A 288,358-nucleotide genomic window follows, 5' to 3' on the forward strand; every position below is an offset into this window, starting at 1 on the left:
GAAATATAATCCTTCATGGCCTGCCTCTCAGGACCAGAAAGGTTATACAACCTAGCTTTAGGTAACTTGGCCTCAGGGAGCAGTTTTACAGAACAATCATACTCGCGATGAGGAGGTAGTTCCTGACACCCTTTCTCCGAGAATACATCATCAAAGTCCGCCAGAAATGGAGGTAAGACCCAAGGAGTAACCGCACCGATGACCGTGTTCATGCAGTTTTTATTACAGAATTTACTCCATTGGCTTATCTCTCTGGTTTGCCAATTAATAACCGGGTTATGCTTAGTTAACCAAGGAAGGCCCAACACTATAGAAGTGGGAAGACCCTCCAACACATAGCAAGACAACAGTTCTTTATGTATCGCCCCCACTTGAAGTTTTACGTCATGCACAGCTTGCAAAAACTTCCCTGACCGAGAGGCCTGGCATCGATCGAGAATATGGGGATGGGTTTAGCCAACTCACTCAATTGCATACCTTGAACCCGGGCAAACCGAGCATCAACCAGATTAGCCCCGGCCCCACTATCCAGAAGAACAGATATCCTCTCAGTTCTCGTACCCACCACCACCTCCGCCGGTACGAGAAACTGAGACGAACCTAGGGACGAAATACCTACTCCCAGATTGCCGTCCACCACACAACCTGGGATCAACAGTTTTCCGACGACTCTTCACTCTGCAAGGGACAGGATGGACACCCCCCAATAAAATGTCCCTTTCTCCCGCAGAAGAAACACCTTCCTGTCTTATGGCGCACCACCGGTCCCCTCCCCCGAAATGATGTCCCTCCTAATTGCATAGGCTCCTCTGGACTGACCAGGGGAACCACCATATGAGGGGACCTTGTAGGAGATGGAGTCATCACAGGGGGTCGAGTTATCCCGCACCTCTCCCGAAGCCGTCTGTCAACGCGAATAGCCAGGGCCATAGCGGCTTCCAGTGACGCGGGAGAGTCATACTGTGCCAACACATCCTGTAATTTGTCGGATAAACCTTGACAAAACTGGCTCCTAAGAGCCGGGTCATTCCACTGGGTGTCCGTGGCCCACCTACGGAACTCCGAACAGAATTCCTCCGCCGGACGATCTCCCTGCTGGATCCTACGTAACTTAGACTCAGCAAGGGAGATCCGATCTGGGTCATCATATACGAGTCCCAGAGCAGCGATAAACCTATCCACTGACTGGAGAGCCGGGGAGCCCGGGGGAAGAGAGAACGCCCAAGATTGTGGGTCCCCTTGTAGAAGCGAGATGACAATTCCCACCCTTTGTTCTTCACTCCCCGATGACCGAGGCCGCAGCCGAAAGTACAATTTGCATGCCTCCCGGAAAACAAAAAACTTGTCCCGCCCCCCAGTGAACCTGTCAGGGAGAGCTACTTTAGGTTCCGGTCCGGCTTGCTCCTGAGGATGCAAAACCTTGGACCTAACGTCCGCCAGCTCCATGGACAAACTCTGCAACTGCCGAGCTAGACCGGCTACTGGATCCATGGTAGCTGGAGAAAAACTAAGTGGGTCGGTGAAAATGTCACGCTGTCTCTGTATACTGGAGGTAGGGGGCCTAAGCTGACCCTAAGCTGGGGCCCTGACTAATCCCTCAACCTGGAGGTACTGTTAAAGGTACAGAGGTCCAGGCCGCCAGCGTAACCCCTACCTCCTGAGGATCCCTGCACCTAAGTAATCTAGTCCTGAGAAGGACCCCGATCACAACAAAAGAGGACAAGTAATAATATGCCCACACACAGTACTTAGACGAACGAGACAGTACAAGGGAAAAACCAAAACCACCTTGCATACAAAAACTACACAACTACAACAGAGGGAACACCAACGGGAAAGGAGATAAATGATAAAGCGAGGAAGGGAAAAAACACTCCAAATACACTTATCTCAGAAACTCCAAATACCACGATCCGCTCTGTAAGTCTGTATGAAATGCTTTCACCGACACTTCCCAAACAGACCAGCAGGCATTTGAAGGAGACTCACTACAGCAGCATTGATTGCAGCTGGGCGAGGCTGGACCTCGTCTAGCACAGAGAGAGAGAGAATTAACTCCCTCACTGCCGAAAACACAAAGCACCAAAAAGTCAGCTGCGAGAAGTCAGGCTGTGTAATCGTGACGATCTTCGTGGCGACACACCCGTGACACCGTATTTAAAACCATGGGCGTCCACCAGATGTATCATATATTACTAAGATACAAATCCAGTGATTTGTAGGGAACGTGCAAAATATTATCATTCATTTAAAATGGGCAAGGCACATAGCGAGGGACAGGGAAGTGGACCTGATTGTGATGGTGCATGCAGAGGCCAAGGCCTTGGGCAAGCTGAAATTGTGCCACAACAAGCACCTACATCTTGACCCCCTACCTTCCTGTCCCAATTACTAGGGGACCGCAGCACACCATTATTGAACCCAGAGCAGTGTCAAAAGGTTGTTGGTTGGATAGCAGATAATGCATCCAGTCACTTTGCCACCACCACCACTCTTTCTTCCACATGGTCAAGTCTCAGTAGCCGTGAGTCTGGACCGCATATTCCTCGCATTGATCCTCCTTCCTCCCACCATGCCGAGTTCCTGGAGACAACTGATTCCACACTTGGACACTCAGAAGAGCTGTTCACTTTTCCATTCATAGATTCGGGCCTCTCGCCCGGTCCACTTGAAGCGGGGCAAGAGGAGATCGCATGTAGCGATGCCTAAATATTTGAGCAGCCTCTGCACATAAGAGTTCAGAAGTGGGCATGGATGTCAGACATCTGTGCCATCCTTCAAAACTTTGAGGATTCCACCAAGATGGTGAGCGGTGATGATGTCATAATTAGGGTCACCATCACGCTTCTCTGTCTACTGAAACAATTGCTGCTTACAATAAAAGATGAGGCATTGCAGGTGAAGCACGATGAGATGGAGCAAGAAACAATACAGGGTGATTCCACACAGCCCAGCCTCATCTCATCCTAACGTGGATTGGGTGACAATGAGGAAGATGAGGAGGAGGCGGAAGAACAGGAGCTAGTTTCTTGCGCTATAGACAGTACTACCTACACAACTGTCATACCGTCTGTTCAGTGTGGATGGCCTGAGGAGAGGGAGGAGGAGAGCATGTCAGTCATCTCTTGGTGAGGACATGGAATTCTTGCCTGTTAACAGTCTGGCACTCATGCCAGAGTTTATGTTACGCTGCCTTTCACGTGACCCTCACGTTGTCCAAATTTTGGGTGACAGTCATTACTGGTTAGTGACACTTCTAGACCCATGCTACAAGGAGAAATTTCTATCTCTCATCCCGTGGCGAAGAGGTCTACTAAAATGGTGCAGTACCAGAAGGCCCTTGTTGCAGAATTATTAAAAAAAAAATCCCATCTGAAAACGCTGACGGCAGAGGTCACAGTTTGTTGGACAACCAAGGATTATGGACAATAGAGACACAAATTTGATCCAGCAGAGGCAGTGGAACACTGTCAAAGGTCTGGGAGAGATTTCTCAGAAACTCACATCGCACATGCCCTGATATGTGGGGTACTCTCACTAGGAGGGATAATTTTTCGAAGATGCTGAAGGAGTACCTTGCTGACCGTACCAACGTCTTCCGTAATTCCTCTGTGCCTTATAATTATTGGGGCATGAACTGGCTCTCTACACCTTGGAGGTCCTGGCCTGCCCTGGCACTAGCGTTTTGTCAGAGCCGGTTTTTAGTGCCGCTGGCGGCATTATAACTGGTAGGCGCATCCGCCTGTCAACTGAAAATGATGACAGGCTGACTCTTATAAAAAAGGGCTGGAAAAGGCCAGACTTCTCAACACCACTGATTGATAGTAGCATAACATATACTCAAATCCAGTGTCTTCTTTCTGGGAGGTCTATTCCCATTCACCGTTTCACACCCAGACATGGGTATACGCTTCCTGATTTTGTCTATTTTCTATTGTCCTCCACCTTCTCCTCATCCTCCACCACCATATCACCAGGGTGACCGTGATGCAACACCCACATAATTTTTTAAGGGTGTTTATGATGCCTGTACGGAATTTTTTTTAGAGGCCTACCTCTAACATTCTGTATGATATACAGTATGTTCATGTATACCCCCCAAGGTTAAGTGGCTTTCAGCCCATGCACTTAGTGCATGGGCATTATCAGTATAGGAGAGCCACTCCTTAACAATGGTAACAATTTTTTGAATGAGGACCTCCTCTACATCTCTTTAAAGGGGTATTGGAGTGCATCCAATTTTTTAGCAGCCCTTGCATTTACTGCATGGGCGTTACCACTATAGGAAACTCACTCCTTTACTCCTTTATAATGGGAACATTTTTTTTTTACTGAGGCCCTCATCTATGGCTCTTCAAAGGGGTATTGATTGATATGCGTCCAATTTTTTGGCAGCCCTTGCATTCCTTCATAGGCAATAACAGTATAAGAGACCCACTTCATAATAATGGGAACATTTTTTGTACTGAGACCCTCCTCTATGTCTCTTCAAAGGGGCATTGGAGTGCTTCCTTATTTTTGGCAGCCCTTGCAGTCACTGCAAATGCAATAACAGTATAGGAGACCCGCTCCTTAATAATGGGAACATTTTTTTTTACTGAGGCCCTCCTCTATGATTCCTCAAAGGGGCATTGGAGTACGTCCTTATTTTTGCCAGCCCTTGTAGTCACTGCATACACAATACCAGTATAGGAGACCAATCCTTTATAATGGGAACATTTTTTTTACTGAGGCCCTCCTCTATGTGTCTTCAAATTGGTATTGGTATCTCGCCCCCTATGTGTCGGTATCCCCCAAGATTCAGTTGTATGACCCCTACTCTTCTCCATCTACACCTTTGGCCTGGACACTTCGTAGAGTCTCACGGCTTTCCGTATCACCTTTATGCTGATGACACACAAATCGACCTCTCTGGTCCTGATATCACCTCCTTACTAACCAGAATCCCACAATGTGTGTCCACTATTTCTGCTTTCTTCTCTGCTAAATTTGTAAAACTTAACATGGATAAAACCAAATTCATCATCTTTCCATCTTCTCATTCACCCCCCAACTGACCTATCCATCAAAGTCAATGGCTGCCCATTCTGATCTGTCCTTTAAACATCAGATATAAGCCCTTTCCACTTGCTTCTGACTCCAACTACAAAATATCTCTGGTATCCGCACATTCCTCAACCATGAATCTATAAAAACACCAGTGCATACCCTCATCTGCTTCCACCTCGAATACTGCAAGATCCTGCTCTGTGGCCTCCCTTCTACCACTCTCGCACTACTCCAATCTATCCTAACCTGTGCTGGCCGACAAATCCACCTGTTACCCTGCTGTTCCCTGGCTTCTCCCCTCTATCTGTCAATCCCTGTTCTGGCTCCCCATTGCCCAGAGACTCCAATTAAAAAGCCTAACTTTGGCATACCAAGCCATCCAAAACTTGTCTCCTCCATACTTTTGTGACCTAGTCTCCCTTTACTTACATGCACGCAACCTCCCATCCTTCCAATATCTCCTTCTCTACTTCCCTCTCTTCTTGCCACAATCGTATACAAGATTGGTCCCATTCATCTCTGTACCCTAACACATCAGACTCTCGCCTACTGTGGAAACCTTGAAAAGGAAGCTGAAGACTAGTGTTGAGCCACCCCCGTAGTGTTCGAGTTCGGTTCGGTTCGTCGAACACCCGTGTGTTCGCCAAACTGTTCGTCGAACTGTTCGTCGAACACCTTCGAACACCGTTAAAACCAATGGCAGGCAAACAAAAACACATAGAAACACATAGAAAACACCTTCAAAGGTGTCCAAAAGCTGACAAACTGCTCAGAAGACACAACTAACACATGGAAAAGTGACAAGTACATATAGTCATGAGAAAAGAAAAGAGGTGGAGGAGTAAAAGGAGGGGGAGACACAGATATAGGCATGTCATGCCCTTCTAAAATCCAAAAAGTGAGAAGCCGACACGTTCAGTCCGCTCCTGCCCGTGCCACCTCCGTGTCGCCGGGTTTGTGCCAGAGCCGCGGTGAACCCTGACGGCCAGCCCCCCTCTCCCAATACTGGTGCCTGTCCGCTGGTGGGTCGAGCGAGCCCCCCTGTGGTGGAGGCAGCTCTAAGTTTTTTAATTTAAATTGTCTCTCTAATTTGAATGAATACACTTTAAATCCATTTACAAGGATCTATTGGAGGGCAAGTCTCATGCCAGCAGCCGCGTAATTCCAGCTCCAGTAGCGTCCACTAAAGCTGCTGCAGTAAAAAAGCTTTTATAAGGATCGAGCTCGGCTGTCCACCGCAAGGCATCCTACTGCCAGTCCCAGCCCCTATGCCTTGGGGTGCCTCCTGATGCTCTTCACTGAGTATCCCGTGGTCCCGAAGCATTTCCTTTGAAAAAATTAAGTGTCCAAACTACAGGTGGTGTAGCTTGCTTAACAGCCGGGATAATCCGCTGACTAGCAGACACTGCTACTAGGCACAAAGTATTTCCTGGGCTAGATGCAGTTAAAAATTTGTAAGTAGATACTCTCGTTGGATGCTGAGAAAGCATTCCATAGAGTCTCCTGGCACGCCATATATGATTCTCTTAAAAATCTTGGGGTAGGGGTCTAGGGGACCCTTTTATAGCCAAAATCACAGCCCTGTATCACAATACGTCACCTAGGCTGAAGATAAATGGAACTGTAGCACCCTGAGGGCTCGGTTGCTACAGACGTATTGCACCTCACCCAGAGGTGTGATATCTCACTCTCAGGTAAGGATGGAGTGTGGATCAGGACCCGACACCTTCATGCATTACACCACATTGCCGTGGGGCAGGGCGACCAATATGCCCCTGAGATGGGCACGACAGTCCCTGTCCCTGGCTGGAGTGGGGGGAGGGAACACTGAGGAAGGGGAACCCTGTAGTGCAGGAGCAGGGAGGAAGCAGTTCCTGGGTGCATTGAGAAGGGAGTATTAAAGGTGGGCACCATCTTAGTTCAGTGCAGAGAAGTCTGAGCAGAAGTGGCAGGGAGCAGGGGCTCTGCATGAGCTCTGCTCCGGAGGCGGGCCTAGTAACAGAGGCCCAGGCCTGCAAGAGGGAGAAGGAAGGAAGAGGAGCGGAGAAGGCTCCAGGAACGAGGAATGAAGGGATCCCAGGGGTGCCGACGGGCGAGTCGCCACCGCACGCCCGAATCCACCTGCGTGGAGGGGTCAGGCCAAAGGGGGAGACCGGTCCCCGAACTAGTGGAGGCAGGAAACGACCCTCAGCTAGAAACCGGAGGCTCTGACATTTTATGTGGCGCAGCCCCTCGCTACACCCGCTAGGAAGGCACCACATAGGGTCAGGGAAACTGGCGCCAAGTTTACCAAGAGGAGGCCCGAGGCAGCCGGACAGAAGTGTTGGTAAGAAAGGCCAGACAAAGGACACACAAAGGGGGTCCTGTGAAGCGCTCCAAAGTTATCTGGGAGTTGTCTGAGCCCCTCACCTGGTGAGCACAGTACGACGTGGGCAGCCGTTACCTGCAGACGTGGTCTGGATAATAAGAACTGTGAGTAAAGGCCCTGAACTGCATCACTGACTCCGTGTCGTTACTGCTGCTGCCCTGCACCATCACCCCCATCCTCCGCATACACTGCCCTGAGGCTATACTCCTCCCGTGGGGAGTTATGCTACGCTCTGCTGCACCCACAACACCACCCTCAGCGGTCTGCCCTGTAGCGGCGGTTCACTCTGACCGCAATCCACGGGTGGCGTAGTCGGACATTTAAACATCAAAACCACATAAATAGTTCCGCCACTGGTTTGACCACCCTGAGCCACGGAACCGGGTCGCCGCCACGAAGACTACAACCACCAGCATCCACCAAAAAGGGTCCGGCTCCGGGTGTCCCAAGGCCCAGGGGGTGCGTCAGAACATTTTCATCACCTTTCACATTCACCAATGGGACAAGGCAGGGATGTCCTCTGTCCCCTCTCTTATACATCCTAGTGACGGAGCACCTGCTCTCATCAATTCGCCATAACCCCAATATTAGGTGGATTGAGGTGGGAGGCACCGAGTACAAGTGCTCTCTATTTGCTGATGATGTCCTAGTATATATCACTCAATCACATATATCCATACATGCTGTTATGGCTGAAATAGATCACTTTGTTACATGGTCAAATTTTAAAATCAATGCAGCGAAGTCTGAGGCCCTCGATGTCTCCCTCCCCAAATCCATATAGGATTCCATCCAGTCCAACTTTCCCTTTGCCTGGCCCTCACAGGGTATCAAATACTTAGGAATTCCTATTCATAGAGACCTCTCCCATCTATGTTATCTTAATTTTGGGCCCTTTATTGAACAACTCCATACAGACCACGGTTGGCAAGTTAGAACTGTAAGATTCACTACGTGAACCACTGGTGTTTTGTGGAAAAGCACATGTACACTGCGTTCCAAATTATTATGCAAAAAGTGTTTAGGAGTGATAAGGGAAGAATTTGTTTGTTTGTCAGTTAAACTCATTGATGGTGATGTGTGTCAGGGCTCTTTATATCACTGTAAGCAATTGCAGACACCTGTGCTAATTAGTTTGGCAGCTGTGTCCAATGAAAGGCAAGACTACTTAGGAAGGCTGTCTCACATTATTAAGCAGCCTACATTTTCTGCCAAAATGGGAAAGAAAAAGGATGTGTCGGCTGCTGAGAAGCAACAAATTGTGGAGTGTTTAGGTCAAGGCATGACTACAATCAACATTGTGCGATGATCAGGATGAAGTGTCTTGGCAATCAAGAAGTATGTAGCTGATTCACAGTACACACGTGTGCGTGCTGATAAGGGCAAATTGAGGACTTTTTCCTACAGGCAATTACGTCAGGTTGAAAGAGCAGCGGCAAAAAAGCCTTGTCATAGCAGCAGACAAGTTTTTGAAGCTGCTTTTGCCTCCAACGTCCCCCGAACAACAAGATGCAGGGTCCTTCAGAGGTTTGCAGCTGTGCATACGCCATCCTGTCGACCTCCTCTATCCACTTCACACAAGCAGAAACGGCTCCAGTGGGCCAAACATTACATAAAGACTGATTTCAAAACTGTTTTGTTCACGGATGAGTGCCGTGCAGCGCTCGATGGTCCAGATGGATGGAGTGGAGGATGGCTGGTTGAGGGACACCCCACGCAAACACGGCTACAGCGCCGACAAGGAGGAGGTGGAGTAATGTTTTGGCCTGGAATCATGGGGAGAGAGATTGTCGGCCCCTTTAGGATCCCTGAAGGCGCTAAAGATGAACTCCATAATGTATGTGGATTTTCTCAAACAGCACTTCCTGCCATGGTTCAAGAAGAAGAACCGTGTATTTCACAGCTAGATCATTTTTCTGCAAGATAATGCACCATCTCATGCTGCACATAAAACATCTGCATCTCTGGCTGATATGGGCATAAAAGGGGACAAACTTATGGTGTGACCCCCATGCTCCCCTGACCTCTACCCCATTCAGAACCTTTGGAGCATCATTAAAAGGAGTGTCTATGATGGCGGGAGGCAGTTCACATCTAAGCAACAGCTCTGGGAGGGTATTCTGTCCTCATGCAAAACAATTGAAGCAGAAACCATCCAAAACCTGACAAATTCAATGGACGAGAGAGTTCAGAAGCTCCTTTCGAACAAGGGGTCCTATGTGAAAATGTAACATCACCTAGAATAAAGTTTTGAGTTGAAAACTGTTTGATTTCAGTTTCTAACAACCTGCTAATGCTTATAATTTCAAAAATGACCATTTTTTTGGTCTTTATTAAAATGAAAAGGTTGATCGAAAAGTTTGGGGGATCTAAGAGTGTGGCAACCCAGTAGTCATGATTACTTCGAATTCTGACAATATGAGGGTCATGCTGCAGGTAGTGCAGCAAGAAGGCACTTATGTGTCTTGCGCATCTCGGAGCCCCAAAATTATTTTCCGGGCTAGATGCAGCTAAAAATTATTATTAATTTTAAATCTGGTGAAGCTTTAGTATAGATGGCCTAATAGGATCAGTGCTGCACACTGCTACAAAGCCCAAATTATTTTCCAGTCAAGATACAGATAAACATGATTAGTAATTTTAAATCTGGTGGAGCTTATTATAGATGGCCTAATAGAATCAGTGCTGCACACTGCTACAAAGCCCAAATTATTTTCCAGCCAAGATACAGATAAACATGATAAGTAATTTGAAAGCTTAAAACGGTTGGTAGGGTGATTTTAACCAATCATCAAGCTTTTTCTCTCCCCAGGATGACACAGGGGTAGAAAAGGCGTTTCGGATCCATGATTTGTTCATCTTTATGAACGTGAGTCTGTCTACATTATCAGTGGAGAGCCGCATGCGCTTATCTGTCAGCACACCACCAGCAGCGCTGAACACACGTTCAGACAGAACGCTGGCTGCGAGGCATGAAAAAGATCTCCAAGGCGTAAGTGGCTAGCTCCGGCCATTTATCCAGATTGGAAGCCCAAAAAGAGCAAGGGTCCAGTGACACAGTCGTGGCTTCAATGTTTACTTGGAGATACTCCTGTACCATCGTCTCTAGGCGTTGACTATGTGTCAGACTTCTTGTCTCCTGTGGCCTTGCAAAGGATGGGCTAAAAAAGTGGTGAAATGATTCCGCAAAATTGATGTTACCAGCAGATACTGTGGTTCTGTTACGGTTTGAGTGCTGAACACTTGACGGTCCCACGCTTGGCAAGTTGGAACTGTGAGATTCACTACGTGCACCACTGGTATTTTGTGGGAAAGCACATGTAAGATTCTGCAACAGTCTCTGCTGATACTCCTGCATGCGTGCATCCCTTTCTATGGCAGGAATAATTTCTGCAAATTTACTTTTGTACCGGGGATCTAACAGTGTGGCAACCCAGTAGTCAGGATTATTTCTAATTCTCACAATTCGAGGGTCATGTTGCAGGTAGTGCAGCAAGAAGGCACTCATGTGTGTTGCGCATCCAGGAGCACCAAGTCCCTGTTGTGTTGGTGGCGAGGTAACAATCATGCTTCCTTCCTCTGTCCTCTCCCCCCAACCTCGCACAACAGAAATGTGATCAAGGTCTCCCTCATCTGATGAGTCTTCCATCAGTTCGTCCTCCACTTCTTCCTGGGCTCCTGCACCTTCCTCACTAGTTTGGCTGCTACCATGCGCCCTGGTAAAACCATCTCCCCCACCCTCACATGCCTGCCGCCTTGGTGCTGCCGACCGTCTGGACCTTGCAGATGTTAGCCCTTCCGCATATAACTCCTCCTCCTCTACTTCCTCCACCTCCTCTTGTGCCACCACCAGACTCCGAATTCTGTTTAACATGTGCTCCAGCATGTAAATCACCGGAATAGTCATGCTGATAATGGCATCGTCAGCACTAAACATCTTCATCGCCATTTCAGAACTGTGCAGAAGGGTGCATAGGTCCCTGATCTGAGACCACTCCTCCAGCGTGATTTGCCCCACCTCTGAATCTCGTTGGCCCAGGCTGTACGTCAGAACGTATTGCACCAGGGCTTGTCGGTGCTGGCACAGTCGCTGCAACATGCGCAGAGTTGAATTCCACCGGGTAGGCACATCGCATTTTAGCCGGTGAAGTGGCAGGCCCAACGACTTCTGTAGAGATGTAAGTCGCTGAGCTGCGGGATGCGAACGGCGGAAGTGAGCACACAGCAACCGTGCCCTCTGCAGAAGGCCATCTAGTCTGGGATAGTGGGCTAAAAATTGCTGGACAACCAGGTTCAACACGTGAGCCATACAAGGCACGTGTGTGACATTGCCCCGGCGAAGGGCCGCACCCAGGTTTGCAGCATTGTCGCACACGGCCTTCCCTGGTTTCAGGTCCAGTGGAGACAACCATTCATGAAATTGGTTCTCCAGAGCTGACCACAACTCCTCAGCTGTGTGACTCACATTTCCCAGACATTTCAATGTAAAATCCGCCTGATGACGTTGAGCCCTACTGCCAGCAAAGTAAGGAGGTGTGCAGGATCCATTCTGCGCAGTTAGAAAGCTTGTGGCATGACCAGACAGGCTTTGGGTGCAGGTGGAAGACCGAGAGGAGGTTGAGGAGGCAGAAGCAGTGGAGGAACTTTGACATAAAGAGGATTGACGCACAACTCGTGGGGACGGCAAGACTTGGACAGCAGCCCCTTGTCCTGCTGTCACCATAGTTACCCAGTGCCCAGTCAGCGACATGTAACGCCCCTGTCCATGTCTACTCGTCCAAGTGTCTGTGGTGAAATGCACCCTGTCACACACAGAGTTTCTCAAAGAAGCGGTGATGTTGTTTGCGACATGCTGGTGGAGCACAGGCACACCTTTCTTTGAGAAGTAGTGCCGACTGGGCATCTGGTACTGGGGCACTGCGACGGACATAAGGTCTCGAAAATACTCTGTGTCCACCAGGAGGAAAGGCAGCATTTCTGTAGCCAAGAGCTTGCAGATGGTGAAATTCAACCTCTTAGCTTTCTCATGGCTAGGAGGAAATGGTCTTTTACTTGTCCACATCTGAGGGACCGAGGGCTGGCTATTGTGCTTAGACGGGGATGATAAGGGTGTCCCCGGCAAACTGCCGGTCTGTGAGGAAGATGCAGGCGGACATGTTAGGTTGCCTTGATCCAAAGGTGGTGCTATCGATGTCGGACAGCGCTCAACACCAGCTGGTGTTACCACCTCCAAAGAAAATGATGACCTGCCAATCACGCTGGCTGTTGCGGGTAAAGAGGTGGCAGGTCTGCGCCCCAAAACAGGTGTGACTGCTGTCCCCCCAGTCACAGAGGATGAAGAGGCCGCGGATGCACAAGATATGGCAGACGGTGGTTGGCCCGGCCGGCTAGGCCGCATTGTAGCACACTGAGCTTCCCACTGCAACTTATGCTTCATGTCCATGTGCCGGTTCATGCATGAAGTACTCAAACTATGTATTTTTTGGCCTCTACTTAGCTTTTGCTGACAAATGTTACAGATAACACGAGTTGGGTCATCTTTATCGATCTGAAAAAATGCCCAGGCTTAGCACCCATGCGACCTGAAGAGCCACCACGACTTGTGGTGAGAGGCAGAGTTGTGTTTGAGGATGCAGTTGTTGACGTGCTTCCAGTACTACGTCTCTTTCCAGGAAGGCGCAACCTGACCTCGTCGTCACTAGCATCTTCCTCCACCTCCTCTGCTGACCTCATCTCTTGGCTGACTGTGGGTTGACAGTAAGTGGTATCTCCAACCTCATCATCATCACCCTGTGCGTTATCACACCCGTCGTCCCCAGAGCCAACCTGTTCCTGCCCTGACAAAAAACTAAAGTTGTCGCTCCAATCAGGTATTTGAGTCTTATCATCGTCTTCCTCATTGTTTCCACCAACAGGAGTTACAGTTTGGGAATGAGGGTCTACATTATGGTCAGAACCTTCTGCGTCTGGTCCTGGATCCGACTCATGAAGATTCTGGGCATCAGTGCAGATCATTTCCTCGTCTGGATTCACAGAAGCGCTGGAGTCGACCTCTGATTCCCAGGCTATAGTATGAGTAAACAGCTCTGCAGACTCAACCATCTGTTCTACCTCATACTCAGACGGGCAGCTGGAGATTTGGGAGCTGTGAGGAAGCAAGTGCGATTGGGGTGACACCTTTGAGGACTGGAGTATTTGTGATGTTGAAGTTGATGTGGAGGAGAGCCCACTTAAAGGAGCACTTGATATCCATTGAAGCACCTGCTGTTTTTGTGCCTCATCTGGAATTTGTAGCGATTGTCGTGGCCGTAAGAAAGGGATCTTATCACATTGTCCGCTAAAAGAAGTAGACATTTTAGTTTGGCTGGAAGATGGTCTTTCTTCTGCAGATGTTACTGTTGCTTTAACACCTACCCCACGGACACAACCTTTTTTCCCCTTCCCAACACGCCTATTCCCCTTTCCACCAGCAGCAGGCCTTTTTCCACTCATTTTGGTGGTTAACTAATTCACAACTCTGGAGTTGTTTGCACAAAAAAACAATGGATGGGAACCGAGCAGAGCTGAGTGGCCAAACTGTGGTATTAGGCCAAAACTATTGGCTGAGTTAGATGCAGAAAAAAATTATATTCAATTTGCAACCTGATGGAGGTCTGTATAGATGGACTAATACAACAAGTCCCACACACAGCTAGAAGCCCAATATTTTTTCAGAGGTAGATGCAGAAAAAAATATATTCAGTTTGCAACCTGATGGAGGTCTGTATAGATGGATTAATAGAACAAGTCCCACATACAGCTAGAAGCCCAATATTTTTTCAGAGGTAGATGCAGAAAAAAATTATATTCAGTTTGCAACCTTATGGAGGTCAGTATAGATGGACTAATAGAACAAGTCCCACACACAGCTAGAAGGCCAAATATTTTTTCAGAGGTAGATGCAGAAAAAAATTATATTCAGTTTGCAACCTTATGGAGGTCAGTATAGATGGACTAATAGAACAAGTCCCACACACAGCTAGAAGGCCAAATATTTTTTCAGAGGTAGATGCAGACAAAAAATTATATTCAGTTTGCAACCTTATGGAGGTCAGTATAGATGGACTAATACAACAAGTCCCACACACAGCTAGAAGGCCAAATATTTTTTCAGAGGTAGATGCAGAAAAAAATTATATTCAGTTTGCAACCTTATGGAGGTCAGTATAGATGGACTAATAGAACAAGTCCCACACACAGCTAGAAGGCCAAATATTTTTTCAGAGGTAGATGCAGAAAAAAATTATATTCAGTTTGCAACCTTATGGAGGTCAGTATAGATGGACTAATAGAACAAGTCCCACACACAGCTAGAAGGCCAAATATTTTTTCAGAGGTAGATGCAGAAAAAAATTATATTCAGTTTGCAACCTTATGGAGGTCAGTATAGATGGACTAATAGAACAAGTCCCACACACAGCTAGAAGGCCAAATATTTTTTCAGAGGTAGATGCAGAAAAAAATTATATTCAGTTTGCAACCTTATGGAGGTCAGTATAGATGGACTAATAGAACAAGTCCCACACACAGCTAGAAGGCCAAATATTTTTTCAGAGGTAGATGCAGAAAAAAATTATATTCAGTTTGCAACCTTATGGAGGTCTGTATACATGGACTAATAGAACAAGTCCCACACACAGCTAGAAGGCCAAATATTTTTTCAGAGGTAGATGCAGAAAAAAATTATATTCAGTTTGCAACCTTATGGAGGTCAGTATAGATGGACTAATAGAACAAGTCCCACACACAGCTAGAAGGCCAAATATTTTTTCAGAGGTAGATGCAGAAAAAAATTATATTCAGTTTGCAACCTTATGGAGGTCAGTATAGATGGACTAATAGAACAAGTCCCACACACAGCTAGAAGGCCAAATATTTTTTCAGAGGTAGATGCATAAAAAAATTATATTCAGTTTGCAACCTTATGGAGGTCAGTATAGATGGACTAATAGAACAAGTCCCACACACAGCTAGAAGGACAAATATTTTTTCAGAGATAGATGCAGAAAAAAATTATCTTCAGTTTGCAACCTTATGGAGGTCAGTATAGATGGACTAATAGAACAAGTCCCACACACAGCTAGAAGGCCAAATATTTTTTCAGAGGTAGATGCAGAAAAAAATTATATTCAGTTTGCAACCTTATGGAGGTCAGTATAGATGGACTAATAGAACAAGTCCCACACACAGCTAGAAGGCCAAATATTTTTTCAGAGGTAGATGCAGAAAAAAATTATATTCAGTTTGCAACCTTATGGAGGTCAGTATAGATGGACTAATAGAACAAGTCCCACACACAGCTAGAAGGCCAAATATTTTGTCAGAGGTAGATGCAGAAAAAAATTATATTCAGTTTGCAACCTTATGGAGGTCAGTATAGATGGAATAATACAACAAGTCCCACACACAGCTAGAAGCCCAATATTTTTTCAGAGGTAGATGCAGAAAAAAATATATTCAGTTTGCAACCTGATGGAGGTCTGTATAGATGGATTAATAGAACAAGTCCCACACACAGCTAGAAGCCCAATATTTTTTCAGAGGTAGATGAAGAAAAAAATATATGCAGTTTGCAACCTGATGGAGGTCAGTATAGATGGACTAGTACAACAAGTCCCACACACAGCTAGAAGCCCAATATTTTTTCAGAGCTAGATGCAGAAAAAAATTATATTCAATTTGCAACCTGATGGAGGTCAGTATAGATGGACTAATAGAATGATGCTATGCCCAAAAGATTTTACTTCACTAGGTGCAGTAAAAAAATTGGTATTCTATACACAGGTGGTATATCTTGTAACACAGATAGGCTACTCCACTGACTAACACACTTTGCAATAGGCCAAAAAGGATTAGCTTTGCTAGATTCAGCCAAATGCTGTGAAAAAAACTTGCACAGCACTGGCACAGACCTGCCTGGCAAAAACTGATAGGAACTGATGTAACCTAGTCCTGAAAAGGACTCCAATTACAATTAGTCTTTACTCCCACAATCTATCTATTTAAGAGCACAGACCTGCCTGATAAAAGTCGTAGGAAATGCTGTAACCTAGTCCTTAAAAGGACTGCAATCACAACTATTCCCTACTAGTGTTGAGCCACCCCCGTAGTGTTCGGTTCGGTTCGGTTCGTCGAACACCGGGATGTTCGAGGAACTGTTCGTCGAACTGTTCGTCGAACACCTTAGAACACCGTCGAACACCGTTAAAACCAATGGCAGGCAAACAAAAACACATAGAAACAGATAGAAAACACCTTCAAAGGTGTCCAAAAGCTGACAAACTGCTCAGAAGACGCTTTCTGTAAAAAAGCCGGCCGGCAATTCAGCAGCGGCATACACCGGTACCCGACAATTTAGACAAAAAGGAATAGAGCCTCACACATAGATTAGATAGATAGAAACATGTCAGTCACATATATATGAAGTACAGTGACAGTGTTGCTTACTGTACTTGTCATTTAGTGTAAAGGATTTATTAAAAAATATAATTGTGTTTTCATGCACTGTCTCTTTAAAAAAGCCGGCCGGCAATTCAGCAGCGGTATCCGACAATTTATAACAGACAGAATAGAGCTTCACACATAGATTAGATAGATAGAAACATGTCAGTCACATATATATGAAGTACAGTGACAATGTTGCTTACTGTACTTGTCATTTAGTGTAAAGGATTTATTAAAAAAAGTAATAGTGTTTTCATGCACCGTCTCTTTAAAAAAGCCGGCCGGCAATTCAGCATCTGTACCCGACAATTTATAACAGACAGAATAGAGCTTCACACATAGATTAGATAGATAGAAACATGTCAGTCACATATATATGAAGTACAGTGATAGTGTTAGTTACTGTACTTGTCATTTAGTATTAAAATAAAGGATTTATTATTAAAAAAAAATTGGCGTGGGGTTCCCCTTAATTTTAGTCTCTAGCGGAGGTTAAGCAGACAGCTGGGGCAGATGTTTGAAGCCTGGGAAGGGGGTAATACCCACGGAGCTTCCCAGGCTACTAATATGAGCCCCCAGCTGAATACATAGCCTTTACTAGCTATTAAAATGGGGGACCCCCCCAAAAAAATGACGTGGGGTCCCCCCTAATTTAATAGCTAGCAAAGGCTAGGCAGACAGCTGGGGGCTGATATTAATAGCCCAGGAAGGGTGCCATGAATATTGGCCCCCTCCCAGGCTAGAAACACCAGCCGTCAGCCGCCCCAGAAATGGCGCATTCATAGGATGCGCCAATTCTGGCACTTAGCCTCGCTCTTCCACGCTGCCCTGGTGCGGTGGCAGGGGGTAATAGGGCTGGGGTTGATGTCAGCTTATAATGCCAGCTGACATCAAGCCCAGGTTAGTAATGGAGAGGCGTCTATAAGACACCCCCATTACTAACCCCATAGTCAAAGTTAAAAGAAAACACAAACACCCAGAATAAAGTCCTTTAATTGAAATAAAGACACAATCCTTTATTGTTCTAAATTAAACCATACTTACCATCACGCCCATTCCAGCTGAAGCCAACGATCTCCTGCAATAAAAGAAAAATAATAAAGCAACATCATCCTTACCTTTCCATGGTTCCCACGACAGCTTCAGCTCTGCCACATCGAGATGACAGGCTGGACCGCAGCAGAACGCCGCCATCCAGCCTGTCATCCCGCAAACACTGAGAAGCGCAGGCTTGCTTGCGCTCTGCAGTGTCTGGCTGTGACGGCATAAAGATGAGACGAGTTCATGTCCAATGAACTCGGCGCACCTCATGCACGTCACTGACAGCGTGGGAGAATTCTCCTGCACTCAGCGCTTCAGCGTGAGAATTCTCCCACGCTGAAGCGCTGAGTGCAGGAGAATTTTCCCACGCTGTCAGTGACGTGCATGAGGTGAGCCGAGTTCATTGGACATTAACTCGGCTCATCTGGATGCCCTCACAGAGAGACACTGTGGAGCGCAAGCAAGCCTGCGCTTCTCAGTGTCTGCGGGATGACAGGCTGGATGGCAGCGTTCTGCTGCGGTCCAGCCTGTCATCTCGATGTAGCAGAGCTGAAGCTGTCATGGGAACCACGGAAAGGTAAGGATGATGTTGCTTTATTATTTTTCTTTTATTTCAGGAGATCGTTGGCTTCAGCTGGAATGGGTGTGATGGTAAGTATGGTTTAATTTAGAACAATAAAGATTTGTGTGTTTATTTCAATTAAAGGACTTTTTTCTGGGTGTTGTGTTTTTTTTAAATACTTTACTAGAAATTCATGGTGGTCATGTCTAATATTGGCGTGACCCCATGAATTTTGGGCTTAGGGCCAGCTGATAATGCCAAGCTGGCCCTAACCCCTTTATTACCCAGTGAGCCACCGCATCAGAGCCCTGGATGAGTTGGGTACAGCGCCAGAAGATGGCGCTTCTATGAACGCGCCATTTTCCGTGGTGGCTGCGGACTGCAATTTGCAGCGGGGGTGGCCCAGAAAGCTTGGGCCTCCCTGCGCTGCGGATTCCAGCCCCCAGCTGCATAGTTGTACCTGGCTGGACACAAAAACAGGGCGAAGCCCCACGTCAATTTTCTTTAAATTATTTCATGAAATAATTAAGAAAAAAAGGGCTTCCCTATATTGTTGTGTCCGGCCAGGTACAAATAGGCAGCTGGTGGTTGGGGGCAGCCCGTTCCTGCCTGCTGCACCTGACTGGACACAAATATAGTGCGAAGCCCCACGTCAATTTTTTTTTAATTATCTCATGAATTTCCTGAAATAATTTAAAAAAATTGAAGTGGGGCTTCGCACTATATTTGTGTCCAGCCAGGTACAGCAGGTAGGAATGGGCTGCCCCCAACCACCAGCTGCCTATTTGTACCTGGCCGGACACAACAATATAGGGAAGGCCTTTTTTTCTTAATTATTTCATGAATTTCATGAAATAATTAAAAAAAATTGAAGTGGGGCTTCGCACTATATTTGTGTCCAGCCAGGTGCAGCAGCAGGAACGGGCTGCCCCCAACCACCAGCTGACTATTTGTACCTGGCCGGACACAACAATATAGGGAAGGCCTTTTTTTCTTAATTATTTCATGAATTTCATGAAATAATTAAAAAAAAAATACGTGGGGCTTCGCCCTATTTTTGTGTCCAGCCAGGTACAACTAGGCAGCTGGGGGCTGGAATCTGCAGCGCAGGGAGGCCCAAGCTTTCTGGGCCCCCCCCGCTGCAAATTGCAGTCCGCAGCCACCCCGGAAAATGGCGCGTTCATAGAAGCGCCATCTTCTGGCGCTGTACCCAACTCATCCAGGGCCCTGGTGCGGTGGCTCACTGGGTAATAAAGGGGTTAGGGCCAGCTTGGTATTATCAGCTGGCCCCAAGCCCAAAATTCATGGGGTCACGCCAGTATTAGACATGACCGCCATGAATTTCTAGTAAAGTATTTAAAAAAAACACAACACCCAGAATAAAGTCCTTTAATTGAAATAAACACACAATTCTTTATTGTTCTAAATTAAACTATACTTACCATCACGCCCATTCCAGCTGAAGCCAACGATCTCCTGCAATAAAAGAAAAATAATAAACCAACCTCATCCTTACCTTTCCATGGTTCCCACGACAGCTTCAGCTCTGCTACATCGAGATGACAGGCTAGACCGCAGCAGAACGCTGCCATCCAGCCTGTCATGCCGCAGACACTGAGAAGAGCAGGCATGCTTGCGCTCCTCAGTGTCTCGCTGTGACGGCATCCAGATGAGCCGAGTTCATGTCCAATGAACTCAGCTCACCTCATGCACGTCACTGACAGCGTGGGAAAATTCTCCTGCACTCAGCGCTTCAGCGTGAGAATTCTTCCACGCTGTAAGTGACGTGCATGAGGTGCGCCGAGTTCATTGGACATGAACTCGTCTCATCTTTATGCCGTCACAGCCAGACACTGCAGAGCGCAAGCAAGCTTGCGCTTCTCAGTGTCTGCGGGATGACAGGCTGGATGGCGGCGTTCTGCTGCGGTCCAGCCTGTCATCTCGATGTAGCAGAGCTGAAGCTGTCGTGGGAACCATGGAAAGGTAAGGATGAGGTTGCTTTATTATTTTATTTTTATTACAGGAGATCGTTGGCTTCAGCTGGAATGGGCGTGATGGTAAGTATGGTTTAATTTAGAACAATAAAGAATTGTGTCTTTATTTCAATTAAAGGACTTTATTCTGGGTGTTTGTGTTTTTTTTAACTTTGACTATGGGGTTAGTAATGGGGGTGTCTTATAGACGCCTCTCCATTACTAACCTGGGCTTGATGTCAGCTGGCATTATAAGCTGACATCAACCCCAGCCCTATTACCCCCTGCCACCGCACCAGGGCAGCGTGGAAGAGCGAGGCTAAGTGCCAGAATTGGCGCATCCTATGAATGCGCCATTTCTGGGGCGGCTGACGGCTGGTGTTTCTAGCCTGGGAGGGGGCCAATATTCATGGCTCCCTTCCTGGGCTATTAATATCAGCCCCCAGCTGTCTGCCTAGCCTTTGCTAGCTATTAAATTAGGGGGGACCCCACATCATTTTTTTGGGGGGGTCCCCCATTTTAATAGCTAGTAAAGGCTATGTATTCAGCTGGGGGTTGATATTAGTAGCCTGGGAAGCTCCGTGGGTATTACCCCCTTCCCAGGCTTCAAACATCTGCCCCAGCTGTCTGCTTAACCTCCGCTAGAGCCTAAAATTAAGGGGAACCCCACGCCAATTTTTTTAATAATAAATCCTTTATTTTAATACTAAATGACAAGTACAGTAACCAACACTGTCACTGTACTTCATATATATGTGACTGACATGTTTCTATCTATCTAATCAATGTGTGAAGCTCTATTCTGTCTGTTATAAATTGTCGGGTACAGATGCTGAATTGCCGGCCGGCTTTCTTAAAGAGACGGTGCATGAAAACACTATTATTTTTTTTAATAAATCCTTTACACTAAATGACAAGTACAGTAAGCAACACTGTCACTGTACTTCATATATATGTGACTGACATGTTTCTATCTATCTAATCTATGTGTGATTCTCTATTCCTTCTATTCTAAATTGTCGGGTACAGATGCTGAATTGCCGGCCGGCTTTCTTAAAGAGACGGTGCATGAAAACACTATTATTTTTTTTAATAAATCCTTTACACTAAATGACAAGTACAGTAAGCAACACTGTCACTGTACTTCATATATATGTGACTGACATGTTTCTATCTATCTAATCTATGTGTGATTCTCTATTCCTTCTATTCTAAATTGTTGGGTACAGATGCTGAATTGCCGGCCGGCTTTCTTAAAGAGACGGTGCATGAAAACACTATTATTTTTTTTAATAAATCCTTTACACTAAATGACAAGTACAGTAAGCAGCACTTTCACTGTACTTCGTATATATGTGGCTGACATGTTTATATCTATCTAATCTATGTGTGAAGCTCTATTCTTTCGGTTCTAAATTGTCGGGTACCGGTGTATGCCACTGCTGAATTGCCGGCTTTTCATGTTTCACTGTTGGCACTGTTCCCATCGATTTGGGCAATCACTGTAATGCCACAACCACCATGGCTGAGACATTACAGTGAGTGGCAGACAATCCCTGCATGATTGGTGCTCTAAATAGCACCAGACATGCAGGACACGCTTTTGGTGCACGAACAGTTATCGAACATAACCTCGAACAGCCGAATTTTTTGCAAATCGTTTGGGTTCGTGGAACAACTCGAACACCGCCCAAAACAGCTCGAATTTGAGATTGGCGAACAGTTCTAGTCGAACACCGCTCATCTCTATTCCCTACTCCCAAGCTATCTGTAGATGTGTGCGAAAATTGGCTTGAAATTAACAAGGTATAGCGCACACAGCAACAGCGGTGCCGTCTAACACGCAGCTGCAGCAGTGAGAAAATGGTGGCGACGGGGAAAATGGCTTGGTCTTATAGGGCAAGGACATGTGACATACACTGCCAATGACACATGCCCTTGCTTGTGTGAAAAAAAGCACTTCGCTCCGTGTGTGCGCTGCTGATAGGCTGACAGATTGCACCTCCCCACTGCAAATGCGGGAAAGAGAAAAAAAAATGGAGATCTTCATTGTTCCTGCAGAGATCCATCCCCTGCCCCTCCCCCCACCCCGCTGTACACTCAAACTGCGTATTAACATTAATTTTCATCATTACTGAGAAAAAATCCAGTTATGATTTTGGTGCACGAACAGTTATCGAACATAACCTCGAACAGCCAAATTTTTCTCAAATTGTTCGTGTTCGCCGAACGGCTCGAACACTGCCCAAAACAGCTCGAATTTGAGATTGGCGAACAGTTCGAGTAGAACAACGCTCATCTCTACTGAAGACCCACTTCTTCTCACATGCATACAAACTGCGGTAACCCTTGCTCCATCATACCGCTTCACGACCAGCTGTACCCAGACCTACTGTATCCTCAACCATCCCCTGTAGATTGTTTGTGTGCGCCCTCGTGGGCAGGGTCCTCTCTCCTCTTGTAGCATTCGGTGACTGCTTTTCACATGTAAAGCGCCACGGAATAAATGTCGCTGCAATGATAAATAATAATAATAATTATAGTACTTGTATTCTGGGTCAATTGTTGGCACTTTCTTGGTGTCTGCCCCTAATTTGATGAGTTTTGGCAACTTTTGGGCCCATTTGAAGGTGTTGTGTATACGTTTGTTTTTACCCCCCCATTGAATCCAATGGTGGTAATCTTCAGCCAATATTCGACTAATAAATCGGCGAATATTGCAAATTCGATGATCGTAATCCGAACATTGAAACAATCTCTCATCTCTAGTCATTTGTTCCAACATGTATTAGCAGACATTGAAATTTGTATGTAGCACTGAAGAGTCTTGATACCCTATCAGACACATCTTTGATTTGGGCACCTGGAACACAGCACACTTCTCGTGAGGTGGTGTCCTGTCAGCAGATAGCGTCTTTTGTTCCACTTAGTAGGGAATGTTTTGATTATCTCTTATTGTAATGTTGTGGTACCCAAAAAAGCATAATTCAGGTGTTTTAATTCCTTTTTTCATTATGCCATTTACTGATAAAATCTAATTTTTCTTTATATTTTGATAGATCAGACTTTTATGAATGCAGTGATACCAAATATGTGAATATAACGTCACAGGCATGTGGATTGGAGCGTGTAATGAGTCATGCCTTTGTCGACACATCTTAAAAGCCGCTGTCAGAGATCGACTGCCGGATTAAATCAGCCGTCTTGTGTGGGGAAAGATGCGTGGGAGCCTGCATCAAAGTAAGGAGCTGGCATATGACGTACCGATAAATCATATGTCGGTAAGGGGTTAATCTAATATGTATGGACAGGTTACATCATACACCACATTTAAATGGTTCCTTAAATAGAGAGCAGCATATAGTATATCTTTGGACATTTACAACTGCATCATTTCATAGTGGTATATATTCCAGTCATCCATCTGAATGTTGAATATTGAGAGTGACATGTTTGATACGCCAGGGTAAGGAGACTTATACACTGTGCAATGCTCCTTTGAGAAATTAAATATGCTATTTGTCTGTTCAGAGAGGAAAAGGGCTTGAAATCTAGTGCCACTTACTGGAAGTAACAATCCTAAAATCAATATCGACCAGAGAACTTTCATACAGCCAAATCTGATCTCATGCTTTGCACTGAGGGGCAGCACCCCAAAACACATGTCTACAAATTGAGATTCTGTTTCGGCTTTTAGCTTAAGTGATATGGTAAGGCTTGATATTAACTTTTAGAATTGCTAGTTCCAGTAGGTGGCACTAAAGCTCAAGTCCTCTTCCACTCTGGAAAGACAATTTGCATTTTACATCCTTCTACAGTATTTTTGGCCCATGTGGACTATAGGTGGGCAATAACTCGAGATGTTCTACAGGTTTAAGATCTTGGAACTATGAAGTCCAGAAAAGCCAGAAAAACATGTTATGTTGCTGGAACTAGTCCATGATTATAGGACTGTTGTGACATAATGCATAGTCCTACTGAAAATGTTCTTCTGCCAAAGAGTTACCAGGTGCTGTGAAGTGATGAATGTACTCAGATGTAATCCTTAGGTAAAGCCTACTGTTCAAATGTCCATTTGCAGGTATTAAAGACCTCACCATGTGCCACGGAAATATTCTCACCACCATCACGTAATCCCTTAATACTCTATGATGTATGTGTGTGTATATACTGTGTTTAAATGTATATATCTATACATATACATATATATATATATATATATATATATATATATATAGTATATATAATTATATATACAAGGGGTAATACATGGGTACTGCCTTTTAACTTACCCAGGCTACTGCTCGAACCATGAGGAATGGTAAGGAGACTAATCCCAACAGTTTAGAGGAAAATGCTATTTACTTGCAGCTGTATGGGTAATCTGCAGAAGACTAGACACCAGACATGAGACACAGCTGCATGAGAAAACCTCACTAGTTTGTCAGTTTTTAGGATAATTGCCCCGGTTGGTCAAGCACTAAGCACCAAGGCAAGTTCAAAATCGCTCAGATCACTCAATTTCTCTTTCTATACTAAACAGATCTCCAAGGAAAACTTGTTCACTTGATGTTAAGCTGCACTCTGGGGTAATGTGTCTAATTTCCATATTGGAAAGCTCCAGTCATGAAAGGGCAGATGTCTGTAATAAAATGGCCATTTATTGTATATGGCTTATTGGCACGGTTTAGTTGTGGCAGAGCTAAGAAAAGATAATACAGGTTGTTTGGAATCAGCCTAATAAAATACAGATAACCTATTATCATAATATAATGTGTGGTTTTTTCAATAGCACACTCACATATGCCATATTTGTACAATTGATTGCACATTTGATTTACTTCATAAACTGTGAAATATGTAGATTAATTATACATTTTATGTATAGAAATGCAATCTTCATTACTTCTTCCATTTAAATTTATTAGAAAGTAATATCAGTAAACATCTCATTCAGTATAGAGAATAGAAGGAAGCAGATCAACTCCGCAGAGAAGGGTTTTAACTAAATGAAACAATACCAATCTATTAGATAAGGGAAAGATTAGCTGTTTTAGCTTCTGGCTAGAAATCCAGGGGAATACGATTTTCTTCAAAACTGACAAAGAACATCAAATAGAGCCATTAAACTGGAGCTACATACTTGGGAATTCCGATGGTAATATGAATCTATGACAAAGCTCCGGTCTCTTAGCATGTGGAGACTTAATCGTTGTTCTGCAGAGAGACTCGGCATGGAGTATTCATCTGCTATATCTTCACATGTCTACATGGATTAAATTTACAAAACAGAAAACCTTTATTAATGAATTGCTGATAAAGGTTGTGTGAAATCTGTAAGCACACTTTCAACTTTGCATTGCTAAAGACAAAATTCTATGACTTTTAACTAATCATTCAATTCACATGACATATTTTCCCACATTTCACATTCTCTTAAGTGACCTCAATATTTGTCTCCTTGATGTGAGCCCTGGGCAAGGCTGCCTTCTATTTAAACTCCTGAGTCTGTCTCCCACTGCCATTTATAAGTGCTTCTTTATCTAGACAACACCTTAAGTAGTTCTAGTGGATATTTTTTTTTCGGACCTTGGCCTGTTTTCTGCCTATTCTTCTGAATGAACTGCCAATTTTGGACCTTATCTTTAACTCATAGCTTTGAACCAATGACCTTACCATTCTTTACTAGCCTGGTCCACTGTCCAGCAACCACTCTGGGGACTCAAAACAGGGCCCCTGTGTAAGTAGACATCCGTGTACGCATCCCTTTGGTACCTGATATTTGGAATAGCTAGCGCAAAGCTTGTACATGGAAGCCCTATTCATAGCTGCCAGTTTACCATGGAAAGGGGTCACTTTGCATTTATCTTCAACTACAATGAAAGATATTTAATGCATGCTGATAACTAGCCCTTTTTATCCAAAGAATCCTGTTACAAAATGTGCTATAATATAGATATGATATTATCAATGAAAAATTAGGTATCATTGCAATGTTAAGTTTATCTATGTGATGCTTTGCTCATGCTTCTGTCCTACACATTACTGTTAAAAGCTAATTTCTGATCAGCACTGAAACTATCGGACCATTTGGATGGACTGAATCCATGTGCAGCTTGGTTAGCTATATGGACAGGTGCATGAGTTACTTATTATTACATGCACTATTCTGTTCCATAACTTGGTCCAAACTAGATCTTGCAGAATTTTTGGTGAATTACAAGGGTAAAGAGGTGAAAGGCTCTGCTTCGACCTGCTACTTCACTAGGGAAATGTGAAGAGTAGCTCAAACCTGAAGAAAAGGGAAAGTTCTGAAAAAAACAAAAGGTGGAAGTCTGAAGGAAGCAAGTACCTTGACAATTACTACTTGGTAATGATAACCATACGTCCACTACTAGAGTAATGGAGTACTGCTCACTAGAAGGGATAAAGTGCTTGACCAGAAGGATATAGAAGAGACTTTGCTATAAACATCTGAAAAAGGCACAGTTGTTACTACTAAGAGAATAAAGGCGTCACTACATTACCTACTGTCAAAACATGTAAATACATTATGTGCCTTTTTCATTTTAACTGCAAACAATTTAAAGGAAACAGCAAAAAACAATTTGCTTTATGAGGTGCAGTATTTATATGAAGAAGCCACTCTAAAAGAATAACATTTTTTATATTTTATGTTACTTAGGATTTATTTTCCTGGAATTGCTGCACCTCCGAAACCTATGCGATGGTGGATACCTACAATTGTGAGCTCATCTAGTTTTCTGATGAAGAAGCTCATACCAAGGTACTCCAGTGATGATGCCTGGACTAGATTAAAGTTAGTTTCTGAAAATGTTGTTTTTCAAGTAATTAAGTCAAGTGCCAGATTGTGGACTCTCATATCTGCAATCTAAATTTGATGCAGGCTAGCCTGTGTGCGTGATGTTTAAGGAATCCCATGATTTCCACCCTAAGTTACAACAAATAATGAAGATTTTCCTGGTTGGGATCCCCAGAACGATTCCTCTATAAATGAGCCATCAATACAACATTATCTTTAGGCCCGAATTGCCATATCCACATCTAGATCAGGAGGCTGCTAGCCACAGTGTAGAGCTTAAGGCTATGTGCGCATGTTCAGGATTCGATTGCAGAAATTTCTGCAGCATTTCTGCATCTCTTGGCAGGAAAAACAGTAGGAAAAAACGCTCGTTTTGCCGCGATTTTTACTCGTTTTTTAGATGTGTTTTTTTACATCAATGAATGCTTTTTAGAGCTAAATAAAGATATTTGAAAAAAGAAATGTGGGACATTGCTTTAACCCTTGGATTACCGTCAGACATGGGGTGAGAATATTGGTTAATTTAAGTGATTAAAGAATGTGGTTGTTGTATTTCAAATAAAGAGTTTACTCTGTGTATGTGTTTATTTAACTCTTTTCTATACTTTAATTAGCTTTTAGTAATGAAAAGGTCTGATTGACCCCTTTTCATCACCAAACAAAAGGGCTAGGTGTCAGCTAATCCCATACACCCAATCTCATTAGCATTTCCATTCAAGTCATTTCTGGGGCAGCTGAGAGCTGCTATTTCTATCCTAGAAAGGTTCCATTTGGAAAAACATGTTCCCTGGGTATTAATAACAGCTCACAGCTGTTTCGTTAGCCGCTACATCCCCATGATCAGCAACAAGCAGCGATTTGGACGCAGCATATTTTCACTGTGTCCAAAACGCTGTATTCTAATGCCGCAGTTTTGTTATCATTACATGCGGATCCTCCACATATAATGCTACTTCAATTGGTCAAAAACTGCAGCGGAGACTAGCGTGTCCATTACAGAAATTGACATGCTGCGGGTGAGTTTGGGCATGTGCCCACGATCAGGAGCCATTGCAGGTTTGAAGCTGCGTGTTTATGTTACAGAATAGTGGATGGGATTTCTATAAATCCCATGTTCACTATGCATGCATCTGAGGCTGCGGATCACCCGAGGACACTGACATGTGGCTCTTCATTCAGGACCGCAGCATGTTAAATTATCTTGCGGAGTCGCTAGTCTCCGCAACAGAAATTTGAGCACTAGAATGTATTGAATGCGGTAAATCCACATAGTTCAGTGAACACATGTTTTGGACACAGCAAAAATACGCTGCTTCCAAAGAGCTGCTACGTCCGGATCATGGGCACATAGCCTAAATTTAAAAAAAAAATAAAAAATAAAAATGGCGTGGGCTCCTGTATCATTTTTATAACCAGTAGAAGCAAAGCCAACTGCTGGGAGCTGATATTAGTAGCCGGGGAAGGGGCCATTAGACAAAAATGTTCCCTGGCTATTAATAACAGCCCATAGCTGTTTGCTTAGCCTTTACTGGCTAGATTACAGGGGGGCCCCAGAAAAAAATTAACATATGGTCCCCCTATAAAATCTATCCAGAAAAGGCTAAACAGACAGCTGTTGGCTGATATTAATAGCCAGGGAAGGGGCCATGGATCCTGGCCGCCTCTGCGGGTAATAATAGTGGCTAATAATATCACCCCTCAGCAGTCCCAGAAATGGCTTATCCTCAAGATGTACCAGATCTGACGCTTAGCCTCCGCTCTTCCCACTGCCGTGTAGCGGTGGCAAGTGGGGTAATAGGGTTGGGGTTCATGTCAGCCTTGTATTGGCAGCTGAAATGAAGCCCAGGTTACTAATGGAGGGCATCTATAAGACACCTCCATTACTAACCCTGTAGTGAAGAGTTTTGACACTTTTTCAATAAAGACACAGCCAGAATAAAGTTTTTTTATTGAAATAAAATGACACACGGTTTTAATATTTTTTTATTGTTCACCTAATCACCGAAGCCCTCGTCTCCTGAAAAAAAATAAAACAACCATATACCTCACCTGTCCACCATCATGATGTAATCCAGATTGTCCCATGGCGATCTGTGTCACTTCTACAGCAGCCACATTAATCACTGATGTGATTGCTGTAGAAGACAGCACTGTACACTGACAGGAGTGTAATCACTCCTGTCAGTGTACATCGCTGCTGCAGGAGTGAAGTCACCTGAGTTCATCAGCTGGAGATCAGCTGATCAATCCCAGGGACCTCATACTGCATCAGTACTGCGTGGGAACATTCGTGAGAATATTCCCATACAGCACTGATGCCGGAAAGTGGGTCCCGGAGCTCGTCAGCTGATGAACTCATGTGACCTCAGCTGGTAGCACAGTGATGTACACTGCCGGGAGTGAGTGCACTCCCGTCAGTGTACCGCTGGCCGCCGTGATGAGAAAGGTGTTTTTTTTATTTTAAATAGTTTTACACTTTCTTTTTTTTTACTCTGCACTTGGGAGACTACTTCTCCCCTCAGCCACTCTGCTCTCGCTGTTATCAGCAGGAGCGGTCGTCGGATGATGGGAGAAGTAGTCTGCTTCCCCTGCCCAGCTACCATTCTTTGTACGTTTTTGCTCTGCAGAAAAGCTACAAAGATTGGACATGTTGCGTATTTTAATTCAATGACAATCCTGAGCGGAAATTTCCACATCATGTGCACAGCACATCAGGATTGTCATTGCATTAGATGACAGACAGATTACCTTACATTTTTGGTGCATTTCCGTGCGGAAAAAACACTGCGAAAACTCATCAAAAACGCACAGTGTGCACTTTGCCTTAGGCAGAGAAGGAGAAGCAATGTCTGATGACCCAGCAATCAGACATTGGCATGGGTGGCATCCCCTCACCAGGACACACTGCTGAAAACCAAGTATGGTGAGAGACACTGGTCGGAGTTTACATACAGTATTATCAGTTTCAATAAAACAATTTTAACCTGTGCCACCTTACAATTTAATTTCTGTGTCAAGTTAGCCTATTTAAGATGTTAAAAATGTCCCCATTTTTTCTCATTATAAGATTCATGTTAACTTATTAGTATGTTAACTTATTAGTATGAAAAATAGCATAATCAAGTTCATGTTGAATAACACCAGCACAAGTTTTACTTATCACAAAAATCATTTCAAGGGTCAGTAATGTTTTTAGTTCTGTATCAAATGAATTACTTGGATAATTACTTCTCCATAGTCTCCTTAATATGACCTTTTGCAGTTGACAATTTAGTAAGTATTGAAGATGTCCCATGTATGTTCATTTGAATTTAGTGCCTTACATTGTCCAATTGTTATTCACATGCATAAATGACCTTCACAGATTCATAACATTGTCAAATTCATTAACCAATACAAAATCATTCACTTTGGAATTATGTGGTTTAATGATCTCTGTAGCTTTTTTGGTGACCATTTTAGATGAGGTAAGACAAGAAGTACAGCACAAGAGATCAAAACTATGAATTATTTGCTTGTGAATTTGCCTATATGTATCTGAAAAGGATATAACTGTCCTACGCTAGGTTCAGTAATAACTAATGAATTATTCAATGTGAAATATCCATGAACATCTTGGCATGCTGTGACTATTTGGTATAGATTTTTTTAAATCAGAGAAAAATTTTAGATGCCTTCTACAGAGTCAATTCCAAAGCAAATACAATAGTTTACTGCAAAAATAAGTAGAGGAAGCAGGGCACTCCCTTAAATAATATCGCTAATACAGAGATGCTCAAAAATAAGTATATTCCTCGAAAACTAAGCAATTAGGTATAGCAATTTGTAGACTGCAGTCGTTTCCTTCCCTGATCACCTTCTGTGTCCCTAGTGTATACTAACTCTTACAAAAATGCTAATTTAAACTGCCATCCTGGATTGTAGTGCTTCAAATGTGAAAAAAACTGGGTATCTAAATTCACAAGCATTTGGAAAAGGTGTAATTCTGGAGCATATCGCAGATCAGTCAATTAACGGTCACAAAGATCCAGCAGTTCTTGCACCTTTCCTATCTCTATCTACCCCTGTTACTAGAATTTATTTATTATTATTCATAGATTACTACTCCCATTTTATATGCGTTGCTGTATTATACCCCTCTCTTTTTACAGTAGTTCTTCACTTTTTAAGCCTTACTCTCCGTATCTTTAATGATGAGCACTATGCTCTGACCTCCTCTCCAGAAAAAACTTAAAATGGCTGCAGCTTTCCATGCCTCATCTCTTATAGTGGCTCTGATAGTATCTCCAGATTGGCTGCACAAGAGCATTTAATATAACTGTAGCGCTGTGGTCGGCACCTCTGTATGGTGTCCCCTTCTCCCTCTATGCAGGAACCCCGGCTTACTCACTGCCTTGGCCCACCGACATGGCCCCAGCGTGCTTCCTGTCTTCCTCAATGCACGCCGCACTGTCTCCCGGTGGCACACATAGTGCTCACATGCACGCACTCCCCGGCTTTTAAAGGGTAAATGCCTCCATCTACCAGTTAAGAGGCATTTACTTAAAGTGATCACCTGCAAGATGTTTCCCAGTCAATAACTGATAGGCATCCTGTATAAAAGGCTCCCTCCCCAATAGGGTGTTGCCTGAGCAGCCTCTATAGTTACTGTTAGGTTGTTTGGTATGTGCAACTGTATGTTGCCAGGTCCCCCATCGCTAGTCTGTTAAAGCCATTCCTGTATTCTGTGTTCCGATAGTCTATTAGAGTGACTCCTTGTCCTGTACAGTCCCTGTAGTGCTGCCTTGGTGATATTTTACCGTGAGACCACGTACGCGGTATCTGTACCACTTGGCTGCAGAACCTGTCCCAGTGGCAGTCATGTCTGCACAGTCGGAACCTATTCCAGTGGCTGTCTTGTCTGCACAGTCTTAACCTGTCCCCGTGGCCATCCTGTCTTCACAGTCTGAACCTGTCCCAGTGGCTGTCCTGTCTGTGCAGTCTTAACCCATCCCAGTGGTTGTCCTGTCTGCACAGCGTGTTCCTGTCCCAAGTGGCCGCCCAGCCCTGTCTAGAAATCTGAGTTAATATCTCTACCCCTTGGAGTCACCTGGCAGATACCTGTCACACAAGACTGACCTCGCCACTAGAAGCTCCAGTGAGCAGCAAAGTAGCTGCTTTGTTACGCTCTTCCAGAGTAAGTCTGGTCCGTGGCACAGAGGGTCCATGAACCATGTGCACCACCTACAAGCGTAACAATAACTGTGAAGTATTATGGGGAAATTTGCTGATATAATCTTCGACAATGTTTGAAATAGTGTTTTTTTGTTGATTCATGTGAATTGAATCTGAAATTGTTTGGATCCCCTGGGACTTGTGAATTTTATGAAAATTAACACAAATTCGATTGCATCAGCTCAAAAGCTTTATATTTCATTCAGAATATAAGAACAGAGCATGTGATAATTAAATTGAATTAAATAAGCAGAGTAACCTACTTGCTTAACTCAAATTATTTTAAAGTTTCATCAAAATTTGACTGTAAAAATATGAGTCACCAGGAAAAATCAGAAGGAGTGAAATGTTAAGTAATGGTGACAAGTTATCTGCGACTCGGAACGCTCCACAATTCTCTGTAGGCCATTTAAAATAAAATTTAGCTCTCTTATCATTTTTGACCTTAATTATACTGACTAGACGTCAGGTGAACAAGTTGGTCTCTAGAGACAGGAACATCTGCTTTCTTCTGAAGCCCTGTGTTGTCTCATTACTAGCTACAGTATATTATTACTTGTCACCTGCATGACTAAGCACCCTACAAGTAATATTTGGTTACCTTTGTAAACATGAGCTGAAAACTGCCTTCACATTGTAGCTTATGTTAGATTTCTAAGCGGAACGGAAAATTTTTATTATAGCAAAATGGAACAATTTACATAATGTTACATATATTACTGGCCGCTTTTTCCTATATTTGCTGGTAACTTGATCCTAAATTGTTATACAGGATTTACATCCCACTTATTACTATTCCTTATAGTGGCTAGGAAATTCTTAGTGAAACAAACAAGTTATAAAACCCTGATGATGCTAAAGTCATGATACCCCATGTTATGCTAATGGGGTGACAGGTAGAGCATAGAAATTGTGATGGACCTACTGGCTGTTGACTTTTGTTAGCATGGTTCAGAGAATATACATATTTATCAAGTTGCAATTTTTATCATGTGGGTTTTCTGTCTGAGAAGACAATGACACGTTGCCTACAGATCATTAGAAAGTGACACAGATGTTTTTGTTAGCATCAGTATGAAATAGAGCCTATCCATAATGCAACAGGGACATGTCAACTAACAGGAAACAGCAGATACAAATGAAATATTAGGCAGATGCTGCAAAACCTCATCCAGATAGTGAGTTCCATCTTAGAGAAACATAATAATGTACTGACAAATAATAATATTAAAAACATTCTGATTGTGGGATAATTCTCTCTAGGATGCTAGAAAAAATGAATACATTAATGTACATTAAGTCAATTAACTTTTTATGCCAACAGTGTTCAAGTCTAGAGTTACGTAGATTGTTAAACATCAGAAAAAAGGTTCTGATTTTTTTTTTTAATGGAGACAGTGATATTTTTGTTTATCGGACACATGTGTTTTTACAACTCAGCCACATCCACTTAAAATATAATTGTCTCAAATTCTGAAGAATCTGGTTCATCCATCGCCAGTCATTTCAACGGCCGCTATGTAATTCTATATGTTTGTCCAGAATTGATCTGATTATGCCACGTGAAGTTTGGTTGAGGCCTATGACATGACAATGGGTCAACCATGCTTCTGTTTAGAAAGTGATTTACTTATATAACAACTAGAGATGAGCGAACTTGTTCAGAAAACGTTCGCCAATCTCAAAGTTGACACGAAAATTGCACATTCGGATTCGTGTTCGGACCCCCGAGAATTTTATGCAAAATAGGTAAAATTTGGCTAAGTTTGGTGCATGATCGAGTTTCAACTAATGCTTTTGTTAGTACTTTGGCTAGGATAGTGGTACTGTATGATGAGCGGGGGGGATGTGTTTGATGAGGGGAGGGAGTGGGAGAGGTCAGATGAGTGGCAGACTATTTTTTTCCTTAACTAAATGTGTGGAGATTCCAGCAACCAATCAGGGCGCAAAAACCATCCACAACGTCCAGACACAAGGACTTGTGTCATTGGCTGCCAAAGTTGCATGTTCCTCTCCATATAAAGAGAGGACATGTTGTTTTCGTGCAATTTTGTCAGTGTAACAGTGCAGAAAGGCTGCTCCTGCTCCTACTACAGGATAGTTAGATAGTAATCTAGGCGGTTGATTATCAGTCAGCTAGTTCAGATACATAATATCCTGTGTGACTATGAAATCGACCTTCCAGGATTTCAATTCTTTGTGTGGTCCAGACACCAGGCCACATTTCTGCATATAACTGTTTTGCACTAATATTGTGCTCCAGCCAGGAGTCCACGTTTCAGAATCTAAATTCTTTGTGCTTATAGCGTGGTCCATTAAGCAGGCCACATTTCAGCATTTAAATCTTTTGTGCTAATATTGTGCTTCAGCCAGGATTCCACATTTCAGAATCTAAATTCTTTGAGCTAATAGCATTGTACAGAAAGCAGGCCACATTTCAGCACATAAATCTTTTGTGGTATTATTTCTTCTCCAGCCAGGAGTCCACATTTCAGAATAATAGCGTGGTCCTGAAACGAGGCAGCATTTAAGCATATAAATTGTATTTGCTAATATTGTGCTTCAGCCAGGAGTCCACATTATAGAATCTAAATTCTTTTTGCTAATAGTGTGGTCCAGCCACACTAGCTCAGCAAATAAATGCTGGTTTGTAATTTAGTGACAGGTGACAGACAGGTCTGGGCCTAAGCTAAGGTTGTGAAACAGCTGGTTAAAAGAGGGGAAGGGTGCATCCAACATGAGTGGGAAAAAACAAAGTCATAGTTATCTAGGCGGTTCATAGTCAGTCAGCTAGTTCAGATACATAGGATGCTGTGTGACTGTGAAATTGACCTTCCAGCATATGAATCCTTTTGTGGGTCCAGTTACCAGGCCACATTTCAGCATATAACTGTTTTGTACTAAAATTGTGCTCCATACAGGAGTCCACATGTCAAAATTTAAATTAATTGTGCCAATAGTGTGGTCCAGAAACCAGGCCATATTTCAGCATATAAATCTTTTGTGCTAATATTGTGCTGCAGCCAGGGGTCCACATTTCAGAATCTAAATTCTTTGAGCTAATAGCATTGTACAGAAAGCAGGCCACATTTCAGCACATAAATCTTTTGTGGTAATATTTTTTCTCCAGCCAGTAGTCCACATTTCAGAATAATAGCGTGGTCCAGAAACGAGGCCACATTTCAGCATATAAATTGTTTTTGCTAATATTGTGCTCCTGCCAGGAGTCCACATTTTACAATCTAAATTCTTTTTGCTAATAGCGTGGTCCAGCCACACTATCTCAGCAAATAAATGCTGGCTTGTAATTTAGTGACAGGTGACAGACAGGTCTGGGCCTAAGCTAAGGTTGTGAAACAGCTGGTTAAAAGAGGGGAAGGGTACATCCAATGTGAGTGGGAAAAAACAAAGTCATAGTTATCTAGGCGGTTCATAGTCAGTCAGCTAGTTCAGATACATAGGATGCTGTGTGACTGTGAAATCGACCTTCCAGCATATGAATCCTTTTTTGGATCCCGATACCAGGCCTCATTTCAGCATATAACTGTTTTGTACTAATATTGTGCTCCATACAGGAGTCCACATTTCAAAATTTAAATTGATTGTGCCAATAGTGTGGTCCAGAGACCAGGCCATATTTCAACATTTAAATCTTTTGTGCTAATACTGTGCTGCAGCCAGGGGTCCACATTTCAGAATCTAAATTCTTTGTGCTAATAGCATGGTCCAGAAAGTAGGCCACATTTCAGCATATAAATCTTTTGTGCTGATACTGTGCTCCAGAAAGGAATCCACATTTCAGAATCTAAATTCTTTGTGCTAATAGCGTGGTCCAGAAACCTGGCCACATTTCAGCATATAAATCACTTGTGCTAATATTGTGCTTCAGTCAAGAGTCCGCATTTCCGAATCTAAATTCTTTTTGCTAATAGCGTGGTCGAGCCACACTATTTCAGCAAATAAATACTGATTGGTAATTTAGTGACAGGTGACTGACAGGTCTGGGCTTAAGGTTGTGAAGCAGCTGGTTAAAAGAGGGGAAGGGTACATCCAACATGAGTGTGAAAAATTGAGGTCGTAGTTATCTAGGCGGTTCATAGTCAGTGTTACACACACGCCGCTAGGTTCAGATAGGGTGAGACGGATTTCATGAATTCTTTGGAATCCTGGGGGAAACGTTACTCAGGGCGACCATAGGCTGCAGCTTTTTCAACAGTTTAACAGTGGAATTTAATCTGAAGCACGGCCAGTGCAATTCAGTGATATAACAGCAACAATCTTCATTACAGTACAGTCTCGTAGAGCATGCACAGTAACGTCAGTCTCTTCAGTAACATAATTCAGCACAGATTACATCTCTTGGCAGCACACATCTATGCATATACAGTAGGTTTTTCCTTTACAAGGACTCACTAGTAAACAGCATTCTTTATCCTGCATTGAGATGGAGGGGGGGAGGGTTTGATGAAGGAGATAATCTCTGTGACACAATTCCTTTCAGTCCTTATCTTCCTGCCCAATGATAGACTACCTGAACTAACAGTGGGGAAGGAGTGCAAAGCAAAAAACAACGATAATAGCCCAATAGTTAGAAAATTTGAAAAATACTTTATTGAATATTTAAACAACAGAAAGTCTGGGGAGACGATAGATACACATAAATATACATGTAATTGCAAAAATCAATACACACTTGCGAAAAAAATTAAAAACAAGCACAACATCACACGAAGTGTGACAATATCATGGAGAGTGTCCGTTATTGAGAAAAAATGAAATGGACAATGTGCTGCGCTATATAGGTCAAATGTGCATATAATCATTAATATTCCATCAAAGAAAAAGCAGCAACATCATCATGAAAGATGGTCACATACAACTTCCCCGCGGTATATAAATATGGATGTCAATCAAAAAAAGACTATTTTACCTCTGTAAGGGGAAGCAAAGAAAGCACACTCCGTGTGTGTGTATCCCCAACGCGCATTTCGGCGCTGCGTGCCTTCCTCAAGGGGACTGCTCAAGGATCACAACTGGTCATTTAAATAGTGTCTTGTATGGATCAAGTGATATTGGGGGCGGATACTACTAATCATGTGACCGGTCACCATGTAAACTGAAACGCTGTTAGGGGGAACCTCCCAGTATTAGTCATGTGACCGGTCACCATGCAAACCATAATGCCCCCTCCTATGCTAATCTCTTTCTGGGGCTGGGGGAGAGGGACCTCTCCCTGCCGGATCGGGGGTCGTCGATGTGTCGTGTCCTTTCTTGGACGCGTTACATCGATGACATTTTCCTGATCTGGCAGGGATCATATAGCGCTCTTGAAGAATTTATACAATGTCTAAACATCAATCCCTTAAATATAAGGGTGACCTCTGTTTGCGATCCAGACAAAATTGACTTTCTTGATGTATGTCTCCCCAGGGATATACACAGTGCCGTCCAAACTAACATTTTCAGGAAGCCAACATCCACCAATACTGTTTTACATGCTTCCTCGGCCCATCCACAACATATGGTTCAGTCTGTTCCGGTGGGGCAGTTTCTGCGTCTTCGCAAAATCTGCTCCACGGATCATGATTTTGAAGTACAATCGTTGGACCTAAAAGAGCGCTTTTACCAATGTGGATATAGCCATAGAATGGTCAAAAGGGCCTATAATCGTGCTAAATATTCTCTACGTCATGACCTATTGTATAAAACACGTGTAAAACAACAAAGTGATATGGTGCGGTTTATTACCACCTTTCACACACGTATACCTGCAGTCAGGCATGCTTTGGCTAAAGCATGGCCTATCCTGAGAGCCGATCCAATACTTGCCAAATATATTTCAGTTAAACCCACTATTGTATTTCGCCGTGCGAGAAACCTCTGGGACCATTTGGTTCGGAGTCATTATGTAGATGTAGGAACATATACATTTTTAGATCAGGGTACCACTCGGGCTGGTTGTGTTCCCTGTGGCAGGTGTGTTGCCTGTCCGAATGTGGTCAGAAGCAATACATTTATTGACTCCACGGGCACAAAGTCCTTTGGAATAAAAAAGTACATTACATGTACATCACGGAATGTTATCTATCACGCCACATGCCCCTGTGGCCTCATCTACGTGGGGATGACCACACGGTGTCTAAAGACACGAGTGCGTGAACATGTTCTTGGAATTATAGCCGCCGCAGAGCAAAATGATGTTACACTGTTAAAAACTCTTCCGAGACATTTCAAACTACATCACCATTGTGATGCTAAATTGCTGAAAGTAAAAGGAATTGATATAGTGACTGCAGGTATACGAGGTGGTCCAGTCTCCTTAAGGCTGGCCCAAATCGAGACAAGGTGGATCTGGACCTTAAAAACGTTATATCCGGATGGGTTAAATGAGGGCAATAGTTTTGCACCCTTCTTGTAAAGTTTCACGTGCTGCTATATGTATTGTGCAGTCTTTTATTTAATATACACAGCTGCGTATTATTACTTTTAGGACGTATTTTTAATGTACTTTTTTATTATTTATATATTTTAGCAGGCAATCACCGTTTCTGCTCAAGTCGAACATATGGTCTTATAGATATTCTATGTGCGACGTCGCCCTTGGTGAGGGGAAACCAACAGGAAACTATCCATCTCATGAAACACACACTGTCTTTCTTTTTTTCACACAAATGTATTTTTCTATTTTGTCTATATGTGTTCTATTCTTGGCCTTATCATGTGGTAGTGACCGATTCTATCTATATATGTTTTTGGATTCATGAATGGCTATATATAAACATATATACTGACATCAGATATATTCACATGTAGTGATTTATGATGTGACATTATTGATGGTGTTTGTGTGTAGTTCTATATGACATGATTTTATATATGTTCATCCCTTAAGTATAGTATGCATGCATATATGCACATACGTTGGCCTCATTATAGACATAATAGGACAAGTTCTTGTCTAAACCATGATATATACATGCACTTATGCATGACTGATGATGTTGTATTCATGTATGTAGTCTGGTATATGCAGATTATAATGTCATTTTGGCGATATGTATATATATTGTTGTAGTGCATATTCCCCGTGTTTTTCATAATCTCTGTGTCTCTATTTCATGTATATTGATTTTTGACAATGATTGACAGTATGTATCTCTATGTTATGACTGTGTCCTTGTTCATATGTGGATGGTTTTGCCCCCTCTCTCTTTCTTTTTTAAGTGAGTGACGCTGTATACTTTTGGGTCATATATACCTGGACCATGTACGCGGGGGCTTCGCTGTCCCCACACGCTGTATTCCCTTCGGCATCCTGGGCTCACGCCGCGATGCCGTTGGAGTCCGGTGTCTGGGTAACGACGACGCTCTTTCCGTCACTTCCGGTCCGTCGCAAGGTATCTCTGGGTAGCGTTATGGTTTGCATGGTGACCGGTCACATGACTAATACTGGGAGGTTCTCCCTGACAGCGTTTCAGTTTACATGGTGACCGGTCACATGATTAGTAGTATCTGCCCCCAATATCACGTGATCCATACTAGACACTATTTAAATGACCAGTTGTGATCCTTGAGCAGTCCCCTTGAGGAAGGCACGCAGCGCCGAAACGCGTGTCGGGGATACACACACACAGAGTGTGCTTTCTTTGCTTCCCCTTACAGAGGTAAAATAGTCTTTTTTTGATTGACATCCATATTTATATACCGCGGGGATGTTGTATGTGACCATCTTTCATGGTGATGTTGCTGCTCTTTCTTTGATGGAATATTAATGATTATATGCACATTTGACCTATATAGCGCAGCACATTGTCCATTTAATTTTTTCTCAATAACGGACACTCTCCATGATATTGTCACACTTCGTGTGATGTTGTGCTTGTTTTTAATTTTTTTCGCAAGTGTGTATTGATTTTTGCAATTACATGCATATTTATGTGTATCTATCGTCTCCCCAGACTTTCTGTTGTTTAAATATTCAATAAAGTATTTTTCTAATTTTCTAACTATTGGGCTATTATTGTTGTTTTGTGCTTTGCACTCCTTCCCCTTTGATATATTAACGATGGCCCCTATAATCCAACTAGGAGATTGCAATGACTGATAAGTATGGACATATTATATATTACTTAGTGGCAATTCTAAGTCTGATTCTAATTTCCCCTCTTTTTCCTAAACTAACAGTGCAGGGTATCTGAGCTGTATTGAGCTTCACCCTGGACTTGAATCCTGTTCTGTTTCCTGCACTTCTGTGAGATACAGATCACACACACCACTTCTCCCTTTGGCTGCAGCCAGAAAAGTAAACAAGTTCCCCACAATTCCATGGGGCTCTGCTAGCCACTTCCTGTCTCTTGTTACTGTGTTAACCCCTCTAGTTGCTGGATGCTTCTGAAGCACAACACTTCCTGTCTCCTGTGCTTGTGTTACTTGTGACCATTGCTGGATGCTTTTGAAGCAACAGCACTACTTCTGCATGTCACACTCTTCCCTCCTTTTTGAATGTCGTCTTCAACATTCACCTTAATTGGTCATTCTGTCCAATTCTGAGAAAGTGGTAAAAGTTGAACAACTTTATATACAAATTGACATTGTCAAATTGGCATAACATTTAAAAACATCAACAACAACCTATTCTTACGACCTTTTGCTTTTAGAACTCCTATAAGAAATACACAGTTAAAACAATCAGCATCTCTTCCGCTGGAGCTTTTCGTACGTCTTCATCACAGGGTAGTAGTAAATTCCGATGGACTATTCTGTTTTTTTTGTCTCCCGTTTCCAATCGGATTTCATACACTGGGCTGTCATCGGCTTTCCTTCTTATGACCACATACACCTTGTCTTCCAAGTACAAACAAAGTTTCCCTGGACCGGCTTTCTCACGTACGTTCTTGACTAGCACCCGGCTTCCCGGTGTCAATTCTACTCCATAACATTTTCAATCATAGTACTCCTTGCTCCTGCTCTGTCCTTGCATAACCACTTTGGACGCTATGTTGTATGCCTCTGCCATCCGTTCCTTTCATTTCTGAACGTACTCTGGATACGTTCTGTAAGTCTCTGACACCGGAGTATCGAACATAATGTCGATTGGCAGCCTTGGCGATTAGCCATACAATAGAAAGAAGGGTGAGTAGCCCGTTGCATCATTCTTTGTACAGTTATAGGCATGTACCACTTTTAACAGAGAACCCTTCCAGTCTTTCTTCTCGTTAGCTGTTAATGTGCACAACATCAACAATAATGTCTGGTTGAAACGTTCCACTTGTCCATTACCCTCTGGGTGATAGGGAGTTGTGTGGGATCTCTGAATCCTACAGTACTTTCCTAGCTTGGCAAAGAGCTGGTTCTCAAATTCTCTTCCTTGGTTGTGGTGTAACCTCGTAGGGAACCCAAACCTCAAAGCAAAATCATTGAAGATCTTCTCTGCCGCTGTTCGACCCACTTTATTGGTGCTGGCATATGCTTGAGCAAATCGAGTAAAATGGTCCATCACCACCAAGACGTATTCGCAACCACTCTTGCACGTCTTGAGATGTAGAAAGTCTATTGAGACCATCTCAAATGGATACATAGTTTGGATGTTGCCCATAGGTGCCCGGGTTGATGTGTTGGGACGTTTATCTTTCAGACACCAACACTCCCTGGTCACATACCTCTCAATATCTCTCTACATGTACGGTCAGAAGAAACGTTCACAGATCAAGTTTGTTGTCATTTCCACTCCCAGGTGTCCCATGTTTTCATGGAGCTCTTTGAAGACCAACCTACGGAATACTCTGGGTGTTAGAACCTTGCTCTTAGGTTTTTTCCTTTGCTGGTCACATGACCTTGTTGGCCTATTTAATCCTGCTCCGCCCTTCTGGCTTTGCTGGACTTCATTGTATAACTACTTTCTAGCTAGCCTGTGCTCTGTATCTTACTCTGTTAGTTTGCTTGGTCTACGGACCTCTGTGTTCTATATATTTTGTTTGTTTGTCTGTCTGCTACTATTTCTGTTAGGAGGTGTCCCATTTTCCTCCCAGTCCTTAGTACTTGTAGGGATTCCTTCCCCACATCTATAGGTCTCCGTACAGACTAGCTTAGGACTTTAGCAGGTCTGATCGCAGGATCAGGTCCCCTGTTACATCATAGTTACATAGTTACATAGTTAGTAAAGCCGAATAAAGACTTGCGTCCATCAAGTTCGACCTGTTAGTTCTGTAATTGCTAAAGTTGATCCAGAGGAGGGCAAAAACCCCAAATGATTTAGCCAATCTTCACCTGAGGAAAAATTCCCTCCCGACTCTGAAACCAGCAGTCAGAATAAATCCCTGTATCAACCTACTATTTTATTCTATTTTTAAGTGTATGCAGAAATCTGCCTGGTATCTAGAAAAGCATCCAGTCCCCGCTTGAACTGGTTTAGTGAATCCGACATTACCGTCTCCTCACTCAGTGAATTCCATATTCTCACTGCTCTTACCGTAAAGAACCCCTTCCTATGCTGGTGCTGAAACCTTTTCTCTTCCAGTCTTAGTGAGTGCCCTCTTGTTACCGTAATATCCCTCCTTTTGAACAAATCCCGGGCAAGGTCTCTATACTGTCCCCTAACATATTTGTACACATTTATTATGTCCCCCCTCAACCTTCTCTTTTCCAGGCTGAATAGTCCTAGTTTTGCCAACCTCTCTGGGTATTGCAGTCCCTCCATTCCCCTTATTAATTTTGTTGCCCTCCTTTGTACCTTTTCAAGCTCATTTATATCCTTTCTATATATTGGGGCCCATAACTGAGCACAGTATTCCAAGTGTGGTCTGACCAGTGCTTTGTACAGTGGAAGAACAATGTTCTCATCCTTTGCAGCTATACCTCTTCTGATACATCCCATTACCCTGTTTGCCCTTACAGCAGCGGCCTGACTTTGGGCACTCCAATTTAGTTTGCTATCAATCAAGATGCCCAAGTCCTTCTCCATCTCTGAATTCCCCAATGGTTTCCCATTCAGTGAGTACTGGTGACTTCCATTTTTCCTTCCCATATGTATGACCTTACATTTCTCCTCGTTAAACCTCATTTGCCATTTAATGCTCCACCTACCCAGCTTATCCAAATCCCTCTGTAGGTCTTCACTATCCTCTTTTGTATTAATTGTTTTACATAACTTTGTGTCATCTGCAAATATTGATATTTTACTATTTATCCCGTTGACTATGTCATTAATAAAGATATTAAATAACATTGGGCCTAGTACAGACCCCTGTGGTACCCCACTAGTGACGCTTACCCAATCTGAGTATATTCCATTTATAACCACCCTCTGCCTTCTATCCTTTAGCCAGTTAGCTACCCACTTGCAGACATTTTCCCCCAGCCCCATCATTCTCATTTTGTATACCAACCTATTATGTGGCACGCTATCAAACGCTTTTGAGAAGTCGAGATACACGACATCCACTGGTTCCCCCTGATCTACTCGAGAGCTAACCTCCTCGTAGAAGTCAATCAGGTTTGTTTGGCAGGAGCGATTCCTCATGAATCCATGTTGGTTCGGGGTTAATAGATTATTAGCATCAAGGTGCTCCATGATTGCCTCATTAATAAAGCCTTCAAAAATTTTGCCCACAACGGACGTCAGACTCACCGGCCGATAGTTTCCGGTGTTACTTTTTGCTCCCTTTTTGAATATTGGCACTACGTTCGCCTGTCGCCAATCAAGTGGTACAGACCCAGTCTCAACAGAGTCCTTAAATATAAGATATAACGGTCTGTCTATCACATTACTTAGTTCCTTTAGTACCCGTGGGTGTATGCCATCAGGTCCTGGTGATTTGTTTATTTTAATGTTACTGAGGCGTTTCTGTACCCCAGCTTGGGTTAGATTTGTCATACTTAGTGGAGGATTAAGTTTGTCACTTCTCATTTCGCCTGTTAGTTCTTTTTCCTTTGTGAAAGTTGACGAAAAAAATTTATTTAATAGATTAGCTTTATCCTCATCTTTCTCTATGATTTTGCCTTCATCACTTTTTATCGGTCCAATATTATTAGATTTATTCCTTTTACTATTTATATACGTAAAGAACAGTTTGGGATTTGATCTACTTTCCCTAGCAATACGTCTCTCTGTTTCCTCCTTTGCTATTTTCATTTGTTTTTTGCAGGTTCTCGTTTTTTCCTTGTAACACATTAGTGCCTCCTTGCTGTTTTCCTGTTTTAATCTCTTGAATGCCTCTTTTTTGCTATTTAACGCCCCTTTTACGTTCTTATTCAACCATATTGGTTTCCTCTTATTTCTGGCCCTTTTATTCCCATACGGTATATACCTCTCGCACTGAGTATTCAGAATTCTTTTGAAGGTTTCCCATTTACTATTCGTATTTCCTTGATTAAGAACTTTGTCCCAGTCAATAAGTTGAAGGTTTTCTTTCAGCTGATCAAACTTCGCCCTCCTAAAGTTTAATGTTTTAGTTGTTCCGTTATTGATAACCCTACTGAAGGGCATTTTGAAATTGATAATATTATGATCGCTATTACCTAGGTGCCCCCCTATCTGTACCTCAGTTATTCTATCAGGCCTATTAGTCAATATTAAGTCCAACACTGCCTTCCCTCTCGTTGGTTCCTGCACTAGTTGGGAGAGATAATTATCCTTGATATTTGTCAAGAACCTTTTTCCTTTCTGCGATCTACAGGTTTCTGTTTCCCAGTCAATATCCGGGTAGTTGAAGTCCCCCATTACAATCACCTCATTATGTTTTGCTACTTTGTCTATTTGTCCTAATAGCAGTTTCTCATTCTCCTCTGTTATATTAGGTGGCTTATAGCAGACCCCCAATAATATTTTATTATTATTTTTTGCCCCCTCTATCTCTACCCACATGGACTCGACCCCCTCTTCTCCCTCTCCTATATCTTCCCTTAGTCTGGGCTTTAGACGTGACCTTACATATAAGCAGACTCCTCCGCCCTTCCCCTGTTTCCGGTTCCTTCTAAATAAACTATAATCTGTTAAATTTACCGCCCAGTCGTAGCTATCGTCTAGCCAAGTCTCTGTTATACCTACGATGTCATACCTCTCCTCCGATATAAGCGCCCGCAGCTCATCCGCCTTATTGGTCAGGCTTCTTGCGTTGGTCAGCATGCAAGATAAAACTTTGGGGTTATTTAGCATCCTATTCTTCTCTAATGATCTAACTTTACTATCCCCACCCCCCTCTCCACCCTCATTATATTCACTTCTCCCCTTTCCCCTTGCTTGCCTCACATCCCACCTATTTCCTTGGTTTCCCCCCCCCGTCTCTAGTTTAAAAACTCCTCCAACCTATTAGCCATCTTCTTCCCCAGCACCGCTGCACCCTCCCCATTGAGGTGCAGCCCGTCCCTACGGTAGAGCCTGTAGCCGACAGCGAAGTCGGCCCAGTTCTCCATGAACCCAAACCCTTCTGCCTTGCACCAACTCTTTAGCCACTTATTCACCTCCCTAACCTCCCGTTGGCGCTCCTGTGTGGCTCGCGGGATTGGTAGTATTTCTGAGAAAACTACCTTGGAGGTCCTTGCCCTAAGCTTCCTACCTAGATCCCTGAAATCATTTTTAAGGACCCTCCATCTACCACTCACTTTGTCATTGGTGCCAATGTGGACCATGACCTCTGGGTCTTCGCCAGCCCCACCCAGTAACCTGTCAACCCGATCCGCGATGTGCCGGACTCGAGCGCCAGGGAGGCAGCACACCGTTCGGCGATCCCGGTCTTTGTGACAGATTGCCCTGTCTGTCCCCCTAATAATAGAGTCACCCACTACCAGGACCTGTCTAGCCTGCCCTACACTTCCCCCCTCCCCCTCATTACTGGAGCATACACTCCCCCGGCGGTCAGAGGATCTGTCGTGCTCCAATAATGCCGGTTCTGAACCAGCCTTCCTATACTTCTTCCCTCTATCCCTTCTAACTGTTACCCAGCTCCCTGCCTGTTCAGCCTGCGCTTCCCCACTAAGCTCCACCCCCAGTGTTGACCCATTGAGTGTCTGCTCGGTGAGCAGCAAACTCCGTTCCATGTTGTCGATGCTCCTCAGTACCGCTATCTGAGCACTTAGATCCAGGATTTGGGCTTCCAAGTGCACGATATGCTCACATCTCTCGCAGCAGTATGGATCCCTGAGTGGTAGGGATTCAGCTGAGTTCTATCGTAGGGACAGATCTCCTCTCTTTCCTTAGCTCTGGTAGCAGAACATAACAGTAAGTCCAGCCTGCAAATTCTCTAAGGAAAGATTTTTCTGTTCCATCATGGTGTCGGTTCAGGATTTGGCTCATCGCCTGCAGGGACTCTCTCTGGAGGTGGCCGAGCTCCGTCAGCACGTGAGTAACTGTCCTGGAGCACATTTCTTGAAGCCTAAGGAATGTTTGCCGGATTTATTTTTTGGTGAACACCGAGAATTTTTTTCATTTAAAAATGCTTGCTTATTGTATTTTCGTTTGAGACCCAAGTCCTCTGGGGATGAATCCCAGCGCATAGGGTTCCTAATGTCACTTTTGCGCAAAGAGCCTCAGGAGTGGGCCTTTTCTTTGCAACCTAGTGATACATGCTTCAGATCAGTGGATAGTTTTTTTTCTGCTTTGGGACTATTATATGATGATCCTGACCGTGTCGCATCAGCTGAGACTGAGTTGAGACGTTTGAAACAGGGATCAGGTAATGTGGAAAAATATTGTACTCATTTCCGTCGTTGGTCTACTCAAACAGGGTGGAACGATTCTGCTCTGAAAAGTCTATTTCTTGCTGGGCTCAATGAAAGGGTTAAAGACCTGCTAATTGCTTATCCTATACCTGAAGATTTGCAACAGGCTATGCAATTAGCTATACGGGTGGATAGGAGACTGCGTGCAAGGGTTAATGAGAGCAAATCCTCTGCTATGTCAGTTTCTGGTTATGAGAATGTGTGTACTAACAGTGGTGAACCGATGGAGATTGGATCGGTGGCACCTCGCTCTCAAGAAAAAGACCGTAGATTTTCTGAAGGCTTGTGTTTCTATTGCGGAAAATCTGGTCATTTGATTAAAGGCTGTGAGCTTCGTATGAAGAAAGAAAAAAAAATGGTCAGTCATGCCCGTATTGCCTGTTTAAATTCCAAGGGTGTATTTTTAGCTGCTTCCACGATTGCTCAGGAAAAATTAATGGAATTTCAGGTGTTTGTTGATTGTGGGTCTACTCTGAATGTAATTGATGGGGGATTCTTGGAAAGACTCAATTTAAAATCCGAACCTTTATCATCCCCCATTGCTGTGGTTTCTGTGAATGGTTCCCCTTTGAAGAATATTACTCTTAAGGTCTGTGAATTTCCTCTCACTATTAATGGTGTTCACCATGAGAAATTGGATTTGGTAGTTTTGAATAACTTGCCTTCTCCAGTAATATTGGGATTGCCCTGGTTAAAATTTCACAATCCTGTACTGGATTGGTCTACCAGTGAAATTAAATCCTGGAGCCATAAATGTTATGACAAGTGTTGTAACGGGCGTATTGCAGCTTTGGATAGGGGAGAATTGCCTGTTCCTATTCAGGATTTTTGGAGAGTTTTTTCTGAGAAGGAATCGCAGGTTTTGCCTCCCCATAGAGACTATGATTGTTCTATTGAATTTGTCCCTGGAGCGACTCTTCCTAAAAGCCGTTTATTTAACCTTACTATTCCTGAGAGGAAGGCTTTGGAGGAATACATACAGACAAGTTTGGCCGCCGGTCACATTAGGCCCTCTAAGTCTCCTGTGGCGGTAGGATTTTTTTTTGTAAAAAAAAAAGACGGCGGTTTACGTCCTTGTCTGGATTTTCGTGAGATTAACAAAATTACTGTATGCAATCCTTACCCACTTCCATTGATTCCTGATCTGTTTAACCAGTTAATGGGGGCCAAGTGGTTCTCTAAAATTGACCTTAAGGGGGCATACAATCTGTTGCGCATGAAGGAGGGTGATGAATGGAAGACTGCTTTTAACACTCCTGTGGGTCATTTTGAGAATCTGGTTATGCCTTTTGGTCTTACTAATGCTCCTGCATTTTTCCAGAATCTTATTAATGACATCCTTAGACCTTTGATCGGCAAAAATGTGGTTGTGTATTTGGATGACATTTTGATTTATTCGCCGGATCTGGAGTCTCATTGGCGGAGCGTACGTGAGGTATTACAGTTATTAATGGACAATTCGCTTTTTGCTAAGCTGGAGAAATGTGAGTTCGCTGTACAGAGAATTAGTTTTTTGGGTTACATTATCTCCAGCGAAGGTTTTGAGATGGACCCGGTTAAAGTTCAAGCTGTACAGGAATGGCCTAGGCCTATTGGTTTGAAATCGATACAGAGGTTTTTAGGTTTCGCCAATTATTACAGAAAATTCATTAAAAAATTTTTCTAGTATTGTCAAACCTCTGACCGATCTCACCAGGAAAGGTGCTGATGCGGTTCAGTGGTCTTCTGAGGCCATTGAAGCTTTTGTGTATCTCAAGGAGAGGTTCACCTCTGCTCCCATCCTTATGCAGCCTGATGTGACTAAGCCGTTTTTGGTTGAGGTTGATGCTTCCTCTGTGGGGGTTGGCGCAGTATTGTCTCAGGATAACGGGGATGGATTACATCCCTGTGCCTTTTTTTCAAAAAAATTTTCGGAGACTGAACTGAATTACGATATTGGTAATCGGGAATTATTGGCTATTAAACTCGCATTTGAACACTGGCGCCACTTCTTGGAAGGTGCGGAATTTCCCGTTCAGGTTCTTACAGATCATAAAAATCTGATATATCTTGATGCTGCCAAGCGCCTGAATGCCCGTCAGGCTAGGTGGGCACTGTTTTTCTCGCGGTTTAATTTCTCCGTTACTTACATCCCTGGTACTAAGAATTTTAAGGCGGATGCCTTGTCTCGCAGTTTTTCTCCCATAGTCGGTGTTGAGAAAGAGGAGAACATTTTACAAAAAGGTGTTGTGATAGCTGCTTTGGACTCCGTTTTGGAAGATGAGATTCTTAAAGCACAGGAGAATGCCCCATCTAACACTCCTCATGGGAGGTTGTTTGTGCCTGGGACCTTTAGGAGAGATTTGTTTGTTGAGTGTCACGAATCTCGGTTGGCAGGTCATCCCGGAATCTCTGAGACCAAGAGACTGGTGGGTCGCAGTTTTTGGTGGCCTGGATGGCAGAAGGAAGTCATTAAGTGGGTGTGTCAATGTACTATATGTGCTAGATCTAAGTCCTCACATACTCCTGCTGCGGGGTTGCTTTGTCCTTTGGAGGTTCCCAGTGCTCCTTGGACACATTTGGCTATGGACTTTATAACTGACCTTCCCCCCTCTGAGGGTTTTACTGTCATCTGGGTGGTCGTGGACCGTTTTAGCAAGATGTGTCACTTGGTTCCCTTCGTCAAACTGCCCTGCGCTAAAACTCTCGCTAAGGCCTTTGTCAAGGAAATTGTCAGACTTCATGGCGTTCCTACTGACATTGTTTCTGATAGGGGTCCTCAGTTCGTGGCTCGTTTTTGGCGTGCCTTTTGTGACAGGTTAGGAGTTCATTTGTCGTTCTCGTCCGGATATCATCCTGAATCTAATGGCCAGACAGAAAGGAAAAACCAGGATGTTGAGCAGTTCTTGCGTTGTTTTGTGGCAGACAATCAAGAGCGGTGGTCTGAGTTTCTGCCACTTGCTGAATTTGCTCTGAACAATCATACATCTTCTTCTGCTGGTTGTTCGCCTTTTTTTTGTTGTTCTGGGAGACATCCGTCGTTTGGGTCGTTCTCCAAGTTGGGATCTGCCGTGCCTGAGGAGGAGAATTTTTCCGGTGATTTGGAGAGAGTTTGGACGGATGTGCGTGGTAATCTTCAGGAGGCCAACAGAAAATCTAAAGACTACTTTGATAGGAAACGACAGGAGGTTTTGTTCGCTGTTGGTGACATGGTTTGGTTGTCCTCTAGGAATCTGCGGTTGAGGATTCCTTCTAAGAAATTGGGTCCCAAGTTTGTAGGGCCCTTTAAGGTGCTTCAGGTTGTCAACCAATCTGCTGTTAGGTTGGAGGTTCCTAACTCCTGGAGAATTAATCCGGTATTTCATGTCTCTCTGTTAAAAAAAGCTGTTGTGTCGGATGGTGACGCCTCTGCCTCTGTTCCTCCGGTGGTGGAGGACGGGGAATATGAAATTTCTCGCATCCTTAACTCTAGACGGTATAGAGGTAGTTTGCAGTATCTTGTGGCCTGGAAAGGTTTCGGACCCGAGGATAACTCTTGGGTGAGGTCAGATGATGTTTCCGCGTCCAGACTTATCAGAGCGTTTCACAGGAGATTTCCTGATAAGCCTGGTCCTAGGGGATCCGGAGGATCCTCTTAGAAGGGGGGGTACTGTTAGAACCTTGCTCTTAGGTTTTTTCCTTTGCTGGTCACATGACCTTGTTGGCCTATTTAATCCTGCTCCGCCCTTCTGGCTTTGCTGGACTTCATTGTATAACTACTTTCTAGCTAGCCTATGCTCTGTATCTTACTCTGTTAGTTTGCTTGGTCTACGGACCTCTATGTTCTATATATTTTGTTTGTTTGTCTGTCTGCTACTATTTCTGTTAGGAGGTGTCCCATTTTCCTCCCAGTCCTTAGTACTTGTAGGGATTCCTTCCCCACATCTATAGGTCTCCGTACAGACTAGCTTAGGACTTTAGCAGGTCTGATCGCAGGATCAGGTCCCCTGTTACATCGTAGGGATTCAGCTGAGTTCTATCGTAGGAACAGATCTCCTCTCTTTCCTTAGCTCTGGTAGCAGAACATAACACTGGGTAGTGCCAACTGCCGGTTTTGACCTCCTTTACGGTACAGAATACCGTCTTCACTGAGGTAGAGCTTCGTCCATTCTTTAATTAAAATAGATACTGCTGGTGACTCATTGTCTCTTTCCCATTTACTTGGTAACCGATTTTGGTCCACATAAAGTTGTATTCTACAAATTATCTGATCTTCCCGTTGTGCTCTAAGGATTTTTCCTTTTTGTAGCTGTTGAATTGACAGGGGGTGATCTTGTTCTCTCGCTTTTATGGTGGTTTCCACCATCAACGGACACCAGAATGGTGTGTCTTCCTCTTGATAAGCTGGTACTGCTTGGGTAGTGCTTTCAATTGCTTCCAGACTGACTTCCTCTGAGCATTGTTGCATGAACTCCTCAGACTCTAGTGGCATTCTCATCAGCATCCACATTGCATTTTCTTAGCCTGTACTTGATGCTGAAATTGAAGTCAGTTAGTTCAGCGACCTATCTCTGACCCATTGCATTCAGTTTGGCTGTAGTGTGGACATAGGTCAAAGGGTTATTGTCAGTGCATACCTAAAACTCTTTGCTGTAGTAGAGATAATCTCTAAATCATTCACAGATAGCCCATTTCAATGCCAGCAGCTCCAATTTTCCAGAATGTAGATGGTAACTCTTCTCGGCGCATGTCAACGTTCTAGAACCGTAACCAATAACTCTCAATTTTCCATCATCATGCTGATGCAGGGCAGTTCCCAGTCCAACTTGAGAAGAGTCACAATGTAGAACAAATGGTAAGTTGAAATCAGGTTATTCCAAGATAGGTGGTTTTACCAGGTAATCTACTAGTTCTTCCAATACCTCCTGGTGGTCTGCTGTCCAGAGAATGGGCTGTTGGGACAAAACAGCATTGTTTCTTTTAAGCCCGGTCCTATCACTTTGTTCTTTTTCTCCGCATGTGTTGTTTACTCTGTCGTCGTCCCCAAGAGGAGGTAAAGTGGGGCGGCAATCCTGGAGAAGTTCCAAACTTAAGTGCAATAGTAGGAGAGGAATCCTAATATCTGCCTCAACTCCCTGACAGTAGAGGGCTGCTTGTCTTTTAAGGCCAGTACCTGAGCGATTTCTGCTGGGTCCATGGTATATCCTTCTCCAGACACCATTTTCCCGAGAAATCAGACTTGCCCATTGAACAGTTCACACTTCTTTGGGGTCAACTTAATAACTCCATGTTGTTGATACCGCTGTAATACGGTCCTCACGTGTTCAACATGCTCCCAGAAGGTTTTGCTGTGTACCACATTGTCATCCAAGTACGGCTGGCAGATATCGTCCCTTAATCCTTCTAAACATGTCTCCATGCTCCTCTAATATTCTGCTGGAGCTGAACTGTATGCGGAGCCACTCGTTTAACCCCCACGGTGTGATGAATGCTGTCAAAGGTCTACTGGACTCTTCAACAAACCCTTAATGGTATGCTTTACCCTGATCGAGGACAGAGAACCATGTACTCCTGATAGGCTATCCAGCATATCTTGAATCTTTGGTATTGGGTGCCGATCAAGTACTGACTTTCGGTTTAGTTCCTGGTAATCACAGCAGAGTCTCAACGTACCATCCTTCTTCCGAACACAAACAATAGGAGAGGAATAAGACGACTTTGACATTTGGACCCAACCTCTGTTGATTAGATCTTGTAAATACTCTTTCAGTTCACGGTGTAATGGTTTCGACACAGACATGTAACTTCTGGTTACTGGGGCTGTGTCTTTCAAATTGATTTTCAACTGCAAAGATGGGATACAACCTGTATCAGAGTCATCTTTGGCGAATGCATGACACTCTTCTTTCAGCATCTGTTTTGCTACCGCTCTATCTTCTGCACACAAGTGTTCCAGGAGTACTGGGGGATCCCAGGACCCTGAGGTGGGTTGTGCAATTTCCTCCCCTGTGCAACTCCTGTTCCTTAATGGGGAGACTGAATTCACGGTAGACCCCTGGGCGGGTCTCACACTGGCTGGTATACAGTTTTAACAGTTTCGATGTGCCTAACACAGTCTTTGGATCCAGTCTAATTTGGTGTTTTGCAGTATTCATCACCGGTACTGTCATTCGAGCAAACCCACCAGCAGGAATCGTAAGCACAGTCTCACCTTGAACTAGGCCTTCCGGAAGTTCTGAGGAGTCTTTTTGCATGAACAGTCTTTTCTGGAATTTTCTTCCCGGTTACACCCGGACTCCACACCTCACCCTCACCATTTGGTTTGCAGGGATGATGGTTGGGTGCCAGCCTACCTTGACTTCTTTTAAGTCCATTGTATTCTGTGCTTTCTTTACTCTATGAATCAAATTTTCGGCCACGGCGTTGGCTATGGCAAGCGATGTGGCAATTGCATCAACCACCATCCCTGACATGTCTTTCGTGATGACCTCACTGATTACATTATAACCCATGATAGGATCCTCTGCCACGTTCTGATCACTGGTCATGAGAAAAGGTACCAAAAGCTCAATGGTGTTGCGGTTCTTCGTGGCCTTCAGTTGGAAAATCACTTGCACCCAGCCTATGAAAGGGACTTCGGTCTGGTTGACGGCTTTGTCGTGGAGTTCCACTGGTCCTAAGAGTTCTTTTAGCGACCGAAGGCAGGTATGTGGCAGGTAGTGTTTTCTCCACTCTTTATTTAAAAGGCTCGCTTGGGCTCCTGTGTCCCACAGTGCTTTTACCAGGAGTCCATCTAGCTGGCATTGTATAAAGCATCTTTCACCGATTAGGCTGATGAGGCTATTTTTACTGACCGAGGAATCCTCCTCCCAGGAGTACATCATTTGACCTCCGCACTGGGCATTAAGAAACTGATGCCCCAGTCTCTCTTGCAGCTGTTGTAGATGGGAACACACTTGGGGATAGTACTGACGCAGCCGTTTTCCCTCATGCACCATTATGGAGTTTGGTGAGATTTGGATTTGCTTCAGGGGCCTCCTCCGTGTCGCGGTTACCAGTCGCCCTGCACTGGCAATCTCCTGTCTTTTAACCCAAACGACCGTGACCATTGGCATTCCTTGGCATAATGTCCTTCCTCACCACATCTTAGACAGTGGACACACACCGTACTCTGATTTGATTAATGGCACGCTTTACAAGCCGGGTATCTCCTGTTTTGGAACCCACTCCTGGGTCTGAGGGATACAGGTTCTGACCTGGAACGAATCAACTTTTTCACCTCAATCAACTCGGCTCACAGTTCTCCTATTACTTCCTCCAAGTCAGCGATGGCGGTCCCCTCTTTTGTTGGTGCTTTAAGGTTCCCTCTCGGATGTGGCACTGTAGGGTCTCCATGATTATCTTCGGACTGGCCACCGGGGGTCTCCAACTTCAGCTGACTCATTTTGGTGATTTTAGGAGCAGAGCCTTTTTTTAACTTTTCTTTGCTCTCTGACTCCAAACTAGCTGCCTCATTCATTTTTTCAATTAGGACTTCATCCACAATGCCAGGATCTTCTAGGCACTGTTTCAGCTGCAACTTTATGTCTTTGCTGATTAACCCCGTTCCCAATGATTTCAAGAACTTCTTCTGGACTAGTCCAACATCAAACCTCTCCTCCGCTTCTACATATCTGGATGCAAACAACAGTCTATCCTTCAGTTCAATTGCTGTGAACAAGAAACTTTGGGGTGATTCATTATTTTTCTGTGAGAGACTAATGAGTCGGTGGAACAATTTTGAAGTACTCTCTTCTTTATAGTGCCCTTTTAAAATCATCTTCAGATATTGCAAGGTCAATTGACTCTTCATTTCTAGCATACTACAGAGGATCAGTCCTTGGCTGATCGCTTTCACCACCCCCTCAACGATCTCATCTGGCTGGTAGCCTTTCTGTAAGCCTGCATTGGTCTGGTGCAACAAGTTAATATAAGACAGTCTCTCTTTCTGATCACACTCTCCAATCTGTCCCAGGATCTTGAATTCTTTCCTTATGGTGATTTGTGGTATTAGAGAAGACTGTCTTCCTGATTTCTCTAACCCAAGCAGGTTAAAGATTCTGTCTGAGTCTGTCACCCATTCAGAGGTTTTTGTCGATTCCTGCAGGGCTCTTGTTAGGGCTTTGAATTGTTCTTTCAATTCCTGTAGTTCTGTCTATGGATGGAGATTCCGGCTTTTGGTAATTGGTGCCGCCCCTCCATCCTCCAACTTCAACCTGCTTAGAAACTATGTTAGCTCCTGGAGGAACGTTCCCATGACGTCTTCAGCTTCTTTCTCCCCCAGCTCATCCATTTTTGCATTAACGGCAGCTAACAGTTGCCAGCAGTTGTGTGATTTTAGAAATCTGTTCTTCTGACATCTTTTTATGTTCTTCTACTGTTCTCAATTCTTCACAGATTAACTGAAGAAACAGCTCACTAATTCTGTCCATTTTATTTCCACATCCATTGCTGCTAGTGAGTTTTCATTAGGACTTGTCCCCTTTAACTTAGATTGAGGAGGGAGATGAGGAGGTTACATTGTGGCTTTATGCACAGACGTGGAGTGATGCAACCATGACAAGCACGGCATACTCAGACACAACTCTGGCTGTGGCCAGCAGCAGTCGTGGGTCTGCAGCTCACAGGGTGGCAAGGGTTGTCTAGCCTGGGCCTTTTTTGAGACTGCAAAGGATGACCCTACTCACGTTATCTGCGAACTTTGTAAATAATTACTCAGCAGAGGCAAAAATTGCAATAATTTGACTGCAACATGCATGAACTAGCACATGCACGATCAACATGCGTTAGTATGGGAATCTCACTCCTCTAAAATGTGGACAAGCGGGCCTCATCAACCACCGGCTGCCGCATCAACTGCATCTGCTGCTTCTTCCTCGGCCGTCACTGTGGCAAGTGTTCTAACACAGGTCTCCAGCCACAGAACCTCCACTTGCTTACCTACTACAGTAGGCGGGAGTGAGAGCATGTCAGCTGTCAAGGAAGTGGACATGCCTGCTGTTTTTGTTTCACTGAGCACACTACATCTTTTTCAATCCACAATAACATCTCCACCTGCACCTCACTCACAGTCCTGGAGTTTGTCGTGTTCACCCTACTCCACCCTCTCTCAGCACAGCAGCCAGTCCTTGGTCACGTACAAGATTGTTTCAATGCCATCATGGAGAGTTTGGACCTTTTTGCATTTTGGTCTTCAAAAATTGAAGAGTGGCTTGAGCTCTCCAGTAATGCCTTAAAGGTTTTGTCATGTCCAGCAGTCAGCGTTCTTTCAGGACATGTCTTCATCGCTGCTGGTGGTGTCCTGAAGGATAAGCACATCTGGCTATCCCCTGACAGTGTAGACTGTCTAACTTTCATCAAGATGAACAAGTTATGGATCTCCAATTACATAGACTCGACAGACTAGGCGATGTTGTAGTTTTTAGTGTGCTGCATTGATCTCACATTATTGCATTCTGTGACACCTTTGTTGTGGCTTCTGTGCCTGCTGCTGCTGCTGATGTTGCTAACATTTTTTTGAAATGTGGAGACTCCAAATTGTGTCTCAATCTAGTATGTTTACTGTAGTGGAAGGGATGTCAGAGCCCCATTATACTATTAATACTCTGAGGAAATTGATGCCCCTTTCGTGGTGTGTGGCAATAATTTTAGGAAATGTGGAGACTTCAAGTTGGTTCTCCTTCATGTGTGATGCCTGTAGTAGTAGGGCTCCCAGACTGGCAGGCATGCACTTACTTTCAGTCAACTACCTGTGTTACTCTCCTTAAATTTTTCTAGCAATAGTAGTCGATGAAGCTTATATTTGTGCACCTGAGCCTGGCTGAGCATAAAACCAGTTGAGCTATTGCATGAGGTATCAGGGCTCCCAGCACAACAGGCCTGTACCAGTCTTTCACCCACCTCTTAATTTGAACTTAAATTCAAACCTGTAAATGCTGGCCTCGACACTGATACCTCATTCATGGCCCATGGTTGACTGCTCTAAAATTTCTACTGTGGGTCAATTGATCAGTCAACTACCTGAGTTACTATCCTTAATTTTTTCTACCAATAGTAGTATACGAAACTGATGTTTGTGCCACCTGAGTGTGGCTGAGCAGAAAAAGAGTTTGAGCTATTAAATGAGGTATCAGAGCTCCCAGAATAGCAGGCCTACGCTTGTCTCTCACCCGCCTTGTCTTAATTTGAACTTAAATTCAAAGCTGTAAATGCTGACCCAGACCCTGATACCTTATGCTGCTGTGCCATTATAAATTTTTGACTGTAGGTCAATTGATGCCCCTTTTCCTGGTGTCTAACCCTAATTTGAGCTGTTTTGGCTGTTTTTGGACCCCCATGAAAGTGGTGTCTACACATTTGGGTTTGCCTCCCATTGAATTCAATGGGGTTCGGATATGTTCAGCGAACTGTTCAGCGAACATTGGGATGATCACCGATCCAAACCGAACTTCTAAAGGTTTGCTTATCTCTAATAACAACCTCTTTTATACAGTTTTAGAAAAAGCACAAATTGAAAATCTGATTTGCAAAGAATTATATTTGTAACTTCATTCATTGTGAATATACTTAAAGGGGTTATCCTATGAACAAATTAAATTTTAATCAACAGATTTTTGCATAATAAGTTCCATAATTGGATGTGTTAAAAAAAATGTTCATGTTCTGAGATAATCTTATAAATGTGCCCCTGCTGTGTACTGTGTAATGGCTGTGTCTGACAGTGGTTAAACATAGTCTGATCATACCACCACCTGGGCAGAATAGGAAGCAAAAGAGAATATACAGGCGAGACAGCAGGGAATCACAAATGATTATTTTTGTAAGTTGATAAAGCTCATTGCCTCTTTTTAAACAATGTTTTACCTCACAGAAAGCAACAATTGTGATCCCGTGCTGTAATTTCTGTATACTCTCTTTGGGCAGCACGGTGGCTCAGTAGTTAGCACTGCAGCCTTGCAGCGCTGGGGTCCTGGGTTCAAATCCCACCAAGGACAACATCTGCAAAGAGTTTGTATGTTCTCCTCGTGTTTGTGTGGGTTTTTCCCTGGTTCTCCGGTTTCCTCCCACACTCCAAAGACATACTGATAGGGAATCTAGACTGTAAACCCCAATGGGGACAGCAATGATAATGTCTGTAAAGCGCTGTGGAATTAATGGCACTATATAAGTGAGTAAAAAATAAAAAAATAAAAAAAAATTAAAAAAATTACCCTATCCAACAGGAGATTTTCTCCCAATCCCCAAATGTTATGCATGTTCCTCCCTCCCACATTGCATCTTGCTCACTTTCTGACTTCGAACCAGTCACCGAAGAAGTGACCAGGCTCCTTGCTTCCTCTTGCCCTACCACCTGCTCCAGTGACCCTATTCCCTCACATCTCCTTAAGTCCCTTTCTCCAGCAGTCACCACTCACATAACTAAAATATTCAACCTCTCCCTCTCATCTGGTATTTTTCTCTCCTCTTTTAAATACGCCAGCATACATCCATTATTTAAAAACCATCCCTCGACCAGAACTGTGCGGCTAACTACAGACCTGTTTCCAGTCTTCCCTTTACCTCTAAACTCCTGGAATGCTTGGTCCACTCCCATCTAATCCGCTATCTCTAAGATAACTCTCTTCTTGACCCTTTACAATCTGGATTCCGCTCTTTACATTCTACTGAAACTGCACTCACTAAAGTCACTAATAATATACTAACAGCCAAATCTAATGGTTAGTACTCCCTGCTGATTCTCCTAGATTTCTCCACAGCATTCGACACTGTAGATCACAAGCTCTTGCTCACTATGGTCCACTCTATTGGCCTCAAGGACATTGTTCTATCCTGGTTTTCCTCCTACCTCTCTGACCGCTCCTTCACTGTCTTTTTCTGGCTCCTCTTCCTCTCCCCTTCCCCTTATTGTCAGGGTTCCTCAATGATCAATCCTAGCCCCCTTCTTTTCTCCTTATGCACCACTCCTATTGGACAAGCAATCAGCAGATTTGGTTTTCAGTACCATCTCTATGGTGATGACACCCAGTTATACACCTCTTCTCTGGACATCACCCCTGCATTATTACAAAATACCAGTGATTGTCTTTCCGTTGTCTCTAACACTATGTCTTCCCTCTATCTAAAATTGAATCTATCTAAAACTGAACTACTCGGATTTCCTCCCTACACTAACCTACCTGTCCCTGATATTTCCATTCCTGTTTGTAGCTCCACCACTACTCCCCAGCAACACGCCCGCTGTCTTGGGTCATATTTCATTCAGATCTTTCCTTCACTCCTCACATCAGATCACTGGCTCGCTCGTGTCATCTACACCTCAAAAACATCTCTAGAATCAGAACTTTTCTTACCTTTGACTCAGTAAAAACTCTTACTCTAGCTCTTATTCATTCTCGTTGGGACTACTGCAACTGCCTACTAATCGGTCTCCCTCTTACTAAACTCTCCCCTCTCCAATCCATCCTGAACGCAGCAGCCAAGATCATATTCCTCATCAACCGGTACACTGATATCTCTTCCCTGTGCCACTCATTGCACTGGTTGCCCAATTCAATACAGAGTTCAATATAAACTTATCACTCTTACCCACAAAGCTCTCCATGATTCAGCACCACTCTACATCTACTCCCTCATTTCAGTCTACCTCCCGTGCCCTCCATTCTGCTAATGACTTAAAACTAAAATCCTCCATAATCCGAACTTCCCACTCCAAGATTTTTCGCGTGCTGTGTCAATTCTTTGGAATGCACTACCCAAGACAATTTGATTAATCCCCAATACCCACAGTTTTAAGCGTGCCCTAAAAACCTATTTCTTTAGACTGGCCTATCACCTTAACACACTTATCTAACTGTCCCAGTTGGACACATACCAAAATTTTCTTCAAAATCATGTTCATACCTTCCATGCACTGAATAGCCTCTGTCTATATTGTACACATACAGACTGGTGACCAGTTCATGTAGTGTTATGTACTTACCCTATTTAGCATATTATGGCTGTATTATACAATATTTGTACATTTTACCTTTTGTGTCCCCCCTATTTCCTCTTAGACTGTAAGCTTGCGAGCAGGACCTTCACTCCTTTTAATATCTGAGTTATGTTTATTCTGTAATATCTTTTTGTCTGTTGAAGCCCCCCTAAAATTGTAAAGTGCTGTGGAATATGATTGGCGCTATAAAAATAAAAAAAATATTATTATTATTATTATTCCCTGCCATGGAGCTGTGGTACGTTCAGACCATGTTTCAGGGGCACATTTTCAAGATTATCTCAGCACAGGAACATTTTTGCTAAACACATCCAAGTATGGAACTTATTATTATTTCAAGATTTATTGATTAAAATTAACTTTGCTTGTAGGGCAACTCCTTTAATGTAAATATAGTAAAGTTAAATTTTTTAACTTACTTTAGCCACTGAGAACTTACAACTTAAAGGTCAAATTTACATGCCACTCTTTTTGTCATACTTTTGTATCAGTTTTTCTGAGCCACAGCTTCTGGTTTTGGCTAAGAAATGTTAATACAACATACTGACCACTATGTTAGAACAAACATAAGTTACTGAAAAAGGTCACATAGATTTGCAACAATATAGCTGACACTAAATATGTCAAACATAGGCCACATGCATGACAGAGATAGCTAGAGTAAACATACTGTAAAACTATACTGTACTATAGGCAGTTTTTTCAATGTCACTGATACAGTGACATAGACTTATACTGTACTGTATAGACAATGTTTACAATATATATCTATCTGAATGTGATGCCTAAAAAAAACAGTGAAATTCCAGGTTATGAGTAGAGATGAGCGGTGTTCGACTAGAACTGTTCGCCAATCTCAAATTCGAGCTGTTTTGGGCGGTGTTCGAGTTGTTCCACGAACCCGAACGATTTGCAAAAAATTCGGCTGTTCGAGGTTATGTTCGATAACTGTTCGTGCACCAAAAGCGTGTCCTGCATGTCTGGCGCTATTTAAAGCACCAATCATGCAGGGATTGTCTGCCACTCACTGTAATGCCACAGCCATGGTGGTTGTGGCATTACAGTGGTTGCCCAAATCGATGGGAACAGTGCCAACAGTGAAACATGAAAAGCCGGCAATTCAGCAGCGGCATACACCTGTACCCGACAATTTAGAACCGAAAGAATAGGGCATCACACATAGATTAGATAGATAGAAACATGTCAGTCACACATATAAGAAGCACAGTGACAGTGTTGCTTACTGTACTTGTCATTTAGCGTAAAGGATTTATCAAAAAAAATAATAGTGTTTTCATGCACTGTCTCTTTAAAAAAGCCGGCCGGCAATTCAGCAGCGGTACCCGACAATTTATAACAGACAGAATAGAGCTTCACACATAGATTAGATAGATAGAAACATGTCAGTCACATATATATGAAGTACAGTGATAGTGTTGGTTACTGTACTTGTCATTTAGTATTAAAATAAAGGATTTATTATTAAAAAAATTGGCGTGGGGTTCCCCTTAATTTTAGGCTCTAGCGGAGGTTAAGCAGACGGCTGGGGCAGATGTTTGAAGCCTGGGAAGGGGGTAATACCCACGGAGCTTCCCAGGCTACTAATATCAGCCCCCAGCTGAATACATAGCCTTTACTAGCTATTAAAATGGGGGACACCCCAAAAAAAATGACGTGGGGTCCCCCCTAATTTAATAGCTAGCAAAGGCTAGGCAGACAGCTGGGGGCTGATATTAATAGCCCAGGAAGGGAGCCATGAATATTGGCCCCCTCCCAGGCTAGAAACACCAGCCGTCAGCCGCCCCAGAAATGGCGCATTCATAGGATGCGCCAATTCTGGCACTTAGCCTCGCTCTTCCACGCTGCCCTGGTGCGGTGGCAGGGGGTAATAGGGTTGGGGTTGATGTCAGCTTATAATGCCAGCTGACATCAAGCCCAGGTTAGTAATGGAGAGGCGTCTATAAGACACCCCCATTACTAACCCCATAGTCAAAGTTAAAAAAAACACAAACACCCAGAATAAAGTCCTTTAATTGAAATAAAGACACAATCCTTTATTGTTCTAAATTAAACCATACTTACTGTCACGCCCATTCCAGCTGAAGCCAACGATCTCCTGCAATAAAAGAAAAATAATAAACCAACCTCATCCTTACCTTTCCATGGTTCCCACGACAGCTTCAGCTCTGCTACATCGAGATGACTGGCTGGACCGCAGCAGAACGCTGCCATCCAGTCTGTCATCCCGCAGACACTGAGAAGCGCAGGCATGCTTGCGCTCCTCACTGTCTCGCTGTGACGGCATCCAGATGAGCCGAGTTCATGTCCAATGAACTCAGCTCACCTCCTGCACGTCACTGACAGCGTGGGAAAATTCTCCTGCAATCAGCGCTTCAGCGTGAGAATTTTCCCACGCTGTCAGTGACGTGCATGAGGTGAGCCGAGTTCATTGGACATGAACTCGGCTCATCTGGATGTCGTCACAGAGAGACGCTGAGCAGCGCAAGCAAGCCTGCGCTTCTCAGTGTCTGCGGGATGACAGGCTGGATGGCGGCGTTCTGCTGCGGTCCAGCCTGTCATCTCGATGTAGCAGAGCTGAAGCTGTCGTGGGAACCATGGAAAGGTAAGGATGAGGTTGCTTTATTATTTTTCTTTTATTGCAGGAGATCGTTGGCTTCAGCTGGAATGGGCGTGATGGTAGGTATGGTTTAATTTAGAACAATAAAGGATTGTGTCTTTATTTCAATTAAAGGACTTTATTCTGGGTGTTTGTGTTTTTTTTAACTTTGACTATGGGGTTAGTAATGGGGGTGTCTTATAGACGCCTCTCCATTACTAACCTGGGCTTGATGTCAGCTGGCATTATAAGCTGACATCAACCCCAACCCTATTACCCCCTGCCACCGCACCAGGGCAGCGTGGAAGAGCGAGGCTAAGTGCCAGAATTGGCGCATCCTATGAATGCGCCATTTCTGGGGCGGCTGACGGCTGGTGTTTCTAGCCTGGGAGGGGGCCAATATTCATGGCTCCCTTCCTGGGCTATTAATATTAGCCCTCAGCTGTCTGCCTAGCCTTTGCTAGCTATTAAATTAGGGGGGACCCCACGTCATTTTTTTTGGGGGGTTCCCCCATTTTAATAGCTAGTAAAGGCTAGGTATTCAGCTGGGGGCTGATATTAGTAGCCTGGGAAGCTCCGTGGGTATTACCCCCTTCCCAGGCTTCAAACATCTGCCCCAGCCGTCTGCTTAACCTCCGCTAGAGCCTAAAATTAAGGGGAACCCCACGCCAATTTTTTTAATAATAAATCCTTTATTTTAATACTAAATGACAAGTACAGTAACCAACACTATCACTGTACTTCATATATATGTGACTGACATGTTTCTATCTATCTAATCTATGTGTGATGCTCTATCTTTCTGTTCTAAATTGTCGGGTACCGCTGCTGAATTGCCGGCCGGCTTTTTTAAAGAGACAGTGCATGAAAACACTATTATTTTTTTAAATAAATCCTTTACACTAAATGACAAGTACAGTAAGCAACACTATCACTGTACTTATTATATATGTGACTGACATGTTTCTATCTATCTAATCTATGTGTGAAGCTCTATTCTTTCTGTTCTAAATTGTCGGGTACAGATGCTGAATTGCCGGCCGGCTTTTTTAAAGAGACGGTGCATGAAAACACTAATATTTTTTTTAATAAATCCTTTACACTAAATGACAAATGCAGTAACCAACACTGTCACTGTGCTTCTTATATGTGTGACTGACATGTTTCTATCTATCTAATCTATGTGTGATGCTCTATTCCTTCTTGTCTAAATTGTCGGGTACCGGTGTATGCCGCTGCTGAATTTGCCGGCCGGCTTTTTTAAACAGAGTGTCTTCTGAGCAGTTTGTCAGCTTTTGGACACCTTTGCAGGTGTTTTCTATGTGTTTCTATGTGTTTTTGTTTGCCTGCCATTGGTTTTAACGGTGTTCGACGGTGTTCTAAGGTGTTCGACGAACAGTTCGACGAACAGTTCCTCGAACATCCCGGTGTTCGACGAACCGAACCGAACCCGAACACTACGGGGGTGGCTCAACACTAGTTATGAGGTAGCAAAACACAAAAAATGCCAATGGAGGTGAATACTTTGGTAAGCCACTGTATCTAATCTGCTTCCATTGTGTGGTTTGTACAGGATAATGGAGGAATTGCATCATGAGTACCCATTACAGATAATGCTATAATTAGTATCGGTCAGCAGCAGGGCTAAATTGTGCCCATCTTGAGCACCCCATCCACATTAAATGAAAGTGGGTTGAATCAGTCACTTTTGAAGTGAACAGCCAAACATTTGATGTGTGTGGGGCCTCCTTATTCTTCCCTCACAGATACTAATATAAATTTTTATTTTTATAGCGTCAGCTTATTCTGCTGCACTTTACAATTAAGAGGACACATGTACAAACAATATCAGATGATGTTGGGAAGAGAACAATTGGATCATTGAAATTGCAACAGCGGCTTTCTTATCTCTCTCCATTTAAAAAACATGAGTTTTTGGCCAAGCCAAACTTTCAAGTGTATGGAGAAATTGTGGAGATGTTTATTCCTTTTGGCACAGATACTGTTAGGCCATTTTTGCTCGAAACCATTTATATATTTTTGTTAAAATGGATAGGTCTGGAAATTTGCCATTAAAAATCCTGTTAAGAAGCCTGTGGATAAAAAGGCCTCCAATATCACAATTCTTTGTTGTATTAAATATTACATAATGCAAACACTCACACAAAAAACTTCTTAAACCACTCAGGTAAAATGAAAGTTTATCTTGAAATATGTTATACATTTCACATTTCCGCCCTATACAAAAATCTGAAAGAACTTAAAAAAATACGACTTTAAATCAATCTTCTTGACATATTACTTGCCATCCATATCATGCAATTCTAGGCATGCCCTTGGCAGAGTCTTAACACACCAGCAAAATCTGCACTGTATGTCACATTTTTGGACATGAGAGGTTTTCAGTCTCATTTATGTGCTATATTGTCAGCCTCATCTTTGTATATTACTATGTGTTTTATGTAAATTGCAAATTCTGCTAAATAGTTTGTTTCTGTTTTCTTGAACAGGTACATAAGATTTCTTCACAGCAGACATCTTTTTTAAAATTTAAGAATGCCCACGGGAGATGAGCCATTCAGCATTAGGTCTAAAAGCTTAACAGCTTTCCTGCCATGTCTCTCAAGAGAACTTGTTATGTGTAATATATCTGTGGTAAGGCTTAAGCGATAGTTTGTTCCCTATCTCGAGTAAAGTAAAAAATAATTATGTTTTCAGTTCATCGCTATGCTGTCTTCTATTTCACGACACCAAATTGTATTAGGTCTTGCAAAATAGTGCACCCTCGTAAGCTTAATCTAGGGAAGCACTTCCATATTCTTGAATGCATCTGAAAAGTGTGTCATAATAACTAGATAGTGGAAGGTGTACTTTTGTATTTCTCGGAATTAACGAGGTAACGTGCAAAAAGTAAGATGTGCATAAGAACAGTAAGAAATGATTCATCCAACCAGCGAACTTGTTTATGAACCTATAAATAATGTTTTATTACCAGTGATGCAGTTGAGTTCATCTGTTATTTCAACTTGGATAGAAAGTATTGCCTTCATTACCAAACACATCTTAAGAGCCTGATTGAGCAAATTAGAATTTATAAGTTAAGCATCAAGAGTGTCATCTAAAGACAGAATCTATTGAACCTTTACACATAACACAATATTCCCTATAAGCATGGCTTGTTAAGTCTATGTAAGGAGATCAGATCATTGCTCTTTTGGGGATTTTGATCTACAATGGTTTTAGGGTTTCATTTGGATTGATGAATAAATGACTAATGCATGGGCAATTTTACTCTGAACACCAGATCAAATACAGGACGGCTTGTAACTTAAGTAATGTATGGGGAAAGGTGGAAAGGCCAGATTAACTTAATTAAAATTCAAAGCTAAGTCATACTTCAATATTCGTAGCTTAACAATCAAATTATATTTTCAACCAGGTGCAGTGTAGTCTGAAGGTGTAATGAGCATTAAGTATTCATGTAGAGTCTGATTATCTAATGGACTGGGTCAGTGAGAATGAACCTTAACCACAACGGAACAAAGGAAACTAAGCAGATTCCAGACAAGAATATCCAAAATGCCTGCTTATAATTTCCAGCATTGAAAGCGACATTTATCTAACATTTCCCAAAACTAAGTACCATCATGTATTCTTTTTACCTGCAACATCTAGATTCAATGTTGCTTTGATTTTCAAGCAAAACACACAAAGAACATACTGGATTTCTTTTCATTGTACTAAAACGAAAAGAAGCACTTTTAAACATGATAGCAAAACATAAAAGGGTCAAACTGGATAAAGAAATACAAATAAAGGTGTGGTTTGAGTTAACAACATTTTTTTGTAGCTTTTTTCTAGTAACAGCAGTATTCATGTGCATGAGTCTGTTTGGTATTACAGAACAGCCCCATTAACTAAGTAAGTTACTCCAGAAATGTTACGTATAATATTTCTGGCACGGTAGATGAAGGCACATGCCAGAGACAAGATGCGCCTCATTCATGAAGTGGCGCATCTTTCTCCTTCATGCCCATCAGTAAGACTATTTTATAAAATGTCAGTCTTTATGAATCAGGCCCACATTTTTCTACTATGAGTTGAGATGATTAGATTAGTACACAATTGATAAATGTTATGCTTTTGCTCAGGAAAAATACTTTTTAATTTAAGGCCACTGAAATTAACTCCTTAAGGACCGAGCCACTTTGTAGGTTAATGACCAGGCCAATTTTTTCATTTCTGACCACTGTCACTTTATGAGGTAATTACTCTGGAACACTTCAACGGACCCCCCTGATTCTGAGAATGTTTTTTCGAGACATATTGTACTTCATGATAGTGGTAAAATTTATTCAATAACTCTTGTGTTTATTTGTGAAAAAAATGAAAATTTGGCAAAAATTTTTCAATTTTTCAATTTTCAAAATTTGAATTGTTATGTCCTGAAATCAGAGAGATATTTCACACAAAATAGTTAATAAATAACATTTCCCACATGTCTACTTTACATCAGCACAATTTTGGAACCAAAATTTATTTTTGCTAGGGAGCTATAAGGGTTAAGAGTGACCAGCGATTTCTCATTTTTCCAACAGAATATATAAAACCATTTTTTTAGGGACCACATCACATTTGAAGTGACTTTGATGTGTCTATATGACAGAAAATACCCAGAAGTGACAACACTCTAAAAACTGCACCCCTCAAGGAACTCAAAACCACATCCAAGAAGTTTATTAACCCTTCAGGTGTTTCACAGGAACTAAAGCAATGAAGAAGAAAAAAATTAATATTTAACTTTTTTTCACAAAATATAAAATTTAGACCAAATTTTTTTTATTTTCACAAGGGTAACAGATAAAAATGGACCACAAAATGTATTGTGCAATTTCTCCTGAGCATGCAGATGTTAAATATGTGGGCGAAAACCACTATTTGGTTGCACGGCAGGGTTCGTAAGGGAAAGAGCGCCATTTGACTTTTTGAATTCAAAATTTGCTGGAATAATTAGCGGACGCCATGTTGCGTTTGGGGAGCCCCTGATGTGCCTAAACAGCGGAAACCCCCAACAAGTGACCACATTTTGGAAACTAGGCCCCTCAATGAACTTATCTAGATGTGTGGTGAGCACTTTGAACCCCCAGGTGCTTCACAGAAGTTTATAACGTAGAGCAGTGAAAATAAAAATAAAAAATTTTTTACCCCCAAATTTTTTATTTTCACAAGGGTAACAGGAGAAAATTGACCTCTCATTTTGTTGTGCAATTTCTCCTGAGTACGCCAATACCCTACATGTAATTGGCAACTACTTTTGAGGCGCAGTGCAAAGGTCAGAAAAGAAGGAGCACCATATTATAGTACAGATTTTACTGTTCTGGTTTGAGGGTGCCATGACCCACTAGGAGATCCCCTGAGGTGCCAGAACAGCAGATCCCCCCATAAATGACCCAATTTTACAAACTACACCTCTCAATGAATTCATCTAGGGGTGCAGTGATCATACTGACACTACGGATGTGTCACAGAATTTTATTCCATTGGGCAGTGAGGAAAAAATAATTACATTTTTACCGCAAAATTTTGTTTTATTCCCAGATTTTACATTTCACACTGGGATAATGGATAAAAATAGCACCAACATTTGTCCCATAACTTCTGCTGAATGTGGCAACACCTTATATGTGGTTGTACAGTACTGCTTGGCCACACGGCAACACTCGGGAGGGACGGAGCGCTCTTTGCCTCCTGGAGCGCAGATTTTCCTAGAATAGTTTGCGGACTCCATATACAGAGCCCCTAAATGCTAGAAGACCCAAATCCCCCCTCAAGTGACCTCATTTTGGAAATAATACCCCTGCCAAACATGTGAACACTAAATGTGGTTTAGACACACTGCGGTGCTCAGAAGGGCGGGGGGGATTTGGATTTGGGAGCGCAGAATTTGCTGAATTTCTTTTGGGGGGCGAGGAGCCATTTAGATTTTCCAGAGCCTTTGTACTACCCGTAACGTGGAAGGCCCCTATATTTCCATTAACGCATGACAGACCTGAGTGGGGGCTTTTATGTGAAGCTTTTATTGGGAACATTTTACATAACATTTTACATCACATTTATTCGGCGCTCTAAGCTGAGCACTTACTTTGGGGTCTCCATCTAAATCTCCGAATGACGTGAATCAGATGAAACCCCTGAGAGATCCATTCACTATAATGAGATGAGGCAGCAGAGTTACTCTGGACTCCGTCTGGCCTCTGTTCAGCGTTATCCTTCTTTTCAGAGGTGCACAAAACTGTGGCAACCGCGCTTTTATCTACGCCTTGTAAGGCGGCGGTGTTCACACCATGCAGTAACTGAGGCAGTGACCCAAGCAAGTCCAATAAAAACAGCTTTTATTCAGCAACTCACGGGTAAACAGAAAGTCCTCCGGTTCGCAGCCGGGTTAACATGAGTCCATAAACAACGGTTGCCGGGGGCAATGGCCACGCAGTGCCGCTCAAAGCCTGACAGGTGCAGAGGCTTCCCAGGCGAGGGTTTTGCCACCCTCAATCCTGCTGAGCTTCCCTGCTGTGCTCCTAGCAGGTTCCAACATAGAACAACACTAATCCTTAGTGCAGGGGTTTTAAAGGACCTGTGGCAAGAACCACTGGAAAACCCGGGTTGGAGGGAGGAGGCCGCCCCACTGCCTTCTGTGACCTCCTCCAAGAAATGAAGGCCCTGCCGGGTTTTTCTTAATCTGCCTTAGCCAGGTAGTCTGACCAGGTCAATGCTCACCTTTATTCCTGCATTGCCGCCGCAGGTGTGCCTGTGACTGCAATGCACTCCAATGGTTTTAATAGGTCTCTGTACACATTCTGGGGGAGATATAACGTCCCTCGTATACGATCCCGGTCACTGCCTCACAGCCTAAAAAGAAGGACACCGCCGGATCATAGGTCAGACAGCGTCCACAGTGCCTCCATCTGTCTCATTACTGGGAATCTTCCGCCGGGGGTTTCTGTCTGAATCACTTATTTCAGAGATTTACACGGAAACCCCGATGTAAGCGCTCAGCGCAGAGCGCCGGATAGATGTGCGCCGAGCCTTACTGCGATCTTTGGGAGGTAGAATAAACAAATCTGCAGCAAGTGAACAATTGGTTTTATTTATCTTTTACGTCGTTCCTCGTACAGTATAAATGTGATTAGGCGACTTTATTCTTCGGGTCGGTGCAATTACAGCGATGCCAGATTCATATTGGGTTTTTATGATTGACCGCTGTCACTCACTGAAAGATGCTTTTTTTTTGCAAAAACTATTGTTTGCATCGCCATATTTAGAGAGCTATAATTTTTCCATATTTCGGCCGACAGTCATGTGACAGCTTGTTTTTTGCGGGACAAGATGACGTTTTCAGCACTACCATTTTTATTTTCATCCGTCTTTTTGATCGCGTTTTATTTCACTTTTTTCCAGCGGTATGATGAAAACTCACTTTCTCGTGTTTTTTTTTTTTTATGCTGTTCACTGAAAGGCTGTGTGCCCACGATGCGTTTTTAATGCGTTTCTGCAGCGTTTTTGCAGCTGCGGAAACGCATTAAAAATGCATGTTAGAAGGGCAGAAATGTTCCCCAATGATAATCCGCATGTGCACATGCTGCGGAAATTTCCGCTGCGGATTATCATTGCGGAAAAAAACGAAGCACTATCAATTATTTTGCGGAAGTGCTGCGTCTTCGCCGCAATTGACTTGCATTAGAGCGCGCCAATTCCGCAAGACTGCATCTGTACTTGCGTAATTGGCACGTTCTAATGTGCGGATGGTACCCGGGTGTAGAGGAGAGGAGACTCTCCTCCGGACCCAGGTACCATTAAAAAATCTGTAAAAAAAGAATAAAATAAAAAATAAATGTATATTTACCTTCTGGCGGCCCGTACTGCGCTCCTCCTTGCTTCCCGGCACTTCGCAGTGGATTGAAGGACCTGCGCTGACGTCAGAGTCATGTGACGGGTCACGCGACGCTGACGTCGGCAGGTCTTTCAATCCACCGCTGCCGGCAAGGGAGAACGGAGTGAGCAGGACACCGGGGGCCATCGGAGGGTAAGTATACATTTATTTTTTTATTTTTAACCACTCTCTCGGGTCACACTATATAAATCCATGCCGTTTGCATGGATTTATATAGTGTGACCTAGTTGTCACAAGCACTTTCCAAGTGATGCTAATCGCTTGGAAAGCGCTTGTCAATCCGCATGCGGAAATGTCAGTGAATAACGCTCCATTTCCGCATGTCCCTGGCAGGAAAATGCATGTACAATCCGCATGTACAATCCGCATGTACAATCCGCATGTATAATCCGCATGCGTTTTTTTCTGCCAGGGAGATGCAGAAACGCTCAGGAAAAAATCCTGAGCATTTCTGCATCGTGGGCACATAGCCAAAGGGTTAACTAGTGTGACACGTTTATAGATCGGGTCGTTCCGGACGCGGCGATACCAAATATGTGTACTTTTTTGTTTATTTTTTTTTACCTAAAAATCTGTATTTATTAGTGTAATATATATAGATTTTTTTTTAAATTTTTTTTTTTAGATTTTTAAATTTTTTTTTTTATTTAAACTTTTTTACTTAGTCCCACTATGGGACTTTCACTTTTTTCACAGATATAATGCAATACATTATACCTATATTGAAAGCTCCTGAGAAAATGCTGTGCATTGGTCTCAGGAGCTTTCCGTAGCTTGGTGACCTGGGGGTCGTCATGACGACCCCTGGTCACCATGGCAACGGTCGGGCCCCCGTGATGACGTCACAGGGGCACCGACCTGAAGGAAGAGGGAGCTCCCAGCCCTCTGCCTGTCTCCTGAACACTGCGATCGCGCTTGATCGCAGCATTCAGGGGGTTAACAGCCAAGGGTGGCGCTGACACTGCTCCTGGCTGTTTAGTGCTGCAGCTGAGCCACTGGCAGCGCTGAGCTCCGGCACTGATAGAGCAGGAGACGCTGAAATTTCAGCGTCTCCTGCTACATCATGTTGTGATCGGTCAGTCAGATTGACTGACTGATCGCAGCGATCTGGGTGCAGGGACAGACGGCATGGGTCCCTGCACCCCTTCTCATGCCACTCAGCTGTCATAGACAGCTGTCGGCACTGAACTGGCACAGCGTGTTTACACGCTGTGCCAGTTCAAAGCTATGATGGACACTGCACGGCAAGGAACAGTAACTTACACCTGCTCATGCCGTGCAGTGTCCGTCATTGAGCGTTATGGGGTTAAGGTCTGGATTTTGACTGGGCCATTCAAAGAAATCAATATTCTTTGATCTAAACCATTCGATTGTTGCTCTGGCAGTATGTTTAGGGTTGTTGTCTTGCTGGAAAATGAATCTACTCTCCAGCTTCGAGTCTCTAACAGTTTTTCCCCAGGATTGCTCTGTACATAGCTTCATCCACTCCCAATCAACTCTGACCAGCTTCCATTTCCCTGCTGAAGAAAAGCATTTCCATAGCATGATTTTGCCAGTACCATGTTTGATAGTGGGGATGATGTTTTCAGAGTGATGTGCAGCCCTAGTTTTCTGACACACGTAGCGTTTTGCATTTAGTCCAAAAAGTTCTAATTTGGTCTCATCCGATCAGAGCACCTTCCACATGCTAGTTATGTGTTCCCTATGTCGCTTATTGCAAACTGCAAACAGGTCTTCTTGTGACTTGCTTTTAAAGATGGTTTTCTTCTTGCCACTTTTCCATAAAGGCCAGATTTTTCGAGTGTATGACTAATATTTGTCTTGTGGACAGATTCTCCCACTTATGTTATTTATCTCTGCAGCTCCTCCTGAGTGACCATGGGCCTTTTGGTTGCTTCACAAATCTGTGCACTCTTTGGTTGTGATGTAATTTTAGATGTCTTACCTACTGTCTTGGTAGGTATAAATACTCCTTCCATTTTTGGATGATGGATTGAACAATGCTCCGTGAGATGTTCAGAGATTGGGATATTTTTTTTTATAACCTAACAATGCTTTACTCTTCTCCAAACTTTATTTCTGACCTGTCTAGTGTGTTCCTTGATTTTCATGATGCTGTCTGATCCCTAATGTTCTCAAACAAACTTTGTGGACTTCACAAAACAGCTGTAGTTATATATTTGGAGGTATCAGACTACAGGGGGCTGAAAGCAAATGCACATCACAAAGAATTTAGATTTTTTAAACAATTAGAAAACCATGTGTCATTTCCTTTACATTTCATAAATACTTGCTACGTTGTATTGGTATATCATATAAAATCCCCAAAAAATAAAATTTTTAAGTTTGTTGTGGAAAAGTTCATGGGATATGAACATTTTTTCAAGGCACGGTATTATATATATCAATCTGCTCATATCATCCTTGACTATGAAATGTTACTTGCAGTTTGGATTTAATTTTCTATGTAATGGGTTTCCTTTAACCCCTTACTGGCCTGGGGTGAATTAGTACCCCCCAGGCAATCACCCCCGGTTCAGTGAGGGCTCCGGCGCTGAGCCCGCACTGAACCGGGCACATGTCAGCTGATTATTACATGCCGCTGTAAATCTCTGACAGCGGTATTTAACATCGCCGCGCCGGAAGGGCGACATTAGCCCCGTCCATCAGTGACTCCGTCACGTGATCGCGGGTCACCGATGGGTGGTCATGACAACCCTGGGTCTGCAGCAGACTCCAGTGGTTATCATGTAAAGATTACAATGAGTGCCACCTAGTGGTCGGCGCTCATAGTACAGGAGCATTTCTGCTACATAGAGGTGATCTGCTGATCACCTCTATGTAGCAGAGGCAATCAGACAGTTGCTGCTTCTAGTCTCCTATGGAGACTATTGAAGCATGCAAAAAGTAAAAAAAATGTTTTTAAAAATATTAATTTTTTTTTTTAAAATATAAAAGTTTAAATCACCCCCCTTTGCCCCATTCAAAATAAAATAAAAAATAAACCCCACATACACATATTTGGTATCGCCAAGTTCAGAATTGCCCGATCTATCAATATATAAAAAGAATTAATCCAATTGGTAAACGGCGTAACGAGAAAAAATTCAAAACCCGAGAATTACGTTTTTTTAGTTGCCGCAACATTGCAATAAGATGCAATAACGGGCAATCAAAGCATCATATCTACCCCAAAATGGTATCAATAAAAACATCAGCCTGGCACGCAAAAAATAACCCCTCACCCGGCCCCAGATCCCGAAAAATGGAGACGCTACGGGTCTTGGAAAATGGCACCATTTTTTTATTTTTTCTTAGCAAACTTGGAATTTTTTTTTCACCGCTTAAATAAAAAAGAACCTGTACATGTTTGGTGTCTACAAACTCGTAATGACCTGGAAAATAATGGAAGGTCAGTTTTAACATCCAGTGAACGTGGAAAGAAAAAAAAAACAGAAAACAACTGTGGAATTGCATTTTATTTGCAATTTCACCGCACTTGGATTTTTTTTCCCGTTTTCCAGTACACAATATGGTAAAACTAGTAATGGCGTTTAAAAGTACAACTTGTCCCACAAAAAATAAGCCCTCACATGGCCATATTGCCCAAAAATAAAACCGCTATGGTTCTGCGAACAAGTGGAGCAAAAAACGAAAATGCAAAAACGGAAAATCCCAAGATCGCGAAGGGGTTAAGTAACATAGTAACATAGTTTTTAAGGTTGAAGGAAGACTAAGTCCATCTAGTTCAACCCATAGCCTAATATGTTGATCCAGAGGAAGGCAAAAAAATAACATGTGGCAAACACTAAGCTCCACATTGGGGAAAAAAATTCCTTCCCGACTCCATACGACAATCAGACTAGTTTCCTGGATCAACGCCCTATCAAGGAATCTAGTATATATAACCTGTAATATTATACTTTTCAAGAAAGGCATCCATGCCCTTCTTAAATTTTAATAGTGAATCACTCATTACAACATCATGCGGCAGAGAGTTCCATAGTCTCACTGCTCTTACAGTAAAGAATCCCCGTCTGTGATTATAATTAAACCTTCTTTCCTCCAGACGTAGAAGATGCCCCTTGTCCCAGTCTCTGACTATAAAATTTATATTTAATTGTACAATTTGTTGCATAAATTATGGCCCTGATTCATCAAAGCGATTATGCCAAATTCTGTCATGAAACATTTCAAAAAGGTTCATAATGTTGCCTCATAATGAATCAAGCGTGTCGGACTACAACTTGCCCAATCATATGAATATGGGGCCAAACAGCACTTATTGTATGCATTTTTTTCTGCCACTTTTCTCATAATCTTCTCTATAGGATTTTAAAAATGGAAAAAAGTGCAAATCTAAATATATATAAATACAGCTGATGAAATAAATATTGAACACATCACCAGTTTTCTAGTTAAATATATTTCTAAAGGTGCTATTGACATGAAATTCTCCCAGATGTCGGAAACAACCCAACCAATCCACAAAGGCAAAGAAATCGAACCATAGATGTCCATAAATTAAGTTATGTGTAATAATAAGTAATGACACAGGGAAAAGTATTAAACACATGAAGAAAGAGATGCAAAAAGCCATGAAAAGTCATGACACCAGCTGAAATGTATCAGTAATTAGAAAGCAATCTTGTCACTTAGTGAAAAATAATATCAGCTGGTTCAGCTGATGGCATATAAAAAGGTGTTTTATTACCAATGTGCCACAAAAGAAATATCTCATGATGGTAAAACCATTGAGCTGTCTCAGGACCTTTGCAACCTTATTATTGCAAAACATACTGATGGCATTGATTACAGAAGAATTTGTAAACTACTGAAGGTTCCAGTGAGCACTGTTGAGGCTAGAATTCAAAAGTGGATAAAACATAATTTCATCTTAAACCGGCTACGTCCAGGTGCTCCCTGCAGGATTTCAAACAGAGGAGTGTAAAGAATTATCAGAAGAGTTGTCTAAGAGCCAAGGAACACATGTGACGAGCTGCAAAAAGAATTGAAATCAGAAGGTACAATTGTTTCAAAGAAAACAATAAGTAATGCACTTTATCTTCATGGCCTGTATGTACGCTCACTATGCAGGACTCCATTGCTGAACACAAAGCATGTTCAAACTCATTTAAAGTTTGCTTTACCAACATTTAAACAAGCCTGTGAGATATTGGGAGAGTCAGAAGCGACCAAAATTGTACTTTTGGATGCCATGATACACATCATGTTTGGAGGCCAAAATACACTGCATATAATCCCAAAAACACTATACTAACAATGAAGTTTGGAGGTGGAAACATCATCGTGTGGGGCTGTTTTGCAGCATACGACACTGGCAAACTTCATATAATTGAAGGAAGGATGAATTAATAATGTAAAGAGACATTCTTGATAAGAATATGTTGCCATCTACTAGGATGAGGAAGATGAAATCAATTTGGACTGACATTAATTCCAAACACACAGCCAAGAAAACTCTCAATTGGTCTCAGAGAAAAAAAATAAAGCTGCTAGAATGGCCCAGCCAATCGCCTGACCTGAATCCAATAGAAAATTGATGGAATTTTAAATTTATAGAAGGAGGCCACAGAACCTTCAGGATTTGAAGAGTGTTTGTGTGGAAGACTGGGCCACAATCACACTTGAGCAATGCATGCGACTAGTTTCTCCATACAGGATGCTTTTAAAGACATTATTATCACCAAAGCTTTTGTACGAAGTATGAAATTCATTTCAGCTAGTGTGTTCAATACGTTTTCCCTTTGTCGTTTAATTGACTTAATTTATGGACATCTTTGGTTTGATGTTTTTGCCTGTGTGGATTGGATGGGTTGTTACTAGTGTTGATTGAGCACTAAAATGCTCGGGTGCTCGAAGCTCGGGCCGAGCTCACCATGATACTCGGGTGCTCGACCCGAGCAACGAGCCCAATGTTAGTTTATAGGCGACCCGAGCATTTTTGCGGCGGCACCCCCGGCAGTCTGTAGAAAGCCTAAAAAGTGCCCAAAACGATAGTGACAGTGCTCAAATGACATGGGGACAGCATGGGGATTGCCCCAGGAAGCATTTCTGACCCCCAGCAACGTGGTCAGAGGTATTAAGCCACTTTTACGGGCTCACAATAAAACATACAAAAACGAAACTGAAACTGTTTTCCTGTGAAATATGTTAAGGAACATCCTTTCCAGGGTAAAGACTTGTGAATAAGGTAAAATAAATAACCAAAAACAAAAATTCTCCTCCACACCTTGGGCAATGATCACAAGTAGCATTTTTTATGCGTTTTTGCACTTTTGTATTGCTTTCAACCGTGACAAATGCATTCACCGGGAAATGTCATTTTAACATTTTACAACCTTATCTGGCCATGTGCTGTGTGAAACATGCATACTGAGCTGAAAATACATGGGTACAGCATGGGGAAGACCCCTGGAAGCATCTCTGACACCCAGGTCACTGCCTAAAAATGTGCCCATCAGAAGTGATCCTTTCCACATCAGAAGATGCAGACTTGCAACTATCCCTGTTCAAGTCCTTGTCCCAGGGCAGAGTTCAATTGTACCTCCCCCTTTCCTTGCAATGCAAGCTCAAGTATGTAGCCTGCCACCCACGCACCCCCAAGCTGCAATACCATACTGCTTGCTTTCATGCACTTGAAATTGGGCCTTTTAGGCATGTGTAGGCGGAATCTGGCCACCACGTCATGGCTGCGTCGGCGGCCTGGTATCCATACTCAGTCCCCAGCCGCTCGGCGGCCGGGTGTCCACGCTTGGTCCCCAGCCGCCAGGGGGTGGCCGGGTGTCCATGCTCCGTCCCCAGCCACCCCGCGGCCGGGTGCCCACACCCGGTCCCCAGCCGCCAGGGGGCGGCCAGGTGTCCATAAACGGTCCCCAGCCGCCCCTATTTGTCCCGGTGCGCCTTATACACAAGCACGCATACCAAAACATTACCTGTGCCCTCCCCAGTGCATTTAGTGGGAAGGACAGCCTAACTACAAACATGTGGACAAGTGAATGTGGTCAGGGATGGTCCATCTCACTGACGCCTTCACACTGGGTTAATATTGTGGAAGCCGGGACACAGTTGGACACTGGGATGCAACACGTCCTCCAGACATAGAGGATTGCGGGTCCTGGGTCAATCAGGCTTCAACACAAAGTTCAGAAGGTAGACAGCAGCAGTGGTCGGCCTCCTACACAACGAGTAAATTATTCATGATCATGAGGCCATCCATCTCCTTAGCTTTCTGTTCTGTGGAATGCAAGAGCATGTATGTAGTAGCGGCTAGGCCTGAGGTGGTCAGAGTTTTGGTGCATATCCTACCTCCTCCAAGGATTGCTGGATGTTTTCCTGCTACTATCCCAGTTCTATGACTTCCGTTAAAACAAAGCTTCAGGTGATGAATGATGGATGAGGTGGTGGCAAAGGAGAAAGAGCCGGAGGAACAGGGACCATTCACATCAATATCAGGCCAGTCAACCACACATGTCTTGTAGGATATGTTTCTGTACAAAAAGGAGCGGTTCAGCTACACAGTTATAGGGCATACAGTGAGTGCAAGGCCAACCAAAAATTTCGGGGCACTCCAATGCCCCTTGGAAGTGACATAGAGGTCAGAGGGCCTTAACAAAACCGTTTTTTCCATTTATAGCAACTGGGTCTCCTGTACACTGTTGGCCTAAGCAGTGAATGGAAAGCTTTACAAAAATTATGAGGAACTGCAATGCCCCCTGAAACAGACGTGGATTACAGCGTACTAAAAACCTTCTACCCATTATTGGGGAGTGGGTCTCCCTTAGTGTTCGCCTATGCATTGAAAAGCAAAAGCTGACTAAAATTAGGAGGAAATGCAATGCCCATTGGAAGAGTCGTGGAGGTTAGAGGTAATTAAAAACAACATTTCAATGCCCCTTGGAAGAGCTGTGGAGTTCAGAGTGGTTTAACAAGACGGTTTTAATGCCCCTTGGAAGAGACGTGGAGGTCCCAGTGGAATAAAAAGACAATATGAATTCCCCTTGGAAGAGTGGTGGCGGTCCCAGTGGAATAAAAAGACAATATCAATGCCCCTTGGAAGAGTGGTGGAGGTTACAGTGGAATAAAAAGACAATATCAATGCCCCTTGGAAGAGTGGTGGAGGTCGCAGTGGAATAAAAAGACAATATCAATGCCCCTTGAAAAAGACGTGGAGGTCACAGTAGCTTAACAAGATGATTTTAATTCCCCTTACAAGAGCCATGCAGTACAGCATATTAAAAACATTATTCCCATTATTGGGGAGTTGGTCTCCCATAGTCTTTGCCTATGCCTTCAAAGCTTAAGCTGGCAAAAATTAGGACGGAGGAACTTGCAATGCCCCTTCCAAGAGCCATGCAGTACAGCATATTAAAAACATTATTCCCATTATTGGGGAGTGGGTCTCCCATAGTCTTTGCCTATGCCTTCCAAGCAAAAGCTGCCAAAAATTAGGACGGAGGAAATTGCAATGCCCCTTACAAGAGCCATGCAGTACAGCATATTAAAAACATTATTCCCATTAATGGGGAGTGGGTCTCCCATAGTCTTTGCCTATGCCTTCCAAGCAAAAGCTGCCAAAAATTAGGACAGAGGAACTTGCAATGCTGGCAACACGGACCACAGTCACCCTGGTGGTATAGTGGGGTTGGAGGCTGAGGACATGGAGAAGAGCAAAAAACAGCCGAAATGAGGAAGCGTATACCCATGTGTGGGTGTGAAGCGGTGCATGGGTATACACCTCCCGAAATAACACAGTGTATTTGACTTTATGTTACTCTGCTGTCATTTGGTGGTGATGAGAAGTCTTGCCCAATCCAGCCCTTTTTCATTTTGATAAGGATCAGCTTGTCAGCATTGTCAGCTGTCATGCGAGTGCGCTTATCAGTTTTATTCCCCCAGCGGCACTAAAACACGCTCCAATAAAACGCTAATGGCAAGGCAGGCCAGGACCTCCAAGGCTTACAGAGCGAGTTCATTCTAAGTATCCAGCTTGGATACCCAATAATTAAAAGGCACAGAGGTATCACGGAGGATGCTGGTACGATCGTCAAGGTACTCCCTCACCATCTTTTGAAACTTTCCACTCCTTGTGAGAGTACCCCGCGCCTCAGTGCCTGTAAGCTTGGTGGGTCTCCGAAAACTCTCTCAGAATGTTGACAGTGTTTCCCTGCCTCTGCTGGATTGGAGTTGCGTCTCTCTTGCCTGTACGCCTTGGTTGGGCAACGAACTGTGACCTCTGTCGCTGGCGTGTTCAGATGGGAATTTTTTTAACAGTTCTGCAGCAAGGGCCTTCTGGTACTGCCCCATTTTTGTAGACCTCTCCACCTCAGGAATATGAGAGTGAAAGTTCTCCTTGTAGCGGGGGTCTAAAAGTGTCATCGACCAATAATGACAGTCACCCAACATTTTGACAACGCGAGGGTCACGGTTAAGGCAGTGTAACATAACGTCAGCCATGCACGCCAGACTGGTAACGGGCAAGACTTCTGTGTCCTCACCAAGATTATGACTGACCATGCTCTCCTCCTCCTCCTCCTCCTCCTCCTCCTCCTCCCCCTGTCCTCAGGCCACCCACGCTGAACCAACGGTAGGACAGTTGTACAGCTACTACCGTCTACAGTGCATGATACTAGCTTTTGTTCTTCCTCCTCCTCCTCCTCCTCTCCCTCATTGTCCCCCAATGCACATTGGGATGAGATGAGGCTGGGCTGTGTGTAATCTCCCGCTATGGCTTCTTGATCCATCTCATCATACTCTGGCTGCAATGCCTCCTCTTTAATTCTCTGCAGAGAGCGTTGCAAAAGACAGACAAGTGGGATGCTGATGCTAATGATGGCGTCATCGCCACTCACCATCTTGGTGGACTCCTCAAAGTTTGTCAGGATGGTACATATGTCAGACATCCAGGTCCACTCCTGAGGTCTTATGTGTGGAGTCTGACCTGAATATCAACGGCCTTGTTGCAGCTGGTACTGCATAATAGCTCTCTTCTGCTCACAAATCCTTTGGAACATGGGGAGGGTAGAGTTCCAACGTGTGGGGACATCACACACCAGTCGGTGTGCCAGAAGCTGCAAACGCTGCTGCAACACAGCAAGGGCGGCGGAAGCTGTAGTCCACTTCCAAAAATGAGCTGACAGGTGGCGTACTTTGACGAGCAGATCCATCAACTCGGGGTACGATTTAAGAAACCGCTGAACCACAAGGTTAAGCACATGAGCCAGGCATGGTACGTGTGTGATCTCGCCTCGCCTCAGAGCCGCCACCAGGTTACGGCCATTGTCACACACGACCATGACTGGATGCAGGTTCAGCGGTCTCAGCCACATGTCTACCTGCTCTTTCACAGCTGTCCACAACTCACAAGCAGAGTGAGGTTTATAACCTAAGCTTATGAGTTTCAGAGCAGCCTGTTGCCGCTTGGCTGACTCAGTACTGCAGTGTTTCCAGCTTGTTACTGATGTGGTGATATCTGAGATGGAGGCTGAACATGAGGACGAGGAGGAAGATGATGCGCAGGAGCTGTACACTGTGGGGGCAACTCTGACTAACATAGGGCCCGCAATCCTCGGTGTGGGGAGGATGTGTTCCATTCCAAGGTCCGACTGGGTCCCGGCTTCCACTATGTTTACCCAGTGTGCCATCAGGGAGATGTACCTTCCCTGGCCACAAGCACTTGTCCACGTGTCCGTTGTCAGGTTGACTCTCCCAGTAACTGCATTGTTGAGGGCACGGCAGATGTTTTTGGACACGTGCTTGTGTAGTGCGGGGATGGCACACAGGGCAAAATAGTGTCAGCTGGGGACCGAGTACCGAGGGATGGCCACCGCCATAACGTTGCGGAAGGATTCCGTCTCCACCAGCCTAAAAGGCAGCATTTCCAACGCAAGCAGTCGTGAAATGTGTGAATTTAGGACTGTGGCCTGTGTGGCGTTGGCGGCTGCGAATTTGTACTTTCATTCAAAGGTCTGGGATATGGACAATTAAACGCAGCGGTGGGACGTGGACGTTAATGCTGTTTCTTGAGAAACTGCCATAACATGTGAAGACTGAGAGGAGGGGGCATCTTTGCATGCAGTATGGACATGGGATTGCCTTGCACGCACAACAGGGGGTTCTCTTACACGCACAATAGAGCAAGAAGCAGTGGTGACACCCGCTGACACTGGTCGTGGACCCTGGGGTTCGGCCCACAAAGTCGGGTGCTTTGCTGACATGTGCCTGATCACGCTGGAGGTGGTCAGGCTGGTAGTATTGTCACCTCTGCTGATGCTGGCCTGGCAGGTGGTGCAAATGGCCTTTTTGGGGTTATCAGCAGAGTCTTTAAAAAAATTCCAGACTCTGGAAGACCTACCGGTTGTACTGGCAGCGTCCCTCGTGTTGGTGTTACGGGGAACGGTTGCCCGCCTTCTGTCTGCGGCAACCACACTGCTTCTTCCTGCCTATTGGAGTACTCTGCCTCCCTCCCCTTGTGTGCTGCTGGCCTCGCTCTGCGTGTCCTCTTGCCACGTTGGGTCAGTTACTAGATCATCCACCACCTCCTCCTCTTCCACTTCTGCACCATGGTCCTCCTCCTCACTTCGTGGCAATTGTGTCTCGTCATCATCCAGCTCTTGTGACAAATTGCCAGCGTCGCCTTCCTGTGGCCGTGGCTGTTCAAATATTTGGCCATTGCTACATGGGATCTCCTCTTCCACCACTTCAAGTGGAGCAGGCGAGGGGCCCAAATATGCAAATTGACCAGTGAACAGCCCTTCAGAGGGTCCAACTGTGGGATCAGTTGCTGTCTGACGACACTCGGCATGGTGGGAGGAAGGAGCATCAGGGTGAGGAGGAGTATGCGGTCGAGACTCACGGCTACTAACACTTGACCGTGTGGAAGACAGACCGGAGATGGTGGTGCCCAGGTGACTTGAAGTATTATCTGCTATCCAATTAATAACCTGTTCACCCTGATCAGTTCAAAATTGGTTGTGCCATCCCTTGCCATGCGCCTTGCCCATTGTAAATGAAGTAAAATAGCTTACACTCGCACTATCAATGGCAAAAGGTTAATAGAAAGAATATTTGAACCGTGGAAGCGGAAAACCACAGTTCTATTTCTCTGGACTACACCAGAATCTTTTAAACAGATATATTTGAGTCTGAACAGTCAGCGAGACACAGAAACTGTTATTTTTTATGCAAAAAGGTGGATTACACCCAGATTTGGACCGTGGAAGAGGAAAACCACAGTTCTAGTTCTCTGGCCTACACCAGAATCTTTTAAACAGATATATTTGTGTCTGAACAGTCAGCGAGACACTGAAACTTTTTTTTATGCAAAAAGGTGGATTACACCCAGATTTGAACAGTGGAAGAGGAAAACAACAGTACTAGTTCTCTGGCCTACACCAGAATCTTTTAAACAGATATATTTGTGTCTAAACAGTCAACGAGACACTCGAACAGTTTTTTTTTATGGAGAAAAGGCAAAAAAGTGGATAATACAGATATTTGAACCGTGGAACTGCAAAACCACAGTTCTAGTTATCTGGCCTACAACAGACTCTTTTAAACAGATATATTTGTGTCTGAACACTCTCAGACACACTCAATTATTTTTTTTTTGGGGGGGGGGGGAATACCAAAAGGTTAATAAGACAAGTATTTGTACAGTCTGACTGAGGGCAAAAAAAAAAAAGAGGATTTAGATGCAAAAAAAAGGATTTTTCCTGGCCCCTGAGACCTGGGGCTAAGTCTAGCAATTTGAAAAGCAGCACACAGGACTGTAATGCAGTGATTGTTGGTATAACCACTGCGTCTCCTATACAGCCTGCCTGCCTGATATCTGGGATGGATATTACAGTCATGGCCAAAAGTTTTGAGAATGAGACAAATAGTAATTTTTTCAAAGTTTACTGCTTCATTTTTTGCAATGGCAATTTGCATATACTCCTGAATGTCAAAGAGTGATCAGCTTAACAGCAATTACTGTACTTGCAAAGTCAATATTTGCCCAGAAAATGAACTTTAACCCCCAAAACACATTTCAACATCATTGCAGTCCTGCCTTAAAAGGAGCAGCTAACATCGTTTTAGTGATTGATCCATTAACACAGGTGTGGGTGTTGATGAGGACAGGGCTGGCGATCAATCAGTCATGATTAAGTAAGAATGACATCACTGGACACTTTAAAAGGAGGCTGGTTCTTGGTATCATTGTTTCTCTTCAGTTAACCATGGTTATCTCTAAAGAAACACGTGCAGCCATCATTGCACTGCACAAAAATGGCCTAACAAGGAAGAGTATCGCAGCTACAAAGATTGCACCTCTGTTAACAATCTATCACATCATCAAGAACTTCATGGAGAGAGCTTCCATTGTTGTCAAAAAGGCTCCAGGGCGCCCAAGAAAGACCAGCAAGCGCCAGGACCGTATCTTAAAACTGTTTCAGCTGCGGGATCGGACTACCAGCAGTACCGAGCTTGCTCAGGAATGGCAGCAGGCTGGTGTGAGTGCTTTTGCACGCACTGTGAGGCGGAGACTCTTTGAGCAAGGGCTGGTTTCAAGGAGGGCAGCAAAGAAGCCACTTCTCTCCAGAAAAAACATCAGGGACCGACTGATATTCTGCAAAAGGTACAGGGAGTGGACTGCTGAGGACTGGGGCAAAGTCATTTTCTCTGATGAATCCCCTTTTCGATTGGGACATCTGGAAAACAGCTTATTCGGAGAAGAAGAGGTGAGCGCTACCACCAGTCTTGTCTCATGCCAACTGTAAAGCATCCTGAAACCATTCATGTGTGGGGCTGCTTCTCAGCCAAGGGAATCGGCTCACTCACAGTCTTGCCTAAAAACACAGCCATGAATAAAGAATGGTACCAGAATGTCCTCCAAGAGCAACTTCTCCCAACCGTCCAACAGCAGTTTGGCGCCCAACAATGCCTTTTCCAGCATGATGGAGCACCTTGCCATAAAGCAAAGGTGATAACTAAAGGCTCATGGAACAAAACATAGAGATTTTGGGTCCATGGCCTGGAAACTCCCCAGATCTTAATCCCATTGAGAACTTGTGGTCAATCATCAAGAGACGGGTGGACAAACAAAAACCAACAAATTCTGGCAAAATGCAAGCATTGACTATGAAAGAATGGACTGCTATCAGTCAGGATTTGGTCCAAAAGTTGATTGAGAGCATGCCAGGGAGAATTACAGAGGTCTTGAAGAAGAAGGGGCAACACTGCAAATATTGACTAGCTGCATTAACTCATTCTAACTGTCAATATAACCTATTGGTACTCATAATATGACTGCAATTATATTTCTGTATGTGATATAAACATCAGACAAACACTAATAAAAACCAGAGGCCAGCAGATCATGGGAAAATATAATTTTGGTGTCATTCTCAAAACTTTTGGCCATGACTGTAGTCCTGAGAAGAACTGTTTGCTTGACTTTGCAGGCTTTAGAGACCCTACACCACCTATTTCGCAATATAAATCTCTCCCTAGCTCAGCAGCACTCTCCCTACACCGTCTGATCCGGAGCGACTGTGTCCAAGATGACGGCGCCCGGTTTTAAATACTCGAGGTGACGCTGTGCGGCCAACCAATCACTGTAATGCCCACCACCAACATGGCTGCGGCATTACAGTGACTGTCTGGCAATCCCTGCATGTTCATTGGCTCTGAAAAGAGCACCAAATGTGCAGGGCGGAGACCCGAGCTCCCGCCCGAGTAACCCAAAAATGCTCGGTGCTCGCTGAACATCCCGAGTAGTGAGATGCTCGGTTGAGTACCGAGCAGTGTCGAGCATGCTCTCTGAACACTAGCTGTTACCTACATCTGGAGAGAATTTCATGTCAATAGCACCTTTAAAAAATTATTTGCTTTGAAAATTGGTGATGTGTTTAATACTTATTTCACCTGTTGCGTGTATATACAGAGAGGAATATAAGTATGTGATACACTGCTGATTTTGCAAGTTTTCCCACCTACAAAGAATGGAGAGGTCTGTAATTTTTATCATAGGTACAGTTCATCTGTGAGAGACAGAATCTTAAAAAAAAATCCAGAAAATCACATTGTATGATTTTTACATAATTAATTTGCATTTTATTGCATGAAATAAGTATTTGATCGCCTACCAACCAGCAAGAATTGTGGCTCTCACAGATCTCCTACTCTGCACACATTACCTGTATTAATTGCAGCTGTTAGAACTCGTTACCTGTGTAGGTGGGAAAACTTGCAAAATCGGCAATGTATCAAATATATATATATATACACACATATGCATCTTTCAAAAAATAAACTAAGAAGAATGCACGTGAAAATTCTAGCGTTTTTTTTACAATCATTTAAAATTACTGTATATTATAAATCCACAATTTTTTGGTCTTTGCTTACTTCAGAAAACAGGCAGTTCTCCTTGTTTCTATTTATATTTTTTTGTGGTGACCAGCACATTACAAGTAAGATTAGTATCCCTAAAAGACCAATAGGAAATAAACACTAGAGGGCAATCAATCCTATGTCTTCCATCTGTATTCAGAAAAAGGACTATTAACAAGCTTCAAATTACAATAGGGAATGTAGCACAGATGCCCAAGTGCTGTGCAAAGGGGAAAATCGCATTCACAATGTTGATATGTCTATACTTTTAAATCATAGCCTCAGGACCATATAGTATAGGTTCTGCACCCAAGGCTACATCATGCAGCTTTATGGAAGCAGGATAATGCATTATATTACCAATGTCTTATCTGTTCTAGCATGACAAATAATTCTGCTCAGCTTGTCATTGGTGACAGCTGAGACTTTTTGCTTACATGCCTTGACAGTGCTTGTATTAAACAGCTAGAGTCGTGCGCTCCATTAAGTTTTTGTAAAATTAACTGTCTGCTACTTGCTGTTTCACTGATAGTGGCAGCAGTTGTGAGCTACTGTAATCCTCTCTGCTTGCTGGATTGTTTGAGCGAATGACTTCACTCATCCAGCAGGTGTCTGCTGCACTGGTGTGACTTTAGAGCCGTATTTTACATTTGACACACAGCAGATTTCCAAGAGAGGAAAATACTTAAATTGTAGTGAGGAGAAAATAACAACTACATTGCAGCAACCAAGTTTGGAACATAGGCAGGTACACATAGAGATATGAAGTGAAGTAACTGCAATAATTAAAGGAGTATTCTCATCTCCAAGATCCTATCCCAATATGTAGTAGATGTAATAATATTAATATTAGCAAATACCTCCAATTAGAAATGTAGTATAGTCTTTATAATTCGCTATGTGTCTTTCCCCATGTGCAGGCATTGCAGGACCTTAGGTATCCATGGTTGCAACCACTGATATAGTGACAGTTAGTTAGCTAGTTGCTAGTGGTCATAACCATGGATACCTAAGGTCCTGCAATGCCTGCGCACGAGGAAAGAGGCATAGTGAATTAGAAGAACTATACTACATTTTTAACTGGAGATAATTGCTAATATTATTATTACTATACCTACTATATATTGGGATATGATCTTGGAGATGGGAATACCCCTTTAAGCTGCAGAGAGCGATAGCAAAAAAAACCCTCTGTTATGCTATGTAGAATTATTTATCCTAAATTGTGTTATTTTTGTCCGGCACCATGTTGGTCAGTCCAGCATTAACAATAACCTGGTAAGAAATTATTTAAAGATATTGAGACTATTGTCTTTGTTCCACAGTCAGTACTTCAATCTAATGTCTAATATCACAAGGATGTCAGCAGAAGGCTAAGCAGAGATAATACCTGAGAAATGACTATAGCAGTATTTATAAGCCAAAACCAAGAGTGGAAGTGGATTCAATTGTTTCCATTTCATTTTTTGTCTGTGTTTGTTCCACTCCCAGTTATGGATTAATTGAGCTATATTCCAAAAATGAGTATTTGCTGAGTTTTTGAAGTTGTAGATTTAGGTTACTTGCATTTTTTTCCATTGAGTGTGTTTTTTACAAGCATTTGGGTTTTTGACACTGTGATTTTTGTTTTTTTTGTAAATCATGCTATAAATAAGCTGCTTTGTTATTGATACATCCTGGTACTTGGCTTTATTGATACAGTGATATGCAGATTACATTAGTGCCTTTCCACCATGGAAATGCACAAAAAGTGCACATGTGTTTTTTACCTCTGGATTTTCCGCATCTAGTGCAATTCTATGGGGAAAATCTGCATATAAAACTTGCCATACTTGCAAGAGAAAGTGACATGTTGCAGATGTAAAACAAGCACCGCATGTCAGATGACGTAGAATAAAAAAAGCACAGTGGGCATGAGATTTCTACAAATCCCATCCAGTTTGCTGGAAATATAAAATGCTACGTTTTTTGCATATTGAAAATATGCAACATCAAAAACTAACCAAAAACTCGTGGTAACTTAATCTTATTGTTCATACCACATTTTGAGCTTACAGTAATGTGGCATACTATTCCTTAAGAAGGCTGCAATATATTCCACTGTATATTCATACAGTCAGATGCATTGTACATACAACAACCCCCTTCATCTCTGCTGCATGCATACATGCTACCTTTCATTGCCTGAGACAGCAGGGGAAACTGTGGTCCACTCCAGGAGCCTGGTACAGTGCGAGTGTGTGTCTTTGTATCGGGTCTTGTGTGAGATACAGCAAAGTGTTCAGAAAAAGTGTTGGGTTGTATTTGTTGTGAGGCAAAGCTGACTGCTGGTTTCTAGAAAAAGACTTTAGCAAGACTGCTGTTTCATCCTCCAATATTGAACAAAAGTGTACTGGAGTAACATACACAAAATTTAAAAAAAGATATGCATTCTTCTTAAACAATTTTGGCCTGACTGTGCACTAGAAAATAAAATGTACAACAAATATGAACTTGTGTACATTTCTGATATAATTATAGTGAAAATGGTGGCGGACATTGCCCAAACCTCTTTTTGCTAAGCCCACTCTTTGTGAAATGTGGATGAACCAGAGCAAAAGGCCAAAATCTTGCAAAATTGTAAGGGAATTAGTACTTAATCCAAACTTAGTAACTTTTTTAAAATAATGAGCTATCATGGAGAGAATATTGAATTCCCCCTATTGTTCCTCTAACGCTGCAGAGCTGCCAGGCTCTGTGTCTTCTAGTAGTGTAACAGCATAGCTAATAGACTGTTTTTATGATTGTATACCTCCCAAACTCCATATCTCAACTCTGTAACAATTAAACTGCTAAAGACCAGGCGATTCTTCACTTTTGCATTTTAATTTTTTTGTCGCCTTCTTCCAAGAGCCATAATTGTTTTATTTTTTCAGCTTCTTTTTGCAGGACAAGTTGTACTTTTGAATGAATCCATACATTTTACCATGCAATGCACTTGAAAAAAATGCAATTCTGACATTGTTTGTTGTTTTTTTTATGGTATTAATTGAACAGTAAAATCTAGAAACATGATTCCTGAGATCAACACATTTACAGTGACACAAGACTTAAGACTGTTTTTATGTAAGTAGTGTGAAAACAACTTAAGAATTTAGTTAAAAAAAATTGCATGTGCCACCATTTCCCGCGACCTGTAACGTTTTTTATTTTTAGGTCAGTGGAGCTATGTGAGGGCTTGTTTTATGCATAGTGATCTGACATTTTTATTGGTATCATTTTGGGGTAGTTTCTACATTTTGATAGCCGCTTACTGCATTTTTTTGTGGAGTAGCAACAGCCGAAAAGCTACAATTCTGATGTTCCTATTTTTTTTCTCTTTACACAATCAGGTTATTTGATTTTACATTTTTACTCTTTATGGATGCATCAAATATGTGTATTTTTATTTCTTTGATATCTCTAATTATAATGGTTGAAAAGTAAAGTGATTGAAAATATTATTTTTTATTATTTTTACAAATTTTTTAATCTTTTTTTTTCATTTTTTTTCTGCAATCATCTGCTTGCTTTTATTGCACGCTTTGCTGCAGGATATAATAAGAAAAATCACGGTCTTCTAGTCTTCTATGAATGTCAGTCACAAGATGGTTTTCATAGGAGCGCATATAGATAGGTCTTCAGCAAAATCCCAGCAGCCACGTAAACCCATCAGCTCCCTCCAATTTCATTTCATTGCGGGGGGGGGGGGGGTGATAGGAGCTAAGAAAGGTGTGTTCAGGTGTTCAGGTGCCGCACATTGTAAATGCGGCTGTCAGAGATTGACTGTGGCATTTAACAGGTTAACCATAGTGGGCAGTCCTCAACTCCCCCTGTGGCTTTTAAAGGCAGAAGATGTCTAAATATCACAGCCATCATCTGTCAGGAATGGTGCAGGCTTATCTCCTGAGCCTGCTCCACACATTTGCTCCTGAGAGCAATACATGTATTGTGTTCACTGTTATGGGAATAAGCTTATGCCGTCAGTGAGAGGCTAAAGCCACTATGCTTACCTGCCTCTAAGTAAATCTGTTTCAAGTTTACCCTACAGTTTCTGTGTCCCTTATTGGGCTATTTTCAATCAGAAAACCTATTTAGATGCTAAGTAATCCTTTACTACTTCCTGCTGGTAGCAGGACACTGTGGTGATACATCAACACAACATACAAATTGAAAAAGAAAGAAATTTACACCCTCCAATGGCTAAAAAACAATAATATTTCTGTGCCAAGAGTAATATTTTGTTTTTCTCCCCATAAATGACATTATGAAAATTCTAACAAAATGAAAAAATTAGAATAAGATTTAAAAAGACAATTCATTAAAAAAGATAGAGAAAATCTTTAGTAGACACATAGAATCATTCCATCATCCTCCAAATCCATTTTACCTAAAGAGATTATTAAATATACCATATACATTTAATCTTCCTACCTTTTATATTACTACCGCACGTGATTACGCACCTTTTCTCTTGCAAAAAACAACCTAAACTTAGACAACCCATCTTGCTTTTAATATATGTGTGCAACTCCTCTTTGCCAAACCTTGTCTGGCTTTATTTTTTTTTTGTTAAACGAAACTAGCAATATGTTTAGCTTTAATGCTCTTAAAATATAGGCAGCCATATGGATAAAATATGGCTGCTATTTAATATGGATAAAACTGAATTCATCATCTTTCCCCCTTCTCGCTCAACCCCCCAATCTGAACTATCCATCAAAGGCAATGGCTGTCCACTCTCCCCAGTCCCGCAAGCTCGCTGCCTCGGGTAACCCTTGACTCTGATCTCTCCTTCAAACCTCATATCCAAGCCCTTTCCACTTCCTGCCGACTCCAGCTCAAAAAATTTTTTTCCCGGATTCGCACATTCCTCAACCATGAATCTGCTAAAACCCTAGTGTATGGCCATCATCTCTCGCCTCGACTACTGCAACTTCCTGCTCTGTGGCCTCCCTTCTAACACTCTCGCACCCCTCCAATCTATCCTAAACTCTGCTGTCCAACTAGTCCACCTGTCCCCCCACTATTCCCCAGCCTCTCCCCTCTGTCAATCCCTTCACTGACTCCCCATTGCCCAGAGACTCCAGTTCAAAATCCTAACCTTGGCATATAAAGCCATCCACAACCTGTCTCCTCCATACATCTGTGACCTAGTCTCCCTGTACTTACCTGCACACAACCTCTGATCCTCACAAGATGTCCTTCTCTACTCCCCTCTTATCTCCTCTTCCCACAATCACATACAAGATTTCTCCTGTGCATCCCCCCTACTCTGGAACTCTCTAACCCAACACATCAGACTCTTGCCTACCTCAGAAACCTTCAAAAGGAACCTGAAGACCATCCTCTTCGAACAAGCCGACAACCTGCAGTAACCCTCGCTCCACCATGCCGCTGCACGACAAGCTCTACCCTCACCGACTGTATCCTCACCCATCCCTTGTAGATTGTGAGCCTCGTGGGCAGGATCCTCTCTCCTCCTGTACCAGTCGTCGACTCATATTTGTTCAAATTATTGTACTTGCTGTTTGCTATGTATACCCCTTTTAAACGTGTAAAGCGCCATGGAATTATTGGCGCAATAATAATAAATAATATTATATATTTAATCGACTTCTTATAGCTTGATAAATTTATCAAAAGCTAGAATTAAATATATAAGGATAGAACCACAACCTGCTATAAACTCAGTAATACATTGTGTATAGCCACTACATCTGTAATGACCTCAGCAACTGAAAAGCTTAAAGTTGCCTTCATATTATCCTTTGAGATTTATATGACAATGTACCAAAATCTGTCTGGAATGAAAGTATTTTCCGTGCTATCAAACAAGGTTTAACACTGAGCCACACACTGTTCCCTGGATCTGAGATTAGAAGACACTTGTGCTTTGTGAGCTTATGCAATCGCATACCCTGCATTCATTGAGAAAGCAGGCTTATTCCACAACACTTATTTGTTTAAATTCAAGCAACATTTTAGGATTAATAGTTTAAAGGCATTTGCAAAAGCAAGGCTATACCCATTGGCAGGGGTCCAGCTTCGAACTGTATACCCTGATTAGGACAATACAAGTAGCCTATTTTATTTAATGAGTGCAGAAATGGTTCAGAAAATCTGCAACATCAAAACCTCACCAAAAGTACATTGTGGGATCGTAGCCTAGCAGAGCTAAAAACAGAACAGAAATAAATAATATAATATAAACTCATCTATTTAAGCTCTGCTTTTCAATTGCTACATCCCCATTCCTTCTGATTAATTTGAATGCAGCAAAGATGTCCTGTATATCCAATGAGACAACTACAGCAAATTATTGGTCTTGGACCTGATCCACTTATTTTAGCTGTATTAGCGGCTGTGGGCAACTTTTTAAATAGCTTGAATAACCTGTTTAAAGTTCCCATTTCTACATTAACCTTTTAATGACCTGTGAATATATTTTTATCACAGGTCACTGTGGGCTGTATGGAGCTGTGTTATATAGTTAGTATCTTTTTCTTACGGTTTACTGATATCTGCGTATAAAATCGGTGAGTACAATGTGAGAAAAATTGCATTGCACTTGCACCAATGGTTTTAAGTCAGGCAGTGCTCATCTGTGAGTTTTTCCTCACCTGGAATTGGCGTGAGGAAAAAATGCTGCGTATGGGTGCGAGAAAAAAATTGCACGGCACACAGACCATGCATGTGCCGTCTGATTTTTACGCAGCATCTCATGGGAAACCTGACATTTCATCAGCCAAATACAGTAAATTCAGTACGTGAATCGTCAGGATAGATAGATAGATAGATAGATAGATAGATAGATAGATAGATAGATAGATCGATCGGAAGATATCAGTGAGATATATAATCAGTGCAGTGCATGTGTAGCTTACTGTGCATTTATTTAGCTAATAAATATAAAATTAAATAAAAAGAATAGCATGGGGTCCCCTGCATAAAAACATCTGCCTTATGCAGAACCACTGAATAATTGAAACACTGTCCCTCTTGATGTATGTGGCCTCCACACTGTCATCTTCTTTCCATACTGGGCCTCCTCTTCACACTGTCCCCTCACACTGTGTCCCCCTTGTACTGCCCAGCCACAATACTGTGTCCCCTCTTCACACTACCTACCCTCTGCATACTGTCCCTTCATATTGTGCCCTCACCTTGTCCCCATGCTGCCCCCTATCTATACTTCACCCACACTACTCAATCTCTATATTGTGCCCTCATATACTTTCCTCCCCTCATTCTATCCACTCACACATTTCTCCTGTCATACATTTTTCACCATATTGTCCAGTCATGCTTTCCTCTCTACTGACCCTCACACATTTCTCCTCCCTACTGATCACTCACACATTCCCCCCACCCTCCTCATACTGTCTCTGTTATGTTCTGCTACCAAAGCTAAGGAAAGAGAGGAGATCTGTCCCTACTATAAGACTCAGCTGAATCCCTACGATGTAACAGGGAACCTGATCCTGCGATCAGACCTGCTAAAGTCCTAATCTAGTCTGTACGGAGACCTATAGATTTGGGGAGGGAATCCCTACAAGTACTAAGGACTGGGAGGAATAAGGGACACCTCCTAACAGAAATAGCAGCAGACAGACGAACAAACAAAATAGATAGAACCTAGAGGTCCGTAGACCAAGCAAACTAACAGAGTTAGATACAGAGCACAGGCTAGCTAGAAAGTAGATATACAATGAAGTCCAGCAAAGCCAGAAGGGCGGAGCAGGATTAAATAGGCCAACAAGGTCATGTGACCAGCAAAGGAAAAAAAACCTAACAGCAAGGTTCTAACAGTACCCCCCCTTCTAAGAGGATCCTCCGGATCCCCTAGGACCAGGCTTATCAGGAAATCTCCTGTGAAACGCTCTGATAAGTCTGGACGCGGAAACATCATCTGACCTCACCCAAGAGTTATCCTCGGGTCCGAAACCTTTCCAGGCCACAAGATACTGCAAACTACCTCTATACCGTCTAGAGTCAAGGATGCGAGAAATTTCATATTCCCCATCCTCCACCACCGGAGGAACAGAGGCAGAGGCGTCACCATCCGACACAACAGCTTTTTTTAACAGAGAGACATGAAAGACCGGATTAATTCTCCAGGAGGTAGGAACCTCCAACCTAACAGCAGATTGGTTGACAACCTGAAGCACCTTAAAGGGCCCTACAAACTTGGGACCCAATTTCTTAGAAGGAATCCTCAACCGCAGATTCCTAGAGGACAACCAAACCATGTCACCAACAGCGAACAAAACCTCCTGTCGTTTCCTATCAAAGTAGTCTTTAGATTTTCTGTTGGCCTCCTGAAGATTACCACGCACATCCGTCCAAACTCTTTCCAAATCACCGGAAAAATTCTCCTCCTCAGGCACGGCAGATCCCAACTTGGAGAACGACCCAAACGACGGATGTCTCCCAGAACAACAAAAAAAAGGCGAACAACCAGCAGAAGAAGATGTATGATTGTTCAGAGCAAATTCGGCAAGTGGCAGAAACTCAGACCACCCCTCTTGATTGTCTGCCACAAAACAACGCAAGAACTGCTCAACATCCTGGTTTTTCCTTTCTGTCTGGCCATTAGATTCAGGATGATATCCGGACGAAAACGACAAATGAATTCCCAACCTGTCACAAAAGGCACGCCAAAAACGAGCCACGAACTGAGGACCCCTATCAGAAACAATGTCAGTAGGAACGCCATGAAGTCTGACAATTTCCTTGACAAAGGCCTTAGCGAGAGTTTTAGCGCAGGGCAGTTTGACGAAGAGAACCAAGTGACACATCTTGCTAAAACGGTCCACGACCACCCAGATGACAGTAAAACCCTCAGAGGGGGGAAGGTCAGTTATAAAGTCCATAGCCAAATGTGTCCAAGGAGCACTGGGGACCTCCAAAGGACAAAGCAACCCCGCAGCAGGAGTATGTGAGGACTTAGATCTAGCACATATAGTACATTGGCGCACCCACTTAATGACTTCCTTCTGCCATCCAGGCCACCAAAAACTGCGACCCACCAGTCTCTTGGTCTCAGAGATTCCGGGATGACCTGCCAACCGAGATTCGTGACACTCAACAAACAAATCTCTCCTAAAGGTCCCAGGCACAAACAACCTCCCATGAGGAGTGTTAGATGGGGCATTCTCCTGAGCTTTAAGAATCTCATCTTCCAAAACGGAGTCTAAAGCAGCTATCACAACACCTTCTTGTAAAATGTTTTCCTCTTTCTCAGCACCGACTATGGGAGAAAAACTGCGAGACAAGGCATCCGCCTTAACATTCTTAGTACCAGGGATGTAAGTAACGGAGAAATTAAACCGCGAGAAAAACAGTGCCCACCTAGCCTGACGGGCATTCAGGCGCTTGGCAGCGTCAAGATATATCAGATTTTTATGATCCGTAAGAACCTGAACGGGAAATTCCGCACCTTCCAAGAAGTGGCGCCAGTGTTCAAATGCGAGTTTAATAGCCAATAATTCCCGATTACCAATATCGTAATTCAATTCAGTCTCCGAAAATTTTTTTGAAAAAAATGCACAGGGATGTAATCCATCCCCGTTATCCTGAGACAATACTGCGCCAACCCCCACAGAGGAAGCATCAACCTCAACCAAAAACGGCCTAGTAACATCAGGCTGCATAAGGATGGGAGCAGAGGTGAACCTCTCCTTGAGATACACAAAAGCTTCAATGGCCTCAGAAGACCACTGAACCGCATCAGCACCTTTCCTGGTGAGATCAGTCAGAGGTTTGACAATACTAGAAAAATTTTTTATGAATTTTCTATAGTAATTGGCGAAACCCAAAAACCTCTGTATTGATTTCAAACCAATAGGCCTAGGCCATTCCTGCACAGCCTGAACCTTAACCGGATCCATCTCAAAACCTTTGCTGGAGATAATGTAGCCCAAAAAACTAATTCTCTGTACAGCGAACTCACATTTCTCCAGCTTAGCAAAAAGCGAATTGTCCATTAATAACTGTAATACCTCACGCACGCTCCGCCAATGAGACTCCAGATCTGGCGAATAAATCAAAATGTCATCCAAATACACAACCACATTTTTACCGATCAAAGGTCTAAGGATGTCATTAATCAGATTCTGAAAAAATGCAGGAGCATTAGTAAGACCAAAAGGCATAACCAGATTCTCAAAATGACCCACAGGAGTGTTAAAAGCAGTCTTCCATTCATCACCCTCCTTCATGCGCAACAGATTGTATGCCCCCTTAAGGTCAATTTTAGAGAACCACTTGGCCCCCAATAACTGGTTAAACAGATCAGGAATCAATGGCAGTGGGTAAGGATTGCGTACCGTAATTTTGTTAATCTCACGAAAATCCAGACAAGGACGTAAACCGCCGTCCTTTTTTTTTACAAAAAAAAATCCAACCGCCACAGGAGACTTAGAGGGCCTAATGTGACCGGCGGCCAAACTTGTCTGTATGTATTCCTCCAAAGCCTTCCTCTCAGGAATAGTAAGGTTAAATAAACGACTTTTAGGAAGAGTCGCTCCAGGGACAAATTCAATAGAACAATCATAGTCTCTATGGGGAGGCAAAACCTGCGATTCTTTCTCAGAAAAAACTCTCCAAAAATCCTGAATAGGAACAGGCAATTCTCCCCTATCCAAAGCTGCAATACGCCCGTTACAACACTTGTCATAACATTTATGGCTCCAGGATTTAATTTCACTGGTAGACCAATCCAGTACAGGATTGTGAAATTTTAACCAGGGCAAACCCAATATTACTGGAGAAGGCAAGTTATTCAACACTACCAAATCCAATTTCTCATGGTGAACACCATTAATAGTGAGAGGAAATTCACTGACCTTGAGAGTAATATTCTTCAAAGGGGAGCCATCCACAGAAACCACAGCAATGGGGGATGATAAAGGTTCAGGTTTTAAATTGAGTTTTTCCACGAATCCCCCATCAATAACATTCAGTGTAGACCCGCAATCAACAAACACCCGAAATTCCATTAATTTTTCCTGAGCAATCGTGGAAGCAGCTAAAAATATACCCTTGGAATTTAAACAGGCAATACGGGCGTGACTGACCATTTTTTTTTCTTTCTTCATACGAAGCTCACAGCCTTTAATCAAATGACCAGATTTTCCACAATAGAAACACAAGCCTTCTGAAAAACGACGGTGTTTTTCTTGAGAGCGAGGTGCCACCGATCCAATCTCCATCGGTTCACCACTGTTAGTACACACATTATCATAACCAGAAACTGACATAGCAGAGGATTTGCTCTCATTAACCCTAGCACGCAGTCTTCTGTCCACCCGTATAGCTAATTGCATAGCCTGTTGCAAATCCTCAGGTGTAGGATAAGCAATTAGCAGGTCTTTAACCTTTTCACTGAGCCCAGCAAGAAATAGACTTTTCAGAGCAGAATCGTTCCACCCTGTTTGAGTGGACCAACGACGAAAATGTGTACAATATTTTTCCATATTACCTGATCCTTGTTTTAAACGTCTCAACTCAGTCTCAGCTGATGCCACACGGTCAGGATCATCATATAATAGTCCTAAAGCAGAAAAAAAACTATCCACTGATCTGAAGCATGTATCACTAGGTTGCAAAGAAAAGGCCCACTCCTGAGGCTCTTTGCGCAAAAGTGACATTATGAACCCTACGCGCTGGGATTCATCCCCAGAGGACTTGGGTCTCAAACGAAAATACAATAAGCAAGCATTTTTAAATGAAAAAAATTCTCGATGTTCACCAAAAAATAAATCCGGCAAACATACCTTAGGCTCCAAGAAATATGCTCCAGGACAGTTACTCACGTGCTGACGGAGCTCGGCCACTTCCAGAGAGAGTCCCTGCAGGTGTTTAGCCAAATCCTGAACCGACACCATGATGGAACAACAAAAAAAAATCTTTCCTTAGAGAATTTACAGGCTGGACTTACTGTTATGTTCTGCTACCAAAGCTAAGGAAAGAGAGGAGATCTGTCCCTACTATAAGACTCAGCTGAATCCCTACGATGTAACAGGGAACCTGATCCTGCGATCAGACCTGCTAAAGTCCTAATCTAGTCTGTACGGAGACCTATAGATTTGGGGAGGGAATCCCTACAAGTACTAAGGACTGGGAGGAATAAGGGACACCTCCTAACAGAAATAGCAGCAGACAGACGAACAAACAAAATAGATAGAACCTAGAGGTCCGTAGACCAAGCAAACTAACAGAGTTAGATACAGAGCACAGGCTAGCTAGAAAGTAGATATACAATGAAGTCCAGCAAAGCCAGAAGGGCGGAGCAGGATTAAATAGGCCAACAAGGTCATGTGACCAGCAAAGGAAAAAAAAACCTAACAGCAAGGTTCTAACAGTCTCCTCACACATTATCCCACCCGCCCCTTCTGCCTCTTCACAAATTACCCCCAACCCTCCCCTCACTGTCGCCTTAAACATTCCCCCCTCCCCTTACTGTCTCACACATTCCTGTACTGTCAAATTTTACACTGTACCCCCCGCTACCCATACTGTCTCCTCAAATATTTCCTCTTCTACCTACTGTACCCTCAAGATCCTCCTCCCCCTATACTGTCTTCTTACAAGGTTTCCCATGATAATAATAACTTTGATGTCAACATCGTATCTATGATATCTATGGCACAAGAGAGTGACATCAACAGCATGATCAGTTGACCTGATCACGCTGCAGATGTCATCCTTACTTGGAAGTGCCAGCAGAAAGGCTAAAAATGAAGTCATGGAGCTGGCAATTTACAACTTCACAAACTGACAGCGGGCTCTGAGAATTGGCGAATCCCACTACTGGGGCATTGAAATGCAGTCGCTTGGGACACAGATCGCACCACCGCATCAAAAAGCCCCACGATACCATCCTGCTGGCTGCATCAAGGGCAATTATCCCACCTGCCTCCACACTAGATATACCCTTGCCTTAAGTGGTTAAAACACACCAGTAATATGAATAACATATCAGCATATCAGTAGAATGAGCTCCATTCATTATCTATAGGACTGATGAAGATAGCACTCGGCTGCTACAAATTTTATGAGAACACACAATGGAATAGGTCTTATTGTAGAGTGGAGAAAATAAGACATTATATTGTATGGCTATTATGCTGGTGCATTGTCTATGACTGGAAATGTTATAGGTCACTCTGGCTGATGCTGTTATAAAGGAATTTGGTATCCAATTAATGTGAACCTGAACAGACTGCTGTGGCATGTGTCGTATATTGTATGACCCTGTTTTGCATCAGAGGAAGTATGATGCCCTCTAGACTATTTCATTTCACTTGAAAATTGTCTTAAAATATTGGTGTTGTTGAATATACAGTAATATATTAGTATAAATAAAGAGAACCACTTTAAACCCTTTGCATCATAGCTAATTTCTGTTTGTACCTTTTTGCTGTTGTTTTTGCTTCCATGACTTCCAAGAGCCATAACTTTTTTTATTTTTGCATTAACATAACTGTATGAGAATTTTTCTTTTGTTTCTTTTGTAGGATGAGTTGTCATTTGGAATACCATTAGAAATTCTTTGTTAGGAATTCTTTGTAGGGTGGAATAGATAAACTAATGCTATTTTGCCATGGTTGCTTGAGTTTAGTTTTTACAGCTTTTGCTGTGGTGATAATGACAAGTTAGCTGTGTTGCAGATCAGTATGATTAGAGCAATTCCAAAAGGGCTTTTTTTGTTTTACTGCTTTTAAAAGTAAACTTTAAATAATTAATTTTGGTTAGTGTTCCCATATTCTGAGACCAGTGACATTTCAATCTATCTATTAATTGAGCTGTGTGAGGGCTCTTTCTCTCTGGGTTAAGCTGTATGTGGTTTTTTTTGTACCATTTAGAGGTCCATATGACTTGGAGATCATTTTTAATTCCTTTCTTGGCAGTCAAGGTGACTGAAAAATAATAATTCGGATTTTTTTTGTTCATGTGACATTTAAAAATGTGGCAGTTTATGAATGTGGCAATAACAATTTTTTTTTTTTTTTTAAATGTGATGAAAGATGGGAGGCTAATCTTTTTTTTCGTTCTTTATATAATTTTTAAAAGAGTTTTAAATTTTATTCTATTTATTCTACGTTGGGGACGTAAAAATGCAATAACGTGAGCAATAGTCCAATACTCTTCCGTACTTGTGTATTGCAATGCTTTGATATTTCATTTGCAAGGATAGCAAAAGAAAATATTTAAGATCATGGTGAACCAATCATGCTTTATTTATACTGGGACTTTTTGCTCTGAGAAGGGACAGAACGGTTCTGCGCATGCCTGCTGAAGTTCACAGCGCATGCCATGATGTCATGACTAGAGATGAGCGGTGTTCGACTAGAACTGTTCGCCAATCTCAAATTCGAGCTGTTTTGGGCGGTGTTCGAGTTGTTCGACGAACCCGAACGATTTGCAAAAAATTCGGCTGTTCGAGGTTATGTTCGATAACTGTTCGTGCACCAAAAGCGTGTCCTGCATGTCTGGCGCTATTGAGAGCACCAATCATGCAGGGATTGTCTGCCACTCACTGTAATGCCACAGCCATGGTGGTTGTGGCATTACAGTGATTGCCCAAATCGATGGGAACAGTGCCAACAGTGAAACATGAAAAGCCGGCAATTCAGCAGCGGCATACACCTGTACCCGACAATTTAGAACCGAAAGAATAGAGCTTCACACATAGATTAGATAGATATAAACATGTCAGCCACATATATACGAAGTACAGTGAAAGTGCTGCTTACTGTACTTGTCATTTAGCGTAAAGGATTTATCAAAAAAAATAATAGTGTTTTCATGCACCGTCTCTTTAAAAAAGCCGGCCGGCAATTCAGCAGCGGTACCCGACAATTTATAACAGACAGAATAGAGCTTCACACATAGATTAGATAGATAGAAACATGTCAGTCACATATATATGAAGTACAGTGATAGTGTTGGTTACTGTACTTGTCATTTAGTATTAAAATAAAGGATTTATTATTAAAAAAATTGGCGTGGGGTTCCCCTTAATTTTAGGCTCTAGCGGAGGTTAAGCAGACGGCTGGGGCAGATGTTTGAAGCCTGGGAAGGGGGTAATACCCACGGAGCTTCCCAGGCTACTAATATCAGCCCCCAGCTGAATACATAGCCTTTACTAGCTATTAAAATGGGTGACCCCCCCAAAAAAATGACGTGGGGTCCCCCCTAATTTAATAGCTAGCAAAGGCTAGGCAGACAGCTGGGGGCTGATATTAATAGCCCAGGAAGGGAGCCATGAATATTGGCCCCCTCCCAGGCTAGAAACACCAGCCGTCAGCCGCCCCAGAAATGGCGCATTCATAGGATGCGCCAATTCTGGCACTTAGCCTCGCTCTTCCACGCTGCCCTGGTGCGGTGGCAGGGGGTAATAGGGTTGGGGTTGATGTCAGCTTATAATGCCAGCTGACATCAAGCCCAGGTTAGTAATGGAGAGGCGTCTATAAGACACCCCCATTACTAACCCCATAGTCAAAGTTAAAAAAAACAAACACCCAGAATAAAGTCCTTTAATTGAAATAAAGACACAATCCTTTATTGTTCTAAATTAAACCATACTTACCGTCACGCCCATTCCAGCTGAAGCCAACTATCTCCTGCAATAAAAGAAAAATAATAAAGCAACCTCATCCTTACCTTTCCATGGTTCCCACGACAGCTTCAGCTCTGCTACATCGAGATGACAGGCTGGACCGCAGCAGAACGCTGCCATCCAGCCTCTCATCCCGCAGACACTGAGAAGCACAGGCTTGCTTGCGCTGCTCAGCGTCTCTCTGTGACGACATCCAGATGAGCCGAGTTCATGTCCAATGAACTCGGCTCACCTCATGCACGTCACTGACAGCGTGGGAAAATTCTCACGCTGAAGCGCTGAGTGCAGGAGAATTTTCCCACGCTGTCAGTGACGTGCATAAGGTGAGCTCATGTCCAATGAACTCAGCTCACCTCCTGCACGTCACTGACAGCGTGGGAGAATTCTCCTGCACTCAGCGCTTCAGTGTGAGAATTTCCTGAAATAATTTAAAAAAATTGAAGTGGGGCTTCGCACTATATTTGTGTCCAGCCAGGTACAGCAGGCAGGAACGGGCTGCCCCCATCCACCAGCTGCCTATTTGTACCTGGCCGGACACAACAATATAGGGAAGCCCTTTTTTTCTTAATTATTTCATGAATTTCATGAAATAATTAAAAAAAATTGAAGTGGGGCTTCGCACTATATTTGTGTCCAGCCAGGTACAGCAGGCAGGAACGGGCTGCCCCCATCCACCAGCTGCCTATTTGTACCTGGCTGGACACAACAATATAGGGAAGCCCTTTTTTTCTTAATTATTTCATGAATTTCATGAAATAATTAAAAAAAATTGAAGTGGGGCTTCGCACTATATTTGTGTCCAGCCAGGTACAGCAGGCAGGAACGGGCTGCCCCCAACCACCAGCTGCCTATTTGTACCTGGCCGGACACAACAATATAGGGAAGGCCTTTTTTTCTTAATTATTTCATGAATTTCATGAAATAATTAAAAAAAAAGTACGTGGGGCTTCGCCCTATTTTTGTGTCCAGCCAGGTACAACTAGGCAGCTGGGGGCTGGAATCTGCAGTGCAGGGAGGCCCAAGCTTTCTGGGCCCCCCCCCCGCTACAAATTGCAGTCCGCAGCCACCCCGGAAAATGGCGCGTTCATAGAAGCGCCATCTTCTGGCGCTGTACCCAACTCATCCAGGGCCCTGGTGCGGTGGCTCACTGGGTAATAAAGGGGTTAGGGCCAGCTTGGTATTATCAGCTGGCCCCAAGCCCAAAATTCATGGGGTCACGCCAGTATTAGACATGACCGCCATGAATTTCTAGTAAAGTATTTAAAAAAAACACAACACCCAGAATAAAGTCCTTTAATTGAAATAAAGACACAATTCTTTATTGTTCTAAATTAAACCATACTTACCATCACACCCATTCCAGCTGAAGCCAACGATCTCCTGCAATAAAAGAAAAATAATAAACCAACCTCATCCTTACCTTTCCATGGTTCCCACGACAGCTTCAGCTCTGCTACATCGAGATGACTGGCTGGACCGCAGCAGAATGCTGCCATCCAGTCTGTCATCCCGCAGACACTGAGAAGCGCAGGCATGCTTGCGCTCCTCACTGTCTCGCTGTGACTGCATCCAGATTAGCCGAGGTCATGTCCAATGAACTCGGCTCACCTCATGCACGTCACTGACAGCGTGGGAAAATTCTCACGCTGAAGTGCTGAGTGCAGGAGAATTCTCCCACGCTGTCAGTGATGTGCATGAGGTGAGCTCATGTCCAATGAACTCAGCTCACCTCCTGCACGTCACTGACAGCGTGGGAAAATTCTCCTGCAATCATCGCTTCAGCGTGAGAATTTTCCCACGCTGTCAGTGACGTGCATGAGGTGAGCCGAGTTCATTGGACATGAACTCGGCTCATCTGGATGTCGTCACAGAGAGACTCTGAGCAGCGCAAGCAAGCCTGCGCTTCTCAGTGTCTACGGGATGACAGGCTGGATGGCAGCGTTCTGCTGCGGTCCAGCCTGTCATCTCGATGTAGCAGAGCTGAAGCTGTCGTGGGAACCATGGAAAGGTAAGGATGAGGTTGCTTTATTATTTTTCTTTTATTGCAGGAGATCGTTGGCTTCAGCTGGAATGGGCGTGATGGTAAGTATGGTTTAATTTAGAACAATAAAGGATTGTGTCTTTATTTCAATTAAAGGACTTTATTCTGAGTGTTTGTGTTTTTTTTAACTTTTACTATGGGGTTAGTAATGGGGGTGTCTTATAGACGCCTCTCAATTACTAACCTGGGCTTGATGTCAGCTGGCATTATAAGCTGACATCAACCCCAACCCTATTACCCCCTGCCACCGCACCAGGGCAGCGTGGAAGAGCGAGGCTAAGTGCCAGAATTGGCGCATCCTATGAATGCGCCATTTCTGGGGCGGCTGACGGCTGGTGTTTCTAGCCTGGGAGGGGGCCAATATTCATGGCTCCCTTCCTGGGCTATTAATATCAGCCCCCAGCTGTCTGCCTAGCCTTTGCTAGCTATTAAATTAGGGGGGACCCCACGTCAATTTTTTTGGGGGGTCCCCCATTTTAATAGCTAGTAAAGGCTATGTATTCAGCTTGGGGCTGATATTAGTAGCCTGGGAAGCTCCGTGGGTATTACCCCCTTCCCAGGCTTCAAACATCTGCCCCAGCCGTCTGCTTAACCTCCGCTAGAGCCTAAAATTAAGGGGAAATCCACGCCAATTTTTTTAATAATAAATCCTTTATTTTAATACTAAATGACAAGTACAGTAACCAACACTATCACTGTACTTCATATATATGTGACTGACATGTTTCTATCTATCTAATCTATGTGTGATGCTCTATCTTTCTGTTCTAAATTGTCGGGTACCGCTGCTGAATTGCCGGCCGGCTTTTTTAAAGAGACAGTGCATGAAAACACTATTATTTTTTTAAATAAATCCTTTACACTAAATGACAAGTACAGTAAGCAACACTATCACTGTACTTATTATATATGTGACTGACATGTTTCTATCTATCTAATCTATGTGTGAAGCTCTATTCTTTCTGTTCTAAATTGTCGGGTACAGATGCTGAATTGCCGGCCGGCTTTTTTAAAGAGACGGTACATGAAAACACTAATATTTTTTTTAATAAATCCTTTACACTATATGACAAGTGCAGTAACCAACACTGTCACTGTGCTTCTTATATGTGTGACTGACATGTTTCTATCTATCTAATCTATGTGTGATGCTCTATTCCTTCTTGTCTAAATTGTCGGGTACCGGTGTATGCCGCTGCTGAATTTGCCGGCCGGCTTTTTTAAAGAGAGTGTCTTCTGAGCAGTTTGTCAGCTTTTGGACACCTTTGCAGGTGTTTTCTATGTGTTTCTATGTGTTTTTGTTTGCCTGCCATTGGTTTTAACGGTGTTCGACGGTGTTCTAAGGTGTTCGACGAACAGTTCGACGAACAGTTCCTCGAACATCCCGGTGTTCGACGAACCGAACCGAACCCGAACACTACGGGGGTGGCTCAACACTAGTCATGACCTTCCTCAAGCTTGAGCAAGATTTCAGCATGAGGGGCGGAGATCAGAAGATGTGACGAGGACTGGTGACTATAAGGAGTGGAAGGACCAGAGAGGTCAGTGGTGAGGGGAATAAGAGTAAATTACCATAGCTGACACTAAAGCACTCTTAGTTTTCCACATTATCATAGATCAGGGGTGGGGATTTAGATATTTATAAAACCCTACCTGAGCCATACAAATCGTGCGCTAACTGAGCCCACAGAGTATGCACTGATGCTGGCACTGGGGTAATCTTTCACTGCATGCTCCTCATTGTTCAATAGTGAATGCACTGTGTACGTGCTCAGAGAGCAAGAAAAAATTAAAGGGTCGGCGGCCGTCAAAAAACAGCTGCCGGCTCAAGCACTGAGGTTCCCCACGCCTGCCATAGATGATAATATTAATAATCTTTTTATTTATCTAGCGCCAACATATTCCGCAGCGCTTGACAATTCAGACAATTTACAGACATTATTGGCTCTGTCCCCATTCTGGCTCACAATCTACATTCCCTATCAGTATGTCTTGGAGTGTGGGAGGAAACCAGAGAACCCAGAGGAAACCCATGCAAACATGGGGACAACATACAAACTCCTTGCAGTTGATGTCCTTGGTGGGATTTGAACCCTGGACCCCAGTGCTGCAAAGTAACAGTGCTAACCACTGAGCTACCGTGCTACAGAATAATGTAAGAATCATTTATGCATGTTGTGCTTGAAACTGTACACAAGTGACCACTTTTTTGAACACATAGCAAGTTACCGTAAAGCCAAATGTAATATTGGCCATGCATTGTATTAAGATACATCCTTGAAATTATACATTGCACAAAGAAACGCTGTCATAATGTAACAATTGTGAAATTATATAAAGGGTAATCAATTTGTTTAAATGAAGTGACATGTCAGTTTTTCTGTGATAATCTGTGGGTTAGGGTTAAAAGAGAACACAGTCAACTTGGAAAACTGCCAACTGAATATATTACATGCAATCACTCGACTTCTTTCAAAACTATTCAACCATCCACTTACTCTTGTTTTATTCTCTACAGACAAAATACCATGGTCAAGCCATGTCAGTTCCACGAAAACTACTCTAATTTGATGTTTTTCGACTTTCACCATGAAAATGTAAAGTAAGTACTTTAAAATACCTATCAAGTTACATCTAGGTAAGTTTTATACATTTAAACAGCTATATATAGGCATTTTGAATTACAGATGGGTTTTCAAAAAATAATATTAATGTATTTATAATGTTTAAATATTAAAAATAAATCAACCTGAAAGTTTGGTCTCTGGTTAATTTTCTTGTATTCAGTTTCTATGCAATTGTTAGAAACATCTGATCTTCAATGTGAATGTCTAAAATTTAAAGGGAATCTGTCATTAGATTCATGTTGTACAAAAATTGGACAGCCTGAATCAGGGCTTGAATGAATGATTGCAGCATCAGGGTCTGATTAAACTGACCTGCAGTGCATGTTTAAAATCTGTAACATGTCAATTTTTCTCACAGGTACGTTGAGTTTTATGTGCAGATTATTCCCATAAAATTGCATTAGATGCCGAAAATCTGCAGGTAAAAAACAAAAACTTTTTTAGTGCATTTCCGCTGCGAAAATTAATCCAAAATGCATGTAATTTGTACATGACTGCATCAATAAAGCTTTGTCAAAGTCAAACACCAGTAAGGATAAAAAAACAAAGCAGCTTTACGTAAACCTTGACATTCCAACAAGACACAATAACCACAGCGTCAAAAAAGCAATAAATATACACACTAAAAAATGGCATGAAAAAAACACAAGTAACAATTTACATGTCAGGTGCAGAAATGCTTCAGAAAATCTGCAACATCAAAAACTCACAAAAAGCTCATTGTGCGAACAATCTCTTAAACTCTCAAGTGATGAGCGGATTGTTTGGGATTCAAGTTCATCAAATTTGAGTTGTGATGAATTCATTTGTGGCAAATTTAATGCTCATTATTATGGTCTGAGATGTCATTAGATAAATGTAAGATATGAAAACAAAAATAAATTAATACTCATCTCAGTGCTCACTTCTCTGAACACTGCTGATCAATGCCACCCGTCTTCTTTCTTTCAAATCTCCATCCCTCTTCTCTATGTACCAGGATTTCCAGCCCAGTCACCTCGCATTGTAAGTTCATGGCGCACATAGTGACATCACAGCATAATCTTACAACGCATTGTTACCCCAAATGCCTTATCACGGCCAGAGAGGTGAACGATGAAGTATGTTTTATGTTTTTTTTCACCATTTGCCAGCCATTTTTGAAAATTGCAAGTGGAATTGCAAAGAGTTCGAATTCTTGTGAAATCGCAAATTTCAAGAAATTTGACTTGAAGACCACTTGAAGGACACTCAGGCCACTTTCAGTGGGGTCTTCCATTCACTAGGCCCTATGTCATGTGGAGAGAATCAGTGGCATATGTTATTATTATATTATTAGTATTATTATTATGTCCCACTTCTTGGAATGACATAGAGTCTAGTGAATAGAAGATACTGCAATAAGTGGCCGTAAGATTGATGCAAAGATAGAGGAAAGGAAAAATAAAGAAGAAGATAGGAGACAGAAAATAAAGGACAGAAGAGCTTGCTAGAAGACCAGCTGTGGCAGAAAAGGTACAGGCAGAGCTGAGAGAAGGTGAATCTAAAAAAAAGATGTAACACCTTTTTTTATTTTCACAACTCTAAAAAGGTTCACTTAGTTTTTCTTGCAGCTGTATTATGATTGAATAGGTGATTCATTTTGAAACTATTTAGAAAATATAGTTTTTCCTCTCTGCGATTTCAAATAGGTGGACCATAAAAGAATTTTCTTCTTTAAAAAATATAAATTATTAAAATAAATAAGTAATAGAGCAAACATATTATTTATTTTTCTTATATTTTAAACTTGCCTATTTTTTGGGAAATGGAGACATAGTAAAATGGACCTATTCTTACATCATGCTTTATGATTAAAAGCAACATTTTTCCACTCAAATGACTCTTCTACAACAGGTAACATTATATTAAGCAAAATGACAGAACATACAACTCAAAATGGCATCCTGCAGTGAAAATCTGTAAAATGTCAGTGACTCTAATCCACATACATTTTTCCATGTTCAGCTCTAGTCTTATGTTTCAAGTGTCAAGGGAATAGAAAGTGTTTAGGAAAAGTGAGTGGTCCATAAAATGAAGGTCTGACAAAGAACCATGCAAAATGAGACAAGAGCAGGGTCTTTGGGACTTAGTGAGGTGGAGGTCATGTAACACTCCAGTGATGACTCTTTTAGCTTACTGAGAGGGTGAAATGTTGATTAGAAATGTCTTTTGACAGCCTATAGGCTAGAAATAAAAAGCCACCGTAAAGGAAGCAAATATATATTCAACCAGAAATATACAACAAGCTGGTTATGGTCAAGATGATGGATGGCATAAAATATTGTGGACAGTGCTCTTGAGAGCAAGGCAAAATACACTATTTCTGATATTGTTCATATCAAACTAAAACTCAGACATTTACAATACTCTTTTGACCAAAAGAATGTTCTTGCTCCCAAAGGTTTATATTTTATGTTCATAAATTCTGCAATGATTTATGACTATACCCACATATAATGAGCACTGGGGCATAACTGAGGTCATTATGGTGCTTACTGGACCTGTAATGACAGAACTGACATGTCTGTCACATAGTAATGCAATCTCGGGAATAAACTGTTTACATATTTTATGATGTAGCAATGTAACACACTATTTAGACCAGGGCTACCTAGCAACAAGACTAATTCTCTTTTTACAAACTGAGTTTAGAATGTTTATTTACTCTGAGTTTTATTAGTCATCCCTGTTCCATTACTATTAAATAGCCAGCGCTGTTCATAAAAGGTCAATACAAGAAAGGCAAGATTTATTATTATGACAGCTAAATCGTACAATATATACTGTATATACTCCTCAACATTGAAATTGCTACTCCACAAAGAAAAGTTGTGGAATTATGAAAATCAGAGGACTGATGACGTGTTAATGACATGAAAATGATGAAAAAATGCAAACAACATTTTAAAAACATCTTAATTTATTCAGTATTCACTATGACTGCATGCTTTCATTGAAGTTATCTGAAGAATGTTCTGCCAAACTAAATGCATTTGGTCAATGACCATTGACATCCCAGATGTGCTTGACGGGAGAGGAGTCTGTAGATGTTGAAGGTCATGGTAGCCTAGGCAGGCTGCTCACAGGAGTAGTGAAGAGTGAATGTGCTCGCCATTATTCGGTACTCGCCCGAGCATCACTGTGCTCAACAAGCTCGGCGAGTATTTCCGGGTTGCTCGGACGGGAGCTTGGGTCCTTGCCCTGCATGTTTGGCGCTCTTTAGAGAGCCAATGAACATGCAGGGATTGCTTGCCACACACTGTAAAGCCAAAGCCATGGATATACAGTACAGACCAAAAGTTTGGACACACCTTCTCATTTAAAGATTTTTCTGTATGTTCATAACTATGAAAATTGTACATTCACACTGATGGCATCAAAACTATGAATTAACACATGTGGAATGATATACTTAACAAAAAAAGTGTGAAACAACTGAAAATATGTCTTATATTCTAGGTCCTTCAAAGTAGCCACCTTTTGCTTTGATGACTGCTTTGTACACTCTTGGCATTCTCTTGATGAGCTTCTAGAGGTAGTCACTGGAAATGGTCTTCCAACAATCTTGAAGGAGTTTCCAGAGATGCTTAGCACTTGTTAGCCCTTTTGCCTTCACTCTGCAGTCCAGCTCACCCCAAACCATCTCGATTGGGTTCAGGTATGGTGACTGTGGAGGCCAGGTCATCTGGCGTAGCACCCCATCACTCTCTTTCTTGGTCAAATAGCCCTTACACAGACTGGAGATGTGTTTGGGGTCATTGTCCTGTTGAAAAATAAATGATGGTCCAACTAAACGCAAACCGGATGGAATAGCATGCCGCTGCAAGATGCTGTGGAAGCCATGCTGGTTCAGTATGGTTTCAATTTTGATTAAATCCCCAACAGTGTCACCAGCTAAGCACCATCACACCTCCTCCTCCATGCTTCTCGGTGGGAACCAGGCATGTAGAGTCCATCCGTTCACCTTTTCTGCGTCGCTCAAAGACACGGTGGTTGGAATGAATGATCTCAAATTTGGACTCATCAGACCATAGCACAGATTTCCACTGGACTAATGTCCATTCCTTGTGTTCTTTAGCCCGGACTTGTCTCTTCTGCTTGTTGCCTGTCCTTAGCAGTGGTTTCCTAGCAGCTATTTTACCATGAAGGCCTGCTGCACAAAGTCTCCTCTTAACAGTTATGGTAGAGATGTGTCTGCTGCTAGAACTCTGTGTGGCATTGACCTGGTCTCTAATATGAGCTGCTGTTAACCTGAGATTTCTGAGGCTGGTGACTCGGATAAACTTATCCTCAGAAGCAGAGGTGACTCTTGGTCTTCCTTTCCTGGGGCGGTCCTCATGTGAGCCAGTTTCTTTGTAGCGCTTGATGGTTTTTGCAGCTGCACTTGTGGACACTTTCAAAGTTTTCCCAATTTTTCGCACTGACTGACCATCATTTCTTAAAGTAATGATGGCCTCTCGTTTTTCTTTACTTAGCTGCTTTTTTCTTGCCATAATACAAATTCTAACAGTCTATTCAGTAGGACTATCAGCTGTGTATCCACCTGACTTCTGCACAACACAACTGATGGTCCCAACCCCATTTATAAGGCAAGAAATCCCACTTATTAAACCTGCCAGGGCACACCTGTGAAGTGAAAACCATTTCCGATGACTACCTCTTGAAGCTCATCAAGAGAATGCCAAGAATGTGCAAAGCAGTCATCAAAGCAAAAGGTGGCTACTTTGAAGAACCTAGAATATAAGACATATTTTCAGTTGTTTCACACTTTTTTGTGAAGTATATAATTCCACATGTGTTAATTCATAGTTTTGATGCCTTCAGTGTGAATGTACTATTTTCATAGTCATAAAAATACATAAAAATCTTTAAATGAGAAGGTGTGTCCAAACTTTTGGTCTGTACTGTATATACATTCAGTATATATATATTTATACTTTTGAGCACAGTTGTATGTATATATATTTATATATACAAATTACTGCTCAAAAGTTTACATACCCCGGCAGAATTTTTGGCCTTGTTTCAGAGAATCTGAATCATATCAAAAAAAATTTTTCTCCACTCATGGTTATTGGTTGGGTGAAGCCATTTATTGTCAAACTACTGTGTTTTCTCTTTTTAAATCTTAATAACAACCAAAAACATCCAAATGATCCTGATCAAAAGTTCACATACCCCAGTTCTTAATAACGTGTTTTGCCCCCACTAACATCAATGACAGCTTGAAGTCTTTTGTGGTAGTTGTCGATGAGGTTCTTTATTTTCTCAGATGGTAAAGCTGCCCATTCTTCTTGGCAAAAAGCCTCCAGTTCCTGTAAATTCCTGGGCTGTCTAGTATGAACTGCGTGCTTGAGATCTCCCCAGAGTAGCTCAATGATATTGAGGTCAGGAGATTGAGATGGCCACTCCTGAACCTTCACTTTGTTCTGCTGTAGCCAATGACAGGTCAACTTGGCTCTGTGTTTTGGATCGTTGTCATGTTGGAACGTCCAAGTACGTCCCATGCGCAGCTTCTTCGCTGATAAGAGCAAATTTGCCTCCAGTATTTGCTGATAACATGCTGCATTCATCTTTCCTTCAACTTTTACCAAGTATCCTGGGCCTTTTAGCTCACACATACCAAAAACATAAGCGATCCACCTCCTTGCATTACTGTAGGAATGGTGTTCCTTGCATCATAGGCCTTGTTGATCTCTCTCCAAATGTAACATTTATGGTTGTGGCCAAAAAGTTCAATTTTGGCCTCATCACTCCAAATTACCTTGTTCCAGATGTTTTGAGACTTGTCTCTGTGCTGTTTGGCATATTGTAGGCGAGATACTTTGTGGCATTTGCGCAGTGAAGGCTTTCTTCTGGCGACTCAACCATGCAGCCCATTTTTCTTCAAGTGTTATTTGTGCGTTTTTCTTTGCATCCAGAACAATTTTCCTGGCAGTTGTGGCAGAAATTTTGTTGGTCTACCTGACTGTGGTTTGGTTTTTACAGAGCCCCTGATTTTCCATTTGTTAATCAAAGTTTAAACGCTGCGGACTGGCATTATCAATTCATTGGATATTTTTTTGTATCCCTTTCCTGTGTCATACAGTTCTACTACCTTTTACCTTTTTCTGCTTTCCCCATGACTCACAATCCAGAAACGTTAGTGGCTGGATGAAAGATGCAAGAGTCTGTCTGGATCCCAGAAACTCACTCAGCTTTTATGCACACACACTGATTAGAAGCAAACAGGTCACAGGTGAGGATGTTGCCTTTAGTAGCCATCAAACCCATTTGTGTCAAAATCTATGCATGTTTGCAGGCCAAAAACACCAGGGTATGTGAACTTTTGATCAGGGTCATTTGGATGTTTTTGGTTGTCATTAAGGTTTATAAAGAGAAAACACAGTAGCTTGACAATAAATGGCTTCACCCAACCAATAACCATTAATGGAGAAAAAGCTTTTTTGTTATCATTCATATTCTCTGAAACAAGGCCAAGAAAGGAAAAATTCTGCCGACGTATGTAAACTTTTTAGCACAACTGTGTATATATATATATACACTGCTCAAAAAAATAAAGGGAACACTTAAACAACAGAATATAACTCCAAGTTAATCAAACTTCTGTGAAATCAAACTGTCCACTAAGGAAGCAACACTGATTGACAATCAAATACACATGCTGTTGTGCAAATGGAATAGACAATAGATGGAAATTATTGGCAATTATCAAGACATACTCAAAAAAGGAGTGGTTCTGCAGGTGGGGACCACAGACCACATCTCAGTACCAATGCTTTCTGACTGATGTTTTGGTCACTTTTGAATGTTGGTTGTGCTTTCACACTTGTGGTAGCATGAGACGGACTCTACAACCCACAGAAGTTACTCAAGTAGTGCAGCTCATCCAGGATGGCACATCAATGTGAGCTGTAGCAAGAAAGTTTGCTGTGTCTGTCAGCGTAGTGTCCAGAGGCTGGAGGCGCTACCAGGAGATAGGCCAGTACACCAGGAGACGTGAAGGGGGCTGTAGGAGGGCAACAACCCAGCAGCCTGACCACTACCTCCGCCTTTGTGCAAGGAGGAACAGGAGGAGCACTGCCAGAGCTCTGCAAAATGACCTCCAGCAGGCAACAAATGTGCATGTGTCTGCACAAACGATTAGAAACCGACTCCATGAGGTTGTTTTGAGGGCCCGACGTCCACAGATGGGGGTTGTGCTCACAGCCCAACACCATGCAGGATGCTTGGCATTTGCCACAGAACACTAGGATTGGCAAAGTCACCACTGGCGCTCTGTGCTCTTCACAGATGAAAGCAGGTTCACATTGAGTACATGTGACAGACGTGACAGAGTCTGGAGACGCCGTGGAGAGCGATCTGCTGCCTGCAACATCCTTCAGCATGACCGATTTGGCAGTGTGTCGGTATTGGTGTGGGGTGGCATTTCTTTGGAGGGCCACACAGCCCTCCATGTGCTCGCCAGAGGTAGCCTGACTGCCATTAGGTACCGAGATGAGATCCTCAGACGCCTTGTGAGACCATATGCTGGTGCGGTTGGCCCTGAGTTCCTCCTTATGCAGGACAATGCTAGACCTCATGTGGCTGGAGTGTGTCAGCAGTTCCTGCAAGATGAAGGCATTGAAGCTACGGACTGGCTCGCCCGTTCCCCAGACCTTCATCCGATTGAGCACATCTGGGACATCATGTCTCGTTCCATCCACCAATGTCACTTTGCACCACTGACTGTCCAGGAGTTGGCGGATGCTTTAGTTCAGGTCTGGGAGGATATCCCACAGGAGACCGTCCACAACATTATCAGGAGCATGCCCAGGCGATGTAGGGAGGTCATACAGGCACGTGGAGGCCACACAAAATACTGAGACTCATTTTGACTTGTTTTAAGGACATTACATCAAAGTTGGATCAGCCTGTAGTGTGTTTTTCCACTTTAATTTTGGGGTGACTCCAAATCCCGGCCTTCATTGGTTAATAAATTTAATTTCCATTTATGATTTTTGTGTGATTTTGTTGTCAGCACATTCAACTTTGTACAGAACAAAGTATTCAATGAGAATATTTCATTCACTCCGATCTAGGATGTGTTATTTGAGTGTTCCCTTTATTTTTTTGAGCAGTGTGTAAATATATATATATATATATATATATATATATATATATATATTTATATATGTGTATTAGTCCATGTCCGTAGAAACTTGACTGTGAGGTTTATGGATGTTTTGTGATTTAATTGCACTGCCACTTAACTAGCCATTTATGATCTGATGGGTTCCTAGTATCTATATTTTATAAATGTCAATTAAATATTATCTGCTCACCTATTGAGGATGCTTGGTCAGTCAGAGTAGTGGTAGGGCTACATAGGGGCAGTCGACAAGGAGCGGGAGCACCATACCATGTAAACTTAGCGTGCCAACCTCCGCTGTCAGGAAGGGAATTGTGAAGGGCAAAACTAGTCTCCAACTCCCCGCATTTCTGCTCTTTTTTAGATCACTGTATTTATTTCTGTATGTATTTGGGTTTTTAAACTAACTAAATAAAAATAGAATTTTTCAAGTTTTTTTTGTTATGGTTTATGTCACGGTTCCACCCCTCACAGTGTCTGGGACACAGTTGTTTTCAGCTCAACCGTCCAATCTTGTACAGGGGCCTGCTGGAGCTGTCAGTACTGTGATTTACAGCTCGACCATCCAATCTGGTACAGGGGCATGCAATAGCTCAGTGTGGTGATTGACAGCTCGGCTGTCCAACCTGAGACTGGGAAGCACTGGCTATCTTCAGGTGTTCATTATCCCAAGTGAATGCCTGGCTACTTAACTGAGCTGTTTGTCCCAGATCTCTGCCAGATATACATTCAGCTTGTGTGTGTGGTTTGTACTCTGTGCCTTGTGTTCTGTTTATTGATCTTCTTCTGCCTGATCTTGGACCTTGTTCTGACCATCTGTCTTTTTAACCCCTTCTGCTCTGATCTGCTGTCCTCCTGGAATTCTGACCAACGGAACGTTACCTGACTACACCTTTGTCTCTTCCCTCTGTTTATGACGTACCCACCTGGCTTTGACTTCGGACTCCTTGACTATTCTGTCTCATGGCCTGGCTGTTAAAAGTGACTCAGCGTCACATTATGACCCATACATTTTTCTTTTTCACCAGTATGGAGACTGTCTACACTCTCTGTGATCAGGTGGCGAATCTGAAGCAGATGACTTAGGATCTGGCTAAGGAATGCCAGAGTCTGGAGTCATCACAATGTCAGTTGCAGGGTCAGATAACTAATTTAATGAAGACCTCCCATAGCCCTCTACTGCCGGCAGTGGCTGTGACGTCAGTACCCTCTGATGTACAGTTGGTCTCTCCCGAACCCGTAATGGCCCTCCCTGATAAATTTTCTAGAGAGAAAGACCAGTTTAGAATCTTTAGGGAGAACTGAGGGTTGTTTGTTACCCAGTGCACCCGATCGTCGGGGGAGGAGTTCCAGCGGGTGGGAATAATCATGTCCCTACTGCGAGGGGGCCCTCACACCTGGCCATATTCCTTGTTCCCACAAGCCCCAGAATGGTTTTCTGTTGACGCCTTCATTACAGTTTAGGATTGATATATGATGAACCCGACAGGATCCAGGTTCCAAGATCACAAACCTGGCACAAGGGGGTTGAACAGCTAAGGACTACTGTACTGATTTCTGGCAGTGGTCCACTGAAGTTCTTTGGAACAATGCAGCTCTCCGGTGCCTGTTCCACAACTGCCTTTCCAAAACCCTTAAGGATGCCCTGGTCCTGCATGATGCCCCTTGTTCTCTGGTGGAGGCCATGACCCAGGCCATACGAATGGACCATAGAATCCGTGAGAGACAGGATGAACAGTAGGTTGCCCACTTGTCACGCCAGGTGTGAGTGCAACACAGAGAGTCACGCAAGATGTGAGTGCAACACAGAGGGAAAAGGGAACGGGAGCCCATACACTAGGGAAAGGGGGAAGAGGTTACCTCCTAATCTGGACTAGCATCACCCTGTCTCCCCCTAACGTCCCTATACAGCCTCCGCAGCTGTCTCCGATCACGTGCCTCGCCCTCCTATCCCCAGCGTAAGGCTATAGCTGGGGGTGGAAGGAAATAAGCACTAGTCAACCTCCACTAGCACTCTAGAGACAAAAGAGGAAGACAACACAGGGGAATAAGAATTAGCTTTAGAAGAAACTCCAACAGGGCACACGACCTCAATACTCCAGAGAGGACATGATGCTGCTTCAGCCAAGTTCCCAGTAGAAATGAGTATAACTGGTGACGCCCACCTGGAGAGATCAGGTATAAATACACCCAGGCCAGAGGGAGGGAGTCGCTGGGTCCTAAAAACAGCCTTCTATCTAGGCAGCTGTCTGCATTGCCAAATGTGGAGATCTCTTGACAACCACTGCAGGCCTCCGGACACTCAAGACAGGGTTTCTCAGGAAAAGAGGTGTGAAAAGAGCAAACCAATCTGGGAGCGTTTACCTCTGATGCTGAAACCCACATTCTCTCCTCTGGACCATAGCCTTTCCAGTGCATCAAGCATTGTAGAGAACGACGTTGGAGACGAGAATCTACAATCCTCGAAATCTTGAACTCCTGGTTACTATCAACCATTACTGGGGGCGGTGGTAGAGGTGAGGGCTCAAGAGGTTCTACGAATCTTTTGAGTAAGGACCTGTGAAGCACATTATGGAACTTAAGGACCGGAGGAAGTTCAAGATGAAACGCTGCTGGGTTAATGACGGCAGTTATTTTGTAGGTACCAATAAAGCTTGGTCCCAGTTTCCAAGAAGGAACTTTCGATCTTATATTCTTGGTAGACAACCACACAAAGTCATTCACATTCAGGTCCGGACCTGGCAAGAGTCTTCTGTCAACCATATGTTTATACCTGTCACCCATGGTCTTTAAATTACACAGAACACCCTGCCATACCGAGGAGAGCAATGAAGCAAACCGTTCCTCCTCAGGAACTCCTGTAGCTCCACCCCCACTGAATGTACCAAACTGTGGCTGATAATCATATGCACTGAAGAACGGTGACCTACCAGTGGATTCTTGATGATGATTATTGATGGCAAATTCTGCCAGCGGTAAGTAGGATGCCCATCCTCCTGATTTTCGGAGATGAAACACCTGATGTATTTCTCCAAGTTCTGATTGACACCCTTGGTCTGACCATTCGACTGAGGGTGGAAGGCAGAGGAAAAGGACAGCTGCACCCCCCAGTTGAGAACAGAATACCTTCCAGAACTTGGAAACAAACTGGGTCCCCCAATCAGACACCACATAGTAGGGAACCCCATGAAGCTTCACAATCTCATTTATGAACAACTGGGCAAGAGTCTTAGCTGTTATGTTCTGCAACTTAGAACTAAGGAATAGGAGAGAAAAGCTGTCCCTGCACAGAGACTCAGCTTAACCCTACGTTGGGGTCGGTGCCCTTTTCCTTATGAATAGCCCCACTGAAACTCCTGCACTGAACTCAAGCGAAGACCAGTAGGATGGGGAAATGGGTCGCTAAAAGATCTAAGGACTGGGAGCAAAAGCAGGAGACCTCCTAACAGAACAGTTATCTGCAGAAATGAAAATTAAAGGAAATAAAACAGGTGGAACAAGAAGTCCCAGGATAACAATAGTCCAAAGCAAGAAGAACTAAACAAGGCTACTTAGCCAGAGCACGAGAGCTAAAACACTGTTGTCCAGCGGGGAATGAGAGCCAGGAGCCGAGTAATAAAGGGTGCAGAGATCACGTGACCAAGAAACCCAGCACCAGAGGAAAAGACTAGAAGCCAGCAAACCACAACAAGATGGCCGATAGTAAAACAACATAGATTCTAACAGTACCTCCCCTTTTACGAGGATCCTCCGGATCCTCTAGGCTGAACCTTATCAGGAAATCTCCTGTGAAAAGCCTTACACTGTGTGCAGAATTATTAGGGAAGTTGTATTTTAGAGGATTATTTTTATTATTGATCAACAACTATGTTCTCAATCAACCCAAAAGACTCAAATATCCATGCTTAATATTTTTGGAAGTTGGAGTGTTTTTTTTTTAGATTTGGCTATCTTAGGAGGATATCTGTTTGTGCAGGTAACTATTACTGTGCAGAATTATTAGGCAACTTAAGAAAAACCAAATGTAATCCCATCTCACTTGTTTATTTTCACCAGGTAAACCAATATCAGAGCACAAAATTTAGAAATAAACATTTGACAAAAAAAACAAACAAAAAAAAAATTAGTGATCAATATAGCCACCTTTCTTTATGATGACACTCAACAGCCTTCCATCCATAGATTTTGTCAGTTGCTTGATCTGTTTTCTAGAGGTGTACTGTTTTCCCTCTCTGTAGATCTCACATTTTATGATGGACCACAGGTTCTCTATGGGGTTCAGATCAGGTGAACAAGGGGGCCATGTCATTATTTTTTCTTCTTTTAGACCTTTACCTGCCAGTCACGCTGTGGAGTAGTTGGATGCAGGTGATGGAGCATGGTCCTGCATGAAAATCATGTTTTTCTTGAACGATACCGATTTCTTCCTGTACCACTGCTTGAAGAAGTTGTCTTCCAGAAACTGGCAGTAGGTCTGGGAGTTGAGCTTCACTCCATCCTCAACCCGAAAAGGTCCCACGAGTTCAACTTTGATGATACCAGCCCATACCAGTACCCCACCTCCACCTTGCTGGCGTCTGAGTCGGAGTGGAGCTCTCTGCCCTTTACTGATCCAACCTCTGGCCCATCCATCTGGCCCATCAAGAGTCACTCTCATTTCATCAGTCCATAAAACATTTAAAAAATCAGTCTTAAGATATTTCTTGACCCATTCTTGACGTTTTATCTTATGTTTCTTGTTCAAAGGTTGTCATTTTTCATCCTTCTTTACCTTAGCCATGTCTCTGAGTATCGCACACCTTGTGCTTTTTGATACTCCAGTAACGTTGCAGCTCTGAAATATGGCAAAACTGGTGGCGAATAGCATCTTGGCAGCTTCACGCTTGTTTTTCCTCAATTCATGGGCAGTTATTTTGCGCCTTTTTTGGCCAGCACGCTTCTTGCGACCCTGTTGGCTATTTGCCATGAAACGCTTGATTGTTCAGTGATTACGCTTCAAAAGTTTGAAAATTTCAAGACTGCTGCATCCCTCTGCAAGACATCTCACAATTTTGGACTTTTCAGAGCCCGTCAAATCTCTCTTCTGACCCATTTTGCCAAAGGAAAGGAAGTTGCCTAATAATTAAGCAGACCTTATATAGGGTGTTGATGTCATTAGTCAACACCCCTCCTCATTACAGAGATGCACATCACCCGATTTACTTAATTGGTAGTTGGCTCTCAAGCCTATGCAGCTTGGAGTAGGACAACATGTATAAAAAGTATCGAAGTGATCAAAATACTCATTTGCCTAATAATTCAGCACACAGTGTAATTAGTCTTGAGGCCGAGACGTCCTCGGCCTTCACCCAGGAATTATCCTCGGGGCTGAAATCTATTCAGGACACAAGATACTGTAATCTTCCTCTATGCCACCTGGAATCCAAAATGCGAGAAATCTCTAATTAACCGTCCTCATCAACAGGAGGAACAGTAGGCTTCGCCTGCTTATCAGGCGTGTCCGCCTTCTTAAGTATCGACACATGAAACACAGAATTAATCCTCCAGGATGAGGGAATGCCCAACCTCACCGCTGCCGAGTTGACAATCTGAACCACTTTGAAAGGACCCACAAATTTAGGCCCCAGTTTTTTAGAAGGAATTTTCAAACCAAGATGCCTAGAGGACAACCAAACCATATCCCCAACAGCAAACAAGTACTCCTTTCTTTTTTTGTCAAAATACCTTTTTGATCTCCTGTTAGCCTCTTTAAGGTTCAGACGTACACTGGTCCAAACCCTCTCCAAATCACCAGTAAAATTGTCCTTCTCCGCTACAGCAGCCCCAGCTTTGGAAAATGGACAAAAGATGGATACCTGCCAGTACAACAAAAAAAAGGAGAACAACCAGCCAAGGAAGAAGTATGATTATTAAGGGCAAACTCCGCAAATGGTAGAAATTCTGACCACATTTCCTGATTGTCTGCCACAAAAGATCTCCAAAGCTGCTCGATATTCTGGTTCTTCCTTTCAGTCTGTCCATTGGACTCTGGATGATACCCGAACGAGAATGACAAATGAATTTTCAATCTGTCACAAAAAGCACGCCAAAGGCGAGCCACAAGCTGTGGTCTTCTATCGGAAACAATGTACGTGGGAACACCATGGAGCATAACAATCTCCTTCATAAAAGCATTAGCAAGAGTCTTGGCGCAAGGTAACTTGTTGAACGGAACCAGATGACACATTTTACTAAACCGGTCCTCAGCAACCCAGATGACAGAAAAACCCTCCGATAAAGGCAGATCAGTGACAAAATCCATGACAAGGTGCGTCCATGGCGAACTAGGAACTTTCAATGGGCATAGCAACCCCGCAGCTAGAGCATGAGAGGCCTTCGATCTAGCGCAGAACACTGACGCACCCACTTGATGACTTCCCTTTGCCACCATGGCCACCAGAATCTCCGACCGATAGACTTCCTAGTTTCCGAAATCCCTGGGTGACCTGCCAACCGAGACTCATGACATTCAACAAAAAACACTCTCCTCAAGGCTCTAGGCACAAACAATTTACTACACGGAGTGTTAGTTGGTGCCGCACTCTGAGCTCCTAGGATGCTATTCTCCAACTCAGAATCCAATGCGGCCACCACCACCCCTCTCTGCAAAATACACTCCTCCCTCTCAGCATTCACCGCTGCAGAGAAACTACGACACAAAGCGTCAGCCTTAACATTCTTTGTCCCCGGGACAAAGGTTGCGGAAAAATTGAACCGGGCAAAATACAGCACCCACCTAGCCTGACGGGTATTCAAATGTTTAGCTGCGTCCAGATAAATCAAATTCTTATGATCAGTGAAAACCTGTAAAGGATGTCGAGCCCCCTCCAAAAAATGTCGCCAATGCTCGAACACGAGTTTAATAGCCAACAACTCACGATTCCCAACATAATAGTTGAGCTCTGTCTCAGAAAATTTTTTTGAAAAGAAAGCACAGGGATGCACCCCCATCTTCACCCTCCTGGGACAGAACTGCCCCAACGCCTATAGATAAGGCATCCACCTCAACCAAAAATGGCTTGGTCTCATGCGTCTGGATAAGAACAGGAGCAGAGCTGAACCTCTCCTTGAGATACTCAAAATCTTCAATAGCCTCAGTGGACCATTGGACTGTATTAGCACCCTTCTTGGTGAGATCAGTAATGGGTTTAGCGATGACAGAGAAATTCTTTATGAATTTACTGTAATAATTGGCAAACCCCAAAAACCTCTGTATGGACTTCAAACCCTCAGGCCTCGGCCACTCAAGCACAGCCTGAACTTTCCACGGGTCCACCTCAAAACCATCACAAGAGAAAAAGTAACCCAAAAAACTCATTTTCTGGACAGCAAACTGCCACTTCTCCAATTTAGCAAACAGTGTTTTATCTCTGAAAATCTGAAGAACTTCGCAGACTCTCTGCCATTGAGACTCAAGATCCGATGAATAAACCAAAATGTCATCCAGAAAAACAATAACACTCCTACCCATCAAGGGTCTCAGAATGACAATGATGAAATTTTGAATAAATGCTGGAGCGTTAATAAGCCCAAAAGGCATCACCAAACACTCAAAATGTCCTTCCGGGGTGTTAAAAGCTCTCTTCCATTCATCTCCGTCCTTCACCCGCAGCAAATTATATGCCCCACGAAGGTCAATCTTAGAAAACCATTTAGCTCCGGTCAATTGGTTAAACAAATACGGAATAAGTGATAACGGGTAAGGATTGCGCTCAGTGATCTTATTAATCTCCCGAAAATCCAGACATGGCCTAAGACCCGAATCCTTCTTTTTGACAAAAAAGAACCCAACCGCCACAGGAGACTTAGAGGGTCTTATGTGACCTGCAGCTAAACTAGTCGGAAGGTACTCCTTCAAAGCCCCCCTTTCAGGAATTGTCAGATTAAACAACCGACTCTTAGGGAGCTTAGCATCAGGGATGAACTCAATAGTGCAGTTGTAATCTCTATGAGGTGGCAAAGCTTTTGACTCCACCTCTGAAAAAACCCTCCAAAAATCCTGAATGGGTTCAGGTATCTCCCCCTTCACAACAGCCGCAATGTGAACATTACAACACTTACCATAACACCCCTGACCCCAGGATCTTATGGAACCAGACGATCAATCCAGCAAAGGATTATGCACTTTTAACCAGGGCAACCCCAGGATGACCGTTGAAGGCAACTTAGCAAGTACAAATAAGTCAATCTGCTCCTGATGTTCCATATTCATAGTAAGCGGAAACCCAGTGACCTTTCGAAGAATGCTCCCATGCTCCAGGGGAGTATTATCAATCGCCACCACAGGAAAAGGAGACGACTAAGGTTCAGAATCAAGCTTATACTTTTCAAGAAATTGTTGATCATTCAAATTTAGTGCTGAACCACAATCCACCATAACCTGAAACTCAAACGACCCTGACAGGTGGTATTACCAGGAAAAAACACCCCAGCAGAACGTAAAAACGCAGTGTGAACGGGAGTGTTATTTCTACTGACCATTTTTTTTCCTTTCCTTAAGCGAACCTCACATTGCTTTAAAAAATTATAAACCTTACCGCAATACAAGCAAAGTCCCTCAGAGAACATCCTGTCCCTCTCCTTGGAACGGGATGACATTGCCCCGACCTGCATAGGTTCCCCAGTGTTGGCAGGAATATCATGAGAAACAGAATCCAGCAATACAGGAAACTTCTCCTCATTCTGTCTAGCCCTCAACCTTCTATCCACACGGATAGCTAACTGCATGGCAACTTGCAGAGTATCAGGTGCAGGGAATGTAATGAGCAAATCTTTAACCCTTTCACTCAAGCCTGCCAGAAACTGAACTTGAGTGTAGGGTCGTTCCACCTGACCTCTGCAGACCATAGTCTGAACAGGGTACAATAACTCTCAGCATCAAGGGAACCCTGTATGAGACGTCTGAGCTCTGCCTCTGCTGATGTAACCTGATCAGGATCATCATATAGCAAACCCATGGCATCAACAAATGCCTCCACAGAACTCAAACAATGATCATCAGGAGACAAGGAAAACGCCCAGATTTGAGGTTCCTTACACAATAGAGAAATAATAATTCCTACACGCTGTAGTTCACTACCAGAAGACCAAGATCTGAGCCGAAAATACAACAAATAAGCATTTTTAAAGGAAAAAAAATCCTGTCGGTTCCCCGAGAAACACTCAGGTAATCCTACATTAGGTTCTTCATAGCGTTCTGCAGGGTATTTACTCACGTACTGCTGAAGATCGGAAACCTCCAGAGTCAACCCCGGCAAGCGTTGAGAAAGCTCCTGGATGGTAAACATACTGAAGAAAATCCAGGAAGAGGAGAGGAGAATAAAAAATAAAAAAAAAAAACTTTTTTTTTTTAACCGCGGCTGGACATACTGTTATGTTCTGCAACGTAGAACTAAGAAATAGGAGGGAAAAGCTGTCCCTGCACTGAGACTCAGCTTAACCCTACGCTGGGGTGGGTGCCCTATTCCTTATGAATAACCCCACCGAAACTCCTGCACTGAACTCAAACGAAGAGCGGTAGGACGGGGAAATGGGTCCCTAAAAGATCTAAGGACTGGGAGCAAAAGCAGGAGACCTCCTAACAGAAAAGTTAGTTGCAGAAACGAAAATTAATGGAGACAAAACTGGTGGAACAAGAAGTCCCAGGATAACAATAGTCCAAAGCAAGAAGAACTAAACAAGGCTACTTAGCCAGAGCACGAGCGTTACAACACTGACGTCCAGCGGGGAATGAGAGCCTGATGCTGGGTAATAAAGGGTGCAGAGATCACGTGACCAAGAAACCCAGCACGAGAGGAAAATATTAGAAGCCAGCAAACCACAACAAGATGGCCGATAGTAAAACAGCATAGATTCTAACAGTACCTCCCCTTTTACGAGGATCCTCCGGATCCTCTAGGTTGAGCCTTACCCGGAAATCTCCTGTGAAAAGCCTTAATTAGCCTTGAGGCTGAGATGTCCTCGGCCTTCACCCAGGAATTATCCTCGGGGCTGAAATCTATTCAGGACACAAGATACTGTAATCTTCCTCTATGCCACCTGGAATCCAAAATCCGAGAAATCTCAAATTAACCATCCTCATCAACAGGAGGAACAGTAGGCTTCGCCTGCTTATCTGGAGTGTCCGCCTTCTTAAGTAACGACACATGAAACACAGAATTAATCCTCCAGGACGAGGGAATGCCCAACATCAACGCTGCCGAGTTGACAATCTGCACCACTTTGAAAGTACCCAGAAATTTAGGCCCCAGTTTTTTAGAAGGAATTTTCAAACCAAGATTCCTAGAGGGCAACCAAACCATATTCCCAACAGCAAACAAGGACTCCTTTCTTTTTTTGTCAAAATACCTTTTTGTTCTCCTGTTAGCCTCTTTAAGGTTCAGACGTACACTGGTCCAAACCCTCTCCAAATCACCAGTAAAATTGTCCTCCTGCAGAAACCGGTAGGTCAGTAATAAAATCCATGGACAAGTGTGTCCATAGCCTGCTAGGGATAGGTAGCGGAAGAAGAGTACCAGACGGACGGGTGTGCAAAACCTTAGAAGTGTGCAAATACTACAAGGAGCTATTTGTTCAATTACATCCCGATGCAATCCCGGCCAACAAAAACGACGAGAGAGGAAGTCCGCGGTTGCCTTACCACCTGGATGCCCAGCAAGCACAGAGTTATGATGTTCCTTGATTACTTTAAGGCGCAGATCAGGTGGTACAAATTACTTTCCTGAAGGGCAGGAGGCAGGGGCGCCCCCCTGAGCCTCCAGCACCTCCCCCTCTGAAAAAGAGCCAAAATAACTACCCTTTTCTGTAATATCGGGGCAAGGTTCTCATGGTCACCACCACCAGGGAAGCTCCGGGTCAAAGCTTCAGCCTTGATGTTTTTGCACCTGGACGTAAATTGACAACAAAATTGAGCCTAGTAAAAAGCAGGGACCATCTGGCTTGCCTAGGGTTGAGATGTTTAGCTGACTGGAGATATGACAGGTTCTTATGATCAGTAATAACAGTAATAGGATGGACAGCCCCCTCCAACCAGTGTCGCCATTCCTCGAATGCCAATTTGATTGCCAAAAGTTCCCTATTACCCACATCATAATTTCTCTCAACCGAAGAAAATTTTTTAGAAAGGAAGGTGCATGGACGCCATTTACCAGGGGACGAACCGTGAGACAACACAGCCCCAACTTCGACATCCGAAGCAATAAAGGGTTGAGAAACATAGGGCTGACTGAGTATGAGTGCAGTGGCAGTGTGATTCTTTAAGGAAGAAAAAGCCTGGAGGGATAGCCTCCGACCATTTTGAAAAATCAAATCCATTCTTTGTCATGTCAGTAAGGGGTTTCACTACAACAGAGTAATTTTGGATGAATTTCCTGTAAATATTAGTAAAGCCCAGAAAGCGTTGTAGGGCCTTCAAGTTCTCAGGACATTCCCTGTCAAGGACTGCACGGATCTTCTTCGGATCCATCCGGAAACCTGAAGATGACAACAAGTACCCCAAAAACTGCACCTCTTGAACAGCGAAAACACATTTCTCTAGTTTGTCATAGAGTTTGTTATCCCTTAATATCTGAAGCACCTGCTTAACATGTCGCCGATGGGTCTCAAAATCAGGTGAATAAGCCAAAATATCGCCCAGATAGACCACCACAAACCTCCTCACCAAATGATGAAAAATATAATTTATGAAATGCTGGAATACCGCAGGTGCATTGGTCAATCCAAAAGGCATAACCAGATTCTCGAAATGCGCTTCCGGGGTATTGAACGCTGTCTTCCATTCGTCCCCATCTCTGATTATAACCAGATTGTAGGCTCCCCTTAAATCCAACTTGGAGAATACCTTAGCTCCCACAACCTGGCTGAACAAATCAGGAATCAGAGGAAGAGGGTATGGTAATTTGATTTAATTCCCGAAAATATAAACAGGGACGTAGACCGCCATCTTTTTTCTTCACAAAGAAGAACCTTGCCGCCAAGGGCGAAGATGAGGGTCTGATATGTCCCTTCTCCAGACTTTTTCGCAATGAAATCCCTCATGGCTTGTCTCTCAGGGCCAGAAAGATTATACAGCCTGGACTTGGGTAGTTTAGCACCGGGAGTCAGGTTAATAGGACAGTCATAAGCACGATGAGGAGGCAAATCCTGACACCCCTTCTCAGAAAAAATGTCCTCAAAACCAGACAGAAAAGCAGGCAGTAACTCTGCAGAGACAGCAGCAATAGAAACATTCAGACAGTTCTCATGGCAGTAATCTCCCCATTCAATAATCTCCTCTGCTTGGCAATCCACCAACTTTGCCTTTCAATATGGGTAGACAGAGATGGGGGTGCTTTCCCTGCGGCTCATGTCTAGGCTGTCGCAATATAGTTCGGGCAACGACCTTTCTGTCGGCTGATGACAAACGGGAGTATAAGATCCTCAAATACATTTCATGCAGCACAGATCACATAGTATATTATGCAACATGCCCTTGTGGTATGGTGTATATAGAGCTGACATCGCGGGAACTACGTGTTCGCACGAGGGAACATGTCAGAGACATATGTGCGGAACCCAATGCGACTGATGTCTCATCCCTCAAAACTATCCACTTGGATACATGGCACTTCAGACTATACCATGGCTCGGACCCTGATGGATTTAGGGTCAGAAGCATTGAATGCCTACATATAGGCATTCGTGGAGGCAATCTAAAACGGGCCCTGGAACATCTGGAATGTAGGTGCATAGTGAAGTTGGGGACCATGACTCCCCATGGTCTAAATGAGAAGTTAAGTTTTTCCCCATTCTTATAAGACCTATACATGGTATATATTCTACAAATCTTTTTGGCATATCTGTCTTCAGTAATTTTACCATCATTCTGAAAACTCTGGATTTTAACATCGTTTGTTTTAATATATATTAACTGTGTGTGCTTTTGGTTTTACTTTCAGTAGTTTGTCTTTACCCTGATGAATATTACATAATATCTGGCTTAGTTGTGCGCCCTCCTCCCTTTAAACATCATATACAATCAACATTTTCAAACGCCAGTTCCAGAAATGACTACATCTTATTATGTTATTACTGTTTAAAAGTATTTGGTGTTATTTTTTAATTTTGTTCTACATATATTAGGTCCCTATGTATGGTGGTAATGATTGTGACACTTGCGTCTGTAAATATTGGGCTAATACATCTATACATGTTGACTGTCCGTTGATTGATGGGACCCTTCCCCTTTTCCTTTGTTCAGTATAATTGGAGATTGGATTGATAACACACATTGTTTTGAGGAAATTGCATAACATAGGAGGCAGATTTTATTCCCCTATTTTTCGTTCTGCTACCTCTTAGTGATTTACACGCTGTACTTACCTACTTGCTGACCCATTGGGTGCGCATGTGCAGGCGGATTGCCTTTGATCCCCAGCGGCCTCAAGCATCTGAATGAAGCCGTGCATTCCACATGACGTCACAGGAAGCATTTCTTCCTGGAACGCACGGTGGTCGAGATCCGCCGGAGGTGACGGGTGTATCATTGGATATCCCGCCAACATGTGCCCATTGGATGCGACGCTGCTCATTATTAGCCACATCTGGATTCAACATTAGGGTGTATACATGCAGACTGACACAGTTGATACCTAGGTCCCTTGAAGAAGCAAGGTATGCGAAATGCGCATCGGTGCAGTTTGACATACATGGGTAAGCATGGCTTTATTTTAAGGCATGTTCGGTATTTATCTTACTATTGAGAGTTTACCACTTTTATTGGGCTTACACGCATGCACTTGCCACTTTAGCTCATGATGGGATTATAGTGTTACTACGCTACTTATATCATGCTATGGAACAACATTACAGAGAGGGCAGGACATTGTTCTGAACACTTGATCTTTGAGTAGATGTTATAGTTTCAACTATTGTTCTTGACTATTTATTAATTATTATATCTCTTTATATGCTACCCAATTATTCCTGTAAAACTGATGGATACAGGTTTTATCTTGTAATTGTCATATACTTTTCTTGTGTATTCACCGCACAACTTTCGTGTGTGTCACTTTTCTACTGAAAAACATTTTTAACATTGATTTAATAAAAATTATATTTTTAATAGAATAATCTTGATACTGTACTTTGACATTTGGGGATGTTTGGCTCTAGTTTTCTTGTATTGGTTAGGTCTATAGTGATGGGAGTCTCCCTTAGTGATTAATCCTTACCCTTATGGCGCCAGTAAAATTATAAATAGTTATAATAGTGTGTATTTTCACAGCCTGCGCCCTGGCAATAATGGATTACCGAGCACGTGAACAGGTATGGCTCACTAAACTGGATAAGGTGTTCGGTGATGACTAGTGATGAGCGAGCATGCTCGTTACTGCTCGGTGCTCGCCCGAGCATCTTACTGCTCGAGATGCTCGGCGCTTGCCGAGTATTTCTGGGGTTGCTCGGCGGGAGCTCGGGTCTCCTCCCTGTATGTTTGGTGCTCTTTAGAGCGCCAATGAACATGCAGGGATTTCCTGCCATTCACTGTAATGCCATAGCCATGTTAGGTGTGGCATTACAGTGATTGGCTGGCCGCACAGCGTCATCAGGTCTATATCAGACCTCGTTCCGCCATGCTCGTCACAGTCACTCCGGAATTAGACAGTGTAGGTGCTGCTGAGCTAGGGAGATATTTGCTTGTTTCTAGTTAGTGTAGGTGTACCAAACTATATTAGAGACACATATCCATCTCAACAAACAGTCCTTCTGATGACTAATGCATCTGCAGGGATATCAGGCAGGCAGTATATGTAGGCAGGCAGGCAGTGTATATAGCAGACTGCAGTGCACATAACCCAAGAGGCTCCATTGCAGTTCTGTCTACTGCTGCTGTTAGATTTTTCTAGAAATAGGCCCAGGTCTCGGGCCAGGAATCATTTTTTTTTGGATCTTAATCCTCATTATTTGCTTAAAAAGCAATCCATAGAACACAGTTTTTCTGCACCATTTGCCTGTTGGCACTGCAGAATACAGCCAGGTCCTTTCCATATTAGAGCGCTAAAAATCCAGCTATTTATAACTGAGTTTTCTCGGTCACACGGATCACATATACGTTTTCAGAAAATACTGCCATTTCTGACCTCCATTAAAAATTTGTTTCAGTGTGTCAGTGAACCAGACTATATTAGAGACACATACCATCTCAACTAACAGTCCTTTTGAGGACTAATCCAGCTGCAGAGATATCAGTGCTAGGCAGGCAGGGTATATAGCAGACTGCAGTGCACATAGCAAGAGGCTCCATTCCAGTTCAGCCTGTTGCAGCTTCATTCAGGAAGTGGTGGAGGTGGAGCCTGCAGCGAGCTGAGTGCAGTGTGCTTCCTGGACTGTTTGGCTGCTGTGGAGAGAGCTCCTGGGAAGGGAGGTTTTTTTTTCTTCCATCTGGGACTTTTTGTCTGCCCCCTTCCCAGGAAGGAAAGCTTGTGGTGGGACTGGCCTCCGGGGCTGGGCCCCCGGCTCCCACCTCCCGGTCCAAGCTGGCGGGGGGTGGGAGGAACACCAAGCCGGCTAAGGCTACAAGATCTGGCCAAGACGGCAGGGGTTCCAGCATGAGGACCCGGAGGACCCCCGAGGCTATGACCGCGGCGGCTCCTCCCTCCGGAGGTGGGTCGAGTATGAGCGGAGGTGCTGCAGCGGTGCCCCCTGATTGGGGTACCAAGGCGTCGAGGGAGGCAACCGTCACCTATGCCTCCCGTATACATGCACACCTCTGCGAGTATGAGGACGCCACAAAGAAGCTAAGTTCCCTCTGGGGGGAGTTGAGGGTGGCTCAGGAGAGGTCCGTGAGGGCCTCTGGCAGTAAGAAGCCTGAGCTATCCGCCGCGGTCCGGAAGATCAAGCGGGCCATACAGGACCTGGAGGACCGCAGGAACACCATCATGGCGGGCAGCGGACCATTTAAGGAAAAGCTGCAGAATGATAGCCGGTTCAGAGCCATGACCGGTGGGGCTCTGGAGGGGTCGCAGGGCCCCGGCCAGGCGGTGGAGGAGGAGGAAGAAGAGGTATGCGTGGAGGAGGTCGCACCCTACCCGCCGCCTGGTGGCCTGGTAAGTGATCTCCAGGCATCGTATAGCGGGATAGCCCCTGAGCAGATGGCTCTCCCGTCGGATTCTAGCCCTTCAGAGGGCAGCGGGAGCGAGGGGGAGGATGAGGAGGATGGGAGCAGTAGCAGTGAGGGGGGCTGCCTTATCATGCAGCAGATCCAGCAGATCGAGTCCCCGATACGTTTTGGTCAGCTTACGTTCGGGGATGAGATCTGCGAGGATGAGGCACCCGTGAGGGGGATGAAGAGAAAAGCAAAAAAAAAGAGAAAAACAACTGTTGCGCACAAATTTGTGTATGTCCCCCTCTCTGGGGCCCCCCTGTCCCGTTGTGCGGCACCCGCTACCCACCCCGGCTTGGACTCTGTTGTGGGTCCACAGCGAGGGAGCGGGGAGAACATAGGCCATGGCACGCAGAACGCTGCCTCTGTTTGTGGTAATGGAGGCAGTGGGTCCAAGGTGTCTGATATGGAGCATGGCGCGGAGGGCGGCCCGATGGTGGGAGTCATCAGTGGAGGTGCTCAGGCTGGATCCCCTGTAAAAGGGGGGTCTGGCCTGGCACCTGGTGCGCCTGCTGGCGTGCGGGGGGCGGCGTGTACATCCGCCGCTGCCTCCTGCGCTGCCGGCGGTGCACCGACAGCCGGGGCCGCATCTCCGGCGGCGTGTGCTGGGGTGTCTGGGTCCCTCACGCACGGATCCACTAAATCTGGATCACTTTCGGGGACCCAGAGACCTGGTAAGGTGAAGGGCGCGGGGCCTGCGGCTCCGGCAGAGCCGGCTCATAAACGAAAGGTGGGGCTTGCTCCCCTGGCAAAATCCGTGGCGAGGTCGGGGCCCCCTGCGCAGGGGCCCAGTAATGGGTCAGCGCGGGGGGCTCCACCGCCGCTGGGTGCCGAGGGGGAGTGGCCTAGCCTGGGGCCGGCCACCGGAGCTGGGGTGGCCAGGCTTTTTGTGGCAACGGGTGTGACGGTAGGGGGTGCTATGCCCCTGAGAGCTGGTGCCGCTGGTCCAGGGGCCCCTGTGAGTAGACCCGGCTCCGGGTCAGCTTCGGGGGTCCCTGCGCGGCCGGCTTCGGGGGGTGTGGCCTCCCAGCCGTCCACAGCGCCAGTGGGAGTGGCCTCTGGGGCCCCCACCGTGCTGCCTGGTGCGGGGGGCGTGGCCTCCCTGTCACCAAAGGCACCGGTGGGAGTGGCCTCTGGGGCCCCCGCCGTGCTGCCTGGTGTGGGGGGCGTGGCCTCCCTGTCATCCACGGCACCGGTGGGAGTGGCCTCTGGGGCCCCCACTGTGCTGCCTGGTGCGGGGGGCGTGGCCTCCCTGTCACCCACTGCACCGGTGGGAGTGGCCTCCGGGGCCCCCACCGTGCTGCCTGGTGTGGGGGGCGTGGCCTCCCTGTCATCCACGGCACCGGTGGGAGTGGCCTCTGGGGCCCCCACTGTGCTGCCTGGTGCGGGGGGCGTGGCCTCGCGGGTAAATCCCGCACAAGTGGGCGTGGCTTCACCCGAAAAGGGGCGGGGCTTAGCGCCGGCAGCTGCTGGGAGCAGTGGTGCCACAGTTGTGGCTAAAAATGGAGGTGGTGCCTGCCTGCCGGTGTCCTCTGTGCCCACGGGCTTATCTGGGGCAGGGGCGCCGGCAAAAATAGCTGCAGCACCAGGCTCCCAAAACCCCCCGGCAGGGAAGGTGCTGCCAGCAGGTGGCAGCAGTAGTAATGCTGGTGGAAAACCTGCTGGCAGAAAGTGTGTGGAGAAAAGAAATAACTGTGACCCCAGTGTGCATGTGAGTGGGAGTGGGGCAAGTGGGGTCACTGTCGGTATGGATGTGTCTGTGGTGGAGGAAGCGAGTGCTGGTGTGTCTGTTGCTAGTGGGGGGAGTGGGGGTGGGGCTGGTCCATCTGCCCCCCCGGCTGCTGGTCCCCGGAGTTTTGCGGGGGTAGTAGCCGGGGCCTCGGGGTCTTCTCGGGGGGCTTCCTCACCTCTGGACCTCAGGGATGGTGACTTGCGACGCCGTTTCCTGGAGGCCCTCAAGAAGGGAGAACGGACGATCCAGGTAGAGGGAAGAGAGGTGGACCTGGCCTTTTGGCTAGATAGGCATGGCCTGGCCGCCTTCCAAGATAAAAAGGAGGGGGAGACAGCGTGGTCCCTCCCGACAGCCGGGCAGGGGGTGGCCAGGAGGAATGTAGTTCGTCTTCGGTGGAGGGGCAGTGAAGCGTGCCCGCCAAGAGCAAGGGTCGTGGAGCTCCTCCTGAAGATGAACTTCAGGGCGACTGACATCTTTGCCCTGATCCATCCTTTTGGTACCCCCATCTTCGACATCAGTTTTGTTCGGCCGGAGGGCCTAGAGCTTTTTTGGTCGAATTTTGAACTGGTGAAGGGGGAGCCCGGCTGGCGAGACTTTGCCGTGCAGGCGGTGTCTCGCCAAAATGGAGTAAAGAGAGTGACCGTTCTAACTAATAACGAGTCACTCTCTGGGGTCGATATTATGACGTGGCTTTCCCGCTATGGGGAGGTCACGGACGTCCCAAAAAAGAACAGGGACGAGTTTGGCATCTGGTCAGGGGGCTGGACCTTCATGATGAGGTTGAAGGTCTCAGGCGGTACTGTCACCCACATCCCCTCCTCAGCATTCCTGGGGAGGGACAGGATCCTGATCTTCTACCAGGGGCAACCAAAGGTCTGCCACAGGTGCGGTGATCCCCGCCACTTCAGCGCGGGCTGCAAGGTGCAGAAATGTGCCTTGTGTGGCGGGGTAGGTCATCTTGCCGCGGCCTGTGGTGACATTAGGTGTCACCTGTGTGGTGACCTAGGTCACCCGTACAGCCGCTGCCCCCGCTCCTTTTCTAACACCATCTCTGGTCAGGCGGGGGAGAGCCATGGGGGGGTCCCCAGCGGTGCATCCTCTGCTGGAGCCGGAGGTGGGGGCGGGAGAGGAGCTGAGGGGTCGGTGAAGGAAGGCGTGGCCAGTACATCTGCCCACCAGTGGCATCAGGTGAGGCGCCGTGGGGGTAGGGGGCAGGATAAGCCCCAGGCGACTGGGGTGATGTCTGTACCCTCCTCGGAAGCGGCAGCCGGTGCCCCTGAGGCCCTGGGGGAGGAGGCGGTGAGCGAGGAGATCAGGAGGATGGAGAGGGAGGAGGTGGCTGCTTCTGATGACTCCTCCCAGTATGAAAGTCTGGACGAGGAGGTGGTGGAGCAGCCTAAAACAAAAGGTGACAATAAGACCAGTAAGAGTCGGAGGAGGAAACGAAAAGGGGCAAAAACATCTAAGGCCCCCCCCCTGGCCACTAAGGTGCCTACGGAAGGGCTCACCGGCTCCCCTCTGATCCCCCTCTCCAACCGGTTCCATGCCCTCGATGACTCTGCTGTGTCGGAGGTCGGGGGTGAGGGACCGGCAGTAACATCTGAGGTGCCTTCAGGGAGCGGCGGGGTCCGTCCTCCGGAGGGCTCACTTTCCTCTGGGGGGGGGACTGCCCTGGGGTCCAGGGGTGAGGAACCCGGTACTGGGAAGGTGGTGACGGGTGCTATGGACACCTCGGTGTCACTAAAGAGGAGGGGAGAGTCTGGCTCCTCCTCTGAGGGTGAAAAAGGTAAATTGAGGGGTGCGGTTAAAAAGAAGGCCGTCTAACTCAATCACCCATGATGGCGGAACCTACCCCGTTGACTCTGGCGTCGATTAATGTCGCCAGTATAAAGTCAGATGCGGCCAGATTTATGGCCTTTGATTTTTTCAACCGAGTTGAGGCTGACATTTTATTTTTGCAGGAGACCAGACTAACAGACATGGGGGCCATTTACAAAGCAAGGAGGGAGTGGAGGTGCGGGCCCTCATACTGGTCTCTTGCGGCCGAGCCGTATAGCGGGGTAGCGGTCCTTTTTAAGGCCGCTTCGGTGGAATGCAGACGGGTGATCGAGGTAGAAATGGGGAGGTGCTTGGTCCTTGACGTCTTCATGGGGGGACAGGAGCTCCGGCTCATTAACATCTATGGTCCACAGTCAGAGTGGGACCGTAAATGTCTCTTCCTGAAGATCAAGCCCTATCTTTTTACCAGCCGGCAGGTGGTCTTCGGTGGGGACTTTAATACTATAACTAGACCCCGTGATAGGGGAGGCCCCGGAGACCGAAGGCTGGCTTTTGATAGTAATACCCTCAACAGCATAGCAAGCGAAGCTCGCCTGGTGGATGTCCACATCCGGCACACCCCAGGTCACGGGGGTTTCACCTTTCATAGGGGTAGTTGTAGGTCTAGGATAGATAGGTTTTTTTTAAAGGAGGAAGCCGTCTCTTCTGCAGTGTCCGCTGTTGAGGTGGAATTCTCCGATCACTGTTTCATTTCCTTTTCTTTGAATGTTGCAGAGACTCCCCGGATAGGGAGAGGCCTATGGAAGCTGAATTCGTCCCTGTTGGAAGAAGCGGATGTGAGACAATCCTTTGAGGAATTTCTTCAGAGCCAGGTACCTCTCTTGGGTCTCTGTAGCAGTAAGTCTGAGTGGTGGGAGATCTTCAAAACAAGGGTTGCGGGGTTCTTCCGTCAGCTTTCGAGCCTCAGAGGCCTGAACAGGTACCGCCTGTATCGGGAGCTGGGGAGGAAACTCGAGCAGCTCGTCTCGACTGGAGGGGACCGTGAGGAAATCTCCAGGGTGAAGGCCTTGCTCAAGGGGTGCCAGTATGATAGGCACACATCCTTAGTTTTTGAGAGGGATTTCGGGAGGTACCGCTCGCCCGACCCCTACAGGAACTGCAGGATGTCAGTGAGTTGCAAGATGGTAACAGGACTGATCGGCAGTACGGGTTCCCTGAACAGATCCAAATCAGGGATCCTGGAGGTGGTCAGATCCTTCTACTCGCATCTCTTGGGAAGGAGGGATCCAGATCGGGATGAGATGTCGGCTTTCCTGGCTGAAACCATCCCTGAACCAGGGGATGACCCCTCTCTTCATGGTTTGGCAGAAGCAATCAGGGAAGAGGAAGTGAGACGGGCCATTGATGGGCTCCGGCCCAAAAAATCGCCCGGTCCGGATGGCTTAACATCCGAGTTTTACAGGACTTTTAGGGACTCTTTGGTCCCCCTCATGACTGAGGTTTTTAATGAATGTCTTTCCTCGGACATTCTTCCCGGTTCAATGAGGAAGTCCGCCCTGATTATCCTGTCAAAGGGTAAAGACTCGTCCCGTATTGAGAATTGGCGTCCCATAGCGCTTCTCAATACGGACCGAAAGGTTCTGGCAAAGGTGCTTTTCAATCGGTTGGTGAAGTTTGCACCCCGGCTCCTTTCGGGGGCCCAGCACTGCTCTGTTCCAGGCCGCAGTACTTTTAGTGCTGTGCTCGGTGTCCGGGAGGCAGTGGAGCAGGGCAGGGCAGGTCTCTGGAAGGGGTACTTGCTGTCCTTAGACCAAGCGAAGGCCTTTGACCGGGTTAACCATGAGTACCTCTGGTCCGTCCTTCTGAGGTACGGTCTGCCCGGGAGGTTTGTTGATTGGTTGAGAGTATTATACAATGGGGCAGAGACTTTTCCGCTTGTGAACGGTTGGGTCGGACCCCCTTTTGAGGTGAGGTCTGGTGTCCGCCAGGGCTGTCCTCTGAGCCCACTGTTATACGTGTTCGCGATCGACCCCTTTTTAAGGAGAGTGGAACGCGGTCCGTTGGTGGGAGTCGGGATGGACCGGGCGGAGCCAGAGGCCACCTTGAGGGTAGTGGCGTACGCCGACGACGTTTCCCTCTTTGTATCCTCGAGAGAGGAGGCGGACTGGGTCATGTCTGAAGTTGAGCGCTACTCGGTGGCTTCTGGGTCCATGATCAACCGGGATAAGTGTGAGAGTCTCTGGCTGGGAGGGGGAGATCCAAGTTTCGATCTCCCGGACACCCTTCCAGGGCCTCAGGCCACAGCAAAAATTTTAGGCATCAGTTTCGGCCCGGGGGACTATCCCCAGCAAAACTGGGAGGGCAGACTTAAGATTGCCGCCCAGAAGGTGGATCAGTGGAAGGGTTGGTCCTTGACCCTGAGGGAAAGGGTTAACCTGGCCAAGGGGTATTTGCTCCCTTTATTAATATACCTGGGCAGCGTCTGCATCTTGCCAGAACCTCTTTGGACACGGGTCTACAGCCTGTTCTTCCAACTATTATGGGGGAATAGGCTGAACCTGATCAAGAGGGAGGTCACGTACCGCACGAGGAGACTAGGAGGGTTGGGTATGGTCAACCCGGTGGTGTTTCTAGTAAACACCTTTCTTAAGGCAAACATCGCCAACCTCTGGTTAGAGAGGGCTCCTCCGTGGGTATTCTCCTGTAGGGGGTGGTTTCGGCCTTTCTTCCAGGAATGGGAGACAGGAGGGCGGGTGAAGGACCTTCGCACGCCTCATGGGCATCTTCCGGCTTATGCTACCCTGGTTGTGAAGGCGATCCGCCGGTGGGGTCTGGGAGTGTGGGAGATCAGGACCTTGTCAAGGAGGTTACTTGACAATAGGGTTCTGTTGACCCACTTCCAGAAGCCCCTGGCCCTCAAGGATTGCCCAAGCCGGGATCTGGAGGTGGGGCTCGGGTTATTAAACTCTAAGCGGATCCCCTTGAAGTTTTGGGACTTGACTTGGCGCTGCTTCCATGGGAGACTGTATGTGAGGGGCAACCTGAAGTACAGGAACTCTGATGACCGGGATTGTCCCCGCGAGGAGTGTGGCGGCATGCTTGAAAGCATGGAGCACTTCCTGCTTCAATGTCCCTTTAATACAGAGGTCTACAGTAGGGTGGGTGCTTCCATTGGCTGGCCTAGGCTGGCAGGCCTTTCCTATGCGGAGTGGGCCTATGGGGCATTCAGATCCCTTGGTGGCCGAGATCGGGGCACTGTCTTCTTAGTTAGTTTAGTGACTAGGTTTTACACGTGGAACGCACGGTGTTTAGTGTCCACCCAGCATAAAGTCCTCCCCCGGGAAGAGGTGATTAGGAACATCCTGGGTGACCTGGCAAAAGTGCGCTCGCTGGAGTATGAGAGGCTGGGTGCAGGGAGGGCTTCCCTTCTATGGAGGGGGTTCTCATTTAATGTGCCCTAGGGAGAGTTAGGGTATGTGTGTCTGTGATAGGGTTAGTTTAGTCCTTTCTATATTTTATATTTATTTGTAGGGTCAGATGGATGTGTAGGGTCAGGGAGGGACAGGTAGGGACAGTCTTTAGGGATAGGTAGTTAGCATTAGGTTGGTAGTGAGGGTCAGAGAGGGACAGGTAGGGACAGGTAGGGAAAGATTGGTAGGGCGGTAGGGACAGGTTTTTCTTTTTCTTTAATAGGGAGGGACAGGCTGTTTGTGTGTTAGAGCAGGGTGAGAGCCTCTGTAGTCTCCAGTTTCCTGGTGGTGGGCTGCTCCCCTCACATTTGTAGTTTTTTGTTTTACGGTTCAGAATCTGAATATAGGGCTTGCAAGCACTGAACTTGGGTCTGATCCTTTGGTTCATGTTTAGTAGTCTTACGGTTAAGTTGTTATGTCATGATGATTTGGTTAGTTGTTGTTACATCGTTATGTTGTGTTGTATATAAATAATGTATGTGTATTGTGTGTGTGGGGGGGTTAGTTTAGGTTGGGTGGGGGGCTTTAGGGGGGAGGGGGGAGGGGTTTGCGGTGGTTTTGTGAAAAATGTGGACGTCCTGCGGGATGCCGGAAGAGGCAAAGGGACCTTTTTGTGTGTGAAATGGCCACAAACTTTAGTGGGGCTTGTTGTGATAAGGCCACAGACTCTCGTGGGACCTTGGGTGTTAAAAAATGGTGGTGGGGGAAAAAAAAAAAAAAAAAAAAAATATAAAAAACTACAAAAAAAAGGTTTGCTGTGCATTAAGTTTTGTTTCGGCCAGGTGGCCTATTTCTTTGTTTTTGGCAGTGGGCCAGTTATTTAGTTTTCCTTTTTTGTTAGGGGGTTAGGTATGAATGTGCAGGTATGGATGTTGTGTATGCTGGGGGTCGGGTGCGTTTTAGGGCGCACCCTGGAGTTATGGTAGGGTCTTCCCTTGCTGGGGGGTCTCCTACAGAGTCTGCTGGAGGACTTGAACTTTGTGTCGTCTTATATTTCTTTGTTGGACTCTATATAATTTCAGATTTTAGGTTATGTCTTGCTGGGGTTTTGTTGGTTGTTAGTTGTTTGTTTGTTGTATAATTGTATCTGTGGTTTGGTTTTTGTGTTTTGTATATGTGTTTTTGTACTTTTATAATAAAAGAGCTCCAGTTCAGCCTGTTGCAGCTTCATTCAGGAAGTGGTGGAGGTGGAGCCTGCAGCGAGCTGAGTGCAGTGTGCTTCCTGGACTGTTTGGCTGCTGTGGAGAGAGCTCCTGGGAAGGGAGGTTTTTTTTTCTTCCATCTGGGACTTTTTGTCTGCCCCCTTCCCAGGAAGGAAAGCTTGTGGTGGGACTGGCCTCCGGGGCTGGGCCCCCGGCTCCCACCTCCCGGTCCAAGCTGGCGGGGGGTGGGAGAAACACCAAGCCGGCTAAGGCCACAAGATCTGGCCAAGACAGCAAGGGGTCCGGCATGAGGACCCGGAGGACCCCCGAGGCTATGACCGCGGCGGCTCCTCCCTCCGGAGGTGGGTCGAGTATGAGCGGAGGTGCTGCAGCGGTGCCCCCTGATTGGGGTACCAAGGCGTCGAGGGAGGCAACCGTCACCTATGCCTCCCGTATACATGCACACCTCTGCGAGTATGAGGACGCCACAAAGAAGCTGAGTTCCCTCTGGGGGGAGTTGAGGGTGGCTCAGGAGAGGTCCGTGAGGGCCTCTGGCAGTAAGAAGCCTGAGCTATCCGCCGCGGTCCGGAAGATCAAGCGGGCCATACAGGACCTGGAGGACCGCAGGAACACCATCATGGCGGGCAGCGGACCATTTAAGGAAAAGCTGCAGAATGATAGCCGGTTCAGAGCCATGACCGGTGGGGCTCTGGAGGGGTCGCAGGGCCCCGGCCAGGCGGTGGAGGAGGAGGAAGAAGAGGTATGCGTGGAGGAGGTCGCACCCTACCCACCGCCTGGTGGCCTGGTAAGTGATCTCCAGGCATCGTATAGCGGGATAGCCCCTGAGCAGATGGCTCTCCCGTCGGATTCTAGCCCTTCAGAGGGCAGCGGGAGCGAGGGGGAGGATGAGGAGGATGGGAGCAGTAGCAGTGAGGGGGGCTGCCTTATCATGCAGCAGATCCAGCAGATCGAGTCCCCGATACGTTTTGGTCAGCTTACGTTCGGGGATGAGATCTGCGAGGATGAGGCACCCGTGAGGGGGATGAAGAGAAAAGCAAAAAAAAAGAGAAAAACAACTGTTGCACACAAATTTGTGTATGTCCCCCTCTCTGGGGCCCCCCTGTCCCGTTGTGCGGCACCCGCTACCCACCCCGGCTTGGACTCTGTTGTGGGTCCACAGCGAGGGAGCGGGGAGAACATAGGCCATGGCACGCAGAGCGCTGCCTCTGTTTGTGGTAATGGAGGCAGTGGGTCCAAGGTGTCTGATATGGAGCATGGCGCGGAGGGCGGCCCGATGGTGGGAGTCATCAGTGGAGGTGCTCGGGCTGGATCCCCTGTAAAAGGGGGGTCTGGCCTGGCACCTGGTGCGCCTGCTGGCGTGCGGGGGGCGGCGTGTACATCCGCCGCTGCCTCCTGCGCTGCCGGCGGTGCACCGACAGCCGGGGCCGCATCTCCGGCGGCGTGTGCTGGGGTGTCTGGGTCCCTCACGCACGGATCCACTAAATCTGGATCACTTTCAGGGACCCAGAGACCTGGTAAGGTGAAGGGCGCGGGGCCTGCGGCTCCGGCAGAGCCGGCTCATAAACGAAAGGTGGGGCTTGCTCCCCTGGCAAAATCCGTGGCGAGGTCGGGGCCCCCTGCGCAGGGGCCCAGTAATGGGTCAGCGCGGGGGGCTCCACCGCCGCTGGGTGCCGAGGGGGAGTGGCCTAGCCTGGGGCCGGCCACCGGAGCTGGGGTGGCCAGGCTTTTTGTGGCAACGGGTGTGACGGTAGGGGGTGCTATGCCCCTGAGAGCTGGTGCCGCTGGTCCAGGGGCCCCTGTGAGTAGACCCGGCTCCGGGTCAGCTTCGGGGGTCCCTGCGCGGCCGGCTTCGGGGGGTGTGGCCTCCCAGCCGTCCACAGCGCCAGTGGGAGTGGCCTCTGGGGCCCCCACCGTGCTGCCTGGTGCGGGGGGCGTGGCCTCCCTGTCACCAAAGGCACCGGTGGGAGTGGCCTCTGGGGCCCCCGCCGTGCTGCCTGGTGTGGGGGGCGTGGCCTCCCTGTCATCCACGGCACCGGTGGGAGTGGCCTCTGGGGCCCCCACTGTGCTGCCTGGTGCGGGGGGCGTGGCCTCCCTGTCACCCACGGCACCGGTGGGAGTGGCCTCCGGGGCCCCCACCGTGCTGCCTGGTGTGGGGGGCGTGGCCTCCCTGTCATCCACGGCACCGGTGGGAGTGGCCTCTGGGGCCCCCACTGTGCTGCCTGGTGCGGGGGGCGTGGCCTCGCGGGTAAATCCCGCACAAGTGGGCGTGGCTTCACCCGAAAAGGGGCGGGGCTTAGCGCCGGCAGCTGCTGGGAGCAGTGGTGCCACAGTTGTGGCTAAAAATGGAGGTGGTGCCTGCCTGCCGGTGTCCTCTGTGCCCACGGGCTTATCTGGGGCAGGGGCGCCGGCAAAAATAGCTGCAGCACCAGGCTCCCAAAACCCCCCGGCAGGGAAGGTGCTGCCAGCAGGTGGCAGCAGTAGTAATGCTGGTGGAAAACCTGCTGGCAGAAAGTGTGTGGAGAAAAGAAATAACTGTGACCCCAGTGTGCATGTGAGTGGGAGTGGGGCAAGTGGGGTCACTGTCGGTATGGATGTGTCTGTGGTGGAGGAAGCGAGTGCTGGTGTGTCTGTTGCTAGTGGGGGGAGTGGGGGTGGGGCTGGTCCATCTGCCCCCCCGGCTGCTGGTCCCCGGAGTTTTGCGGGGGTAGTAGCCGGGGCCTCGGGGTCTTCTCGGGGGGCTTCCTCACCTCTGGACCTCAGGGATGGTGACTTGCGACGCCGTTTCCTGGAGGCCCTCAAGAAGGGAGAACGGACGATCCAGGTAGAGGGAAGAGAGGTGGACCTGGCCTTTTGGCTAGATAGGCATGGCCTGGCCGCCTTCCAAGATAAAAAGGAGGGGGAGACAGCGTGGTCCCTCCCGACAGCCGGGCAGGGGGTGGCCAGGAGGAATGTAGTTCGTCTTCGGTGGAGGGGCAGTGAAGCGTGCCCGCCAAGAGCAAGGGTCGTGGAGCTCCTCCTGAAGATGAACTTCAGGGCGACTGACATCTTTGCCCTGATCCATCCTTTTGGTACCCCCATCTTCGACATCAGTTTTGTTCGGCCGGAGGGCCTAGAGCTTTTTTGGTCGAATTTTGAACTGGTGAAGGGGGAGCCCGGCTGGCGAGACTTTGCCGTGCAGGCGGTGTCTCGCCAAAATGGAGTAAAGAGAGTGACCGTTCTAACTAATAACGAGTCACTCTCTGGGGTCGATATTATGACGTGGCTTTCCCGCTATGGGGAGGTCACGGACGTCCCAAAAAAGAACAGGGACGAGTTTGGCATCTGGTCAGGGGGCTGGACCTTCATGATGAGGTTGAAGGTCTCAGGCGGTACTGTCACCCACATCCCCTCCTCAGCATTCCTGGGGAGGGACAGGATCCTGATCTTCTACCAGGGGCAACCAAAGGTCTGCCACAGGTGCGGTGATCCCCGCCACTTCAGCGCGGGCTGCAAGGTGCAGAAATGTGCCTTGTGTGGCGGGGTAGGTCATCTTGCCGCGGCCTGTGGTGACATTAGGTGTCACCTGTGTGGTGACCTAGGTCACCCGTACAGCCGCTGCCCCCGCTCCTTTTCTAACACCATCTCTGGTCAGGCGGGGGAGAGCCATGGGGGGGTCCCCAGCGGTGCATCCTCTGCTGGAGCCGGAGGTGGGGGCGGGAGAGGAGCTGAGGGGTCGGTGAAGGAAGGCGTGGCCAGTACATCTGCCCACCAGTGGCATCAGGTGAGGCGCCGTGGGGGTAGGGGGCAGGATAAGCCCCAGGCGACTGGGGTGATGTCTGTACCCTCCTCGGAAGCGGCAGCCGGTGCCCCTGAGGCCCTGGGGGAGGAGGCGGTGAGCGAGGAGATCAGGAGGATGGAGAGGGAGGAGGTGGCTGCTTCTGATGACTCCTCCCAGTATGAAAGTCTGGACGAGGAGGTGGTGGAGCAGCCTAAAACAAAAGGTGACAATAAGACCAGTAAGAGTCGGAGGAGGAAACGAAAAGGGGCAAAAACATCTAAGGCCCCCCCCCTGGCCACTAAGGTGCCTACGGAAGGGCTCACCGGCTCCCCTCTGATCCCCCTCTCCAACCGGTTCCATGCCCTCGATGACTCTGCTGTGTCGGAGGTCGGGGGTGAGGGACCGGCAGTAACATCTGAGGTGCCTTCAGGGAGCGGCGGGGTCCGTCCTCCGGAGGGCTCACTTTCCTCTGGGGGGGGGACTGCCCTGGGGTCCAGGGGTGAGGAACCCGGTACTGGGAAGGTGGTGACGGGTGCTATGGACACCTCGGTGTCACTAAAGAGGAGGGGAGAGTCTGGCTCCTCCTCTGAGGGTGAAAAAGGTAAATTGAGGGGTGCGGTTAAAAAGAAGGCCGTCTAACTCAATCACCCATGATGGCGGAACCTACCCCGTTGACTCTGGCGTCGATTAATGTCGCCAGTATAAAGTCAGATGCGGCCAGATTTATGGCCTTTGATTTTTTCAACCGAGTTGAGGCTGACATTTTATTTTTGCAGGAGACCAGACTAACAGACATGGGGGCCATTTACAAAGCAAGGAGGGAGTGGAGGTGCGGGCCCTCATACTGGTCTCTTGCGGCCGAGCCGTATAGCGGGGTAGCGGTCCTTTTTAAGGCCGCTTCGGTGGAATGCAGACGGGTGATCGAGGTAGAAATGGGGAGGTGCTTGGTCCTTGACGTCTTCATGGGGGGACAGGAGCTCCGGCTCATTAACATCTATGGTCCACAGTCAGAGTGGGACCGTAAATGTCTCTTCCTGAAGATCAAGCCCTATCTTTTTACCAGCCGGCAGGTGGTCTTCGGTGGGGACTTTAATACTATAACTAGACCCCGTGATAGGGGAGGCCCCGGAGACCGAAGGCTGGCTTTTGATAGTAATACCCTCAACAGCATAGCAAGCGAAGCTCGCCTGGTGGATGTCCACATCCGGCACACCCCAGGTCACGGGGGTTTCACCTTTCATAGGGGTAGTTGTAGGTCTAGGATAGATAGGTTTTTTTTAAAGGAGGAAGCCGTCTCTTCTGCAGTGTCCGCTGTTGAGGTGGAATTCTCCGATCACTGTTTCATTTCCTTTTCTTTGAATGTTGCAGAGACTCCCCGGATAGGGAGAGGCCTATGGAAGCTGAATTCGTCCCTGTTGGAAGAAGCGGATGTGAGACAATCCTTTGAGGAATTTCTTCAGAGCCAGGTACCTCTCTTGGGTCTCTGTAGCAGTAAGTCTGAGTGGTGGGAGATCTTCAAAACAAGGGTTGCGGGGTTCTTCCGTCAGCTTTCGAGCCTCAGAGGCCTGAACAGGTACCGCCTGTATCGGGAGCTGGGGAGGAAACTCGAGCAGCTCGTCTCGACTGGAGGGGACCGTGAGGAAATCTCCAGGGTGAAGGCCTTGCTCAAGGGGTGCCAGTATGATAGGCACACATCCTTAGTTTTTGAGAGGGATTTCGGGAGGTACCGCTCGCCCGACCCCTACAGGAACTGCAGGATGTCAGTGAGTTGCAAGATGGTAACAGGACTGATCGACAGTACGGGTTCCCTGAACAGATCCAAATCAGGGATCCTGGAGGTGGTCAGATCCTTCTACTCGCATCTCTTGGGAAGGAGGGATCCAGATCGGGATGAGATGTCGGCTTTCCTGGCTGAAACCATCCCTGAACCAGGGGATGACCCCTCTCTTCATGGTTTGGCAGAAGCAATCAGGGAAGAGGAAGTGAGACGGGCCATTGATGGGCTCCGGCCCAAAAAATCGCCCGGTCCGGATGGCTTAACATCCGAGTTTTACAGGACTTTTAGGGACTCTTTGGTCCCCCTCATGACTGAGGTTTTTAATGAATGTCTTTCCTCGGACATTCTTCCCGGTTCAATGAGGAAGTCCGCCCTGATTATCCTGTCAAAGGGTAAAGACTCGTCCCGTATTGAGAATTGGCGTCCCATAGCGCTTCTCAATACGGACCGAAAGGTTCTGGCAAAGGTGCTTTTCAATCGGTTGGTGAAGTTTGCACCCCGGCTCCTTTCGGGGGCCCAGCACTGCTCTGTTCCAGGCCGCAGTACTTTTAGTGCTGTGCTCGGTGTCCGGGAGGCAGTGGAGCAGGGCAGGGCAGGTCTCTGGAAGGGGTACTTGCTGTCCTTAGACCAAGCGAAGGCCTTTGACCGGGTTAACCATGAGTACCTCTGGTCCGTCCTTCTGAGGTACGGTCTGCCCGGGAGGTTTGTTGATTGGTTGAGAGTATTATACAATGGGGCAGAGACTTTTCCGCTTGTGAACGGTTGGGTCGGACCCCCTTTTGAGGTGAGGTCTGGTGTCCGCCAGGGCTGTCCTCTGAGCCCACTGTTATACGTGTTCGCGATCGACCCCTTTTTAAGGAGAGTGGAACGCGGACCGTTGGTGGGAGTCGGGATGGACCGGGCGGAGCCAGAGGCCACCTTGAGGGTAGTGGCGTACGCCGACGACGTTTCCCTCTTTGTATCCTCGAGAGAGGAGGCGGACTGGGTCATGTCTGAAGTTGAGCGCTACTCGGTGGCTTCTGGGTCCATGATCAACCGGGATAAGTGTGAGAGTCTCTGGCTGGGAGGGGGAGATCCAAGTTTCGATCTCCCGGACACCCTTCCAGGGCCTCAGGCCACAGCAAAAATTTTAGGCATCAGTTTCGGCCCGGGGGACTATCCCCAGCAAAACTGGGAGGGCAGACTTAAGATTGCCGCCCAGAAGGTGGATCAGTGGAAGGGTTGGTCCTTGACCCTGAGGGAAAGGGTTAACCTGGCCAAGGGGTATTTGCTCCCTTTATTAATATACCTGGGCAGCGTCTGCATCTTGCCAGAACCTCTTTGGACACGGGTCTACAGCCTGTTCTTCCAACTATTATGGGGGAATAGGCTGAACCTGATCAAGAGGGAGGTCACGTACCGCACGAGGAGACTAGGAGGGTTGGGTATGGTCAACCCGGTGGTGTTTCTAGTAAACACCTTTCTTAAGGCAAACATCGCCAACCTCTGGTTAGAGAGGGCTCCTCCGTGGGTATTCTCCTGTAGGGGGTGGTTTCGGCCTTTCTTCCAGGAATGGGAGACAGGAGGGCGGGTGAAGGACCTTCGCACGCCTCATGGGCATCTTCCGGCTTATGCTACCCTGGTTGTGAAGGCGATCCGCCGGTGGGGTCTGGGAGTGTGGGAGATCAGGACCTTGTCAAGGAGGTTACTTGACAATAGGGTTCTGTTGACCCACTTCCAGAAGCCCCTGGCCCTCAAGGATTGCCCAAGCCGGGATCTGGAGGTGGGGCTCGGGTTATTAAACTCTAAGCGGATCCCCTTGAAGTTTTGGGACTTGACTTGGCGCTGCTTCCATGGGAGACTGTATGTGAGGGGCAACCTGAAGTACAGGAACTCTGATGACCGGGATTGTCCCCGCGAGGAGTGTGGCGGCATGCTTGAAAGCATGGAGCACTTCCTGCTTCAATGTCCCTTTAATACAGAGGTCTACAGTAGGGTGGGTGCTTCCATTGGCTGGCCTAGGCTGGCAGGCCTTTCCTATGCGGAGTGGGCCTATGGGGCATTCAGATCCCTTGGTGGCCGAGATCGGGGCACTGTCTTCTTAGTTAGTTTAGTGACTAGGTTTTACACGTGGAACGCACGGTGTTTAGTGTCCACCCAGCATAAAGTCCTCCCCCGGGAAGAGGTGATTAGGAACATCCTGGGTGACCTGGCAAAAGTGCGCTCGCTGGAGTATGAGAGGCTGGGTGCAGGGAGGGCTTCCCTTCTATGGAGGGGGTTCTCATTTAATGTGCCCTAGGGAGAGTTAGGGTATGTGTGTCTGTGATAGGGTTAGTTTAGTCCTTTCTATATTTTATATTTATTTGTAGGGTCAGATGGATGTGTAGGGTCAGGGAGGGACAGGTAGGGACAGTCTTTAGGGATAGGTAGTTAGCATTAGGTTGGTAGTGAGGGTCAGAGAGGGACAGGTAGGGACAGGTAGGGAAAGATTGGTAGGGCGGTAGGGACAGGTTTTTCTTTTTCTTTAATAGGGAGGGACAGGCTGTTTGTGTGTTAGAGCAGGGTGAGAGCCTCTGTAGTCTCCAGTTTCCTGGTGGTGGGCTGCTCCCCTCACATTTGTAGTTTTTTGTTTTACGGTTCAGAATCTGAATATAGGGCTTGCAAGCACTGAACTTGGGTCTGATCCTTTGGTTCATGTTTAGTAGTCTTACGGTTAAGTTGTTATGTCATGATGATTTGGTTAGTTGTTGTTACATCGTTATGTTGTGTTGTATATAAATAATGTATGTGTATTGTGTGTGTGGGGGGGTTAGTTTAGGTTGGGTGGGGGGCTTTAGGGGGGAGGGGGGAGGGGTTTGCGGTGGTTTTGTAAAAAATGTGGACGTCCTGCGGGATGCCGGAAGAGGCAAAGGGACCTTTTTGTGTGTGAAATGGCCACAAACTTTAGTGGGGCTTGTTGTGATAAGGCCACAGACTCTCGTGGGACCTTGGGTGTTAAAAAATGGTGGTGGGGAAAAAAAAAAAAAAAAAAAAAAAAAAAAAAAAAATATAAAAAACTACAAAAAAAAGGTTTGCTGTGCATTAAGTTTTGTTTCGGCCAGGTGGCCTATTTCTTTGTTTTTGGCAGTGGGCCAGTTATTTAGTTTTCCTTTTTTGTTAGGGGGTTAGGTATGAATGTGCAGGTATGGATGTTGTGTATGCTGGGGGTCGGGTGCGTTTTAGGGCGCACCCTGGAGTTATGGTAGGGTCTTCCCTTGCTGGGGGGTCTCCTACAGAGTCTGCTGGAGGACTTGAACTTTGTGTCGTCTTATATTTCTTTGTTGGACTCTATATAATTTCAGATTTTAGGTTATGTCTTGCTGGGGTTTTGTTGGTTGTTAGTTGTTTGTTTGTTGTATAATTGTATCTGTGGTTTGGTTTTTGTGTTTTGTATATGTGTTTTTGTACTTTTATAATAAAAGAGCTCCAGTTCAGCCTGTTGCAGCTTCATTCAGGAAGTGGTGGAGGTGGAGCCTGCAGTGAGCTGTGTGCAGTGTGCTTCCTGGACTGTGTGGCTGCGTTTGGAGAGAGCTCCTGGGAAGGGAGGTTTTTTTTTCCATCTGGGACTTTTTGTCTGCCCCCTTCCCAGGAAGGAAAGCTTGTGGTGGGACTGGCCTCCGGGGCCGGGCCCCCGGCTCCCACCTCCCGGTCCAAGCTGGCGGGGGGTGGGAGAAACACCAAGCCGGCTAAGGCAACAAGATCTGGCCAAGACAGCAAGGGGTCCGGCATGAGGACCCGGAGGACCCCCGAGGCTATGACCGCGGCGGCTCCTCCCTCCGGAGGTGGGTCGAGTATGAGCGGAGGTGCTGCAGCGGTGCCCCCTGATTGGGGTACCAAGGCGTCGAGGGAGGCAACCGTCACCTATGCCTCCCGTATACATGCACACCTCTGTGAGTATGAGGACGCCACAAAGAAGCTAAGTTCCCTCTGGGGGGAGTTGAGGGTGGCTCAGGAGAGGTCCGTGAGGGCCTCTGGCAGTAAGAAGCCTGAGCTATCCGCCGCGGTCCGGAAGATCAAGCGGGCCATACAGGACCTGGAGGACCGCAGGAACACCATCATGGCGGGCAGCGGACCATTTAAGGAAAAGCTGCAGAATGATAGCCGGTTCAGAGCCATGACCGGTGGGGCTCTGGAGGGGTCGCAGGGCCCCGGCCAGGCGGTGGAGGAGGAGGAAGAAGAGGTATGCGTGGAGGAGGTCGCACCCTACCCGCCGCCTGGTGGCCTGGTAAGTGATCTCCAGGCATCGTATAGCGGGATAGCCCCTGAGCAGATGGCTCTCCCGTCGGATTCTAGCCCTTCAGAGGGCAGCGGGAGCGAGGGGGAGGATGAGGAGGATGGGAGCAGTAGCAGTGAGGGGGGCTGCCTTATCATGCAGCAGATCCAGCAGATCGAGTCCCCGATACGTTTTGGTCAGCTTACGTTCGGGGATGAGATCTGCGAGGATGAGGCACCCGTGAGGGGGATGAAGAGAAAAGCAAAAAAAAAGAGAAAAACAACTGTTGCGCACAAATTTGTGTATGTCCCCCTCTCTGGGGCCCCCCTGTCCCGTTGTGCGGCACCCGCTACCCACCCCGGCTTGGACTCTGTTGTGGGTCCACAGCGAGGGAGCGGGGAGAACATAGGCCATGGCACGCAGAACGCTGCCTCTGTTTGTGGTAATGGAGGCAGTGGGTCCAAGGTGTCTGATATGGAGCATGGCGCGGAGGGCGGCCCGATGGTGGGAGTCATCAGTGGAGGTGCTCAGGCTGGATCCCCTGTAAAAGGGGGGTCTGGCCTGGCACCTGGTGCGCCTGCTGGCGTGCGGGGGGCGGCGTGTACATCCGCCGCTGCCTCCTGCGCTGCCGGCGGTGCACCGACAGCCGGGGCCGCATCTCCGGCGGCGTGTGCTGGGGTGTCTGGGTCCCTCACGCACGGATCCACTAAATCTGGATCACTTTCAGGGACCCAGAGACCTGGTAAGGTGAAGGGCGCGGGGCCTGCGGCTCCGGCAGAGCCGGCTCATAAACGAAAGGTGGGGCTTGCTCCCCTGGCAAAATCCGTGGCGAGGTCGGGGCCCCCTGCGCAGGGGCCCAGTAATGGGTCAGCGCGGGGGGCTCCACCGCCGCTGGGTGCCGAGGGGGAGTGGCCTAGCCTGGGGCCGGCCACCGGAGCTGGGGTGGCCAGGCTTTTTGTGGCAACGGGTGTGACGGTAGGGGGTGCTATGCCCCTGAGAGCTGGTGCCGCTGGTCCAGGGGCCCCTGTGAGTAGACCCGGCTCCGGGTCAGCTTCGGGGGTCCCTGCGCGGCCGGCTTCGGGGTGTGTGGCCTCCCAGCCGTCCACAGCGCCAGTGGGAGTGGCCTCTGGGGCCCCCACCGTGCTGCCTGGTGCGGGGGGCGTGGCCTCCCTGTCACCAAAGGCACCGGTGGGAGTGGCCTCTGGGGCCCCCGCCGTGCTGCCTGGTGTGGGGGGCGTGGCCTCCCTGTCATCCACGGCACCGGTGGGAGTGGCCTCTGGGGCCCCCACTGTGCTGCCTGGTGCGGGGGGCATGGCCTCCCTGTCACCCACTGCACCGGTGGGAGTGGCCTCCGGGGCCCCCACCGTGCTGCCTGGTGTGGGGGGCGTGGCCTCCCTGTCATCCACGGCACCGGTGGGAGTGGCCTCTGGGGCCCCCACTGTGCTGCCTGGTGCGGGGGGCGTGGCCTCGCGGGTAAATCCCGCACAAGTGGGCGTGGCTTCACCCGAAAAGGGGCGGGGCTTAGCGCCGGCAGCTGCTGGGAGCAGTGGTGCCACAGTTGTGGCTAAAAATGGAGGTGGTGCCTGCCTGCCGGTGTCCTCTGTGCCCACGGGCTTATCTGGGGCAGGGGCGCCGGCAAAAATAGCTGCAGCACCAGGCTCCCAAAACCCCCCGGCAGGGAAGGTGCTGCCAGCAGGTGGCAGCAGTAGTAATGCTGGTGGAAAACCTGCTGGCAGAAAGTGTGTGGAGAAAAGAAATAACTGTGACCCCAGTGTGCATGTGAGTGGGAGTGGGGCAAGTGGGGTCACTGTCGGTATGGATGTGTCTGTGGTGGAGGAAGCGAGTGCTGGTGTGTCTGTTGCTAGTGGGGGGAGTGGGGGTGGGGCTGGTCCATCTGCCCCCCCGGCTGCTGGTCCCCGGAGTTTTGCGGGGGTAGTAGCCGGGGCCTCGGGGTCTTCTCGGGGGGCTTCCTCACCTCTGGACCTCAGGGATGGTGACTTGCGACGCCGTTTCCTGGAGGCCCTCAAGAAGGGAGAACGGACGATCCAGGTAGAGGGAAGAGAGGTGGACCTGGCCTTTTGGCTAGATAGGCATGGCCTGGCCGCCTTCCAAGATAAAAAGGAGGGGGAGACAGCGTGGTCCCTCCCGACAGCCGGGCAGGGGGTGGCCAGGAGGAATGTAGTTCGTCTTCGGTGGAGGGGCAGTGAAGCGTGCCCGCCAAGAGCAAGGGTCGTGGAGCTCCTCCTGAAGATGAACTTCAGGGCGACTGACATCTTTGCCCTGATCCATCCTTTTGGTACCCCCATCTTCGACATCAGTTTTGTTCGGCCGGAGGGCCTAGAGCTTTTTTGGTCGAATTTTGAACTGGTGAAGGGGGAGCCCGGCTGGCGAGACTTTGCCGTGCAGGCGGTGTCTCGCCAAAATGGAGTAAAGAGAGTGACTGTTCTAACTAATAACGAGTCACTCTCTGGGGTTGATATTATGACGTGGCTTTCCCGCTATGGGGAGGTCACGGACGTCCCAAAAAAGAACAGGGACGAGTTTGGCATCTGGTCAGGGGGCTGGACCTTCATGATGAGGTTGAAGGTCTCAGGCGGTACTGTCACCCACATCCCCTCCTCAGCATTCCTGGGGAGGGACAGGATCCTGATCTTCTACCAGGGGCAACCAAAGGTCTGCCACAGGTGCGGTGATCCCCGCCACTTCAGCGCGGGCTGCAAGGTGCAGAAATGTGCCTTGTGTGGCGGGGTAGGTCATCTTGCCGCGGCCTGTGGTGACATTAGGTGTCACCTGTGTGGTGACCTAGGTCACCCGTACAGCCGCTGCCCCCGCTCCTTTTCTAACACCATCTCTGGTCAGGCGGGGGAGAGCCATGGGGGGGTCCCCAGCGGTGCATCCTCTGCTGGAGCCGGAGGTGGGGGCGGGAGAGGAGCTGAGGGGTCGGTGAAGGAAGGCGTGGCCAGTACATCTGCCCACCAGTGGCATCAGGTGAGGCGCCGTGGGGGTAGGGGGCAGGATAAGCCCCAGGCGACTGGGGTGATGTCTGTACCCTCCTCGGAAGCGGCAGCCGGTGCCCCTGAGGCCCTGGGGGAGGAGGCGGTGAGCGAGGAGATCAGGAGGATGGAGAGGGAGGAGGTGGCTGCTTCTGATGACTCCTCCCAGTATGAAAGTCTGGACGAGGAGGTGGTGGAGCAGCCTAAAACAAAAGGTGACAATAAGACCAGTAAGAGTCGGAGGAGGAAACGAAAAGGGGCAAAAACATCTAAGGCCCCCCCCCTGGCCACTAAGGTGCCTACGGAAGGGCTCACCGGCTCCCCTCTGATCCCCCTCTCCAACCGGTTCCATGCCCTCGATGACTCTGCTGTGTCGGAGGTCGGGGGTGAGGGACCGGCAGTAACATCTGAGGTGCCTTCAGGGAGCGGCGGGGTCCGTCCTCCGGAGGGCTCACTTTCCTCTGGGGGGGGGACTGCCCTGGGGTCCAGGGGTGAGGAACCCGGTACTGGGAAGGTGGTGACGGGTGCTATGGACACCTCGGTGTCACTAAAGAGGAGGGGAGAGTCTGGCTCCTCCTCTGAGGGTGAAAAAGGTAAATTGAGGGGTGCGGTTAAAAAGAAGGCCGTCTAACTCAATCACCCATGATGGCGGAACCTACCCCGTTGACTCTGGCGTCGATTAATGTCGCCAGTATAAAGTCAGATGCGGCCAGATTTATGGCCTTTGATTTTTTCAACCGAGTTGAGGCTGACATTTTATTTTTGCAGGAGACCAGACTAACAGACATGGGGGCCATTTACAAAGCAAGGAGGGAGTGGAGGTGCGGGCCCTCATACTGGTCTCTTGCGGCCGAGCCGTATAGCGGGGTAGCGGTCCTTTTTAAGGCCGCTTCGGTGGAATGCAGACGGGTGATCGAGGTAGAAATGGGGAGGTGCTTGGTCCTTGACGTCTTCATGGGGGGACAGGAGCTCCGGCTCATTAACATCTATGGTCCACAGTCAGAGTGGGACCGTAAATGTCTCTTCCTGAAGATCAAGCCCTATCTTTTTACCAGCCGGCAGGTGGTCTTCGGTGGGGACTTTAATACTATAACTAGACCCCGTGATAGGGGAGGCCCCGGAGACCGAAGGCTGGCTTTTGATAGTAATACCCTCAACAGCATAGCAAGCGAAGCTCGCCTGGTGGATGTCCACATCCGGCACACCCCAGGTCACGGGGGTTTCACCTTTCATAGGGGTAGTTGTAGGTCTAGGATAGATAGGTTTTTTTTAAAGGAGGAAGCCGTCTCTTCTGCAGTGTCCGCTGTTGAGGTGGAATTCTCCGATCACTGTTTCATTTCCTTTTCTTTGAATGTTGCAGAGACTCCCCGGATAGGGAGAGGCCTATGGAAGCTGAATTCGTCCCTGTTGGAAGAAGCGGATGTGAGACAATCCTTTGAGGAATTTCTTCAGAGCCAGGTACCTCTCTTGGGTCTCTGTAGCAGTAAGTCTGAGTGGTGGGAGATCTTCAAAACAAGGGTTGCGGGGTTCTTCCGTCAGCTTTTGAGCCTCAGAGGCCTGAACAGGTACCGCCTGTATCGGGAGCTGGGGAGGAAACTCGAGCAGCTCGTCTCGACTGGAGGGGACCGTGAGGAAATCTCCAGGGTGAAGGCCTTGCTCAAGGGGTGCCAGTATGATAGGCACACATCCTTAGTTTTTGAGAGGGATTTCGGGAGGTACCGCTCGCCCGACCCCTACAGGAACTGCAGGATGTCAGTGAGTTGCAAGATGGTAACAGGACTGATCGACAGTACGGGTTCCCTGAACAGATCCAAATCAGGGATCCTGGAGGTGGTCAGATCCTTCTACTCGCATCTCTTGGGAAGGAGGGATCCAGATCGGGATGAGATGTCGGCTTTCCTGGCTGAAACCATCCCTGAACCAGGGGATGACCCCTCTCTTCATGGTTTGGCAGAAGCAATCAGGGAAGAGGAAGTGAGACGGGCCATTGATGGGCTCCGGCCCAAAAAATCGCCCGGTCCGGATGGCTTAACATCCGAGTTTTACAGGACTTTTAGGGACTCTTTGGTCCCCCTCATGACTGAGGTTTTTAATGAATGTCTTTCCTCGGACATTCTTCCCGGTTCAATGAGGAAGTCCGCCCTGATTATCCTGTCAAAGGGTAAAGACTCGTCCCGTATTGAGAATTGGCGTCCCATAGCGCTTCTCAATACGGACCGAAAGGTTCTGGCAAAGGTGCTTTTCAATCGGTTGGTGAAGTTTGCACCCCGGCTCCTTTCGGGGGCCCAGCACTGCTCTGTTCCAGGCCGCAGTACTTTTAGTGCTGTGCTCGGTGTCCGGGAGGCAGTGGAGCAGGGCAGGGCAGGTCTCTGGAAGGGGTACTTGCTGTCCTTAGACCAAGCGAAGGCCTTTGACCGGGTTAACCATGAGTACCTCTGGTCCGTCCTTCTGAGGTACGGTCTGCCCGGGAGGTTTGTTGATTGGTTGAGAGTATTATACAATGGGGCAGAGACTTTTCCGCTTGTGAACGGTTGGGTCGGACCCCCTTTTGAGGTGAGGTCTGGTGTCCGCCAGGGCTGTCCTCTGAGCCCACTGTTATACGTGTTCGCGATCGACCCCTTTTTAAGGAGAGTGGAACGCGGACCGTTGGTGGGAGTCGGGATGGACCGGGCGGAGCCAGAGGCCACCTTGAGGGTAGTGGCGTACGCCGACGACGTTTCCCTCTTTGTATCCTCGAGAGAGGAGGCGGACTGGGTCATGTCTGAAGTTGAGCGCTACTCGGTGGCTTCTGGGTCCATGATCAACCGGGATAAGTGTGAGAGTCTCTGGCTGGGAGGGGGAGATCCAAGTTTCGATCTCCCGGACACCCTTCCAGGGCCTCAGGCCACAGCAAAAATTTTAGGCATCAGTTTCGGCCCGGGGGACTATCCCCAGCAAAACTGGGAGGGCAGACTTAAGATTGCCGCCCAGAAGGTGGATCAGTGGAAGGGTTGGTCCTTGACCCTGAGGGAAAGGGTTAACCTGGCCAAGGGGTATTTGCTCCCTTTATTAATATACCTGGGCAGCGTCTGCATCTTGCCAGAACCTCTTTGGACACGGGTCTACAGCCTGTTCTTCCAACTATTATGGGGGAATAGGCTGAACCTGATCAAGAGGGAGGTCACGTACCGCACGAGGAGACTAGGAGGGTTGGGTATGGTCAACCCGGTGGTGTTTCTAGTAAACACCTTTCTTAAGGCAAACATCGCCAACCTCTGGTTAGAGAGGGCTCCTCCGTGGGTATTCTCCTGTAGGGGGTGGTTTCGGCCTTTCTTCCAGGAATGGGAGACAGGAGGGCGGGTGAAGGACCTTCGCACGCCTCATGGGCATCTTCCGGCTTATGCTACCCTGGTTGTGAAGGCGATCCGCCGGTGGGGTCTGGGAGTGTGGGAGATCAGGACCTTGTCAAGGAGGTTACTTGACAATAGGGTTCTGTTGACCCACTTCCAGAAGCCCCTGGCCCTCAAGGATTGCCCAAGCCGGGATCTGGAGGTGGGGCTCGGGTTATTAAACTCTAAGCGGATCCCCTTGAAGTTTTGGGACTTGACTTGGCGCTGCTTCCATGGGAGACTGTATGTGAGGGGCAACCTGAAGTACAGGAACTCTGATGACCGGGATTGTCCCCGCGAGGAGTGTGGCGGCATGCTTGAAAGCATGGAGCACTTCCTGCTTCAATGTCCCTTTAATACAGAGGTCTACAGTAGGGTGGGTGCTTCCATTGGCTGGCCTAGGCTGGCAGGCCTTTCCTATGCGGAGTGGGCCTATGGGGCATTCAGATCCCTTGGTGGCCGAGATCGGGGCACTGTCTTCTTAGTTAGTTTAGTGACTAGGTTTTACACGTGGAACGCACGGTGTTTAGTGTCCACCCAGCATAAAGTCCTCCCCCGGGAAGAGGTGATTAGGAACATCCTGGGTGACCTGGCAAAAGTGCGCTCGCTGGAGTATGAGAGGCTGGGTGCAGGGAGGGCTTCCCTTCTATGGAGGGGGTTCTCATTTAATGTGCCCTAGGGAGAGTTAGGGTATGTGTGTCTGTGATAGGGTTAGTTTAGTCCTTTCTATATTTTATATTTATTTGTAGGGTCAGATGGATGTGTAGGGTCAGGGAGGGACAGGTAGGGACAGTCTTTAGGGATAGGTAGTTAGCATTAGGTTGGTAGTGAGGGTCAGAGAGGGACAGGTAGGGACAGGTAGGGAAAGATTGGTAGGGCGGTAGGGACAGGTTTTTCTTTTTCTTTAATAGGGAGGGACAGGCTGTTTGTGTGTTAGAGCAGGGTGAGAGCCTCTGTAGTCTCCAGTTTCCTGGTGGTGGGCTGCTCCCCTCACATTTGTAGTTTTTTGTTTTACGGTTCAGAATCTGAATATAGGGCTTGCAAGCACTGAACTTGGGTCTGATCCTTTGGTTCATGTTTAGTAGTCTTACGGTTAAGTTGTTATGTCATGATGATTTGGTTAGTTGTTGTTACATCGTTATGTTGTGTTGTATATAAATAATGTATGTGTATTGTGTGTGTGGGGGGGTTAGTTTAGGTTGGGTGGGGGGCTTTAGGGGGGAGGGGGGAGGGGTTTGCGGTGGTTTTGTGAAAAATGTGGACGTCCTGCGGGATGCCGGAAGAGGCAAAGGGACCTTTTTGTGTGTGAAATGGCCACAAACTTTAGTGGGGCTTGTTGTGATAAGGCCACAGACTCTCGTGGGACCTTGGGTGTTAAAAAATGGTGGTGGGGGAAAAAAAAAAAAAAAAAAAAAATATAAAAAACTACAAAAAAAAGGTTTGCTGTGCATTAAGTTTTGTTTCGGCCAGGTGGCCTATTTCTTTGTTTTTGGCAGTGGGCCAGTTATTTAGTTTTCCTTTTTTGTTAGGGGGTTAGGTATGAATGTGCAGGTATGGATGTTGTGTATGCTGGGGGTCGGGTGCGTTTTAGGGCGCACCCTGGAGTTATGGTAGGGTCTTCCCTTGCTGGGGGGTCTCCTACAGAGTCTGCTGGAGGACTTGAACTTTGTGTCGTCTTATATTTCTTTGTTGGACTCTATATAATTTCAGATTTTAGGTTATGTCTTGCTGGGGTTTTGTTGGTTGTTAGTTGTTTGTTTGTTGTATAATTGTATCTGTGGTTTGGTTTTTGTGTTTTGTATATGTGTTTTTGTACTTTTATAATAAAAGAGCTCCAGTTCTGCCTGTTGCAGTTTCTTTCAGGAAGTGGTGGAGGTGGAGCCTGCAGTGAGCTGTGTGCCGTGTGCTGTCTGGACTGAGTGCTGCTGTGGAGAGAGCTCCTGGGAAGGGAGGTTTTTTTCTTGTCATCTGGGACTTTTTGTCTGCCCCCTTCCCAGGAAAAAAGGCTCATAGTGGGACTGGCCTCCGGGGCTGGGCCCCCGGCTCCCACCTACCGGTCCAAGCTGGCGGGGGGTGGGAGAAACACCAAGCCGGCTAAGGCGACAAGATCTGGCCAAGGCAGCAGGGGTTCCAGCATGAGGACCCGGAGGACCCCCGAGGCTGCGACCGCGGCGGCTCCTCCCTCCGGAGGTAGGTCGAGTACGAGCGGAGGTGCTGCAGCGGTGCCCCCTGATTGGGGTACCAAGGCGTCGAGGGAGGCAACCGTCACCTATGCCTCCCGTATACATGCGCACCTTTGCGAGTATGAGGACGCCACAAAGAAGCTAAGTTCCCTCTGGGGGGAGTTGAGGGTGGCTCAGGAGAGGTCCGTGAGGGCCTCTGGCAGTAAGAAGCCTGAGCTATCCGCCGCGGTCCGGAAGATCAAGCGGGCCATTCAAGACCTGGAAGACCGCAGGAGCACCATCTTGGCGGGCAGTGGACCCTTCATGGAGAAGCTGCTTAATGATGACCGGTTCAGAGCCATGACCGGTGGGGCTCTGGAGGGGTCGCAGGGCCCCAGCCAGGCGGTGGAGGAGGAGGAAGAAGAGGTATGCGTGGAGGAGGTCGCACCCTACCCACCGCCTGGTGGCCTGGTAAGTGATCTCCAGGCATCGCATAGCGGGATAGCCCCTGAGCAGATGGCTCTCCCGTCGGATTCTAGCCCTTCAGAGGGCAGCGGGAGCGAGGGGGAGGATGAGGAGGATGGGAGCAGTAGCAGTGAGGGGGGGCTGCCTTATCATGCAGCAGATCCAGCAGATCGAGTCCCCGGTACGTTTTGGTCAGCTTACGTTCGGGGATGAGATCTGCGAGGATGAGGCACCCGTGAGGGGGATGAAGAGAAAAGCAAAAAAAAAGAGAAAAACAACTGTTGCGCACAAATTTGTGTATGTCCCCCTCTCTGGGGCCCCCCTGTCCCGTTGTGCGGCACCCGCCACCCACCCCGGCTTGGACTCTGTTGTGGGTCCACAGCGAGGGAGCGGGGAGAACATAGGCCATGGCACGCAGAGCGCTGCCTCTGTTTGTGGTAATGGAGGCAGTGGGTCCAAGGTGTCTGATATGGAGCATGGCGCGGAGGGCGGCCCGACGGTGGGTGTGATCTGTGGTGGTGCTCAGGCTGGATCCCCTGTAAAAGGGAGGTCTGGCCTGGCACCTGGTGCGCCTGCTGGCGTGCAGGGGGCGGCTTGTACATCTGCCGCTGCCTCCTGCTCTGCTGGCGGCGCACCGACAGCCGGGGCCGCATCTCCGGCGGCGTGTGCTGGGGTGTCTGGGTCCCTCACGCACGGATCCACTAAATCTGGATCACTTTCAGGGACCCAGAGACCTGGTAAGGTGAAGGGCGCGGGGCCTGCGGCTCCGGCAGAGCCGGCTCATAAAGGAAAGGTGGGGCTTGCTCCCCTGGCAAAATCCGTGGCGAGGTCGGGGCCCCCTGCGCAGGGGCCCAGTAATGGGTCAGCGCGGGGGGCTCCACCGCCGCTGGGTGCTGAGGGGGAGTGGCCTAGCCTGGGGCCAGCCGCCGGAGCTGGGGTGGCCAGGCTGTTTGTGGTGAAGGGTGTGACGGTAGGGGGTGCTATGCCCCTGAGAGCTGGTGCCGCTGGTCCAGGGGCCCCTGTGAGTAGACCCAGTTCCGGGTCGGCTTCGGGGGTCCCGGCGTGGCCGGCTTCGGGGGGCGTGGCCTCTCAGCCGTCCACGGCACCAGTGGGAGTGGCCTCTGGGGCCCCCACCGTGCTGCCTGGTGTGGGGGGTGTGGCCTCCCTGTCATCCACGGCACCGGTGGGAGTGGCCTCTGGGGCCCCCACTGTGCTGCCTGGTGCAGTGGGCGTGGCCTCCCTGTCACCCAAGGCACCGGTGGGACTGGCCTCTGAGGCCCCCACTGTGCTGCCTGGTGCGGGGGGCTTGGTCTCCCTGTCACCCACGGCACCGGTGGGTGTGGCCTCTGGGGCCCCCACCGTGCTGCCTGGTGCGGGGGGCGTGGCCTCGCGGGGAAACCCCACCCAAGTGGGCGTGGCTCCACCCGAAAAGGGGCGGGGCTTAGCGCCGGCAGCTGCTACTGCTGGGAGCAGTGGTGCCACGGCTGCGGCAGACAACGGAGGAGGTGCCTGCCTGTCGGTGTCCTCTGTGCCCACGGGCTTATCTGGGGCAGGGGCGCCGGCAAAAATGGCAGCAGCACCAGGTTCCCAAAACCCCCCTGCAGGGAAGGTGCTGCCAGCAGGTGGCGGCAGTGCTGCTGCAGGGAAAAAATGCTTGCAGAAAAAAAAAAACTGTGACCCCAGTGTGCATGTGAGTGAGAGTGGGGCGAGGGGTGTGACTACTGACGTGGATGGGGATAGCGTGGGTATGGATGTGGCTGTGACTGAAGATACAAGTGTTGAGGTGTCTGTGGAAGGGAGTAAGAATGGTGTGTCTGTTGGTAGTGGGGGTGGGGCTGGTCCATCTGCCCCCCCGGTTGCTGGTCCCCGGAGTTTTGCGGGGGTAGTAGCTGGGGGCTCGGGATCTTCAGGGCGGGCTTCCTCACCTCTGGACCTCAGGGATGGTGACTTGCGGCGCCGTTTCCTCGAGGCCCTCAAAAAGGGAGAACGGACGATCGAGGTAGAGGGAAGAGCGGTAGACTTGGCCTTTTGGCTGGATAGACATGGCCTGGCCGCCTTCCAAGATAAAAGGGAGGGGGAGACAGTGTGGTCCCTCCCGACAGCCGGGCAGGGGGTGGCCAGGAGGAATGTGGTCCGTCTTCGGTGGAGGGGCAGTGAAGCGTGCCCGCCAAGATCGAGGGTCGTGGAGCTCCTCCTGAAGATGAGCTTCAGGGCGACTGACATCTTTGCCCTGATCCATCCTTTTGGTACCCCCGTCTTTGACATCAGTTTTGTTCGACCGGAGGGCCTAGAGCTTTTCTGGTCGAATTTTGAACTGGTGAAGGGGGAGCCCGGCTGGCGAGACTTTGCTGTGCAGGCGGTGTCTCGCCAAAATGGCGTAAAGAGGGTAACCGTTTTGACAAATAACGAGTCATTCTCTGGGGTCGATATTATGACGTGGCTTTCCCGCTATGGGGAGGTCACGGACGTCCCAAAAAAGAACAGGGACGAGTTTGGCATTTGGTCAGGGGGCTGGACCTTCATGATGAGGTTGAAGGTCTCAGGCGGTACTGTCACCCACATCCCCTCCTCAGCATTTCTGGGGAGGGACAGGATCCTGATCTTTTACCAGGGGCAGCCGAAGGTCTGCCACAGGTGCGGTGATCCCCGCCACTTCAGCGCGGGCTGCAAGGTACAGAAATGTGCCTTGTGTGGCGGGGTAGGTCATCTTGCCGCGGCCTGTGGTGACATTAGGTGTCACCTGTGTGGTGACCTAGGTCACCCGTACAGCCGCTGCCCCCGCTCCTTTTCTAACGCCATCTCTGGTCAGGCAGGGGTGAGCCATGGGGGAGTCCCTGGCGGTTCATCTTCTGCTGATGCTGGAGGTGGGGGCGGGAGAGGGGCTGAGGGGCCAGTGAAGGAAGGCGTGGCCAATACATCTGCCCGCCAGTGGCATCAGGTGAGGCGCCGTGGGGGTAGGGGGCAGGATAAGCCCCAGGCGACTGGGGTGATGTCTGTACCCTCCTCGGAAGCGGCAGCCGGTGCCCCTGAGGCCCTGGGGGAGGAGGCGGTGAACGAGGAGATCAGGAGGATGGAGAGGGAGGAGGTGGCTGCTTCTGATGACTCCTCCCAGTATGAAAGTCTGGACGAGTAGGTGGTGGAGCAGCCTAAAACAAAAGGTGACAGTAAGACCAGTAAGAGTCGGAGGAGGAACCGAAAGGGGGCAAAAACATCTAAGGCCCCCCCCCTGGCCACTAAGGTGCCTACGGAAGGGCTCACCGGCTCCCCTCTGATCCCCCTCTCCAACCGGTTCCATGCCCTCGATGACTCTGCTGTGTCGGAGGTCGGGGGTGAGGGACCGGCGGTAACATCTGAGGTGCCTTCAGGGAGCGGCGGGGTCCGTCCTCCGGAGGGCTCACTTTCCTCTGGGGGGGGGACTGCTCTGGGGTCCAGGGGTGAGGAACCCGGTACTGGGAAGGTGGTGACGGGTGCTATGGACACCTCGGTGTCACTAAAGAGGAGGGGAGAGTCTGGCTCCTCCTCTGAAGGTGAGAACAAAAAATCTGGGGGTACGGTCAAAAAGAAGGCCGTCTAACTCAATCACCCATGATGGCGGAACCTACCCCGTTGACTCTGGCGTCGATTAATGTCGCCAGTATAAAGTCAGATGCGGCCAGATTTATGGCCTTTGATTTTTTCAACCGAGTTGAGGCTGACATTTTATTTTTGCAGGAGACCAGACTAACGGACATGGGGGCCATTTACAAAGCAAGGAGGGAGTGGAGGTGCGGGCCCTCATACTGGTCTCTTGCGGCCGAGCCGTATAGCGGGGTAGCGGTCCTTTTTAAGGCCGCTTCCGTGGAATGCAGACGGGTGATCGAGGTAGAAATGGGGAGGTGCTTGGTCCTTGACGTCTTCATGGGGGGACAGGAGCTCAAGCTCATTAACATCTATGGTCCACAGTCAGAGTGGGACCGTACATGTCTCTTCCTGAAGATCAAGCCCTATCTTTTTACCAGCCGACAGGTGGTCTTCGGTGGGGACTTTAATACTATAACTAGACCCCGTGATAGGGGAGGCCCCGGAGACCGAAGGCTGGCTTTTGATAGTAATACCCTTAACAGCATAGCAAGCGAAGCTCGCCTGGTGGATGTCCACATCCGGCACACCCCAGGTCACGGGGGTTTCACCTTTCATAGGGGTAGTTGTAGGTCTAGGATAGATAGGTTTTTTTTAAAGGAGGAAGCCGTCTCTTCTGCAGTGTCCGCTGTTGAGGTGGAATTCTCCGATCACTGTTTCATTTCCTTTTCTTTGAATGTTGCAGAGACTCCCCGGATAGGGAGAGGCCTATGGAAGCTGAATTCGTCCCTGTTGGAAGAAGCGGATGTGAGACAATCCTTTGAGGAATTTCTTCAGAGCCAGGTACCTCTCTTGGGTCTCTGTAGCAGTAAGTCTGAGTGGTGGGAGATCTTCAAAACAAGGGTTGCGGGGTTCTTCCGTCAGCTTTCGAGCCTCAGAGGCCTGAACAGGTACCGCCTGTATCGGGAGCTGGGGAGGAAACTCGAGCAGCTCGTCTCGACTGGAGGGGACCGTGAGGAAATCTCCAGGGTGAAGGCCTTGCTCAAGGGGTGCCAGTATGATAGGCACACATCCTTAGTTTTTGAGAGGGATTTCGGGAGGTACCGCTCGCCCGACCCCTACAGGAACTGCAGGATGTCAGTGAGTTGCAAGATGGTAGCAGGACTGATCGACAGTACGGGTTCCCTGAACAGATCCAAATCAGGGATCCTGGAGGTGGTCAGATCCTTCTACTCGCATCTCTTGGGAAGGAGGGATCCAGATCGGGATGAGATGTCGGCTTTCCTGGCTGAAACCATCCCTGAACCAGGGGATGACCCCTCTCTTCATGGTTTGGCAGAAGCAATCAGGGAAGAGGAAGTGAGACGGGCCATTGATGGGCTCCGGCCCAAAAAATCGCCCGGTCCGGATGGCTTAACATCCGAGTTTTACAGGACTTTTAGGGACTCTTTGGTCCCCCTCATGACTGAGGTTTTTAATGAATGTCTCTCCTCGGACATTCTTCCCGGTTCAATGAGGAAGTCCGCCCTGATTATCCTGTCAAAGGGTAAAGACTCGTCCCGTATTGAGAATTGGCGTCCCATAGCGCTTCTCAATACGGACCGAAAGGTTCTGGCAAAGGTGCTTTTCAATCGGTTGGTGAAGTTTGCACCCCGGCTCCTTTCGGGGGCCCAGCACTGCTCTGTTCCAGGCCGCAGTACTTTTAGTGCTGTGCTCGGTGTCCGAGAGGCAGTGGAGCAGGGCAGGGCAGGTCTCTGGAAGGGTACTTGCTGTCCTTAGACCAGGCGAAGGCCTTTGACCGGGTTAACCATGAGTACCTCTGGTCCGTCCTTCTGAAGTACGGTCTGCCCGGGAGGTTTGTTGATTGGTTGAGAGTATTATACAATGGGGCAGAGACTTTTCTGCTTGTGAACGGTTGGGTCGGACCCCCTTTTGAGGTGAGGTCTGGTGTCCGCCAGGGCTGTCCTCTGAGCCCACTGTTATACGTGTTCGCGATCGACCCCTTTTTAAGGAGAGTGGAACGCGGACCGTTGGTGGGAGTCGGGATGGACCGGGCGGAGCCAGAGGCCACCTTGAGGGTAGTGGCGTACGCCGACGACGTTTCCCTCTTTGTATCCTCGAGAGAGGAGGCGGACTGGGTCATGTCTGAAGTTGAGCGCTACTCGGTGGCTTCTGGGTCCATGATCAACCGGGATAAGTGTGAGAGTCTCTGGCTGGGAGGGGGAGATCCAAGTTTCGATCTCCCGGACACCCTCCCAGGGCCTCAGGCCACAGCAAAAATTTTAGGCATCAGTTTCGGCCCGGGGGACTATCCCCAGCAAAACTGGGAGGGCAGACTTAAGATTGCCGCCCAGAAGGTGGATCAGTGGAAGGGTTGGTCCTTGACCCTGAGGGAAAGGGTTAACCTGGCCAAGGGGTATTTGCTCCCTTTATTAATATACCTGGGCAGCGTCTGCATCTTGCCAGAACCTCTTTGGACACGGGTCTACAGCCTGTTCTTCCAACTATTATGGGGGAATAGGCTGAACCTGATCAAGAGGGAGGTCACGTACCGCACGAGGAGACTAGGAGGGTTGGGTATGGTCAACCCGGTGGTGTTTCTAGTAAACACCTTTCTTAAGGCAAACATCGCCAACCTCTGGTTAGAGAGGGCTCCTCCGTGGGTATTCTCCTGTAGGGGGTGGTTTCGGCCTTTCTTCCAGGAATGGGAGACAGGAGGGCGGGTGAAGGACCTTCGCACGCCTCATGGGCATCTTCCGGCTTATGCTACCCTGGTTGTGAAGGCGATCCGCCGGTGGGGTCTGGGAGTGTGGGAGATCAGGACCTTGTCAAGGAGGTTACTTGACAATAGGGTTCTGTTGACCCACTTCCAGAAGCCCCTGGCCCTCAAGGATTGCCCAAGCCGGGATCTGGAGGTGGGGCTCGGGTTATTAAACTCTAAGCGGATCCCCTTGAAGTTTTGGGACTTGACTTGGCGCTGCTTCCATGGGAGACTGTATGTGAGGGGCAACCTGAAGTACAGGAACTCTGATGACCGGGATTGTCCCCGCGAGGAGTGTGGCGGCATGCTTGAAAGCATGGAGCACTTCCTGCTTCAATGTCCCTTTAATACAGAGGTCTACAGTAGGGTGGGTGCTTCCATTGGCTGGCCTAGGCTGGCAGGCCTTTCCTATGCGGAGTGGGCCTATGGGGCATTCAGGTCCCTTGGTGGCCGAGATCGGGGCACTGTCTTCTTAGTTAGTTTAGTGACTAGGTTTTACACGTGGAATGCACGGTGTCTAGTGTCCACCCAGCATAAAGTCCTCCCCCGGGAAGAGGTGATTAGGAACATCCTGGGTGACCTGGCAAAAGTGCGCTCGCTGGAGTATGAGAGGCTGGGTGCAGGGAGGGCTTCCCTTCTATGGAGGGGGTTCTCATTTAATGTGCCCTAGGGAGAGTTAGGGTATGTGTGTCTGTGATAGGGTTAGTTTAGTCCTTTCTATATTTTATATTTATTTGTAGGGTCAGGTGGATGTGTAGGGTCAGGGAGGGACAGGTAGGGACAGTCTTTAGGGATAGGTAGTTAGCATTAGGTTGGTAGTGAGGGTCAGAGAGGGACAGGTAGGGACAGGTAGGGATAGATTGGTAGGGCGGTAGGGACAGGTTTTTCTTTTTCTTTAATAGGGAGGGACAGGGTGTTTGTGTGCTAGATTAGGGTGAGAACCTCGGTAGTCTCCAGTTTCCTGGTGGTGGGCTGCTCCCCTCACATTATAGTTTTTTGTTTTACGGTATTGGAAACCCGAATATAGGGCTTGCAAGTACTGAACTTGGGTCTGACTTTTGTTCATGGTTATGGTCATTTGTTTATGTTGTTATGTTGTGTTTGCTTTGGTTATGTTGAGTACTGTATATATATGTATAATTTTGTGTATTGTATGTATGTGTAATTTGCGCACGGGGGGGTTTAGTGTAGGTTGGGTGGGGGGTTTCAGGGGGGGAGGGGGAGGGGTTTTTGGGAGAATGGACGTCCTTCGGGATGCGGGAAAAAGGACCCGTTATTTGTGGGCCACAAACTTTCGTGGGACCTAAAAAGAGATGCTGTGATAAGGCCACAGACTTTCGTGGGACCTTGGGTGTTAAAAAATAGTGGTGGGAAAAAATAAAAAAAATAAAAAAAAAATAATATAAAAAACTACAAAAAAAAGGTTTGCTGTGTATTAAGTTTTGTTTCGGCCAGGTGGCCTATTTCTTTGTTTTTGGCAGTGGGCCAGTTTGTTGTTTTGTTTTGGGGGTTTAGGTATGAATGTGGAGTGAATGTTGGAAGGGGATATTTTTGGAAAAAAAGGTTTAAGGTCTTCCCTTGCTGGGGGGATTTTGGGAAATGGACTTTATGTTATGAACATTGTAGGACATTTTTGCTTTGCTTTATAATTTATACTGGACATTATAATTTTGGATTTGTTTGTGATTCGTTGGGGTTTGTGTCTTGGTTCTTTGTGTAGTGTGTTTTTATGGTTTGTTTTATATTTTTATAATAAAAGAGCTCCAGTTCTGCCTGTTGCAGTTTCTTTCAGGAAGTGGTGGAGGTGGAGCCTGCAGTGAGCTGTGTGCCGTGTGCTGTCTGGACTGAGTGCTGCTGTGGAGAGAGCTCCTGGGAAGGGAGGTTTTTTTCTTGTCATCTGGGACTTTTTGTCTGCCCCCTTCCCAGGAAAAAAGGCTCATAGTGGGACTGGCCTCCGGGGCTGGGCCCCCGGCTCCCACCTCCCGGTCCAAGCTGGCGGGGGGTGGGAGAAACACCAAGCCGGCTAAGGCTACAAGATCTGGCCAAGGCAGCAGGGGTTCCAGCATGAGGACCCGGAGGACCCCCGAGGCTGCGACCGCGGCGGCTCCTCCCTCCGGAGGTAGGTCGAGTACGAGCGGAGGTGCTGCAGCGGTGCCCCCTGATTGGGGTACCAAGGCGTCGAGGGAGGCAACCGTCACCTATGCCTCCCGTATACATGCGCACCTCTGCGAGTATGAGGACGCCACAAAGAAGCTAAGTTCCCTCTGGGGGGAGTTGAGGGTGGCTCAGGAGAGGTCCGTGAGGGCCTCTGGCAGTAAGAAGCCTGAGCTATCCGCCGCGGTCCGGAAGATCAAGCGGGCCATTCAAGACCTGGAAGACCGCAGGAGCACCATCTTGGCGGGCAGTGGACCCTTCATGGAGAAGCTGCTTAATGATGACCGGTTCAGAGCCATGACCGGTGGGGCTCTGGAGGGGTCGCAGGGCCCCAGCCAGGCGGTGGAGGAGGAGGAAGAAGAGGTATGCGTGGAGGAGGTCGCACCCTACCCACCGCCTGGTGGCCTGGTAAGTGATCTCCAGGCATCGCATAGCGGGATAGCCCCTGAGCAGATGGCTCTCCCGTCGGATTCTAGCCCTTCAGAGGGCAGCGGGAGCGAGGGGGAGGATGAGGAGGATGGGAGCAGTAGCAGTGAGGGGGGCTGCCTTATCATGCAGCAGATCCAGCAGATCGAGTCCCCGGTACGTTTTGGTCAGCTTACGTTCGGGGATGAGATCTGCGAGGATGAGGCACCCGTGAGGGGGATGAAGAGAAAAGCAAAAAAAAAGAGAAAAACAACTGTTGCGCACAAATTTGTGTATGTCCCCCTCTCTGGGGCCCCCCTGTCCCGTTGTGCGGCACCCGCTACCCACCCCGGCTTGGACTCTGTTGTGGGTCCACAGCGAGGGAGCGGGGAGAATATAGGCCATGGCATGCGGAGCGCTGTCTCTGTTTGTGGTAATGGAGGCAGTGGGGCGGAGGTGTCTGATATGGAGCATGGCATGGAGGGCGGCCCGACGGTGGGTGTGATCTGTGGTGGTGCTCAGGCTGGATCCCCTGTAAAAGGGAGGTCTGGCCTGGCACCTGGTGCGCCTGCTGGCGTGCAGGGGGCGGCTTGTACATCTGCCGCTGCCTCCTGCTCTGCTGGCGGCGCACCGACAGCCGGGGCCGCATCTCCGGCGGCGTGTGCTGGGGTGTCTGGGTCCCTCACGCACGGATCCACTAAATCTGGATCACTTTCAGGGACCCAGAGACCTGGTAAGGTGAAGGGCGCGGGGCCTGCGGCTCCGGCAGAGCCGGCTCATAAAGGAAAGGTGGGGCTTGCTCCCCTGGCAAAATCCGTGGCGAGGTCGGGGCCCCCTGCGCAGGGGCCCAGTAATGGGTCAGCGCGGGGGGCTCCACCGCCGCTGGGTGCCGAGGGGGAGTGGCCTAGCCTGGGGCCGGCCGCCGGAGCTGGGGTGGCCAGGCTGTTTGTGGTGAAGGGTGTGACGGTAGGGGGTGCTATGCCCCTGAGAGCTGGTGCCGCTGGTCCAGGGGCCCCTGTGAGTAGACCCAGTTCCGGGTCGGCTTCGGGGGGCGTGGCCTCCCAGCCGTCCACGGCACCAGTGGGAGTGGCCTCTGGGGCCCCCAGTGTGCTGCCTGGTGCGGGGGGCGTGGCCTCCCTGTCACCAAAAGCACCGGTGGGAGTGGCCTCTGGGGCCCCCGCCGTGTGGCCTGGTGTGGGGGGCGTGGCCTCCCTGTCATCCACGGCACCGGTGGGAGTGGCCTCTGGTGCCCCCACTGTGCTGCCTGGTGCGGGGGGGCGTGGCCTCCCTGTCACCCACGGCACCGGTGGGAGTGGCCTCCGGGGCCCCCACCGTGTTGCCTGGTGTGGGGGGCGTGGCCTCCCTGTCATCCACGGCACCAGTGGGAGTGGCCTCTGGGGCCCCCACTGTGCTGCCTGGTGCAGGGGGCGTGTCCTCGCGGGCAAATCCCGCACAAGTGGGCGTGGCTTCACCCGAAAAGGGGCGGGGCTTAGCGCCGGCGGCTGCTGGAAGCAGTAGTGCCACAGCTGTGGCTAAAAATGGAGGTGGTGCCTGCCTGCCAGTGTCCTCTGTGCCCACGGGCTTATCTGGGGCAGGGGCGCCGGCAAAAATAGCTGCAGCACCAGGCTCCCAAAACCCCCCGGCAGGGAAGGTGCTGCCAGCAGGTGGCAGCAGTAGTAATGCTGTTGGAAAACCTGCTGGCAGAAAGTGTGTGGAGAAAAAAAACAACTGTGACCCCAGTGTGCATGTGAGTGGGAGTGGGGCAAGTGGGGTGACTGTCGGTATGGATGTGTCTGTGGTGGAGGAAGCGAGTGCTGGTGTGTCTGTTGCTAGTGGGGGGAGTGGGGGTGGGGCTGGTCCATCTGCCCCCCCGGCTGCTGGTCCCCGGAGTTTTGCGGGGGTAGTAGCCGGGGCCTCGGGGTCTTCTCGGGGGGCTTCCTCACCTCTGGACCTCAGGGATGGTGACTTGCGACGCCGTTTCCTGGAGGCCCTCAAGAAGGGAGAACGGACGATCCAGGTAGAGGGAAGAGAGGTGGACCTGGCCTTTTGGCTAGATAGACATGGCCTGGCCGCCTTCCAAGATAAAAAGGAGGGGGAGACAGCGTGGTCCCTCCCGACAGCCGGGCAGGGGGTGGCCAGGAGGAATGTAGTTCGTCTTCGGTGGAGGGGCAGTGAAGCGTGCCCGCCAAGAGCAAGGGTCGTGGAGCTCCTCCTGAAGATGAACTTCAGGGCGACTGACATCTTTGCCCTGATCCATCCTTTTGGTACCCCCATCTTCGACATCAGTTTTGTTCGGCCGGAGGGCCTAGAGCTTTTTTGGTCGAATTTTGAACTGGTGAAGGGGGAGCCCGGCTGGCGAGACTTTGCCGTGCAGGCGGTGTCTCGCCAAAATGGAGTAAAGAGAGTGACCGTTCTAACTAATAACGAGTCACTCTCTGGGGTCGATATTATGACGTGGCTTTCCCGCTATGGGGAGGTCACGGACGTCCCAAAAAAGAACAGGGACGAGTTTGGCATCTGGTCAGGAGGCTGGACCTTCATGATGAGGTTGAAGGTCTCAGGCGGTACTGTCACCCACATCCCCTCCTCAGCATTCCTGGGGAGGGACAGGATCCTGATCTTCTACCAGGGGCAACCAAAGGTCTGCCACAGGTGCGGTGATCCCCGCCACTTCAGCGCGGGCTGCAAGGTGCAGAAATGTGCCTTGTGTGGCGGGGTAGGTCATCTTGCCGCGGCCTGTGGTGACATTAGGTGTCACCTGTGTGGTGACCTAGGTCACCCGTACAGCCGCTGCCCCCGCTCCTTTTCTAACACCATCTCTGGTCAGGCGGGGGAGAGCCATGGGGGGGTCCCCAGCGGTGCATCCTCTGCTGGAGCCGGAGGTGGGGGCGGGAGAGGAGCTGAGGGGCCGGTGAAGGAAGGCGTGGCCAGTACATCTGCCCACCAGTGGCATCAGGTGAGGCGCCGTGGGGGTAGGGGGCAGGATAAGCCCCAGGCGACTGGGGTGATGTCTGTACCCTCCTCGGAAGCGGCAGCCGGTGCCCCTGAGGCCCTGGGGGAGGAGGCGGTGAGCGAGGAGATCAGGAGGATGGAGAGGGAGGAGGTGGCTGCTTCTGATGACTCCTCCCAGTATGAAAGTCTGGACGAGGAGGTGGTGGAGCAGCCTAAAACAAAAGGTGACAGTAAGACCAGTAAGACCAGTAAGAGTCGGAGGAGGAACCGAAAAGGGGCAAAAACATCTAAGGCCCCCCCCCTGGCCACTAAGGTGCCTACGGAAGGGCTCACCGGCTCCCCTCTGATCCCCCTCTCCAACCGGTTCCATGCCCTCGATGACTCTGCTGTGTCGGAGGTCGGGGGTGAGGGACCGGCGGTAACATCTGAGGTGCCTTCAGGGAGCGGCGGGGTCCGTCCTCCGGAGGGCTCACTTTCCTCTGGGGGAAGGGACTGCCCTGGGGTCCAGGGGTGAGGAACCCGGTACTGGGAAGGTGGTGACGGGTGCTATGGACACCTCGGTGTCACTAAAGAGGAGGGGAGAGTCTGGCTCCTCCTCTGAAGGTGAGCACAAAAAATCTGGGGGTACGGTCAAAAAGAAGGCCGTCTAACTCAATCACCCATGATGGCGGAACCTACCCCGTTGACTCTGGCGTCGATTAATGTCGCCAGTATAAAGTCAGATGCGGCCAGATTTATGGCCTTTGATTTTTTCAACCGAGTTGAGGCTGACATTTTATTTTTGCAGGAGACCAGACTAACGGACATGGGGGCCATTTACAAAGCAAGGAGGGAGTGGAGGTGCGGGCCCTCATACTGGTCTCTTGCGGCCGAGCCGTATAGCGGGGTAGCGGTCCTTTTTAAGGCCGCTTCGGTGGAATGCAGACGGGTTATCGAGGTAGAAATGGGGAGGTGCTTGGTCCTTGACGTCTTCATGGGGGGACAGGAGCTCCGGCTCATTAACATCTATGGTCCACAGTCAGAGTGGGACCGTAAATGTCTCTTCCTGAAGATCAAGCCCTATCTTTTTACCAGCCGGCAGGTGGTCTTCGGTGGGGACTTTAATACTATAACTAGACCCCGTGATAGGGGAGGCCCCGGAGACCGAAGGCTGGCTTTTGATAGTAATACCCTTAACAGCATAGCAAGCGAAGCTCGCCTGGTGGATGTCCACATCCGGCACACCCCAGGTCACGGGGGTTTCACCTTTCATAGGGGTAGTTGTAGGTCTAGGATAGATAGCTTTTTTTTAAAGGATGAAGCCGTCTCTTCTGCAGTGTCCGCTGTTGAGGTGGAATTCTCCGATCACTGTTTCATTTCCTTTTCTTTGAATGTTGCAGAGACTCCCCGGATAGGGAGAGGCCTATGGAAGCTGAATTCGTCTCTGTTGGAAGAAGCGGATGTGAGACAATCCTTTGAGGAATTTCTTCAGAGCCAGGTACCTCTCTTGGGTCTCTGTAGCAGTAAGTCTGAGTGGTGGGAGATCTTCAAAACAAGGGTTGCGGGGTTCTTCCGTCAGCTTTCGAGCCTCAGAGGCCTGAACAGGTACCGCCTGTATCGGGAGCTGGGGAGGAAACTCGAGCAGCTTGTCTCGACTGGAGGGGACCGTGAGGAAATCTCCAGGGTGAAGGCCTTGCTCAAGGGGTGCCAGTATGATAGGCACACATCCTTAGTTTTTGAGAGGGATTTCGGGAGGTACCGCTCGCCCGACCCCTACAGGAACTGCAGGATGTCAGTGAGTTGCAAGATGGTAACAGGACTGATCGACAGTACGGGTTCCCTGAACAGATCCAAATCAGGGATCCTGGAGGTGGTCAGATCCTTCTACTCGCATCTCTTGGGAAGGAGGGATCCAGATCGGGATGAGATGTCGGCTTTCCTGGCTGAAACCATCCCTGAACCAGGGGATGACCCCTCTCTTCATGGTTTGGCAGAAGCAATCAGGGAAGAGGAAGTGAGACGGGCCATTGATGGGCTCCGGCCCAAAAAATCGCCCGGTCCGGATGGCTGAACATCCGAGTTTTACAGGACTTTTAGGGACTCTTTGGTCCCCCTCATGACTGAGGTTTTTAATGAATGTCTCTCCTCGGACATTCTTCCCGGTTCAATGAGGAAGTCCGCCCTGATTATCCTGTCAAAGGGTAAAGACTCGTCCCGTATTGAGAATTGGCGTCCCATAGCGCTTCTCAATACGGACCGAAAGGTTCTGGCAAAGGTGCTTTTCAATCGATTCATGAAGTTTGCACCCCGGCTCCTTTCGGGGACCCAGCACTGCTCTGTTCCAGGCCGCAGTACTTTTAGTGCTGTGCTCGGTGTCCGAGAGGCAGTGGAGCAGGGCAGGGCAGGTCGCTGGAAGGGGTACTTGCTGTCCTTAGACCAGGCGAAGGCCTTTGACCGGGTTAACCATGAGTACCTCTGGTCCGTCCTTCTGAGGTACGGTCTGCCCGGGAGGTTTGTTGATTGGTTGAGAGTATTATACAATGGGGCAGAGACTTTTCCGCTTGTGAACGGTTGGGTCGGACCCCCTTTTGAGGTGAGGTCTGGTGTCCGCCAGGGCTGTCCTCTGAGCCCACTGTTATACGTGTTCGCGATCGACCCCTTTTTAAGGAGAGTGGAGCGCGGACCGTTGGTGGGAGTCGGGATGGACCGGGCGGAGCCAGAGGCCACCTTGAGGGTAGTGGCGTACGCCGACGACGTTTCCCTCTTTGTATCCTCGAGAGAGGAGGCAGACTGGGTCATGTCTGAAGTTGAACGCTACTCGGTGGCTTCTGGGTCCATGATCAACCGGGATAAGTGTGAGAGTCTCTGGCTGGGAGGGGGAGATCCAAGTTTCGATCTCCCGGACACCCTTCCAGGGCCTCAGGCCACAGCAAAAATTTTAGGCATCAGTTTCGGCCCGGGGGACTATCCCCAGCAAAACTGGGAGGGCAGACTTAAGATTGCCGCCCAGAAGGTGGATCAGTGGAAGGGTTGGTCCTTGACCCTGAGGGAAAGGGTTAACCTGGCCAAGGGGTATTTGCTCCCTTTATTAATATACCTGGGCAGCGTCTGCATCTTGCCAGAACCTCTTTGGACACGGGTCTACAGCCTGTTCTTTCAACTATTATGGGGGAATAGGCTGAACCTGATCAAGAGGGAGGTCACGTACCGCACGAGGAGACTAGGAGGGTTGGGTATGGTCAACCCGGTGGTGTTTCTAGTAAACACCTTTCTTAAGGCAAACCTCGCCAACCTCTGGTTAGAGAGGGCTCCTCCGTGGGTATTCTCCTGTAGGGGGTGGTTTCGGCCTTTCTTCCAGGAATGGGAGACAGGAGGGCGGGTGAAGGACCTTCGCACGCCTCATGGGCATCTTCCGGCTTATGCTACCCTGGTTGTGAAGGCGATCCGCCGGTGGGGTCTGGGAGTGTGGGAGATCAGGACCTTGTCAAGGAGGTTACTTGACAATAGGGTTCTGTTAACCCACTTACAGAAGCCCCTGGCCCTCATGGATTGCCCAAGCCGGGATCTGGAGGTGGGGCTCGGGTTATTAAACTCTAAACGGATCCCCTTGAAGTTTTGGGACTTGACTTGGCGCTGCTTCCATGGGAGACTGTATGTGAGGGGCAACCTGAAGTACAGGAACTCTGATGACCGGGATTGTCCCCGCGAGGAGTGTGGCGGCATGCTTGAAAGCATGGAGCACTTCCTGCTTCAATGTCCCTTTAATACAGAGGTCTACAGTAGGGTGGGTGCTTCCATTGGCTGGCCTAGGCTAGCAGGCCTTTCCTATGCGGAGTGGGCCTATGGGGCATTCAGGTCCCTTGGTGGCCGAGATTGGGGCACTGTCTTCTTAGTTAGTTTAGTGACTAGGTTTTACACGTGGAATGCACGGTGTTTAGTGTCCACCCAGCATAAAGTCCTCCCCCGGGAAGAGGTGATTAGGAACATCCTGGGTGACCTGGCAAAAGTGCGCTCGCTGGAGTATGAGAGGCTGGGTGCAGGGAGGGCTTCCCTTCTATGGAGGGGGTTCTCATTTAATGTGCCCTAGGGAGAGTTAGGGTATGTGTGTCTGTGATAGGGTTAGTTTAGTCCTTTCTATATTTTATATTTATTTGTAGGGTCAGATGGATGTGTAGGGTCAGGGAGGGACAGGTAGGGACAGTCTTTAGGGATAGGTAGTTAGCATTAGGTTGGTAGTGAGGGTCAGAGAGGGACAGGTAGGGACAGGTAGGGATAGATTGGTAGGGCGGTAGGGACAGGTTTTTCTTTTTCTTTAATAGGGAGGGACAGGGTGTTTGTGTGCTAGATTAGGGTGAGAACCTCGGTAGTCTCCAGTTTCCTGGTGGTGGGCTGCTCCCCTCACATTATAGTTTTTTGTTTTACGGTATTGGAAACCCGAATATAGGGCTTGCAAGTACTGAACTTGGGTCTGACTTTTGTTCATGGTTATGGTCATTTGTTTATATTGTGCTATTGTTATGTTGTGTTTGCTTTGGTTATGTTGAGTATTGTATATACATGTATAGTTTTGTGTATTGTATGTATGTGTAATTTGCGCACGGGGGGGTTTCAGGGGGGGAGGGGGAGGGGTTTTTGGGAGAATGGACGTCCTACGGGATGCGGGAAAAAGGACCCGTTATTTGTGGGCCACAAACTTTCGTGGGACCTAAAAAGAGATGCTGTGATAAGGCCACAGACTTTCGTGGGACCTTGGGTGTTTTAAAAAATGGTGGTGGGGAAAAAAAAAAAAAAAAAAAATAATATAAAAAACTACAAAAAAAAGGTTTGCTATGTATTAAGTTTTGTTTCGGCCAGGTGGCCTATTTCTTTGTTTTTGGCAGTGGGCCAGTTTGTTGTTTTGTTTTGGGGGTTTAAGTATGAATGTGGAGTGAATGTTGGAAGGGGATATTTTTGGAAAAAAAGGTTTAAGGTCTTCCCTTGCTGGGGGGATTTTGGGAAATGGACTTTATGTTATGAACATTGTAGGACATTTTTGCTTTGCTTTATAATTTATACTGGACATTATAATTTTGGATTTGTTTGTGTTTCATTGGGGTTTGTGTCTTGGTTCTTTGTGTAGTGTGTTTTTATGGTTTGTTTTATATTTTTATAATAAAAGAGCTCCAGTTCTGCCTGTTGCAGTTTCTTTCAGGAAGTGGTGGAGGTGGAGCCTGCAGTGAGCTGTGTGCCGTGTGCTGTCTGGACTGAGTGCTGCTGTGGAGAGAGCTCCTGGGAAGGGAGGTTTTTTTTTTCTATCTGGGACTTTTTGTCTGCCCCCTTCCCAGGAAACAAGGCTCAGAGTGGGACTGGCCTCCGGGGCTGGGCCCCCGGCTCCCACCTCCCGGTCCAAGCTGGCGGGGGGTGGGAGGAACACCAAGCCGGCTAAGGCTACAAGATCTGGCCAAGACAGCAGGGGTTCCAGCATGAGGACCCGGAGGACCCCCGAGGCTACGACCGCGGCGGCTCCTCCCTCCGGAGGTAGGTCAAGTACGAGCGGAGGTGCTGCAGCGGTGCCCCCTGATTGGGGTACCAAGGTGGCGAGGGAGGCAACCGTCACCTATGCCTCCCGTATACATGCGCACCTCTGCGAGTATGAGGACGCCACAAAGAAGCTAAGTTCCCTCTGGGGGGAGTTGAGGGTGGCTCAGGAGAGGTCCGTGAGGGCCTCTGGCAGTAAGAAGCCTGAGCTATCCGCCGCGGTCCGGAAGATCAAGCGGGCCATTCAAGACCTGGAAGACCGCAGGAGCACCATCTTGGCGGGCAGTGGACCCTTCATGGAGAAGCTGCTTAATGATGACCGGTTCAGAGCCATGACCGGTGGGGCTCTGGAGGGGTCGCAGGGCCCCAGCCAGGCGGTGGAGGAGGAGGAAGAAGAGGTATGCGTGGAGGAGGTCGCACCCTACCCACCGCCTGGTGGCCTGGTAAGTGATCTCCAGGCATCGCATAGCGGGATAGCCCCTGAGCAGATGGCTCTCCCGTCGGATTCTAGCCCTTCAGAGGGCAGCGGGAGCGAGGGGGAGGATGAGGAGGATGGGAGTAGCAGCAGTGAGGGGGGCTGCCTTATCATGCAGCAGATCCAGCAGATCGAGTCCCCGGTACGTTTTGGTCAGCTTACATTCGGGGATGAGATCTGCGAGGATGAGGCACCCGTGAGGGGGATGAAGAGAAAAGCAAAAAAAAAGAGAAAAACAACTGTTGCGCACAAATTTGTGTATGTCCCCCTCTCTGGGGCCCCCCTGTCCCGTTGTGCGGCACCCGCCACCCACCCCAGCTTGGACTCTGTTGTGGGTCCACAGCGAGGGAGCGGGGAGAACATAGGCCATGGCACGCAGAGCGCTGCCTCTGTTTGTGGTAATGGAGGCAGTGGGTTCAAGGTGTCTGATATGGAGCATGGCGCGGAGGGCGGCCCGACGGTGGGTGTGATCTGTGGTGGTGCTCAGGCTGGATCCCCTGTAAAAGGGAGGTCTGGCCTGGCACCTGGTGCGCGTGCTGGCGTGCAGGGGGCGGCTTGTACATCTGCCGCTGCCTCCTGCTCTGCTGGCGGCGCACCGACAGCCGGGGCCGCATCTCCGGCGGCGTGTGCTGGGGTGTCTGGGTCCCTCACGCGCAGATCCACTAAATCTGGATCACTTTCAGGGACCCAAAGACCTGGTAAGGTGAAGGGCGCGGGGCCTGCCGCTCCGGCAGAGCCGGCTCATAAAGGAAAGGTGGGGCTTGCTCCCCTGGCAAAATCCGTGGCGAGGTCGGGGCCCCCTGCGCAGGGGCCCAGTAATGGGTCAGCGCGGGGGGCTCCACCGCCGCTGGGTGCCGAGGGGGAGTGGCCTAGCCTGGGGCCGGCCGCCGGAGATGGGGTGGCCAGGCTTTTTGTGGCAACGGGTGTGACGGTAGGGGGTGCTATGCCCCTGAGAGCTGGTGCCGCTGGTCCAGGGGCCCCTGTGAGTAGATCCGGCTCCGGGTCAGCTTTGGGGGTCCCTGCGCGGCCGGCTTCGGGGGGTGTGGCCTCCCAGCCGTCCACGGCGCCAGTGGGAGTGGCCTCTGGGGCCCCCGCCGTGCTGCCTGGTGTGGGGGGCGTGGCCTCCCTGTCATCCACGGCACCGGTGGGAGTGGCCTCTGGGGCCCCCACTGTGCTGCCTGGTGCGGGGGGCGTGGCCTCCCTGTCACCCACGGCACCGGTGGGAGTGGCCTCAGGGGCCTCACCGTGCTGCCTGGTGTGGGGGGCGTGGCCTCCCTGTCATCCACGGCACCGGTGGGAGTGGCCTCTGGGGCCCCCACTGTGCTGCCTGGTGCGGGGGGCGTTGCCTCCCTGTCACCCACGGCACCAGTGGGAGTGGCCTCTGGGGCCCCCACTGTGCTTCCTGGTGCAGGGGGCATGTCCTCGCGGATAAATCCCGCACAAGTGGGCGTGGCTTCACCCGAAAAGGGGCGGGGCTTAGCGCCGGCAGCTGCTAGGAGCAGTAGTGCCACAGCTGTGGCTAAAAATGGAGGTGGTGCCTGCCTGCCAGTGTCCTCTGTGCCCACGGGCTTATCTGGGGCAGGGGCGCCGGCAAAAATAGCTGCAGCACCAGGCTCCCAAAACCCCCCGGCAGGGAAGGTACTGCCAGCAGGTGGCAGCAGTAGTAATGCTGTTGGAAAACCTGCTGGCAGAAAGTGTGTGGAGAAAAAAAACAACTGTGACCCCAGTGTGCATGTGAGTGGGAGTGGGGCAAGTGGGGTGACTGTCGGTATGGATGTGTCTGTGGTGGAGGAAGCGAGTGCTGGTGTGTCTGTTGCTAGTGGGGGGAGTGGGGGTGGGGCTGGTCCATCTGCCCCCCCGGCTGCTGGTCCCCGGAGTTTTTCGGGGGTAGTAGCCGGGGCCTCGGGGTCTTCTCGGGGGGCTTCCTCACCTCTGGACCTCAGGGACGGTGACTTGCGACGCCGTTTCCTGGAGGCCCTCAAGAAGGGAGAATGGACGATCCAGGTAGAGGGAAGAGAGGTGGACCTGGCCTTTTGGCTAGATAGACATGGCCTGGCCGCCTTCCAAGATAAAAAGGAGGGGGAGACAGCGTGGTCCCTCCCGACAGCCGGGCAGGGGGTGGCCAGGAGGAATGTAGTTCGTCTTCGGTGGAGGGGCTGTGAAGCGTGCCCGCCAAGAGCAAGGGTCGTGGAGCTCCTCCTGAAGATGAACTTCAGGGCGACTGACATCTTTGCCCTGATCCATCCTTTTGGTACCCCCATCTTCGACATCAGTTTTGTTCAGCTGGAGGGCCTAGAGCTTTTTTGGTCGAATTTTGAACTGGTGAAGGGGGAGCCCGGCTGGCGAGACTTTGCCGTGCAGGCGGTGTCTCGCCAAAATGGAGTAAAGAGAGTGACCGTTTTAACTAATAACGAGTCGCTCTCTGGGGTCGATATTATGACGTGCCTTTCCCGCTATGGGGAGGTCACGGACGTCCCAAAAAAGAACAGGGACGAGTTTGGCATCTGGTCAGGGGGCTGGACCTTCATGATGAGGTTGAAGGTCTCAGGCGGTACTGTCACCCACATCCCCTCCTCAGCATTCCTGGGGAGGGACAGGATCCTGATCTTCTACCAGGGGCAACCAAAGCTCTGCCACAGGTGCGGTGATTGCTGCCACTTCAGCGCGGCCTGCAAGGTGCAGAAATGTGCCTTGTGTGGTGGGGTAGGTCATCTTGCCGCGGCCTGTGGTGACATTAGGTGTCACCTGTGTGGTGACCTAGGTCACCCGTACAGCCGCTGCCCCCGCTCCTTTTCTAACACCATCTCTGGTCAGGCGGGGGAGAGCCATGGGGGGGACCCCAGCGGTGCATCCTCTGCTGGAGCCGGAGTTGGGGGCGGGAGAGGAGCTGAGGGGCCGGTGAAGGAAGGCGTGGCCAGTACATCTGCCCACCAGTGGCATCGGGTGAGGCGCCGTGGGGGTAGGGGGCAGGATAAGCCCCAGGCGACTGGGGTGATGTCTGTACCCTCCTCGGATGCAGCAGCCGGTGCCCCTGAGGTCCTGGGGGAGGAGGCGGTGAGCGAGGAGATCAGGAGGATGGAGAGGGAGGAGGTGGCTGCTTCTGATGACTCCTCCCAGTATGAAAGTCTGGACGAGGAGGTGGTGGAGCAGCCTAAAACAAAAGGTGACAATAAGACCAGTAAGAGTCGGAGGAGGAACCGAAAAGGGGCAAAAACATCTAAGGCCCCCCCCCTGGCCACTAAGGTGCCTACGGAAGGGCTCACCGGCTCCCCTCTGATCCCCCTCTCCAACCGGTTCCATGCCCTCGATGACTCTGCAGAGTCGGAGGTCGGGGGTGAGGGACCGGCGGTAACATCTGAGGTGCCTTCAGGGAGCGGCGGGGTCCATCCTCCGGAGGGCTCACTTTCCTCTGGGGGGGGGGACTGCCCTGGGGTCCAGGGGTGAGGAACCCGGTAAGACTGGGAAGGTGGTGACGGGTGCTATGGACACCTCAGTGTCACTAAAGAGGAGGGGAGAGTCTGGCTCCTCCTCTGAGGGTGAAAAAGGTAAATTGAGGGGTGCGGTTAAAAAGAAGGCCGTCTAACTCAATCACCCATGATGGCGGAACCTACCCCGTTGACTCTGGCGTCGATTAATGTCGCCAGTATAAAGTCAGATGCGGCCAGATTTATGGCCTTTGATTTTTTCAACCGAGTTGAGGCTGACATTTTATTTTTGCAGTAGACCAGACTAACGGACATGGGGGCCATTTACAAAGCAAGGAGGGAGTGGAGGTGCGGGCCCTCATACTGGTCTCTTACGGCCGAGCCGTATAGCGGGGTAGCGGTCCTTTTTAAGGCCGCTTCGGTGGAATGCAGACGGGTGATCGAGGTAGAAATGGGGAGGTGCTTGGTCCTTGACGTCTTCATGGGGGGACAGGAGCTCCGGCTCATTAACATCTATGGTCCACAGTCAGAGTGGGACCGTAAATGTCTCTTCCTGAAGATCAAGCCCTATCTTTTTACCAGCCGGCAGGTGGTCTTCGGTGGGGACTTTAATACTATAACGAGATCCCGTGATAGGGGAGGCCCTGGAGACCGAAGGCTGGCTTTTGATAGTAATACCCTTAACAGCATAGCAAGCGAAGCTCGCCTGGTGGATGTCCACATCCGGCACACCCCAGGTCACGGGGGTTTCACCTTTCATAGGGGTAGTTGTAGGTCTAGGATAGATAGGTTTTTTTTAAAGGAGGAAGCCGTCTCTTCTGCAGTGTCCGCTGTTGAGGTGGAATTCTCCGATCACTGTTTCATTTCCTTTTCTTTGAATGTTGCAGAGACTCCCCGGATAGGGAGAGGCCTATGGAAGCTGAATTCGTCCCTGTTGGAAGAAGCGGATGTGAGACAATCCTTTGAGGAATTTCTTCAGAGCCAGGTGCCTCTCTTGGGTCTCTGTAGCAGTAAGTCTGAGTGGTGGGAGATCTTCAAAACAAGGGTTGCGGGGTTCTTCCGTCAGCTTTCGAGCCTCAGAGGCCTGAACAGGTACCGCCTGTATCGGGAGCTGGGGAGGAAACTCGAGCAGCTCGTCTCGACTGGAGGGGACCGTGAGGAAATCTCCAGGGTGAAGGCCTTGCTCAAGGGGTGCCAGTATGATAGGCACACATCCTTAGTTTTTGAGAGGGATTTCGGGAGGTACCGCTCGCCCGACCCCTACAGGAACTGCAGGATGTCAGTGAGTTGCAAGATGGTAGCAGGACTGATCGACAGTACGGGTTCCCTGAACAGATCCAAATCAGGGATCCTGGAGGTGGTCAGATCCTTCTACTCGCATCTCTTGGGAAGGAGGGATCCAGATCGGGATGAGATGTCGGCTTTCCTGGCTGAAACCATCCCTGAACCAGGGGATGACCCCTCTCTTCATGGTTTGGCAGAAGCAATCAGGGAAGAGGAAGTGAGACGGGCCATTGATGGGCTCCGGCCCAAAAAATCGCCCGGTCCGGATGGCTTAACATCCGAGTTTTACAGAACTTTTAGGGACTCTTTGGTCCCCCTCATGACTGAGGTTTTTAATGAATGTCTCTCCTCGGACATTCTTCCCGGTTCAATGAGGAAGTCCGCCCTGATTATCCTGTCAAAGGGTAAAGACTCGTCCCGTATTGAGAATTGGCGTCCCATAGCGCTTCTCAATACGGACCGAAAGGTTCTGGCAAAGGTGCTTTTCAATCGGTTGGTGAAGTTTGCACCCCGGCTCCTTTCGGGGGCCCAGCACTGCTCTGTTCCAGGCCGCAGTACTTTTAGTGCTGTGCTCGGTGTCCGAGAGGCAGTGGAGCAGGGCAGGGCAGGTCGCTGGAAGGGGTACTTGCTGTCCTTGGACCAGGCGAAGGCCTTTGACCGGGTTAACCATGAGTACCTCTGGTCCGTCCTTCTGAGGTACGGTCTGCCCGGGAGGTTTGTTGATTGGTTGAGAGTATTATACAATGGGGCAGAGTCTTTTCCGCTTGTGAACGGTTGGGTCGGACCCCCTTTTGAGGTGAGGTCTGGTGTCCGCCAGGGCTGTCCTCTGAGCCCACTGTTATACGTGTTCGCGATCGACCCCTTTTTAAGGAGAGTGGAACGCGGACCGTTGGTGGGAGTCGGGATGGACCGGGCGGAGCCAGAGGCCACCTTGAGGGTAGTGGCGTACGCCGACGACGTTTCCCTCTTTGTATCCTCGAGAGAGGAGGCGGACTGGGTCATGTCTGAAGTTGAGCGCTACTCGGTGGCTTCTGGGTCCATGATCAACCGGGATAAGTGTGAGAGTCTCTGGCTGGGAGGGAGAGATCCAAGTTTCGATCTCCCGGACACCCTCCCAGGGCCTCAGGCCACAGCAAAAATTTTAGGCATCAGTTTCGGCCCGGGGGACTATCCCCAGCAAAACTGGGAGGGCAGACTTAAGATTGCCGCCCAGAAGGTGGATCAGTGGAAGGGTTGGTCCTTGACCCTGAGGGAAAGGGTTAACCTGGCCAAGGGGTATTTGCTCCCTTTATTAATATACCTGGGCAGCGTCTGCATCTTGCCAGAACCTCTTTGGACACGGGTCTACAGCCTGTTCTTCCAACTATTATGGGGGAATAGGCTGAACCTGATCAAGAGGGAGGTCACATACCGCACGAGGAGATTAGGAGGGTTGGGTATGGTCAACCCGGTGGTGTTTCTAGTAAACACCTTTCTTAAGGCAAACATCGCCAACCTCTGGTTAGAGAGGGCTCCTCCGTGGGTATTCTCCTGTAGGGGGTGGTTTCGGCCTTTCTTCCAGGAATGGGAGACAGGAGGGCGGGTGAAGGACCTTCGCACGCCTCATGGGCATCTTCCGGCTTATGCTACCCTGGTTGTGAAAGCGATCCGCCGGTGGGGTCTGGGAGTGTGGGAGATCAGGACCTTGTCAAGGAGGTTACTTGACAATAGGGTTCTGTTGACCCACTTCCAGAAGCCCCTGGCCCTCAAGGATTGCCCAAGCCGGGATCTGGAGGTGGGGCTCGGGTTATTAAACTCTAAGCGGATCCCCTTGAAGTTTTGGGACTTGACTTGGCGCTGCTTCCATGGGAGACTGTATGTGAGGGGCAACCTGAAGTACAGGAACTCTGATGACCGGGATTGTCCCCGCGAGGAGTGTGGCGGCATGCTTGAAAGCATGGAGCACTTCCTGCTTCAATGTTCCTTTAATACAGAGGTCTACAGTAGGGTGGGTGCTTCCATTGGGTGGCCTAGGCTGGCAGACCTTTCCTATGCGGAGTGGGCCTATGGGGCATTCAGGTCCCTTGGTGGCCGAGATCGGGGCACTGTCTTCTTAGTTAGTTTAGTGACTAGGTTTTACACGTGGAATGCACGGTGTTTAGTGTCCACCCAGCATAAAGTCCTCCCCCGGGAAGAGGTGATTAGGAACATCCTGGGTGACCTGGCAAAAGTGCGCTCGCTGGAGTATGAGAGGCTGGGTGCAGGGAGGGCATCCCTTCTATGGAGGGGGTTCTCATTTAATGTGCCCTAGGGAGAGTTAGGGTATGTGTGTCTGTGATAGGGTTAGTTTAGTCCTTTCTATATTTTATATTTATTTGTAGGGTCAGGTGGATGTGTAGGGTCAGGTAGGGACAGGTAGGGACAGTCTTTAGGGATAGGTAGTTAGCATTAGGTTGGTAGTGAGGGTCAGAGAGGGACAGGTAGGGACAGGTAGGGATAGATTGGTAGGGCGGTAGGGACGGGTTTTTCTTTTTCTTTAATAGGGAGGGACAGGGTGTTTGTGTGCTAGATTAGGGTGATAACCTCGGTAGTCTCCAGTTTCCTGGTGGTGGGCTGCTCCCCTCACATTATAGTTTTTTGTTTTACGGTATTGGAAACCCGAATATAGGGCTTGTAAGTAGAGATGAGCGTTGTTCTACTCGAACTGTTCGCCAATCTCAAATTCGAGCTGTTTTGGGCGGTGTTCGAGCCGGTCGGCGAACACGAACAATTTGAGAAAAATTCGGCTGTTCGAGGTTATGTTCGATAACTGTTCGTGCACCAAAATCATAACTGGATTTTTTCTCAGTAATGATGAAAATTAATGTTAATACGCAGTTTGAGTGTACAGCGGGGCGGGGGGAGGGGCAGGGGATGGATCTCTGCAGGAACAATGAAGATCTCCATTTTTTTTTCTCTTTCCCGCATTTGCAGTGGGGAGGTGCAATCTGTCAGCCTATCAGCAGCGCACACACGGAGCGAAGTGCTTTTTTTCACACAAGCAAGGGCATGTGTGATTGGCAGTGTATGTCACATGTCCTTGCCCTATAAGACCAAGCCATTTTCCCCGTCGCCACCATTTTCTCACTGCTGCAGCTGCGTGTTAGACGGCACCGCTGTTGCTGTGTGCGCTATACCTTGTTAATTTCAAGCCAATTTTCGCACAAATATACAGATAGCTTGGGAGTAGGGAATAGTTGTGATTGCAGTCCTTTTAAGGACTAGGTTACAGCATTTCCTACGACTTTTATCAGGCAGGTCTGTGCTCTTAAATAGATAGATTGTGGGAGTAAAGACTAATTGTAATTGGAGTCCTTTTCAGGACTAGGTTACATCAGTTCCTATCAGTTTTTGCCAGGCAGGTCTGTGCCAGTGCTGTGCAAGTTTTTTTCACAGCATTTGGCTGAATCTAGCAAAGCTAATCCTTTTTGGCCTATTGCAGAGTGTGTTAGTCAGTGGAGTAGCCTATCTGTGTTGCAAGATATACCACCTGTGTATAGAATACCAATTTTTTTACTGCACCTAGTGAAGTAAATTCTTTTGGGCATAGCATCATTCTATTAGTCCATCTATACTGACCTCCACCAGGTTGCAAACTGAATATAATTTTTTTCTGCATCTAGCTCTGAAAAAATATTTGGGCTTCTAGCAGTGTGTGGGACTTGGTCTATTAGTCCATCTATACTGACCTCCATCAGGTTGCAAATTAAAAATAATTTTTTTCTTCATTTAGCTCTGAAAAAATATTTGGGCTTCTAGCAGTGTGTGGGACTTGGTCTATTAGTCCATCTATACTGACCTCCATCAGGTTGCAAATTAAAAATAATTTTTTTCTTCATTTATCTCTGAAAAAATATTTGGGCTTCTAGCAGCGTGTGGGACTTGTTCTATTAGTCCATCTATACTGACCTCCATCAGGTTGCAAATTAAAAATAATTTTTTTCTGCATCTAGCTCTGAAAAAATATTTGGGCTTCTAGCAGTGTGTGGGACTTGGTCTATTAGTCCATCTATACTGACCTCCATCAGGTTGCAAATTAAAAATAATTTTTTTCTGCATCTAGCTCTGAAAAAATATTTGGGCTTCTAGCAGTGTGTGGGACTTGGTCTATTAGTCCATCTATACTGACCTCCATCAGGTTGCAAATTGAATAAAAAAATTTTCTGCATCTAGCTCTGAAAAAATATTTGGGCTTCTAGCGGTGTGTGGGACTTGGTCTATTAGTCCATCTATACTGACCTCCATCAGGTTGCAAATTAAAAATATTTTTTTTCTGCATCTAGCTCTGAAAAAATATTTGGGCTTCTAGCAGTGTGTGGGACTTTGTCTATTAGTCCATTTATACTGACCTCCATCAGGTTGCAAATTAAAAATAATTTTTTTCTTCATTTAGCTCTGAAAAAATATTTGGGCTTCTAGCAGTGTGTGGGACTTGTTCTATTAGTCCTTCTATACTGACCTCCAGCAGGTTGCAAATTGAATATAATTTTTTTCTGCATCTAGCTCTGAAAAAATATTTGGGCTTCTAGCGGTGTGTGGGACTTGGTCTATTAGTCCATCTATACTGACCTCCATCAGGTTGCAAATTAAAAATAATTTTTTTCTGCATCTAGCTCTGAAAAAATATTTGGGCTTCTAGCAGTGTGTGGGACTTGGTCTATTAGTCCATCTATACTGACCTCCATCAGGTTGCAAATTAAAAATAATTTTTTTCTGCATCTAGCTCTGAAAAAATATTTGGGCTTCTAGCAGTGTGTGGGACTTGGTCTATTAGTCTATCTATACTGACCTCCATCAGGTTGCAAATTAAAAATAATTTTTTTCTTCATTTAGCTCTGAAAAAATATTTGGGCTTCTAGCAGTGTGTGGGACTTGTTCTATTAGTCCTTCTATACTGACCTCCAGCAGGTTGCAAATTGAATATAATTTTTTTCTGCATCTAGCTCTGAAAAAATATTTGGGCTTCTAGCGGTGTGTGGGACTTGGTCTATTAGTCCATCTATACTGACCTCCATCAGGTTGCAAATTAAAAATAATTTTTTTCTGCATCTAGCTCTGAAAAAATATTTGGGCTTCTAGCGGTGTGTGGGACTTGCTCTATTAGTCCATCTATACTGACCTCCATCAGGTTGCAAATTAAAAATAATTTTTTTCTGCATCTAGCTCTGAAAAAATATTTGGGCTTCTAGCAGTGTGTGGGACTTGGTCTATTAGTCCATCTATACTGACCTCCATCAGGTTGCAAATTGAATAAAAAAATTTTCTGCATCTAGCTCTGAAAAAATATTTGGGCTTCTAGCGGTGTGTGGGACTTGGTCTATTAGTCCATCTATACTGACCTCCATCAGGTTGCAAATTAAAAATAATTTTTTTCTGCATCTAACCCAGCTAATAGTTTTGGCCTAATACCACAGTTTGGCCACTCAGCTCTGCTCGGTTACCATCCATTGTTTTTTTGTGCAAACAACTCCAGAGTTGTGAATTAGTTAACCACCAAAATGAGTGGAAAAAGGCCTGCTGCTGGTGGAAAGGGGAATAGGCGTGTTGGGAAGGGGAAAAAAGGTTGTGTCCGTGGGGTAGGTGCAGAAGAAAGACCATCTTCCAGCCAAACTAAAATGTCTACTTCTTTTAGCGGACAATGTGATAAGATCCCTTTCTTATGGCCACGCCAATCGCTACAAATTCCAGATGAGGCACAAAAACAGCAGGTGCTTCAACGGATATCAAGTGCTCCTTTAAGTGGGCTCTCCTCCACATCAACTTCAACATCACAAATACTCCAGTCCTCAAAGGTGTCACCCAAATCGCACTTGCTTCCTCACAGCTCCCAAATCTCCAGCTGCCCGTCTGAGTATGAGGTAGAACAGATGGTTGAGTCTGCAGAGCTGTTTACTCATACTATAGCCTGGGAATCAGAGGTCGACTCCAGCGCTTCTGTGAATCCAGACGAGGAAATGATCTGCACTGATGCCCAGAATCTTTGAGTCGGATCCAGGACCAGACGCAGAAGGTTCTGACCATAATGTAGACCCTCATTCCCAAACTGTAACTCCTGTTGGTGGAGACAATGAGGAAGACGATGATAAGACTCAAATACCTGATTGGAGCGACAACTTTAGTTTTTTGTCAGGGCAGGAACAGGTTGGCTCTGAGGACGACGGGTGTGATAACGCACAGGGTGATGATGATGAGGTCGGAGATCCCACTTACTGTCAACCCACAGTCAGCCAAGAGATGAGGTCAGCAGAGGAGGTGGAGGAAGATGCTAGTGACGACGAGGTCAGGTTGCGCCTTCCTGGACAGAGACGTAGTACTGGAAGCACGTCAACAACTGCATCCTCAAACACAACTCTGCCTCTCACCACAAGTCGTGGTGGCTCTTCAGGTCGCATGGGTGCTAAGCCTTGCATAGCCTGGGCATTTTTTCAGATCGATAAAGATGACCCAACTCGTGTTATCTGTAACATTTGTCAGCAAAAGCTAAGTAGAGGCCAAAAAATACATAGTTTGAGTACTTCATGCATGAACCGGCACATGGACATGAAGCATAAGTTGCAGTGGGAAGCTCAGTGTGCTACAATGCGGTCTAGCCGGCCGGGCCAACCACCGTCTGCCATATCTTGTGCATCCGCGGCCTCTTCATCCTCTGTGACTGGGGGGACAGCAGTCACACCTGTTTTGGGGCGCAGACCTGCCACCTCTTTACCCGCAACAGCCAGCGTGATTGGCAGGTCATCATTTTCTTTGGAGGTGGTAACACCAGCTGGTCTTGAGCGCTGTCCGACATCGATAGCACCACCTTTGGATCAAGGCAACCTAACATGTCCGCCTGCATCTTCCTCACAGACCGGCAGTTTGCCGGGGACACCCTTATCAACCCCGTCTAAGCACAATAGCCAGCCCTCGGTCCCTCAGATGTGGACAAGTAAAAAACCATTTCCTCCTAGCCATGAGAAAGCTAAGAGGTTGAATTTCACCATCTGCAAGCTCTTGGCTACAGAAATGCTGCCTTTCCGCCTGGTGGACACAGAGGATTTTCGAGACCTTATGTCCGTCGCAGTGCCCCAGTACCAGATGCCCAGTCGGCACTACTTCTCAAAGAAAGGTGTGCCTGCGCTCCACCAGCATGTCGCACACAACATCACCGCTTCTTTGAGAAACTCTGTGTGTGACAGGGTGCATTTCACCACAGACACTTGGACGAGTAGGCATGGACAGGGGCGTTACATGTCGCTGACTGGGCACTGGGTAACTATGGTGACAGCAGGACAAGGGGCTGCTGTCCAAGTCTTGCCATCCCCACGAGTTGTGCGTCAATCCTCTTTATGTCATTTTTCCTCCACTGCTTCTGCCTCCTCAACCTCCTCTCGGTCTTCCACCTGCACCCAAAGCCTGTCTGGTCATGCCACAAGCTTTCTAACTGCGCAGAAGGGATCCTGCACACCTCCTTACTATGCTGGCAGTAGGGCTCAACGTCATCAGGCGGTTTTTACATTGAAATGTCTGGGAAATGTGAGTCACACAGCTGAGGAGTTGTGGTCAGCTCTGGAGAACCAATTTCATGAATGGTTGTCTCCACTGGACCTGAAACCAGGGAAGGCCGTGTGCGACAATGCTGCAAACCTGGGTGCGGCCCTTCGCCGGGGCAATGTCACACACGTGCCTTGTATGGCTCACGTGTTGAACCTGGTTGTCCAGCAATTTTTAGCCCACTATCCCAGACTAGATGGCCTTCTGCAGAGGGCACGGTCGCTGTGTGCTCACTTCCGCCGTTCGCATCCCGCAGCTCAGCGACTTACATCTCTACAGAAGTCGTTGGGCCTGTCACTTCACCGGCTAAAATGCGATGTGCCTACCCGGTGGAATTCAACTCTGCACATGTTGCAGCGACTGTGGCAGCACCGACAAGCCCTGGTGCAATACGTTCTGACGTATAGCCTGGGCCAACGAGATTCAGAGGTGGGGCAAATCACGCTGGAGGAGTGGTCTCAGATCAGGGACCTATGCACCCTTCTGCACAGTTTTGAAATGGCGACGAAGATGTTTAGTGCTGACGATGCCATTATCAGCATGACTATTCCGGTGATTTACATGCTGGAGCACATGTTAAACAGAATTCGGAGTCAGGTGGTGGCACAAGAGGAGGTGGAGGAAGTAGAGGAGGAGGAGTTGTATGCGGAAGGGCTAACATCTGCAAGGTCCAGACGGTCGGCAGCACCAGGGCGGCAGGCATGTGAGGGTGGGGGAGATGATTTTACCAGGGCGCATGGTAGCAGCCAAACTAGTGAGGAAGGTGCAGGAGCCCAGGAAGAAGTGGAGGACGAACTGATGGAAGACTCATCAGATGAGGGAGACCTTGATCACATTTCTGTTGTGCGAGGTTGGGGGGAGAGGACAGAGGAAGGAAGCATGATTGTTACCTCGCCACCAACACAACAGGGACTTGGTGCTCCTGGATGCGCAACACACATGAGTGCCTTCTTGCTGCACTACCTGCAACATGACCCTCGAATTGTGAGAATTAGAAATAATCCTGACTACTGGGTTGCCACACTGTTAGATCCCCGGTACAAAAGTAAATTTGCAGAAATTATTCCTGCCATAGAAAGGGATGCACGCATGCAGGAGTATCAGCAGAGACTGTTGCAGAATCTTACATGTGCTTTTCCACAAAATACCAGTGGTGCACGTAGTGAATCTCACAGTTCCAACTTGCCAACCGTGGTCTGTATGGAATTGTTCAATAAAGGGCCCAAAATTAAGATAACATAGATGGGAGAGGTCTCTATGAATAGGAATTCCTAAGTATTTGATACCCTGTGAGGGCCAGGCAAAGGGAAAGTTGGACTGGATGGAATCCTATATGGATTTAGGGAGGGAGACATCGAGGGCCTCAGACTTCGCTGCATTGATTTTAAAATTTTACCATGTAACAAAGTGATCTATTTCAGCCATAACAGCAGGGATGGATATATGTGATTGAGTGATATATACTAGGACATCATCAGCAAATAGAGAGCACTTGTACTCGGTGCCTCCCACCTCAATCCACCTAATATTGGGGTTTTGGCGAATTGATGAGAGCAGGTGCTCCGTCACTAGGATGTATAAGAGAGGGGACAGAGGACATCCCTGCCTTGTCCCATTGGTGATTGTGAAAGGTGATGAAAATGTTCTGACGCACCCCCTGGGCCTTGGGACACCCGGAGCCGGACCCTTTTTGGTGGATGCTGGTGGTTGTAGTCTTCGTGGCGGCGATCCGGTTCCGTGGCTCAGGGCGGTCAAACCAGTGGCGGAACTATTTATGTGGTTTTGATGTTTAAATGTCCGACTATGCCACCCGTGGATTGCGGTCAGAGTGAACCGCCGCTACAGGGCAGACCGCTAAGGCTGGTGTTGTGGGTGCAGCAGAGCGTAGCATAACTCCCCACGGGAGGAGTATAGCCTCAGGGCAGTGTATGCGGAGGATGGGGGTGATGGTGCAGGGCAGCAGCAGTAACGACACGGAGTCAGTGATGCAGTTCAGGGCCTTTACTCACAGTTCTTATTATCCAGACCACGTCTGCAGGTAACGGCTGCCCACGTCGTACTGTGCTCACCAGGTGATGGGCTCAGACAACTCCCAGATAACTTTGGAGCGCTTCACAGGACCCCCTTTGTGTGTCCTTTGTCTGGCCTTTCTTACCAACACTTCTGTCCGGCTGCCTCGGGCCTCCTCTTGGTAAACTTGGCGCCAGTTTCCCTGACCCTATGTGGTGCCTTCCTAGCGGGTGGAGCAAGGGGCTGCGCCACATAAAATGTCAGAGCCTCCGGTTTCTAGCTGAGGGTCGTTTCCTGCCTCCACTAGTTCGGGGACCGGTCTCCCCCTTTGGCCTGACCCCTCCACGCAGGTGGATTCGGGCGTGCGGTGGCGACTCGCCCGTCCGCACCCCTGGGATCCCTTCATTCCTCGTTCCTGGAGCCTTCTCCGCTCCTCTTCCTTCCTTCTCCCTCTTGCAGGCCTGGGCCTCTGTTACTAGGCCCGCCTCCGGAGCAGAGCTCATGCAGAGCCCCTGCTCCCTGCCACTTCTGCTCAGACTTCTCTGCACTGAACTAAGATGGTGCCCACCTTTTATACTCCCTTCTCAATGCACCCAGGAACTGCTTCCTCCCTGCTCCTGCACTGCAGGGTTCCCCTTCCTCAGTGTTCCCTCCCCCCACTCCAGCCAGGGACAGGGACTGTCGTGCCCATCTCAGGGGCATATTGGTCGCCCTGCCCCACGGCAATGTGGTGTAATGCATGCAGGTGTCGGGTCCTGATCCACACTCCATCCTTATCTGAGAGTGAGATATCACACCTCTGGGTGAGGTGCAATACGTCTGTAGCAACCGAGCCCTTGGTGCTACAGTTCCATTTATCTTCAGCCTAGGTGACGTATTGTGATACAGGGCCGTGATTTTGGCTATAAAAGGGTCCCCTAGACCCCTACCCCAAGTTTTTTAAGAGAATCATATATGGCGTGCCAGGAGACTCTATGGAATGCTTTCTCAGCATCCAACGAGAGTATCTACTTACAAATTTTTAACTGCATCTAGCCCAGGAAATACTTTGTGCCTAGTAGCAGTGTCTGCTAGTCAGCGGATTATCCCGGCTGTTAAGCAAGCTACACCACCTGTAGTTTGGACACTTAATTTTTTCAAAGGAAATGCTTCGGGACCACGGGATACTTAGTGAAGAGCATCAGGAGGCACCCCAAGGCATAGGGGCTGGGACTGGCAGTAGGATGCCTTGCGGTGGACAGCCGAGCTCGATCCTTATAAAAGCTTTTTAACTGCAGCAGCTTTAGTGGACGCTACTGGAGCTGGAATTACGCGGCTGCTGGCATGAGACTTGCCCTCCAATAGATCCTTGTAAATGGATTTAAAGTGTATTCATTCAAATTAGAGGGACAATTTAAATTAAAAAGCTTAGAGCTGCCTCCACCACAGGGGGGCTCTCTCGACCCACCAGCGGACAGGCACCAGTATTGGGAGAGGGGGGCTGGCCGTCAGGGTTCACCGCGGCTCTGGCACAAACCCGGCGACACGGAGGTGGCACGGGCAGGAGTGGACTGGCCGTCTCGGCTTCTCACTTTTTGGATTTTAGAAGGGCATGACATGCCTATATCTGTGTCTCCCCCTCCTTTTACTCCTCCACCTCTTTTCTTTTCGCATGACTATATGTACTTGTCACTTTTCCATGTGTTAGTTGTGTCTTCTGAGCAGTTTGTCAGCTTTTGGACACCTTTGAAGGTGTTTTCTATGTGTTTCTATGTGTTTTTGTTTGCCTGCCATTGGTTTTAACGGTGTTCGAAGGTGTTCGACGAACAGTTCGACGAACAGTTCGGCGAACACACGGGTGTTCGACGAACCGAACCGAACTCGAACACTACGGGGGTGGCTCAACACTACTTGCAAGTACTGAACTTGGGTCTGACTTTTGTTCATGGTTATGGTCATTTGTTTATATTGTGCTATTGTTATGTTGTGTTTGCTTTGGTTATGTTGAGTACTGTATATATATGTATAGTTTTGTGTATTGTATGTATGTGTAATTTGCGCACGGGGGGGGTTTAGTGTAGGTTGGGTGGGGGGTTTCAGGGGGGGAGGGGGAGGGGTTTTTGGGAGAATGGACGTCCTACGGGATGCGGGAAAAAAGACCCGTTATTTGTGGGCCACAAACTTTCGTGGGACCTAAAAAGAGATGCTGTGATAAGGCCACAGACTTTCGTGGGACCTTGGGTGTTTTAAAAAATGGTGGTGGGGAAAAAAAAAAAAAATAAAAAATAAAAAACTACAAAAAAAATGGTTTGCTGTGTATTAAGTTTTGTATCGGCCAGGTGGCCTATTTCTTTGTTTTTGGCAGTGGGCCAGTTTGTTGTTTTGTTTTGGGGGTTTAGGTATGAATGTGGAGTGAATGTTGGAAGGGGATATTTTTGGAAAAAAAAGGTTTAAGGTCTTCCCTTGCTGGGGGGATTTTGGGAAATTGACTTTATGTTATGAACATTGTAGGACATTTTTGCTTTGCTTTATAATTTATACTGGACATTATAATTTTGGATTTGTTTGTGTTTCGTTGGGGTTTGTGTCTTGGTTCTTTGTGTAGTGTGTTTTTATGGTTTGTTTTATATTTTTATAATAAAAGAGCTCCAGTTCTGCCTGTTGCAGTTCCCTACAGGAAGTGGTGGAGGTGGAGCCTGCAGTGAGCTGTGTGCCGTGTGCTTCCTGGACTGTTTGGCTGCTGTGGAGAGAGCTCCTGGGAAGGGAGGTTTTTTTTTCCATCTGGGACTTTTTGTCTGCCCCCTTCCCAGGAAACAAGGCTCAGAGTGGGACTGGCCTCCGGGGCTGGGCCCCCGGCTCCCACCTCCCGGTCCAAGCTGGCGGGGGGTGGGAGGAACACCAAGCCGGCTAAGGCTACAAGATCTGGCCAAGACAGCAGGGGTTCCAGCATGAGGACCCGGAGGACCCCCGAGGCTACGACCGCGGCGGCTCCTCCCTCCGGAGGTAGGTCGAGTACGAGCGGAGGTGCTGCATCGGTGCCCCCTGATTGGGGTACCAAGGCGTCGAGGGAGGCAACCGTCACCTATGCCTCCCGTATACATGCGCACCTCTGCGAGTATGAGGACGCCACAAAGAAGCTAAGTTCCCTCTGGGGGGAGTTGAGGGTGGCTCAGGAGAGGTCCGTGAGGGCCTCTGGCAGTAAGAAGCCTGAGCTATCCGCCGCGGTCCGGAAGATCAAGCGGGCCATTCAAGACCTGGAAGACCGCAGGAGCACCATACTGGCGGGCAGTGGACCCTTCATGGAGAAGCTGCTTAATGATGACCGGTTCAGAGCCATGACCGGTGGGGCTCTGGAGGGGTCGCAGGGCCCCAGCCAGGTGGTGGAGGAGGAGGAAGAAGAGGTATGCGTGGAGGAGGTCGCACCCTACCCACCGCCTGGTGGCCTGGTAAGTGATCTCCAGGCATCGCATAGCGGGATAGCCCCTGAGCAGATGGCTCTCCCGTCTGATTCTAGCCCTTCAGAGGGCAGCGGGAGCGAGGGGGAGGATGAGGAGGATGGGAGTAGCAGCAGTGAGGGAGGCTGCCTTATCATGCAGCAGATCCAGCAGATCGAGTCCCCGGTACGTTTTGGTCAGCTTACGTTCGGGGATGAGATCTGCGAGGATGAGGCACCCGGGAGGGGGACGAAGAGAAAAGCAAAAAAAAAAAAGAAACATCTATTGCACATAAATTTGTGTTTGTCCCCCTCTCTGGGGCCCCCCTGTCCCGTTGTGCGGCACCCGCCACCCACCCCGGCTTGGACTCTGTTGTGGGTCCACAGCGAGGGAGCGGGGAGAACATAGGCCATGGCACGCAGAGCGCTGCCTCTGTTTGTGGTAATGGAGGCAGTGGGTCCAAGGTGTCTGATATGGAGCATGGCGCGGAGGGCGGCCCGACGGTGGGTGTGATCTGTGGTGGTGCTCAGGCTGGATCCCCTGTAAAAGGGAGGTCTGGCCTGGCACCTGGTGCGCCTGCTGGCGTGCAGGGGGCAGCTTGTACATCTGCCGCTGCCTCCTGCTCTGCTGGCGGCGCACCGACAGCCGGGGCCGCATCTCCGGCGGCGTGTGCTGGGGTGTCTGGGTCCCTCACGCACGGATCCACTAAATCTGGATCACTTTCAGGGACCCAGAGACCTGGTAAGGTGAAGGGCGCGGGGCCTGCGGCTCCGGCAGAGCCGGCTCATAAAGGAAAGGTGGGGCTTGCTCCCCTGGCAAAATCCGTGGCGAGGTCGGGGCCCCCTGCGCAGGGGCCCAGTAATGGGTCAGCGCGGGGGGCTCCACCGCCGCTGGGTGCTGAGGGGGAGTGGCCTAGCCTGGGGCCGGCCGCCGGAGCTGGGGTGGCCAGGCTGTTTGTGGTGAAGGGTGTGACGGTAGGGGGTGCTATGCCCCTGAGAGCTGGTGCCGCTGGTCCAGGGGCCCCTGTGAGTAGACCCAGTTCCGGGTCGGCTTCGGGGGTCCCGGCGCGGCCGGCTTCAAGGGGCGTGGCCTCCCAGCCGTCCACGGCACCAGTGGGAGTGGCCTCTGGGGCCCCCCACCGTGCTGCCTGGTGTGGGGGGTGTGGCCTCCCTGTCATCCACGGCACCGGTGGGAGTGGCCTCCGGGGCCCCCACCGTGCTGCCTGGTGTGGGGGGCGTGGCCTCCCTGTCATCCACGGCACCGGTGGGAGTGGCCTCTGGGGCCCCCACTGTGCTGCCTGGTGCGGGGGGCGTGGCCTCCCTGTCACCCACGGCACCAGTGGGAGTGGCCTCTGGGGCCCCTACTGTGCTGCCTGGTGCAGGGGGCGTGTCCTCGCGGGTAAATCCCGCACAAGTGGGCGTGGCTTCACCCGAAAAGGGGCGGGGCTTAGCGCCGGCAGCTGCTGGGAGCAGTAGTGCCACAGCTGTGGCTAAAAATGGAGGTGGTGCCTGCCTGCCGGTGTCCTCTGTGCCCACGGGCTTATCTGGGGCAGGGGCGCCGGCAAAAATAGCTGCAGCACCAGGCTCCCAAAACCCCCCGGCAGGGAAGGTGCTGCCAGCAGGTGGCAGCAGTAGTAATACTGTTGGAAAACCTGCTGGCAGAAAGTGTGTGGAGAAAAAAAACAACTGTGACCCCAGTGTGCATGTGAGTGGGAGTGGGGCAAGTGGGGTGACTGTCGGTATGGATGTGTCTGTGGTGGAGGAAGCGAGTGCTGGTGTGTCTGTTGCAAGTGGGGGGAGTGGGGGTGGGGCTGGTCCATCTGCCCCCCCGGCTGCTGGTCCCCGGAGTTTTTCGGGGGTAGTAGCCGGGGCCTCGGGGTCTTCTCGGGGGGCTTCCTCACCTCTGGACCTCAGGGACGGTGACTTGCGACGCCGTTTCCTGGAGGCCCTCAAGAATGGAGAACGGACGATCCAGGTAGAGGGAAGAGAGGTGGACCTGGCCTTTTGGCTAGATAGACATGGCCTGGCCGCCTTCCAAGATAAAAAGGAGGGGGAGACAGTGTGGTCCCTCCCGACAGCCGGGCAGGGGGTGGCCAGGAGGAATGTAGTCCGTCTTCGGTGGAGGGGCAGTGAAGCGTGCCCGCCAAGAGCGTGGGTCGTGGAGCTCCTCCTGAAGATGGACTTCAGGGCGACTGACATTTTTGCCCTGATCCATCCTTTTGGTACCCCCATCTTCGACATCAGTTTTGTTCGGCCGGAGGGCCTAGAGCTTTTTTGGTCGAATTTTGAACTGGTGAAGGGGGAGCCCGGCTGGCGAGACTTTGCCGTGCAGGCGGTGTCTCGCCAAAATGGCGTAAAGAGGGTGACCGTTCTAACCAATAACGAGTCACTCTCTGGAGTCGATATCTTGACGTGGCTTTCTCGCTATGGGGAGGTCACGGACGTCCCAAAAAAGAACAGGGACGAGTTTGGCATTTGGTCAGGGGGCTGGACCTTCATGATGAGGTTGAAGGTCTCAGGCGGTACTGTCACCCACATCCCTTCCTCAGCGTTTCTGGGGAGAGACAGGATCCTGATCTTCTACCAGGGGCAACCAAAGGTCTGCCACAGGTGCGGTGATCCCCGTCACTTCAGCGCGGGCTGCAAGGTACAGAAATGTGCCTTGTGTGGCGGGGTAGGTCATCTTGCCGCGGCCTGTGGTGACATTAGGTGTCATCTGTGTGGTGACCTAGGTCACCCGTATAGCCGCTGCCCCCGCTCCGTTTCTAACACCATCTCTGGTCAGGCAGGGGAGAGCCGTGGGGGGGTCCCCAGCGGTGCATCCTCTGCTGAAGCTGGAGGTGGGGGTGGGAGAGGAGCTGAGGGGCCAGTGAGGGAAGGCGAGGCCAGTTCATCTGCCCACCAGTGGCATCGGGTGAGGCGCCGTGGGGGTAGGGGGCAGGATAAGCCTCAGGCGACTGGGGTGATGTCTGTCCCCACCCCAGAAGCGGCAGCCGGAGCCCCTGAGGCCCTGGGGGAGGAGGCGGTGAACGAGGAGATCAGGAGGATGGAGAGGGAGGAGGTGGCTGCTTCTGATGATTCCTCCCAGTATGAAAGTCTGGACGAGGAGGTGGTGGAGCAGCCTAAAAAATCAGGTGACGGTAAGACCATTAAGAGTCGGAGGAGGAGGAACAAAAAAGGGGCAAAAACATCTAAAGCCCCCCCCCCTGGCCGCTAAGGTGCCTACGGAAGGGCTCACCGGCTCCCCTCTGATCCCCCTCTCCAACCGGTTCCATGCCCTCGATGACTTTGCTGTGTCGGAGGTCGGGGGCGAGGGACCGGCGGTAACATCTGAGGTGCCTTCAGGGAGCGGCGGGGTCCGTCCTCCGGGGAGCTCTCTTTCCTCTGGGGGGGGGGGGGACTGCCCCGGGGTCCAGAGGTGAGGAAAACAGTACTGGAAAGGAGGCGTCTAGTACTATGGACACCTCTGTGTCACTAAAGAGGAGGGGAGAGTCTGGCTCCTCCTCTGAAGGTGAGCACAAAAAATCTGGGGGTACGGTCAAAAAGAAGGCCGTCTAACTCAATCACCCATGATGGCGGAACCTACCCCGTTGACTCTGGCGTCGATTAATGTCGCCAGTATAAAGTCTGATACGGCCAGATTTATGGCCTTTGATTTTTTCAACCGAGTTGAGGCTGACATTTTATTTTTGCAGGAGACCAGACTAACGGACATGGGGGCATTTACAAAGCAAGGAGGGAGTGGAGGTGCGGGCCCTCATACTGGTCTCTTGCGGCCGAGCCGTATAGCGGGGTAGCGGTCCTTTTTAAGGCCGCTTCGGTGGAATGCAGACGGGTGATCGAGGTAGAAATGGGGAGGTGCTTGGCCCTTGATGTCTTCATGGGGGGACAGGAGCTCCGGCTCATTAACATCTATGGTCCACAGTCAAAGTGGGACCGTAAATGTCTCTTCCTGAAGATCAAGCCCTATCTTTTTACCAGCCGGCAGGTGGTCTTCAGTGGGGACTTTAATACTATAACTAGACCCCGTGATAGGGGAGGCCCCGGAGACTGAAGGCTGGCTTTTGATAGTAATACCCTTAACAGCATAGCAAGCGAAGCTCGCCTGGTGGATGTCCACATCCGGCACACCCCAGGTCACGGGGGTTTCACCTTTCATAGGGGTAGTTGTAGGTCTAGGATAGATAGGTTTTTTTTAAAGGAGGAAGCCGTCTCTTCTGCAGTGTCCGCTGTTGAGGTGGAATTCTCCGATCACTGTTTCATTTCCTTTTCTTTGAATGTTGCAGAGACTCCCCGGATAGGGAGAGGCCTATGGAAGCTGAATTCGTCCCTGTTGGAAGAAGCGGATGTGAGACAATCCTTTGAGGAATTTCTTCAGAGCCAGGTGCCTCTCTTGGGTGTCTGTAGCAGTAAGTCTGAGTGGTGGGAGATCTTCAAAACAAGGGTTGCGGGGTTCTTCCATCAGCTTTCGAGCCTCAGGGGCCTGAACAGGTACCGCCTGTATCGGGAGCTGGGGAGGAAACTCGAGCAGCTCGTCTCGACTGGAGGGGACCGTGAGGAAATCTCCAGGGTGAAGGCCTTGCTCAAGGGGTGCCAGTATGATAGGCACACATCCTTAGTTTTTGAGAGGGATTTCAGGAGGTACCGCTCGCCCGACCCCTACAGGAACTGCAGGATGTCAGTGAGTTGCAAGATGGTAGCAGGACTGATCGACAGTACGGGTTCCCTGAACAGATCCAAATCAGGGATCCTGGAGGTGGTCAGATCCTTCTACTCGCATCTCTTGGGAAGGAGGGATCCAGATCGGGATGAGATGTCGGCTTTCCTGGCTGAAACCATCCCTGAACCAGGGGATGACCCCTCTCTTCATGGTTTGGCAGAAGCAATCAGGGAAGAGGAAGTGAGACGGGCCATTGATGGGCTCCGGCCCAAAAAATCGCCCGGTCCGGATGGCTTAACATCCGAGTTTTACAGGACTTTTAGGGACTCTTTGGTCCCCCTCATGACTGAGGTTTTTAATGAATGTCTCTCCTCGGACATTCTTCCCGGTTCAATGAGGAAGTCCGCCCTGATTATCCTGTCAAAGGGTAAAGACTCGTCCCGTATTGAGAATTGGCGTCCCATAGCGCTTCTCAATACGGACCGAAAGGTTCTGGCAAAGGTGCTTTTCAATCGGTTGGTGAAGTTTGCACCCCGGCTCCTTTCAGGGGCCCAGCACTGCTCTGTTCCAGGCCGCAGTACTTTTAGTGCTGTGCTCGGTGTCCGGGAGGCAGTGGAGCAGGGCAGGGCAGGTCACTGGAAGGGGTACTTGCTGTCCTTAGACCAGGCGAAGGCCTTTGACCGGGTTAACCATGAGTACCTCTGGTCCGTCCTTCTAAGGTACGGTCTGCCCGGGAGGTTTGTTGATTGGTTGAGAGTATTATACAATGGGGCAGAGACTTTTCCGCTTGTGAACGGTTGGGTCGGACCCCCTTTTGAGGTGAAGTCTGGTGTCCGCCAGGGCTGTCCTCTGAGCCCACTGTTATACGTGTTCGCGATCGACCCCTTTTTAAGGAGAGTGGAACGCGGACCGTTGGTGGGAGTCGGGATGGACCGGGCGGAGCCAGAGACCACCTTGAGGGTAGTGGCGTACGCCGACGACGTTTCCCTTTTTGTGTCCTCGAGAGAGGAGGCAGACTGGGTCATGTCTGAGGTTGAGCGCTACTCTGTGGCATCTGGGTCCATGATCAACCGGGATAAGTGTGAGAGTCTCTGGCTGGGGGGGGGGGAGATCCTAGTTTTGATCTCCCGGACACCCTTCCAGGGCCTCAGGCCACAGCAAAAATTTTAGGCATCAGTTTCGGCCCGGGGGACTATCCCCAGCAAAACTGGGAGGGCAGACTTAAGATTGCCGCCCAGAAGGTGGATCAGTGGAAGGGTTGGTCCTTGACCCTGAGGGAAAGGGTTAACCTGGCCAAGGGGTATTTGCTCCCTTTATTAATATACCTGGGCAGCGTCTGCATCTTGCCAGAACCTCTTTGGACATGGGTCTACAGCCTGTTCTTCCAACTATTATGGGGGAATAGGCTGAACCTAATAAAGAGGGAGGTCACGTATCGCACGAGGAGACTAGGAGGGTTGGGTATGGTCAACCCAGTGGTGTTTCTGGTAAACACCTTTCTTAAGGCAAACATCGCCAACCTCTGGTTAGAGAGGGCTCCTCCGTGGGTATTCTCCTGTAGGGGGTGGTTTCGGCCTTTCTTCCAGCAATGGGAGACAGGAGGGCGGGTGAAGGACCTTCGCACGCCTCATGGGCATCTTCCGGCTTATGCTACCCTGGTTGTGAAGGTGATCCGCCGGTGGGGTCTGGGAGTGTGGGAGATCAGGACCTTGTCAAGGAGGTTACTTGACAATAGGGTTCTGTTGACCCACTTCCAGAAGCCCCTGGCCCTCAAGGATTGCCCAAGCCGGGATCTGGAGGTGGGGCTCGGGTTATTAAACTCTAAGCGGATCCCCTTGAAGTTTTGGGACTTGGCTTGGCGCTGCTTCCATGGGAGACTGTATGTGAGGGACAACCTGAAGTACAGGAACTCTGATGACCGGGATTGTCCCCGCGAGGAGTGTGGCGGCATGCTCGAAAGCATGGAGCACTTCCTGCTTCGGTGTCCTTTTAATACAGAGGTCTACAAGAGGGTGGGTGCTTCCATTGGCTGGCGTAGGCTGGCAGGCCTTTCCTATGCGGAGTGGGCCTATGGGGCATTCAGATCCCTTGGTGGCCGAGATCGGGGCACTGTTTTCTTAGTTAGCTTAGTGACTAGGTTTTACACGTGGAACGCACGGTGTTTAGTGTCCACCCAGCAGAAAGTCCTCCCCCGGGAAGAGGTGATTAGGAACATCCTGGGTGACCTGGCAAAAGTGCGCTCACTGGAGTATGAGAGGCTGCGTGCAGGGAGGGCTTCCCTTCTATGGAGGGGGTTCTCATTTAATGTGCCCTAGGGAGAGTTAGGGTATGTGTGTCTGTGATAGGGTTAGTTTAGTCCCTTTCTATATTTTATATTTATTTGTAGGGTCAGATGGATGTGTAGGGTAAGGGAGGGACAGACAGGGACAGTCTTTAGGGATAGGTAGTTAGCATTAGGTTGGTAGTGAGGGTCAGAGAGGGACAGGTAGGGACAGGTAGGGAAAGATTGGTAGGGTGGTAGGGACAGATTTTTCTTTTTCTTTATTAGAGAGGGATAGGATTCTGTGTGATAGATTAGGGTGAGAGCCTCTGTAGTCTCCAGTTCCCGGTGGTGGGCTGTTACCCTCACGTGTAGTTTTTTGTTTTATGGTATTGGAACCCGTATATAGGGCTTGCAAGCACCGAACTTGGGTCTGATTTTGGTTCATGGTTGTTGTATATGGTAATGTGATTAAGTTTTTTAGGTTTATTGTAGTATTATAAAGTTGCGTATATTATTTTTTATATGTCTGTGTATTATGATGTGTGTTTGGGGGGGGTTTAGTGTAGGTTGGGTGGGGGGTTTCAGGGGGGAGGGGGGAGAGGTTTTGGTGGATGGGTTGGTGGTTTGGACATCCTAAAATGGATGGAAAAAAGGCAAAAGGACCTGGTATCTTTGTGGGCCACAAACTTTAGTGGGACCCTGGTGTGATGAGGCCACAGACTTTCGTGGGACCTTGGGTGTTTTAAAAAATGGTGGTGGGAAAAAAAAAAAAATTCAAAAAAAATAAATAAATAAAAAATGTTTTGCTGTGAATTAAGTTTTCGGCCAGGTGGCCTATTTTCTTTATTGGCAGTGGGCCAGTTTGTTGTTTTCTTTTGGGGGATAGGTATGAATGTGAGTGAATGTTGGAAGGGGATATTCTGTTTATATTCTGTTTATTTAAAAAGAGGTTAAGGTCTTCCCTTGCTGGGGGGAATAAGGATTTTTGGGACAGTATGGACATATGTTTTATGCTGGACATTTTATGTTTTATGCGGTACATTTTTGCTTTTTGCTTTATGTTTACTGGACATTATAATTGTTGGGGTTTTGCGTTTTTGTTCTTGGTATAGTATTTATTTCTGGTTTGTTTTATACTTTTCTAATAAAAAGAGTTCCAGTTCTGTCTGCTGGTGCTTTTACAGATATTTGTAGAAATAGCCCCAGGTATCAGGGGCCAGGAATAATCTTTTTTTTTATCTTAATCCTGATTATTTGCTTAAAAAAGCAATCCAGAGAAAATCGTTTTTCAGCACCATTTGCTTGCTGGTACTGCAGAATACAGCCAGGTCCTTTCCATATTACAGAGCTAAAAATCCAGCTATTTAAAACTGTGGTTTGTCCGTCACATGGATCACATATAATTGCGCTAAAAATATTGCCATTTCTGGCCTCCATTGAAATTTTGCTGCAGTATGTCAGTGAACTTATTGACATGAGGTCGGCGCTGTTCAAAAGAGTTACCAACAGGCCAGGTATTTAAAACTGTGTTTTTTCCGTCATACAGATCACATATAAGTTCGCTCAGTCATTTGTAGTGAGCGTGGAAGATATTGTCCTCCATTTAAAATGGGCAAGGCACGTGGCAAGGGACGGGGAACTGGACGTGATGGTGATGATGATGCATGCAGAGGCCGAGGCCGTGGGCAAGCAGAAATTGTGCCACAACAAACACCCACATCTTCTCGACATTCCTGTCCCAATAAATAGAGGACCACTGAACACCACTATTGAACACAGAGCAGTGTGAAAAGGTTATTGGTTGGATAGCAGATAATGCTTCCAGTCACTTAGCCACCACCACCACCACCTTGTCTTCCACACGGTCAAGTCTCAGTAGCTGTCAGTCTGGACCGCATATTCCTCACCCTGATCCTCCCTCCTCCCACCATGCCGAGTGCCCAGAGACAATGGATCCCACACTTGGACACTCTGAAGAGCTGTTCACTCTTCCATTTATAGATTCGGGCCTCTTGCCGGGTCCACTTGAAGCGGGGCAAGAGGAGATCGCATGTAACGATGCCCAAATATTTGATCAGCCACGGTCATACGAAGGTGAGGGTGGGAAAGTGTCACAAGAGGTGGACGATGATGAGACACAATTGCCAGAAAGTCAGGAGGAGGACCAGGGTTCGGAAGTGAAAGATGAGGTGGTGGATGATATAGTAACTGACCCAACCTGGCAGGGGGACATACAGAGCGAGGACAGCAGTTCATAGGGTGAGGGAGGCAGAGCACCCGAACAGGCAGGAAGAAGCAGTGTGGTGGTCGTAGACAGAAGGCGGGCAATCGTTCCCCGTAACACCAACATGATGGAAGTTGCCAGTACGACTGTTAGGTCTTCCCGATTCTGGTTGTTTTTTAAAGACTCTGCCGATAACCCCAAAAAGGCCATTTGCACCACCTGCCAGGCCAACATCAGCAGGGGTAGCAAAACTACCAGCCAGACCACCACCACTTGATCAGGCACTTGGCAGAAAAGCACCCGACTTTGTGGGAAAAACCCCAGGGTCCAGGAACAGAGTCTGCGGGTGACTCCACTGCTTCTTCCGCTGTTGTGCGTGCAAGCCAATCCCCTGTCCACAGTGCATGCGAAGATGCCTCCTGCCTTGCACCTGTCGTTGCACACTCTCAACTAGCACAATCAGCAAGCATGTCCTTGTCGCACCGCAGCGTTCAGTTGTCCATACCCCTGTCCTGGGAATGCAAACGCAAATACCCAGCCAATGCCCCACAGGCCACATATTACTAAATTCCCACATTTCGCAACTGCTTGCACTCAAATGTTGCCTTTTAGGCTCATGGAGACAGAAGCTTTAAGCAACCTGATGGCGGCGGCCATCCCTCGGTACTCGGTCCCCAGCCACCACTATTTCTCCCAGTGTGCCGTCCCCGCATTACACAAGCACATGTCCTACAACATTAGCCGTGCCCTCAACAATGCAGTTACTGGGAAAGTTCACCTAACCACGGACACATGGACAAGTGCTTGTGGGCAGGGAGGGTACATCTCGCTGACGGCACACTTGGTTAACATAGTGGAAGCCGAGAACCAGTCGGACCTTGGGACGGAACACATCCTCCCGACGTCGAGGATTTTGGGCCCTAGGTCAATCAGGGTTTTCCCCACAGTCTACAGCTCCTGCACCTCATCCTTCTCAGCCTCCTCCTCCTCTTCAGCCTTCATCTCTCAAATGACCAGTCACAACCTGGAAGCACTGCAGCACTGCCTCAGCCAAGCGGCAACAAGCTGTGTTGAAGCTAATATGCTTAGGTGACAAACTGCACAATGCTGAAGAGCTGTGGACAGCTCTGAATAGCATGCAGATCTGTGGCTGACACCACTGAACCTACAGCCGGGCATGGTCATGTGTGACAATGGTCAGAACCTGGTGGTGGATCTGAGGCGAGGCAAGCTCACACATGTACCATGCCTGGCCCTTGTGCTTAACCTCGTGGTTCAGCGGTTTCTCAAAACCAACCCGGAGCTGCCGGATCTGCTTGTCAACTAAGCCGCCTGTATGCCCATGTTTGAAAATCAGCTACAGCTTCCGCCGCCCTTGCCGTGCTTAAGTAGCGTTTGCAGCTTCCGTATCACCGACTGGTGTGTGATGTCCCCACGCATTGGAACTCTACACTGCAGATGTTGGGAAGGATTTGTGAGCAGAAGAGGGCAGTTGTTGACTACCAGCATCAACAGGGCCGTCAGTATTCAGTTCAGACTCCACACATAAGACCTCAGGAGTGCACATGGATGTCAGACATATGTACCATCCTCCAAAACTTTGAGGACTCCACCAAGATGGTGAGCGGCGATGACGCCATAATTAGCATCACCATCTCACTTCTCTGTCTTCTGAAACACTCTCTGCTCACAATCAAAGAGGTTGCATTGCAAGCCGAGCACGATGAGATGGAGCAAGGAGCCATACAAGGTGATTAGACACAACCCAGCCTCATCTCATCCCAATGTGGATTGGGTGACAATGAGGAAGAGGAGGAGGAGGAAGAACAGGAGCTAGTTTCATGCGCTATAGATGGTACTACCTGCACAACTGTCATACTACCTGTTCAGCGTGGATGGCCTGAGGACAGGGAGGAGGATGAGGAGGAGGAGGAGAGCATGGTCAGTTGTCTTCTTGGTGAGGACACGGAAGTCTTGCCTGTTAGCAGTCTGGCACGCATGGTTGTGTATATGTTACACTGCCTTTCCCGTGACCCTCACGTTCTCAAAATTTTGGGTGACAGTCATTACTGGATGGTGACAATTCTAGACCCACACTACAAGGAGAACTTTCTATCTCTTATTCCTGAGGCGGACAGGTCAACAAAAATGGGGCAGTACCAAAAGGTCCTTGTTGCGGAAGTATTAAAGAAATTCCCATCTGAAAACGCTGGCAGCAGAGGTCACAGTTCGTTGGACAACAAAGGAGTACAGGCGAGAGAGACACAACTCCAATCCAGCAGAGGCAGGGGAACACTGTCAAAGTTCTGGTAGAGTATTCTCAGCCCCACCCGCACCGCTCCCTGCACATTAACCCCCGAAATGCTGTGATTAAAGTCAATAACAGAATTGCGGGAGCAGGTAAGCGCTGTAAACTTACCTCCTCTCCGGCGTCCCGCAGTGTCTGTGCCGGGTCCCGGATGTTGTCAGGGTGACCCGATGTCGTCATGACTAGAGATGAGCGTTGTTCTACTCGAACTGTTCGCCAATCTCAAATTCGAGCTGTTTTGGGCGGTGTTCGAGCCGGTCGGCGAACACGAACAATTTGAGAAAAATTCGGCTGTTCGAGGTTATGTTCGATAACTGTTCGTGCACCAAAATCATAACTGGATTTTTTCTCAGTAATAATGAAAATTAATGTTAATACGCAGTTTGAGTGTACAGCGGGGCGGGGGGAGGGGCAGGGGATGGATCTCTGCAGGAACAATGAAGATCTCCATTTTTTTTTCTCTTTCCCGCATTTGCAGTGGGGAGGTGCAATCTGTCAGCCTATCAGCAGCGCACACACGGAGCGAAGTGCTTTTTTTCACACAAGCAAGGGCATGTGTGATTGGCAGTGTATGTCACATGTCCTTGCCCTATAAGACCAAGCCATTTTCCCCGTCGCCACCATTTTCTCACTGCTGCAGCTGCGTGTTAGACGGCACCGCTGTTGCTGTGTGCGCTATACCTTATTAATTTCAAGCCAATTTTCGCACAAATATACAGATAGCTTGGGAGTAGGGAATAGTTGTGATTGCAGTCCTTTTAAGGACTAGGTTACAGCATTTCCTACGACTTTTATCAGGCAGGTCTGTGCTCTTAAATAGATAGATTGTGGGAGTAAAGACTAATTGTAATTGGAGTCCTTTTCAGGACTAGGTTACATCAGTTCCTATCAGTTTTTGCCAGGCAGGTCTGTGCCAGTGCTGTGCAAGTTTTTTTCACAGCATTTGGCTGAATCTAGCAAAGCTAATCCTTTTTGGCCTATTGCAGAGTGTGTTAGTCAGTGGAGTAGCCTATCTGTGTTGCAAGATATACCACCTGTGTATAGAATACCAATTTTTTTACTGCACCTAGTGAAGTAAAATCTTTTGGGCATAGCATCATTCTATTAGTCCATCTATACTGACCTCCATCAGGTTGCAAACTGAATATAATTTTTTTCTGCATCTAGCTCTGAAAAAATATTTGGGCTTCTAGCAGTGTGTGGGACTTGGTCTATTAGTCCATCTATACTGACCTCCATCAGGTTGCAAATTAAAAATAATTTTTTTCTTCATTTAGCTCTGAAAAAATATTTGGGCTTCTAGCAGTGTGTGGGACTTGTTCTATTAGTCCTTCTATACTGACCTCCAGCAGGTTGCAAATTGAATATAATTTTTTTCTGCATCTAGCTCTGAAAAAATATTTGGGCTTCTAGCGGTGTGTGGGACTTGGTCTATTAGTCCATCTATACTGACCTCCATCAGGTTGCAAATTAAAAATAATTTTTTTCTGCATCTAGCTCTGAAAAAATATTTGGGCTTCTAGCGGTGTGTGGGACTTGGTCTATTAGTCCATCTATACTGACCTCCATCAGGTTGCAAATTAAAAATAATTTTTTTCTGCATCTAGCTCTGAAAAAATATTTGGGCTTCTAGCAGTGTGTGGGACTTGGTCTATTAGTCCATCTATACTGACCTCCATCAGGTTGCAAATTAAAAATAATTTTTTTCTTCATTTAGCTCTGAAAAAATATTTGGGCTTCTAGCAGTGTGTGGGACTTGTTCTATTAGTCCTTCTATACTGACCTCCAGCAGGTTGCAAATTGAATATAATTTTTTTCTGCATCTAGCTCTGAAAAAATATTTGGGCTTCTAGCGGTGTGTGGGACTTGGTCTATTAGTCCATCTATACTGACCTCCATCAGGTTGCAAATTAAAAATAATTTTTTTCTGCATCTAGCTCTGAAAAAATATTTGGGCTTCTAGCGGTGTGTGGGACTTGGTCTATTAGTCCATCTATACTGACTTCCATCAGGTTGCAAATTAAAAATAATTTTTTTCTGCATCTAGCTCTGAAAAAATATTTGGGCTTCTAGCAGTGTGTGGGACTTGGTCTATTAGTCCATCTATACTGACCTCCATCAGGTTGCAAATTGAATAAAAAAAATTTCTGCATCTAGCTCTGAAAAAATATTTGGGCTTCTAGCGGTGTGTGGGACTTGGTCTATTAGTCCATCTATACTGACCTCCATCAGGTTGCAAATTAAAAATAATTTTTTTCTGCATCTAACCCAGCCAATAGTTTTGGCCTAATACCACAGTTTGGCCACTCAGCTCTGCTCGGTTACCATCCATTGTTTTTTTGTGCAAACAACTCCAGAGTTGTGAATTAGTTAACCACCAAAATGAGTGGAAAAAGGCCTGCTGCTGGTGGAAAGGGGAATAGGCGTGTTGGGAAGGGGAAAAAAGGTTGTGTCCGTGGGGTAGGTGCAGAAGAAAGACCATCTTCCAGCCAAACTAAAATGTCTACTTCTTTTAGCGGACAATGTGATAAGATCCCTTTCTTACGGCCACGCCAATCGCTACAAATTCCAGATGAGGCACAAAAACAGCAGGTGCTTCAATGGATATCAAGTGCTCCTTTAAGTGGGCTCTCCTCCACATCAACTTCAACATCACAAATACTCCAGTCCTCAAAGGTGTCACCCAAATCGCACTTGCTTCCTCACAGCTCCCAAATCTCCAGCTGCCCGTCTGAGTATGAGGTAGAACAGATGGTTGAGTCTGCAGAGCTGTTTACTCATACTATAGCCTGGGAATCAGAGGTCGACTCCAGCGCTTCTGTGAATCCAGACGAGGAAATGATCTGCACTGATGCCCAGAATCTTTATGAGTCGGATCCAGGACCAGACGCAGAAGGTTCTGACCATAATGTAGACCCTCATTCCCAAACTGTAACTCCTGTTGGTGGAGACAATGAGGAAGACGATGATAAGACTCAAATACCTGATTGGAGCGACAACTTTAGTTTTTTGTCAGGGCAGGAACAGGTTGGCTCTGAGGACGACGGGTGTGATAACGCACAGGGTGATGATGATGAGGTCGGAGATCCCACTTACTGTCAACCCACAGTCAGCCAAGAGATGAGGTCAGCAGAGGAGGTGGAGGAAGATGCTAGTGACGACGAGGTCAGGTTGCGCCTTCCTGGACAGAGACGTAGTACTGGAAGCACGTCAACAACTGCATCCTCAAACACAACTCTGCCTCTCACCACAAGTCGTGGTGGCTCTTCAGGTCGCATGGGTGGTAAGCCTTGCATAGCCTGGGCATTTTTTCAGATCGATAAAGATGACCCAACTCGTGTTATCTGTAACATTTGTCAGCAAAAGCTAAGTAGAAGCCAAAAAATACATAGTTTGAGTACTTCATGCATGAACCGGCACATGGACATGAAGCATAAGTTGCAGTGGGAAGCTCAGTGTGCTACAATGCGGTCTAGCCGGCCGGGCCAACCACCGTCTGCCATATCTTGTGCATCCGCGGCCTCTTCATCCTCTGTGACTGGGGGGACAGCAGTCACACCTGTTTTGGGGCGCAGACCTGCCACCTCTTTACCCGCAACAGCCAGCGTGATTGGCAGGTCATCATTTTCTTTGGAGGTGGTAACACCAGCTGGTCTTGAGCGCTGTCCGACATCGATAGCACCACCTTTGGATCAAGGCAACCTAACATGTCCGCCTGCATCTTCCTCACAGACCGGCAGTTTGCCGGGGACACCCTTATCAACCCCGTCTAAGCACAATAGCCAGCCCTCGGTCCCTCAGATGTGGACAAGTAAAAGACCATTTCCTCCTAGCCATGAGAAAGCTAAGAGGTTGAATTTCACCATCTGCAAGCTCTTGGCTACAGAAATGCTGCCTTTCCGCCTGGTGGACACAGAGGATTTTCGAGACCTTATGTCCGTCGCAGTGCCCCAGTACCAGATGCCCAGTCGGCACTACTTCTCAAAGAAAGGTGTGCCTGCGCTCCACCAGCATGTCGCACACAACATCACCGCTTCTTTGAGAAACTCTGTGTGTGACAGGGTGCATTTCACCACAGACACTTGGACGAGTAGGCATGGACAGGGGCGTTACATGTCGCTGACTGGGCACTGGGTAACTATGGTGACAGCAGGACAAGGGGCTGCTGTCCAAGTCTTGCCGTCCCCACGAGTTGTGCGTCAATCCTCTTTATGTCATTTTTCCTCCACTGCTTCTGCCTCCTCAACCTCCTCTCGGTCTTCCACCTGCACCCAAAGCCTGTCTGGTCATGCCACAAGCTTTCTAACTGCGCAGAAGGGATCCTGCACACCTCCTTACTATGCTGGCAGTAGGGCTCAACGTCATCAGGCGGTTTTTACATTGAAATGTCTGGGAAATGTGAGTCACACAGCTGAGGAGTTGTGGTCAGCTCTGGAGAACCAATTTCATGAATGGTTGTCTCCACTGGACCTGAAACCAGGGAAGGCCGTGTGCGACAATGCTGCAAACCTGGGTGCGGCCCTTCGCCGGGGCAATGTCACACACGTGCCTTGTATGGCTCACGTGTTGAACCTGGTTGTCCAGCAATTTTTAGCCCACTATCCCAGACTAGATGGCCTTCTGCAGAGGGCACGGTCGCTGTGTGCTCACTTCCGCCGTTCGCATCCCGCAGCTCAGCGACTTACATCTCTACAGAAGTCGTTGGGCCTGCCACTTCACCGGCTAAAATGCGATGTGCCTACCCGGTGGAATTCAACTCTGCACATGTTGCAGCGACTGTGGCAGCACCGACAAGCCCTGGTGCAATACGTTCTGACGTATAGCCTGGGCCAACGAGATTCAGAGGTGGGGCAAATCACGCTGGAGGAGTGGTCTCAGATCAGGGACCTATGCACCCTTCTGCACAGTTTTGAAATGGCGACGAAGATGTTTAGTGCTGACGATGCCATTATCAGCATGACTATTCCGGTGATTTACATGCTGGAGCACATGTTAAACAGAATTCGGAGTCAGGTGGTGGCACAAGAGGAGGTGGAGGAAGTAGAGGAGGAGGAGTTGTATGCGGAAGGGCTAACATCTGCAAGGTCCAGACGGTCGGCAGCACCAGGGCGGCAGGCATGTGAGGGTGGGGGAGATGATTTTACCAGGGCGCATGGTAGCAGCCAAACTAGTGAGGAAGGTGCAGGAGCCCAGGAAGAAGTGGAGGACGAACTGATGGAAGACTCATCAGATGAGGGAGACCTTGATCACATTTCTGTTGTGCGAGGTTGGGGGGAGAGGACAGAGGAAGGAAGCATGATTGTTACCTCGCCACCAACACAACAGGGACTTGGTGCTCCTGGATGCGCAACACACATGAGTGCCTTCTTGCTGCACTACCTGCAACATGACCCTCGAATTGTGAGAATTAGAAATAATCCTGACTACTGGGTTGCCACACTGTTAGATCCCCGGTACAAAAGTAAATTTGCAGAAATTATTCCTGCCATAGAAAGGGATGCACGCATGCAGGAGTATCAGCAGAGACTGTTGCAGAATCTTACATGTGCTTTTCCACAAAATACCAGTGGTGCACGTAGTGAATCTCACAGTTCCAACTTGCCAACCGTGGTCTGTATGGAATTGTTCAATAAAGGGCCCAAAATTAAGATAACATAGATGAGAGAGGTCTCTATGAATAGGAATTCCTAAGTATTTGATACCCTGTGAGGGCCAGGCAAAGGGAAAGTTGGACTGGATGGAATCCTATATGGATTTAGGGAGGGAGACATCGAGGGCCTCAGACTTCGCTGCATTGATTTTAAAATTTTACCATGTAACAAAGTGATCTATTTCAGCCATAACAGCAGGGATGGATATATGTGATTGAGTGATATATACTAGGACATCATCAGCAAATAGAGAGCACTTGTACTCGGTGCCTCCCACCTCAATCCACCTAATATTGGGGTTATGGCGAATTGATGAGAGCAGGTGCTCCGTCACTAGGATGTATAAGAGAGGGGACAGAGGACATCCCTGCCTTGTCCCATTGGTGATTGTGAAAGGTGATGAAAATGTTCTGACGCACCCCCTGGGCCTTGGGACACCCGGAGCCGGACCCTTTTTGGTGGATGCTGGTGGTTGTAGTCTTCGTGGCGGCGATCCGGTTCCGTGGCTCAGGGCGGTCAAACCAGTGGCGGAACTATTTATGTGGTTTTAATGTTTAAATGTCCGACTACGCCACCCGTGGATTGCGGTCAGAGTGAACCGCCGCTACAGGGCAGACCGCTATTGCTGGTGTTGTGGGTGCAGCAGAGCGTAGCATAACTCCCCACGGGAGGAGTATAGCCTCAGGGCAGTGTATGCGGAGGATGGGGGTGATGGTGCAGGGCAGCAGCAGTAACGACACGCAGTCAGTGATGCAGTTCAGGGCCTTTACTCACAGTTCTTATTATCCAGACCACATCTGCAGGTAACGGCTGCCCACGTCGTACTGTGCTCACCAGGTGAGGGGCTCAGACAACTCCCAGATAACTTTGGAGCGCTTCACAGGACCCCCTTTGTGTGTCCTTTGTCTGGCCTTTCTTACCAACACTTCTGTCCGGCTGCCTCGGGCCTCCTCTTGGTAAACTTGGTGCCAGTTTCCCTGACCCTATGTGGTGCCTTCCTAGCGGGTGGAGCAAGGGGCTGCGCCACATAAAATGTCAGAGCCTCCGGTTTCTAGCTGAGGGTCGTTTCCTGCCTCCACTAGTTCGGGGACCGGTCTCCCCCTTTGGCCTGACCCCTCCACGCAGGTGGATTCGGGCGTGCGGTGGCGACTCGCCAGTCCACACCCCTGGGATCCCTTCGTTCCTCGTTCCTGGAGCCTTCTCCGCTCCTCTTCCTTCCTTCTCCCTCTTCCAGGCCTGGGCCTCTGTTACTAGGCCCGCCTCCGGAGCAGAGCTCATGCAGAGCCCCTGCTCCCTGCCACTTCTGCTCAGACTTCTCTGCACTGAACTAAGATGGTGCCCACCTTTTATACTCCCTTCTCAATGCACCCAGGAACTGCTTCCTCCCTGCTCCTGCACTGCAGGGTTCCCCTTCCTCAGTGTTCCCTCCCCCCACTCCAGCCAGGGACAGGGACTGTCGTGCCCATCTCAGGGGCATATTGGTCGCCCTGCCCCACGGCAATGTGGTGTAATGCATGCAGGTGTCGGGTCCTGATCTACACTCCATCCTTATCTGAGAGTGAGATATCACACCTCTGGGTGAGGTGCAATACGTCTGTAGCAACCGAGCCCTCGGTGCTACAGTTCCATTTATCTTCAGCCTAGGTGACGTATTGTGATACAGGGCCGTGATTTTGGCTATAAAAGGGTCCCCTAGACCCCTACCCCAAGCTTTTTAAGAGAATCATATATGGCGTGCCAGGAGACTCTATGGAATGCTTTCTCAGCATCCAACGAGAGTATCTACTTACAAATTTTTAACTGCATCTAGCCCAGGAAATACTTTGTGCTTAGTAGCAGTGTCTGCTAGTCAGCGGATTATCCCGGCTGTTAAGCAAGCTACACCACCTGTAGTTTGGACACTTAATTTTTTCAAAGGAAATGCTTCGGGACCACGGGATACTTAGTGAAGAGCATCAGGAGGCACCCCAAGGCATAGGGGCTGGGACTGGCAGTAGGATGCCTTGCGGTGGACAGCCGAGCTCGATCCTTATAAAAGCTTTTTAACTGCAGCAGCTTTAGTGGACGCTACTGGAGCTGGAATTACGCGGCTGCTGGCATGAGACTTGCCCTCCAATAGATCCTTGTAAATGGATTTAAAGTGTATTCATTCAAATTAGAGGGACAATTTAAATTAAAAAGCTTAGAGCTGCCTCCACCACAGGGGGGCTCTCTCGACCCACCAGCGGACAGGCACCAGTATTGGGAGAGGGGGGCTGGCCGTCAGGGTTCACCGCGGCTCTGGCACAAACCCGGCGACACGGAGGTGGCACGGGCAGGAGCGGACTGGCCGTCTCGGCTTCTCACTTTTTGGATTTTAGAAGGGCATGACATGCCTATATCTGTGTCTCCCCCTCCTTTTACTCCTCCACCTCTTTTCTTTTCGCATGACTATATGTACTTGTCACTTTTCCATGTGTTAGTTGTGTCTTCTGAGCAGTTTGTCAGCTTTTGGACACCTTTGAAGGTGTTTTCTATGTGTTTCTATGTGTTTTTGTTTGCCTGCCATTGGTTTTAATGGTGTTCGAAGGTGTTCGACGAACAGTTCGACGAACAGTTCGGCGAACACACGGGTGTTCGACGAACCGAACCGAACTCGAACACTACGGGGGTGGCTCAACACTAGTCATGACACCAGGAGACAAGAAGTTATTTTGGTCATGCGCAGTGAGCAACCAAAGTAACTTCCCCCCGTGCAGCGCTGACAGGCTATATAGCACAGGGATAGTGCTGCATAGCACAGGGATGGTGCTGCATTCCTGTGCTATACAGCCGATCAGAATGTAAAAAGTGAAAGTTCCATAGTGGGACAAAGTGTAAAAGTAAGAAAAGTGTCAGAGAGTAAAATAAAAAATTGTAAGAATATTCAAAAAAATAATCCGAAAAAAATAAAAATATACTGTACCCATAAATAAATATTCTTATGAAAAAAAATAAATAAATAAAAGTACACATATTTGGTATTTCTGAGTCCAGAATGACCTGCCCTATAAAACTGTTCCACTAGTTAACCCCTTTAGTAAACACGATTATAAAATAAATAAAAAACGAAGCAAAAAATGATGCTTTATCATCATACCGCCAAACAAAAAATGGAAGAAAACACGATCAAAAAGGCGAATGTAAATAAAAATGGTACCGCTGAAAATGTCATCTTGTCCCACAAAAAACAAGCCACCATACAGCTTCAACATCCGAAAAATAAAAAAGTTATAGCTCTCAGAATAAAGCGATGCAAAAACAATTCTTTTTTTCCTTAAAATAGTTTTTACTGTGTAAAAGCGCCAAAACATAAAAAAAATATAAATGTGATACCGCTGTATACATACTGACCTGAAGAATAAAGCTGCCCTATCAATTTTACCATATGCGGAACGGCATAAAAAAAAACCCAAAAAACAATTCCTGAATTGTTGGTTTTTCTTTATTCTTCCTCCTGAAAATCGGAGTTGAAAGCGATCAAAAATTGTCACGTGCCTGAAAATGGTACCAATAAAAACGTCAACTTGTCCGGAAAAAAACAAGCCGTCATATGACTGTTGGCCGAAATATGGAAAAATTATAGCTCTCAAAATATGGTGATGGAAAAACTAGTCCCTGCAAAAAAAAAAGGATTTTTAGTGCGTGACAGCTGTCAATCATAACCCGATATCAATCTGATATCACTGTAATCACACCAACCCGAAGAATAAAGTCGTCTAATCACTTATACCACACAAGGAACAGCGTAAAAAATAAACTGTAGGGTTAGGATTGTGCTAGGGTTAGGGTTGTGCTAGGGTTAGGGTTGTGCTAGGGTTAGGGTTGGGCTAGGGTTAAGTTTGGGCTAGGGTTAAGTTTGGGCTAGGGTTAAGGTTGGGCTAGGGTTAAGATTAGGGCAAGGGTTAGGGTTGGGCTAGGGTTAGGGTAAGGGTTTTGTTGGGGTTGGGATTTTTTCAGAAATAAAGAAAAAAAATGCTGACGATACGGCGATTAGTGTTGAGTGCAAGTGTTCGCTACTTGAGTTTGCATCGGGTACTCGGGTATGCATCGAGTATAGTGGCTGCTCGAGTGACATGCTTGAGTCTTCGCCCCATATGTTTTGCAGCAGCTATACAGACAAAAAAAACCTGCGGGGATTTCCTGCAATACACAAGCGATCTTTGCATGTTTTTTTGGGTGTCTAACAACCGTGAAACATGTGGGGCGAGGACTTGAGCATGTCACTTGAGCACCCGTGATACTTGGTGCATACCCGAGTACCCGATGCAAACTCAAGTAGCGAGCAAATGCACTCAAGACTAAGGCCAACTTCAATATGATGACCTAATGTTATCAAATTTTGTGTCATACCTCTGGGTTAAAAATGTTCACTATACCCCTTGATAAAATCCTTGAGGGGTGTAGTTTCTAAAATGGAGTCACTTGTGGGGGGTTTCCATTGTTTAGTCATATCAGGGGCTCCCCAAACGCAACATTATTCAAGAAAATTTTACATTCAAAAAGTCAAATGGCGCTCCTTCTCTTCTGAACCCTGTTGTGCGCCTCAACAGTGGTTTTCCCCCACATATGGAGTATCTGCTTACTCAGGAGAAATTGTAAAACAAATTTCATGGTTAAATTTCTCCTGTTACCCTTATGAAAATGCAAAATTGGAGGCTGAAAAACATTTTTTGTTGGAAAAATTTAAAAATTTTACTTTTACTGCTCAATGTTATAAACTTCTTTGAAGCACCTGGGGGTTCAAGGTGATCACCATACATCTAGATAAGTTCCCTGAGGAGTCTAGTTTCCAAAGTGAGGTCACTTGTGGTGGGTTTCCACTGCTTAGGCACATCATGCACTCCCCAAATGCAACATAGCGCCCACTAATTATTTAAGCAAGTTTTACCCTGCTGTTTGCCCAAACAGTGGTTTTCCCCCACATAGGGGGTATCAGCGTGCTCAGGAGGAATTGCACAACAAATTTGGGGGTCCATTTTTTCCTGATACAATTGCAAAAATAAAAAAAATGGGGTCTAAAGTAACATTTCTGTGAAAAAAGTTAAATGTTCATTTTTTTCTTCCACATTCCAAAAATTCCTGTGAAGCACCTGAAGGATTAATAAACTTCTTTAATGTGTTTTTGAGCACCTTGATGGGTGGAGTTTTTAGAATGGTGTCACTTTTGGGTATTTTCTGTCATAAAGGCCCCTCAAAGTCACTACAAATGTGATGTGATCCCTAAAAAAATAGTTTTGTAAATTTTGTTGTAAAAATGAGAAATCGCTGGTCAACTTTTAACAATTATAACTTCCTAACAAAAATAAAATTTTGTTCCAAAATTGTGCTGATGTAAAATATACATTTGGGAAATGTTATTTATTAACTATTTTGTGTGACATATCTCTCTGATTTAAGGGCATGAAAATTCAGTTGCGAAATTTTCAAAATTTTCACCAAATTTCTATTTTTTTCACAAATAAACGAAGGTGATATCGAATAAATTTAACCACTATCATGAAGTACAATATGTCATGAAAAAACAATCTCAGAATCAGGGGGATCCGTAGAACCATTCCAGAGTTATTATCTCATAAAGTGACAGTGATCAGAATTGTAAAAATTGGCCTGGTCATTAACGTGCAAACCACCTTGAGAGGGTAAAGGGGTTAAACAATTTTGGACTGCCCATATGATGATGTTATGTGTTTGGAAGCTTCTGATAGGTTTTTTGGCCACATCTGAGTTAATTAGAGACAAATCTATGGATGTATTTTAATGCACACCTGAAACACACTGCTTCTTTGTGTAGCATCATGGGAAAGTCTAAAAAAAATCAGCCAAGATATCAGGAAGAGAATTGTGGACTTTCACAAGTCTGGCTCATCATTGGGTACAATTTCAAGATACCTGAAGGTGCCTTGTTCATCTGTACAAACAATTATACGCAAGTACTAACAAGATGGGAATGTCCAGCCATCATACCACTCAAGAAGGGGATGGGTTGTGTGTCCCAGAGATGAACATGCTTTGGTCCAACATGTGCATATCAACCCAAGGACAAAAGCAAAAGACCTTGTGATGATGATGGTGAAAGCTGATAAGATTGTGTCAATATCCACAGTGAAACAAGTACTGTATCAACATGGGTTGAAATGCCACTCCACCAGGAAGAAGCCATTACTCCAAAAGAAACATAAAAATGCCAGATTAATGTTTGCAAGTGCACACAGGAACAAAGACCTTAATTTTTGGAGGCATGTCCTGTGGTCTGATGAATATAAAATTGAAGTTTTTGGGCATAATCACCATCGTTACGTTTGGAGGAAAAAGGGAGAGCTTGGAAGCCTAAGAGCACCATCCCAACTGTGAAACACAGGGGTGGCAGCATCATATTATGGGGTTGTTTTGCTGCAGGAGGGACTGGTGCAGTTCATAAAATAGATGGCATCATGAGAAAGGAAGATTATGTGGCAATACTGAAGCAACATCTCAAGACATCAGCCAGGAAGTTAAAGCTTGGGCGGAAATGAGTCTTCTAAATGGACTATGATCCGAACCATACTTCCAAAATGGTAAAAAAGTGGCTTAAGGATAACAAAGTCAATGTTTTGTAGTGGCCAGCACAAAGTCCTGATCTCAATCCTATTGAAAATTTATGGACAAAGATGCAAAGGCAGATGCGAGCAAGGCGACCTATAAACCTGGATCAGTTACACCAGTTTTGTCAGGAGGAATTGGCCCAAATTCAAACCAACTATTGTGAGAAGCTTGTGGAAGGATATCCCAAACGTTTGACTCAAGTCTTTCAGTTTAAGGGCTATGTTACCAAATACTAATGAAATGTATGTAAACTTTTGAATTTGTAGTAAGTAATAAAAATGCCTTAAAACATTCTCTCTCTCATTTTTCTGGCATTTAGCAAATATTAAAAATTATAGTCATCCTAATTGACCTAAAACGGGAAAGATTTATTCTTATTTCATGTCAGATATTGAGAAAAACATGCACATGTCTTTATATATAGTGTATGTAAACTTCTGGTTTCAACTGTACCTAGCTATAACCTCAGTCTGCTAAAATGTCTAACCCTGTGCTGAAACATACATTTAATTCATATAAAGTTTGACAATATTTGGAGTTGAGCCTGTATCATATGTGCCACCTTTTTTTGTAACTATATTATTGATTATCTCAGACGAGCCTTGTTTATGACATGTTTTTCAAGAGTGACATCACTGCCTGCTCGCTGCAACTATCTCAGACGGCCTAGATCTACATCACTGCTGTCTCTCTGGCCATGAACAGAGCACCTATGATTGCGGATAAGTACACCCAGCTTCATTGAGCATTCCCAGGGAGGGAGAACATCGCTTGTTAGAATGCAGGAAAAAGTTGCTATACATACACGCTGGCAGTTTAGATGGGCAAGAGCAGCTCTCATGTTCTCTTTAAAGCAGACCTGAATGCAGGGACTAATGTATAGTCACTTTACCTATGTCCTCTATTGACCTCACACTGCTCAGATTGGTATTTCACTTCTCATGCCCGTAAGATGGTCTATATATTGGCATAGGGAGTGAAATGGTAAGTTTAAACTGAGAAAGGCAGTGAAACTGTGGTTTAGGCTTACCACTGCACTCTGTATGCCACTCTGTATGGAAGCAGTAGGTAAGGTTTGTTAATCTGAGCAGAAAAGCCAAAGTGAAACCAACAAAGAGCAGCAGGTAAAGTGCTTGATAAATCTGTAGTCACTTTTCAGTAGTGGGGAGGAAGGTCACTTTAAGAAGTAAACTTATAGGGTTATTCCTATCTCCAAGATCGTATCCCGTGTAATGCAGCGACTTGCTGGCATTACAGTAATGGTCCAGGATGTGTTTTACCTGACCATGTACCTTCCCCCTCAGGTGACTGGTCACATGACTGTGACATAGCACAGGTCCTGCGCGCACAGAATGTATGTCTGATCACATGACTGTGACATCAGCAAGGTCCTGTCTGTGTGTGTGTGTGCACGGGATGGATATATAAATGCTTCTTGATGGGAGACAGGTGTGTTCGGTGTGTTGGGCGTGAGGCCTGTTCCCCGTGTGTGTGTGGGACACCGTGATACAGTGAAGCCTGGCAGCCTGAAAGGTCGATGCCAGTGTAGATGCCAGTGGCCTTGGAAGGCAGCGGCTTGGGGAAGAGTCCGGAAAGGCGCAGACTGGATGTGTGTGAGTGAAACATTCCAGTAGCCTTAGACGGGACAACGGCTAGAGACCCCCACCTGGGAAAGCCTTAAAGCCACAGTGGTGGCGGATTAAATGGACTGCAGCAACTAAACCCGGCAAAGGAAATACACTTTGTTTTATGGACACTTATATAGACATTGCTATAGTATTACCTTGCTGAAGGCTGTAACTTGGGCCAATTGGGTCTGTCTGCTACTTGAGAGACTCCCGGATGTTAAGTATGTAAACATGTCGGTGATAAACTAAGAAGGACTGTGTGATATGCGGTTTATGATAATATAATAAACTGCTGTATTGAGAAAATACCGGAAGGACATTGCACGTGTGCTTAATTTACCCGGTGCAGCGAGTATCCCCCAGGATGATGACTAGAGCTGCCTTACATATGGTTCGAGAATGCGGGCAACTGCAGCCTGGTTGCTATGGGCAACTGCAGTCCGGTTGCTAGGGGCAACTGCAGCCTGGTTGCTGGGGGCAATGGCACAGGACGACGAGTGTGGATTAAAGCATCTGGCTGCAACTCGGGGTTGCGAAGATTGTCGTCGCACTCAAACCTGGTTTGCTGTGGCTCGGCGGGGCTCACGAAGTTTAAAACATCTGGCTGCAACTCGGCAGGGTTGCGAAGGTTGTCGTCGCACTCAAATCCGGTTTTGCTGTGGCTCGGCGGGTACTCGAAAATTTTCGAGGAGAGCGGTGTAGAGTGTCTAGTGTGTACCGCAATGGCCATGAATGGTGCAGTATCTCCAGACGGAATGGAGAAGGAGTTAGATGACCGTCTGCAATCGCTCTTCGGCATAATGGAGTGTCCTGAGGAATTGCAGGAGCTGATGGAGGTGGCTTTCAAGGGAGCAGCAAATGAGTCCGAAGCTGTTGAGCGTTTGAAATGCCTGATGGAGTCGCAGCAGCAGGCATTTGAGAAACAGCAGCAGGTATTTGAGAAACAGCGTACAGGACTCACAGCAGGTAATTGAGAAATTTTTACAGGACATGGTGCAGGAACCGTATAGAATGCTCACAGTGGACCATTGTGTGAACTCTCCGGGGGCACCATTGTTGTCCCAGAGTGCCCGGGGAGGTGGTAAGAGCTGTTGTGAACTGAGTCCTAAGACTATTGTTGATTTTTCTTGTAAAAATTCCCCTGCCGGTGTGGTTGTTAAAAAGGGGGCGGAGTCTAAAAAAGAGGCGATTGTTCAAAACAGCGTGGAGGATAGAAAATAAAAAAAAATTACTGGTGGTGGGTTGGTACCTCCTAAAAATGACAATGTGACCGTTGATAACTGGTAGCTCCAGTAGAAGTGGGAGGTGACCTGTTAGTCCACAACACCATGGGGAGTGACACAGACCCCGTAGCTGACGGTGACCCTACGAAAGTAGAAGGAGAGGTCAGTCAGGAGGGGCTAGATGAGGTGAGAAAGTCCCCATATCATAAACGGCGCAAGGGCCACAAAAAGGTTGCTCCTGTAGTCTTGGCTGAACGTGAAAATAAGGAAAATGTAATGCTGTGTGCCTTGGTTTCAAGTATGGATCCTCCTTCCCAGGCAGAAGAGGAGGTGACGTTGCCAGTAGCAACCTCGATACAGTACCGAGTCAGAAGGATCGGACAGCCCTGAAAGAGGAGGTGGCCAGTCAAGACCAAGAGCTGGAGCCTGTCAGGCAGCAGTATCAGAGTGATGTACAGCAACTAAGGAAAAACATGGAGAACGGGTCCTCAGACAAGCTGGGCTTGGAGTCTGAACGGCAGAAAATAAACCAGGTTGTGAGGAACTTGCAGCGAGAACTGGAGGAAAACAGCAAGGAAGTCAACAATTGGAAGGAAAAGTTCCAGAGAAATAAAGAGGAGGTTTTTCAGTTGGAGCATGACAAAGCGGAGTTTGAAGATGAGCTGTGCGAGTTGAAAGATAGGTTCTCCCTGGTACACGTAGAGCTGATACAAGCGAAGCAAAAGCTGGATGTGGGACTACACCAGAGGGATAGACAGCTGTCTGCCTTAAAAGAGGCACTGCAGGTTGAAGTTTCCGGACGTGACCAAAACCTAAAATGACTGCGCGAACAGTTCAACCGGGAGCTATGTGACTCCAAGAAGGAATATGGTGAACTCATGAGGGAACTGCAACAAATCAAGAGAGACTATGAGGATCTCCTCACGGTTAAAGGAAAACTACAGGATGATAAGGTGGATGCAGAGCACATACGCCAAGTGGGTGAGACCACTCTGCAGGGCACCCATAATGAAAATGGTGATCTCCGCAGAAGGACCTTAGGTCTGGAAGCTCAGGTGAAGTAGCTGCAGACATTCTGTGATAATCTCCAGAGGGCAGACATGTGCCTTAAGGAAAGGCTCAGCAAGATGGAGGCTGAGCAGAAGCAGATGGAGGAGTCTATCGGAGAAGCCGCAGACCAGGGCCAGGAGTTGGCCGCTGGTGATGTGAGGTATGAAGCAGATACCTCCTCGAGTGATGTGAGCTCGGATGATTCGGTGGGTGTAGGAGCCGAGATCAAGGAGCTCAAGGAGTCGCTACAAACCCATTGGAAGCAAGAGGAGCTTCAGAGACGGGCCGCTGAGAGGCGAGTGGCGGAGCTAGAGGAAGAAGTTTCCGGGCTCAAAAGTCGCCTGACAAAGTATCACTCAGTGAACGAGGCCTTCTTGGAGAAGGAAAAGGGCAAACATGTTGCACTCACTCCCTTATATCAAGAGAGGGTGGACCTGAGGAGAGCTAAGAGAGTGTTAACCACAGATAAATATGAGATGGAAGTGGTCAAGATGGAAATTCGTGACGTTGTAGCTGTGAGTCAGCTCAGGGAAAGCATACAGGGTGAAGAAGCTGGAGGTCAGTTGTCCCTGAAACCTGAGCTGGTTGATGGTCTGGAAACCACTGGTGAGACCGAACCGTCTCGGTACAAGTGCCTCATAGATGTACCCGAGGATTTGAGGGAAGAATGCACCAGTGAGTCCGTGCAAGAGGAGTTTAAGAAGGCCGTGTGAGCCTGTAAGGTGTACTTGACTTCAGAAGCTAAACAGCTGGTGGTCCTGTCCACGACCGAAGTCACAGTGAAGAGGGTGGCTATCCTAAGTGACATGCACTGGCGATGTATTCGCATGAAGCGGTTTCTCCGGTTGAAGACGGAACAAGCCGTTAGACAACTGGAGCTTATGAGAAAAGCTCACAGTATGCGTGAAGAGGTCATCCAGGTGCCTCATGTTCGGGTGAGGAAGCTCATTGGGAGAAATGGTCGAGCCATGCAGATGATGGTCAAGAAGTCTGGTGTGGTGAAAGTAAGCAGTCCACGTGATTGTCAGGACTGGATACCAGATGAAGAAAGCATGGTATCGTTCTCCGCTGTAGGAACAGAAGAAAGCCTGGTATATATGAGCCTGTTGTAGGAGTACCGAGTGACCTACCTGCGAGAGGCAGAACAGTTGAATCTCGCCAGACTACAAATGGAAAGGCAACATCGCCTGAGCGGCAGAAGGTGGCAGCCGTCTAGAAATAGTGAGACCCGACAGAGAAAGGGCCCCCTAAATAACAGAACAGCTGAAGTTAGGGACCTTTCAAGATGTCCTGAGAGTAGTGGGCGTGGGTTTAGAGGTAGTGAGACCTCCAGTAACTCAGGTTTGAGAGGCCCATACAAAAGACCAAATAGAGTACAGGACAGTACAGAGTCTAACCGGACCGTAGATACCAGGACAAGTGAGTCACACTGCAGTATGAATGACCGCTGGGAGCGGGGGAGACCTGACAAGGTTTGGACTGACCGCTGGGAGCGGGGGGAGACCTGACAAAGTTACGACCCGGAAATGTGACTTGACGAAGTCTGTGACAATGACAGATGGTAGTTCCCTAAGGAATGGGCTAATGTCATTGACTAATATTCCAGGGGCTGAACAGCGCAATTGACAAGTACGTGGTCTCTGTATGAGCTGTGGGATATAAGGTGATTGTGTATATTATGTGTTCAACCCCACAAGTTTGAACAGAGGGGGGGTATATGTAATGCAGCGACTTGCTGGCATTACGGTAATGGTCCAGGAAGTGTTTTACCTGACCATGTACCTTCCCCTTCAGGTGACTGGTCACATGACTGTGACATAGCACAGGTCCTGCGCGCAAGAATGTCTGTCTGATCACATGACTGTGACATCAGCAAGGTCCTGTCTGTGTGTGTGTGTGTGTGTGTGTGTGACACCCCAGGGGTCTGGTTGCCACAGTGATAGAGATATTACGTCTGAGAGCAGGTGGGAGGTCTCTGGTCAGGGATCCTATGCATGCCACACCTCCTGCCCAGTCCTGGGAGGGGAAGAACTTCCCCTATATAAACCTAGGGCTGAGGCAGGGTTAGTGAGTAGAGAAGAAGTAGAGACAGAGAAGAGCAGCAGATATAGGAGAAGAACATCAGGAGCTCTGTGGGAGCAGTCCTATAAGGAGTCAGGGGCTGGCAGCTGCAGAGCTCGCCCTGACTGAGAAGTTATCACCGGACCCGGAGTCCGAGGCTGTGGGGACTAACTCCTATCCCGCAGCAGAAACCGACCGGCAGGGGATTGCAGGTCCTCTGGCCCAGAAACCCGAAGGCACGGTCACACGCGTGGGACCAGCACCGTCGTCGTGGAGCGGAAGCTACTTGAAGGCCCCGAGTCACCGGCCATACGGGTGAGCACCACACGGTACACTCAGGGACGTGGGCTACTTATACCCGCCTCTAGCAAGGTAGCCGGAAGAGTATCGTTAGTTTGGGAGGCCTACAACTCCGCCTGGCCAGGGGAGATCCCATCTGCTCAAGGACTGACCAGGCCCCAATCGCTAGCCAGTACTCCGGGAGGGTCTATCTTTGTCACCAGTAAAGACCCTGAACTACACCGTACCGTCTCCGAGTGGTTCCTGCTACCCCCATCATCCACGTCGGCTGCCCTGAGGCCATACCCCTCCCGTTGGGGGTTATACTATCACGCTGCACAATCCTACCACCGGCCTCAGCGGTCTGCCCTGCAGCAGCAGCTCCTTAGCTGTACTCAACGGGTGGCGTAGTCGTCCAACATCTACCGCTAATACAGCGCCACTTAGTCTGACTCCCTGGGCACGGACCGGATCACCGCCACGAAACTACAACCCTCAAGAGATCCGGCTCCGGGTAAGCTCCCGCGTGCGCAACGCAGCGCGACACAGGCCCAGGGGCGCGTCAACTTTTGGCGTAGTCGGCAGGATTTCGTGCCCGCAACCACCGGGTACTGCGTGCCTGAAAAAGACTGTTCAAACTTACCAGTGGTGAAGATTCCCGCCATCCGTGGAGGTTTCCCGCCATCCGGCGCCATCTTCTACCTTCTTCCCGCCATCCGCGAAGTTTTCCCGCCATCTTCTGCCTTCTTCCCGCCATCCGTGGAGTTTTCCCGCCGTTGGACGCCATCTTGAAGACGCCGCGTGGGAAGAAGAGGGGCGTGGACTCCGAAAGCGCGCGAGAACTGAAGCCCCGCCTCACGTACGGACGTTGCGTAAGGTCCTGGAAGGAGCCCAGCAGACGCCGACGTCAAAGGAGCGCGACGGAAGGTCTTCAACCCTGACGATCCACTGCGGAGCCGCGGCCTACGGAAGAGGATCATCGCAAGGTAGGCCACGGTCCACTAGGGGGGAGGAAGATGTCGGATACGGAGGAGAGCTTCACTGCCTCAAACCCCGCCAGCGCCACCGCTGCTGCAGTCATGCCTTTCACCATGCCCTATATCCCGGGAGCGGCCTGGCTACCCCAGTACTCAGGGGAGTCACATACCCTGCATGACTTTAGAGAAAAGCTGGATAGCCTCTTCCAGGTGTATCCCCTCACAGAAGAGCAAAAAGTGAGCATCCTGGTGGCCCAATTAACCGGGGCAGCCCAAAGGGAGGTAAAGTCCTGGCCACCTGGGGGGAGGACTGTTGCAGGGATACTAACCCGGCTGAGGGACACCTTTGATACCCGCACCTCAGCCGAGATCAAGCTTAGATTCTACGGGTGCAAGCAGCGAGCACACGAGAGTATAAGGGACTATGCCCTGAACCTACAAGAGGCCCTGAGAGCCATTAAGCAGACCGACCCTGACGGCGTGGGAGACGAGGACAGGCTGTTGACTGAACAATTTATAGAGGGTTTATATTGCAATGCCCACCGAACCCAGTTGCGGGCAATGGCCTTACAGGACCCTCATCTGGGATTTGCACAGTTCAAGGACAGAGCCATCTGGGTGCTCCGAGAACCGGCACCAGGTGGCGTTGTGACCCACAGACGCCCCACTACCACTTACCACCAGGAGGCGGCGCCCTTGTCGGCAGGGCCTGTGGGAGCTGATGCGCAGGCTTTGAACAATGACCCGGCTCCAGACCTGTACCATCAGGTCCAAGAGCTAGCTAAAAGCGTTGCTGCGCTAACCCGAACTGTGCAGTCTTTACAGGTTTCCACTCCAGGGAAGATCCAGCTGGCATCCGGACCGGAGGACATCCCGTGGCGTCGACCAAGGAGGACCCCACCGGCCAGAGGAAGACCCAGCGACCGATACAACGAGGACGGACAACCCATCTGCCGCCGCTGAAATCAACCCGGACATATGGCAAGGTACTGTCCTTTAAACTGGCACAACCTGGGGTAGAGGGCCAACCCCCAGGAAAAAGATCACCAGGCCCATCGAACTGGCGCGACAAATATGTGGGAGGACGTCCAGTCTTACCCGTGGTACTGGATGGCATTCCTATGAGTGCCCTACTGGACACCGGGTCACAGGTCACCACCATCCCGTACGTGCTCTTCAAGCAGTACTGGAATGACTCGGATATCACCCGCTACCCTGACGACGACTTGAGTATCATCGCCAGCAATGGTCAGCCCGTGCCACAGATTGGATTTAAAGAGGTGACCATTAAAATCGGTAGAGTCGAACTGGCAGCACAGGGACTGATCATTGTAGACATTGACAAACACGAGAGTCACCCAAAGATAACTCTAGGAACTAATGTAATTGAAAATTGTCTTGCAGAGGTGATTTTCCTTTTACAGCAGGTTGCCAAGAACGCCAGCTCCGGCCAGCAGCGAGTGCTCCAGAAAGAGATCCGGGCACTGATGCGACGGCAACAGCTATAACTCTCCGGTGGTGAGATTGGTAGCGTGCGAATGTGTGACCCTTTCCCTATTGCCATGCCCCCGAAAAGTGAAATGATGATTTGGTGCCGGGCAGCTATTGGTCTGAGAGGTAGAGATTACCAGGCAATGGTAGAACCAGTTTACTCAGACAGTAGGCCCACCATTTTGACAGCACGGGGGGTGGTCAATGTACGCCATGGGAGGGTGCCCGTTCGCATAATAAATATCAGGAAGAGGGAAGTGTACCTGCCCCGGTATGCCACGCTAGCCAAATTGTATACCATCAATCAAGATTCCATACAGTCCGTAGAACCCTTGCCTCCATCTTCCCCGGAGGAAGGTAACGGCTCTCAGAAAACAATGGAGGACTGGTGTCAGCAACTACATTTGGGTACTGACTCCACTCCCTCACACCAGAGACAGGGAGTCTATCGGGTGGTTCGAGAGTACGAGAGAGTGTTTAGTAAACACCCGCTAGACTTCGGGCGAGTCAAGGGGGTAGAACACCACATCCCCACGGGAGACCATCCTCCCATAAAAGAGAGGTATCGACCCATACCCCCTGCACACTACCAACACGCCAAGGGGATGCTTAGAGACATGAAGGAGGCTGGGGTGATCAGGGATAGCTGTAGCCCCTGGGCAGCTCCACTAGTCTTAGTCAAAAAGAAAGACAACACCATGAGGATGTGTGTAGATTACTGGAAAATCAACCGTATCACACACAAGGATGCGTACCCCTTACCAAGGATAGAGGAGTCTTTGGCTGCTTTAAGATCTGCTAACTTCTTCTCTACCTTGGATCTCACTAGTGGGTACTGGCAGGTTCCTGTAGCAGAGGCGGACCGGGAGAAGACCGCATTCACCACCCCGATGGGACTTAGCGAGTTTACCTGCATGCCGTTCGGACTCTGCAACGCACCAGGAACCTTCCAACGATTAATGGAGTGCTGTCTGGGCCACAGAAACTTCGAGACGGTCCTGCTGTACCTGGACGATGTCATCGTATATTCCAAGACGTATGAGGACCACCTGAAACACCTGGTGGAAGTGTTCGAAGCTCTGGCAAGCTACGGCCTAAAGGTGAAACCCTCCAAGTGTCACCTCCTGAAACCAAAGGTGCAGTACCTGGGACACGTGGTGAGCGCTGATGGAGTGGCTCCCGACCCTGATAAGATCACCGCAATTAAGGAATGGCCAAGTCCCTCCAGTGTAAAGGAAGTGCGGCAGTTCCTCGGGTTGGTAGGCTATTACCGCAGATTCATCCCCGGTTTCACCAAAAAGGCAGCTCCTATGCAGGACCTCCTGATAGGCCAGTCCCGGAAGGCCAAGAACCAGAAGCCACCCTTCAGATGGGAGAGGTTAGAAGAAGAGTCCTTCCGCCAGCTGAAGATGGCCCTCACGGGGGATGAAATCCTGGCATACCCTGATTACAGCCAGCCCTTTATCCTCTACACCGACGCAAGTAACATCGGGCTAGGAGCCGTACTGTCCCAGATCCAGCAGGGGAAAGAACGAGTAATCGCTTACGCCAGTCGAAAACTGCGACCCACCGAAAGAAACCCTGAGAATTACAGCTCATTTAAGCTAGAGTTCCTGGCAGTGGTGTGGGCAGTCACCGAACGCTTTAAGCACTACCTCGCTTCTTCCCGGTTCACCGTGTACACGGATAACAACCCGTTGACACACCTGGACACGGCAAGACTCGGTGCCCTAGAGCAGAGATGGATGGCCCGTCTGTCCAACTACGAGTTCACAATCAAATACCGGGCAGGACGCTCCAATACCAACGCGGACGCCCTGTCCAGGATGCCAAACCTACCGGACGTAGGAGAAGATCCAGAGGGACTGGAAGAAGTCGAACTCCCCGCGTTCCACCGTCATGGGACTATCCAGTATTCCCATCGGGTAAGGAGTAAGCAAGCCGCTACGTTTAACCCCTTGCCTCACTACAACTGGGAGGAAACGCAAGACAGTGACCCTGCCGTCCGACTGGTGAAGGAGATGCTGACTCGGCCAGAGGCTCGCCTTGACCCGGACGCTCCGGAGGAAGCCAAACAACTGTGGGCTGAGAAGAGTCGACTGTTCCTTTACAAGGGGAAGTTGTGCCGCCGAATGGTTAACTCCCGGACGCATGAACTAATCTGGCAAGTAGTGGTGCCACGAAGAGACGCAGCCGTGGTGATGGAGGCATACCACGACGGGGCTGGACACTTCGGATGGAAGAAGCTGGAGTTCCTGCTGCGCGGGCGGTTCCACTGGGTAGGCATGAGGGGAACCATCGAGAGGTGGTGCAGAGACTGTGGCCCGTGCAACCTAAGAAGGAAGGACCGTGCCAGCCAGAAGACTCCCCTGCAGTCCATCGTCACCCGGCAGCCGTTGGAACTGGTAGCCTTGGATCATGTAAAACTGACCCCAAGCAGAAGTGGCTACGTCTACGCACTAACCATCGTGGATCACTACTCCCGGTTCTTGGTTGTCGTCCCCGTCAAGGACTTAACAGCTCGAACAGCAGCTAGAGCCTTCCAGCAGCATTTCTGCCGTCCACACGGGTACCCGGACCAAGTGTTGACAGACCAGGGACCTGCCTTTGAAGCGGAGGTCTTCCAAGAATTCTGCACTCTGTATGGCTGCCGGAAGATAAGGACGACACCCTATCATCCGAAAACTAATGGACTTTGTGAGAAAATGAATCAGGTGGTGATAGATCTTCTGAAAACATTGCCCCTGGAAGAACGCAGTCTGTGGCCTGAGAGACTGCCCGACCTAGTGGACCTATACAACCACATCCCGGTAGGTTCCACCAACTGTACCCCGGCTTACTTGATGAGGGCAAGACCTGGTAAGCTACCTGTTGACCTGGAGATGGGAGTCCTGACACCCGAGGACACTTCACCAGTAGCAGACTGGGACACAGAGAGGCAGCAGCAGTACCGGAAAGTACAGGAGAGCGTGGAGCGAAGTCTCTGTCAAGCTAGGTAAAGACAAGAGAAAACTTACAACCAGTATGCTCCCGCTGTTCCCCTGGTACCCGGAGAGCAGGTCTTGAAGAGGAAAAGGCGGCTCCACAAGTTGGACGACCAGTGGGAGAAGGACCCGTACATCGTACTGCCCTCAAGCCACGACAACCCAAAGGTCTGTACCATCAGTAAAGACGGAGGGGAAACCACAACCATTGTATCCCGGGATCACCTGAAGAAGTGTCCCGAACAGCTACGGAACCCTGAAGAGGAACAAGAAGACCCTCGACCCGTAGAGGAAAGGGAAGATATGGTTAGTACTGTGCTCGGAGACTTCCCTCGGTCTTGGACTCAAGTCAATGGCGCAGTTGTGGTACCCGTACTCACCTTCCTCCAACCAGCATCCCAAGCACCTACGGAGCAACAGGTAGAGCTGGAAGAACAGCCGGTCCAGGAGGCAGAAGACCCCACACCAGCAGACCAGGAGGATCAACCCTCTGCTTATAGTGAACCTGCCATGCCTCTAGTGAGCCAAAGGGTCCGTGGACAGCTGCCCAGTTTACCCTTGACAGCTCCTACACCCTGTAGTTCAGGGCCAGACAGTCAGCTCCGTAGGTCCACTAGGGCCAATAGAGGCCAGTTACCCGCACGTTGGAGGATTTGAAGTGTTTAAATTGTTTTATTTGTGGTCACCTGTCTGTTACTTGTAAATAATTATGTGTTTCTAGTTATTTTTAGGAGTCCTTGGTGGATTTACCGGGAATCCTTGTACAATTAGTTGGAGCGTAACCCAGGATGGACTAAAGACTGTTAAGGACTCGGGGCAGGACAGACCCCTACCTGGTTACGTCTCCCTGTTTTGGTGAAATGGACACCTTGCTTTTCTTCAAAACTGCACCCGGTTGCGGACACGCCGTAACCATCTTTATGTGTTTTTCTTATTGTATTATTATTGTTTATACCTTGTTATGTTTTTCTAAAAATATGTTTAGTCCCGTAGTACTAAATTTCACTAGGGGGGAATGTGACACCCCAGGGGTCTGGTTGCCACAGTGATAGAGATATTACGTCTGAGAGCAGGTGGGAGGTCTCTTGGTCAGGGATCCTATGCATGCCACACCTCCTGCCCAGTCCTGGGAGGGGAAGAACTTCCCCTATATAAACCTAGGGCTGAGGCAGGGTTAGTGAGTAGAGAAGAAGTAGAGACAGAGAAGAGCAGCAGATATAGGAGAAGAACATCAGGAGCTCTGTGGGAGCAGTGCTATAAGGAGTCAGGGGCTGGCAGCTGCAGAGCTCGCCCTGACTGAGAAGTTATCACCGGACCCGGAGTCCGAGGCTGTGGGGACTAACTCCTATCCCGCAGCAGAAACCGACCGGCAGGGGATTGCAGGTCCTCTGGCCCAGAAACCCGAAGGCACGGTCACACGCGTGGGACCAGCACCGCCGTCATGGAGCGGAAGCTACTAGAAGGCCCCGAGTCACCGGCCATACGGGTGAGCACCACACGGTACACTCAGGGACGTGGGCTACTTATACCCGCCTCTAGCAAGGTAGCCGGAAGAGTATCGTTAGTTTGGGAGGCCTACAACTCCGCCTGGCCAGGGGAGATCCCATCTGCTCAAGGACTGACCAGGCCCCAATCGCTAGCCAGTACTCCGGGAGGGTCTATCTTTGTCACCAGTAAAGACCCTGAACTACACCGTACCGTCTCCGAGTGGTTCCTGCTACCCCCATCATCCACGTCGGCTGCCCTGAGGCCATACCCCTCCCGTTGGGGGTTATACTATCACGCTGCACAATCCTACCACCGGCCTCAGCGGTCTGCCCTCAGCTCCTTAGCTGTACTCAACGGGTGGCGTAGTCATCCAACATCTACCGCTAATACAGCGCCACTTAGTCTGACTCCCTGGGCACGGACCGGATCACCGCCACGAAACTACAACCCTCAAGAGATCCGGCTCCGGGTAAGCTCCCGCGTGCGCAACGCAGCGCGACACAGGCCCAGGGGCGCGTCATGTGTGTGTGTGTGCACGGGATGGATATATAAACCCTGCTTGATGGGAGACAGGTGTGTTCGGTGTGTTGGGCGTGAGGCCTGTTCCCCGTGTGTGTGGGACACCGTGATACAGTAAAGCCTGGCAGCCTGAAAGGTCGAGGCTGGATCTTGAGTAGATGCCAGTGGCCTTGGAAGGCAGCGACTTGGTGAAGAGTCCGGAAAGGCGCAGAATGGATGTGTGTGAGCGAAACATTCCAGTAGCCTTAGACGGGACAACGGCTAGAGACCCTCACCAGGGAAAGCCTTAAAGCCACAGTGGTGGCGGATTAAATGGACTGCAGCAACTAAACCCGGCAAAGGTAATACACTTTGTTATATGGACACTTATATAGACATTGCTATAGTATTACCTTGCTGAAGGCTGTAACTTGGGCCAATTGGGCCTGTCTGCTACTTGAGAAACTCCCGGATGTTAAGTGTGTAAACATGCCGGTAATAAACTAAGGAGGACTGTGTGATATGCGGTTTATGATAATATAATAAACTGCTGTATTGAGAAAATACTGGAAGGACATTGCACGTGTGCTTAATTTACCCGGTGCAGCGAGTATCCCCCAGGATGATGACTAGCGCTGCCTTACACCCGATATGTAATAGGTGTAATAATAATATTCTTAGCAAATACCTCCAATTAGAAATATAGTATCGTTTTTTGGATTCGCTATGTCTCTTTCCTCATGTGCATGGCATTGCAGGACCTTAGATATCCATGGTTACGACCACTGATATAGTGACACTTAGTTAGATAGTTGCTAGTGGTCGTAACCATGGTGTCACGCTGTCTCTGGAGGTAGGGGGCCTAAGCTGACCCTAAGCTGGGGCCCTGACTAATCCCTCTACCTGGAGGTACTGTTAAAGGTACAGAGGTCCAGGCCGCCAGCGTAACCCCTACCTCCTGAGGATCCCTGTACCTAAGTAATCTAGTCCTGAGAAGGACCCCTGTTCACAACAAAAGGGGACAGGTAATAATATGCCCACACTCAGTACTTAGACGAACGAGACAGTACAAGGGTAAAACCAAAACCACCTTGCATACAAAAACTACACAACTACAACAGAGGGAACACCAACGGGAAAGGAGATAAATGATAAAGCGAGGAAGGGAAAAAACACTCCAAATGCACTTAGCTCTGAAACTCCAAATACCACGATCCGCTCTGTTAGTCTGCATGAAATGCTTTCACCGACACTTCCCTAACAGACCGGCAGGCATTTGAAGGAGTCCCACTACAGCAGCATTGATTGCAGCTGGGCGAGGCTGGACCTAGTCTAGCACAGAGAGAGAGAGAGTTAACTCCCTCACTGCCGAAAAACACAAAGCACCAAAAACTCAGCTGCGAGAAGTCAGGCTGTGTAATCGTGACGATCTTCGTGGCGACACACCCGTGACAGTACCCCCCCTTCTACGAGGGGCCTCCGGACCCTCAGGGCCAGGTTTATCCGGGTGAGTCGTGTGGAAGGCCCGAACTAATCGGTCTGCGTTAATATCCGACGCAGGAACCCACATCCTCTCCTCAGGACCATACCCCTTCCAATGAACCAGGTACTGAAGGGACCGGCGATTAAAGCGTGAATCGATGACCCTCGATACCTGGAACTCCAAGTTACCATTGACCACCACTGGAGGGGGAGGTAAAGGTGACTGTACCACCGGCGCCACATACCTCTTAAGCAACGATCTGTGGAACACGTTGTGAATTTTAAACGTAGGGGGGAGGTCAAGATGGAATGCCACCGGATTAATTATAGAACTGATCCTGTACGGCCCGATGAACCTGGGACCCAGTTTCCAGGAGGGAACCTTAAGTTTTATATTCCTGGTAGACAACCATACCCGATCGTTCACACTTAGGAGGAGAGTGTCTGGTCCGGACCTATCAGCCATACGTTTGTATCGGTTCCCCATAGTATTCAGATTCTTCAGCACCCCTCTCCATACTGAAGCGAGTGATGAGGAAATTCGTTCCTCCTCAGGAACCCCCGAAGAGCCCCCCCTACTGAAAGTACAAAACTGGGGGTGAAAACCATATGCCCCAAAAAACGGGGACTTACCAGTGGACTCACTCCGCCTATTATTAAGAGCAAACTCTGCCAGAGGTAAGAAAGAAGCCCAGTCCTCCTGGTTCTCTGACACAAAACACCGGAGATATGTCTCCAAGCTCTGGTTCATACGTTCCGTCTGACCATTGGTCTGAGGATGAAAAGCCGATGAGAACGATAAATGCATCCCCCGCCGTGTACAAAACGCCTTCCAGAATTTGGACACAAACTGAGACCCCCGATCTGACACCACCTCGGAGGGTACCCCGTGAAGCCTCACAATCTCCCCAATGAACACCTGCGCAAGAGTTTTAGCATTAGGAAGAGCAGGAAGAGCGATAAAATGTGCCATCTTGCTGAACCTGTCCACTACAACGAGTATGACTGTTTTACCCGAAGACGGAGGGAGGTCCGTAATAAAGTCCATAGACAGATGAGTCCAAGGACGCTCCGGGATCTTCAAAGGTAAGAGGGCCCCAGACGGACCGGTATGTGAGGTCTTAGAGCGCGCACAAGCCCCACAGGACGCGACAAAAGCTACCACCTCCTTATGTAAGTTAGGCCACCAAAACCGACGCGAGAGGAGATCCACAGTTGCTTTACTCCCCGGGTGTCCTGCAAAAACTGAGTTATGGTGTGCCTCGATCACCTTTTGTCGCAACTGATCTGGAACAAACAGTCTCCCCGGAGGTCCAACAGGGGCATCCCCCTGAGCTTCTAATACCTCCTCCTCAAGCTCAGAGCATACTGCCGAAACCACCACCCCCTCCTGAAGGATAGGAATCGGGTCGTCCGTATTCCCGGCCCCAGGGAAACTACGAGATAAGGCATCCGCCTTTACATTTTTTGACCCAGGACGATATGAAACGACAAAATTAAACCTGGTAAAAAACAATGACCACCTAGCTTGTCTGGGATTCAGACGTTTCGCGGACTCCAGATATAGCAGGTTCTTGTGATCGGTGATGACGGTGACCGGATGGACTGCCCCCTCTAAAAAATGGCGCCACTCCTCAAAAGCTAACTTAATGGCCAAGAGTTCCCTATTGCCGACATCGTAATTCCTCTCAGCGGACGACAATTTTTTTAGAGAAAAAGGCGCACGGATGCCACTTACCAGGGGACGAACCTTGTGACAATACTGCTCCCACCCCTACCTCGGAAGCGTCTACCTCTACAATGAATGGCTGTGACGCATCAGGTTGAATGAGTATGGGTGCCGAGGCAAAACATTTTTTCAAGGAGGAGAATGCTTGACAAGCCTTGTCAGACCACCTAGAAAAATCCGTCCCCTTTTTAGTCATGTCTGCGAGAGGCTTAACCATGGACGAGAAATTACGAATGAACTTCCGGTAATAATTAGTAGTGTTGAGCCACCCCCGTAGTGTTCGAGTTCGGTTCGGTTCGTCGAACACCCGTGTGTTCGCCGAACTGTTCGTCGAACTGTTCGTCGAACACCTTCGAACACCGTTAAAACCAATGGCAGGCAAACAAAAACACATAGAAACACATAGAAAACACCTTCAAAGGTGTCCAAAAGCTGACAAACTGCTCAGAAGACACAACTAACACATGGAAAAGTGACAAGTACATATAGTCATGCGAAAAGAAAAGAGGTGGAGGAGTAAAAGGAGGGGGAGACACAGATATAGGCATGTCATGCCCTTCTAAAATCCAAAAAGTGAGAAGCCGAGACGGCCAGTCCGCTCCTGCCCGTGCCACCTCCGTGTCTCCGGGTTTGTGACAGAGCCGCGGTGAACCCTGACGGCCAGCCCCCCTCTCCCAATACTGGTGCCTGTCCGCTGGTGGGTCGAGAGAGCCCCCCTGTGGTGGAGGCAGCTCTAAGCTTTTTAATTTAAATTGTCCCTCTAATTTGAATGAATACACTTTAAATCCATTTACAAGGATCTATTGGAGGGCAAGTCTCATGCCAGCAGCCGTGTAATTCCAGCTCCAGTAGCGTCCACTAAAGCTGCTGCAGTTAAAAAGCTTTTATAAGGATCGAGCTCGGCTGTCCACCGCAAGGCATCCTAGTGCCAGTCCCAGCCCCTATGCCTTGGGGTGCCTCCTGATGCTCTTCACTAAGTATCCCGTGGTCCCGAAGCATTTCCTTTGAAAAAATTAAGTGTCCAAACTACAGGTGGTGTAGCTTGCTTAACAGCCGGGATAATCCGCTGACTAGCAGACACTGCTACTAGGCACAAAGTATTTCCTGGGCTAGATGCAGTTAAAAATTTGTAAGTAGATACTCTCGTTGGATGCTGAGAAAGCATTCCATAGAGTCTCCTGGCACGCCATATATGATTCTCTTAAAAAGCTTGGGGTAGGGGTCTAGGGGACCCTTTTATAGCCAAAATCACGGCCCTGTATCACAATACGTCACCTAGGCTGAAGATAAATGGAACTGTAGCACCGAGGGCTCGGTTGCTACAGAAGTATTGCACCTCACCCAGAGGTGTGATATCTCACTCTCAGATAAGGATGGAGTGTGGATCAGGACCCGACACCTGCATGCATTACACCACATTGCCGTGGGGCAGGGCGACCAATATGCCCCTGAGATGGGCATGACAGTCCCTGTCCCTGGCTGGAGTGGGGGGAGGGAACACTGAGGAAGGGGAACCCTGCAGTGCAGGAGCAGGGAGGAAGCAGTTCCTGGGTGCATTGAGAAGGGAGTATAAAAGGTGGGCACCATCTTAGTTCAGTGCAGAGAAGTCTGAGCAGAAGTGGCAGGGAGCAGGGGCTCTGCATGAGCTCTGCTCCGGAGGCGGGCCTAGTAACAGAGGCCCAGGCCTGCAAGAGGGAGAAGGAAGGAAGAGGAGCGGAGAAGGCTCCAGGAACGAGGAATGAAGGGATTCCAGGGGTGCGGACGGGCGAGTCGCCACCGCACGCCCGAATCCACCTGCGTGGAGGGGTCAGGCCAAAGGGGGAGACCGGTCCCCGAACTAGTGGAGGCAGGAAACGACCCTCAGCTAGAAACCGGAGGCTCTGACATTTTATGTGGCGCAGCCCCTTGCTCCACCCGCTAGGAAGGCACCACATAGGGTCAGGGAAACTGGCGCCAAGTTTACCAAGAGGAGGCCCGAGGCAGCCGGACAGAAGTGTTGGTAAGAAAGGCCAGACAAAGGACACACAAAGGGGGTCCTGTGAAGCGCTCCAAAGTTATCTGGGAGCTGTCTGAGCCCCTCACCTGGTGAGCACAGTACGACGTGGGCAGCCATTACCTGCAGACGTGGTCTGGATAATAAGAACTGTGAGTAAAGGCCCTGAACTGCATCACTGACTCCGTGTCGTTACTGCTGCTGCCCTGCACCATCACCCCCATCCTCCGCATACACTGCCCTGAGGCTATACTCCTCCCGTGGGGAGTTATGCTACGCTCTGCTGCACCCACAACACCAGCCTTAGCGGTCTGCCCTGTAGCGGCGGTTCACTCTGACCGCAATCCACGGGTGGCGTAGTCGGACATTTAAACATCAAAACCACATAAATAGTTCCGCCACTGGTTTGACCGCCCTGAGCCACGGAACCGGATCGCCGCCACGAAGACTACAACCACCAGCATCCACCAAAAAGGGTCCGGCTCCGGGTGTCCCAAGGCCCAGGGGGTGCGTCAGAACATTTTCATCACCTTTCACAATCACCAATGGGACAAGGCAGGGATGTCCTCTGTCCCCTCTCTTATACATCCTAGTGACGGAGCACCTGCTCTCATCAATTCGCCATAACCCCAATATTAGGTGGATTGAGGTGGGAGGCACCGAGTACAAGTGCTCTCTATTTGCTGATGATGTCCTAGTATATATCACTCAATCACATATATCCATCGCTGCTGTTATGGCTGAAATAGATCACTTTGTTACATGGTAAAATTTTAAAATCAATGCAGCGAAGTCTGAGGCCCTCAATGTCTCCCTCCCTAAATCCATATAGGATTCCATCCAGTCCAACTTTCCCTTTGCCTGGCCCTCACAGGGTATCAAATACTTAGGAATTCCTATTCATAGAGACCTCTCCCATCTATGTTATCTTAATTTTGGGCCCTTTATTGAACAATTCCATACAGACCACGGTTGGCAAGTTAGAACTGTAAGATTCACTACGTGAACCACTGGTGTTTTGTGGAAAAGCACATGTACACCGCGTTCCAAATTATTATGCAAAAAGTGTTTAGGAGTGATAAGGGAAGAATTTGTTTGTTTGTCAGTTAAACTCATTGATGGTGATGTGTGTCAGGGCTCTTTATATCACTGTAAGCAATTGCAGACACCTGTGCTAATTAGTTTGGCAGGTGTGTCCAATGAAAGGCAAGACTACTTAAGAAGGCTCTCTCACATTATTAAGCAGCCTACATTTTCTGCCAAAATGGGAAAGAAAAAGGATGTGTCGGCTGCTGAGTAGCAACAAATTGTGGAGTGTTTAGGTCAAGGCATGACTACAATAAACATTGTGCGATGATCAGGATGAAGTGTCTTGGCAATCAAGAAGTATGTAGCTGATTCACAGTACACACGTGTGCGTGCTGATAAGGGCAAATTGAGGACTCTTTCCTACAGGCAATTACGTCAGGTTGAAAGAGCAGCGGCAAAAAAGCCTTGTCATAGCAGCAGACAAGTTTTTGAAGCTGCTTGTGCCTCCAACGTCCCCCGAACAACAAGATGCAGGGTCCTTCAGAGGTTTGCAGCTGTGCATACGCCATCCTGTCGACCTCCTCTATCCACTTCACACAAGCAGAAACGGCTCCAGTGGGCCAAACATTACATGAAGACTGATTTCAAAACTGTTTTGTTCACGGATGAGTGCCGTGCAGCGCTCGATGGTCCAGATGAATGGAGTGGAGGATGGCTGGTTGATGGACACCCCACGCAAACACGGCTACAGCGCCAACAAGGAGGAGGTGGAGTAATGTTTTGGGCTGGAATCATGGGGAGAGAGATTGTCGGCCCCTTTAGGATCCCTGAAGGCGCTAAAGATGAACTCCATAATGTATGTGGATTTTCTCAAACAGCACTTCCTGCCATGGTTCAAGAAGAAGAACCGTGTATTTCACAGCAAGATCATTTTTCTGCATGATAATGCACCATCTCATGCTGCACATAAAACATCTGCATCTCTGGCTGATATGGGCATAAAAGGGGACAAACTTATGGTGTGACCCCCATGCTCCCCTGACCTCTACCCCATTCAGAACCTTTGGAGCATCATTAAAAGGAGTGTCTATGATGGCGGGAGGCAGTTCACATCTAAGCAACAGCTCTGGGAGGGTATTCTGTCCTCATGCAAAACAATTGAAGCAGAAACCATCCAAAACCTGACAAATTCAATGGACGAGAGAGTTCAGAAGCTCCTTTCGAACAAGGGGTCCTATGTGAAAATGTAACATCACCTAGAATAAAGTTTTGAGTTGAAAACTGTTTGATTTCAGTTTCTAACAACCTGCTAATGCTTATAATTTCAAAAATGACCATTTTTTTGGTCTTTATTAAAATGAAAAGGTTGATCGAAAAGTTTGGGGGATCTAAGAGTGTGGCAACCCAGTAGTCATGATTACTTCGAATTCTGACAATATGAGGGTCATGCTGCAGGTAGTGCAGCAAGAAGGCACTTATGTGTCTTGCGCATCTCGGAGCCCCAAAATTATTTTCCGGGCTAGATGCAGCTAAAAATTATTTTTAATTTTAAATCTGGTGAAGCTTATTATAGATGGCCTAATAGGATCAGTGCTGCACACTGCTACAAAGCCCAAATTATTTTCCAGTCAAGATACAGATAAACATGATTAGTAATTTGAAAGCTTAAAACGGTTGGTAGGGTGATTTTAACCAATCATCAAGCTTTTACTCTCCCCAGGATGACACAGGGGTAGAAAAGTCGTTTCGGATCCATGATTTGTTCATCTTTATGAACGTGAGTCTGTCTACATTATCAGTGGAGAGCCGCGTGCGCTTATCTGTCAGCACACCACCAGCAGCGCTGAACACACGTTCAGACAGAACGCTGGCTGCGGGGCATGACAAGATCTCCAAGGCGTAAGTGGCTAGCTCCGGCCATTTATCCAGATTGGAAGCCCAAAAAGAGCAAGGGTCCAGTGACACAGTCGTGGCTTCAATGTTTACTTGGAGATACTCCTGTACCATCGTCTCTAGGCGTTGACTATGTGTCAGACTTCTTGTCTCCTGTGGCCTTGCAAAGGATGGGCTAAAAAAGTGGTGAAATGATTCCGCAAAATTGATGTTACCAGCAGATACTGTGGTTCTGTTACGGTTTGAGTGCTGAACACTTGACGGTCCCACGGTTGGCAAGTTGGAACTCTGAGATTCACTACGTGCACCACTGGTATTTTGTGGAAAAGCACATGTAAGATTCTGCAACAGTCTCTGCTGATACTCCTGCATGCGTGCATCCCTTTCTATGGCAGGAATAATTTCTGCAAATTTACTTTTGTACCGGGGATCTAACAGTGTGGCAACCCAGTAGTCAGGATTATTTCTAATTCTCACAATTCGAGGGTCATGTTGCAGGTAGTGCAGCAAGAAGGCACTCATGTGTGTTGCGCATCCAGGAGCACCAAGTCCCTGTTGTGTTGGTGGCGAGGTAACAATCATGCTTCCTTCCTCTGTCCTCTCCCCCCAACCTCGCACAACAGAAATGTGATCAAGGTCTCCCTCATCTGATGAGTCTTCCATCAGTTCGTCCTCCACTTCTTCCTGGGCTCCTGCACCTTCCTCACTAGTTTGGCTGCTACCATGCGCCCTGGTAAAATCATCTCCCCCACCCTCACATGCCTGCCGCCCTGGTGCTGCCGACCGTCTGGACCTTGCAGATGTTAGCCCTTCCGCATACAACTCCTCCTCCTCTACTTCCTCCACCTCCTCTTGTGCCACCACCTGACTCCGAATTCTGTTTAACATGTGCTCCAGCATGTAAATCACCGGAATAGTCATGCTGATAATGGCATCGTCAGCACTAAACATCTTCGTCGCCATTTCAAAACTGTGCAGAAGGGTGCATAGGTCCCTGATCTGAGACCACTCCTCCAGCGTGATTTGCCCCACCTCTGAATCTCGTTGGCCCAGGCTATACGTCAGAACGTATTGCACCAGGGCTTGTCGGTGCTGCAACATGTGCAGAGTTGAATTCCACCGGGTAGGCACATCGCATTTTAGCCGGTGAAGTGGCAGGTCCAACGACTTCTGTAGAGATGTAAGTCGCTGAGCTGCGGGATGCGAACGGCGGAAGTGAGCACACAGCGACCGTGCCCTCTGCAGAAGGCCATCTAGTCTGGGATAGTGGGCTAAAAATTGCTGGACAACCAGGTTCAACACATGTGTGACATTGCCCCGGCGAAGGGCCGCACCCAGGTTTGCAGCATTGTCGCACACGGCCTTCCCTGGTTTCAGGTCCAGTGGAGACAACCATTCATGAAATTGGTTCTCCAGAGCTGACCACAACTCCTCAGCTGTGTGACTCACATTTCCCAGACATTTCAATGTAAAAACCGCCTGATGACGTTGAGCCCTACTGCCAACAAAGTAAGGAGGTGTGCAGGATCCCTTCTGCGCAGTTAGAAAGCTTGTGGCATGACCAGACAGGCTTTGGGTGCAGGTGGAAGACCGAGAGGAGGTTGAGGAGGCAGAAGCAGTGGAGGAAAAATGACATAAAGAGGATTGACGCACAACTCGTGGGGACGGCAAGACTTGGACAGCAGCCCCTTGTCCTGCTGTCACCATAGTTACCCAGTGCCCAGTCAGCGACATGTAACGCCCCTGTCCATGCCTACTCGTCCAGGTGTCTGTGGTGAAATGCACCCTGTCACACACAGAGTTTCTCAAAGAAGCGGTGATGTTGTGTGCGACATGCTGGTGGAGCGCAGGCACACCTTTCTTTGAGAAGTAGTGCCGACTGGGCATCTGGTACTGGGGCACTGCGACGGACATAAGGTCTCGAAAATCCTCTGTGTCCACCAGGCGGAAAGGCAGCATTTCTGTAGCCAAGAGCTTGCAGATGGTGAAATTCAACCTCTTAGCTTTCTCATGGCTAGGAGGAAATGGTCTTTTACTTGTCCACATCTGAGGGACCGAGGGCTGGCTATTGTGCTTAGACGGGGTTGATAAGGGTGTCCCCGGCAAACTGCCGGTCTGTGAGGAAGATGCAGGCGGACATGTTAGGTTGCCTTGATCCAAAGGTGGTGCTATCGATGTCGGACAGCGCTCAAGACCAGCTGGTGTTACCACCTCCAAAGAAAATGATGACCTGCCAATCACGCTGGCTGTTGCGGGTAAAGAGGTGGCAGGTCTGCGCCCCAAAACAGGTGTGACTGCTGTCCCCCCAGTCACAGAGGATGAAGAGGCCGCGGATGCACAAGATATGGCAGACGGTGGTTGGCCCGGCCGGCTAGACCGCATTGTAGCACACTGAGCTTCCCACTGCAACTTATGCTTCATGTCCATGTGCCGGTTCATGCATGAAGTACTCAAACTATGTATTTTTTGGCCTCTACTTAGCTTTTGCTGACAAATGTTACAGATAACACGAGTTGGGTCATCTTTATCGATCTGAAAAAATGCCCAGGCTATGCAAGGCTTAGCACCCATGCGACCTGAAGAGCCACCACGACTTGTGGTGAGAGGCAGAGTTGTGTTTGAGGATGCAGTTGTTGACGTGCTTCCAGTACTACGTCTCTGTCCAGGAAGGCGCAACCTGACCTCGTCGTCACTAGCATCTTCCTCCACCTCCTCTGCTGACCTCATCTCTTGGCTGACTGTGGGTTGACAGTAAGTGGGATCTCCGACCTCATCATCATCACCCTGTGCGTTATCACACCCGTCGTCCTCAGAGCCAACCTGTTCCTGCCCTGACAAAAAACTAAAGTTGTCGCTCCAATCAGGTATTTGAGTCTTATCATCGTCTTCCTCATTGTCTCCACCAACAGGAGTTACAGTTTGGGAATGAGGGTCTACATTATGGTCAGAACCTTCTGCGTCTGGTCCTGGATCCGACTCATAAAGATTCTGGGCATCAGTGCAGATCATTTCCTCGTCTGGATTCACAGAAGCGCTGGAGTCGACCTCTGATTCCCAGGCTATAGTATGAGTAAACAGCTCTGCAGACTCAACCATCTGTTCTACCTCATACTCAGACGGGCAGCTGGAGATTTGGGAGCTGTGAGGAAGCAAGTGCGATTTGGGTGACACCTTTGAGGACTGGAGTATTTGTGATGTTGAAGTTGATGTGGAGGAGAGCCCACTTAAAGGAGCACTTGATATCCGTTGAAGCACCTGCTGTTTTTGTGCCTCATCTGGAATTTGTAGCGATTGGCGTGGCCGTAAGAAAGGGATCTTATCACATTGTCCGCTAAAAGAAGTAGACATTTTAGTTTGGCTGGAAGATGGTCTTTCTTCTGCACCTACCCCACGGACACAACCTTTTTTCCCCTTCCCAACACGCCTATTCCCCTTTCCACCAGCAGCAGGCCTTTTTCCACTCATTTTGGTGGTTAACTAATTCACAACTCTGGAGTTGTTTGCACAAAAAAACAATGGATGGTAACCGAGCAGAGCTGAGTGGCCAAACTGTGGTATTAGGCCAAAACTATTGGCTGGGTTAGATGCAGAAAAAAATTATTTTTAATTTGCAACCTGATGGAGGTCAGTATAGATGGACTAATAGACCAAGTCCCACACACCGCTAGAAGCCCAAATATTTTTTCAGAGCTAGATGCAGAAAATTTTTTTATTCAATTTGCAACCTGATGGAGGTCAGTATAGATGGACTAATAGACCAAGTCCCACACACTGCTAGAAGCCCAAATATTTTTTCAGAGCTAGATGCAGAAAAAAATTATTTTTAATTTGCAACCTGATGGAGGTCAGTATAGATGGACTAATAGACCAAGTCCCACACACTGCTAGAAGCCCAAATATTTTTTCAGAGCTAGATGCAGAAAAAAATTATTTTTAATTTGCAACCTGATGGAGGTCAGTATAGATGGACTAATAGAACAAGTCCCACACGCTGCTAGAAGCCCAAATATTTTTTCAGAGATAAATGAAGAAAAAAATTATTTTTAATTTGCAACCTGATGGAGGTCAGTATAGATGGACTAATAGACCAAGTCCCACACACTGCTAGAAGCCCAAATATTTTTTCAGAGCTAGATGCAGAAAAAATTTATTTTTAATTTGCAACCTGATGGAGGTCAGTATAGATGGACTAATAGACCAAGTCCCACACACCGCTAGAAGCCCAAATATTTTTTCAGAGCTAGATGCAGAAAAAAATTATATTCAATTTGCAACCTGCTGGAGGTCAGTATAGAAGGACTAATAGAACAAGTCCCACACACTGCTAGAAGCCCAAATATTTTTTCAGAGCTAAATGAAGAAAAAAATTATTTTTAATTTGCAACCTGATGGAGGTCAGTATAGATGGACTAATAGACCAAGTCCCACACACTGCTAGAAGCCCAAATATTTTTTCAGAGCTAGATGCAGAAAAAAATTATATTCAGTTTGCAACCTGATGGAGGTCAGTATAGATGGACTAATAGAATGATGCTATGCCCAAAAGATTTTACTTCACTAGGTGCAGTAAAAAAATTGGTATTCTATACACAGGTGGTATATCTTGCAACACAGATAGGCTACTCCACTGACTAACACACTCTGCAATAGGCCAAAAAGGATTAGCTTTGCTAGATTCAGCCAAATGCTGTGAAAAAAACTTGCACAGCACTGGCACAGACCTGCCTGGCAAAAACTGATAGGAACTGATGTAACCTAGTCCTGAAAAGGACTCCAATTACAATTAGTCTTTACTCCCACAATCTATCTATTTAAGAGCACAGACCTACCTGATAAAAGTCATAGGAAATGCTGTAACCTAGTCCTTAAAAGGACTGCAATCACAACTATTCCCTACTCCCAAGCTATCTGTATATTTGTGCGAAAATTGGCTTGAAATTAACAAGGTATAGCGCACACAGCAACAGCGGTGCCGTCTAACACGCAGCTGCAGCAGTGAGAAAATGGTGGCGACGGGGAAAATGGCTTGGTCTTATAGGGCAAGGACATGTGACATACACTGCCAATCACACATGCCCTTGCTTGTGTGAAAAAAAGCACTTCGCTCCGTGTGTGCGCTGCTGATAGGCTGACAGATTGCACCTCCCCACTGCAAATGCGGGAAAGAGAAAAAAAAATGGAGATCTTCATTGTTCCTGCAGAGATCCATCCCCTGCCCCTCCCCCTGCCCCGCTGTACACTCAAACTGCGTATTAACATTAATTTTCATCATTACTGAGAAAAAATCCAGTTATGATTTTGGTGCACGAACAGTTATCGAACATAACCTCGAACAGCCGAATTTTTCTCAAATTGTTTGTGTTCGCCGACCGGCTCGAACACCGCCCAAAACAGCTTGAATTTGAGATTGGCGAACAGTTCGAGTAGAACAACGCTCATCTCTAATAATTAGCAAACCCCAGGAAACGTTGTAGTGCCTTAAGATTCCCTGGCCGATCCCACTCAAGAACTGCCCGCACTTTCCCAGGATCCATACGAAAAACTGGACGCTGAAACCAGGAAGCCTAAAAACTGGAGTTCCTGTACGGCGAACACACACTTTTCCCATTTGGCATACAGTTTATTATCCCGCAAGATCTGTAACACCTGCCTAACGTGCTCCTGATGAGACACCAGATCCGGTGAGTAAATTAAGATATCATCCAGATATATGACAACAAATTGTCCCACCAGGCGGCGAAAAATGTCATTAACAAAGTGTTGGAACACCGCCGGGGCATTAGTCAGACCGAATGGCATGACAAGGTTCTCATAATGCCCCTCCGGAGTGTTAAACGCCGTCTTCCACTCATCCCCCTCCTTCATCCTAATCAGATTGTACGCCCCCCTGAGATCCAACTTAGAGAACCATTTGGCGCCCACGATCTGATTAAAGAGATCGGGAATAAGTGGGAGCGGATACGGATCTCGGACCGTAATCCGATTAAGTTCACGGAAATCCAGGCAAGGGCGTAGGCCTCCATCTTTCTTCTCAACAAAGAAGAACCCCGCGGCCACCGGTGAAGATGAAGGTCTAATATGCCCCTTAGCCAGACTTTCTGAAATATAATCCTTCATGGCCTGCCTCTCAGGACCAGAAAGGTTATACAACCTAGCTTTAGGTAACTTGGCCTCAGGGAGCAGTTTTACAGAACAGTCATACTCGCGATGAGGAGGTAGTTCCTGACACCCTTTCTCCGAGAATACATCCTCAAAGTCCGCCAGAAATGGAGGTAAGACCCTAGAAGTAACCGCACCGATGACCGTATTCATGCAGTTTTTATTACAGAATTTACTCCATTGGCTTATCTCTCTGGATTGCCAATTAATAACCGGGTTATGTTTAGTTAACCAAGGAAGGCCCAACACTATAGGAGTGGGAAGACCCTCCAACACGTAGCAAGACAACAGTTCTTTATGTATCGCCCCCACTTGAAGTTTTACGTTATGCACAGCTTGCAAAAAACTTCCCTGACCGAGAGGCCTGGCATCGATCGAGAATATGGGGATGGGTTTAGCCAACTCACTCAATCGCATACTTTGAACCCGGGCAAACCGAGCGTCCACCAGATTAGCCCCGGCCCCACTATCCAGAAGAACAGATATCCTCTCAGTTCTCGTACCCACCACCACCTCCGCCGGTACGAGAAACTGAGACGAACCTAGGGACGAAATACCTACTCCCAGATTGCCGTCCACCACACAACCTGGGATCAACAGTTTTCCAACGACTCTTCACTCTGCAAGGGACGGGATGGACACCCCCCAATAAAATGTCCCTTTCTCCCGCAGAAGAAACACCTTCCTGTCTTATGGCGCACCACCGGTCCCCTCCCCCGAAATGATGTCCCTCCTAATTGCATAGGCTTCTCTGGACTGACCAGGGGAACCACCATATGAGGGGACCTTGTAGGAGGTGGAGTCATCACAGGGGGTGGAGTTATCCCACACCTCTCCCGAAGCCGTCTGTCAATGCAAATAGCAAGGGCCATAGCGGCTTCCAGTGACGCGGGAGAGTCATACTGTGCCAACACATCCTGTAATTTGTCGGATAAACCTTGACAAAACTGGCTCCTAAGAGCCGGGTCATTCCACTGGGTGTCAGTGGCCCACCTACGGAACTCCGAACAGAATTCCTCCGCCGGACGATCTCCCTGCTGGATCCTACGTAACTTAGATTCAGCAAGGGAGATCCGATCCGGGTCATCATATACAAGACCCAGAGCAGCAAAAAACCTATCCACTGACTGGAGAGCCGGGGAGCCCGGGGGAAGAGAGAACGCCCAAGATTGTGGGTCCCCTTGTAGGAACGAGATGACAATTCCCACCCTTTGTTCTTCACTCCCCGATGACCGAGGCCGCAGCCGAAAGTACAGCTTGCATGCCTCTCGGAAAACAAAAAACTTGTCCCGCCCCCCAGTGAACTTGTCAGGGAGAGCTACTTTAGGTTCTGGTCCGGCTTGCTCCTGAGGATACAAAACCTTGGACCTAACGTCCGCCAGCTCCATGGACAAACTCTGCAACTGCCGAGCTAGACCGGCTACTGGATCCATGGTAGCTGGAGAAAATCTAAGTGGTCGGTGAAAATGTCACGCTGTCTGTGTACTGGAGGTAGGGGGCCTAAGCTGACCCTAAGCTGGGGACCTGACTAATCCCTCTACCTGGAGGTACTGTTAAAGGTACAGAGGTCCAGGACGCCAGCGTAACCCCTACCTCCTGAGGATCCCTGCACCTAAGTAATCTAGTCCTGAGAAGGACCCCTGATCACAACAAAAGGGGACAGGTAATAATATGCCCACACTCAGTACTTAGACGAACGAGACAGTACAAGGGTAAAACCAAAACCACCTTGCATACAAAAACTACACAACTACAACAGAGGGAACACCAACGGGAAAGGAGATAAATGATAAAGCGAGGAAGGGAAAAAACACTCCAAATGCACTTAGCTCTGAAACTCCAAATACCACGATCCGCTCTGTTAGTCTGCATGAAATGCTTTCACCGACACTTCCCTAACAGACCGGCAGGCATTTGAAGGAGTCCCACTACAGCAGCATTGATTGCAGCTGGGCGAGGCTGGACCTCGTCTAGCACAGAGAGAGAGAGAGTTAACTCCCTCACTGCCGAAAAACACAAAGCACCAAAAACTCAGCTGCGAGAAGTCAGGCTGTGTAATCGTGACGATCTTCGTGGTGACACACCCGTGACACATGGATACCAAAGGTCCTGCAATGCCTGCACATGAAGAAAGAGACATAGAGAATCAGAAAAACTATTCTACATTTCTAATTGGAGTTTTTTGGTAATATTATTATTATTATTACCCCTACTACATATTGGGATAGGATCTTAGAGATGTGAATACTCCTTTAAGCGTTGAATGACTCCATCAAGAAGATCCCATATATGATCATACAAATATCATAAAGCAAAAGCTTGATTTATCTACAGTATATCTCCAGATTAATTCACTATGTTAAGTTAAATCTTGCAGAATTCAAGTGTCACTCTATTTCAAATTTAGTAAAGCTACAAAAAGGCTAGCTCTAGAAGAGTTATCCAGTACTTTTGACTTCTTTATTGGGAGGTGAGAGGAGCTGTTGATGGCCACTTGTCAGGTTTCATGAGTGCATTTGTGCTACATTTATATGTAGGACAAGTGCACAAGACCAGCTGATTCCTGGTAGGGGGCAGTCAGCTCAACATCTGCAATACCTCTCAACTCCTGAAAGTGAGGCTTGAGGCTCTGAATAACCCTTTTAAATGATCAATACGTGTCAAAAGCTAGATCAGAAATGTAGCTGTTAAAGTATTGGACTTCTAGGGCATTTTTATCTAAATGTCAATTGATTATGCACATGTATGTATTCTAGAAAATTATACAGTAACCCCCTGTTGACACAGTATCTTGTGTTTTTAAACCCTTCAATCAAACTTCCAAGCATGTGCCATTTAACTCTTAAACTCTTTGATTACCCCTCTGCATGTGGGCATTTGTAATGGGTCTGGAAGGTGGAACGTCTGAGCAACTATACAAAGGGGCAGTCTTTGTAAGGAAGCGGGTGGCTCCCAGGGAAGGCGGGCAGGTAGTCACGGCAAGTGAAGGGGCAGTCTCTGGGTAGAAGGGCAGGAAGTCACGGCAAGTGATGGGGGCAGTCTCTTGACAGGCGGGTGGTCACGGCAAGTGACAGCAGGGTAAGAGTCTCTAGATGGGCAGGTGGTCATGGCAAATGACAGCAGGGTAAGAGTCTCTAGACGGGAAGGTGATCACGGCAAGTGTCAGCAGGGTAAGAGTCTCTAGACAGGCTAGCAGGCAGGTAGCAGGTGAGCGCTCCCAGGTGAGCGGGCAAGAGTCTCTGGACAGGCAGGTGGTCACGGCAAGTGACGGCAGAGCCTCCAGGTAGGCTAGCAGGCAGGTAGCGGGTGAGCGCTCCCAGGTGAGCGGGCAAGAGTCTCTGGACAGGCAGGTGGTCACAGCAAGTGACGGCAGAGCCTCCAGGTAGGCTAGCAGGCAGGTAGCAGGTGAGCGCTCCCAGGTGAGTGGGCAAGCGTCTCTGAACAGGTAGGTGGTCACAGCAAGTGACGGCTAAGCCTCCAGGTAGGCTAGCAGGCAGGTAGCAGGTGAGCGCTCCCAGGTGAGCGGGCAAGAGTCTCTGGACTGGCAGGTGGTCACAGCAAGTGACGGCTAAGCCTCCAGGTAGGCTAGCAGGCAGGTAGCAGGTGAGCGCTCCCAGTTGAGCAAGTAAGAGTCTCTGGACAGGCAGACAGGTATCTGGCAGGTACTTCCTGGTCTGCAGGCGGACTGATCCATAGACAGACAGGCAGGTGCTTGTAGGCAGACTGTCGGACCACAGGATAGCAAGCAGGTAAGCAGATATCAGGCAGGAATCAAGCAGGAATCTGGCAGGTGACTGGCAGGTAACTGGTAACGGGACCTGAGGGCTGAAGCAGAGTTGAAAGGCTTTGCAACAACATTGCTCGGGCACCTCCATTTTGGAGGAGGTGCCTTATATATGGTGAGGTCCTCCAGCCATTGGCCGGGGACTCCTTAGGACGGCGCGCGCGGCCCGTTTAAGAGAGGGGGAGCGCGCGCGCGCCCTAAGTACAGAGGCCGGGAAGCAGCGCGCGCTGCCAGCAGAGTGGGAGTAAGACGACCGGGCACGGAGCGGAGAGGTGAGGGGAACGGCGTCTCTGCCTAGCAGGAGGCAAGGACTCTGACGCTACAGTACCCCCCCCTTTAGGCCCCCCCTTTTTTAGGCCAGACAGAAATTTATCTAGGATGAGCGGGGCATGGATGTTCTCCCGGGGCTCCCATGTTCTCTCCTCAGGACCAAAGCCCTTCCAATCCACTAGAAAAAAGGTCCTTCCTCTTACCCTTTTGGTGGCCAGAATGTTCTCTACCTCAAACTCATTTTCAGCGGAAACCGGAGCAGGAGGCGTACCTGTAGACTTGGAAAAAGAGTTAAGTATCACGGGTTTGAGTAGAGATACATGGAAGGAGTTGGGAATCCGCAAATTGGCCGGGAGTTTCAATTTATAGGCCACCGGGCTGATTTGTTTGATAACTTCCAGTGGGCCGATGAACCGAGGCCCTAACTTGTAGGAAGGAATCTTGAGCCGGACATATTTGGACGAGAGCCAGACTTTATCTCCAGGACGGAATTGTGGTGGATCCAGACGTCTCTTGTCAGCCTGTTTTTTCATCCGCTCAGATGACTGAAGAAGTGCGGATCTGGTACTTTCCCAAATGGAGGAAAATTCGTTAACGAGAGATTCCGCAGCCGGATTGTCCACCGAGGCAGAGACGGGAAACGGGATCCGAGGATGCTGACCAAAGACTACAAAAAACGTGGATTTGGAGGAAGATTCGCTCTCGTGATTATTGTAAGAAAATTCTGCCCACGGTAAAAGATCCACCCAGTCAGAATGGTGAGCATTAACAAAGTGCCGGAGGTAACTGGTTAAAATTTGGTTGATCCGTTCTACTTGGCCATTGGACTGTGGGTGATAAGCGTAAGAAAAGTCCAAGGTGACCCCCAGCAGTTTTCACATGGCTCGCCAAAAACGAGAGGTGAACTGAACCCCTCGGTCAGATACGATGTGGAGAGGAAGACCATGAAGACGGAAGACATGATGGATAAAGTCTTTATCTAACCCTGATGCAGACTGGAGACCCGGCAGGGGAATAAAGTGAGCCATTTTGGAAAAGCGGTCAGCGACCACCCATATGACCGTACAACCGGCAGAGACAGGGAGGTCCGTTATAAAGTCCATAGCTATATGCTGCCACGGGGCAGCAGGTACAGGAAGTGGAAGGAGACGGCCGGCTGGCAGATGTCTCGGAACCTTGTTGCGGGTGCAGGACACACAGGCTGAAACAAAGTCTATTACGTCCTTGTGCAGGGTAGGCCACCAGTAATGCCAGGTAATAAGCTGGAGGGTCTTTTTCTGACCAGCGTGGCCAGCTAGCTTGGATGAGTGTCCCCAGTGTACAACCTTCTCATGATCAGGAACAGTTACGAAAGTCTTACCAGGTTGAAGACGATTTATATTCACGGGGGCCACCTGCATTACTTTGGCGGGGTCGATGATGTGTTTAGGCTCCTCTTCAAGATCAGAGACCAAAAAGGATCGGGATAAGGCATCAGCTTTGATGTTTTTGTCAGCCGGGCGAAAATGAAGAATGAAATTAAAGCGGGCGAAGAACAAGGACCACCGGGCTTGGCGCGGGTTAAGTCTCTGGGCACTCTGGAGGTAAGCCAAGTTCTTGTGGTCCGTGTAAATTATTACCGGGTGAAGAGCCCCCTCGAGCAGGTATCGCCACTCCTCCAGTGCCAGCTTAATGGCCAACAATTCTCGGTCTCCTATAGAATAATTGCGCTCAGAAAAGGAGAAGAGTTTGGAGAAGAAGCCGCAAGTTACCATTCTTCCGGAAGACGACTTTTGGGTAAGTACTGCTCCGGCTCCGGAGGAGGAAGCGTCGACTTCTAGAAAGAATTGTTTGTTGCCGTCCGGACGATGCAGCACAGGGGCGGAGGAAAAAGCTCGTTTTAAGGAAAGGAAGGCCTCCTCTGCTTCGGGCGGCCATTCTCTGGGATTAGCGCCCTTACGGGTGAGCGCCGAGATAGGGGCAGTCCGGGAAGAGATGTGCGGAATGAAGAGGCGGTAGTAGTTGGCGAAGCCCAGGAACCACTGAATAGCCTTCAACCCCTCTGGTCGGGGCCACTTCTGGATGGCAGACAGTTTCTCAGGGTCCATTTGTAGGCCGGTCTGAGAGATTATGTAGCCCAGAAACGGAAGCGAGGTCTGCTCAAAGAGGCACTTCTTATATTTAGCATAGAGGTGGTTCTGCCTGTGCCTGAGCAGGACCTGACGAACGTCCCTCCAGTGAGTGAGAAGATCAGGAGAGAAGACCAAGATGTCGACCAGGTACACCACCCCGCAGGAGTAGAGAAGGTCACGGAAGATGTCATTGACCAACTCTTGAAAGACGGCGGGAGCATTACAGAGACCGAAAGGCATTACAAGATATTCATAGTGGCCGTCCTGGGTGTTGAATGCCGTCTTCCATTCATCCCCCTGACGGATACGGACCAGATTATACGCCCCACGGAGGTCAAGCTTGGTGAAGATTCTAGCCCCCCTCAGACGGTCAAATAATTCAGGAATGAGCGGAAGTGGGTATTTATTCTTCACTGTGATCTGGTTAAGGCCTCTATAGTCTATACAGGGACGGAGTGAGCCGTCCATCTTTTTGACGAAGAAGAAGCCTGCTCCCGCCGGGGAGGTAGATTTCCGGATAAATCCCCGGGCCAGATTCTCCTCAATATATTCAGACATGGACCGGGTCTCAGCAGTGGACAAAGGGTAAATACGCCCACGGGGAGGAGTAGCGCCGGGCATCAGGTCAATTGGGCAGTCGTATGGTCTATGAGGGGGTAATGTCTCTGCTTCTCTTTTATTTAAGACGTCCACAAAGGACCAATAGGGAGCTGGTAGGCCGGGTAGATTGGCTGGGGTAGGAGAAGGACGAGCGGGATGAACGGGAACTAAACAAGTCTTATGGCAGTCCTGTCCCCAGCGAAGAACTTCTCTGGTCTGCCAATCAAACACGGGTGCGTGTCTCTGGAGCCAAGGTAGGCCTAGCAAGAGGGCGTGAGAGAGTCCAGGCAGAACATGGAAGCAGATGCTCTCAGAGTGCAGCATTCCTACCTGCAAAGTTATGGATTCGGTGATGAGTTGGATGGGATGTGGTAAGAGGCCCCCATCCACGGTGGCGACAGATAAGGGTACAGCCAGAGGTTTGGTGGGAATGTGGTATTTCTCTACCAGGGACTGAGAAATGAGATTTCCGGCAGCTCCAGAGTCAAGTTGAGCCAGTTCAAAATAACGGTTCTCCCCGCAGATGATAGAGACCGACAGCATTAGAGATGGAGAGGGTTTATTTCTGTCTAGGGTGACCTCTCTGAGCGATCCTAGACACAGGCGTTTCCCGACCTCTCTGGGCAGGAACCGATCCGGTGCTCCTTACTGCCACAGTAGAAGCAGCTCCCCTCGGCACGGCGTAATTCTTGACGGGTCTTGACCATCTTGGTCTGGTCGACCAGCATAGGCTCGGGTGAGTGCGCCGGAGGAGTAACGGAGGAAGTGACGGATCTCTGGAAGGTAGAGGCAAGGCGTGGAAACCTCCTCTCACGGGTGACCTCCTTGGTGCGCTCCTGGAACCGGATGTCAATCTGGGTGGCAAGTGTAATCAAGTCGTCGAGAGTGGTAGGAATGTCCCGACTGGCGAGTTCATCTTTAATACGGCCGGACAGACCCTCCCAGAAGACGGACACCAGGGCGTCGTTATCCCAGGCAAGCTCTGAAGCAAGGGTACGGAACCGTATGGCATATTGGCCCACGGTGAGACCTCCTTGGCGGAGGCGTAGCAGAGATGAGATGACGTCCTCCGTCCTGGTTCGTTGAAGACCTTCCGGAAAGTCGAGAGAAAGGCTGGCAGATTGGACACCAGGGGGTCTTCTCTCTCCCATAGAGGATTTAGCCAAGCCAGCGCCTCCCCCGTGAGATGGGACATGATGAAGGCTACTTTGGCTCGGTTGGTGGAAAACTGGTGTGCCAACAGTTCAAAGTGCAGAGTGCACAGGTTAATGAAGCCCCGTGCCTGACCGGGATCTCCGCCAAAACGAGGCGGGGCGGTGAGGCGGGGACCGGGAAGAGATGCCATGGAATTGATGAGCTGCGGCGCTGCCGGGGTAGGAGTCGTGCGACAGGAAGCCGGTCCCGAAGATGTAGTCAGTGTGTCCAGGCGGGAGTTAACACTACGCAGGTGGCTCAGGATGGACTCCTGTTGGGACCTCTGACGGGACAGTTCATGGCATAGGTCCGAGAGCGAGGGAGCTTGGGTGCCACCGGGTTCCATGGCCCGAGCAAACTGTAACGGGTCTGGGAGGTGGAACCTCTGAGCAACTATACAAAGGGGCAGTCTTTGTAAGGAAGCGGGTGGCTCCCAGGGAAGGTGGGCAGGTAGTCACGGCAAGTGACAGGGACTGTCTCTGGGTAGAAGGGCAGGAAGTCACGGCAAGTGACGGGGGCAGTCTCTTGACAGGCGGGTGGTCATGGCAAGTGACAGCAGGGTAAGAGTCTCTAGATGGGCAGGTGGTCACGGCAAATGACAGCAGGGTAAGAGTCTCTAGATGGGCAGGTGATCACGGCAAGTGACAGCAGGGTAAGAGTCTCTAGACAGGCTAGCAGGCAGGTAGTAGGTGAGCGCTCCCAGGTGAGCGGGCAAGAGTCTCTGGACAGGCAGGTGGTCACGGCAAGTGACGGCAGAGCCTCCAGGTAGGCTAGCAGGCAGGTAGCAGATGAGCGCTCCCAGGTGAGCGGGCAAGAGTCTCTGGACAGGCAGGTGGTCACAGCAAGTGATGGCAGAGCCTCCAGGTAGGCTAGCAGGCAGGTAGCAGGTGAGCGCTCCCAGGTGAGTGAGTAAGAGTCTCTGGACAGGCAGGCAGGTATCTGGCAGGTACTTCCTGGTCCGCAGGCGGGCTGATCCATAGACAGACTGGCAGATGCTGGTTGGCAGACTGTCGGACCACAGGATAGCAAGCAGGTAAGCAGATATCAGGCAGGTGTCAAGCAGGAATCTGGCAGGTGACTGGCAGGTAACTGGTAACGGGACCTGAGGGCTGAAGCAGAGTTGAAAGGCTTTGCAACAACATTGCTCGGGCACCTCCATTTGGAGGAGGTGCCTTATATATGGTGAGGTCCTCCGGCCATTGGCCGGGGACTGCTTAGGACTGCGCACGCGGCCCCTTTAAGAGAGGGAGAGCGCGCGCGCACCCTAAGTACAGAGGCTGGGAAGCAACGCGCGCTGCCAGCAGAGCGGGAGGAAGACGCCGGGCACGGAGCAGAGAGGTGAGGGGAACGGCGTCCCTGCCAAGCAGGAGGCAGGGATGCCGACGCTACAGCATGATTAACTCATTTACTACATTTTGTTTTAATGTATTGTTTATTTCATAAAGCATAAAAGGACTAAAACCTTCAAATTGATTATGCTGAGCTGGTGGGTTGTAATACATTTTTGTGAATTTCCACAAATGCATTATGAATTTTTATGGGGACCTTTCACAAGTGATCTCCTTGAGATGAAGACAAAGTTTTTCACAGGATATTCCTTGAGGACAAACTGCATAAAATATTATCATGAATGATGGAACCATCATATTGATTTATTGCTGTATGCACTGGCATTAAGCAAAATGTAGGTTACAGCAAGTGACGGAAAAACTTTCATTAATCAAAGGCATTTGAGTGAAAGTAAGTGGATTTCTATGATTGGACCATCAATTGTACATAGATATGTAAAATATACTAAGAAGAGTACAACAGACTCATGCTAAAACGGGTGAATTTAACAACGACCGTACAATACGACCGACCCAACATAATGGTATAGCAGAGACAATATATAACTGCGCTAATATATACTGAATCAATACCTCTTTTAACACAACAGATATCCTCTTTAAGAAATTTCTACTTAACCCCTTTAGGACCAGCTTATCTTAGCTAATTTTAGGCCTCAGGATGTTTTTTTTTTGCATGCTTTTTTTAATCTTTTCCAGGAATGGAAAAATAGAAGCAGTCAGGTAATTTTGATGTTCCAAAGCTAACATAAAAGCTCCATGCAGACAATGCTTCTTAGTTAGATTAGGATCCTGGATCCCAGTTTCTCTGATTGTGTATGTGCACATATCACCTTTTTTCAGTTGGGTCTGCTCTGAAACCTGCTTGAATATCTAAATTTTTTATGTAAAAATGACTTGCTGTTCATATGTTCAGTCTTTTGAATGTTTAATAATTGCTTCAGGTTTCCAAATGCCAAATGGTCAAAAGAAGTGAGCTGACCAACCTCCAGGCATTTTCTGCCCTGAAGACACTCTCTACTTAACAATCTAAGTCAATGGGAAGCCTCAAATTACATCTAGAAGATGCCGAATTGTCTTTTTCAGGGTTTTGCTTGCATTTTTACTTTAAAAATAGCTAGCAGTTTTCTTTATTGTTCAAATGTTGTTCAAAGGTGTAAAAAAAAGTCCAGAAAACACGAGTGAACAAGACATCACAAAAATGTTGGAAAATCCTCAAAAAAATGCCGGCAGTCAAAAACTTGGAAAACACACTCAGGAAATGAAAAACAAACTGCCTAAAAAGAATATAGGTTAAAAAATGCTGTGATTTCATCTTGATATTTCTTTATATTGTGTAGAAGAACAAATCTGTTCAAGGCTAATTTAATTTTAATAAATCTGTCTTTTTTTGCATTTTGTAAAACAAGCAACAAATACCTTGCCAATCACTTGTCTCATGCCCAAGTTTCCCATTGCACCTCTGAGCGTCAAGACCTCTGTAGCTTTCCCATCATCTCAACTCAGTTAGGCCTCATATGTCACATAATGCGTCGCGCGAGAAACTACCTAGGCTTCGGGCATTGTGTGTCTTGTTGACTGAGGCTTACTAAGAGATGGAAGACCTGACACTGAGTACATTTGATGGGAGAGTCAAACATCACGCACAGAAGACCGGATATGAGATGAACCGAATGGGGAGCTACGGCGGTGGGACTGTTGTTGAAGTGCTACTTTTGTCCTCTTCAATTATTTAGAATTATTCTCTCTCGCTTAGTTTTACAAAACAGCATGAAAAAGTTCCACAAAATCTTTGTCATTCCAGGCTTTCTGTAAATATGCTGTTACATTAAACAGCAAGACTAGTAGTTTACTGTAACATCCCTGGTGGCGTGCTGGCATGACTTACCATCTACCACCATGCAAGACCGCCAACTTACCTACCAGTCCAGGTTTTGCACTGTGCTTCTCTGCTTGCTGTGTGCATGTCTCTTGTCTGCTGGCTTAGGGCGGTGGCGCTTTCACTTCCTGATTCTTAAAGTTACAGTGTGCGCAGTCCTAATGCGTCCCCAGCCTATTGCTGTGAGTCACTGGATACTTAAACCTCCTCCACCCAGCAGGAGGTGCCTGAGCAACACTTTCTTTCAGTGTGTTCTGTGCAACTGAGTTGCCAGGTCCTGTTCTGTATCTTGTCTGGGGGCTGAGTACCCAGGCCCGTTATCTGTAACTGTGACTTCTTGTCTTTTCCGCCACCCTGGGGGCTGTATGCCCAGACTCGTTCCTGTATCTTGTTACAGTGTCAATTCCTGTCTGTACTGTGTCCTAGCCCGTTACCTGTGTCTCTATGTCCAATCCTTCCCTTTTACTGCAGTGCCTGAACCAGTACATAACTCTTACTCGTTGTCTCTGTACTTCTGTTTGTGAATTTTGTGTCCACTCGCTACTTCATTGCAAGTACCTTGTGTGTATCTGGTTCTGCTTGTCCAGTTTCCCTGCCTCCGCATCTACCTCCTGTGTTTCTAGATATCTTCCTGTGTTTCCCAGTCTGTTCCATGTGAACAGAGCCCTGTCCTGTCTGCCCGCACCCGCGGCTCTGCTCCGCTCTGCTCCGCTAGTCCTCCGCACCCGCAGCTCTACTCCACTAGTCCTCCGCACCAGCGGCTCTTCTCCGCTAGTCCTCCACACCCGCAGCTCTGCTCCGCTAGTCCTCCGCACCCGCGGCTCTGCTCCGCTAGTCCTCCGCACCCACGGCTCGGCTCCCCTTGTCCTCCGCACCCGTGGCTCTGCTCCGCTTGTCTTCTGCACCCGCAGCTCTGCTCCACTTGTCCTCTGCACCCGCGGCTCTGCTCCGCTTGTCCTCTGCAACAACAGCTCTGCTCCACTTGTCCTCCGCATCCAATATAGAGAAGACTATGGAAAGCACACTAAAAAAAAAAAATGAACCAAAGCATCACACACCAAAGTGCAATATACATACACTTTTTCACACCACAGTGTGTGTGTGCATGTGTATGTCCTGGGAGTGTACCTCTGTCTGAAGCCTTTATAGACTGCGCAAGTGCAATGCGACTGCGCAGTCTGGACCCCACAGAGGAACGCATCCACATCCTAAATGAGGAATGTGGCCCAGGAGATCGCGGTATGCGTAAGCACTGAACTCATACCGTGATCTCCGGCATAAAAACTTACCTATCAGGGATTGCCGCGGGGTCTCTTCGGGAGGCTGGGAGATGAACCTGCCATCGGAAATGGCGCAGGCGCATAGCGCACTTCCAGCGCCATTTTATTGAAGACACACTTGCAGTGTGTCGTCAACAAATGGCGCCGGGAAGCGCGGACTGCACAGGCGCTGATTCCGGCACCACAATCCCGCAGCAGCACATGACAGAATGGGGGCGCAGGATGGGGGAGCAGGATGGCAGTAGCACATGAGAGAATGGGGGGCACAATGGCAGCAGCACATGACAGGATGGGAGCAGCACATTACAGTATGAGGGAGCAGGATGTAAGCAGCACATGACAGGATGGGGGCGCAGGATGGGAGCACCACATAACAGGATGAGGGCGCAGGATGGGGGTAGCACATGACAAGAGGGAGGTGGAGGATGGAGGCGCACAAAACAGGAGGAGGGTGCAGGATGGGAGCTGCATATGACAGGATGGGGGAGCAGGATGGGAGCAGCACATGAGAGGATGGGGCGCAGGATGGCAGCACCACATGACAAGATGAGGGCGCAGTATGAGGGTAGCACATGACAGGATGGGGACGCAGGATGGCAGCAGCACATACCAGGATGGAGACCATATACCAATATAAATGCTTGCCACCAGGGCATAGAACGGGTTCAATAGCTAATATATATATATATATATATATATATATATATATATATATACACCGCGTACAGAATTATTAGGCAAATGCGTATTTTGATCACTTCAAAACTTTTTATACATGTTGTCCTACTCCAAGCTGCATAGGCTTGAGAGCCAACTACCAGTTAAGTAAATCTGGTGATGGGCATCTCTGTAATGAGGAGGGGTGTTGTCTAATGACATCAACACCCTATATAAGGTGTACTTAATTATTAGGCAACTTCCTTTCCTCTGGCAAAATGGGTCAGAAGAGAGATTTGACGGGTTCTGAAAAGTCCAAAAATTGTGAGATGTCTTGCAGAGGGATGCAGCATTCTTGAAATTTCCAAACTTTTGAAGCGTGATCACCGAACAATCAAGCATTTCATGGCAAATAGCCAACTGGGTCGCAAGAAGCTTGTTGGCCAAAAAAGGAGCAAAATAACTGCCCGTGAATTGAGGAAAATCAAGTGTGAATCTGCCAAGATGCCATTCGCCACCAGTTTTGCCATATATCAGAGCTGCAACATTACAGGAGTATCAAAAAGCACAAGGTGTGCGATACTCAGGGACATGGCCAAGGTAAGGAAGGCTGAAAAACGACCACCTTTGAACAAGAAACATAAGACAAAAAGTCAAGAATGGGCCAAGAAATATCTTAAGACAGATTTTTTTTTTATGGACTGATGAAATGAGTGACTCTTGATGGGCCAGATGGATGGGCCAGAGGCTGGATCAATAAAGAGCAGAGAGCTCCACTTGACTCAGATGCCAGCAAGGTGGAGGTGGGGTACTGGTATGGGCTGGTATCAAAGATAAACTTGTGGGACCTTTTCGGGTTGGGGATGGAGCGAAGCTCAACTCCCAGACCTACTGCCAGTTTCTGGAAGACACGGGCTGAGCGGCGTGTGCGTGTGATTCCACTGGACCGTGCCGGAGAGTGAATGCCTGCAGGGGCGTAACTAGGTATTCACCCGATCCAACCAGGGTCGCACGACGGCATACGACGCCAGTGGACAAAGGAGGAACCGAGCAGAGGGACCAGGTGCTACTCCAGGACAGACTAGGTATTCACCCGATCCGACCAGGGTCGCACGACGGCATATGACGCCAGTGCGGCAAGGAGGAACCGAGCAGAGGGACCAGGTGCTACTCCAGGACAGACCCCGGACACGGCTGTTGACCCACACAGGGGAATACAGGAACAGACTGGTTAGGCTGGCACACAGACTGGTGGGAATAGGCAGGCACGACTGGTATACAGGCAGGCGGGTATGCAGGCAGGGGGGTACAGGCAAGCACGGCTAGAGTGCAGACAGGAAGGCACTAGCAGGTAGGAACACAGGCGGGATAGGTCCCAGTACACACTGGGACTCTGGAACAGAACCACAGATGTGGCGGACAAACACAGCAGAGTGAGACCGCCCGGAGAGGTGAGCAAGAGCAGAGCAGGACGAGACCGCCCGGAGCGGTGAGCAAGAGCAGAGCAGGACGAGACCGCCTGGAGCGGTGAGCAAGAGCAGAGCAGGACGAGACCGCCTGGAGCGGTGAGCAAGAGCAGAGCAGGACGAGGTCGTCTGGAGCGGTGAGCAAGAGCAGAGCAGGATGAGGCCGCCTGGAGCGGTGAGCAAGAGCAGAGCAGGACGAGGCCGCCTGGAGCGGTGAGCAAGAGCAGAGCAGGACGAGGCCGTCTGGAGCGGTGAGCAAGAGCAGAGCAGGATGAGGCCGCCTGGAGCGGTGAGCAAGAGCAGAGCAGGACGAGGCCGCCTGGAGCGGTGAGCAAGAGCAGAGCAGAACGAGGCCGCCTGGAGCGGTGAGCAAGAGCAGAGCAGGACGAGACCGCCTGGAGCGGTGAGCAAGAGCAGAGCAGGACGAGACCGCCTCGAGCGGTGAGCAAGAGCAGAGCAGGACGAGACCGCCTGGAGCGGTGAGCAAGAGCAGAGCAGGACGAGACCGCCTCGAGCGGTGAGCAAGAGCAGAGCATTACGAGACCGCCTGGAGCGGTGAGCAAGGGCAGAGCAGGACGAGGCCGCCTGGAGCGGTGAGCAAGGGCAGAGCAGGACGAGGCCGCCTGGAGCGGTGAGCAAGAGCAGAGCAAGACGAGGCCGCTTGGAGCGGTGAGCAAGAGTAGAGCAGGACGAGGCCGCCTGGAGCGGTGAGCAAGAGTAGAGCAGGATGAGGCCGCCTGGAGCGGTGAGTAAGAGTAGAGCAGGACGAGGCCGCCTGGAGCGGTGAGCAAGAGTAGAGCAGGACGAGGCCGCCTGGAGAGGTGAGCAAGAGTAGAGCAAGACTGCCGGAGCAGTGAGCAAAAGGATAAGAGCGGAGCGAGACTGCCGGAGCAGTGAGCAAAAGGGTCAGAGCGGAGCAAGGCTGCCGGAGCAGCGAGCAAAAGGGTCAGAGCGGAGCAAGGCTGCCGGAGCAGTGAGCAAGGCAGAGCAGGCTAGAACTGCCGGAGCGGTGAGCAAGGCAGAGCAGGGGGGACAGGGCTCTGTTCACACCGAACAGACAGGAAGGGAAAGGCAGAACCAGATACCCACAGGGTACTTGCAGTGAAGTAGCGATTGGACCACAAACTCACAAACAGGAGTACAGAGACAACAAGCAGGAGTTAGGTACGAGTTCAGACTCTGCAGAAAAAGGAAAGGAACAGACACAGAGAAAAAACAGAAGAGAGTTCAGACTGGAACTGAGTGTACGGAGGAGACCGACACTGCAGCGGAATACAGGAGCGGGTCTGGGAATACGGCCCCCAGAGAGGCGGGACGAACAGGCAAGGAGCGTGTTCAGACAGGACAGACAAGATACAGGAGCGGGTCTAGGTAATCGGCCCCTAGAAGGCGGGAGGAACAGGCTAGGAGCGTGTTCAGACAGGCCTGGAAATACAGCCTCCAGGATAGGCAGACAAGAGAACACAGAACGGGACCTGGCACCTACAGAGTGAAAGCACACACTGAAAGAAACACAATGCTCAGGCATGGGTTAATTGGAGCAGCTGGTTTAAATACCAGGTGACAGACAGCAATAGGCTGAGGATGCACAAGGGGTGTGCCCACAGCAGGTACAAGAAACAGGAAGTGATCAGGTGCCGCCCTTAAGCAGCAGACACAGACACAAACAGACAGCATGGAGGGAAGCCAGAGAGACATTCTGGATTGGAGATCAAGTGCGCGCTCTTGCACAGTGGAGATGGACCACTATGCAAGGACGCCGCCAGGTATGTTACAAGTGGTACAGGAAGAAGTCGGTATCGTTCAAGAAAAACATGATTTTCATGCAGGACAATGCTCCATCACATGCATCCAACTACTCCACAGCGTGGCTGGCCAGTAAAGGTCTAAAAGAAGAAAAAATAATGACATGGCCCCCTTGTTCACTTGATCTGAACCCCATAGAGAACCTGTGGTCCATCATAAAATGTGAGATCTACAGAGAGGGAAAACAGTACACCTCTCAGAACATTGTCTGGGAGTCTGTGGTGGCTGCAGCACGCAATGTTGATCGAAAACAGATCAAGCTACTGACAGAATCTATGGATGGAAGGCTGTTGAGTGTCATCATAAAGAAAGGTGGCTATACTGATCACTAATTTTTTTGTTTTTTGTTTTTGCATGTCAGAAATGTTTATTTCTAAATTTTGTGCCCTGATATTGGTTTACCTGGTGAAAATAAACAAGTGAGATGGGATTATATTTGGTTTTTATTAAGTTGCCTAATAATTCTGCACAGTAATAGTTACCTGCACAAGCAGATATCCTCCTAAGATAGCCAAATCTTAAAAAAACCCACTCCAACTTCAAAAAATATTAAGCTTGGATATTTATGAGTCTTTTGGGTTGATTGAGAACATAGTTGTTGATCAATAATAAAAATAATTCTCTAAAATGCAACCTGCCTAATAATTCTGCACACAGTGTATATTTATATTCATATTATATATATATATATATATATTTATATATATATATATACACTGTGGTGTGAAAAAGTGTTTGCCCCCTTCCTCATTTCTTACTCTTTTGTCACGCTTAAATGTTTCAGATCACAATTTTTTTTAAATATTTGACAATGATAACACAAGCAAGCACAGAATGCAGTTTTCAAATTAAAGTCTTTATTATTATGGCAAAAATAAATCCAAACCTACAGAGCCCTGGGTGAAAAAATGATTGCCCTTTACTGAAAACATAAATTAACTGTGGTTTGTCACATATTTGGGAAGCTGAGTTAAATTTTCCTAACCACACACAGGCCTGATTGTTAGAACCCACCTGTTAGTTTTTTCTATCTTGTGTTTTGCGGTCACGTGACCATCTGCCTATATATTCCAGCTCCGCCCTTCTGGCTTTGCTGGACTTCAATGTTGTTTGACTGTTAGCCTGGTGCTTCGGTGTCTATCTCTGTCAGTTTGCTTGGTCCTCTGGGACCTCTAGTACTCTTTGTCAGTTTGTCTTTTGTGTTCTACAACAATTTCTGTTTAGGAGGTGTCCCATTTTTGTCCCAGTGCTTAGTTCTTTTAGGGACCCCCTCCCTTAATTCTATAGGTCTTTGTTCAGACTAGCCGAGGACTAAGGCGGGTCTGTTCACTAGGAACAGGCAGCCCGCTACATTGTAGGGATTCAGCTTAGTCTTACTGTAGGGACAGCTTTCCCCTATCTTTCTTAGCTCTTGTTGCAGATCATAACATTGATTACTGCCACAGCTGTTCTCAATCTAGAAATCATGTAAATAGGACCTGCCTGACAAAGTGAAGTAGACCAAAAGATCCTCAAATGCTGGACATCATGCTGCATTTCAAAGAAATTCAGGAACAAATGTGAAACAAAGTAATAGAGATCTGTCGGTCTGGAAAAGGTTATAAATCCATTTTTACAGGTTTAGGACTCCAGCAAACCACAGTGAGAGCCATTATCCACAAATGGTGAAAACTTGGAAGAGTGGTGAACTTTCCCAGCACTGGCCGGCCAACCAAAATTACCCAAAGAACACAGTGATGACTCATCCAAGAGGTCAAAAAAGACCCCACAACAACATCGTCTCTTTGTGCACTGCACCACTGGGTTCTATTTCACAGGCGCCAGGAAGTGACAATGACTCCCCGGTGCCTGCGCAATATAATGGGCCGGGATGAAGCAAAGTGCACTCTATGTGAGTGGTGCTTTGCGGATGCCCGGGAAGTCAGGGAGCACAGTGCATGTCACTGGGCCCTGTGACGTGCAGGGGAGGGGGGAATATGGTAACTAAGCATATAGGCGGGGATTTTGGGGAATCATAAACAGATAGGCGGGGATTTCTTATTACCCAGGGTATAAAGCAAAATAATGTGGGTGAGAATGAGTGGGGATTTATTAAGTATTATAAAGAGCTTTATTAGCAGCTTATCCTAGTAATAGATTCATGTTTACTATATTTTTCTTCTTAACTAAAAAATAAGTGTATAACAAGTTTTTTCTTATCCAATTTTCCTTCACTTGTTTTTAGTTATTTTTTTAGTCAAGTTCAACAGTCATGAAGATAAAGACATAATAGATACAACTTGTTACTGACCATCGAGAAATCATAAGAATTTTTCAAATATCCATATTAATCCAGTTTATACATTGATGGAGATAGTGAAATCTAAAATCATGATTTAGAACTTTTGAATACTAGTAGTTAGCATTTCATTTTTGTGCACTTCTTTCAACAAATGATAAAATTATAATTTCCGAGTACACTTGAATGGATGGACTCATTTGCATCTTTCATGGAAATGCAATTACGTTGTCTAATTGGGGTAGTAGAAATTATAAAACTATATAATTGATGCTTGTCTTTTCTCATGTAAAGATCATTACCGCTGAGAGTTTTTTTGCGACTCTTAGAAAATACATCATCATACTGTTTGTATGACATTCAATTTTCTGCATCTGTAATTTAAAATCAGAAGGACTTTAGAGTAGACATTTATTTGACAAAATCTCCATATGGAACAGTTTTAGCTAGCTCTGTTTTACAGTACATACAGGCTTGGACATGAGGTCTTTTTCTTCAGAATCCTGTTATATGACTATAAAGCAGAGGTCTCAATTTTTAAGATTCATTTGAGTCTTGGAATTTACTTTACTCTTATTATGGAATGCATCATAATCTTTTTTACTTTTGCTTAATTCATTTTGACTTATAGTCGGTACGGAAAGTATTCAGACCCCTTAAAATTTTTCACTCTTTGTTTCATTGCAGCAATTTGGTAAATTCTACAAAGTTCATTTTTTTTCTCATTAAAGTACACTCTGCACCCCATCTTGACTGAAAAAAACATAGATGTAGAAATTTTTGCAAATTTATTAATGGTCATATGTATTCAGACCCTTTGCTCAGACATTCACATTTAAGTCACATGCTGTCCATTTCCTTGTGATCCTCCTTGAGATGGTTCTACTCCATCATTGGAGTCCTTCTGTGTTTAATTAAACTGATATGACTTGATTTGGAAAGGTACACACCTGTCTATATAAGACCACACAGCTCACAGTGCATGTCAGACCAAATGAGAATCATGAGCTCAAAGGAACTGCCAAGGAGCTCAGAGACAGAATTATGGCAAGGCGCAGGTTGTGGCCAAGGTTGCAAAAGAATTTCTGCATTACTCAAGGTTCCTAAGAGCACAATGGCCTCTATAATCTTTAAATTAATGAAGTTTGGGACCACCAGAAGTCTTCCTACAAACTGAGCAATCGTGGGAGAAGAGCCTTAGTGAGAGAGGTAAAGAAGAACCCAAAGCTCATTGTGGCTGAGCTCCAGAGATGCAGTAGGGAGATGGGAGAAAGTTACACAACGTCAACTATCACTGCAGCCCTCCACGAGTCAGGCCTTTACGGCAGAGTGGCCCGACGGAAGCCTCTCCTCAGTGCAAGACAAATGAAAGCCCACATAGAGTTTGCTCAAAAACACATGAAGGACTCCCAGAGTAAGATTCTCTAGTCTGATGAGACGAACATAGAACTTTTTGGTGATAATTCTAAGCGGTATGTGTGGAGAAAACCAGGCCCTGCTCATCACCTGCCCAATACAATCCCAACAGTGAAACATGGTTGTGGCAGCATCATGCTATGGAGGTGTTTTACAGCTGCAGGGACAGGACGACTGGTTGCAATTGAAGGAAACATGAATGCGGCAAAGTACAGAGATCTCCTGGATGAAAACCTCTTCCAGAGTGCTCTGGACCTCAGACTTGGCCGAAGGTTCACCATCCAACAAGACAATGACCCTAGGCACACAGCTAAAATAACAAAGGAGTGGCTTCAAAACAACTCTGTGACCATTATAGACTAGCCCAGCCAGAGCCCTGACCTAAACCTAGTTGAGCATCTATGGAGAGACCTGAAAATGGCTGTCCACCAACGTTCACCAACCCGACAGAACTGGAGAGGACCTGCAAGGAAGAATGGCAGAGGATCCCCAAATCTAGGTGTGAAAAACTTATTGTATCATTCCCAAGAAGACTCATGGCTGTACCAGCTCAAAAGGGTGCTTCTACTGAATACAGAGCAAAGGGTCTGAATACTTTTAACCATGTGATATTTCAGTTTTTCTTTTTTAATAAATTTGCAAACATTTCTACATTTCTGGTTTGTTTCAGTGAAGATGGGGTGAAAAGTGTACTTTAATGAGGAAAAAATTAACTTTTTAGAATTTACCAAATGGGTGCAAAGAATCCAAGAGTGAAAAATTTAAAGGGGTTGAATACTTTCCATACCCACTGCATTTCATTACAATAAAACTTTATTGGTAAGGATGAATTCTGTATCAAACTTTAAAAATAGCTTATGAAGCAATGGTTTTGTTAAACTCTGAAAGGCAGAAGATCCCGGTAAATTTACTCTACCATTTTTTTTTACATTAGTTCCTTCACTATATTTATGAACTACCTAAGCTATGACCTCTTAGAGCCTATGTAGCATAGAAACAGCCAATCTTCCAGAATTCACCAGTACACGGCATCTGTTTTACTACAGTTATATGAAAAAGTTTGGGCACCCCTATTAATCTTAAGCTTAATGTTTTCTTAAAATTGGTGTTTTTGAAACAGCTATTTCAGTTTGATATATGTAATAACTGTTGGACACAGTAATGTTTCTGCCTTGAAATGAGGTTTATTGTACTAACAGAAAATGTGCAATCTGGATTCAAACAAAATTTGACAGGTGCATAAGTATGGGCACCCTTATCATTTTCTTGTTTTAAGTACTCCTACCTACTTTTTACTGACTTACTAAAGCACTTTTTTGGGTTTTGTAACCTCATTGAGTTTTGAACTTCATAGCCAGGTGTATGCAATCATAAGAAAAGCTACTTAAAGTGGCCACTTGCAAGTTGTTCTCCTGTTTGAATCTCCTCTGAAGAGTGGCATCATGGGCTCCTCAAAACAACTGTCAAATGATCTGAAAACAAAGATTATTCAACATAGTTGTTCAGGGGAAGGATACAAAAAGCTGTCTCAGAGATTTAACCTGTCTGTTTCCACTGTGAGGAACATAGTAAGGAAATAGAAGAACACAGGGACAGTTCTTGTTAAGGCCAGAAGTGGCAGGCCAAGAAAAGCATCAGAAAGGCAGAGAAGAAGAATGGTGAGATCAGTCAAGGACAATCCTCAGACCACCTCCAGAGAGCTGCAGCATCAACTTGCTGCAGATGGTGTCACTGTGCATCGGTCAACTATACAACGCACTTTGCACAAGGAGAAGCTGTATGGGAGAGTGATGCGAAAGAAGCCGTTTCTGCAAGCACGCCACAAACAGAGTCGGCTGAGGTATGCAAAAGCACATTTGGAGAAGCCAATTTCTTTTTGGAAGAAGGTCCTGTGGACTGATGATACCAAGATTGATTTGTTTGGTCATACAAAAAGGCGTTATGCATGACGGCAAAAAAACACAGCATTCCAAGAAAAACACTTGCTACCCACAGTAAAATTTGGTGGAGGTTCCATCATGCTTTGGGGCTGTGTGGCCAATGCCGGCACCAGGAATCTTGTTAAAGTTGAGGGACGCATGGATTCCACTCGGTATCAGCAGATTCTTGACAATAATGTTCAAGAATCAGTGATAAAGTTGAAGATACGCAGGGGATGGATCTTTCAGCAAGACAATGATCCAAAACACTGCTCCAAATCTACTCATGCATTCATGCAGAGGAACAATTACAATGTTCTGGAATGGCCATCCCAGTCCCCAGACCTGAATATCATTGAACATCTGTGGGATCATTTGAAGAGGGCTGTCCATGCTCGGCGACCATCAAACTTTACTGAACCTGAATTGTTTTGTAAAGAGGAATGGTCAAAAATACCTTCATCCAGGATCCAGGAACTCATTAAAAGCTACAGGAAGCGACTAGAGGCTGTTATTTTTGCAAAAGGAGGATCTACTAAATATTAATGTCACTTTTCTGGTGAGGTGCCCATACTTATGCACCTGTCAAATTTTGTTTGAATGCAGATTGCACATTTTCTGTTAGTACAATAAACCTCATTTCAAGGCAGAAACATTACTGTGTCCAACAGTTATTACATATATCAAACTGAAATAGCTGTTGCAAAAACACCAATTTTTATAAAACATTAAGCTTAAGATTAATAGGGGTGCCCAAACTTTTTCATATAACTGTACTATATTTTATTCTGTTCAGTTACAGCGTTCCATGCATAGTTTCTTACATTAGCTTGAAGTTCAATTTTATCACTTTGATTACCAGTGGAATAAGCAAAACAGCAAGAGCATTACTAGGACACATTTAGTTAAAGAATGGGCCAATACATTGATTTTGCACGTGTGCCTTACTTTCACATTAAGAAGACTTAGTGCTTCTATCTTTTACTGGTTTACTGTTGAGTACTGTACATATCCTGATCAGCCCCACCATTAAAACCACATGTCTAATATTAAAGAAGTTGTCCACTACTTTTAGATTGATGCCCTATCCATAGGCACCCCCGCCGATCAGCTGTTATCGGTGCCAGCAGCAGGGTCATGTATCGCGAGATTTTGGCCATCAACCTCCTTCCCTCAGTAAGAACATTGAAGATGGGTCATGGCTGGGTCTTCCAGCAAGACAATGACCCAAAACATACAGCCAAGGCAACAAAGGAGTGTCTCAAAAAGAAGCACATTAGGGTCATGGAGTGACATGTGCGCAAACCTCATCATCAACTACAAAAAAAGTCTGACTGCGGTGCTTGCCAACAAGGTTTTTGCCACCAAGTATTGTGTTGTTTTCCAGAGGGATCAAATACCTATTTCTCACTGCAAAATGCAAAAAAAATTATCTAATTTATCCAATTTTTTATACATTTTCTTGTTTGTTTTTTTGGATATTCTATCTCTCAATGTTAAAATTAACCTACCCTTAAAATTATAAACTGTTCAAACTTCGTCAGTGGGCAAACTTACAAAAATATCAAGGGATCAAATACTTATTTCCCCCACTGTATATCTGGAGTATCAGAATCATTTTAAATGATGGCAGCAGTGTACTGACTGTAGTCAACATGCATTTACTGTAAATGTGACTGGTTAATTCTGAAAGCAATCATATCCCCAGTTATAAAGATGGTGTTCACACTTATGCAACCATATTATTTTAGTTTTGTTATTTTTACTTCCTCAAAAGATTTGTATAGATTAATTGTGACATTAAATGAATTGTCCTGGCATGGGATTCAAGTCTGCAGTCACCCTATGTGACTGCAGACTTGTGAATCCTCACACTGTGCAAACTGCATACTGTCAGGATTTTCGTGTGCTGGGAGTGGTCTGGCACGTGACCGCAAGTATGCGATTTGCATACTTGTGGTCACGTGCCAACTAGATGTGCTTGGGCTTGCTCAATATAATTGAATTGATTTATGCAGGAAATGTGTCAGGAAATATGCCAATCACATATGTGGTCACATAACCGTCTGCTCCCGATGCTGACCCCGGAGAATCCAGACAGAGCGCACTGGGCCGCTGTTAGAATTCACAATTCTGCAGTCAAATAGAGTGACTGCAGACTTGAACCCCAAGCCTAGACAGCTGACTTAAAGGTAGTAATTAGTGTTGAGCGAGCATGCTCGATACTGCTCGGCACTCACCCAAGCATCTCACTACTCGGGATGTTCGGCGAGCAACGAGCATTTTCTGGTTACTCGGGCGGGAGCTCGGGTCTCCGCCCTGCATGTTTGGCACTCTTTACAGAGCCAATGAACATGCAGGGATTGCCAGACAGTCACTGTAATGCCGCAGCCATGTTGTTTGTGGGCATTACAGTGATTGGCTGGCCGCACAGCATCACCTCGAGTATTTAAAACTTGGCGCCGCCATCTTGGACACAGTCGCACGGGATCAGACAGTGTAAGGAGAGTGCTGCTGAGTTAGGGAGAGATATATAGTGCGAAATAGGTAGTGTAGGGTCTCTAAAGCCTGCCAAATCAAACAAACAGTCCTTCTCAGGACTAATATCCATCCCAGATATCAGGCAGGCAGGCAGGCAGGCTGTATAGGAGACGCAGTGGTTATACTAACAAACAGTGCATTACAGTCCTGTGTGCTCCTGCTGGTCAAATTGCTAAACTTATCCCCCGCTCTCAGGGGCCAGGAAAAATCCTTTTTTTTCATCTAAATCCTGTATTTTTTTTTTCCTATGTCACACTGTACAAATTCGCGTCTTATTAACATTTTGGTATCCCCCCCCCCTCCAAAAAAAAAAAAAAAATAGTGTCTCCCTGACTGTTCAGACACAAATATATCTGTTTAAAAGATTCGGGTGTAGGCCAGATAACTAGAACTTTCCTTTTGCAGTTCCACGGTTCAAATCTCTGTATTATCCAGCTTTTGGCCTTTTTTCCATAAAAAAAACAATAATAGTGTCTCCCTGATTGTTCAGACGCAAATATATCTGTTTAAAAGATTCTGGTGTAGGCCAGATAACTAGAACTGTGGTTTTGCAGTTCCACGGTTCAAATCTCTGTATTATCCAGCTTGTGGCCTTTTTTCCATAAAAAAAAACAGTAATAGTGTCTCCCTGACTGTTCAGACACAAATATATCTGTTTAAAAGATTCTGGTGTAGGCCAGAGAAATAGAACTGTGGTTTTGCAGTTCCACGGATAAAATATCAATATTATCCAGCTTTTGGCCTTTTTTCCGTAAAAAAAAACAGTAATAGTGTCTCCCCGACTGTTCAGTGGAAACGATAAAGGCTAGCACTCAACAAAGTGGAAAGGCACGGTGCTAGTGAAGGGAGCCAGTGGTTCCGTCAGTAATAAACCATAAAAATCACTGCACACGTAGAGAGGTATGGTATGCTTTAGGTGAAACTTTATTTAAAGGGTGATGCTTGAGGTGACTAGTGGACGTTTCGGCCAACACTGTGGCCTTGATCACAATGTCGTAAGTGGATAGACTCATCCGGGAAAAAAAGGAGAAGAATTACCAGTCAAGAAGAAGTGAGGGGCAATTCTTAGATAAGGAAACCAATCCGGTAGGAGGTGTCTGGGTATAGACACGGATGGAGTATGCCCGTCAGTTAGAAAAGTGCTGGGTTCAGGGTGTCCTGGAGACAAGGACGACGTCTGCTGGGAAATTATAAGTGGCGGATTTAAAAATATGGTCTGGTGAAGTGCTGCAGTTAGCTCGGTCCTATGTGCCACGTGTATGGGATATATTTTGCGAGATAGTGTAGAAGGCGATAATGGCCAACCCCATAGATTAAGGACTCGGCATGTGCAGTGCTCCAGAGAAGCCAGTACAGGGATCCGTGTGGATTTAGACGTGATCCCTTAATTGTTCTGAACCTGTCATTGGTGGTTCCAATGGAGGACGCTGTAGGCAAGCTAGAACTTTGGTTTTGCAGTTCCACGGTTCAAATCTCAGTATTATCCAGCTTTTGGCCTTGTTTCCGTAAAAAAAAAAAAAATTGAGTGTCTCGCTCAGTGTTCAGACACAAATATATCTGTTTAAAAGATTCTGGTGTATGCCAGAGAAATAGAACTGTGGTTTTCCTCTTCCACGGTTCTAATCTCCTTTTTATTACTCTTTTTCCATTGATAGTGCGATTGTAAGCCATTTTACTTCATTTACAATTGGCAAGGCGCGTGGCAAGGGACGTGGAACTGGACGTTCTGGTGATGGTGCGTGTATAGGACGGTATCAAAAAGGAATAGTCGGCACTCCGTATAGCTAGGGTGGTGCACGTGGAAGACAATGTCTGTAGGAAAAGAAAATCCCGGCACTCACGTGTTGATAATCAGTTGATTTATTCCACAACTCACACAAGACGTTTCAGCCTGTCCAAGGATTTTTTCAATTGTGGTTAAATACATTCAGTCAAAATATTTATAAACAAATCCCCGGAAATGACATAATTCTCATTAACATAAAAAAAAGAGTAGACCAATAAAAAAATTATATATAACAGAATTTACAACAACATACAAAAAATTAAGCAATAATAAACTCAAGTTGCACAATGAAAAAGAACAAGTGAATTCATATATTTAAATAATCCCCAATTACACAAAGACCATATACATCGTAGATTGTAAAATTTATTGCATGCATAACATTTCATAGTTTTTCCAGAAAAAATCCTTAATGTTTTTAGGATTTTTTAATATTTCCCATGGAATCAAATATATCAATGACAAGTAAATTCATATATATAAATAATCTCCAACCAAATATGAGAATATAAATCCCAAAACATAGATTCCATTTCATAAATGTATCAAAGATATTGCCATCTAAATTTCTCAATGTTCTTTTTATTAAACACATTCAACATTATATCATTTTTCTGGAAAAAAAAAAAATTCTTGATATTTCTAAATTTTTTCAAAAAGATTTTTTATTAGAACAATACTGTTTATTACATTTGTGTATACAACTGATTCCTCATGAACAGCCTGCAACAAGTGACTAAATCTATCTTTTATTCTCTTGCCCTTTATAATTCTATTAATAAATACCTTATAAAGAGATCAGTATACTGCCATATTCCCATAGATCCCAATTCACATAGTAGAAAAAATTCATCATATTATTTCTATATCACTTTATATCTCATTATAAATTGTAACTACATATAAAGCTACTACTGAAAGAACAATCACAGACATACGGGAATAGAGAACATCTATGTCCTAAGTGATCCTCACCTCCCCCAGATCGTTGTCTGAGATAAAAGTGACTTTTTAAATTTATCCTTTGTTATCCTCTATTCCCTAAATTAGACCTTATTTATTTCGCTAAATGTGACAGTATAATTAACTGTCCACCCGTGATTCCTAGAAATACATAGGGAAGCCGTCCGGCTTACATCATGTCTTTTCTCCGCATTCAGTCTTATTTAACCCGACAAAATGTGGCAAGTACAATATGCATCCCATTTGTTCCTATGCAGATACTTCAGGATTTCATCACATCTGAGATGTCTAGAAAGAAAAATAGGATGTATATATTACTCATTATCCTAATCACATAATACCACTAACATCATATTCTCGATTTAGGCCATTTGGATATAAAGTTCCCAAAGTATAAATCCAAAAGGCTTCTCTACGTAAAAGGATTTTTTTGATACTGCCTCCTCTTCTAGGTGTATCTATTTGTTCTAACACCTGATATTTCAATTGGGCTATTGAATGTCCTTTTTCCTTAAAATGTAATGGAAGGGGAAGCGAAGTATCTCCACACCTGATAGTGGATTTATGTTTATTAACCCGTGTTCCTACTGACTGCATTGTTTCTCCAATATATGAAAAACCACACGGACATTTTATCTGATAAACCACATTTGTAGATTTACACGTGTAGAAGCCCTTAATATTAAATTTTTTACCTGTCCTAGGATGACTAAAATATTCCCCCTTAATTACATTACTACATTGAGCACAATTCAGACAGGGATACGTTCCTTTATTTTTTGTTGTAAGAAAAGTTTGTCTTGGAATTATTGCATCGCTCCCAACATCCGCCCGTATTAGTTTATCCTTCACATTGGGCAATCTCTTGTTACAGATAAGGGGAGGTATATTAAATTCCATCACATTCGGATATGCCTGCCCTAGAATATGCCAATATTTCTTTATAATCTGATCTACTTTTAAATTGACCGGATGATATTCCCTCACAAAGCATATACGTGATTCATCCCTTCTACGTGTTTTTTCATCAGTAACCACCTCTCTTAATGCCCCATCTAGAATACGTTGAGGATAGTCTCTCAATCTAAAATTTTCACACATTTCCTCAATTCTTTTTGAACAGATGGAGGGGTTGGTAACAATCCTAGTCACTCGCTGAAACTGTGATTTGGGGATAGCCTTTTTAACAGAATATGGGTGTGCACTCCTAAAATGTAAGATACTATTCCTGTCCGTATCTTTTTTATATAAATCTGTCTCAAAGTCCCCTTTCTCATTCCTAATAGCCATAGTGTCCAAAAAATTTATCCTCTCAGTGCTATATGAAATGGTAAATTTTAGTTCACTCCATACACTATTCAAATCATCATAGAATGTCATTAGGGTTTCTTGTGGCCCCTCCCATACGCAAAAAATGTCATCTATGAACCTAAACCAGGCTCTCCCATGTATCTTGAATAGAGGATGTTCATAGACATAATGCTCCTCAAAAAATGACATATATGTATTTGCGTATGGGGGGGCCACATTCGCACCCATTGCCGATCCCCTCTTCTGCTTGTAATATACATCTTGGAATAAAAAATAGTTCTCATACAGAACCACCCTTAGTAACTCCATCACTATATCTCTTTAAACCCCTGGAAATTCATTAATCTCAAGAAGCCACCTCACTGCGTTTAATCCTTTTTCATGTTCTATTGATGTATATAAACTTGTAACATCTATTGTGGTAATGATGGCATCTGCAGATATATTATGAATAGTTTTAATTTTTTTCAAAAAATCTCCTGTATCTAATAAAAAAGATTTATTTTTCTTTACTAGAGGGGTCAAAATGTGTTCCAATGTTATAGATAGAGGGGATAATACTGACTCTGTGGACGCCACAATTGGTCTGCCTGGAGGATCAATTAAAGTTTTATGCACTTTCGGTAATATGTAAAACACTGGGGTGATAGGATCATCTTTAATCAAAAAATCAGCCAACTTTGAATCAATATTACCCCCTAATTTATATCTATCTATCATTATCTCAATTTTCCTTTGTATATCTTTCAATGGGTTCCCTTTTAATGGTTGATAAGTTGTAGAATCTGATAATTGTCTCATTATCTCCCCAATATATCTCTCCCTATCCATTATTACAATTGATCCCCCTTTGTCAGCGGCCTTTATCTCTATTGTCTTATCATCCTGTAAAAGTTTAAGGGCTTCCCTTTCTTTCATGGTTAGATTACTACTGTAAGAAAAACCTCCTAGTTGTATCCGATTCAATAGAGATTCAACTTCTCTCGTAACAAAGCTAATATATGTTTCTGTCGGGTGATAAATCTTAGGTGGCGAAAAACTGCTCTTAATTCTCAAATTTAAATCTGCTAACTTCAAACACTCCTCCTTATCTACAACAGATCTAACTGGTGCCGGTGGTGGTATAGTGGAGAAATGTGTTTTTAACCTTACATTTCTAAAGAAACGATTTAAGTCCAGATCTAATTGAAAACCATTAAGTTTATACATAACACCAAAAGATAAACTTTTCTGTAGCAGTTCTATTTGTGACGGTTGTAAAGTCTTAGAGGAAATATTAATAACTAGCATGTACTTAGTACCTGCGACCTTGTTGTCATTGCTGGAGTAGTTCCTCCTGTGATGACGACCGGCTCTCCTCGATTTCTTCTGAAATGTCGTCCTCTTCCTCTCCTGAAAAAAGGGCGTTGTGAGTTCCAAGATCCTGAAGTATCACTCCCAGAATCTGAAGAATATTGACTGCTGCGGAAAAAAGTTCTGGAGTATTTTTCATAACCAAAAGCCGGGTCCCGCCACTTATAGACCTTATTCATAAGATAATCCTCTGTGTCTCTAGCAAACTTTCGGCGTTTTCTTTCCTGTAGATCCTTACGAAAATTATCAATGGAGATATTCAGAGAGTCTTTCAGGGCAGTCAATTAAAAAAAAAAAGACATTCAATAGCCCAATTGAAATATCAGGTGTTAGAACAAATAGATACACCTAGAAGAGGAGGCAGTATCAAAAAAATCCTTTTACGTAGAGAAGCCTTTTGGATTTATACTTTGGGAACTTTATATCCAAATGGCCTAAATCGAGAATATGATGTTAGTGGTATTATGTGATTAGGATAATGAGTAATATATACATCCTATTTTTCTTTCTAGACATCTCAGATGCGATGAAATCCTGAAGTATCTGCATAGGAACAAATGGGATGCATATTGTACTTGCCACATTTTGTCGGGTTAAATAAGACTGAATGCGGAGAAAAGACATGATGTAAGCCGGACGGCTTCCCTATGTATTTCTAGGAATCACGGGTGGACAGTTAATTATACTGTCACATTTAGCGAAATAAATAAGGTCTAATTTAGGGAATAGAGGATAACAAAGGATAAATTTAAAAAGTCACTTTTATCTCAGACAATGATCTGGGGGAGGTGAGGATCACTTAGGACATAGATGTTCTCTATTCCCGTATGTCTGTGATTGTTCTTTCAGTAGTAGCTTTATATGTAGTTACAATTTAAAATGAGATATAAAGTGATATAGAAATAATATGATGAATTTTTTCTACTATGTGAATTGGGATCTATGGGAATATGGCAGTATACTGATCTCTTTATAAGGTATTTATTAATAGAATTATAAAGGGCAAGAGAATAAAAGATAGATTTAGTCACTTGTTGCAGGCTGTTCATGAGGAATCAGTTGTATACACAAATGTAATAAACAGTATTGTTCTAATAAAAAATCTTTTTGAAAAAATTTAGAAATATCAAGAATTTTTTTTTTTTTTTCCAGAAAAATGATATAATGTTGAATGTCTTTAATAAAAAGAACATTGAGAAATTTAGATGGCAATATCTTTGATACATTTATGAAATGGAATCTATGTTTTGGGATTTATATTCTCATATTTGGTTGGAGATTATTTATATATATGAATTTACTTGTCATTGATATATTTGATTCCATGGGAAATATTAAAAAATCCTAAAAACATTAAGGATTTTTTCTGATAAAACTATGAAATGTTATATATTTTTAGCTAAAAGAATGTGGAGAAATAAAGATATAATGTGGTATATGCATGCAATAAATTTTACAATCTACGATGTATATGGTCTTTGTGTAATTGGGGATTATTTAAATATATGAATTCACTTGTTCTTTTTCATTGTGCAACTTGAGTTTATTATTGCTTAATTTTTTGTATGTTGTTGTAAATTCTGTTATATATAATTTTTTTATTGGTCTACTCTTTTTTTTATGTTAATGAGAATTATGTCATTTCCGGGGATTTGTTTATAAATATTTTGACTGAATGTATTTAACCACAATTGAAAAAAGCCTTGGACAGGCTGAAACGTCTTGTGTGAGTTGTGGAATAAATCAACTGATTATCAACACGTGAGTGCCGGGATTTTCTTTTCCTACGTGTATAGGACGGGGCCATGGCCAAGGTGAAAATGTGCCACAACCAACAGCCACATCATCTCGGTCCCACTTCTTGACCGAATTAATAGGGAAGCACACTACAACACCAGTATTGCGAACTGATCAGTGTGAACGGGTTATTAATTGGATAGCAGATAATACTTCCAGTTACCTGGGCACCACCACCTCCGGTCTGTCTTCCACACGGTCAAGTTTTAGTAGCCGTGAGTCTCGACCGCTTAATCCTCCTCACCCTGATGCTCCTTCCTCCCACCATGCCTATTGTCGTCAGACAGCAACTGATCCCACAGTTGGACACTCTGAAGAGCTGTTCACTGGTCCATTTCCATATTTGTGCCCCTCGCCTGCTCCGCTTGAAGTGGCGGAAGAGGAGATCCCATGTAGCAATGCCCAAATATTTGAACAGCCATGGCCACAGGAAGTCGACACTGGCAATTTGTCACAAGAGGTGGACGATGACGAGACACAATTGCCATGAAGTGAGGAGGAGGATTGTGGTGCGCTAGTGGAAGAGGAGTAGGTGGTGGATGATCTAGTAACTGACCCAACGTGGCAGGAGGACCCGCAGTGCGAGGCCATCAGCACACAGGGGGAGGGAGGCAGAGTACCCCAACAGGCAGGAAGAAGCAGTGTGGTGGCTGCACAAAGAAGGAGGGCAACTGTTCCCCGTAACATCAACATGAGGGATGTTGCCAGTACAACCGGTAGGTCTTCCAGAGTCTGGAATTTTTTTAAAGACTCTGCTGAAAACTCCAAAAAGACCATTTGTACCACCTGCCATGCCAGCATCAGCAGGGGTGACAAAACTACCAGCCTGATCACCACCAACATGATCAGGCACATGTCAGCAAAGCACCCAACATTGTGGGGCGAACCCCAGGGTCCACGACCAGTGTCAGCAGGTGTCACTACTGCTTTTTCCGCTGTTGTGCGCGTAAGAGAATCCCCTGTTGTGTGTGCAAGGCAATCCCCTGTCCTTACTGCATGCAAAGATGCCCCCTTCTCTCAGTCTTCAGTTGTTATTGCAGTTTCTCAAGAAACAGCAACAATGTCCACGTCCACGTCCCACCGCAGCGTTCAATTGTTCATTTCCCAGACCTTTGAAGGAAAGTGCAAATTCGCAGCCAATGCCCCACAGGCCACAGTCCTAGATTCGCACATTTCACGACTGCTTGCGTTGGAAATGCTGCCTTTTAGGCTGGTGGAGACGGAATTCTTCCGCAACCTTATGGCGGTGGCCATCCCTCGGTACTCGGTCCCAAGCAGACACTATTTTGCCCGGTGTGCCATCCCCACACTACACAAGCACGTGTCCCAAAACATCTGCCATGCCCTCAAAAACGCAGTTACTGGGAGAGTCCATCTGACAACGGACACGTGGACAAGTGCTTGTGGCCAGGGATGGTACATCTCCATGACGGCACACTGGGTAAACATAGTGGAAGCCAGCTCCCAGTCGGACCTTGGGACGGAACACATCCTCCCAACACCGAGGATTACGGGCCCTATGTGAGTCAGAGTTGCCCCCACCGTGTACAGCTCCTGCGCATCATCCTCCTCCTCCTCCTCATGTTCAGCCTCCATCTCAGATATCACCACATCAGTTACAAGCTGGAAGCACTGCAGTACTGCCTCAGCCAAGCGGCAACAGGCTGTGCTGAAACTCCTAAGCTTAGGTGATAAACCTCACACTGCTTGTGAGTTGTGGACAGCTGTGAAAGAGCAGGCAGATCTGTGGCGGAGACCGCTGAACCTCCATCCAGGCATGGTCGTGTGTGACAATGGCCGTAACCTGGTGGCAGCTCTGAGGCGAGGCGAGATCACACACGTACCATGCCTGGCTCATGTGCTTAACCTTGTGGTTCAGCGATTTCTTAAATTGTACCCCGAGTTGCCAAATCTGCTCATCAAAGTACGCCACCTGTCAGCTCATTTTCGGAAGTCAGCTACAGCTTCTGCCGCCCTTGCTGTGTTGCAGCAGCATTTTCTGCTTCCGGCACACCGACAGGTGTGTGATGTCCCCACACGATGGAACTCTACCCTCTACATGTTGCAAAGGATTTGTGAGCAGAAGAGAGCAGTTGTGGAGTACCAGCTGCAACAAAGCCGTTGATATTCAGGTCAGACTCCACACATAAGACCTCAGGAGTGGACCTGGATGTCTGACATATGTACCATCCTGACAAACTTTGAGGAGTCCACCAAGATAGTGAGTGGCGATGACGCCATCATTAGCATCAGCATCCCACTTGTCTGTCTTTTGCAATGCTCTCTGCAGAGAATTAGAGAGGAAGCATTGCAGCCAGAGTATGATGAGATGGATCAAGAAACCGTAGCGGGCGATTACACACAGCCCAGCCTCATCTCATCCCAACATGCATTGGGGGACAATGAGGGAGAGGAGAAGGAAGAACAGGAGCTGGTATCATGCGCTGTAGATGGTAGTACCTGTACAACTGTCATATAGTCGGTTCAGCGTGGGTGACCTGAGGACAGGGGGAGGAGGAGGAGGAGAGCATGGCTGGTTGGTGACACAATTAGACCCCCGCTACAAGGAGAACTTTCACTCTCTTATTCCTGAGGTGGAGAGGTCTACAAAAATATGGCAGTACCAGAAGGCCCTTGCTGCAGAACTGTTAAAAAAATTCCCATCTGAACACTCTAGCAGCAGAGGTCACAGTTCGTTGCCCAACCAAGGCGTACAGGCAAGAGAGACGCAACTCCAATCCAGCAGAGGCAGGGGAACACTGTCAACGTTCTGGGACAGTTTTCTGAGACCCTCCCAGCTTACAGGCCCTGAGGCGCGGGGTACTCTCACAAGGAGTGGAAAGTTTCAAAAGATGGTGAGGGAGTACCTTGCCAACCGTACCAGCATCCTCCGTGATTCCTCTTTGCCTTTTTAGTTATTGGGTATCCAAGCTGGACATTTGGAATGAACTTGCTCTGTACGCCTTGGTGGTCCTGGCCTGCCCTGCTGCTAGTGTGTTATCGGAGCGTGTTTTTAGTGCCGCTGTGGGAATTATAACTGAGAAGCGCACTCGCCTGTTAATAGACAATGCTGACAAGCTGACCCTTATCAAAATGAACAAGGGCTGGATGGGGCCAGACTTCTCATCACCACCAAATGACAGCAGAGTAACATAAAGTCAAATCCACTGTGTTATTTCGAGAGGTGTATACCCATGCACCGATTCACACCCACACATGGGTATACGGTTCGTTATTTTTTCTGTACCTTGCTCTTCTCCTTATCCTCAGCCTCCACCACCACTATACCACCAGGGTGACCGTGGTCCATGTTGCCAGCATTGAAAGTTCCTCCGCCCTAATTTTTGGCAGCTTTTGCTTGGATGGCTTAGGCAAAGACTATGGGAGACCCACTCCCTAATAATGAGAATAAAGTTTTTAATATGTTGTACTGCATGGCTCTTGTAAGGGGCATTAAAATTGTCTTGTTAAGCTACTGTGACCTCCACGTCTCTTCCAAGGGGCATTAAAACCATCTTGTTAAGCTTCTGTGACCTCCACGTCGCTTCCAAGGGGCATTGATATCATCTTTTTATTCCACTGCTTCCTCCTTCACTCTTCCAAGGGGCATTAAAACCATCTTGTTAAGCTACTGTGACCTCCACCACTGTTCCAAGGGGCATTGATATTGTCTTTTTATTCCACTGCGACCTTCACCACTCTTCCAAGGGGCATTAAAACCGTCTTGTTAAACCACTCTGAACTCCACAGCTCTTCTAAGGGGCATTAAAACTGTCTTGTTAAGCTACTGTGACCTCCATGTCTCTTCCAAGGGGCATTGATATTGTCTTTTTATTCCACTGCGACCTCCACCACTCTTCCAAGGGGCATTAAAACAGTCTTGTAAAGCTACTGTGACCTCCACGTATCTTCCAAGGGGCATTGATATTGTCTTTTTATTCTACTGTGATCTCCACCACTCTTCCAAGGGGCATTAAAACCATCTTGTTAAGCTACTGTGACCTCCACCACTCTTCCAAGGGGCATTGATATTGTCCTTTTATTCCACTGCGAACTCCACCACTCTTCCAAGGGGCATTAAAACTGTCTTGTTAAGCTACTGTGACCTCCACTTCACTTCCAAGGGGCATTGATATTGTCTTTTTATTCCACTGCGACCTCCTCCACTCCTCCAAGGGGCATTAAAACCGTCTTGTTAAGCTACTGTGACCTCCACGTCTCTTCCAAGGGGCATTAAAACCGTCTTGTTAATCCACTCTGAACTCCACAGCTCTTCCAAGGGGCATTAAAACCATCTTGTTAAGCTACTGTGACCTCCACGTCTCTTCCAAGGGGCATTGATATTGTCTTTTTATTCCACTGTGACCTCCACCACTCTTCCAAGGGGCATTAAAACCGTCTTGTTAAGCTACTGTGACCTCCACGTCTCTTCGAAGGGGCATTGATATTGTCTTTTTATACTACTGCGACCTCCACCACTCTTCCAAGAGGCATTAAAACAGTCTTGTTAAGCTACTGTAACCTCAACATCTCTTTCAAGGGGCATTGATATTGTTTTTTCATTCCACTGCAACCTCCACCACTCTTCCAAGGGGCATTAAAACAGTCTTGTTAAGCTACTGTGACCTCCACGTTTCTTCCAAGGGGCATTGATATTGTCTTTTTATTCCACTGCGACCTCCACCACTCTTCCAAGGGGCATTAAAACCGTCTTGTTAAGCTACTGTGACCTTCACATCTCTTCCAAGGGGCATTGATATTGTCTTTTTATTCTATTGCGACCTCCACCACTATTCCAAGGGGCATTAAAACTGTGTTGTTAAGCTACTGTGACCTCCACCACTCTTCCAAGGGGCATTAAAACTGTCTTGTTAAGCTACTGTGACCTCCACCACTCTTCCAAGGGGCATTGATATTGTCTTTTTATTCCACTGCGACCTCCACCACTCTTCCAAGGGGCATTAAAACCGTCTTGTTAAACCACTCTGAACTCCACAGCTCTTCCAAGGGGCATTAAAACCATCTTGTTAAGCTACTGTGACCTCCACGTCGCTTCCAAGGTTCATTGATATTGTTTTTTTTTTCCACTGCGACCTCCACAACTCTTCCAAGGCTCATTAAAACAGTCTTGTTAAGCTACTGTGACCTCCCCGTCTTTCAGCAAAGGGGCATTGATATTGTCTTTTTATTCAACTGCGACCTCCACCAGTCTTCCAAGGGGCATTAAAACTGTCTTGTTAAGCTACTGTGACCTCAACGTCTCTTCCAAGGGGCATTGATATTGTCTTTTTATTCCACTGCGTCCTCCACCACTCTTCCAAGGGGCATTAAAACCATATTGTTAAGCTTCTGTGACCTCCACCACTCTTCCAAGGGGCATTGATATTGTCTTTTTATTCCACTGTGACCTCCACCACTCTTCCAAGGGGCATTAAAACAGTCTTGTAAAGCTACTGTGACCTCCACATCTCTTCCAAGGGGCATTGATATTGACTTTTTATTCTACTGCGACCTCCACCCTCTTCCAAGGGGCATTAAAACCGTCTTGTTAAACTACTGTGAACTCCACCTCTCTTCCATGGGGCATTGATATTGTCTTTTCATTCCACTGCGACCTCCACCACTCTTCCAAGGGGCATTAAAACAGTCTTGTAAAGCTACTGTGACCTACACGTCTCTTCCAAGGGGCATTGATATTGTCTTTTTATTCTACTCCGACCTCAGCCACTCTTCCAAGGGGCATTAAAACCGTCTTTTTAAGCTACTGTGACCTCCACGTCTCTTCCAAGGGGCATTAAAACTGTCTTGTTAAGCTACTGTGACCTCCAAGTTTCTTCCAATGGGCATTAAAACCGTCTTGTTAAACCACTCTGAACTCCACAGCTTTTCCAAGGGGCATTAAAACCGTCTTGTTAAGCTACTGTGACCTCCACGTCTCTTCCAAGGGGCATTGATATTGTCTTTTTATTCCACTGCGACCTCCACCACTCTTCCAAGGGGCACTAAAACCGTCTTGTCAAGCTACTGTGACCTCCACGTCTCTTCGAAGGGGCATTGATATTGTCTTTTTATTCTACTGTGACCTCCACCACTCTTCCAAGGGGCATTAAAACTGTCTAGTTAAGCTACTGTGACCTCAACGTCTCTTCCAAGGGGCATTGATATTGTCTTTTTATTCCACTGCGACCTCCACCACTCTTCCAAGGGGCACTAAAACCATCTTGTTAAGCTACTGTGACCTCCACGACTCTTCCATGGGGCATTAAAACCATCGTGTTAAGCTACTGTGACCTCCACGTCTCTTCCAAGGGGCATTGATATTGTCTTTTTATTCTTTTGCGACCTCCACTACTCTTCCAAGGGGCATTAAAACTGTCTTGTTAAGCTACTGTGACCTCCACCACTCTTCCAAGGGGCATTTATATTGTCTTTTTATTCCACTGCGACCTCCACCACTGTTCCAAGGGGCATTAAAACCATCTTGTTAAACCACTCTGAACTCCACAGCTCTTCCAAGGGGCATTAAAACCATCTTGTTAAGCTACTGTGACCTCCACGACTCTTCCAAGGGGCATTGAAACTGTCTTGTTAAGCTACTGTGACCTTCATGTCTCTTCCAAGGGGCATTAAAACCGTCTTGTTAAGCTACTGTGACCTCCACAGCTTTTCCAAGGGGCACTGAAATGTTGTTTTTAATTACCTCTAACCTCCATGACTCTTCCAACGGGCATTGCATTTCCTCCTAATTTTAGTCAGCTTTTGCTTTTCAATGCATAGGTGAAAACTAAGGGAGACCCACTCCCCAATAATGGGTAGAAGGTTTTTAGTGCGCTGTAATCCACGTCTGTTTCAAGTGCCATTGCAGTTCCTCATAATTTTTGGAAAGCCTACCATTCACTGCTTAGGCCAACAGTGTACAGGAGACCCAGTTGCTATAAATGGAAAAAATGGCTTAGTTATGGCCTTCTGACCTCCATGTCACTTCCAAGGGGCATTGGAGTGCCTCGAAATTTTTGGTAGGCATTGCACTCACTGTATGCCCTATAACTGTGTAGCCGAACCGCTCCTTTTGGTACAGAAACATATCCTACAAGATATGTGTGGTTGACTGGCCTGATATTGATGTGAATGGTCCCTGTTCCTCTTGCTCTTTCTCCTTTGCCATCACCTCATCCATCATTTATCACCTGAAGCTTTGTTTTAACGGGAGTCCTAGAACTGGAATATTAGCAGGAAAACATCCAGCAATCCTCGGAGGAGGTTTGATTTGCGCCAAAACACTGACCACCTCAGGCCTAGCCGCTACTACATACATACACTTGCATTCCAAGGAACAGAAAGCAAAGGAGATGAATGGCCTCATGATCATGAATAATTTACTTATTGTGTAGGAGGCCGACCACTGCTGCTGTCTACCTTCCGAACTTTGTGTTGAAGCCTGATTGACCCAGGACCCACAATCCTCTATGTCTGGAGGACGTGTTGCATCCCAGTGTCCAACTGTGTCCCGGTTTCCACAATATTAACCCAGTGTGAAGGCATCAGTCAGATGGACAATCCCTTGCCACATTCACTTGTCCATGTGTTTGTGGTTAGGCTGTCCTTCAAATAGGGGCGGCTGGGGACCGTGTGTGGGCACCTGGCAGCGGGGCGGCTGGGGACCGAGTAAAGACACCCGACTGCCCCCTGGTGGCTGGGGACCAAGCGTGGACACCCGGCCGCCGGTCGGCTGGGGACTGAGTATGGATACCAGGCCGCCGACGCAGCTATGACGTGGTGGCCAGATTCCACCTCCACATGCCTAAAAGTCCCAATTTCAAGTTCAAGCAAGCAAGCAGTATGGTATTGCAGCGTGGGGGTGGGTGGGTGGCAGGCTGCATACTTGCGCTTGCATTGCAAGGAATGGGGGAGGTAAAATTGAACACTGCCCTGGGACAAGGACTTGCACGGGGATAGTTGCAAGTCTGCATCTTCTGATGCGGCATGGATCACTTCTGATGGGCACACTTTTAGGCAGTGACCTGGGTGTCAGAGATGCTTCCAGGGGTCTTCCCCATGCTGTTCCCATGTCTTTTCAGCACTGTATGCATGTGTCACACAGCACATGGGCAGATAAGGTCGTAAAATGTTAAAATGACATTTCCCGGTGAATGCATTTGTCACGGTTGAAAGCAATACAAAAGTGCAAAAACGCAAAAAAATGCTGCTTGTGAACATAGCCCAAGATGTGGAGGAGTATTTTTGTTTTTGGTTATTTATTCTACCTTATACACAAGTTTTTACCCTGGAAAGGATGTTCCTTAACATATTTGCCGGGGGTGCAGCCTCAAAAATGCTCGGGTCTCCCATAGACTAACATTGGGCTCGTTGCTTTGGTCGAGCACCCGAGTATCATGGTAAGATCGGCCCGAGCTTCGAGCACCCGAGCATTTTAGTGCTCACTCAACACTAGTAGTGATAGTTCTGAAATGATTCTTCTTGGTAATATTCTTACATGAAAAAATCCTGGGACTTTAACAAAGGTGTTTAGACATTTATCTAGTGTATATCATAATAAAAGTAGGAAAGGTTTTACATTTTCAGACATAGAACAATTACAGTATAGACCAAAAGTTTGGACACACCTTCTGATTTAAAGATTTTTCTGTATTTTCTTGACTATGAAAATTGTACATTCACACTGAAGGCATCAAAACTATGAATTAACACGTGGAATTATATAATTAACAAAAAAGTGTGAAGCAACTGAAAATATGTCTTATATTCTAGGTTCTTCAAAGTAGCCACCTTTTGCTTTGTTGACTGCTTTGCACACTCTTGGCATTCTCTTGATGAGCTTCAAGAGGTAGTCACCAGAAATGGTTTTTACTTCACAGGTGTGACCTGTCAGGTTTAATAAGTGGGACTTATTGCCTTATAAATTGGGTTGGGACCATCAGTTGTGTTGTGCAGAAGTCAGGTGGATACACAGCTTATAGTCCTACTGAATAGACTGTTAGAATTTGTATTATGGCAAGAAAAAAGCAGCTAAGTAAAGAAAAATGAGTGGCCATCATTACTTTAAGAAATGAAGGTCAGTCAGTCCGAAAAATTGGGAAAACTGTGAAAGTTCAGTTGCAAAAACCATCAAGCGCAACAAAGAAACTGGCTCACATGAGGACCGCCCCAGGAAAGGAAGACCAAGAGTCACCTCTGCTTCTGAGGATAAGTTTTTCAGAGTCACCAGCCTCAGAAATCGCAGATTAACAGCAGCTCAGATTAGAGACCAGGTCAATGCCACAAAGAGTTCTAGCAGCAGACACATCTCTTCAATAGTGTTGAGCCACCCCTGTAGTGTTCGGGTTCGGTTCGTCAAACACCAGCATGTTCGCCGAACGGATTGTCGAACACCATCGAACACCGTTAATACCAATGGCAGGCAAACAAAAACACATAGAAACACATAGAAAACACATAGAAAACACCTTCCAAGGTGTCCAAAAGCTGACAAACTGCTCAGAAGACACAACTAACACATGGAAAAGTGACAAGTACATATAGTCATGTGAAAAGAAAAGAGGTGGAGGAGTAAAAGGAGGAGGAGACACAGATATAGGCATGTCATGCCCTTCTAAAATCAAGAAAATACAGAAAAATCTTTAAATGAGAAAGTGTGTCCAAACTTTTGGTCTGTACTGTAAACATCTGTAAAATAAAGGTTTTGAGAACTAGGACTAATTTTCGTGTAAGGGCATGAGTATAAAATACAAATCCCAATGAAAGGAACTTATCAGATCAAAAATGAGCTTTTGCTATGCATTGGTCCTAAAGCTATAATTAATACATGCAGTTATCCATATGAATAATCCAAGAAACTAATCTGATTACATTTTATTATGTCCAAATTCCCTGTGGTTTAACTAATACCAGGTTGGTGTCTATGAGGAAAGAAAAGAGAACAGAGTACTCCTGAATAGTTAAAATTGGTAAATGCAGTCTTAAAACAATGCTTCATTTTAATACAGAGCTTAAGTGATGCCTAGGTAATCTTATATGATTATCCACATTAGTACAAATAGCTAGGGAGTAGTAACCAGCATTTTGCATAGTGATAACTGAACAGTCCAACTAAAAGCAAAGACAGTGCTCACCACTGATGGAATGATCTATATTGTACGTAGGATGCATTAGATTACTATTGACATGTATTTCACATGAAGATGAAGTGTCACAAATAGTATATGCCTGCCCTGACAATGCAGTAACACATCGGTGATTCATCCATCATATCAGAGCTCTCATTACAATCACTCACCCATATCGTGTATATATGAGAGACTCTTCATTATTTCCTGTTTAGCAGTGACTGCTATTGGATGAACCAATCATTCAGGCAATCTATGTAGTGTGATATTCTGAAATATGTGTCCATAAATAGTGCACATACTTCATTTTTTTCATTTAGGCTCTTTATTAATAAACATTTTTATCAGCTTGATGCTTGATGATCCTGTAAAATGAAGTTACATCTTGTTTTTATATTTTTTTCCTCTTTAGAAATGTAGAATTCTATTTTTGATTACTTGGTATGCAAAACTAGTAGGACTAGATTTACATTCAGAAGCCAATAGGTGCAGAATACCAGATGCTTCAAGCCTTGCCTATCACTTACTATCAATCACATCTGAGCACCCCGCAGACGACTGACTGTAAACTGCTCTTTGCCGGCAGGTACGATGACAATATGCAACATGTAAGTGCTCCGCGAACACGTCCCAGGAAGTAGTGGTGGATTAAATGCTACATTCACCATTACCACCAGTGTTTTGTTGAGCTACCACATTTAAAACCGGGAAAAAAAAATAAAGCAAATTTGCAAATAGTCTTGATTACAAATTTCTTACCGTTTTCTTTTTACAGCATATGCAAATCAACATGTTTCCATGGTTGCAGACTGCAAAATAACTTTGTGTTGTCCTATGCAACAGTTGCAGAATTCCCATGTGTTACCTACGGCTAACATGCCAAGATTTTTTTAGTCAGAATTTGGGAAAAGATAGATTGCATGTGACTGTAAGATAAGACTACACAGCATCTCTTTCAAGTATATAATCCTGGAGACTTTTGAGTCTGCTTAGTAGTGATATAAAGAGATTGGTAGGCAATTTCTAATCAAGCACAGTTCTAACATTTTTTATTTTGCTTAATTTTTTATAATAATTCAGGTATATTGGAGCAATGAAAAAAGATTAGCATATTTACTTTAAAAATCCATGCAAGAATGGGAGCCCATTTCTTTTTGTAATTTGCATTTCTTACAATCTGATAAATAAATAAATAAGCACTTCATGAATCCAAGTAAAAAGTGAGAAAACTCATGAGTCCAGTATTTTTATGAGTGAAATACAAGTTCCATACATCTTATGAGCAATCAGTGACACAGAAGATACACACCATTTAAAGGAAATCTGTCATCAGGTTTTTGCTACCTCATCTGAGAGCAACAGAATTTAGGACAAGAGATCCTGATTCCAATGATTTGTCACTTAATTTAAAACACCACTCCAGACTTTTTTTCACTGGTGGAGTGGTGCTTTAAGCGTAATTCCCCTGCCCTCGGTCTTATGCTTACTCTCTGACATCTTCATCCTTTTTCGGTGCCGCTCCATTCCTACGGCAACATTTTGTGAGTGCAAGTTCTGAATGGCCGGAAGTCAGAAGCTACATCACAAGTTCTCAATGCAAG

The sequence above is a fragment of the Phyllobates terribilis genome, unplaced genomic scaffold (genome assembly GCF_046119375.1).
Source record: "Phyllobates terribilis strain yellow unplaced genomic scaffold, ASM4611937v1 Scaffold_3__8_contigs__length_932513732, whole genome shotgun sequence".
Lineage (NCBI taxonomy): Eukaryota > Metazoa > Chordata > Amphibia > Anura > Dendrobatidae > Phyllobates > Phyllobates terribilis.